The 268,843-nt window shown below is 39.9% G+C and overlaps 3 protein-coding genes, 1 long non-coding RNA gene and 1 pseudogene across 5 annotated transcripts; 4 read left to right on the forward strand and 1 right to left on the reverse strand.

The window, feature by feature from the left end:
- Positions 1 to 214: 214 nt before the first annotated feature.
- SGO2 (shugoshin 2) lies at positions 215 to 33,307 on the forward strand. 2 transcript variants are annotated; one of them, XM_074339769.1, is made up of 10 exons: positions 215 to 309; positions 7,916 to 8,050; positions 9,902 to 10,077; positions 10,922 to 10,999; positions 16,537 to 16,622; positions 20,196 to 20,437; positions 21,412 to 23,106; positions 24,052 to 24,612; positions 26,734 to 26,884; positions 32,943 to 33,307. In XM_074339769.1, exons 2-10 carry the CDS (start codon positions 7,918 to 7,920, stop codon positions 32,956 to 32,958), a joined length of 3,138 nt encoding a protein of 1,045 aa, XP_074195870.1. In that variant the 5' UTR covers positions 215 to 309; positions 7,916 to 7,917; the 3' UTR covers positions 32,959 to 33,307. The 2 variants fall into 2 exon arrangements, with proteins under 2 accessions (XP_074195870.1, XP_019602034.2); XM_019746475.2 differs by having other exon boundaries at positions 21,412 to 24,612.
- Positions 33,308 to 36,650: 3,343 nt separating this feature from the next.
- On the forward strand, positions 36,651 to 110,347 carry LOC109455125 (aldehyde oxidase). Its single transcript, XM_019746480.2, has 35 exons — positions 36,651 to 37,013; positions 48,253 to 48,310; positions 49,824 to 49,920; positions 53,051 to 53,159; positions 54,858 to 54,984; positions 55,307 to 55,368; positions 56,313 to 56,402; positions 57,033 to 57,113; positions 57,722 to 57,866; positions 58,245 to 58,337; positions 59,155 to 59,306; positions 59,497 to 59,590; positions 60,916 to 61,025; positions 62,470 to 62,654; positions 63,602 to 63,764; positions 65,428 to 65,520; positions 67,011 to 67,180; positions 67,527 to 67,653; positions 69,950 to 70,072; positions 73,456 to 73,552; positions 78,618 to 78,742; positions 80,528 to 80,661; positions 81,597 to 81,684; positions 86,076 to 86,162; positions 86,970 to 87,161; positions 88,920 to 89,147; positions 93,940 to 94,035; positions 99,134 to 99,262; positions 99,966 to 100,040; positions 101,746 to 101,798; positions 103,021 to 103,135; positions 104,690 to 104,755; positions 105,820 to 106,008; positions 106,458 to 106,625; positions 107,646 to 110,347. Exons 1-35 carry the CDS (start codon positions 36,969 to 36,971, stop codon positions 107,694 to 107,696), a joined length of 4,017 nt encoding a protein of 1,338 aa, XP_019602039.2. The 5' UTR covers positions 36,651 to 36,968; the 3' UTR covers positions 107,697 to 110,347.
- A 2,817-nt stretch (positions 110,348 to 113,164) lies between these two features.
- LOC109455121 (aldehyde oxidase 4) lies at positions 113,165 to 232,430 on the forward strand. The gene is made up of 38 exons (XR_012495729.1): positions 113,165 to 113,434; positions 122,960 to 123,040; positions 131,101 to 131,237; positions 157,613 to 157,702; positions 172,003 to 172,081; positions 178,515 to 178,611; positions 179,212 to 179,320; positions 183,227 to 183,353; positions 187,018 to 187,079; positions 189,431 to 189,514; positions 190,121 to 190,201; positions 191,315 to 191,459; positions 191,695 to 191,787; positions 193,557 to 193,708; positions 195,370 to 195,463; positions 196,533 to 196,642; positions 198,092 to 198,276; positions 200,635 to 200,797; positions 202,540 to 202,632; positions 203,350 to 203,519; positions 203,990 to 203,993; positions 204,851 to 205,035; positions 207,395 to 207,533; positions 207,780 to 207,876; positions 213,097 to 213,221; positions 215,498 to 215,631; positions 216,874 to 216,961; positions 217,279 to 217,365; positions 217,551 to 217,742; positions 219,938 to 220,033; positions 221,182 to 221,310; positions 223,636 to 223,710; positions 224,599 to 224,651; positions 225,104 to 225,218; positions 225,399 to 225,464; positions 227,839 to 228,024; positions 229,891 to 230,058; positions 232,180 to 232,430. It is a non-coding gene; the product is annotated as an aldehyde oxidase 4 (long non-coding RNA).
- Positions 181,510 to 183,216, reverse strand: LOC141567925 (heterogeneous nuclear ribonucleoprotein A1-like 3; annotated as a pseudogene).
- A 15,127-nt stretch (positions 232,431 to 247,557) lies between the features above and the next one.
- Positions 247,558 to 255,749, forward strand: LOC141568058 (aldehyde oxidase 4-like). The gene is made up of 6 exons (XM_074317347.1): positions 247,558 to 247,958; positions 248,412 to 248,526; positions 248,707 to 248,772; positions 251,155 to 251,340; positions 253,213 to 253,380; positions 255,506 to 255,749. Exons 1-6 carry the CDS (start codon positions 247,771 to 247,773, stop codon positions 255,557 to 255,559), a joined length of 777 nt encoding a protein of 258 aa, XP_074173448.1. The 5' UTR covers positions 247,558 to 247,770; the 3' UTR covers positions 255,560 to 255,749.
- The last annotated feature ends 13,094 nt before the right edge of the window (positions 255,750 to 268,843 follow it).

The following is a 268,843-nucleotide window of genomic DNA, read 5'->3' on the forward strand; positions in this document are numbered from 1 at the left end:
GTTTTGTCAAAGGATCCTTTCCTTTTTCATCAGGCGGCAGTGCAGCCACCCGCGCTCAAGCCCCAGGGTGCCCCTTTCCCCACCGGCTGGGTCAGTTTGGTTCTCCTGGCCATGCCCCCTCCTGTCCTTCGCCTGGTCCCGCCCCTTTCACCTCCCACTTCCTGGTAACAGCGTTCTTTTGCACCGCCTTCTCGGGGCCTGATTGGCTAATGTGGCAAACGCCAACGGCTGCAGAGTTTAAACCTGAGCTTTGGCTGCGGGCGCCGGGCTCCGGGAGCTGAGCGGTGGTCTCTCCACGCTAAAAAAGCGGTAAGTCGGTGACGTCTGACACTTGGCGTGGCCTCCCCCTGCGTGGTGGGATCCGTGTCTTCCCCGGGCCGAACCTCCCGGCTCTGTCCTCCTGAGTCTTGGGTCAGGCGAACCCCCAGCGATCTGCGGTCAAGCCCATCCTCCGCCTTCAGGTGTCCGGAACCGGGGCCCCAGCGCCCTTTCCGGGGGGCTCGTTGGGAGAGTGCCTGGTTTGGATCTAAGTCGCTACCTCTTGTTTCTGGGGTTTGAACACCTGGCTGGTTGAGGGGAGCGAGCTGCCAGTTGAAAGGTCAGCTCCTTGAAGAAGGGATTTCTGTGTTTTGTGACTGCTCTACTCCCGTGTTTTAGAACAGTATCTATCCGGTTGTAGACGCTGAATAAAGACGAGTATCTGCTGAATGAACGTTAGTGACTGGCTACCCAAGTTCTTGAAGGAGCCTTCTCCTTTGGAGCGCTTCTTTAGCCACCTCTTGGCTGAAGGCGAAGAGGTGGTGGCAGACTGGGAGGAACTTGGAACTCGGTGTGTCTCGATGTATAGGCAGGATTTCGGTAGGGAATAGGAACGATGAGTTTTCTAGAGAAGGGATCCAATTCAGGAAAATCGGAGGTGGAACTGAGTATTTCTGATTTAGAGATAGCTGAGATGCTGGCCAGAAAAGAGATGCAGGGTAATAACGGTACTATTAGTGAGTGCTGGCTATGTGCCAGATCCAATACTAGGCACTGTATACACGTTGGCTTATTTATTTCCTATAATTGGGATGCCCTTATTTTCTATAATTTTCTACATCTGGAAATTGAGACTTAGAGATCACATAGCTATGAAATGTTGGATGAAATGTTGGAACTGGGACTCCAACACAGCCCAACCACTATTTATAATACCTCAATTTCTGTATAGTAAGTCACCCTGGAATGGTAGTCCAGGGTCCTGGCTTTGGCTCCTAAAGTGGTAAGTGGTCAGGTTGTTAAAGTGGAGGGTGACAGGGCAATGTGAAGGAAGGCTCTGATTTCTGGCATGAGCATTTGGGTGGGTGCTTGGTGATTGATCGGTAGTGCCATTTATTAACGTAGGGAACTAAGAACTGACTTATTTGGGAGGGCTGTTCAGCTGTGGTTTCCTAATTAAGTGAGATTTGATCTTCCTGACTGGATTTTTTTTAGAAATGGACAAGATTTCTGTGTTACCGTAGGATCCCTTTCAGGTGTGTGAGATGCAACAATTTGCATGCAGTTTCTGTGTGTGCTTATGTTTTACTACCCGGGGGATAGATGATGATCTTTATTATTACTTGAAGTTTCTTTTAGGCAAAACTTTTAGAAGAAGCATCGAGCATCGAGTGTTGGAAGGTTCCTGGTTCAGTTTCTTCCCCATTCAGAAATTTCTTCTAAAACCATCTTGCCATTATTTGCTTGATGTTTCTTAACATCTGCTTAACACTTTCAAAGAAGACTCATTCTAATATTGGACACTTTTTACTATTTAAAATTTATTCTATTTATCCATTGTCATTTCTCAAAAAATGTTTCTGCAGTAGCTGCCATGTGCATTTTCTAGGCACTGAGGGTACAGATACAAACAAATCTGATAAAAAATCCATGCCCTCATGGAACTTACATTTTAGAAGTAGAAGACAGACAATAAATAAGAAAATTATGTAACTTTGTGTTAGACATTAAGTCAATAGAGGAAAGGGGTGCGATTTGAAATCGTTTGGTCTGGGAAAGCTCACTAAGAGAGTGACGTTTGAGCAAAGACTTGAAGGAAGCGAGCAAACCCTGTGATTATTTGAAGGAGCAGTTGATACAAAGGAAAAGGGGATGCAAAGGTTCTGCCGATGGGAGCATGCCACGGTGGCCAGTATGGCTGGAGCTTACTGAGCAAAAGGAAGAGCAGTGAGGAGGTCAGAGAGGTACTGATGGAGAACTGGGGAAGGGAAGTGTCGAATCCTGTAGTACTTAGAGGATTATGACTTCAGTCTTAAGCAAGATGGAAAGCCACTGGAGGGTTTTTAACAGAGGAGTGACATGAATTTACTTAAGTTCTAAAAGGATCGTTTCGGTTCCTGGGTTGAGAATAAATAGGGGTGGAGGTAGAAGCAGGGACACCACTTATTTAGTAGTAGCAATGATGTATAAGAGAGAATGGCAACGTGGATCAGAGTGGTAGCTGTAGAAATAGTGGTAAGGGGCCCACGTGGCGATGTTGTGAAAGTCAGACCAGCATGATTTATGATAGAGTAGATGAGGAATGGGAAAGAAGAGGTTTCTGACCTGACCAACTAGGTTGGAGTTGCCATTAAGTGAGAGGGAGAGGACACAGTGAAACTGATTTGGGTGGAGGGAGTGGGCGTGGAGATTCATATTAGAAATCGAATTTGGATGTGAGGAGTAGGCAATTATATGAATAAATCTGGAGTTGATGAGGGATATGAATTTGCAAGTCATCAGCGTTTAGATTTAAAAGCCAGGACACTGGATGATAGCCCCAAAAGTGTATATGTAAATAGAAAATAGATGAGACCCCAGTACTGAAATCTGGGGCACTCCAATAGCAAGAGGTTAGAGAGCTGAAGAATAACCAGCAGAAGGGACTTAGAAGAAGTGGTTCATGAGGAAGGAGAACACCCAGGAAGGAGAATGTGGTGTTTTGGAAGCCAGCTAAAGAAAGTATTTCAAAGAGAGAATGATCAGATATTAAATACTGCTCATAGAGCAAGTAATATGAGAAATGGACCTTGACTTGTGTGTTTGATTTAGCAACAGCAATCTAGTGACGTTGAGTCAGTTTGCATACAGTAGTGATGGGAGCAAAAACTCAATTGGAGTGGATGGATCAGGAGAGAAAGGGAGGGTTTCATTTTTATGGCTGAGTAATATGGAATGTTTTCTATTGTATATATGCACCACATCTTCCTTATCCAGTCATCTATTGATGGGCACTGAGGTTGCTTCCATATCTTGGCTATTGTAAATAACGCTGCAGTGACCATAGGGATGCATGTATCTTTTCAAATTAGTGTTTTGGATTTGTTTGTGTAAATACCCAGAAGTGGAATTGCTGGGTCAAAGGTAGTTCTAGTTTTAATTTTTTGAGGAACCTCCATATGGTTTCCATAGTGGCTGCACCAATCTGCAATCCCACCAGCAGTGCCTGAGGGCTCCCTTTTCTCCCCATCTATGCCAACACTTGTTTTTTGATTTATTGATGACAACTATTCTGACAGGTGAGAGGTGATGTCTCATTGTGGTTTTAATTTGCATTTCTCTGATGATTAGTGACATTGAGCATCTTTTCATATGTTTACTGGCCATCCGTATGTCCTCTTTGGAGAAATGTCTATTCAGGTCCTCTGCCCATTTTTTAATTTATCAGATGTATCATTGGTGAATATCTTCTCCCATTCATTAGAATGTCTTTTCCTTTTTATTGATGAAATCTTAACCATTTGTGACAATATGGATGGACCTGCAGAGTATTATGCTAAGTGGAATAAGTCAGACAGAGAGAGACAAATGCCATATGATCTCACGTATATGTGGAATCTAAAGAACAAAATAAACAAACAAGCAAAAATAGAAACAGACTCATAGATATAAACCATCAGTTTGTTCAGATAACCATCAGATAACCTCAGTTTGTTCTCTATATTTGTGTTTGTTCTCTGTATCACCAGGAGTTGGGGGCCTGGTGAAACAGTTAAACAAAGCGATTAAGAAGCACAAATTGGCAATTACAAAATAGTCACGGGAATGTAAATGTACAGCATAGGGAATAATATTATAGCGTAGTCAATAATATTTTAATAAGTATGTATAATGCCAGATGGGTACTAAACTTATAGGGGGGAATCACTTCATACATTATATAAATGTCTAAGCACTATGCTGTACACCTGAAACTAATATAAAATAACATTGAATGTCTACTATAATTGAAAAATAAATTAATTAATAATAAGTAATAAAAAAAGAAAGAATGGGAGGGGTTGAATTGGGGACAGCAAGTATAGACAACTCTTTAAAGGAGTTTTGCTCTAAAGGGAAACAGAAATAGGGTAGTAACATTCCAGCAGCAAGAGATGACTTGTATTTTCTTAAATGTTCTGTTTTCATGCATTTATACATGCCATTTCTTTTTTTCTGGAACACCTTTGTTAATCTTGATACCTGACAAAAGTCTCCAGTTTTAAGACTTATTTACTCATTCAACAAGTATTTACTATGTTCATATTATTTTTGCCACACACTGTTCTGTGAGTTGGGCAATATATCAGTGAATAGAACAGACAAAAATCTTTGACCTTACAAAGTAAATTCTAGTTGGGGAAGACAGACAATAAGTAAATTCTATAGTGTATTAGATAGTGATTTAAATGCTGTGGAAAAAGTAGAGAAGGGTAAGAGCTATGGGACATGGGAGGGGAAGGAGCTACAGTTGTGAATGGCCTCACTGCGAAGGTGACATTTGAACCAAGACTTGAAGGAGAAGAGTGAATGGGCCATTTGTGTATCTGGAGGAAGAGCTTTCTCTGTAGAGAGAATAACCAACCAAGGACCTGAGGCTGAAGAATGCCTGATGGATGCCAGGAGTAGTGAGATCTTGGTGACCAATGTGTCCTGAAGGCAGTGGGTTACGGGGGAGGCAGAGGAGTTCAAATTAGAGGAATGGGAAGAGGAGATGGTGGACGGACTTCCAGACCATTGTAAGGACTTTGGCTTTTACTCTGAGAGATAATGGGAACCATTGGAGAGTTTTAGATTGTATAGACCAATAAAAACACTTGAATGAGGGCAGGCGTGGAAGTAGGGGGATAAGAGGCTGTGACAGTAATTCAGGTGAGACATGTCAGTGCCTTAGGCTAAGTTGGTAGCAGTGGAGGTACTGAGAAGTGGTCAGATTCTAAGTGTATTGTGAAGGTAAAGTGGGAGTGAGGATTTTGGCCAGAGCAACTGGAAGGATGGAGTTGCTATTGGCTGAAATGGAGACAGCTCTATGAGTGCAGCAGGTTTGGGCAGTTTAAGTTTGATACGCCTGTTTTCATTATGCAAGTGGAACTGTGAGTAGACGACTATGTGTATATGAATCCAGGGAAGTCCAGGAAAGAGTTAAACTGAGGACATAGGTTTTTGAGTTCTTGGCTAGGTGGTATTTTAGCCGTGACTATGAAATCACCAAAGGAATGAGTGTAGACAGAAAGGCGATCCAAGGAGATAGCCTATTAAAGTCTGGAAGCATCTGTAAAGGAAACTGAGAAGGATCAGCCAGTTAGGGAGGGAGAGAAAAAGCCAGGAGGCTGGTGTTCTGCAAGCCAAGGAAAGATAGTTTTTGAGAAAGAAGGAGAAATTAACCGTATCAAATGCTGCTGATAGATCAGGTTAGGTGGGAACTGAGAAATGACCATTGTTAGGTTTAGCAGTGTGGCGGACCTTAGAAACTTTCGCAAAAGCAGTTTTGATGGAGTAATTGGAGTGAAAGCCTGAGTGAAGTTGGTTTATGAGAGAATTGGCAACTATGAGTATAGAACAATTCTTTCAAGGAGTTTTGCTGTGAAGGGTTGCAGAAAAATGGAGTAGTACTCTGAGAATGCAGCGGGAACAAGACAGGGTTATTTGAGGTGAAGGAAGCAGCAGTGTGTCTGTATGTTGATGAGAATGATCCAGTGGAGAAAGAAACGACCCAGAATGATCCAGTAGAGGAAAGAATTGTTGGAGTTACGCTTTTGAGGAGGCAGGAAGGCATGAGATCCAGTGCATGGACCTCTAAGTAAGGCACGCTTGGCCTGAGAAGGATAGTTTACCCATGATAATGTGAGAGAAGACAAGTGCACAGATGCGGAGGATAATGGGTAGGTAATTGTAATGGGAGAGCCCTCCACAGGGTGCTTCAGTGTTCTCAGAGTAACAGGGAGCCAGGACAGGCAATTATCAACTAAGAGGCTGGCAGTTGGCAATAGCACTGAGGGGTAAGAGATATTAGAGTCTGATGACATTTTATTCAAGCTGGAGGACGAATAGTCTGCAAGCATGAATGCAGTGCATCCTTGAGGAGGCGATGGGGAAACAAAGGCCACCACCTGACAGGAATGCAGGAGAATCCACTCCCCCTAGGAGAAGCTGCTGGTTCAAGCAGATGAGAGGAATGTTTAGGAAAGAGATTGAGGCTAGAGGTCTGGATGATGGTGGATGGTAAATTCCAAAGGACTTCATGAGTTGGGCAAGAGTGAGATATGGAGACTTGATTCATTTCCTGTAGCTGCTGTAACAAATGACCACAAACTGGGTGGTTTCAAAAAACAGAAATGTATTTTCTCACAGTTCTGGAGGCCAGAAGTCCAAAGTCAGTATCGCTGAGCTGAAATCAAGGTGTCTGCAGGGCTGTATTCCCTCTGGAAGCTCCTGGGGAGGATCCATTCCTTGCCTCTTTCAGCTTCTGGTGGCTGCCAGCAATCTTTGGCTTCTGGCCACATCACTCCAATGTCTGCCTCTTTCCTGTAAGGACGCTACTGATGTCATTTGGGGGCCTACCTATGTAATCCAGGATACTCTCTCCATCATAAGATCCTTAATCACATCTGTAAGGACCCTTTTCCACATTAAGTTTCAAATGACATGAATTAAGACCTGATATCTTTGGGGGGGGGGGGCATTTTTCAGCCTACCCGCAGGACCGAATGAGGGATGTACAGAGCTGGAGAGGATTAGGGTGAGGGAGATGAGGGTGACCCTGGAGGCTGGGGGTTCTTGTGGTGATTGACATAAAGAGCAGAGTGAGATTAGGCCTGTGGACTTGAGGTACGTAGTGGTGGAGGGGCTGAGAATTGGGGGTTACGCAGGTGCTGGTAACGGAGTTTCTTCAGATCTCTGCAGATGGAGGCAAGGAGGCTTGGGGAAGGGAGGGGCTTGGGAGGTTGGTCTTGTCCAAGTACATGGCTCAATATCACCTGTACCAAGTAAAATCTTTTCTGATCCTTTTCCCTAGCCCAGGTAGAGTTAATCACTTTCTGAACTTTGTGTATTATATCCATTATTCTTGTCCTATTAGAATGTGATTATCTTCTTGTTTCCACTATTATATTTTCAGGTCTAATAGACCATAACTCTGATAGACAAATAGGTAAGTTTAAGATTTCCTGCTGATTCCTCTGACACCACCGCCACCCCACCCCAGTAAGATTAGGTACAGCTCTTCTGTGCATATCTAAGATTATACTTCTTACATTGTATTAAAACAGTGCCTATACCCATGTTGGGTTATGCATTCCTATACAACCATATCATTTCCTGTCCCCAGCCTAGCCTAGCTCCTGGCACACATATAAGAGCATAGGTTTAAATGAAAAAACAGAGTCATTTACCAATTTGGATTCTACTTTAAACCACTTTTGATTACATTCATACTTTCAGATTTTATACAAAGGGTTTTGTAAATACTTATGTACAAATTATATCATTTAAGTTATGATTGTTACTTTTTTAGAATAAGTTTATCAATTGCCCTTTTTTCTTTTATTAATCAATACTATGATTTCTTTCTCTCTCCCTCCCTCCCTCCCTTTCTTCCTTTTTTTTCATTCCTTCATTTTTTTTTTTTTTTTTTCTTCAGTGATGGAGTACCCAGTGACAGAAACTGGCTCACTTTTTACCTCAGGAATTAAGAGACATGTGAAAGACAAAAGAATTTCAAGGACTGCTAAGTTGAATGTTTCTCTTGCTTCAAAAATCAAAACAAAAATAATAAGTAAGTGCATTGTCATTAGTTTTAAAGTATACTCACGTTTTTATTTGTCCCTGGAGAATTAATAGAGTATTTTGTACTTTATTTTATCAAGTCTAGAAAATGACTATTTTTGTTAACTGATACTTTTTTCCCTTTCAGTCCTTCCTACCTCCTTCAAATCCTGTTAGTTGAATGGTTATGATGATTTACGCTCAGTGGTGACAGCTGAATTTTCAGCAGTGAGGCTGGTATAGCCCAAGGCAGCTACCTCCTATACTGCAAGAAAAATGCCAATGTGACATTCCTAGAAAAGAGCTGGAAAAAGTGATTGTTCTGGCATGCTGTAGCAATTTGATGATGGGCAATCTAGAGGTGGTTGGCCCAGATAGGGGGTGATTTTATATAGCCAGAGCATATCATGAGGACACTGAGCATTTTAGGGATGGGGTTTCATGGATTCTGGGGCTAAGATGTCTGAAGGGTGTGAGAGAGAGAGAGAGTGCGAGAAGAGAGAGAGAGAGAGAGAGAGAGAGAGATTAAGAAAAGCTCTCCAAGCTAAATTTTCATTACTTTAGAAAATATCTCAGCGTTTCATGCCCATCTTAGCAGGAGCAGGACAGGTTTCCTGATATAACCCCTGGAAAGGGTAACTGTGCCTTGTGAATAGCCGAACCTTCTGAGTATCTTTAATCACAAGGTTGCCCCTACCCAGGTCCCTAGGGCCATGCGATGTAGTAGCCCACCTCCTATTGTGGCTTTGTCCTGTTCTCTATGGTGGGACCATTGCACACTCACTGTTATGAAGGAATATACTGAGTTTGAGGAGTGCAACGGGAAAACATTATTATCCTTTACCTTCTGGAAGTCCTAAACTGGTTCTACTCTATTTCCATTTGCTATGTCAAAGGTGGCTGTCTGAAACTTCTTTCTCTATACCAAAGATAAAGTACTCTTTTGGACCCTGTTTTTTAGATGCCCAGACTTTGCCTGAGTATTTTAAAAATATTATTACTTTTATAAACATTGTATCTACTTATACTTTATTCTTTGGGATATGTTTTTGAATAGTGGCATGTAAATCAAAATTATGAAACTACAAGTATGCCGTAAGTGTACAAAAGGAACATACTATATTTAAGGTGAGTTTTACCAAGGAATTCACAATTAAGTTTCTTTGCTAACAGAAAAACATTTCTGATTTAAATTATGTTTGCATAGTGCTTATAAAGAGAAGGGGTCAGGTTTAGATTGTAACAGATGCCTACATATGAGAGGCAGGATATTTGGGGTGGAGGTAGACTATCCCACAGGGTTCATTCAGATGGTCTAGCCAATGTCTTAGTAAGCATGCTCCCTTTCACTCAAGGTTTTGAAAACTGGTCTTTGGGAGCACTGACTAATTGGTTCAGTTCTGAAGCCACAGAATCTGGCTTTCAATTTTTCACAGATTGTCTATCCTAATTGCTATGGGACATCTCCAGTTAGAAATACAGGATCAGCTTCTCCATTCTCCCTCCTAGTCAGAGATAGAAAGGAAGCTAGGGCAACAGGTATTAAGATTTTAATTTTTGTGACTGATCTAATTATCTAGAATGCTGTGTCTATACTAGAATCCTAGTATTATTCCTAACTGTATTCACAAACATTCTGCATTTCTCGCGTCTCTTGTTTATCATCTTCTACCTAGCTTTCAGTTCCAAACTGTAAGTGCATTTTTTTCAAAACTGCATCTGTATTGTCATTCTCTTCTTTTCCAACCTGCAGTTAAAACTTACAAAGTGAAATACATTTTGTCTAAAGTGGTTTCATTAAGGAATATGAAAATTTATTGTGGTATATGCTCAATATTAACTATTAAAATTTTTTTTACAGACAATTCTTCTATTTTCAAAATATCTTTAAAGCACAACAACAGGGCATTAGCTCAGGCTCTTAGTAGAGAGAAAGAGAATTCTCGAAGAATTACAACTGAAAAGATGTTATTGCAAAAAGAAGTGGAGAAACTGAATTTCGAGAACACATTTCTTCGCCTAAAGCTAAATAATTTGGTATGGAAACTATATTGTGCTTGAATTCTAAATTATAATTAAAATCTTAACTAAATTATTATAGAAGCTCTAAAAATGTTTTTCAAATCTCCAATTATTGCAAAAAAAATATTGAAAGAGTGTGCTATGTTAATGGGCAAACTAATAAAACAGGTGTCTTAAGTCTCCATTGTAAATGTGTACTTGTGGCTCTGCTAACTAGTATAATACTTTGCTCACCATTTGATTGATTATCATAAGCAAAGCTTGGTTCATTAATACATTTTAACAAGGTGAATGTAATTCTTTCAGTGAATTGAAAGGAGGGGAGTTCCCAGACTATTTGTATTCTCCTTTAATCCCAGCATTTCATTGGACAAACAGATTGGAGGTTGTAGTAGTTGCTTTTCCTTCCAATTTCCAACCCTGTCCATAGACAGGGCGGTAAGACCCCATGATTTGCTACGCTGCAACTATAGATCTAATTCTAAAATGAGTAAAAATTAATTTAAAAATGGAAAAATGACTGGCAGCACTTGAGGGTAAAATTCCTATAGCTGACAAACTATGTTCACTTGCCATGTAATGTATTATTAATATTATTATAAGAAGATACAAAATTTTCCTTGGTAGGAAACTTTATGAGTAATAGTTCAAAAGCATTCAAAATGTGTGTGTTTATATGTGTGTGTGTGTGTATTTGAACTATACAGTGTAGCACCATTTTATTTAGCTTAATGTGATCTAGTTTTTGGCCCCATGTAATTTTCTAAGTCTTCTCAACTGATGTTATTCATTAATGTATGATATAAAGTCCAAATCTTAATTGATTAAAAAGGGTCTTTCTTTTTTTTTACACATGCAGAATAAAAAGCTTATAGAAATAGAAGCACTCACGAACAATAACTTGATAACTGCAATTGAAATGAGCACTCTTTCTGAGGTAAGTAGAATTTGTGTGTAAGTAGTGTAATTTTTCAGTATTACTGAGAATACTGGAGATTAGTTAAGTAGCATCAAGGTTAGAGATTTATGCCATAAACTTTCGGCAAAGTAATGATGATAATATTAATTTTAAAGGGACAATAGCACATAATCGTTTGGTATAATTGGTTATTGAAATTTTTATATAAAATTTAGGTTTTGATTAAGAGTAACACAGGATTATACAGCTCAGTAGAACATAATGGCCTCTAAACAGACTAAAAAGCGTAAAAGATATAAGTAGAAAGGTAGTATTTCAAATTAGGGAAGAATTTGTATTAACAAAAAAAGATGGACATAATTAAAAATCTGTTTGAGGAAAAAAATTGAGGCAGATGCTACTTTATACCATTCTCTAAAATAAACTTTAGATGAATTTACATGTAAAAAAATGAAATCATGTAAAATCAGAAGAAATTACAAATGAATTCACATTATGTAGGAGAGGCCTCTCTATACATAGAAACCATAAAGGAAGCTAGTGATGGATTTTCTAAAAATAATTTTTTTAGAAGGCTAAAAATCATAAAGATGAAAGGTAAATTGCAGACTGGGAAAATTAAACATGGCTTATAAAGCATTAATATTAATATTTAAAGAGCTTTTCTAGCATGAGGATAATAAAATCAATAGAAAAATCAGGAAGCAAGAAGGACCAAATATTAATGAAATTAACTCAGTTATCTAAATAGGAAAACTAATTGTTGAAGGAATAACTAATGAGAAGGCAAAATATATATGATACATAAACTAAAAAAAGATTAGTAAAGTCCCAATTGTAGATAAATTTCTTGATTGAATCTGGGGGCAGTTTAATGCTTTAGAGGGTAGCATTTTCAATGTGATTGCCCATATTTAGATCCCAGCTCTGCTGCTTTCTGGTTCTGTGACCTTGACCTTAAATTCTTTGACCCTCGGTATCCTCATCTGCATGGTGTGGATAATGGTAGTGTATCTACAAAGGGTTAGTGTAAGTGGTTCATGTGGCCAGCGTGTGTCCTGACAATAAGGTAAGTGCAATAACTATTAGCTAGCATTACTTTTTATTGTGTATGTATTTTCCTGTGTTTTCTAAATTTCTGCATATCACTCCTTTTAGAAACTTTAAAAAGTCATTTGTAAGTCTCTTAAATGCATAGTCTTTGTAGTAGGAAGATAATGAACTCTGTCAACCTATGTAGTCAGTGGTTAGCTCCTTATCAGAATGTTTATAAAAGCTAGCCAATGAGTAGGTATTTTAGTGTCTAGCTTAATCCACACTTGGATGAAGAAAGGATTTGTGTAAAAGTTCCTGTGGAATAATGTTTCCAAAAGGTGTCGTTGCTAACATTACAAGTTTGATACCTAGGACAAGCAGTGAGCAGAGGTGTGCCTTATACATTTAGCACCCTCTAAGGAAAAGAGATGCTTTTCACTGTGTGGGTGGGTAGGGGGAGTCTGGGAGGGGGGCTTTGTTTTGCTGAACAGCTTGCAGGGCTGAATCGAATTGCCCTGAATCAATTAATAAGACTAGAATCATATTTAGCAGTGTAAAGGGAAGTGTAAAGTCAGTACTAGAATTGACTTGGAGAATAAGAGAAAGAAGCTAATTGGCAAGATGTAGAAGGGGGAGGGGTCACACCATCCATCCATCCCTCAAGGAACTTTGGAGAACAGATAGCCCTAAAAACATTGCTCAACTGTCTGTTGTGAGTTATGTGATGTAAAGCTCTGTCCCTTCATTGGCTCTTTAAAAAATCTTTAGTAGAGTTATGTATTCATCCATGTTTTCAAATATATTTGCATAGAGTTGCTATATATTATTTTTTAAATTTTGTGTTGTGCTTCCCCAGTTGATTAATTTTGTGTATTTGGGCTTTTCCCTGTCCCCCTCGCCCACCCCAACTAGGTTAGGTGGTTGTGGTTTTTCTTTTCTTTTAAAAGAGCCATCTTTTGGATTTAATTTGGAGTTCTACTACTTTAGTGTTTCAAAATTACAAATTTTTGTTCTTATCTTTAGTAGTACTTTCTTCTGCTTTCTGTAGTTAATTTTGTTTTTACCTTTCTAACTTTGAGTCAGATGCTTATTTCATTTATTTTTCATTCTTAACTGTAGGTAAGGTGTTATTTCTCTCATACTGCTCTTAAGATTTTTGTCTTTGTCTTTAGTTTTGAGAAATTTGACTACTATTGCTGTCTTGGCATGGATTGCTTGGAATTTATCCTTTTTGGGGTTCACTCAGTTTGAATATGCAGATTGATTTCTTTTGCCCCATTTGGGTCATTTTCAGCCATTATTTCTCCAAAACTTTTTTGGCCCTGCCTTCTTTCTCCTCTCCTACTCAGATGCTTTTTGTATGGCTCTATTTGGAGAACTTGAAGAGGGCTGAGATCAGCATCTGGATTTAGGAAAAGTGAAAACTAGGATAAATTGATGCAGAAGCTGAAGGATGAAGGGTCAGCATATAACTTTAGTGTTCATTTTTTTGGACTTTTTATTAACAGACTAACTTTTATTGGTTTTCGAAATTTCTTTCTGTTTTGGGGGAAGGACGATGGGTAATACAGAGTGGTTCTAATATCAGAACAATATAAAAAAGTATCGAATGACGTCTCACATGTGCTGCTGTTCTGCCTCTGGCTACTTTGTTCTCCATTCTCCTCTCCCCACACCTTCTACACAGGTAACTGCTTTCATTTGTTTCTTTATATTAAAATAAAACATACAAGTATAAATATTTTCTTAATTTTCTTTCTTATACAAAATATAGCATTCTATACTAACTTTTTTTTAATATGATAGATCCTGAGATCTCTCCATATGATTAAAGGGAATGCTTCCTCATTCTTTTTGTGCTGCTTAGAATAGACTTCTCATCTACTAAACTGGGCTCCTGTTGGACCCTTGAGTTGTCTTTTACTGTTGGCTCGAGATGCAGAAATGTTATCTTCCATGTTAAAAAGAAAAGAGAAGAAAAGAAAACCTTGCACTCTACTTATAGCACCCTACCAGCTCCTATCTCATTTTCCTCCTTACCTTTATTGCAAAACTCATTTTTAGCACCTATCGTAATGATCATATGGTCTTTTTTTTCAGGTGTATTAATATGACAACTTATTTAGTAGTAGCTTTCCTGATTTTGCAATTCTGGAATAAACTTCAGAAACAATTTATTTTTCTTTTAATGTGCTGCTCAATTCTTTTTTGCCAGTATTTTGTTTAGGAATTTTTTATTGTCAGTCAGAAGTGAGGTTTCTTTGAAGTTTTCTTTTGTACTGTCTTTAGGCATTGATAAAAATGTTATATACCCTAAACTCATAAAAAGAATTTGGATGTTTTCTTTTTCCTATGCTCTGAAAAAATGACATAGTATTAGAATTATTTTTTCTTTAAAAGTTTCATAGAAGTCTTCTGTAAAACCTGGACCTAGGTCTTTCTTGGTGGAAGTGGTTGTTCTTTGTTAATTTAAATAAACAAATAATTAGGAAATTTTCTTTCTCTCTTTTGTGGTTAGTTTTATTCATTTTTATTTTCTAGAAAATTATGTATTCATCCATGTTTTCAAATATGTTTGCATAGAGTTGCTATATGTTATTTTTTAAATTTTGTGTTGTGCTTCCCCAGTTGATTAATTTTGTGTATTTGGGCTTTTCCTCTTTCTCCTCTCCTTCTGGGACTCCAATGACCTGAATGTTGTATCTTTCGTTATAGTCCCACATATCCCTGATTCTCTGTTAACTCATTTTCAATCTCTTCTCTCTTGCTCAGATTGGGTACTTTCTATTGCTCTCTCTTCAGGTTCACAGATTATTTCCCCCTTCTGTCTTCTCTTTTTTGCTGTTGAGTTTTTAATTTATTTTATTTTAGTTATTATATTTTTCAGTTTTAAATTTCCATTTAGTTTTCCTTTATATCACCTATTTATTTGCTGAAACTTTGTTTCTTTGTAGTAATTGCTTATTGAAGCACTTTTATGATAGTTGCTTTAAAATGCTTGTTACATAATCCCAATGAATGTATATGTCATCTTGGTGTTAGTGTCTGTTGATTTTTGTTTTACATTCAAATTTAGTTTTTCTAATTCTTGGTGCAAAGAGTTATTTTTTATTATATCTTGAACATTTTAGGTATTATATTATGAGACTCCAAATCTTGTTTAAACCTGTTTTAGCAGCTTCTCTCTGACACTGCCTATGGTAAAGGGAAATGCCACTTACTGCCAAGTGGGGGTCAAAGTTTAGGTTCCCCCACTCCGTCTTTCTTGACACCCTGGTGGGGAGGGGTTTCTCCGAACTGAAGGATGGGGCTGGGAAGTCAGGCTGACACCACCGTGTGCCTCATGACTTTTATGGCCTCCATTGACACCAGGATTGGGGGAAAATTGAAGGGGGTGGTTATTACCATTAAAGAGTAGTGAAAATCCTGGCTTTCTACTAGACACCTTCTTTCACCACCCCAGAGGAGAGGAAGTTATTACCAAGTGAGGAGGGAACTCCAGAGTCCCCTTGTGTCCTTCACTGATATTGCTGTGGCACTCATGACCACCACTGTCCCAGCTCCCTCCTCCACCTTTTCTGACTGTACCCCTGGTTTGGAGAAGAGTTGCCTTATTATAGCCTGCTGAGTGTGGAAGCCTAGGCACCCCATTTGGCTTTTGCACCATTGTCAAAAATTAATTGACCAAATATATGTGGGTCTATTTCTGGACTCTGTTCTATTTCCTTGATTTATTTGTTTTTGTGCTAATACTATATTGTCTCAGTTATTGTAGACCGCCAACTTTGATCTTCTTTTCAAAGTTGTTTTAGCTATTCTAGGTCCTTTGCATGTCTATATGAATTTTAAAATTAACTTGTCAATTTACCCTTGTTTCTATTGCATGTTAGCACTGTGATAGGAAAACATGGTTGCCTGATTTTATGGTCTTTATTAAATAATTAAAACACACGTTCGGAAAGCATGTGAGAAAATTTAGCAAATATGGATAAGCAAAATTTAAAAACTATTTTAAAATCACCCAGACTTTGGATTTTAAAACACCGTTTAAAAATATATTATAAAATCAAATATATCACAGAGTACATATGTACACATGAGCATATTGCATATACAGCTGACCTTCAAACAGCGTGGCGTGCACGGGTTAGGGGTGCCTACCTCCACATAGTCAACCCACATGTCAGTTAAGATGGCTGCTGCCCAACCATGGATCGAAAACACTGCATATTTAGAGATATTGTACTTGTGTGGGATACACATGTGTATTTATTCATATGCATAGAAGAAAGTTTGGGACGTTATACCAAAATATTAGTGGTGATTGTCTTTGGATGGCATGGTTAAGGATGAACTGTGTTTCATCTTATCATCACATTATTCTTCTTGAACTATTGAAGACCGATGCAAGAATCATTCTATTACTATTGGTAACCTTGTATAATTTGGTGCTTTAATAACAAACATGATTTAATGAGATTAGAAATTCTGTTCATTTTCTTTATTCTTTTCAAAAATAGTTCCATCAGAGTCCCTTCCTACTGCCAGCTAGCAAGAAGAAACGGGTTAGTAAACAGTGCAAGTCTATGCATCTTCCATTTGCAAGGTAATTGCTTCAAAAGTTGGTTAAATGTTAACTTGCACACTTCTACCTAAGTGGGACTTGGAAAGTTTTTATTTGGTCCACTTCCTTGAAACATAGAAAGACGTTTAAAAATAATGAAATACTTTTTAACATTGTACCAGTAAGAGGAATTGAAGATATAATAAAATTCAGTTTTATATTTTGAAATAATATTCAGCTTTCCCATAGACTCTAGAGAAGAAGGAGGAACAGATGGACCTTTAGTTACTTGGATTTGAATTACACTGGTTCAGAGTACTTAGATTTTTATATAACACAATAATTGTTTGTGTGTGTTATACAGTGTTTAGATTTCATCAACCAATCGTTGCCTACTATGGTAGGACTGAGATGGTGTGTAGTATCTTGTTACAGGTTGTACCTCCAGGGCTCCCAGGAAACTTACCCGCATTCAGGAACCAAGTTCATCTGTAGTGTCCTGCTACTCTTTTTCTTTCTTTTCCTCCGGGTCACCCCTGGCCTCATGTTTTCTGCTGGGTAAATCTGACAATTCTTTCTACCTTTATTATCTTGCATACTGCCCCAATCTGTACAATTAATTTCATTGTTATTCCCCTGACCAAAATTTCCATTTCTTAATTGATTTGATTATAAGTCATAGTAAACACCCTACGAGTATTCAAACCTGTTATTTTAAAGGCAGTCTGCTGTCCAGTGAGGTAAAATGCCTCAATGAATTAATAGCATTGACCTAAATCCTCTTGTCTCTGTTAGACAATGTTCTCTTTGTTATATAACTTACAGGTTTATTGCTTTTATTTATGTACAGAAATAAATTCACTTATATATTGAAATGCTATTTATACCATAGTAGAAAATTCTTATATCTACTATGTCACTTTCTATTCTTTCCAGTTTATTGCATTATTTTGCCTATGATATTGTACTAGCACCACATTGTACCAGTACATTTTAATTGCCGTAGTGTTAAAATACAACATTTTGTTGTCATGTAGTTCTTTTACTTAGTTCTTTTTCATGAATATCTCGGCTGTCATTATAAACGCATTGTTTCATATAAACATACAGATCAAGTGTCAACTAGCCCTCTATAAAGTTTCACTGTATTTTTTAAAGTAGACTTTTGTTTGAAGTATAATACAAATGTTAGAAAAGGGCAAAAATCTTTAGAGCACTGTGAATTTTCACAGGTGAACCCTGTTGTATGGCCAATACCCAGACCCAGAAACAATTATGCCAGTACTAAAGGTGCCTCCTGTACCCTTTTTTTTGACCACTCAGCACCCACTCAAGGGTAAATATTATCCTGACTTCTAACATCATACCTTAATTAATTTTGCCCAGTTTTGAGCTTCATGTAATGAAATCATACAGTATGTATGATTTTTGTCTCTGTTTTCTTTTACTCAGCATTGTTTGTGAGATTCATCTGTATTGTCGTATGTAATTGTAGATCAGTTATTCTCATTGCTGTATAGTATTCCTGCTGTATAGTATTGAACTATTATATCATAATTTATCCATTCTTCTGATGATAAACATTTGCTTTTTCTTCTAGTTTTACTCTAGCATAAATAGTGCTGCTATGTATATGCCTGTTGAAATATATGTACACATTTCTATTGGGTATGTACCTAGGGGTAGAATTACTGGGTTTATACATAGTATATGGCTTTAGGAGAAACTGCCGAACAGTTTTCTAAAGGGGTTGTACCAATTTACATTCCTATATATGAGAATTCCTGTTGTTCTTTACCTTAACACTTGTTATGGTCTTTTTCATTTCAGCCACATTGGCAGACGTGTACTGGTGTTACATCGAGGTTTTAATTTTAATTTTCCTGATAATTAATTAATTTAAGCATCTGTTTATATGTTTATTTTTCTATTTGTTTGTCTATCATTTTTTTGCAGTTTTTAAATACATTATATGTAAATTCTTTGTGCATTACAAATGTGTTTTATTCTGTGGCTTGCCTCATCACTCTCTTTATGGTGTCTTTAGATCAATAGAAGTTCTTTTTAAAATCCAATTTGTATATCTATATAGCTATATCTGTTAATCCCCCCATTCCCCTTATGTTTACTACTTTCTGTGTCCTTTTAACAAAATCTTTACTAATTGGAAGGTCATGAGGTGTTCACCTATGTTTTCTTTTAAAAGCTTTATTATTTTCCCTTTCACATTTAGATCTTCAATCTACCTAGAATTTGAGGTATAATATGAGGGAAAGGCCATAATTTATTTTTTTTATGTGGAAATCCTGTTGACACAAGTGACTTCACTTATATATTGAAATGCTATTTGTATCATCTATTTAGAAAAGACCATTCTTTCCCTACCTCACTGCAGTGTCATCTGTATCATAAACCAGGTGACTGTATGTATGTGAGTCTGTTTCTGAACTCACTGTCCTAAGTTTTGATATTTGATAGTGTGAATCTCCATTTTAGTTATTTATGTTTTTGTTCTTGAATGTTATCTTGGCTCTTCTTGGCCCTTTGCATTTCCATGTGAATTTTAGAATCAACTTGTCAATTTACAAACACACACGTGTGTACACATATACATTCTCTTCTGGAATTTTGACTGGGATTTAAAAATTTGTTACATTACTAGTAACAAAAGAGAAAAGTAGTATCTTCTCAATAGTAACAGAAAAAAATGACAAAATTCAACAGTCTTTTATGAAAAAACTCTCAGCAAACTAGGAGTATGAGGGAACTTCTTTAATCTGATACGGAAAATCTATAAAAACCCAAAAGCAAGCATAGTAAATAATGGGAACACAATGAGAATGCCCTAACTTGCTCCTAAAGCCAAACACTATATAAAAACCAATAATTCTGCTCTTAGGTATATACCCAACAGAAATGCATACATACATTTCAAAAGGCACCGACGAGCACATAGCAGCACTATTTGTAATAGACCAAAACTAGAAAATACCACTATTTGGGTTCATTTACTGGCCACCTCCTACTTTATTTGATACTACTCTTCATTTTTTTAAATTCAGGAGTCAGTTTATCAGATTACTTCTACGGGTTTCTGTCTTTTCCCCCCACAGATTTTTGACTACTTTCTGTGGGTTTTTGTCTCTCCCCCCCACCCCATAGATTTAACTACTCTAGGAACGTGGCTTTAGTTTACATGGATGCCTTTTGGAAACAGCAGACTTCATTTCACACATAACTTTACATACAATTGTACTTGTCTGAAACCAGAGGAAGAGTTTTAGGTATTCCATAGAATTAATTATAGGAAAGCTGTAAATAATATATATGAGTATTTATAAGTATGTTTGAACTTTATTCATTTCATTATTATTATCCTAATAGCCCAACCCATTATCTCCTTTTGGGGCCACTGGGGCTATAGGGATAAACATTCTTGTTTTACTCCAAGTTCTGTACTATTAGAAACTACTTGTATAATTGTCTTCATTGAACACAGAGGGGATTTGTGGTTGGATCTTAAATCATTGCAACATGAAAAGAACTATCCACATGGATTTTCTAAATAACTTTTGTAAAATACAAAATTTTTCATTCATTCCCACTTGCCTTTAGGGTTCCATTAACTTCAAATGATGATGATGATGATGATGATGATGAAGATGGTAAAGAGAAAATGCAGTGTGACGACAACATTGCATCAAAGACATCACTTGATGTCCCCTCTTCAGTATCAACAAGACAACCTTTATCCACTCAGTGTAATTTGGAATCATTCTATCTTAAAGAAAATAATCAGAATGTATGTGGCTTAGATGATTCAGAGCATATTTCTTCTCTTGATATACTTCCCAAAGGTGAGATTTTTTAAAAATTCATTTTTAGTGTTAGTATTAAATAGCTACACTCATCACATTTTCTTCTTGAGGGCCATGATGTATAAACAGTTAATAAGTTAGATCTCTTGTGTTACAGATTTGCTAACTTATACCACTTTAAACTGCTGGTGAAAATTTTAATTTAAAAGTAAATATGCTGCCAAATGTCAGGTCCACAGTGGCCTGATACTATAATATTACTCTGGGAGCAATATTTAGAAATGAGCCAGCCTCAAGGCTTTCTTGGTATCTTAGCTTATGAATTGATAGATACCATATATATATTAATACACTAGTTTTATCTTCTCCTATTCATAGATAAGCAAATTGGGGGCCTAGGTAGGTGTAGTGACTTTTTCAAGATCATAACCAATTAGTGGTAAAGCAAAAACTTGAGTCTGTATAATGGTTGAGCAAGAGAAAATGATGACACGTTTTATTTACATGGTAGTTCAAACTAATCCTGCAGTGTAGTCTGGCTTATGTATTTGTCACATTTTCCAATTGGGATATGGAACTATAACTGTATTGAATTTAGAGCTTAGAATTGTTTTTCCTTTCTAGAAATTTATGTGTGCATATGTATAATTTGTAGAAACTTTAGCTGTCTGCTAATAGCCTTTTGATAGCAATCCTTATCACAGAGTTAGCACTGTAATTTGGGTTCACTAGCCCCCTCCCACTTTAGAAATATATGTTAATGGCTCTACTGTTGGGACCATGACAGAGTGAATTCTCCATAGATACAAATGTAAATTGTGACTTATGAATACTCTGATCATTTCTACTTTATTTTTTATTAGCATAGATTCTTCAACATATAAGTGTCTGGACAGAACACATTGTTAGAATTCCTCTCTGTGAAACAGCTTGATTTCTAATCTAACTCATTTAAAATAATAAATTCCTTGTCATTACTTATTTCTGAATTTTGTTTCCCTTTATTTTTATAGAAAGCCATTCTCACTCAGACCAAAGTTCCAAGAGCTCTCTAATGAGTGAGATGAAAAATGCCCAGCCTATCAACCACAGAAAGGAGAAATCATTTTCTAGTAACATAACTGAAAGGAAAAGACATGTGTCATTACCAAAATCAAGTAATCCTTCTGCAGACAATTCCTGTGTTACAGACGTACATCAACAATGGATTTCAAGTCCAGAATTAAATTGGAATAATGAGATAAATGCTCATACAAATGAAATGAATATTAAAATGCCAAGAAACATACAGTGCCTTCCTGACTCATCTGAGTCTGCAAGTGAACCTACTGCAGAGTGCACGAATCAAGTTCAGGGTAATGATGACGACTTTCAACTGCAGAAAACTGTGTATGATGCTGACATGGATTTAACTGCTAGTGAAGTAAGCAAAATTGTTACAGTTTCAACAGGCACTAAAAATAAAAGTAATAAAAAACCAAATGACTGTGGACTCAAAACTTTCAGAAAAGTGAAAGACTCAAGCTCTGAAAAAAAGAGAGAACTATCAAAGAGACAATTTAAAAATAGTTCAGATATGAATGTTGAGGAAAAGATTCATAATGAACCAGAAAAGAGATCTGTTGGCCTGAATGGCAAAGTGAATTCAGAAGATCCAAGTTTTATCCTCAACACTGAACACCTGACTCGGTTGAACATACGGAAGACAAGAACCCTTCATAATGGCTTTGACCAAGATGAAAAACAAAGTACAGAGAATAGTAAGAAGAAAGGAATGCATGTAACAAATGAGCAAGAGGAAACATACCCTTTCTCCCAAAGTTCAGATCAATTCCAGCAGGAAAGTAAATTTGATATGGTTCAGAGTTCTCTAGCTTATAATAAAAGTAAAGCTTCTAGACAGACATTTGTGATTCATAAGTTAGAAAAAGATAACTTGTTCCTAAGCCAAAAGGACAAAGAAACCATTTCTGAAAACCTGGAAGTCACAAATGAATTTCAAACAGCTGATCTTGCCACCCAACATAATAGAAGTTTAAGTGATAATGAGACCCAAAGTGTGTTGGATTTGAAAAAGCATGTCACTGATATGCAAACTGCTCAGAAAAATGATTCAAAAATAAATAAGAAGCTTAGGCAGAAAGTAAATCGGAGGACAGAAATAATTGCTGAAATGAACCAAATCTATGAGGATAATGATAAAGATGTGGATGGCCCAGAAAAAGCTAACTTTTCCTTCCAAACCCAAAAGGATAAAAACATTACTTCTGGAAACCTAGAAGTTTCAAATGAGTTTCAAAAACCTGCTCTTTCCACCAGCAATAACAGAAATCTGTGTGATTCTGAGCCCCAGAATGTGTTGGATTTGAAAAAGCTGATCACCGATGTATTCCCTGTTGGGCAAAATGAATCAAAAGTTAATAATCTTAGTCAGAAAGTAAATCGGAAGACAGTAATAATTTCTGAAGTGAATCATTTATATAATGAAAAAAATGTGTATTACCCGAGAAAGGATAACCCTGTCTTCCTAACCCAGAAGGAGAAAGAACTCATCCCTGAAAACCTAGAAGACCCAAATGAGTTTCATATACTTGGCCTTTCTACCAAAGCCGGTGGAAACCTATATGATTATGAGACTCAGAATGTTTTCGGGATGCAAACGCATGTCCGTGGTATGCAACGTGCTTGTCAAAATGAATCAAAAATAGGTAAGTTTAGGCAAAAGTTATATGGGAAGACAGAAATAATTTCTGAAATCAACCAAACATATGGGAATGATGAGCAAGGTGTGCAGAACCCAGAAAACAGTAACTTATTTTCTCTAACCCAGAAGGATAAAGAAATCATTCCTGAAAACCTAGAAGACTCAAATGAATTTCAGATAGCTAATCCTTCCAGCAGAGGTAATAGGAACCTCTGTGATTATGAGACTCGAAACATTTTGGGGGAGAAAAAACATGTTACTGATATGCCACCTGCAAAGCAAAATGGTTCAAAAATAAATAAGAGGCTCAGGCGTAAAGGAAGTAGGAAGGCAGAAATAATTTCAGAAATGAACCAAATAAATGGGAATAATGACAAAAATGTGAATGACCCAGAAAAAGGTAACTTTTTTTCCATAACCCAAAAGGATAAAGAAACTGTTTCTGAAAACCCAGAAGTCACAAATGAATTTCAAACAGCTTATCTTTCTGCCAAAGATATTAGCAGTTTATATGATTATGAGACCCTGAATATGTTGGATTTGAAAAAGCATGTCACTGATATGCAACCTGCTCCGCAAAATGATTCAAAAGTAAATAAGCTTAGGCAGAATGTAAATCGGAGGACAAAAATAATATCTGAAATGTACCAAGTATACGGGGATAATGATAAAGATATGCACAGCCAAGAAAGTTCTACAAAAGATCTTGATTTTAAAGTAAATGCATCAAAACAAAAACTTGAATGTCAGGGTATTATCAATGGATACTGTATGGAAGTCAGTAGTAATGAAAAGGAAAATTGTGATCAAATTTCAAATCCTTATAAACGAGTTAAAAAGCATGGGAAAGAATCATCAGACAAGGCAAAGAACATTTTGGCAAAAGATAAAAACAAACCTATCTTGCAGTTAACAGATTTTTCACAGACTTCTCTCTCTTCTGAATCAGGTTTAAAGCATATTACTAATGAAGCAGATGCTGATTCTGGTAACCAAATGGAAGAAACACATAAGAATCCAAAGGAAAGCACTACAACTCTGAATAAAAAAAGTGATGACATCCACTGTATGGAAGTGAAAAAAGGAGAGTGCCAGGTCAAAAGAAGAAATAAAACATCCAAGTCAAAGAAAAGGAAAACCTTCACAGAGCCTTCTCCAGATAGCCACAAAGTAATAGAGATAGTATCTGACACCAGTCAGGGACTATCAGTTAAATCTGAACAAGCTGATGAGGAAAAAAATTTGGAAAATGATAAAATTAAGCCAGACTTTTACACAAAGATGGTTAACTCTTTATCTCAGATTTATCCAGCCAACATACAAGATTCTTCCCTTAACTGTGTTCAAGAGGGTTCAAGACCTTTGAGTATTCCTTCTGGTAAAAATCTGATGATAAAAGAAAATTTTGCCCTGGAGAACTCACCAGTCTTTCAAGTAAGTGATGATGTGCAGGAGAAGATGACAGCGATGAAATTTAATGTCACCCGGAGAACACAAAAATCAGGAATAGGTAGGTCAATACCTGAAGTGATCAAATGTTAAAAGCATATTTTTCTCACAACCAGTAAAATATTTCCTGTTATAACTGATATTTTCATGGACTTTAAAAGTAATACTGAACTGTGTAGCCTGATCTACAGAAACAGTATGAAGGAATTTAAAGAAAGTTTAATATTTTGGAAAGATAACAATGAGAATGTCTTGGACATTTATAACCTAAAAAACAGGTTGGCCTTTATCATAAAGTTGTCTAATGTCATTAGGTAGATAATTTCCTTTTTCATATGTTTGAAGGAAATTGAGTATTTTGAATGTATATAATGAATTGCCCTGGATTGATTTTACCAATGACAATTGCAGGGTTTTTTTAAGGTGGGACTCTCTCCAACAAGTATATGTTTACTGTGATCAAAGCATTACTCTAGGTATTTTAGAGGATTAAAAAATAAACAATACCAACTCCCTTTCTTCAGAATACATGTATGTAAAAGTTACAAATACAATGGTAAATACTTTAATAAAAGCATACATATTATGCTAAGGGATGTAATGGGGAGTAATTTTGACTAGAGGAACCTGCAAAGACAGCATGAAGTAGGTAGCATTTTAGGCCCAAAAGGATAGGTAGGATTTTTACCTTAATGTTTACTTTTTATTTTCCCCCAGTTATTAAAATAATACTCATTGCAGAAAATTGAAAGTGGAGAATCAGAAAGTAATAGGAATCAAAAAAACAACTACCCAGAAGAACTGCATTGAATATTTTGGCATTTGCATGCAGACTTGAATCTATGGATTTTTAAAATATGTACTTGAAATCATACTCTATATAACATTACTTATCCTGCATTTTCCCCTTAACATTGGATCCTTAGGATGTTCCTTTGTATATTAGAAATTTTGTAATATTAGATGTTCCCTTATCAATTAAAATTTTCTACTGGGAGCCTAACATTTCACTACATGTGTAGAACATGAGGACTCTTTTTTTTCTAGTTTTATTGAGAGATAATTGACATACATCACTGTGTAAGTTTAAAGTGTACAGCAAGATGGTTTGACTTACATATATTGCGACATGATTACCACAATAGGTTTAGCTAACATCTCATACAGATACACTAGAAAGAAAAGAAAAAAAATGTCTCCTTGTGATGAGAACTCTTAGGATTTAGTCACTTAAAAGCTTTCCTATATATCATACAGCAGTGTTAACTATAGTCATTATGCAATACATGACACCCCTACTACTTGTTTTATTGTATAATTGTAAGTTTGTACCTTTTAACCAACTTCTACCAATTTCCCCTCCCCTCAATTACCTCTGGTAACCACAAGTCTCCTCTCTTTCTGAATTTGGGTTTTTCTTTATTAAGAGTCCCCATATAACTGAGATCATAAAATACTAATAATTGTTTTTTTTCTGACTTGTTACCATGTCTTTAAGGTCCATCTGTGTTGTTGCAAATAGTAGGTTTTCCTCATTTTTTATTTGGCTGAATCATATTCCAATGTATTTATATACCACAACTTCTTTATCCATTCATTCGTTGATGGACACTTAGGTTGTTTCCATGCCTTGGCTATTATAAATAATGCTGCTATGAACATGGGGGTACAGATATCTTTTCAAGTTAGAGAACACTAAGAGTTTGATGGATCAGGCTATTCCAGGCAAAAGGAGTACTGAAGCAAAAGAAGTAAAAGGTCTAGGTTTGCAGGAGATGCATATTAGAGGACATGAGCCATCTTTCATCCCTTTTCCTCATGGTGCTGTTCACCAAGTGAGAAATTGATGACAAATGCTGAATGAATGCGCACAATTTGTGTGATTCTGTGAATAGAGTTGAACCACAAAGAATTTTTACCAGCCTGTTTGATTTCAGAATTAAAATGTGGGCTACTTTGATAGTTTGTTTCAAATTTTTAAGTTTCTTTTCTCTCATTATGGCTGGAGAAAAATTAAACTGATTTATAAATAATTTTAGTGCTACAAGTGTAATATTTTAAATTATAACTTGGTTATTATTACGTTTAAAAATTTGATACCAATGATTTTAAACCACTTAATATCCCATATCTATTCCCATATCTATATTTTTATAAATATTTGTGAAAATATTCTTTTCAGGTGGTAGAACACTACAGGACTTGACAAATACCAGTTTTGTTTCAAATGACACTGTTAAATCTGAAAGTAAGTCAGAAGATCTACCTGTAGAGCTGCCAAGCCGAAGAAGAAAGTGCGCACCTCTCCATTTCAAAGAGCCAAGTCTCAGAGAGTAAGTATTTCAATGATATTAAAGTGATTTCAGTGTGATATTATAAAATATATACTTAAAAAAAAATTCCTGCCTGAATTAGTATTTGAACACTTTTGAATAGCAATAAAACATATGTTATGGACATGTAATATGTAACATTGAAGAAATGTTTTATTCTTTAAACAGACTTTTGAAAAAGATGTTGCCTGTGATTTGCAAACCACTATTTATATATCTGTTATTCCATTTATTTTCTACCTTGTTTCCTAGAAGTGGCTTTCAAAGTGGTTTATATGTCCTTTGGCCTCAAAGAATAATAGTCATTTTTTTTCTTTTTTAAACTTCAAACATGCCTTAGCTAAGACAAAATAATAGTACTCCCCCCATTTATTCATCCTTCAGTTCAACAATTATCAATATTTTGCCATATTTATTTCATTTATCTTTTTTTGTTGTAGTATTTTTAAAGCAAATCCCTAGCTTTGGGTCATTTGATTCCTAAAACACTTCTGTATATACCTCTAAACATTAAGAACTTCTTAGCAAAGTTCTTAATTAGACAACAATGATCACATCTAACAAAAATCAGTAATTCCCTACTGTCATCTAATAGCCAGTCCCTATTCAGATTTCCTTGATTAGCTCAAAAATGTCCAAATGCCTTTTATATGTGTTTTATTCAGAATTTCATTTTTTTAAAGGATAAATGAAATCACCTGTTTTGTGGAACCTGATTATATGTGGGACGTATTGTCAGAAGCATAGAAAAAATATCCTTAAATTTATTTTGTCTTCTTTGCATTGTTTCAGTGTTTGCTTTTTTTATAAAATGGAAGATGTGATGGTTCTGATAGATATTTTAAAACAATAACCAGCACATGACAACAATACAAGGGAGGATAAAAGAGAAGCAAATTAAAAGTGAAATAAAGAACCAAGGACTTTTTTAAAAAATGACTTTATTGAGCTATGGTTCACATACCATACATTTCATCCATTTGAAGTATACAGTTCAGTGGTTTTTAGTATCTTCATATCATCGCTCCCGTACCCCCAGCCCTGCGCAACCATTCACCCACTTCCTGTCTCTGTAGACTTCCCTGTTTTGCACATTTCATATGAATAGGATCATATAATATATGGTCTTTCTTTGTGACTGGTTTCTTGCCCTTAATATAAAGTTTTCAAGGTTTATCCATGTTGTAGCATATATCAGTATTCCATTCCTTTCTTTGAGTATTCTATTGTATAGATAGGATATACATATTCTAACATATGTATGTAATGTACACACCACGTGTTATCTACTTGTCTGTTGATAGACATGTGGTTGTTTCCATCTTTCAGTTATTATGAATACTGCTGCTCTCAGTGTTCTTTTGCAAATATTTATGTGTACATATGTTTTCATTTCTCTTGGGTACATGCCTCGTTGTACAATTGCTGAGTCATGCGGTAACTCTATCTTTCATCATTTGAGGAGCTGCTGGACTGTGTTTCAAAGCTGCTGCACCATTTTATATTCCGACCAATGGTATATAAGGGCTCTGATTTCTCCAAAGCCTCACCAACACACTTGTTATTTGACTTTTTAATGATTCTAGCCATGCTAGTGGATGTGAAATGGTATCTTACGGCTTTGATTTGTATTTCTCTGGTGACTAATGATGTTGAGCATCTTTTCATGTGCTTATTGGTCATTTGTGTATCTTCTTCAGAGAACTGTCTATTTGATCCTTTACCCTTTTTTCAATTGGGTTGTCTTTTTGTTGTTGAGTTGCAGGTTAAACTTTTTATTTCAAACTGATTTTAGACTTACTGAAAAGTTATAACAATAGTACAAAGGTTCCTCACCCAGCTTTCCTCAATTTTAACATCTTACATGCCCACAGTACAATGATCAAAACTAGAATTGGTACAATACTATTAACTATGGACTTCTACTGATATCCTTTTCTGTTCTAGAATCCTATCCAGGGTCCCATGTTGCATTTAGTTGTTGTTTCTTGTTAGCCTCCTCTACCCTGTGACAGTTCCTCAGTCCTTCCTTTTCTTTCATGACTTTGACACCTTTGAAGATTATTGGTCAATTATTTTGTAGGCTATCTGTCAGTTTGGTTTATCTGATGTTTTCTCATGATTACAACGTGGTATGCATTTCTGACAAGAATTCCACTGGAATGGTATGTCCTTTTCATGGCATCATGTCAGAGCCCATCATTTCAATATGTCTGATTACTAGTAATATTAACCTTGTTCAATTGATTAAGGTGGTGTCTGCTGGATATTTTTCACTATAAAGTTATTGTCATTTTCATTACAGTTAATGAACATTGGGGGAGACACTTTAGTCTATGCATACTGTTTCTGCTCATACTTTCACCCAATATTTGTAGCATCCATTGGTGGAGCTTGTCTTCAACACTTACTACTGTGGTGTTTGGCTAGTAGTGATTTTTCTCTTTCCCGCTTTCCTTCTACATTAATTGGAATTCTTCTGTAGGGAAGAACTGGTCCCTCTCCCTCCTTTGTTTCATTGCTCAAATCATTCCAACTTGGGCTATTAAGAGTTTCTTCAGGTTGGCTCCTGTGTTCTTTCAATAAGACCTCATATTATTTTGAGCACTTCCTCACTTTCTGATACATAAGATGTTCCAGGTTTATCTTAATGTTTTTCTTGCCCCATACCCCAAATTGTTAAGTTCTTCAAAGATCCTGGTTTCCTTGATTGAAGAATTTTGTTTAGAAACCAGAATCTGGACACTAGGTATTCTCACTGCGTATATTGTGTTGTATGAGCTATCTACTGCTGCCTAACAGTATGACCATAAACCTGGTAGCTTAAAACAACATACGAGTACTTTTTTAATCTCTCAGTTTCTGTGGTCCAGGAATCTGGACTCGGCTTAGTTGGGTGCTCTGCTTAGTGTCTCACAAAGTTGCCTCAATGTCCTGAGTCATTTTGACTTTGGGGAAGAGCCAGAAGTCGAATGGTGCCATATCTGGTAAATAAGGTGGATGAGGACACACTGTAATGTTTTTGCTTGACAGAGATTGCTGTATACCAGAAGCAGTGTGTGACATGGAACGTTGTCATGATGGAGGCTGATTTACGGCACACTTTAAAACACATCTTCTCTGAACTGTATCTGACATCCGACTGACTGCACCAAACAAGTTGAAACTTGTCACACACTGTTACTAAGATTCGACATGCTGCTTGCCATATTGAAGATCCCTGCTTTTCTGTTGGATGGCATTCGGCAGCAGCATTCATTGTATTTTGTGATCACAACGGAAAGGCTCCATGTCACACATCACTTCTGGTATGGCAATTTCTGTCAAAAACATTACGATGTGTCCTCAGCCATCTTATTTACAGGATCTGGCACCGTGCAACTTCTGGCCTTTCCCAAAAATCAAAATGACCATGAAAGGTAAACATTTTGAATGGATTCAGGACATTGAGGCAGCCACGACAGTGCAACTAAAGACACTTATGAAAGAGGACTTGCAGAACTGCTTCAGAAAGTGGCAAGAACGACGGGATAAATGTGTTCAAAGTAAGGGGGTGTATTTTGAAGGGGGTTAATCGCATCTCGTATATACTTTATCATATTAAGAAAATATTCCTCAGTGTTTTAATATGAATGAGTGTTGAATTTTGTCATCTATGAAAAAATCATATGCTTCGTTTCCTTAGATTTATTAACACAGTGTGTGCTGATAGGTTTTCTAATATTGAACCAACCTTCCATTCCTGAAATAAATCTCATTTGGTCATGGTGTATGTTTTTTATAATGTAATGTTAGATTTGCTTTTGTAACTGTGCTATGAGCACTTGAGAAGAATATCTGTTCTCTATTATCAGAGTGTAGAGTTTGATATATAGCCATAAGATTTATCCTACGATATGCTGTTTAGATCTTATATCTCTTTATTTTTTTTGTCCACTTTATCTGTCTTGTACTGAGAATAGTATATTAAAATCTCCTACTATTGTATTCCTATCTGTCTCTGTGCCTCGTCAGTAGTTTTTGGTCCATAAAGGTAGTTGCTCTGCTATTTGGTGCATAAATATCATAATTACTATATATTCATAGGGGGTTAGGGCTTTTACTATTAATAATGTCCCCCATTGTCATGTTAAGACTTTGGGACTTAACAGATAAAGACTTTAAAAAGCATATGTGTATTACCTTCCTGGCTACTCCTGCCACTGCTAGCCTCAATGAACTCCATTATATATTGCAGGCAGTTTCTATCAGGAGCTACTCTGACTGGGCCTATTAGCAGCTGTAATATACCTGCTGCATGCCTTCCCAATCCAAAAAAAATGGTAGCTGGGTTGTTATCACTCTTAGTATTTATACTAATGTACATTGTGATTTTTGCTTTTAAAAAATTTACCAACTAAACTGTTCACCAAATAATCTGCATGACCAGTAGGTCTAAACTAAAATAGGAGACTATTTCATTTTACTGTATTTGATTTAGAATAGGTAGCTCTTTTCAAAGAATTACCTAAATTTTGTCTAATTACCCAAGGCAATGGTATCATATTGACTCAGAAGAGGGATACAGGGGAAGAAAAAAGACGTTCTCTCCATTGACCCCTTTATGCCTTCTCATATGGGACCATGTGTATGTATCTCATCCAAAAAACATACCTAATGTAAAGCATAAATACAACTCCATTTCTTGCAACATGATATACTAGGTGCGTGGGTCAACCTTCTTACTGAATAAATAAATAAATAAATAAATAAATAAATAAATAAATAAAGCTACTGGACAAAATATTAAACAAAACAAAACCATCCCTCCCCCCAACACAAACCCTCAAATACATCTAGTAGCTAGTAGAGAAGTAAGAAAGCTCAGATTGGAGAGCAGGAAGCCAGAAAAGCGAATAGAGCCTGAAACTGGGTTTTGCCTGAAGACATTTTCCTAACTAGGTGAACCTAAGCCTTGGATTCACACACCAATGGGGCTGGGGACATAAGGCAGATTCTAGGGTTTGACTAAAATGAAGAGTCTAATAGTAGATCTCCTTCAATAAAGTTGAGCTACTCTCTCAAGTAGAAGAGCAAACTAAAAATAACCTTCCCACTAGCTTTTTTAAGTCCCGGGAAATAACTCTGGTACTGAGTTGAGGAGAAAAAGAAATCTTCTGAGAATTCATAACCAGAATCAAACCCTCATACATTGCAATTGGAATTCACACTATCTGGAACTCACAAAAAAATGTCAAGCAGAGGATTCAGTATTAGTTCATGACTTGTAGTGCCCCCTGCTGTCTGTGAGAAGCAAATGCAAATATTTTCTGGAGGGGCCCTCCTTTATCTCCGTCCACAACACGTATTCCACAGATAAAGTTGCAAGGGAAATGAACAACTAGCTGACAGCAAAGACGAGCACTGTATACACAAGGGAACCAGATACTAGCAGAAGCAACTGATAGCAGGATCAGACAGTAGTATAAACAGTCCAAACATTTGTGTAATGTTTCAATAAAGGAGAGGCTTGAAAATGAGTATTTAAAGAAGTAAGTTACAGAAAAGTCCCAATGGAATGATTGCATTGATATAAAGATCAAATATAGATAAAACCAGACTATATACTTTTTAGGAGTGTAATACACAAATGGTAAAAAGTAAAGAAAAGCAAGGGAGTGGTTAACACAATACAGGATCATGGTTACTTCTTGGGGAATGAGAAGGCTTGGGATCAGAAAGGGGTACACTAGAGGCATCTGAGGTGTAATATTTTATTCTTAACTTGGGGGGTAGGTACTTCAGCATTTATTTGATTGTTTTAAAATTGTATTTTCTAATATATAAAGTTCATAATTAAAAGAACACTTGTGGTAAAACATGTAACGTATAAAATCTGTGTTTGTTTTTCTTAAACCGTTTTGATAATTCCCACTATCACAGAGTATTTCAGGTATATGGCATAGCTTGTGGTTTGAGGAAACTGCTCTCTACTGGTGTGACACATTAGTTTTCTCCATGCTTCATAGCAAAAGCATCAGTTTTAGGTTATTAATCTTCCCTTTTTTCTACTTTGCAGCAAGATGAGAAGATGAGGTGAATTTATGGATTCTGATTTTTCTGAATTCTAAAACCCTGACAAGTCAAAACAGGGATAAAACTAGAATCAAGAAGAGGAACTGCATGATGAAAAGTTTTTGTTTTAGTTTTTTTTGTTCTTTATTTTCTGCCTTTTTATGGAATGTTGGTTTTCCATTCTTATGTTTAGATGTTTGTGCATAAAATAGCTATACTATAATATTAATTTCATTACAAAATTTAAAATCATTTTGGTCATCCTATAACTTATCTTCCTGCTCATTTGTGCTTCTTCAACCTGATAGCCTTTAACTAAACAATAGCTGTTAACCTTTTAACCAAATAAAACGTATTATAAATACTTTTGCATTGGTTATCTTGTTGTATACCAAGTTTTCTTTTGTTTTATTTTTAAACCATTCAATATATGTGAACACCTTTAAGATTTTAAAAGTCTCCTTTTGCCCTGGCCAATTTTCTCTCTCTCTTCATTCTTCTACTTTCAGAATTACTTAGTAATCATGTAGGTTCTGTGTTGCTTTATTATGTGTCGTCTGATGACTTGGTTGAGGGGGTTAACCTTTCAGGCTCTTTGAATTTGTTTTTTATGACTTTATTTTAAAGATCACTTACTAAAGTAGTAATAAAAAGTAATAAATCCTATTCATATCTGAGATCAATGAATAGAACTTAACCGTATTCAAATGACTAGTCAAATTCTGTTCTGCCTAGATGGAAAAGCTGTCTTAGACAATATCTGACAACTGAATGGGTGGGCGCAGAATTCTGCATATTAGTAAACATTTCAGTTAATTTGGGGGCAGATTGTCCTGGGACCAAACTTTGAGAAAAACTGATGTAGGGGTTCAGAGTCCCACAGAATTTACTCAGTATCAACAATGTGGGTTGAATGCGGGGACACACGCTTGTTTTAAAGAACAGCGGACATAGTGATTAAGAGCTTGGCACCCTGTCAGTGTTGGTCACTTTTCCTGTACTCCTATTACTTTCAGCCTTTGGACCTCCTAGAGTCATTCTCTGTGATTGTATTTTTGTTCCTATGCTTATTTCTATTTTTTTCTTTATGAGATTTTTCTTTTTATCCCTTTATATGAAAATTATTTTCCATTTTATGTGGTCAAATTTATCAACCTTTTCTTTTGTTGTTGGTGGAATTTGGTCACAATAAGAAACAATTTTCCTGTTCCCAGATTATAAACACATTTCCCTGTGGTTTCATTTGGTTTTACATTTAAATTTCTGATTCATGTGGATTTTGTTCTCTTGTATGGTGTGAAATGAATGCAGCTGGTGCCCCATTGATTAAAAAGTTCATATTTTCCACTTCTGATTTGAATGCCACCTCTTTTTATGTTGTATTCCCATGTAGACTTAAATTTATATCTTGATTTTCTGTCTAGTCTTTTTATGCCCACTACCACACTCTTTAAATTATAAGGAGACTTTAGGAGAGTTTCAAAGTTTCCCTCATAGAGGTTTTACACATTTCTTGATAAATTTATGCTTAGGTATTTTGGTTTTTTTCTTGGTAATATACTGGGGCTGCCAAAAACATGTATACAAGTGGACACTTTGGTCAGTGTTGCCCAAGCAGTAGTTTGCTGTAATCAGAAATGTCTGGACACTGATGGTAACCATTTGAGCACCTCTTGTAATTGCAGACGCCAAACGTGACTTGTGTTCATCTTTTGTTTTCGGTATATATTGAGTATTACAATTTTAATAGGTTTTTCCTTTCTTAAAATGTGTATACATTTTTTTTGTACCCTCTGTATATGGGATCTTTGATTCTCTTTTCTAATTGATTATTGTTTGCATGTATGAAGATAATTGATTTCTGTATGTTAATTACTGTGTTTTTGTTTGTAGTGTTTTCCAGACATCTCCTGAAAACCAAGCTATCTTTACCTCTTGTTGTCCCCCAATTCTTATGTCACTCTTTGCTTTCTCTTGTCTAATTGCGTGGCTGCTGCCTTAAGTAAAATATTAAATTGTAGGAATAGTAGATATCTTTGTCTTGTTCCTGATTTTCATGGGAATGCCTCTGGTTTTACCCTATTAAATAAGATGCTGGGTTTTGAGCTGGTGATGTACGAGGTCGGACAATTAAGTTCAAGAACTCATCCTAGAAAAAGTGATACATACTTCATTGCTGAATATCACTACCGTCACCTTTGAACTACTCCCCTTGGGAAGCTATGCCATGACGCCAGTGCCTAGTCCACCCTTCAAAGCAATTTTGGAACTCTTTATCTGGAATGGCCATCAGAGCTGTCATCGTAATTACCCTTGAAGTACTGAATGTCATCAAACTGTCTTCCTTTCAATATTTCCTTTATCTTCAGATAAAGAAAGAAGTCATTGGGGGTCAGATCAGGTGAGTAGGGAGGGTGTTCCAATACAGTTATTTGTTTACTGGCTAAAAACTCCCTCACAGACAGTGCCATGTGAGCTGGTGCACTGTCGTGATGCAAGAGCCATGAATTGTTGGCAAAAAGTTCAGGTCATCTAACTTTTTCATGCAGCCTTTTCAGCGCTTCCAAATAGTAAACTTGTTTAACTGTCCAGTTGATAGAAATTCATAATGAATAATCCCTCTGATACCAAAAAAGATTAATAACATCGTTGCAACAAGTTCGTGAACTTAATTGTCTGACCTGGTATGATTACAGTAAAGTATTATCTATATATCTAATTAAAATTATTTTATTGAGTGCTTTTTAAAAAAATCATGAATGAGTGTTTAATTTTGTCAAGTGACTTTTGGTATTGATGGAGATTGTGTTAGGGTCCAGCCAAGGGACAGAAACCACAATTATTTTATAAATTGTTAACCATGTAATAAAGAACTGACAACAACAGAAAAGGCAAAAGGGGCCAGTGGAATATAGAGGAAGTAACTATAGGAAGCACCCACCACCTCTGAGGCTGAGGGAACAAAAAGAAAGGATGGAATTGAAATTTAAAGACTTAAAAGAAGAGTCCCAGGAACCTTGGTTGGTGTTGTTTCCATGAAGGGCTATGACAACATTGTTCTGATAACGTGTAAAGCTGGGAACTGGAGCCATCTGTTGCTACTGAAATAATTGCTCCTGCCGGGTGAACCATTTCTGTGGTGATGCTGACAGGAACAGGAAGCAAGCAAGAAGTTGGAAATTTCTCCTTTCTCCTGGAAGTCTGGAAAATAATTAGTTTCGTTCCATTTGAATTTTTTAAAAAGAGTTATAGCACAGATTTCAAAAATGTAAAGGTAGACCCAAAAAGTTAACAGTGGTAAATTCTTAAGTTGTAGACTTACAAGTGGTTTTTATTTTTATGCTTTTCAGCATTTTCCAAGCTTTAATTTTCAAAAGTTTTCCAAGATGTTTTATATTTCTGTTGATATTTACCAGATAAACTTGGTAGTTATTTCCTGGATAAACTGAATAGTGATAAACTTTAAAGTTTATCTCCCTTTCAAGGTAGCTCTTGATTTTAAAAATAAACGAGTAATTATTTCTAAAACTGTGAGATAAAGTTGTAAACCATTCGTTGTCCTTAAGGTCCTTTCCTGCAAAGTTGAAATAAATGTGATTGTATATTAACTACGAAGGTTACAGAACTGCTGCAGGCGTTGTGGGAGGAGAAGTACAAAACAAACAAAAAAAGTTCCTGGACTTAGAATCTAGCTGGAAAGCCCCTTCAAATATGTAATACTACAAGGCGTCCATAGAGGTCGACATAGGCCCTGCAGGCCCAGCTAAGAGGCTGGAGAGGCACGGACGCCAGTTATTTCTGTCCAGCTGTCGCGCTGCAGTCACGTCCTGACATCCTGGGGAAGAGTTCGTGGAAGCCGCTAGCCGAACTTTGGGTCTTCATCAGGACTTCTTCCACCCGGCTCGGTTGAACTGTAGGCTCCAGCCGTCCGCTCTCACTTGCCGGGTCAGCGTCGCTAGGTCCCGCGTGCCAACACTCCTCAGAGCCCTGGGACCCCAAGTCCCCGCCGTGGGACGCGCGGCTCGCCACCATGGACGGGGCGACCGAGCTGCTCTTCTACGTGAACCGCTGCAAGGTGAGTGCGTCCGCGGGCGGACCGGGCGCCTGGCCCCCGCGTGGAGCTGCAAGGAGGGTCTCCTGCTGGGTCGCCCTCAGACTTAGAGCTCTAATGCTGGCATCAGCGCTTCCGGTTTGCGAGCAGGTTTGCTCGTGCGTCCCCACCTGCACCCCCAGGGCTGGGAAAGCATGAGTATTCGGGGACTGGCCGGGATCTTTGTGCCCCCACCTTCCTGATGTTCCTTTCCCCTCTCTGTCCAGAACGTGTAGGCTAACTACAAACCCCGCCCCATCCCCATAAACAAGAGAAGTAGCTATTACTCATCAAGGTCGGCACTCCAAATCTTCCCTCCCTCAAAATCCGCCCAAGAGGAGAACGTCTTTCAATAGACTGAGTGCAGTTTAGACCTCTGAGCCTCAGCTTCTCGGGGTGTGTTTGGATGAGCAGGGAGCAATTTAGAGTTGGGACAGAACCATAGAGTTAAACTAATTGAGGCCACGCCCATCATTCCTGGGATAACGAAATAGTAACTTTCCATAGTCCCAGGCAGTTCCTGGTAGAGCTGAACCAATGCCAGGCTCTGGGGAATTGAAAGTCCTTACTGGGTCCATTGCTAGAGTGGCGTCCTGTCTTCTCAGAAGCCTAGGTCGCTCTGCAGCATCTCGGACAGATCTAGGCAATGTGGACATTTGGGGGAAGCAGAGCCCCTGGGCATTTTTAAAACAGGTGGGGGGGAGGGAGGGAGGGAGGGAGCTCAGCATATTGGCCCCACTTTGCAAGAGGGAAACTGAGGCAGGAAGGTTAAGGGGCTTCCTTAAGAGCTGACAACCAAGCAAGGGCCATGCTACCTGCCTTTCCACAGTGCCAGGGCCTTCAGAGCCACCTGTGATCCCTGCTTCTGGCTCACAGAAGCCATAGCACTTTCCCCAATTGTTGCAAGAGACTCACCAGGAAGCTAAGGAAAGACTAGCCTCAGGGTCTCCCACTGTGAGACCTGTTCTAAAGCTTAATTTTGCATGTATGGTTTTGTATTCTTCTTAAAGGGGACCATGTCCACCCCTGCCCCCACTGTACAAGTTCTAGGCTCCATAAAACCTTCTGCCCCCTGCTGCCTGGTTTTCAAACTGGATGAGTTTCATTTTCCTGATCTGTAATGAGGTCTATTATGATCCCCTGACAGGACTGCTGTGAGAATGACATAGGGCAGTGGGGCAAAATGTTATTATGTCACTTTTTCATTGTTTGCATAACTGAATGGTACAGCAAACACAACCTTGGCCTTTTTATTTAGACCAACAAGGGTTCAATCCCTGCTCTAACCCTTCTTGAGATGCCCTAACCTCTCAGAGCCTCAACCTCTCTATTAAAAGGGGATAATACTAATTCGCAAAGACTGATAATGAGTATTTAATCAGTATTTTTGTTAAGGATCTTCTCTACGCCAGGCCGTGTTCCCAGCTCAAGGATTTACAGCAGAGCACGGAAATGACAAAGGCAGTTTTAAGGACTAGGATAAAAAATAAAGCAAAATAAGGGGACAGACAGTGGTCAGGAGCTGATACTTTAGGTGGGATGGATGTTGTGGCCTCTCTGAGAAGGTGACATGTGAGCAGTGACTGGTATGAAGTAAGGAGCAAGCCATGCAAATATCTGGTGAGAGAGCATTTTCTTATTTAGTTTTTAAAAAATTTTATAGTAAGAGCAGCAAGAATAGCACACTTGTAGAAAATTTGAAAGGTATACAGTAGAATATACATTAAAATCTGAGTTTTCCCCAATAAGTCTAGTACCCACCTGACACCATACATAGTTATAAAACACCATGACCACCTAGCAACCACCAATTTGTACTTCCCAATCCCTCGACATTTTTCATCCAGCTCCCCAAACCCCTCCTATCTGGCAACCATCAGTGTGTTCTCTGTATCTATGCATCTGTTTCTGTTTTGTTTGTTCGATTATTTTGTTTTTTAGATTCCACATGTAAATGAAATTATGTGGCATTTGTCTTTCTCTGAGTTATTTCACTTAGCATAATATCCTTTTGGTCCATCCATGTCGCAAATGGTAACATTTCATTTTTTGTGTGTGGCCAAGTAATATTCCATTGTATATATGCACCACAATTTCTTTATCCAGTCTTTTATTGATGGGCTCTGGTTGCTTCCATATCTTGGCTATTGTAAATAATGCTGCATTGAACATAAGGGTGCGTATATGTTTTCAAATTAGTGTATTGGGTTTATTCAGATAAATACCCAGAAGTGGAATTGCTGGGTCATAAAGTAGTTCTGTTTTTAATTTTTTGAGGAACATCCACACTGTTTTCCATAGTGGCTACACCAATTTGCAATCCCACCAACAATGCACAAGGGTTCCACTTTCTCCACATCCTCGTCAGCACTTGTTTGTTGAGTTATTGATGATAGCTATGCTGACATGTGTGAGGTGATATCTCGTTGTTTTAATTTGCATTTCTCTGGTGATTAGTGCCGTGAGATTGAGCATCTTTTCATATGTCTACTGGCCATCTGTATGTCCTCTTTGGAGAAATGTTCATTCAGGTCCCCCGCCCATTTTTTAATTGATTGTTTGGGGGTTTGGAGGTATTAATTTGTATGCATCCTTATAAATTTTGGATATTAACCCCTTTTCAGATGTATCATTGGCCAATATCTTCTCCCATTCAGTAGGCTATCTTTTAGTTTTGTTGATGGTTTCCTTTGCTATACAAAAACTTCTTAGTTTGATGTATTCCCATTTCTTCGTTTTTTCTTTTGTTTCCCTTGCCCGAGGAGATAGATTAGAAAAAATATTACTGAGAGCAATGTCAGAGTGTTTATTGCCTATGTTTTCCTTTAGGAGTTTTAAGTTTTGGGTCTTATATTTAAGTCTTTAATCCATTTTGAGTTTATTCTTGAATACGGTGTAAGAAGGTGGTCTAGTTTCATTTTTTTTGCATGCATGTGTCCATTTTTCCTAACACCATTTATTAAATGGACTATCTTTACCCCACTCTATGTCCTGCCTCCCTTGTCATGCATTGAATGACCATGTAGGCGTAGGTTTATTTCTGGGCTCTCTATTCTGTTCCACTGATCTATGTGTCTGTTTTTATGCCAGTACCATGCTGTTTTGATTGCTATAGCCTTGTAGTATAATTTGATATTAGGTAGTGTGATACCTCCAATTTTGTTCTTTTTTCTCAAGATTGTTATGGCTATTTTGTGTCTTTTGTGGTTCCATATATATTTTAGGATTATTTGTTCTAGTTCTGTGAAAAATGCCATTGGTATTTTGATAGGGATTGCATTGAAGCTATAGACTGCTTTGGATAGTATGGACAATTTAACTATGTTAATTAATTCTTCCTGTCTGAGAGCATGGAGCATGGTGTATGCTTCCATTTATTTGTATCTTCTTCCGTTTCTTTCTTTAGTGTCTTATAGTTTTCTGAGTACAGGTCTTTTACCTCCTTGGTTAAATTTATTCTTAGGTATTTTTTTCTTGATGCATTTGTAAATCCAAATTTTGTAAATCCAAAATTCCAACAATTTTGGCATCAGGGATTGTTTTCTTAATTTGTTTTTTCTGATAGTTCATTATTGATGTATAAAAATGCAACTGATTTCTGAATATTAATTTTGTATCCTGATACTTTACTAAATTCATTTATCAGTTCTAATAGTTTTTTTGGTGGAATCTTTAGGGTTTTCTATATATCATATCATGTCATCTGCAAATAATCATAGTTTTACTTCTTCCTTTTTAATTTGGATGCCTTTTGTTGCTTTTTCTTGTTTGATTACTGTGGCTAGGACTCCAATACTATGCTGGATAAAAGTGATGAAAGTGAATATCCTTGTCATGTTCCATATCTTAAAGAAAAGCTTTTAGCTTTTCACCATTAAATATGTTAGCTGTGGGTTTGCCATACATGGCTTTTAATAATTGAAGTATGTTCTCTCTATTTCCACTTTCCCAGTTTTTATCATAAATGGATGCTGGATTTTGTCAAATGCTTTTTCTGCATCTAGTGATATGATCATATGATGTTTATCTTTCATTTTGTTTATGTGGTGTAGCACATTAATTTATTTGTGGATATTGAACCAAACTTGCATTCCAGGAATAAATCGCACTTGATCGTGGTGTATGATCTTTCTAATGTATTACTAAAGTCAGTTTGCTAATATTTTGTTGAGGATTTTTGCATCATTGTTCATCAGGGATATTGACCTATAATTTTCTCTTTCTAAAATGTCTTTGGTTTTGGAATCAGGGTAATGTTGGCCTCATAAAATGAGCTTGGGAGCCTTCCCTCCTCTGTAATTTTTTTTTAACATTGAGAGGAATAGGTGTTAATTCTTCCTTGAATGTTTGGTAAAATTCACCCATGAAGCCATCTGGTCCAGGACTTTTGTTTGTTGGGAGTTTTTTAATTACAGATTCGATTTCATTAGTAGTTATTAATCTGTTCGTTTATTTTCTGTTTCTTCTTGACTCATCTTGGAAGATGGTATGTTTCTAGGAATTTATCCATTTTTTCCAGTTTGTCCAATTTGTTGTCATATAATTGTTCATAGTATTTTCTTATAATTCTTTGTATTTTTGTGGTGTCAGTTGTCACTTCTTTCATTTCTGATTTTATTTATTTGGGTTGTCTCTCTTTTTTTCTTAATGAGTCTGGTTAAAGGTTTATCAATTTTGTTTATCTTATCAAAGAACCAGCTTTTTGTTTCATTGATCTTTTGTATTTCTTTTTAGATTCTATTTTGTTTATTTCTGCTCTGATCTTTATTTTCTCCTTATACTCACTTTGGGCTTTGTTTGTTGTTCTTTTTCCAATTCCTTTAGGTGTGAAGTTAGATTATTTATTTGAGATTTTTCTTGTTTTCTTGTTTCTTGTTTAGATTATTTATTTGAGACTTTTCTTGTTTGTTTCTATGTATTAAGTAAATTTGCTTCATCTCCCAGTCTTAGCAGTATGGCCTTATGTAGTAGGTGTCCTGTAGGGCCCCAGTGGTGCAATCTCCATGGTCACCTGAGTCGGATGTTCCCAGAGTGTCCTGTGTGTGGGTTGTGTGTGCCCTCTTGTTGTAGTTGAGACTTGATTGCTGTTGAAATATGTGTCAATGCGTGAAGTTGACCCTTAAGCTGACTGGCTATGAAGATTGGCCATAACCACAGCAGGGGCTCACCCTATGGAGCAGGATTCACCACAGCTGGGCTCTGGTGCCTGACTAGACCACTCTTTGTGTGTTTTGTTTATGGAGTTAACTGAGTGTGACTGTGTTGTGGTCTGAAACTGGCCACTGTTTGTGTTGCTTCTGGGGCCTCTTGGGAGGGGATACAGTTCAGGCCGAGGTCACCTGCTGCCTATGCATAGCTCGTGGATACCGGCTTGATGCCACAGAGCAATCTGCAGTTTGCAGCTTCCTGTGCTGGGCCTGGAGGCCCATAGAAAAGTCTATGCTGCAACCAGAGGCTGGCTGCCACCTGTGCCAGGCCTGGGACCACTCAACTGGAGGCACAGGGCACACCATTGCCAGCTACTGCCTGCCTGGGGCCTGCAGAGAGTTTTTAAGAAAATTTGCAGTGCAGGCCAAGGCCAGCTGCCTACGATGAGGCACAGCCACTGGAAGAGCTAAGGGCTGTGTATGAGTTGGGCGGAGTGGGTTTCAGGGCGTCACCAAGGTGAGATGAGTGGTGTTCCCCATGTTAATGCACATTCAGATTTGGTGCCCACCTGTTCTTGCAGGTTGTGTGGGGGGAGGGCTCAACACAGGGACAATGGCAGCCCTCTCTCATCCTAAGGCCACACAAATCAGTTTCTCCCTGTATGTCTCTGGTGCCTTTTGAGCTGCTGTGCCTTCACTGGAGCATAGGGTGAGTGTTTGTGAGCAAGTCAATCTGTGCTCAAGCCCTTTAAGAGGATGCCTGGGTTTCCAGCAGCCCTTCATCTCACTGGGACAGAATCCTCACTGATTTTCAGAACCAGCTATTGTGGGGATTCCTCTTCTCAGCACTGGAGATCTGGGCTCGGGAGCCTGGTGTGGAGCTGGGAACCCTTATTCCTCAGGAGGGACCTCTGCTACTGACATATCCCTCCCAGTTTTCAACCACCACATGTGAGTGTGGGACCCTCCCATTTTATATCTCCATCCTTCCTACCAGTCTCAACATGGGTTCTTTTGTATATTCATTCAGCTAGTTTTCAGATGGTTCTCCAGGTTGATTGTTCTATAATTTGGTTGTAATTTTGATGTGGTCATAAAAGGCAGTGAGCACAGCATTTACCTACTCTGCTATCTTCACCGGGACTTTCCGGGGGAAGAGCATTTTAGATGGAATGGAGGTACTCAGACATGAGGATTTTTATATACTCAGGGGTTGGCAAAGAGATTGGAGGTTGGTGAGGCTGGAGATGTAGCCAGGGTGAGATTACTAAGTCTTTGTAGGCAATGGTAGGGGTTTTGGTTGAACGAGGAAACAGGTTTTGAGTCTAGCTTCTTTTCTGCCACCCCCATTCCCAAACAAACTTCAGTGGGATTTTTAATATAATGGCTAACAATAGTTTCCACTCTATTGATTTTTAAAAATAGATAAGCTGGGCCAGCCCAGTGGCTCAGGTTGTTGGAGCGCTCTGCTCCTAATGCCAAGGTTGCCAGTTCGATTCCCACATGGGCCAGTGGGCTGCGCCCTCTACAGCTAAGATTGTGAACAACAGCTCTTCCTGGAGCTGGGCTGCCATGAGCAGGGGAGGTTGGCATGAGCTACCGGCAGCCAGTGAGAGCTACCATGAGCTGCTGTGAGCGGCCAACCCATGATAGGCAACCAACTGCCTCAGCCAAAAGGGGGGTTAGGGGTGCTCAAGGCTCATAATATCAGCATGGGCCAGGGAGCTGTGTCCTACACAACTAGACTGCGAAACAATGGCTTGAACCGGCAAGGGGAGGGAGGGGTGGTGGTAGGGAGGCAGAAGAGGGGGGAAAAATAGATAAGCTGATTCTAAACTATGGGCTTGATTTATAAGTCAAATACCCTGTGATTGATAACGAAGTACACTAGATATGTTGATTCAGCTTTTGCAATTATCTTGTTAAAGTAAATCATGTCACCCTTTCCTTTTCCTTTTCCCATCCAAATTCTGTTAGGTGTGTGCTTCAATCCTAGCAGGCAAGCCTGATTGCTATTTGGATAGAATTAGAATACGGTTTCTGGTGCAGAGGTGAGGGTCTGTTGAAAAAAGTGAGAGAGAGAAACCGCCAGGGAAGAGGGGTCTTGAAGTGAAACATAACCTCAAGAATTAAAAACTTGCATTGGAAAGGAAGCTTAGAAGCCAGTTAGGATACTGTATGTGACATGACTGGCCTGTGGTCTGTGCTTTTTGTGAAATCCTCTCAAGTCTTCAAGAAGTGTGGTTGGGCAGGGGCTGAAGCCATCCAGAGGGGAGGCCAATGCCCATTGGTCAGATATCTGGTTGCAGAGATATTTCTGAAGTCTGACTGGCTCCATCAGGGGCCCCCAGAACAGGTGACCCAGTTAACATGGAGTTTGAGGGGGAAGGAATAAAGCCCATGAATAAATTATACCCTAGATGCCACTCTCTAATATAACTCAGGAACTGAAGCATATTGGTCTATGAGGCAGTGAGGTGTAGCGATCAAAGGTGTGGCTTTGGAACCAGTTAGACATGGGTTGGAATCCCATGCCATCTGCTCTGCCACTCCACAGCTCTTGGACTGTGGGCAAGTTGCTTAATATCTCTGAATCGCAGTTTCCCCCCTTTGCAAAATGGGGCTGATAACAGTACATTCTCCCAAGGAATTGAAGATTAAATTCCATGAAGAGTGGTGAGCAAGGTGCTTGGCACACAGTAAACGATTAAAACTAATTTTAAAGCAACCCGAAGCTCAGGCAGAAGTATCCTCATGGCTGTCCCCCTGGGCCTCCTTTTCTGTTCTAAGGCTGTGGTGGGTTATTGTTCTTCTCTACTAACCATGTCCCACAATACACATGTCTTCCTTCTTTCTTCTACCTCTCAGCCATGTCCTTTCACACGTACCTCTCTCCCTTCCTCATTTGCATTTTCACCCCCTTTTTCTCTCCTCCTAATCTCTTTTCTCTTTCCTCTTTCTGTCCCTGTCTTCGATGTGGCAAGGCCCCCTCGGGTACTAGTCACCAGCCCTGCACAGAGGAAAGTAATTTCTCAGCCCTGTGAAACGTGAACTTGAAATCTTTCAATGGGCTGATGGAGATACAGAGGGACGGACTCTGCCCTTGCAGCACCCAAGACTGTCCTAAGACAGGAATATACAATGACCCTGACCCAAGAACTAGCCTCATCTCTCCAAACCAGAGTTAGTGAGAATAACTCTGTTCCTCACTCCCTCTCCACCCCCACCCCCCAGCCACTATCTTGGTCATGACCGTCCTGATTCAGTCCAAGACCTGCCAGACTATATCCCTCCTCCTGCATCCCTCCTCCAAATATGCCATCTACCAAATCAAGAAAAAACATATTTCAAGCCAGTAGCACTTTGAGCTAGACTCTAATCCATCTCCTGGAACAAATAAGGCCTGCTGCTTCTATTAATTCCTTCCAAAAGATACAGATATCTCTCAAATCTAAAATGCTGTTCTTTGCTATCTAGGCTGCCCAGATCCTGTCGCTCCATTACAACAGAGCTTCTGTGGATTTGCTATTATCTGTATTAATTAGGATTCTTTTCAGCTACACGTAGGACAAACTCAAACCTAACAGTGGTTCAAACAAAATACAAGCCATTTTTACTTTTAAATAAAGAATATCCAGGGATAGACATTGCGAAGCTGATCCAGAGGCTTTATAGTATCATCTAGGACCCAGATTTCTTCTTTCTTTTTCCTCTGATGTCGTTAATGTGTTGCCTTGGTATACAGTGGCTATTGGAATTTTAGCCATTTCATCCCTATTTCTGGCAGCAGGAAGGAAGAAAGGGAGAATGCATGCTGGGATAGACAACCAACAGTTCTGCCACCATTATTGGCACAGCCTGTGAGAAATCATCCCTTCCTCTTTAGCAAGTTCTCATAGCAAATTGTACATATCATGTTCAGGCTAGTCATTAAATTAATTAACATTTATTATCCCCCTATGATATATCACCAGCACCTAGCTCAGTGTTTGACACAAAGAAGAACAGCAGAAAATGGTTTCTCTCAGGGATTAGGAGACACTATACATACACAGGGTAAGACATTCTGTGAAAGGTATTGGCATGGAGCACAAAGGAGGATGGCTACTTGGAGCAGTGTAGGAAGGGTATATTAGATGGTAGCACCCCCCCAACAGGAGAGGATATTGAGCAGGGCTTTGAATGACATACAAAATTCTGTCAAACTAGAAGAAAGGGAAGACTTTCAGGACAGACGGAATCCTGTATGTAAATGTGGCGAAAGATAAAGGTCCATGCACTGCTGTGCTTGGCCAGTTCTCTAATGTGACTGGAGTTCAGATACATGGGTTGAGAGGCAGGAGATGATGGGCTGTTGATCAAAGAGGCCTTGTGAGCTATGCTGAGTTTGAACTTCTTGTGTTCCAGGAACTCTTTAATATAAATGTACCTGAGGCCCACTCAGTTTGCTCATTAACGATGCACATTTTCTGGTTCCCTGTCCCAGATATTCTGATTCCACAGGGTTTCACTTTAACAAGTACCCTGAGTGGTTCAGGAATTCCCAGCATGGTGGTTTGGCAGCCAGGAGCTCATGCTGAATTTAGGCAGATACAGGAGATGATCAGACTTGGATTTTAGAGAGGTAGCTCTGGTAGTAGTGTAGTATAGAGGGTAGGTGGCATGTGGGTGCCGAGAATGGAGGCAGGAGACCTGTTCGGCCGCTGTTACAATTGCTCAGGCAAAAGATAATAAGGGTTGATTTTGGAGAGTGGCAGTAGAAATGAAGGGTGTTTAGAGAATCATTTTGGATGTGTAAGTGGCAGGACTTGGTGAAACTGATTATGACAGGTTGAAAAAAAGAAAAAGTTGAAAATAGTTCAGATTTTTAATCTTAGATGACCTAGCAGATGGCAAGGCTATTAAACAAGTTAGGGGAAAGAAAGGAAGAAGTTTGGGAAAGAAAATGAAGAATTCCACAGTTCTCCTTGTACACACACACACACACACGCGCGCACACACACACACGCACAAAACGACATCTTTCTTAGTACTATATTGCAGACTCCTTTAGGGCACAGACCTGACCTTAGGGCACCTAAAGGTAATTGGCACATGCCTCACTTTGCCCAGCATGCGGCCACTTAGAATTGAGGGTAAGGAGGCAGCCTTAGAATAGGCATATGTTCCCCACCACCATCTACTTCCCAGAATGTGAAAGAGGAACTCTCCTGAAATCATGAAGCAAATCATGCTTTTATTTATGAATCTAAAAGAAATCCACATTTTTAACCAAAAAAAGAGAAAAAGTGATCACTTTGGAAGACAGCCAGTCATGACATTTCATTCATGCCCCCTCACGTATGCTCTTTTCTGCTGTGCTGCTGGGCTGCCCACACAAACTTGCTTCTTAGGGGTGTCCTTGCTTACCTATCTTTGTATCACTTGGCATATCTGTTTTCTCTTCTCCTTTGTTTCTTTGATTTGGGGGCCATGGTTGGTTGTGATCTCTTTCTGGAAACTGTATTTCTTTGAAGATGATAGGCAAATGAGTCTTTAAAGAAAAAAACTATATCAATTTCTCAGAGGCTATTCTATTCCAGCAGTTCTCTCTCTCTCTCTCTCTCTCTCTCTCTCTCTCTCTCTCTCTCTCTCTCTGTCGCTCTCTCTGTCTCTCTCTGTCTCTCTCCCTCTCCCTCTTCTTCTCTCTCTCCGTCTTCCTCTTCCTCTCTCTCTCCCTCCCCATTCTGTTCTACTTATTATCTTTTCCTTCACCTGCTTCAGACTTTCTACAAGAAGCTGGACAGGAGTCACTCGTGTTTCTATTAGGAGAAAGAACCACTGCCTTAGACAACGGTTAATGGTGATGATTCAGGAGCAAGGACAGTGACAAAGTGGTGGTGGGGTCATCTTAAACTACATTAAGAGAGGTGATTTGTGTATCACAGATGTTCCTTCAACATTAAATCAAGTTGCAAATATGAGTAGAATAGTTAAGTAATATGCATTGCCATCAAGTTAACATAAGCCTACCAATGCGAAAATGACACTAGCTCTCAGATTTGTGTGCATAACTCTTATTTTTCCTTCTGGTACAGGTGACAGAAAACAATGTCGATCCTGAAACAATGCTGTTACCATATCTGAGGAAGAAGCGTATCCTTTTTTTTGCTCTGTGTGTGTGTGTGTGTGTGTGTGTGTGTGTGTGTGTGTCTGATATCCTCATCAGGTGAAAGAGCCGTACTGAGTCATATTCCCTGTTATTATGGTTTTATATTCTCCTTTGAGAAAGCCCTACATCTTAGTTTTGTAGGCAGTGCATAATTGCGGCTGTTGGAAGAACCAAGTTCTTTACAGTCTCTGTTTTGGCACTTGATATATTGTGTAAATGGAAAAACTAGCAATGGGAATGAAAACAATGGATGTTAAAAGGGTTTAATTAAACACTCTGTAGAATTAAGAGTCACAATATTGACACTCTGTATTCGAGGACTAATTATGCTCATTAAGAAAGAGAGAACAGAAATCTGAAATGGAAATAAGAACAATGAAGAAATGGAACGTGAGAAGGTTGCCTCAGAAAAACTTTCTAAACCAAAGTCATTTAAGGAAGGAATTCTTAGCCTGCTATGCATGAACTCTATGGGCTTCTAGAGTTCTGTAGACCCACTAAGTTATATGCAAAATTATATGACCATGGGAGTTTGCACACTTTTTCCCCTGGAGAGAGTAAAATGCCAAGAAAGTACACATCTCAAAACATCAATGAATATCTTCTGGAAGTCATTCAAGATCTTTGGACATAAAAACAATGAACACTGATTTCGTGGTTATCCATGGCACCAATGTGTAATATTTAAGATTTGGTTCACTTGTGAGTGACAGAAAATCCCAAATAGCAATAAATGGCATGCAGCTTTCTCCTCAAGTTCAGAGATGACTAACTGAGGTCGAGCGATCATATCTGAATTCCAGAAAGTAGGAAGAAGTAAAGGATGAAGACGCAGGAACCCTTCTCTTTTTGAGGCTATTTCCCTCTGGGAAGTCATGTATACAACACTTCTGCTTACATCCCATTGACTAGCATTGTTAATGGCCCCATCTAGCTACAGAGGAGGCTTTTAAAATGTATTTTTAATTCTTGGCAACCATGTTTGTAACTAAAAATTGGGGTTTCTATTACCAAGGAAGAATGAGACGACAGATATTGGGGAACAACTAGCAGTTTCTGCCACCAAGAAGCAGAGAGAGATATGGCAAATGTGCATAGTATGGCACAAATATTCTAAGAATTGTTTATGATTTGACATTTTACTGTGTATGTCATCAGAGACACAGATAAGTTCAGAACAAATGTAGAAGGTACTCATGCTTTCAAATACTCAAGCCCTTATATGTACAGACTCTTCCTTTTCTTAGTTTGGCCCAATTTTTGGCAACCTGAGGTCCAGTTGTTTTGAAACGGAGGAGACTAGATATAACATACACATGAAAATCAAGAATTTACAAGATTCTAAATAATAGCAGCTAAGACATACATACATCATTTGATATGTATTGAACTTATTTCTATATTTAAGAGTCTTTGATACTGTTGTTTCTGAAGATCAGCGCTATTCTGGAAAGACAATTATGGAAAATGCATTATCCTTAATTGTGCTTCTTCCAGTCCGACTCACAGGAACTAAGTATGGCTGTGGAGGGGGAGGCTGTGGTGCCTGCACAGTGATGATATCACGATACAACCCCATCACCAAGAAGATAAGGTACTTACTGTGCAGCAAAATCCAGATATGATTGAATTTTTGTACTTTTGAACTTTGTTTTGTTCCTTTATTTGGTAAATATGCATTGAGCACCTACTATGTGACTGGAACTATGCTAGGTACTGGGGGTACAATGATGAAAAAGACAGACATGATCCCAGAACTGTGAATGGATTAGAAAACAATGTACCATCAATGAGGATAACATATGGTCAGAGAATCCCCTGGTGAAGTTGAAAGGCTGTCTGACTCCCTGTGCTGACTGGGGAGGAAAGAAAAGGCTGACAAGGCAGTGAAGAATGACGCCATCATCACTCTCTTATATTACAGCCTACTAACTGATCTCCATGCGCCCACCCTTGCCCCATGTAGTGCATTCTCCATACATGAGTCAGAGAGATCTGTTTCAAGTATAAATCAGATCACGATACTCTCCTACTTAAAAAAAATCACCAATGCTGTCCAATGACATGTAATGTCTCTTTCATGTTTGCTATTTATCTTTCTTCAGGTTTGCCAAGTTTCTTGATCTGTGGATTTATATCTTTTATCAGCTTTGGAAACTTCTCAAGCCATTATCTCTTCAAATATTTATTCTCTCTCTCCTCTCCTCTCCTCTCCTCTCCTCTCCTCTCCTCTCCTCTCCTCTCCTCTCCTCTCCTCTCCTCTCCTCTCCCCCTCCCTTATTCTTTCCTGGGACTCCAATTATGCATATGTTAGACAATTTTACATCATTCTACAGATCTCAGAGGAGGGCAAAAGATCTGAGCTCTGGTGAGATTTCAGAGATCTGCCTGTGTTCCACAGCCAAGCCACCTGCTTCCTGAACCCTGGGACATACCTCCCTGCTTTACAGTCTGGCTGCCCCCCACCTTTTTTTTTTTTTTTCGTCTCACTAGGGAGTTCTCTGTGCTCTCCTGTCTCATTTTCTATGCTTTGGGCGATCTCTTGCAGCCATGCCACCTGCCGTTAGCCTCTGGAGGGTGGCAACTGCCCTACGCTTCTATGAAGCCTGAGTGCTTACAGTTTTCTCTTGGTTTTCTTGCTCTCTCTCAGACAGCCTTGTCTAAGAGCCAATGTGCCTAGAGAGTTTCTTTCAGCCCCAGTATTCAGCCTCCCTGCCCTTATATTTAGGACATTACCCTCAGCACTCAGTGAAGTCTGCGGAGGGGAGAGTTTGGGGATAGTGAGCCCAGCTTTGTATTTTAATTTTTTACATCAGCCCACATGTAGCTATGAAACGTTTGGTGAAAGTTGGTCTGGTTTCCCCGTACTCCTCTCTAACTAAGGCAGATTTCTTCTCTCTGTCCATTTCAATTGGAGATGTGAACAGTTTTATCTCTTCTGTCTTATGAAGGGCTTGTACTTGATGGAGTCTAGTTCACTTACGTTTCTTCACATACTCAGTATTTCATGATTTTTTTTTAAAAACTATATTATGAAGCTTATATGGCTTATTTTGGTTTTTTGAATGAGAGTAAAGGCCTCTTACAACTTTCTACATCTGAACTGAAGGATTTATTATTGCCTTTGGATCAATATTCAGACACCTGTCCTTTACTATCACCTACCTTGTTCCTGCCTGTCTCTCAGCTTTGAATCCCCCGTATTCACTATGCTCCGGCCTCACTGGCTTTCTTTCTGTCCCTCTTTCTGCCCCTAAACATCCCAAACTCATTTCTGCCTCAGGGCCTGAGTGTGTGTTGTCCCTCTGCCTAGAATGTTTCCTCCTGCAACCTTTCATGTCTGACTCCTTCATACGATTCATGTTTCAGCAATTCTCATCCCTCCCTGCTCACCCCTTAATAGCAATCCCCCTCCTCACCTCTGCAATTCCCTATTCCTTTAGCCTATATGAATTTATTTATAGCACTTCTCACCATCTCAATTTATGCATGTCAGTATGTATTGTCTGTGTACATAAGTATTATCTACCTTCCTTCCACTAGAATATACACTCTACAAGGGAAAGGATTTTACCCAATGAATCCTAGCATCTGGGACTCTGCCTGCCACATGTAGGCACACGAGAACTATTTACATATATTTATAAGTGAATACTATCCTTTTGATCTTTCTTTTGCATGTGGACATATGGAAGCATACTGCATAACTGTTTAGAACCTGTATATCTTGCTTAACTTCTCATGAATATTTTTTGAAAATAATAAATATTTAATTGTTGTATACATTCCATTGTTTGGGTATACCAAAACCAACCCCCAAATAGTGATCACTTAAATTACTTTTAGTTGTTCATTATCATAAGCAATGTGGCAGTGGTGTGTGTGTGTGTGTGTGTGTGTGTGTGTGTGTGTGTGTGTGTGTCTATTTATGATACATCCATAGAGGTGGAATTGCAGGGTAAGAGTATATGCGTCTTAAAGATTTTTATGCCTTCCAGCAAAGGGTCTCCCAGAAGAGCTCTGTCAATTTACATTCTCATCCAACAATACATGAGTTTCATTTTCCCAAAGCTTTGCTAATAATGCATACTACAACTTTTAAAAATATTTGTCCTTTTCTTTGATAAAAATGGTGTTTCTCATTGCTTCATTTGAATTACTCTTCATTATTTTGAAGTTGAACATATGTTTCATGTATTTATTGGTCATTTATAGTTCTATTTGGTGGATGAGAACATTTTAGAAGTCATTTTGCGTTGGACATTTTCTGTAGGTTGTGGGATTGAGGAGTTCTGTATCCCACATCCTATTTCTTCTTCTGAAGCACAATTTCAAGTTCACTTTATTCTCCAATGAACCCCTGGCTCAGCACCTGCCTGGATGATAGAATATGCCCTAGGCGATTAACCACAGGTGACAGGAGAGGAGAATGTCAGCCCCTCCTCATTCAAGAGAAAACACAAAGTTAGTGGAACCTGTTCTGGAGTTAGAATTTAGAGGTCTAATTTGAATCCTGTCTCTGACACTCCAGCTGTGTCCCTGAGCAAATCACTCTGACCTTCATATTCTACTTTTATAAAATGGGCAGGAGCTAAGGATACAAATATATATTCAAAGTCTGAGACAGTATACAAAACCTGTCATAGTAAAGGTGCTCAGTGAATACTCCGTCCTCTTCCCCACTGTACACAATATAATTTATGCTTCTCTTTTGCATTCTGAAGACATTATCCAGCCAATGCCTGTCTGACCCCTGTCTGTTCTCTGTATGGTGCTGCCGTCACAACAATAGAAGGCATAGGAAGCACCAAGACCAGGATTCATGCTGTTCAGGTGAGGGTGGGCCTCTGCTTCATAGGATTTCTGTGCTCTGAAAACCATTAATGACATAATGAGCCCCTGAGATACATACAAGAGTGCATTCTGGGCCCCGCTGCTTGGCCAACAGATGAAACCAAGCGGGGACCAGGAGTAAAACCTGGGCCGTGTGGGTATTTTGTGACTGACTTCTTGGTAAGATACTTTCGGAAAACTAGAGAACTTTCTCTTTTTAAAGAAAGCCCTGACATCATTGGGTTTGTTTTCTATGTTCTAATTAGATAGGACCTATCCATCTTATATCTTCCAAACTTATAAAAAAATGAGAGCCATGTGCATTGAGGGATATAATTTTCTTCTTTTTAATAATAAAGTGGAAAATAATATGATTTTAAAACTGAATGAGAATCTCAGCTACCAAAAACATTTGTTAAATTTAGGATTTGTTCAGAAGACAGACGATAGGAGTTGTCAATGAATTTTGAGGCTTTTCTCTTAAGGCAGCATCTTGTTAGAACTTTGCCTCAAGTGAAAGGCACCTCAGACGCCTGTCTCAATTATTTACACATTGTCCATAAAAATGCTGTGGCTACTTGTTTTTATCTAAGTTGATGAGCGTCAACTACCTTATGGAGAGAGTAAAAGAGGGAAAAGACAGGGATGACTGAAAATGGCCAAACTTCAAATTTCCTGGAGTTAAAGGAATCTTGGGTTCTGTTTATTTTCTATGAAACCCCATTACCTAGAAGGAGTGGATTCTGCTTGATACCCTTGTGAAACTTGACTATTTAGAGGCGTGAAAACACCCTTTCATTTAGCAACTGCTGCTGAGTTCCTGGTTATGATGCAGCCAGAAGACAGCTTCCAAAATGGGGTTGCACTTTTGAAGTTAGACTCCAAATAGAACATGTTTGGGGAGAGGGGGGAAAGGTTCTGAAGTGAAATGCCTGTAAAGACAATGTTTCCTTCTTGATTGTTCTCTGGATTAATGATGGCACTTTGTAAACAAACTTCTAGGTGTTAAAGCTTTATGGCAGTAGTGGGCAGATAAAAGCACTCAGGAAATATTTGGAGCTATTTTTTTGTGTGTTGTTTTTTTTTTGGTTTTGTTTTTTTAAATTATATATATATAAAATAAAAAATAAATAAATGAAAAGCTTGGAGCTTTTTTTGTTTTTGTTTTTCCCTCAACTTGAGTGTAATTTAGTTCATTTCTCTGTAGAATTTCCAGGGACCAACCTTTTATCTCAGTGATTCCCATTTGGGACTACAAATTGAAACTCCCTGGGAATCTTTATAAAATATACGTCTGCGCCCAAGCCCCAAAGAGTCTCAGTCAATTGATCATGGGTACTACTTGAGCCTTGGAAATTGTACAGCTCCCCTGGGGATTCTGAAGGCTGAGAACTTTCTTTTCTTTTCTTTTTCTAAATTTATTGGGGTGACAATTGTTAGTAAAGTGACACAGATTTCAGGTGCACAAGTCTGTAAGAGAACTTTCAGTGGAGCTCAAAGTTTGGTGAGGACTAGTCATCACAGCCTCCCAGACCAAGACAGGGAGAAGCCGAGGATGAGAAGGATTTTCTGGGGCCTCTCCTCCAACTTGAATGTGCATATGAATTGTCTGGGAATCTTGTTAAAATGCAGGTTCTGATTCGATAGGTCTGGGTTGGGGCCCAACATTCTGCATTTCTATCGTTTCTGTGCTTCTAGGAAAGGATTGCCAAGTGTCATGGCACCCAATGTGGGTTCTGCACCCCTGGGATGGTGATGTCCATCTACACGCTGCTCAGGAACCATCCAGAGCCCTCTCTGGATCAATTAACTGATGCCCTTGGTGGTAAGTTACGTGTGTGTGTGTGCTTTTATTTTTAGATGAGGATGACGACAGCAACAAGCACTGATATTGGACCTACCATGTGCCACACACTGGATTCAATGCTGTATAAAGATTATCTCATTTACCATTTGCAATGGCTTTGTATATCCACCAAATATCCCAAGTTGCTGATAAGAAAAATCTGGCTTTGTAGGTTTTAGGTGGACTGACATGTCAAATAGGGCTGCCTTCTAGGATGAGGTCCTTATTTCCATCATGCATTTGGCAGTCTGTGCCTCTCTCTGGGTTTCTTGATTAACAGAGCTGGGTTTTTCTCCTTTAGGTAACCTGTGCCGTTGCACTGGATACAGGCCCATAATTGATGTATGCAAGACTTTCTGTAAAGTGAGTAGAAAAGAACATAATGTTGAGTATATTGATGAAACAGAACAGTAAGGATTGTCAGATGTGATGTGAGTAATAGCCATTGTTACTGATACAGGGCTACTTTTTTCTCAAGGTCTGTAATAGTTGTTTGTTGTTTGATCTTGGGCAGGGTGCTTATCTTCATTCTCTAAGCTTGCCCTGGTGGTGACATAATGGTCACTAAGCCCTTTGATATTGGCTGTGGGTTCCAAGGGGTCTTTCCTGATCTGTTTGTCTGAGCCAGGTACCCCGGTGCTCCTGCAGCCTTCTGTGCCAGCCCCCGTCACGGCGTGGGCCACACCAGATGTCACTGCCCATTTGCTCTTCTGTCTATTCACCAGACAGCAGTCTGCTTAGCAGTAAGGGCTGTGCATCTCCAGAGCTGGGCACCATTCACTGATTGAGTGGGTACCACTCAATCAATATTTGTTGAATGAATAGATTAACAAACAACCTTGAATTGAGGGACATGAGATTTTCCTTTGGAAGTTAAACTATGCAATCAGTGCATCATAAATAAGAACAGTGATAATAATACTTGTTAACATTCATTGTTAGTAAACTATTAATATTAACCATAAACCATTGTTAATATTTATTGCTATGTGCCAGACTTTGTTATAAGATTTTTACTATGGTGATAATAGTTAATAATGCTGTGTTGTATACTTGAAATTGATTAAGAGAATAGATCTTAAGTGTTCTTACCACACACATACACAGTGGTAACTATGTGAGGTGATCAATTGTTAATTAACCTGATGGTCGTAATCGTTTAACAAAATATCATGTGTGAAAGCATCACATTGTATACTTCAAATACATACAATTGTATTTATCAGTTACACCTCAGTAAAGCTATAAAATTCTTAGTAGAATCAGCAATAAAGTCCTGGTTATTTGTTTCTTTTTTCACCCACTAGACTTCTGGCTGCTGTCAAAGTAAAGAAAATGGGGTTTGCTGTTTGAATCAAGGGATAAATGGATCACCAGAATTTGAGGAAGGAGATGAGGTTGGTGAAATGTAAATTTTTAATAAGAGTTTCTCAGGCATGAGCAGAGACCAACTTACTTTCAGGAAGAATAAATGACTGCCCACATTGATTAACTTGAGGTGTCCCCTCTCCCATTCTCACTCCATCTGTTAAAAAATAAAATAAAAATCTAACAGCTTCATCCCTCCTTCCAGATATTCCTCTTGTTCAAGTCCAGCTATCTATAGGAGAGAAAACACATTGGTATCTGAGTTTCTCTTCGTTTAAAAAACAAACAAACAAAAAACTTCCCTCAAGTCTTTTATCGAGGGCCAGAAGCAAAGTGGAGAGATATGGGGGAGAGGGAACAACAGGTAGTGATAAGAAAAGGTGGCAGTTCCAGGAAATGTTTTTGTTCTCTGCCGTGTCTGGTGTTGCTCCCTGCCTCCTCTGCTTTCCCCAGACTCCAGAGAAAATGTTCAGGATGTGCAGAGCTTCGGAGGCTCACTGACATCTGTCAGAGCCCTGCCTTGACTTGGAGCCCAGGGATTGTGGCCGGGCCGCTGCTTTTGTTGTCTCTCTTCTTCTGACCTCATTCCACAAAGAACTTAAAGTACTGTAGTTAGAGTTGCCTGATGACAATAACTTCTGGTACTTTCTATTTTTAAGACAAGTCTAAAACTCGTCTCAGAAGAGGAGTTTCTGCCATTGGATCCAACGCAGGAATTGATATTTCCTCCCGAGCTAATGGTAAGTAAGACAAAGGTGAGCTCGTCCTAGAAGAATTCATGGTGAAATAACAGGAAGGGTATTTGTTTATGGATCCTCTCAAAAGCTGATTGACAAGTAGGCCATCTGTCATCCTTAGCCCAAGGTCTAAAGAGTAGGACCTAGGCAGAGATGAGGGAATGAGGGTAGTGTCACCCCCAAGGAGACAGTTGAATGCAGTAAGTAGCAGGGAGAACCTATAAAAAATGTTATGAATGACATCATAACATTTGTAGATTCAGACATGTTTTCTATTATACTTCCAGTTTTGCTGAGTTTTATTCTTCCATAGAATGTTTTGACAAAATTAAGCATGTTAAAATATTTTTAAACATTGAAATGAATTCCTTTGAGATATAAAAGCACCAAAAGGAGACATATTACTAGAACAGTCTCCAGAAGGAGTAAAATATTGTCATATTTTTATTCTGAACTCTGATTCCTAATGAAGCAGCTTTACTTTTAGGTCACTTTTATTTTAGTTTTAAAAATGATCTGTATTTCCTGCCTCTGTTCCTACAAAGATAGAGCAGAAATAGGTAGAAATGTTATCATGAGATGGGCTCGAATCCCTGTTGCTTTTTCAATAGATAATGGCTGAGAAGCAACCACAAAAGACCAGGGTTTTTGTTGGCGATAGAATGATGTGGATTTCTCCAGTGACCCTGAAGGAACTTCTAGAAGCTAAAGTCAAGTATCCCCAGGCCCCTATTCTCATGGGGAACACCTCTGTGGGTATGTAGAACCCCAGGGACTTCTTTTGAGGAAAAGCACTTTGGGGGAGAGAACCTCATATAGGCATTTCTAAGGAAAAACAGTCTGAGATACTATGTTTATTCATGGAGACTTGACTTCCTCAGCATTGCTCAAGAGACTTGCACGATTTCCATTATGAAAGTGAATTCCTATTGCCCCTAATCTGAGCAGTGCACAGTTACACCCAGGAGGCCTGTTCCATAACAGATTAGGAGCCAGAGAGATTTGGCAGTGAACAGACCAATAGAAACATGCAGTTTTTATATAAAGACATCAATTTTCATCACAATCTCAAAACTTAAAAGACAGTTAGTCCCCTTTATCCTAGTCTTATTTTTTTCTTTTCTAACCCTTTAGGGCCTGAAGTGAAATTCAAAGGTGTCTTTCACCCAGTTATAATTTCTCCGGATAGAATTGAAGAACTGAGTGTTATAAAGTATGCGGGTGATGGTGAGTTCTTAAGGACCATGCTTTCTTAGTTAAAATGCATTGATCAATTTATTTCCTTTGCCCCGCAGATAAGCAGAGAAATAATTATTTCTAATTATGATATACAGAGATTCTCTTCTTACCAGCATAAGAATGATAACATTGTGGAGGCAGCTCAGGGAAGAATTCTCTATAATTATACGAGCTACTAATTGTCTGAATAGTCAGATTTTTACTAAAGAACTTTCTATGTCTGCCGTATCCTAGAAATGTCACTGTTCAGTGAAGGGTACTGTGCTAAGTGCTGGATAAAAGATAAAGATGAATAGATCACGGGCTTTGCTCTCCAGGAACACAGTAATAAGCAAAGCAAGTTTATGTGTTAAGCAGCTTACAGACTGTTTTTTTTTTTTTTTTCATTCTGATAAAGGAAGTTGATTTAATGACAATGATGAGAAGCAATATAAATGTGGCTTTGGAGTTTGGCTCTGAGGTCTAATTCTTGACTGTACAAACTTAGCCAAGTTTCTTAACCGAACCTCAGTTTCGTCATCTGTGAAATAGGGCTAAAAATATCTCAAAGGCTAGTTAGGATTCAAGGAGATTCTGTGGAGTGTTCAATATAGTGCTTGATACAGTGAATGTTCCAAACATTTAGGCCCCATCACCTCTATCACCGTCACCACCACCTCCATCGCCGCCATCACCACCATATCCACCAACAAGCAGGGCAGCATGTATCCAGCATAAAGATCCCATATCTGTAATCTGAAATCTAATGGACATTTCCAGGTCAGCAGTGATCGCATTGCATTATTTACAAATGATTTCATTTCAGGGCTGACCTTAGGTGCTGGCCTCAGCCTGGCGCAGGTGAAGGATGCCCTGGCTGACGCAAGCCTAAAGCTCCCAGAGGAGAAGACGCAAACGTACCATGCTCTCTTGAAGCACCTAAGGACTCTGGCTGGATCCCAGATTAGGAACATGGCTGTATGTATTTGATGACAGTAAATTCGGGCGTGTGTCCCTTGAATGACTATCCCTGACGAATCATAACATTTTCATTCTTTTGGAACAGGCAAAAAGAGTAGTTCTCTAAAGCCTTGCTTAATTCTTGTTTTATCACTTGTGTTTTCATAATTATACAGCTGGACGGAAAATAACTCATTATTTTAAACAGTCTTTAGGGGGCCACATTGTGAGCAGGCATCTAGATTCAGATCTAAATCCCCTCCTGGCTGTGGGCAACTGTACCCTCAACTTGCTATCAAAAGGTAAGTGATAGCCCCTTCTTGGGGGTAATTAAACCTACTTCTCCTATGCTTTGTCTCACTGGAGATGCACGAAGTCCAGTTTTGACTGTGACTATTCTTTATAATATTAATAATTCTCTCTATTGTTCTGACTCGTGGAAAGTTAGTCAGTCTGGTCCTAATTCCGCACACTCCCAATGTCTTCATCTCTTTCTTGTTGAGGACTTGTGCTGGATAATTTTCCCTACTGGTCACCAAACATTGAACACGCTTGTGGTGGTAGTATCCTCGATGTAATCTGACGAGTGGAGAGAACTACAGGCTGTTGAGATGATCGGGTCCCTTGGTTGAAGACTTTCTCCAGGTGGTGCAAGAGGGTGGTGGCACCCACATCACGTTGTGTGCTCATGCTTAGGTTGTCTTTGATGGAAGCCTACAGACTTTTTTCTGTTGAACAATGGTTGGGCTTCATTTTCTATTTATTAGCTTGAGTTTTGTTTTTGAAACTAAGTTCAGGACTTTTAATTTATTTCTCTTATTCCAACTTGGTCAACAATTATTGGGAATTTCTAATTGATCCTCTATAAATCTGTTTTCATTTAAAAATATGGACTAGATTTCTATTACCTGCATTGTTAAATACCTACTCTGCATATCATCTAAACCACAAAATTATCTTAAAGAGGAAGATTTGCATTCATAGTTATTAATTTAATTAACATCTCTTTTAAAAATCATATAATGAGAAAGAGGTTTTGTGATGTGAATATAAAAATAAAAAAATTCTTAGTTTTCATCTCAAAGTCTTATTTCTGTTTCTCCCTCCAATATATTGATTAAGGAACAGAAATTCTTTAGGTACTAGAAAAAGATGTAAGCAAAATGATATCACCTCACTAGTAGAAAACTTCATTAAAGACAATTGATTTATTCACTACTGTACCTAATAAGGGTCCCAGTTATAAACAATAAATGTTTGTTGAATGACTTCATCAGAATATCAACAGGGATATTACTACTTACTCCCTATTCACAAAGCTCGAGATTAATTGTGCTGTTCAGGAAGAGGACTGCTAAGGTCCTGTTCTTCCTGACCTCTGGGCTACTCTGCTAGATATTTTTATGTAGAAGCAAAGAAGGCAAAAAAAACAAACAAACAAAAATGGAACCCAGATGGGAAGAAACCTTGCACAGTACCATTATGGGGTGAAAGATTTGTTAAGCACAGAAAGAACAGTTCTTTTCCCAGTGTTTCCCTGGGGTTTTGGTAGAATTATTTCCAAAGTCTTGGAAATTTGATTGCTTAATAGAACATATTCCAGGGAAAGTGTCATTTCTTTCCACAGAAGGAGAACGACAGATTCCTTTAAATGAGCAGTTTCTCAGAAAGTGCCCCAGTGCAGATCTTAAGCCTGAAGAAATCTTGATCTCAGTGAATATCCCCTACTCAAGGAAGGTGAGAATGTCCTATCAATTTCTTGTTTTTACCTGTGAGACTACAGCTTGTTAATTCCCACATATAGCAGGTTACATAAAGGTATTGAGTGTTTACAGGGGAGATTTACGAGGACCAGTAGTCCCCGCCTTATCTATGGTTTCACTTTCTGCAGTTTCAGTTACCCGTGATCAACCATGGTCCAAAAAGACTCAATGGAAAATTGAAAAAAACAATAACAATTCATAAGTTTTAAATTGCTGTTGTTCTGAGTAGCATGATGAAATCTCGCGCTGTCCAGCTTTGTCCCTACTGAGACGTGAATCATCCCTTTGTCCAGTATATCCACACTGTATATGCTCCGGTACATTAGTCACTTCATAGCCATCTCAGTTATCAGATTGACTATCATGGTGTCTCAGAGCTTCTGCTCAATAACTCCTGATTTTATATACTAACAGCCTGAAGCACAAGAGTAGTAATGCTGGCATTTCGGATATGCCAAAAAGAAGCCGGCTAGTGCTTCCATTAAATGAAACGGTGGAAGCTCTTGACTTAATAAGGAAAGAAAATAAATCATGCGCTGAGGTTACTAAGATCTACAGTAACTACAGCATTACTTTTTAATGTATGTTACACACTCTTCTGTCATTTCTGGAATCCGGAGACCTCTGTCTCTGCCCCTCCTCCTCACTCTTCATCGCACCCCACCCCCAACTCTAAAGTTACTTTCTTACTGATTTTTAAAAATTCTTTGTGCCATGAGGCTAAATATTTTTCCCTAAATAAGACTTGAAAATATATCTCTCTACCTTATATCTTGGAGTTTGAAAGAGGCTAAAACTAACATTTGCAATAGAACTTAGTGGGAAAAAGGTCTTTGGAGTTAGACTCAAGATTGAATCCTGGTTTCCAAATCTGCTGTGACCCTGAACTAACTGCTGACTCACTCTGAGCCTTTGATTCCTTATCAATGAAATGGGAATAATCAAGCCTGCCTTGGCGGGTATATTAGTCCACTAGGGCTGCCATAACCAAGAACCACAGACTGGGTGGCTAAGCAACAGACATTCATTGTTTCATGGTTCTGGAGGCTAGAAATCTGATATCAAGATGTCAGCATGGTAGGTTTCTTCTGAGGCCTCTCTCCTTGGTTTGTGGATGACCATCTTCTCCCTGTGTCTTCACATGACTTCCCTCTGTTCATATTTTCTCTTCTTATGAGGACACCGCCATGTTGGGTTAGTGACCATCCTAATGACCTTATTTTAACTTAATTGCTTCTTTAAATATCTCTATCTCCAAATGCAGTCACATTCTGAGGTACTGGGAATTAGGACTTTAACGTATCAATTTTGGGGGGACACAATTCAACCCATAACAGAGAGTATGACCAGGATGTATGAGGCAACATAAATAAACTCCCTAGAAACTCAGTGCGTTTCTACTTAACTTGTGCTTTCAGTGGGAATTTGTGTCAGCCTTCCGACAAGCTCAGAGGCAACAGAATGCACTTGCAGTCGTCAATTCAGGAATGAGAGTCTTTTTTGGAGAAGGGGATGGCATCATTAGAGAGTTGTCCATCTCGTACGGAGGCGTTGGTCCAACCACCATCTGTGCAGAGAATTCCTGCCAGAAACTCATCGGAAGGTATGGCGTCCTGTCCTTAGACTCCAAGTAATGGAGTAGTTCTTTTAGTGATGACATGCTATTACAAGGAAAATCCTTGCTACGTTTTTGTTTAATGGCATGGAATTCCAATAAGATTTCATCATTACTTCGATATGCCTTGGTTTTAGTAAATTCTGAAGTTGGAATCATATAGTCTGTGTATACGTGCATGTGTGTATATGTGTGTGTGAGAGAGAGAGCCTATATCCCAATGGCACATAGAGACAGTAAGCAAAATGAGTAGACTTGCCTTGTTGTGAGCAAATAATTTGCCACGATGAAAAACAGATTATGGGAATTTGTTTTATAATAAATTGCTAAATGCATTTGCTTACCTGACTTTTCATTTCTAGAGGTAATGCTGATGGCCAGTATTTCTTGAGTATATACTAGGTACCAGTTACTATATCATAAAGAGTAGAGAGTAATGGTTAAAAACACAAACTCCGTTGAGCCAGGCTGCCTGGGTCCAAATATCAGTTCAAGCCCTATTAATTATGTGATCTCAGCTTGCTTAACATTATGACACCTCTGTTTCCTTATCTATCAAAGGGGGATAGTCATCCTCACTTTACAGGGCAGTTGAGAGGATTAAATGAGTGAATACATATAAGGAGTTTAAAACAAAACCTGGCTTGCAGTAAACATTCTAGTGATATAAGGGTCAGTTACTCCTGGGCTAAGGACTTAATACAGGTTGTCATTTCTTTTTTGTGACCATTCCATGGGGGGAGTGCCACTATTATTCCCCATTTACAGATGAGGAAGTGGTAGCACTGGGCCGGGCACCTTGAGAGTGGTGGACACTCTGGAGCTTGTACATCTAATGTCCTGCATAAGCTGTAGCTATTTGTCTCACACACTAGCCGAGCCTATGAGTTCGTGAGTCCTGTCAGGCTAGGAGTCTTCTGTTTTGACTCTCACAGGCCCTGGAATGAAGAGATGCTGGATGCAGCTTGCAGGCTGGTTCTGCAGGAAGTCTCCCTTCCAGGCTCAGCTCCGGGTGGGAAGGTGGAGTTCAAGAGGACTCTCATCATCAGCTTCCTCTTCAAGTTTTACCTGGAAGTGTCACAGATTTTGAAGAGGATGGTAAATGGAACTGACCATGTATTACCTTTCCCAGTCTTAGGAGTTATGGGGAGACCCACAATGGAGGTGACAACCCCCTGCCAAATAGCTATAGAATAGAAAAGAAAACCCAAATTAGAAACACGTGGGCTTGCCGGGAATACTTCAGGCTGTCTGTTGATGGCTTGTAAGTTTGGGGAAGGATTGCAAGTAGAGCACAGAGTAGTACAGGACTTTGTTGAACACCCCTCAGTTATTTTGTTTCTGACCCAATGTTTGTCCAGGCAGTGTGCAGAAAACTTGGTAAGGGTTTGAATGTATTTTCTCTCCGTAAAGCACTTCCGCCCCTGGTTGAGGGTTACCTTCGTGCATTTGGCTTGCTTCTCTGATTCAGCTTCATTTCTCTCACCTATGAGATGAGGATGGCAGCCACTCCAGAAGGTTATTGGAAATGGGCTATTGTAGGAGAAGGGCTTAGTACGGTGCCCAGTGCTACAAAGGAACATGATAAAGAGTGCCTAACGCTAGTCTTAATAATAGTAGTCATCATCCAGCCATTTTTATTTATTTATTTATTTTTTTGCCTATTCTCCCTTATGACAGACAATTAGTTACAAGATTGTTGGCTAGGGAGGACCCAACTAAAAGAATGTCTCTGAATAAATGTGCTAAGGGAACTTGAGCCATATTGGCCTGGTTCATCCCATGCTACAACCAACTGACCAAACCAGAAGCCAAGACCATTCATCACATGGTATAGAAATTAGTGTGATCACTGCCAGTAAGAGGCACAAAGTTCTCTCCTATTGCTTCTGAGGGTATCTTCTCATTACACGTGGGGAAAACTAAGAACCAGAACAGTTGTATCGAATTTTGAGACTAGAAACTTGAAATCATGTATAAGTGACATATTGTCACCAGGTGAAAAAAAGAGAGAAAAGATAACGCCCATTGTAGACTCCTCCAAGTAATAGTAAACTAATACAATTTCTTGGGTGACTCAAGTGATATAACTTAAAGCTTCCACTTTGTCATCTCATACTTTCAATTCAACTTCCTCTGTTCAATATCCCTCTACTCTTAAAAATAATAGCCTTAGTTGGCTTTAATTTTGTATTACAATTTTTTTAAATATAAAAGATAACCATCAAGTGTATTATTTAAAGCATTGTATAAATTACCCATTTTCCTACATTCTAAGACGTGTGCTTCCTCCTATGGGGCTGCGGTCGGGATACGGCCTCTGCATTTTCCTTTCTCCCAGGTTGGCCAGGTGGTACAGCGCAGAGTTTTAATCACATGCACAATGGTGTGCTTTTGACTTTTTCCTGGCTTCAACAATTCTGTTCCTTTCCATTTTATTTATTTAGCTTCCCTCTTCCTGTTTTATTGGTTTGTAAGTCCTCAATGATTTAGGAAAGCATGTGAGAGAATCCTAAGAACACAGAGATGCTGGAAGTCAGTGATCTGCTACATTCACTAGGCTCTTCCTAATGTGTAGACCTTCCAGAGCGTGTGTCCCAGGGGTCCGGGAGCTGCTTGTACCTCCAGAGTTCTGAACAAGACGAGTGCTTAATAAATGTTAGGCTGCAGAATACAGCTGCGTGTTAAGAACCGTGCTAGTAGCCTCCCTTCCAAGACCACTCGGGCATATTTAAACATCTGCTATGGTTCTACTTTTCAGGACCCTGTTCACTATCCTAGCCTTGCAGACAAGTATGAGAGCGCAGTAGAAGATCTTCATTCCAGACATCACTGGAGTACATTTAAGTACCAGGTTAGTGGCTGCTTTTTTTTTTTTTTTTTTTTAATTCAAAGGGCCTGGGCTCTAACTCCTTCCCCTGGACATTCCCAGTCTTTTCTCAGTGATTCTCAGTGAGCTCCCGTTCTGGTGAACTCACAGCTTCCTTTAGTGTTAAACTTCAAAATCAAAGAATTGTGACTAAAAACTAAGTTAACAATGGTAATTTCTTTTTTTAACATCTGTTTTGATCCTCAAGGCCCCGTGTTTTGTTCTGTGGTCTTGTACCATCCACATGAATACGCGGGCAAGCTTGCCACATACTTCTGCCCTTGGCAGCATCAGTCAGAGTACAGGGCTCAGATGACCCATGAACTACAGTGTGGGGCAACAGATGGGGCAGGAAGGGGAGACCTCCATAGCTTTTTCCAGGCCTCACCTTGGCTGACCCACTGTATGCCTCTCACCCCAAGTCTTCCAGAGAAAGCCACCGGCAGCCTGGCCTCAGCCCTAGTATCAAACGTTGACCCCATGACTTGTGGATGGGGCCGCCTGCACAACGTAGCAGGCAGCCAGCCCCTCAACCAGGGCTCCAGACCCAGAGCCTCCTTCTTCTTTTAGAGAGTAGTCAGATGGCTGCTTGGCTGGCAGTTTTCCTGGAATTTCCATTTCCCACACTCCCTTAGCAGCCACAGCCTTCACCTGAGACTCTGAGCTTGGCTTATCATGTCTCTTAACCCCTTCTTTCTGCATGCCTCCAGTTCTTCTTCCACCAATAAACAACCAACTAGGAAAACTAACAAATCTCTCATTTGAAATACTGAGGGTGATGTCATGTTTCTTAATTTCTACTTTGGTTAATGAAACATATTTAAGGTATTTACAGAACCAATAGCAAGAAATTCTACCCCATGGGTCTCTAAGAAAGAATAACATTAGTGAATCATTATTCAAAATGCATCTCCCTTAGGCTTCATTCTTTATCAGGAGTATCTAAGTTAAGAGTTTTACCAATTATTTCTTAGACTTCTTCACTCAAAATAGAAAAAAAAAAAAAAATGGGCTCCCTGGTTGAATACATGCTCCCAATAGTTTCTATAAACAGTCATGATATCATCATGCTCTTCTGCAAAAATATTTGTGCCACTCTTAGATACAAACAGTAAAATAATTTAGAACTAAAATTTAGAGAAATACATGAGCATTAGCAAGAAGACATAATTTCACATTACCAGAAAGAAAGATTTATATTCATTTACTTTTACAAATGGAATTTGCATTTGAAATGTTTGTGGTCTATATTTTTAAAAGTGGGAAAAAATAGGGACAGCATCATGCCTATACATTCATCCCCGTTTCCCTGTTGACTTATTGAAATAGGCTAATTGTCCTCGTGTTCGTATCAATAGTGACAGTTTCCATTTTCAAAAGGGTTCTGGTTTGGATGTACGTTATATAGCTACCCTCTTATGGGGGATGTCCATACAATGATTATAAACATGGTGTGTTGGTTATTGATTAAACAGAATGGAGAACCAAAGAAGCTTTCTCAAGACCCGATTGGCCGGCCCATCATGCATCTGTCTGGTATTAAGCATGCCACGGGCGAAGCCATCTACTGTGACGACATGCCTGCCGTACACGGGGAACTTTTCTTGGCTTTTGTAACAAGTTCAAGAGCTCATGCTAAGATTGTGTAAGTGGTAATGTTCTTACCCAAGAGACGTTAGCGATTGCCTTTTCATCTAAGTCCCATTAGCGAAAAGTAACGGTATGAGGAGGGTAAGCTCTCTGTTGGCGATATTCAATGCAGATGAGAGGTGAAATGGGATCACAATGTGGGATTTACTACAGTTTGTGCCTCCATCTAATAACTTCATTGTCCCAGGAATTTCTTCCCAATTGTGTATCGGAGAACTATGGAAGGATTCTTGGACGTATCTTTCTTCTCTCATATCTGATTCTTCAGTTAAGCCCATTCTCCTGGGCCTTTGGGCTGTGGGGCTGCTCTGAGGAGCCCTGCTCTGTGTGTTCTCATCCAGGTCTATTGAACTGTCAGAAGCTCTCAGCCTGCCAGGCGTGGTGGACATCATGACTGAGGAACATCTTCATGGCGTAAACTCCTACTGCTTTATAACCCAAACTGAGAAAATTCTGGACTCAGCTGAGGTACTGCATTTTTGCATTCTGTTCCTCCATTAATGGCACTTCATATTTTCTTAAAGATAAGATCGCATTTGGAACATTTTAAAGGATTCCAATATTCTATGAATGCTTAATATAAAACATTATATTCTAAGGGTGAATGAATTCAAATATATTCATTTTCCACATAAGTAAAAAAGTTGACCAGTTGTATGAAAGATACTTGATTGTTTTACATTTTCCTGTAGTAAGATACTGTGCTACTAACAGTATGCAACCACAAAGGAGAACAGAATTATAACTTTTATTTACTAATATCTCTCCTGAGACTCTCTTGCCGTTGCCTCAGTCAGTGCTTCCAAAGTCCAAGTCCAGGTTCAAGTAGGTCTCCACCATGAAGCCTCTCCATATTCTTTAATCCAGGAGTTCTCTCTCCCTCTCTGAACTCACCTTTACTCATCCATTCATACTGCCATGTATTCCACAGATATTTTTAAGTCAGCACTTACGATGGCCGGTCGCTGTAGCTGAACAAGACCCATGTGGTCTTTCCCCTCAAAGAGCTTCAAGTCTAGAGGAAAAGGCAAAATGGACCTTTAATGCGCTTTCTACCTTGTATTAAGCTTACTTATTTTTATGTCTTACGTATTTCCCCTACGTAGTAAAAGTCCTTGAGTGAGGCCCCATGTCTGATTCATCAGTATATTCCATACGCTGCTTCCCATGGAGCAGGATAAATGAATAGAGGAACAGCTGGCATTGTTGCCATTTACAAGTTTCAAATGATTAAGACTTTGGCTACTGTATCCTCAGTTATCAGAAAATGCTGCAAAGGCAATGCAACAGGTTCTGTGCAGAACTCAGGCTTCTCGGTTCAGTGTTCACCCAAAAGAGCTTCATCATTTGAAACAGTCCCTACCTCTGGCTCTTGCTGGCAGATTTAGTGGATAAACATGAAAATTTGATGATTGAGAGTCTCAAGTCAAGTTTGAAACTTCCCCAAGGCATCTCGGGGAGGCATTGGCAAAAGACAATGAGAATTATGGCCTTTGCATACATGTTAACTAAACAAGCAAACCCATTCCTGTTTGTACGATAGTACCTGCTCTCTGAGGTGTGGGTATGTGGATTACGAGCTTCTGGGCGCCGTGCCTGTGTGCCAGGTCACGGGCAAAACCAGCAAGAATGGAGAACAGGGGCGATGTGAATGATTGCCTTTGTGAGTTTAATTCCTTTTTTTAACATTTGTGCATAACATGTTGTGCCTTTTAAAATTCTTTCCACTGTAGAAATTTTAAGCATACACAAAAATAGAGATTCAACAATTACGAATGTTTTGCCATTCTTGTTTCATTTATCTCCCCACTGCCCCCATCGACCCACACCCAACAAAAACCCTTGCGTGAGTGTGTGTGAATGTGAGTGTGAGTGTGAGTGTGTGTGTGTGTGCCAGTTTTAACATTTTTTACTACTATATTTTCCTAATGATAAAACTACTATATGCTCATTGTAAAAAAGACCCAATAGTCCAATGTAGATTTTCAAAATGAGTGGTTACGTTTTAACTGTGATCAAGGTATAAGGTGGGAGAGAACTAAACAGTCATGGTGACTTTTTCCAGTCCTGATTATTTTACCTTTCTGGAGCCTTCATTTCATTCTTCTCCCATCAACTTTCTGCCCTGGTCCCTCTGTGAACTCCTTGGGTCGCCTACCTGCCTGCAGGTGAAACACAAATGCTCTGTGTTTGGTCACACCTTGGCTGGCACAGTTTCTTGTCCGTCCCTGAGAGCCTGTGCTCCACCACAGTGGGGGCACAGATTTGCTCACTGGCAGGGTTGTGTTATTCCTCCCTCTCTCCTTCATCTCTGGCTGAGCTGGGCTGTGACTTCCGGGCCTTCCCAGTCCATGAAAGCAGAAGCCACCTGTCAGAATGGCCCTGCTCATGGTGTGGCAGCCACAGGCCAAGCTGTGGGACTGGCTCTGTGAGGCTACTTGGCCTTCAAGCAATCCTGTCTATTGGGCCTGGAGCCCCAGTCTGCTGTGCAGGAGGCAGCATAACTCCTGCCCCTCTCCCGCGACCACTGCCAGTGATGCAGCAAAAAGACCTGAATTTCCACAGTGAAATTCCACAGGCCGACTCTGACAAATGCACTTGCCTCCCGAAGCCTTTGTTACCCACAGCACTGCAGTGGGGACACATGTGAAGGGCTTGTTTATTGTGTGTCTAGCTCTGTGCTAAGAGGGAGGAGAAAAATGGACGAGAGGAGAGGACCTGGTACCTGCTTTCCTTGAAAACAAAGGCCTTTGCTGTGTTGTAGGTATTTTGCGTGGGTCAGATCGTCTGTGCCGTGATTGCGGATTCTGAGATTCATGCAAAGCGAGCTGCAAAGCGAGTGAAGATTGTTTACCAGGATTTGGAGCCCGTGATCCTAACAATTGAGGTAATGAGTTCAACGGTGGTACCAGAAAAGCAGATGTCAGTGGTGTCGTCATAAAATGCTTTAGACTACAATAACAGGAAAGAAAACCTGACTCGAAGTGACTTCCAAAGCACAGGGGCTTTATTGGCCCAAAACCTTTATCAGTGTTAGCAAGAAACCTGATTTCCTGCCTCACCTCTCTGCTGCTCACAGTACAGGCTTTATTTCCTGTAGTCACAGGCTGGCAGCCAGGAGCTTCTAGTTCATATCCAAGAAGCAAAAGAGAACAGCATTGTCCCTACATTCCATGAGTCCTGAAATCCACCTGCATCAGACCACTCAGTCATATCCAATTCTGCATTAATGACTGGCCAGAGGAATGGGGGAGCTGTTGGTTACTGCTGGGGTGTCAGATTACTTTGAAGTACATGGGCTGTATGGGGGAGTGGTGGAGACCCAAACAGAAATCTGAGAATTGTTTGGAAGGGGACAGGTGAGAAGAATGATGGATGGGCAACCAACAATGTCCAGCAGAGGGGACACACCCTATAACCCTGTATAGCAGGTGCTTGAATAACATCATTCTGTTCAACGTCACTTGTTATAACGTTGATGGGATGCTTAGGAACTTAACCCTTGTTTCTGTCAATTAGCCTATAGTAAAATTGGTTTTATTATTTGTCATTTGGCCACAGGTCCAAGAACCTGTCCATGTTAGGTGAGGACTTACTGTATTCACCTTCACCCAGACTCTCTCAGGCACATAGTGAGAACCAACAAGATGTTCTGGGAAGCAAATATTGGAGACGCCATTTTTACATAGATCCTTTAATGCATTTCGTAAATGAGTATGAGAAATCAATCCTATGATGCCTACAGATATTTCAGCAACTTAAACAAGTTGGAGAATTGCATTTCCTATCCCGTTGTTTAAAAAGGAGTTTGAAATGTATGAAAGTTTTAAGATTCATCTCCATGTAATGACAGAGTCTTCTTCTGCATATCATTGGTTCTTATAATTTATGAAGTAGTAAAAGCACAAAAGTTGGGAAAGCAGCAATGAGGCAGAAGATGAGGCAGTGACTCAGCCAAGGTTAGTGCCCCCTGGAGAACTGGGCCTCTAGTGTGTCTCCTCTCATGATGCTTTATACCCAGGAGCTCAGCGTTTGTTTCTGGACCATGTCCTCAGTGTTCTAAAATTAAAATAAAATCATGTCAAGAAGACAAAAATATAGGAGTCCGGTTGGAGTCAGAGGGGGATTAGGCCTTCTAAATTTTCCTGGCCAGTTTCAGATTCAAATATTCTGTTCCCTTCTCAGACCCTTTCATTCCTATGTTGCCTGCTGTGCTTCCTTACTGTAATATATTCCTTCTCTAACATTATACTTCTTTATAAGAAATCATTTAGGTGGTGTTTCATCAAAAATTCTGTTTGTAATCCTTTGCCCAATACCAGTGATTAGATAGCATCCCTTCCTTGGCTCTACCTTCCAGCCAAATAAAATTCCTAATAAGCAAATTGATACGACTCTCTTCCCACCCTCCGCAGCTGCTCTCAGTGGATCTCTAATTGTCTGCCAGAGAATACCAGCATCAAATGCCAAACTTTGACGTTGTGGAGTAGAACTGCCTCATGTTTTTATCAGGTTAAGCTCTCCAAGCTCAATCAACTAGATCAAAGTAGATTGAATCCATTTATTTATAGCAAGGACATATGCCAGCCCCCTACACACTGACATTCTTGTATCACTTCCCTGACCAGGAAATTAGCCCAGAGTCACTCAAAGACAAAGCAGCAAGTGAAGCAGAAAAAGATTAAACTTTTTAAAACAAGGTTTGTGAAACTTAACTTCTGTTTCCTACCTGGAATATCTGAGTCTTGGATTAATAATAAAATCACCTGAATTGATTCCAGTAGAAAGTGTGTCACCAGTCAAAATAGGATAAGAACAAATGTATCTCTGTCACTACTCTCTGAGGTTTAACCTAGCTTATGCTTTTTAGAGTTTTTAATACATAGTTTGAATAGGAAAGCTCTTGGTTCAAGGGGTCAAGCTGATGACCACGGGGAGAGAAATACGCTCTCGACCAGAATCTCTCATCTATCATCATGACCAAAGTGACCATAGCCAATACCTACACAGAGCTCACTGAATAGTTGCATAGTCCTAAGCAGGTTTCATACATCAACTCACTAAATCCTCACAACAGTCCTATGAAATAAAAAATAGTTATTATCCCCATTCTAATGAGGAAACTGAAAGATGGGGTTACCCAAGGTCACACAGCTGGTCAGTAATAGAGCAAGTCAACAAACACTCTATAAAGAACCTGGGCCCCACAATGGCTAAAAACAAACCAGCCCACTTTCTGAATGGAGAAAATGGCAGGGACACCACAGAACATCCCTGTAAGGTATGTGGACAGGTCTAGACCCTACTGCTGGTCAGAGGGAACCAGGGTTAGGAGAATTCCCAACTGCCAACAAGCTGGAACTTCATGGACAGACAATAACCCATGGTAGATAGTGCTGGCAGGAGCTGGCATGTCACACTGGCCAGTGAACACAGGGATCACAGCAAGATAAATTCTGAAGGATAGGTAAGACAACCAGCCTAGATCATTATAGCTGCATCCCTGATTCTGTGTTCCCACTAGTGTACCCCTCTGCTGGGCACAGGGAAAGCCAGTAAGAGCCGGTGTACAAGTGGATTTGTGGTGCCCACACTGGACTTGTAATGGAATCTGAGACCAGGAGTGGACGTCCCAAGAGCTCATCCCCCCAAAGCAGAAGCGTGGGGCTGATGGGCAGGGCCTTCACAATCCTCATTATTAGAGTCTTCACCTCGCATTGACCCGGCACTGATTACATGTCATGTAAGCTCTTTACGCGCCTCGTTTCCTTTTATACTCTCCACAACCCTATCAGAGCTATGTGTCCAACTACACCTCCATTTGACAAATGAAGCTCAGAGAGGTGAAGTCATAGACCCACAGTCAAACAGCTAGTAAGTGGAGTAAATGGACACAACTCCAACTGGGTCCAGAGTTCAAGCTCTGCGTGACCCTGGCTGCATAAAATGGGTTGTGGAATGAAAGGAACAATCTGCCTGGAAAATAGTAGTGCCATTCTGGGACCACCTAGGTGCCAGGTTTTTTCTGAGCATACTGTTTCTTTTGACTCAATGAGGACGTGTGTATTTGCTCTGTGGGGAGTCTCTGAGGCCTGGTTCTTAGCTCAACTCATGGGGTTGTGCCGAAAGCGCCTGGGATGCCAGAGAAAAGGAGACATGCTGCCCAGACTCAAACGATGCCCCCACTGACCCACGGCCCACGGCGTGTGTCTGCTGCCGTAGGGCTGGATGGTATGCCCCAGTGACCTCACTTTTCTGTTTTCTTTCTAGGAAGCCATACAACACAATTCCTTCTATGAGCCAGAAAGGAAACTGGAATGTGGAAATGTTGATGAAGCATTTAAAGTGGTTGATCAAATTCTTGAAGGTAAACTATCTGGACAAAAGAATAATGATGAGAGGGGAAGCAGCCCTGGAAGTCTTCTAAGCCTGTCTAGTTTTATGCTGCCTTTGCCTTCTAGAAATCAGCCTAGGTGGGTGTGCTCCTCGGGGCAGGCCCCTCATTCACAGATGTGTTTTCCTCTGTGTCGTGTGTGTGTGTGTGTGCGTGTGTGTGTGTTGTAAAGAGCACAGCAGCAAGCCAAAGTGGTCAGGGCCGTGACCACTTGCCCTGAGAGGAAACTGGAATATGGAAGTGTTGATGAAGCATTTAAATTGGCTGATCAAATTCTTGAAGGTAAAACTATCTGGAAAAAATGATGACAGGGGAAGCAGTTGCGGCCCTAGTCATTATATAGAGGTTGTCTTTTTCCTGCTCACAACCACCCTGCAGGTTGGGAAACTGAGGCCCAGAGGGGTTAAGGAACATGACCACGGTCATACAACAGTTCCATATGTTTATGGCGTCACTCAGACGTGTTGCAGGTTTGCTTCCAGGCCATCGCACTAAAGCGAGTCATCATCTTTTTGCTGGTGGAGGGTCTTGCCTTCAATCTGTAGAACAACACAACCTCTGTGAAGGGCAGTAAAGTGAAGCGCACAAAAAGGAGGTGTGCCTGTACATGGATAAAATAATACCGGTCTCGAAGGGCCTCTGTGAACATTATAAGAGATAATATACGTGTACTTGGCCCATAGTAACAGGTCCACAACTGTGAGCAATAATTATTATTAGGTTTAGATGTTTCTGTTGTTCTTCTCTAGAATAGGTTGTCTGTTACTGAGCTAATGCACTGGCAGGCGTGCATCTATCGAACCCAGTGTTTCCCAGTTTTTCACACTGTAAGATGCTTAGGAAAGCAGCCTGGAGATTCCTGTGCCCCTTTCTTGGGATTCTGGAGTTGGAGGATCCAGGGTACCCCAGGAATCTGTTTGTTTGACCAGTTTTAAGAGTGCTCCACGTGATTCGTAGGATTAATAAAATGTGGCAAACACACGAAAGTTGAGTTTGTTTTGGGGAACGAGGAAGAGGGAGCATTTTTATCATAGAGAATGAATCCATGGTGTGAAAATCTTGAAATTATCAAGATTTAGGGAGAGTTCTTCCATTTGTGCCATAATATGTCCTAGGCTCTGTTCTTGCCACAATATGTTTTTATATGAGAATTTAATTATGGTATTTTTCCCTTCACATCTTATTGAATTATTTAATTCAGTTTGGTAGTTTATTCAGTCTGTCTCTTACTTGAATTTTAACTGGCTACTTGCATCAGACCCTGTTAAAAAGGATAAAACCTATTAATTAACAGGAAGCTTTAAAAGAGACACATATACTACTTTTAAGTTTCATTCTCTTAACTCACTGGTTTGAGGGTTTTTTTTCTTACTCTGCAATTGTCATTTTGATTAAGATTTTTTGACTACTTGTTTCACTGTGAGATAATTGGAGTTAAGAATTATAATACTTTATCTGCCTGTTAGGATAATAAGTGCTCCAAAAAAATTTTTTTTTAAAGATACAGTATGTGGAGCATTACACCAAGTCTTAGACTGCGTTCTGGAAGGGAGTGGTGTTATTGGTTGTTTTCTGGGCTGGGAAGATTTCAGCCCTACCCAAGCCTGGTGTCATAGCTCTAGATGGGCGTTAGAGAACACTGTTTACAAATGAGCCAGCTGAAGCCAGAGAGGCCTGTGGTTGACCAGGAATCACATCTGTCCAAGTTTCCCAACTCTGAAGTTAGCACATTCTCTCCTCTACATGAAGCTGCTTCTCATTTATCTCTTTAAAATTCCATTAGCTGGGATGGGCTTTACACTGGAGAAGTAGCTGGCAATCTGTCTAGTGGAATTTGCAAGAGACCTGGAACTGAGATTTTCCTCCCACAACCTGTCCTGTTGGGCATAGTACAGATAAACTGCTTCATGTCTTAATGGCTTTACTATCTTTAAGGGCCTCTTCTTTTTTTTTCTAAAGATTTTTTTTTTTTTTTAATTGGGGAAGGGGAACAGGACTTTGGGGAACAGTGTGTACTTCCAGGCCTTTTTTCCAAGTCAAGTTGTTGTCCTTTCAATCTTAGTTGTGGAGGGTGCTGTTCAGCTTAAGTTGTCCTTTCAGTCTTAGTTGTGGAGGGCACAGCTTGGTTGAGAGCCCATGCTCCAACCAACTGAGCCATCCGGGAGGCAGCTCAGCTCAAGGTGCCGTGTTCAATCTTAGTTTCAGGGGATGGAGCCCACCATCCCTTGCGGGACTCGAGGAGTTGAACGGGCAACCTTGTGGTTGAGAGCCCACTGGCCCATGTGGGAATCGAACTGGCAGCCTTCGGAGTTAGGAGCATGGAGCTCTAACCGCCTGAGCCACCGGGCGGAAGGGCCTCTTCTTAAAATGTAAATATGCCGGGAGGAATCACTCCTACACCCTCACTGGGATAACACTTTTATCTCAAGGATTAGTTCCAGCTTAGAGAGCTGAGAGCGCCATCCTCGGGTGAGCAGAGGGCAGTGTGGTGCAGGGCTGTGGGGTGGGCAGCACGAGGGGACAGGGCTCTGGAGCTTTGTCTTCCGCACGGGTTTAAACAGAAACAGCTGTCTCACATGTTTTAGCTCTGTGTTTTTTAAATGAAGTAGATGTTTAACCAAATAAATTCTTAGGGGTAATCATTAATACTAATAATATTAATGTAATAGTTGTATTCTAGTTTTTTTTTTTAGCCTCTGTTTTTATTTTTTTTTCTGCCTTGCAATGGGTTACTTGAACATTTTTTTAGAATTCCATTTTGATTTATCTGTAGTGGGTTTTTTTCTGGGGGGGGTAGGGGAGGGAACAGTTTTATACGTTTATTTGGCAATCAGAAGTTAGTTCGCATCCACATTAACTGTTTGTAGATTTCTGAAAGTGGTGACAAGTACATACATAGGTAACCAACATACAGAGCTTATTTGGTGAATCTTCATCCTCATTATATTTTCTGGACAACTTCACCCAAATGCAGCATGGGGCATTTTTTATTCCTTTGGCCCAGACATACTCTCCCTCATTTCTAATTGTCTTTAAAATGCTCTTTGCATACATTGAAAACCACATAAAGCAATGCTGTAATTTTGCTTCAAACAGAATTTGGAAAACTCAAGGGGAAAAGAAAGTCTATTGTGTTTGCCTGTATTTTTATTCTCTCCATTGCTCTCTTGCCTTCCTGATGTTCCAAGGTCTTTTTTAAATCATTTCCTATCTGTTTCAAGAACTTCCCTTAGCCATTCATTATTTTAGGATAGATTTGTTGACGACAAATTCTCTTACTTTTCCTTCATCTGAGAATGTATTGATTTCTTTTTCATTCTTGAAGGATATTTTCACTGGGTATATAGAATTCTGAGTTGACAGGTCTTTTAGCACTTGAAGAAAGATGTACCGGTTCCTCTGGCTTTCATGACTTCTGACAAGAAATCTGCCGCCATCTGAATGAAGTATTTTCCTGTATAAATGAGGTAGTGTTTTTCTCTCTCTACTTTCAATATGTTTTCTTTGTGTTTAGTTTTCAGCAGTTTGACTGTGATGTGTCTTGGCATGGAATTCTTTGGTTTATCCTCTTTGGGATTTACTCTGCTTCTTGAATCTGTAGGTTTATGTGTTTTACTAAGTTGGAGAATTTTTCAACTATTATTTCTTTAAGTACGTGACTTCAATGATGCAAATTTTAAGTCTTTTATTTTAGTCACATAGGTCTTGAGGTTCTGTTCATTTTCTTTCAGTCTATGTTCTCCTGTTGTTCAGGTTGGGAAATTTCTGTTGTTCTTTATTCTTGTTCTTGGATAATTTCCTCTGTTTTCTCTATTATGTTGTTGAGCTCGTCCATTGAGCCTCTTGTATTTTAGCTATTGTATTTCTTAATTCTAAAATTTCCATTTGCTTCTCTTTATATCTTCTGCTTCTTTGTTGAGATTGTCTATTTTTTTCATTTATTTTAAGTATTTATGTCAACGCTCATTGAAGCATTTTTTATGATGGCTACTTTAAAATCCTTGTCAGATAATTTCAGGATCTGTGTCATCTCAGGGTTGGCTTCTGTTGATTGTCTTTCCTCATTCAAGTTGAGTTCTTGGTATGATGAGTGATTTCTGGTTGTATCCTGGTCATTTGGGGTTTTATGTTGTAAGACTCTGGATCTTATTTAAATCTTCTACTTTGCCAAAGCTCCTCTGACCCTGTGTTGGTGGGGGGAAACAGGGTGATGCTTCATTATTGCCAAGTGGAGGGCGGAAGCCCAGGTTTCTGCATGATCTCCACTGACGCCACCCCAGGAGAGGGTTTGGGGTACCTCATTATAACCTGATCATGGCAGAAGTCTAGGCTCGCCACTCAACTTTTGCAGATAAAGATTGTTCTGCAGTTTTTTCTGTATTGTTTGGCTGGAGTGCAATCGTTTTTATATAACAGCTTTCTGTCTTGCTAGGCTTCTTCTTTCCTCATCCTTTATCTAGAGAAAGTAGGTTTTTCTTGGTTTTTTTTTTCTGTTTTTTCCTGCTAGTGGTTTTGGGTTTCTGGTATCTCTGGCATCCAGTATGGGCTCTATGAAGCAAACAACAGCAACAAAACCCGCTGAACTCACCACTGTGTCTTTCCTTAAGTCCCAGAGTCCCTAGCTGGTCTGCCTTCTCCTCTTTACCTTTCAGAGTCTTCTTATGTTTCTTTTATGTATAATGCCCAGGGTTTTTAAATATACTTAGCAGAAGGACAGGGAGAAAGGTATCAATACCATCTCGTCTTGGAACTAGAAGTCTCCCTGCCATACTATTTTGATTCTAGAGAGTTACACACCTTTCCTTAGGACTCTGATCTATTGTATTGGTAGACATGACAGATTCCTCTACAGAACTCTACTTCAAATCTGCAGGTATAATGAAAGCTAAAGATGGTTGTTTCTGGCTCTTCACCATACAGCCTGCTGCCCCAGCAGAAGCATTGTCAGTGGAATGTCTCCATAATGAGATAACAGCTGAAGCATGCTACCTGTGCTATGTGACAGCCTTCTTGATTCTCATGTATTTTCCTCTAACAGGTGAAACACATATGGGAGGTCAAGAACATTTTTATATGGAAACCCAAAGCATGCTTGCTGTTCCCAGAGCAGAGGATCAAGAAATGGATATTTATGTGTCTGCACAGGGTCCCACATTCATCCAGGTAGCACCGGACCATTGTGGAGGGGATGTGGCTAAGTGGTTTCTACCAGAAAACTATACCAAGAATAATTAGAGACAAAAATGTCATTTTAGAAACTGAAGGAATTTGGAATACTAATAGCCATGTCCATTTGATTATTAATAGGCATACAATTTTAAAGCTTTTAAGTTAGTATTATAAAAGTAGAGCTCTGTTTGTGGATGTATAACTTTAAAACAGTTATGAAATTAGCAGGTCTTTTTTTGCTATACTCTTGATACTGTTAAGAATACAAAAGAAGTGATGACCAGCACTTAAACTGTTGAATGATAATAAAGGAAAGTTGTTAAGAGAATAATCCTAAGAGTTCTCATCACAAGGAGAAATTTTTTTTCTTTCTACTGTACCTGTATGAGATGATGGATGTTAACTAAACATGTTGTGGTAATCATTTCACAATATATGTAAATCAAACCATATGCTTTCTTTACACCTTAAACTTATACAGTGATAAAGGACCAGGAAAAGGGAGGCTAACAAGACAGAAAGCTTTTGTACAAAAACTACTCTACTCTAGCCAAATGCCACACACACAAAAATTGCAGACCAATATATTTATTTCTCAATAAAACTGGAAAAAGAAAAGAAGCCTATAAGACCCAAATCACATGAAGCAGTTAGGAAACCGTATTGGGCAGAATGCAACCTAGTAGAAATCAGCTAAGTCAGAATTTACACATGTGGGAAAATTAAAAGAACATAGGGCTACTAAGAGCTAGAATCATCCAGAAAGAGCCATGAAAATGAAGTCTTAAGTTTGGATTTATACTGAGAGTGAGGTTTGTCTAGATGGTGAGAAGAGATGCCATTTCCAGACAATTCCACACAAAGATCAAATGCACTCCTTCCTTCCTCCCTCCCTCTCTCCCTTCCTTCCTTCATCTGTCCCTTCTGCAAACACTCATTGCCTGTGTCATATACCAGGTAGCATGCATGTAGGAAAGGAGAGATGGTACAGGACTACCCAAGCTGGGATGGAGGATGCACTTAGGGGTGGCTAGTTTAAGCATCAGGGTGAAAGTAAGAGAAACAAAGCAAATGGGTCTTGATTCAGTAGGTCACGAGGAGCCAGTATTGCTGCCAGAGCAAGTAGGAATGTGGAAATGTAGAGAGTGAGGACTTTAGAAGGTGGAGCACTAAGGAGGGTCACATAAACTTTATTCCAGTCCTGTTTTGCTCCTCACTTCATCTCTCTTGGGCTCCCCATCTATAAAAATGAGTTGTTAAGACTAAGTGACCTCTTAACATTAGGATGACAAGAAAGAGCATGACCTACCACCAGGGAAGACCCACTGGCCAACTGTAGCAGTAATCCAAATGGGAGGTGAGATGTATGCATTCTCCAGTGGAGAACAGGAGAGTGCAGAGGAAAAACCCAATCTGAGAGAGGTTTGGAAGGCCACAGAACCTCACTGCTTCAGGAAACAATCCCCAGGGATTCGTGTGGAAAGGATATTTTGGGTATAGCTCATGAGGAAATTTTTTTTTAATTATTAGCACAGAAATGCCTCAATGCTATTGAAAGGCTTACTCAACATTAATGAGTTTTGGCAATGTCATTATAACCAAATACCACTGAGATCAGTGTGGATGCATGCCCAGGTTATTGGAAATCATCCCATTAAACTGTGTAAAACCACACAGTTTGTGTATCATGTACAACATTATGGAATCAAAATGTGTAAGGGCTGTCCCACTCCCTTGCGGCTTATGGGTCAAATTAATAAGAACTGTCATCATTCACAGGACATAGTTGCTTCAGTCTTGAAGCTCCCAGCTAACAAGGTCATGTGTCATGTAAAGCGTGCTGGCGGGTCGTTTGGGGGGAAGACGTTAAAAACTGGCATCATGGCAGCCATCACCGCATTTGCCGCTAACAAGTAAGTGAAGAAAATCTCCTAAATAGGTTAAAAATAAAATGAGGTTGTGCTGAATATTAGCAATATTGGAATTAAGGACGAAGACGCTGGGTCAAGATTATTTAAAGTCACACGTAACATAAACATATAATATAAATGCAAACAAGTTACCAGCTTATTACAACTTTTTTATCTTATCTTGTCAACCTATATACTATAAGAACCAAAATGAGAATCAGTGACTGAAAAGAATTTAAAAACAGTGAAAATACTATAGTACTTGGAGTAGACAGAAACAGGTCTTGAAAGGGTGGAGGTTACTTGTCCTTAGCGTGTGTGTGTGTGTGTGTGTGTGTGTGTGTGTGTGTGTGTGTGTGTGTTCCCTTGATTTACATGGAGATTTTGCTTTTGTTATGCTTACCTTTATTTATATTACCATTTTCCTTCTAGAATCTCAAAATATTACCATAGGAAATTGTCTTTGGAGCAGGTACACCCATAAGGCTTCATTTCTTTGCTCAGTAATATAGGTCAGTTCCTCTATCCCATGGTACAAAAAGCCCTTGATTCCAGACCTGTCCTATCTGGGAGCACTTGACAGTCACACCCCACCTGAGTTCCTCCATTTGTAACCAGTCTATAATGTGGCATTTGGACTATATGCCTGTAGCAGAGGTTGTTATCACAATGGGAAATACCCAGAAAACAATACTCTGGAGACTCTGGCACCCATGAGCCTCTCTCCCATAAGTAGAGAATGCCAGGCATTGTGCCAAAGGGAGGGGAGGCCACTGTATATGCTCCAGATCCACACGGCCTGGACTCAGGGAGTAGTTGTGTTGTTCTCTAATGTGTATGGATGCCACTCAAGCTGTCACTAGGGGTTATATAAACCCCAGAAAAGACTTACTTGGTAAAAGAGTTTACTTACATCTCTTGCTTTTTTTCTGTCTTAGACATGGCCATGCAGTCCGCTGCATTCTGGAACGAGGAGAAGACATGTTGATAACTGGAGGTCGCCACCCTTATCTTGGAAAGTACAAAGTGAGTTGAAGGAGGGCAGAGGAGGATTCATGTTGTAAATATAACATTCCATAAATGCAGAGGGCAGCATTTGGCTACTCTCTAGTGGGGAATAACAATGAGCAAATCAACAAACTGCATCTGTTTAACTTTCTATTTCTTGTGCTAATTGTTTGATTACTGTCTGGTTTAATTAGGCTTTTCTGCTTTGCTCAAAAATGTCAGTTTGTGAAAACATGCTACTGGTATTAGCTGCTACAGAGTGAATAACTGGAAAACATATGAGTATATAGGTCCATGAAAATAGATCTGATAACCATACTGTCCCACATATAAAAGAAGTGAAAATAGAATAATTCCTATAACAACAGTGTTACGTGAAATTATAAAAAAATTTGACAACAGGTTCCTTATTTTTAAGTGTACCAAGTGTATTTTTATAAAACTCTGTCACAAAAATTCCTGGAAAAGTTTCCATAGCTGAAAGTAATTATTCTTTTGCTTTCTAAGAAATAAGTTTACTTGTCAGAGTGGGCTAGAGACTCTAACAAACAACTGAAAACTCTCAAGGACTTAAACCTTTATTGTGTTCATTTTTGCTCAAGTAACAGCCCAGTGTAATCTGGCTGGGAGACGGGGGGAGGAAAGGGGCATAAGAGGAGAGGACTGCCCCACAAAATCATTCAGGGACTCGGGCTTTTTCCATCTTAGGGCCACCATCGTCTCCTCGGACTGTACTGTCAAATATGGAAGCCAGTAGGTACATATGGCTATATTTAAATTTAAATGTACTAAATTAAATACAATTAAAAATTCAGTTTTACAGTTGCGTTAGCTGTATTTTAAGTGCTCAGTAATCACATGCAGCTAGTGACTGCCTGCCATATTCTATATCCAGACATAGAACAGCACAGAAGTTTCTATTGGATAGTACTGCCCTACGTACTCTGACTCCTCCACTGGGTCTTTTGCAGTGGGCAGCAGACAAGGGAAGAAAGGGAGCACAGAGTGTCATGTGGGTAGTGTTTTAGGTACCAGGCCTGTAAGTGGTGAACCTCACTTCTATCTGCCTATTATTGGCCAGAACTTTGCCACCTAACTGCAAGGGAGGCTGGGAAATGTAGTCTTCCTGTGTGCCTAAGATGAAGGACAACAGGATTTGTTGAACACATAGTATGGTTTCCACTACAAGTGGTGTACCAGCATACATATTTTTAGAAGATAATGAATGTATCTACTTCAATTCACATTCACCCTAGGCTATTATTTGAATTTAGTTTAGTTCAACAAAGATTTATTAGAGTGAACTTTGTCCTGAAGGAGATTACATTTTAGTGGTTGAGGACGAAATAAGACTTACACGTATGAAGTCATTATGAAAACATAATAATTTCAGGTTAAAAGATGAGGCACACATAGTAAACTATAGGGAGAGAGATGAACATGAGTTGAAGTGTTTGCAGGAGGCTTCTTAGAAAAGGTGAAACGTAAACAACCTTCAAGAATGAATAGGCAGAAAGAAGGTATACCAAGTTGTGGGAATAGTAAGAGCAAAAATGCAGAGGTGGGATGAACATTGCATGTTTGATGGGGGCAGGAATAAAGGGAGAAGGGGAATTAGAGCACAGAGTGGAAAATAAGATTGTTTGGATTAGGTGATGCCAGGCTGAGAGGGGCCTGAGAATCCCAGGATGGAGGTTTAAACTTGATCTCATCAGAAAGAGTGAGACTGAGTAGATCCTTGAGCAGTCAAGTGTCATAACCAAACATGGGTTCATTGGGGAGAGTGTTATCATGGCACTGGGCAGGATGGCCGAGGAAAGCGAGAGGATGGAGGCAAACGGACCAGCAGGAGGCAGCTGATACATTCAAATATGAAGCAGTTGAGGTCTGAGCTATGATAGCAGGATATAGAAAAAGAGATGAGTCCAGGAGCCATTATTAAAATTTGGTGACAAACTTGGCAAAATACAATGCAGAATAAAACCACACACATGACTTGGAGTTTTCTAGTAGAAAGAGCCAAGTTGGGAGAAGGAACCAATCTGGAGGGGCAGTGATGAGTTTGTTTGTGTAAGTGTTGGGGAGGAAGTGACAACAGGACATTTAAGTAGAAATGTCCTTCACCAATGAGACTTCATTGAAAGGACTGACTTATAGTTACAGAAGCCATCAGCATAGTGGAGATTAAAACTATGAGAAAGTAATGTTTTCTGATGGAGGGTAGTGTGAGGACAGAAGATGATATTAACAATATTTATAATAGTAATATCAATAATTTACATTTAGAGTACTTGCTATGTTTCAATCACTTGCCTATGATTTTCCATGCATTACCTTACTTCCTGCTGTTTCACAGATAGGTTATAGAGCTTGCCTAAGATTCCAGAGCAGGTTGGGTGGCAGAATCAGGACTCAAAGTCAAATGGCTGGAATTCATAGTCCATGCCCTTGACTACTAACTACTTCGGTTTGAATTTGCTTCTATTCAACAAAAATCATTAAAGTGAACTTTAATGAGTTCAGAGATATTGAAAAGTGTGCAGACCGAAAACAGTAATATTGGATACATCTTAAAAACATTAAAAGGTATTTATTTACAATACCTCCAACAGCACCAAATATGCCAAGGAGCTTTGACTGAATTGGGCCCTGTGAAAAAAAATGTGCAGAGTACAGTATGAGCAGGCCACCAGATCTGAAGATTAGGAGAAGATCAGTGGCTTTAGGGGAGAAGGTTTTGGTAGAGATGTAAGAGGATAGGAGGCAGAATTCAAGGACTTACGGCAAGAACAAGAGGTCAAGAAATACTCCTATACAGTTGATTTGCTTTAGGAGGAGACAAAATAATTGACTGGACAGTAGTGATGGATTAAATAGGAGTGTTTTTTGTTTGTTTGTTTTGCTTTCATATCTTCTCTATCCTTGCTTTTTTTTTCATTATTATCTTTAGTTGTGGCAAAATACACATAACATAAAATTTACCATCTTAACCATTTTTAAGTGTATATTTTGGTGGCATTAAGTATTCATATTATTGTGTAATCATCGCAACCATCCAACTCTGGAATTCTTTTCATCTTGTAAAACTGAAACCCTGCATCCATTAAGCAATAGTTCCTCATTCCTTCATCTACCAAACAACGCCTGGAGAAACCACCATTCTACTTTCTGTCTCTATGAATTTGACCACTCATATAAATGGAATCACATGGTATTTGTCCTTTTGTGACTGGCCTATGTCCCTTAACATAAAGTCCTCAAAGTTCATCCATATTATAACATGTGTCAGAAGTTTCTTCCTTTTAAAGGTGGAAGACTATTCCATAGTATGTATATGCCGAATTTTGTTTATCCACTCATCTGTTGATGGATATTACTACCCCGTGGCTATTGTGAATAATACTGCTATGAACATAGGTGTACAAATATCTCTTTGAGACCCTGCCTTCAATTCTTTTGGAAAAATACCCAGATGTGAGATTGCTGGATCATATGGTAGTTTTGGTTTTAATTTTTTGAGGAGCTGCCATAGTGTTTTCCATAGCAGCTACCCCATTTCACATTCCCACCAATGGGGCACAAAGGTTCCAATTTCTCCACATCCTCACCAACATTTATTATTTTCTGTTTCTGTTGTTTTTTTTTATAGCAGCCATCCTAATGGATGTGAGGTCGTGTCTTGTGCTTTTGATTTGTATTTCCCTAATGATTAGTGATGTTGAACATCTTTTCATGTGCTTTTGGACATTTGTACATCTTCTTTGAAGAACTGTCTATTCAAGTCCTATGTCTACATTTATAAAAAAATTTTTTATTAGTTTCAGGTGCACAAAACAATGTAATAGATAGACATTTATCATTTATATCCCTCACACTGTGTCAACTCCCCTCCCCCATCTACTACCCCTCTGACATCGCACAGAGCCATTACATTTCCACTGTCTCTATTCCTAATGCTGTACTCCTCTTCTTGTAACTATATACGTTATATATATATGTATATATAGAGAGAGGTATATATACATATATATATACATATCTATGTCTACTTTTTAACCTGTTGTTTGTTTTTTGTTGTTGTTGAGTTGAAGAAGTTCTTTATACATTTTGTATATTAACCCCTTAACAGGTCTATGATTTGCAAATATTTTATGCCATTCTCTGGGTTGTCTTTTCACTCTGTTGATTGTGTCTTTTGATACATGGAAGTTTCAAATTTTGATGGAGTCCAATTTATCTATTCTTTCTTTTATTGCTTGTGCTTTTTGGGTGTCATATCCGAGAAATCATGGCCAAACCCAATGCCATGAAGCATTTTGGCTATGTGTGAAGGATTCACAAGTGAGAAAGCAAACTTTGGAGAGACTTGGCCCCCAGCACCAGAATCAAAGGTCAATCTCTTTCCCCAGGTTGGTTTCATGAACGATGGCAGAATCTTGGCCCTGGATATGCAGTATTATAGCAATGGAGGCAGCACGCTGGATGAGTCAGCACTTGTAAGTGTTTTAAGAAACAAGTTCCTATTCCGGAAAGTGAGGCATAAAATGATTTAATTAAGAAAATTTTCAGTAGTTCAATACATTTAATAATAAAAGCATAAAGGCCCTCATTGTAGGGATAACCACATGTTACTTGTGCCCCCAAAGTGAACCCAAAGATATTGGCTAAGTCTGCATCTGTGTGTTATCTCCATGTTTCCTATACTTACAGCTTTTTTCCCAGATGTAAGCATTAGACACAACCTCAGACCTATTGATATTTTGGGTTGGATAGTTCTTTGTTATAGTTCTCCCATGTGGTGTAGGATATTTGGCAGTATTCTTGGCCTCTACCCAGCAGAAGTCAGTGCTACCCTCCAGCCTTAACAACCAAAATGTCTCCAAACATTGCCAAATGTCCCAGAGGCAAAGAGGGCAAAATTGCCCCTGGATGAGAACCAATGCATTAGACCAAATGACGAAACATTTTTTTTCTGTTTTCTAGTATATTATATTCATTACATTTGGTGTTTGGGGCCTATGAATGCTTCAGAGGCTTTTAGAAATGCTTGAAACCTGGAAAAAATGCATTAGCTTTAAAATGTGAAAATAAAAAAATGATTTCAAAAGAAAAATTATTCAAATCCTTAAATATTATTTTATAGTAAAAATACATTGAATTTGAGATCTGGGTCTATTTTAGCATGTTCGATGTGATGCAGCGGGGGCAGTCACTTCTGGCCTGGTTTTAGTCTGAGGTCTCAGGATGGGAACACAGGTACAGAAGGACGAGGGTCTCATGACATCAACTCTGGATTTCCCCAGGTGTTAGAAACAGGAGTTCTGAAAATGGAAAATGCTTACCAGTTTCCCAACCTGCGCTGCCGGGCGAAGGTGTGCAGAACCAACCTTCCATCCAACACGGCTCTGCGTGGGTTTGGCTTTCCTCAGACGGGGCTGATCACCGAATCCTGTATCACGAAAGTTGCAGCCAAGTGTGGGTTGTCCCCTGAGAAGGTAACAGTAAATTAGTCTCGTATACAAAAGATACAGAATGTTAGAGGTGGGCAGGCCACTGGGAGTCATTCATGTTGAGGAATTTGAGATCCATCGGGGCTAAATGCTGTGCCCGAAGTAACCCAGTGAACTAGTTAATACAGGGCCTAGACTCCAAAGTTCAGTGAAGTGACCCTTGTCTTACTCAGGTCCTGGTGACATGAAGATATTGAAGAGTGAGCAGAGGATTCTGACTTGTTTAGTGGGAGTCTCCATTGGTTGGGGGTACACCTGCTCCTCACAAGTTCTGTCACACCTTTCTTTCCCCTGCTTCCTTAACATCTCAGGCAGCTGCCCTAAAATTTCTGTCACTTTAGTCACTAAAATTGTCTCCTTTCAGTTAAGTCTCAGTCCCAACTTCATCATTAACAAGCTCTGTTCCCTTCCTGTGCCTCTTCTGCCTCGGACCCTGCGGTGGAATTAGGGTGGGGGGACTCCATGCTCTCTTACCCCTTCTCCTCCCCTGTGCCTTCTGCTGGCAGGAAGTGTTGGGAGGAAGTGGAGGGCCAGAGGAAACAGACGGTATCTCCCCATGTGACTTTTCCCAGTGAACACTCTGTCATCCACTTGGTTAGATGTAACCACTTTTCAAGTATGTTGTCGGTGGGCTCCGTTTCTGCCAGCTCTCTCAGAAATCAACAGTCCCCTGTCAGGGGGGTTAAACCTCCAACTGACCCTCAGCTGGCACCTCATGTAGCAGTCCCCTTATGTCCACACCTCTTCGCCCCATGCTGCAGCAGTCCATGGAAAGCCCCAGGCCCCAATTCATCTACCTTCTTTCCCCTCAGCATGAAAATCTGTGGCCACAGGCAGGAGCCATCTTCTGCGTCTCTTGAACTTGTGGGTGGTCCTTGTGCCTCCTTTCCTGGCCATCTCACCACAGCCTCTCTCCCAGATGCTCAGTCACATTTGGTAGCACTAGGGAGGAGAATCAGATAGTCACCTCCTTTCATCCCCAGGGAAGTTGGAGGAGAGAATAGCCACCCTTAAAAACACCGCCTTCCTCAAAATGGCACAGCTTTCTAATCTCTAGTCATCTTTTTATAACGATCTGGGGATTCTTTTCTCAGGTGGGTGAGGAGAGTATATGTCTGTAATGGCCTCGGTCAGCTTGAGGAAATGGGCTGGCCTCAACTGCCGAGTTTTCTCAAGTTAGAATGTGAGGTATTTGACCTTTTGTTCTCAGCCGGGGACCTTAGTTGCCAATTTGGGGAATACAAGAAGAATTCTACTCAGTACTTCAGACATCCTGGGCTGGAATCCTTTAATTTGTTCTTCATCTTAGTTTTGAGTTCTATTTAAACACAGTTTCATTTTTTTCTTGTTTGGAAGTAAGCAACCTTATCTTGCCATAGCATCTGAATAATCCAAATCGTGTAGCCTGGAAATTAAATTCAGGATTACCTTTCAATAGTATTCACAAAGACATCTAGAATTAAGTCTGCAGTGTACCTGGGCTGTGTTGAGTTATATAAGAAACATGAGGAACGGATTCCTTCCTTTGAACTTACACAAGAGCAGCATGAAAAGCATGTGAGTATGAATGTTTGACAGAAGCTCCCAGTAGAAGAGTGTTATGCATTGGGAAAGGCTTCCACAAGGAATAAGTTGAACTCAGTTTGGGCCTACAGGATGAGCAAATTTTGACTAGGACAGAGGATGGAAGAGACTGTCTGCCGAGTACCCCCAACACCCTTTTCATCTCCTTTCCTTTTATAGGTCCGAATGATAAACATGTACAAGGAAGTTGCCCAAACACCCTGCAAACAAGAGTTTAGTGCCAAGAATCTGATCCAGTGTTGGAAAGAATGTATGGCCATGTCTTCCTACTCCCTGAGGAAAGCGGCCGTGGAAAAATTCAACTCGGAGAATTACTGGAAGAAAAAGGGGTTGGCCATGGTGCCCCTGAAGTATCCCATTGGCCTTGACTCACGTGCTGCTGCTCAGGTCAGTTCTCCAAACAGACAAGTCAAAAGGTGTTGAGGAAACTTTCCAGGAAGGTGAATTAGCCATATGGTTGCAATACCTGATTGTTCAACTTCACCCAAGTTTGTACCCAGCCAAACTAACTTTTCTTCAGAGGAGACAAGAGCTGCTTTGCCCGTGTCCCCAGGTTGCTGACAAACATTCTTTCTGAGAAATTAGGAGGCCCTACGTCTACTCCTGTTCCTGGCATTAAGCGGATGAGTCAACTCACTCTGGGCCCCAAATTGCTCAAGTATATAGTAAGAGGGTGGCACCCATGGCCACCAAGACTCCTCTTCCTGCTATTGTATGATTCTGTGTGCCTGGACTATGACATAGAAATGAGAGGCTGGAAGACATTTGCAGGTACCCCTCCCCTTCATGGTGGGTTTGGGTAAGCTAAATCCAGACAAGTAAATCATTTAAACAATTTTTTAAAACACAATTTTAGGAGCTTGTTCATTTCATAGCTATTAAAAGTGTGAAGGGGGAACTTAAAAATCTGTTCTTGCAGTTTAATTTCTTTAATTAATTACATAAATTGCCTAATTGGTTGCTAAATCCTACTTGCTGTTTCTACCTCTTCATTCTTGAATGAAACTTACCCCAAACAGCTAGTGAAGGACTGCTCTCTTCTAGCTCATTTACAGCAGTGAAATGGGCCCCCTATTATCTATGTTCTTCCATATGTATACGTCTTATATATATGCACATATGTGGATAAGATGGCAGAGCCCTCAAAACGGTTGCCACTCTCCTTTGCAGAATTCACACCTTCAGCTGAGCCATGATGAAGGTGTAGCAGGTGTGTTGACAGAATAGGGATAGATGGGGGTGAAGCTGTGAAGGGCATTAGTGTGTAAGCTGGCTGTTGAGGGAGCAGAGGAAGCCAGGAAAAGCAGATATGAAAGTCCACCCCTCGTTCCCATAGCCATTCCTTCACCTAACCATCCTGGTTCAGTTTGGTGTAATCATTAGAACATTTTCATATAGTTACGATTGCGGGTGGATTAGCTCAGAGGAGAATTTTAACAATACAATTGGAGATCTTATTGTAGCCTTCCCACCCCTTGCCTGTTTATGATGGCAAAAACAACACAGAACCGTTTAGTCATCTGCACACAATTTACCCAGATGAGGGAGACAGTCAAGAGGCTATAGTTGAGGAATAAAGGCAAAAATAAGATTATTCAAAAAGAAAAAAGGGGGGGAAAATACCACTAGAAAAAAGGACAATATACAGTTTTGGGGTAAAGTGATTCACTGGCAGCTAGCGAAGAGGTCGGTCTGGGCCGTCTGTCCTTGAGCACACTGACCAGGCTCATGAGAAAAACAATCTCCACTGTTTATGGGTCATCTGGAAACCCCTGGGCATTAGGCTGTGGTAGACATGGCAACTGCCTCTATTTAATGGTTACCGTTACTTAATATCTGGTCTCCAGTAGACCAAGTCTTTCCCATTTCCTTCATCAGAAATTTCTCAAAAAGTAGGTAAAAAATAACGATGATTATTGAGCACCTACTATGTTATAAGTTATTTTAGGTTTTACCTAATTCAACCCTCAGGGCAACCTAGAGCATTTGTAGCCGTATTAACTTAGTGTGAGAAACTGAGGCTGGAGAGCTTAGATAACTTGCCCCCAAATCCCACAGTTGGTGAGAGGAGGGGCTGGAGCTAGAACTCAGGTCTGAGAGTTCCCAGAAACCGTGCTTTCTCAACTACATCAAGCTGCCCCTTCACGGAGCCTTTCAGTGGGAACTGAGGTGGGATCCAGCTCAGCTGGGAAGAAACCAGCCAGCAGCCAGCAGTACTTTGTTTTCAAAGGCTCCTGAGAAGCTCCCCCCATACCACTTCCTCCCACCCTCCCCCAGAAACTAACCAGCTTCTGTGCTTAGAACATTTGCTTCGGGCTGAATCAAGGACTTTGAGATCAATCAAGATGCTTCCTGGACGCCATATGCTGAAAGACTATTCTAAAGCAAACCAAATAGAGGAGGGAACTAGAAATGACATTTAAGTACCTTCTATGCGTGAGGCCCTAGGCTGGGTGATTTGTCATTTCCCACTTGATTGAATCCCTATCTGTTGGGTAGATGTGATTCTATTTTATAGACGGGGAAATGGAAGGTCATAGAGGTCTGCTGTCTTGCGAAGGACATCCAGCTAGTGAATGACAGAACAAGGATTTCACTTCAGGACTGTCTGGACACAGATCCCATGTGCCTTTATCCTTCCATGATGCCTCCCAGAGCAGAAGGAGCCCCTGTGCTCCCAATAGCTAAGGGATCAAACATACCTCACCTGCATTATATTTAATTCCTGAACTGTGAACACTGAAGGACATATAGTCTCTAATTAACCTCTGTATCCCCAGTGTCTTAGTATGGAACCTGGCACAGAGTAGGAACTCAAGTGTTTGAATGGCTGAGACATTTTGGGAATCTGTGGGACCAAAGTAAGTTTCTTACCAAAACCGGTAGTCATTGCTTGAAGATTTAAATTTCAGAGACCGAGTTCCCAGTTTATTATTGGAGAACCATCTGTTCTAATGCTCCAGTTGTGCCGATTTCATAGATGAAGCTTTGTGGAATTAACTTTTGTGGTGCTAACGATGAACCATCCTGTGGTGCCCCTTAACTGAACCACATTTGACATTTTGAATGGCGCAAGTAGATTGCAGCAGCATATGGAACAAATTACTCAGCAGTCTCTGCTAGAAATGTCTCCCTGGACACACAGGGAGAGTGACACTGACAGCTGGGCCATATGATGTAAGAAATGCACAATTCACTGTAATTGTTGCTCAATTATATATGCTAGCTAATAATTTAATTCACAAGCAACTTCTGAAATGCTTGCTGAGCCAAGGAGACCAAATACAGTGTCTACAAGCTTAAGAAACAGATTGAAGGGCTATGCTGTTGTAAATTCATCTATCAAACTTTTATTGAGCATTTACTATATGTGAGATACTATGCTGCATTCCAAAGGATGCCTTAGGAGAGGGTCCTGCCTTTCAGGGGGCTCACATTCTAGAAGCGTGCTATTAAGGGCCATAGAATAGAGCCCAGGAGCAACCACTGCTGCTGGCATCAGCTGACATCTGATGTGCAGCCCCAGGGCAGCCATCTCTGTACTATCTGTAGAGAATGCCATTCCTTATCGTTATTGTTTTGAGAAAAAATGGCCAAGAGCACAAGACAGTGTTTCCAGGAGTGATGTGTCAACAGACGGTTAAATACTCTCTGCTACATCTTCCCAAGGCCGTTGGGCTATCATTATGGCTATGATGCCTTTCTTAAGGTTCTAAAAATCTCTCTTGCTCTGTGAACATCTGCCTTTGTCCTTGGAGAAAGGGAACCTCTATGTCCCTATTTTCCTAATACATCCCTAGTTTACACCTGCTGACCATGTAAATAGAGCCCATTTTCACTGTCAAAAGTGTCTCACTAGAAATGATAGAGGTTTTAGCTTGCCATTAGCTGGAGTAATGTGAGCCTTTGGGCACCAATAAAGAAGCAAGTCTCCAGGTGTGGCCCAGGGAGTTCCTTCTGGTGGCCTGAGCATCCAGCTAGGAATGCAGTCCTTTCCTTGGCTGTGTCTGATGATTGACATACAAGTCCGTTGACTTCCCTTATTACCAGGGTTGTTTATAAGTAATCTCAGTGAGTGATAAAGGCTTACTAAAATTTGAGCTTTATTCAATGGAAATGAGCTTGTTTCCAGCATTTCTGAAGACCCTGTTACAAGTACTAAATAATTACGCCACTCTGCATCAAAGCGTAGATGATAAGAAACTAGTCAACAGCTTAATGACCTCTGCCTGGCCCAGACCCTATCTCTGGGGCTGGCATTGCTTAGCTGAGCAGCTGCAAAAAGGTGTGCCTTGCAGGCCTTCTGGAACTGCAGTGTTAGAAGCGTTTTCTTAAGACCATATGCTGTTACTATTGCTCTTACTCTGGAGACGCAAAATGAAGAAGCCATCCTTGTTTCCCACAGTTTCCCGAGCTACCTCCATACCCACTAGTTTAGCATGAGCAGGCTTGCAATATGGCATGTTCTTGTTAATTGTAAAACATGTTTAGCTTAGAGTTGAGATGTTTCTGATTACAGCAGCCCTTAATTCTGTGAGCAGTTTGGTTCCTTCTGGATCCTTGTGGGGAGCTGTACAGTTAGATAAGATTGGTTCCAAGATCCCTTCCTACTAAAGCTCTGTAATTCTGTGCCAAGATGATTAAAAATGAGCTTAGCTCTTTTTGCAGCAGAAAAATTAATGCCTGTTTCATATTACTTAGATTTTCCTTTTTGCTTCTCTATAACACACCTACAACCATGGGAATATGTATTCACATAAACAATTCTTCTGCCTATTCCCTAAACTATCTACTCTAAACTTTGCATGTTAAAACTGATGCCCCCCCCACCCCCAAAACAAGCCCAAACCTGAATTGTTGCCCCACCCGTGTCAGGGGATCCTTGAAGGTACCAGTGCTCTCACATGTCCTACTGAGGAAATAGTAGCTTAAGGAGCATAGTCCTGCCCCAGACTCAAAGCTATCCAGTGACAATCAGGCCTCTCCTGGGTGGTCACGGAATGCCCCAGCATTGCCCTGTCTCTGCTGCATGTGCTCCGGGTGACGGGAAAAGTGTCCTTGGATATTATGGCAGGAGATGGAAAGGAGGGGATCATTTCCAGGACAAATGTTTTAATTGACAAGACGTGATAACATTAGTCAAAAAATCATGGGAACTGTTTTCATCTTTTGTGCTTAGGCTGCTGCCCTCGTTCACATTTATCTAGATGGATCTGTGCTGGTGACTCATGGTGGAATTGAAATGGGGCAGGGGGTCCACACTAAAATGATTCAGGTAAGAATGCAAATACTTGCATGATTTTGGATGTGTGCTTATAGATATGTGTACGAGGGAGAAATCATGACTGTACATTCTCTGTTTCAAAATAAGAAGGATAGGAGACTGCAGCTTTGACCACATAAACTGTTAAGCTAGTAGCAGAAACTGAGTTGACAAGCCAGTTTGTAACTGTCCTTCTTAAACAAATGTGGCGGAAGAGCCTCAGGTTGTCTTGTTGATGTACAAGGATGTGTGGTTATTTGCTGCTTTCCTTTGGATACATGAATGAGTTGTCTTTTTGTTGCTGAGCAACAAAAAGATATGTAAATTCTGACATACTGCGCTATTTCTTGCTTTTTTTATAGTCAGGACTCTGAACAATTGCTAATGTAAATCACATCTGATATTTCTAACCAAACTTTACCAGTTTTCTTTTGGCTCTTTTACTTTAGATTTAATTTTTAGCTACCGTTTCTATTTTGCTAATCATATTAGTAATAATACAGATTATAAAGCATTTGTAAGAGGCAAATAATTTTTTTAAGAAGACCCTACACAATTCCACCACTTAGCGATAATCACTGTTTTGGGTTCTTTCCATCTTGACTTTTTCTTTTTCCAAAAAATTACCAACATGCTGTTATATAATTTTGTCTTCTGTTTGTTTCTTACATAGAGTGAGCACTTCTTCCATCGTTAAGAATTCTTTGCAATCGTGATTTGTAATGGCTGCATGTTGATATGTATCATTTATTTAACCTTCCCCAATTGTTGAACACTTCAGTGAATATTTTTACATAAACCTGTGATCAAATCAATGAATATTTTCTTAAAATAGATTCCCAGAAATGGAATTACTGGTCACAGAATGTATCTTAAATCATTTGGCACATATTACCAATTGTTTTTCAGAAAGTAGCCATCTCAGTACACTACCAACCGACATTGTATATTATGGATTGTTTTAAAAATCTTCGAAAAATTGATAGGTGAATGATTGTACTTCATTATTGCTTTAATTTGCATTTTTTCTGATTAGAGAGATGTTGAATATATATTTTCTTTCATAGTATCAGTCACTTGAGAATTCTGTGGTTATAGCTCCCCATTTTGGAGACTTCATTGTTTCCCTTACTGGGCCACCAGAGACTTTCTTTTTCTTTTCTTTTTTTTTTTTTTTTTTTTTGCTATTGCCATCTTCTTTTAGTTTTATTAGTTTTTTTTATTAGTTTCATGTGTACAAAACACTTAGACATTTAGCATTTACACCCCTCACAAAGTGATAACCCCCTCCCCCAATCTACTACCCCTCTGACATCACATACAGCCATTGCATTTCCACTGTCTCTATTCCTTATGCTGTGCTCCACTTCTTGTGAATATATTTATATATATATAAAATTATAGTTGACATTCATTATTATTCAGCTTCAGGTGTACAGTGCAGTGATGAGGCATCTACACCATCCCTGAAGTGGTCTCCCTAATAAGACAAGTGTCCATCGGATACCTGAAAAAATCTTTACAACATTATTGCTTATATTTCCCCAATTGACTTTCTTGTGGTTACCGATTGTGCTTTCTAATCCCCTCACCTTCTCCCTCATCCCCACCCCACCCCCATCTAGCAACCTTCAGTTTTTCCTATATGTCTCTGAGACTGTTTCTGATTAGTTCGTTCATTTAGTCTATTCTTTAAATTCCACATAAAAGTGAGATCATATGGTATTTGTCTTTCTCTGTCTGACTTATTTCACTTAGCACTATGTTCTCTAGGTCCATCCATTGTGAATGGTAAGATTTCATTCTTCTTTATGGCTGCATAATACTCCATGTATAAATGTACCACAGTTTCTTAATCCAGTCGGCTACTGATGGGCATTTCGGTTGTTTCCATGTCTTGGCTATTGTGAATACTGCTTCAATAAACACAGGGGTGCATAGATTTTTTTCGAATTAGCATTTTGGAATTCTCTGGATAGATACCCAAGAGTAGAATAGCTCTCCATAAGGTAGTTCCATTTTCAATTTTTTGAGATGCCTCTGTACTGTTTTCCATAGTGGCTGCACTAATTTGCAATCCAACCAACAGTGCTCGAAGGTTCCCTTTTCTCCACATCCTCGCCAGCACTTGTTGTTTGTTTATTTATTGATGACAGCCATTTTGACTGGGGTGAGGTGGTATCTCATTGTGGTTTTTATTTGCATTTCTCTAATGATTAGTGAGGTTGAGCATTTTTTCATAGGTCTGTTTGCCATCTGTATGTCCTCTTTAGCAAAATGTCTCTTCATGTCCTCTGCACATTTTTTAATTGGATTGTTTGTTTTTTTAGTATTGAGTTGAATGAGTTTTTTTTAAATAAATTTTGGATATTAACCCCTTGTCAGATATGTCATTGACAAATATCTTCTCCCATTCAGTAGGCTCCCTTTTTGTTTTACTGATGGTTTCCTTAGCTGTGAAAAAACTTTTTTAGTTTGACGTAATCTCATATGTTTATTTTTTTCTCTTATTTCCCTTGCCCAATGGGATATATCAGTAAAAATATTACTCCAGGTAATGTCTGTAAAATTTTTTTTCCTATATTTTCTTCTAGGAGTTTTATGGCTTCAGGTCTTTAATCCCTTTTGAATTTATTCTTGTATATTGTATAAGGAGGTGGTCCAGCTTTGTTTTTTTGCATGTGTCTGTCCAGGTTTCCCAGCACCATTTATTGAATAGACTGTCTTTACCACAGTGTAAATTCTTGCTTCCATTGCCGTAGATTAAATGACCATATAGGCATGGATTTATTTCTGGGCTCTCTATTCTGTTCCATGATCTATGTGTCTGTTTTTTATGCCAGTACCATGCTGTTTTGATTACTGTGTAGCCTTGTAGTATAATTTGATGTCAGGTATCATAATACCTCCTACTTTGTTCTTATTTCTCAAGATTGCCAAGGCTATCCGGGTCTTTTATGGTTCCATATAAATTTTAGGATTATATGTTCTATTTCTGTGAAAAATGTCCTTGGCAGTTTGATAGGAATTGCGTTGAATCTGTATATTGCCTTAGGCAGTATGGACATTTTAACGATATTAATTCTTCCTATCCATGAGCATGGTATGTGTGTCCATCGATTTTTATCTTCTTTAATTTCTCTCTTTAGTGTCTTAGAATTTTCTGAGTACAGGTCTTTTACTTCTTTGGTTAAATTTATTCCTAGGTATTTCATAGCCTTTGAAGCAATTGTAAATGGGACTGTTTTCTTAATTTCTCCTTCTGATATTTTATTATTGGTATATACAAATACAACTGATTTCTGAATATTAATTTTGTATCCTGCTACTTTACTAAATTCATTTATCAGTTCTAACAGTCTTTTGGTGGAGTCTTTGGGGTTCTCTATATATAGTATCATGTCATTTGCATATAATGAAAAGTTTACTTCCTCTTTACCAATTTGGATGCCTTTTATTTCTTTTTCTTGTCTGGTTGCTGTGGCTAGAACTTCCAGAACTATGTTGAATAGAAGTGGAAAAAGTGGACAACCTTGCCTTGCTCCTGATCTTAAGGGGAATGGTTTTAGCTTTTTCCCATTGAGTATGATGTTAGCTGTGGGTTTATCATATATGGCTTTTATTATGTTGAAATATGGTCCCTCTATTCCCACTTTCTTAATAGTTTTTATCATAAATGGCTGCTGGATTTTCTCAAATTCTTTTTCTGCATCTATTGATATGATCATATGATTTTTAATTTTCATTTTGTTAATATGGTAAATCACATTAATTGGTTTTTGGATGTTGAACCACCATTGCATACCAGAAATGAATCCCAATTGATCATGGTGTATGATCTTTTTAATATATTGCTGAATTTTTTTCACTAATATTTTGTTGAGGATTTTTGCATCTATGTTCATTAAGGATATCGGCCTGAAGTTTTCTTTTTCTGTAATGTCTTCATCTGATTTTGAGATCAGGGTGATAGTGGCCTCATAAAAAGTATTTGGGAGCCTTCTCTCCTTCTGGATTTTTTGGAAGTTTGAGGAGAATAGGTGATAATTCTTTTTTGAGTGTTTTGTAAAATTCTGCTGTAAAGCCATCTGGTCCAGGGCTTTTGTTTGTTGGGAGCTTGTTGATTTCTGATTCAATTTCCCTGGTAGTAGTCAATCTATTCAGGTTTTCGATTTCTTCTTGAGTTAGCGTTGGAAGGTTGTACGCTTCTAGAAAATTGTCCATTTCTTCCAGATTGTCTAATTTGTTGGCATATAGTTGCTCATAGTAATTTCTTAAAATTTTTTGTATTTCTGTGGTGTCTATTGTCACTTCTCCTCTTTCATTTCTGATTTTATTAATTTGGGTTCTCTCTCTCTCTCTCTCTCTCTCTTTGAGACCTTTATGTTCTAAGCCTATGCATTTTGTGTAGACAATCTTTTGAAAGTCGAAGACACAGAAGGACTCCATATGCCCATGTCCTTGTCCCAGCTATGAGCAAACTCTGTTAAGCTATACTGCTTGCAGGAAAGCAGAGAATTTGGGAAGAGCTGAAGTTAGTAATATGATTTTGCTCCCCAGCACTAAAAACAAAGGAAGAACAAAGCAGCCAGTAAGTGCTCATGTTGGCCAGCGGCACTGGCACCATCTCCTTTTGTGATCTCACGTTGGTGCTGCTTCTTTAACAAGGCCATTGTCCTTTCTCACAACCAGAACTCTTTTCCTGGAGCATGTCGAAAAATGTGGAAAAGGCATGTCTTCTCTGCCGAGGTCGACTTTGCTAGAATTTTGCACAGTATGGGATAGGAGAGGCCTCAGAGATATTGATTTCATGATGATAAAGACACGAAGTATTGCTTCCTGCCTCGCCATGGGCCTTGCTTTCTCTACCTGATGCTACGGCACATAAGAAACTCAAAGAAAAGAAAAGTGTGCTCAGGGCTCAGGGTCCAGACTAGCTACAGGGATTTTAGAAGGAGGGACATTTTGTGGCTGGAGGAATTCATGACTCTGCCCACTAGCCCCCATTGTGCACATGAGGGCTTCACAGTCGTGCTGCCACGTGGCCATGTGCATGGGTCTGTGACTAACCAAAGTTTTGGGGGGGAAAAACCTCTCTTCTAAAATTCAGGTGGCCAGTCGTGAATTAAAAATGCCATTGTCCAGTGTCCACCTGCGTGAAACAAGCACAGAAACCGTCCCTAATACCAACTTCTCTGGAGCTTCTCTGGTGGCAGACCTGAATGGGTTGGCAATAAAGGTAAGAATCATTGCAGTGGCATCCAAATCACTAACCCCGTCAGGACCAAATACGTGGGTGGCACTCAGAAGATGCTGAGAATTAACCCAGCATTTATCTCCTTCCCACACCCTCTCAGTGAAAGCTGCCCTTCCCCGGGTCTCCTCAGTCAGTGGTACAGCACTCAACTGCTCTCCTGGCTGAAATAGCCATCTATTTTTCTCCCTCATTCCTGACACCTCCCTGGTCAGCTAGTCATTTCAATTCTACTCAGAAGTGTCTCTGTGTCATTCCACTTCCATGTTGCAGTAATATATGTGGCTGCCGTGATGCAGACTCTCACCTGCTGCCAGCGCCGTTGCAAGGCTGTCTCTCCACCCCAGTTCCATTGTTCATGCTGACTTCATGCAGCCAGAGCAAGCTTTCCCACAAAATAAATCTGACCATGCTATGATTAAAAACAGTGGCCAGTGGCTTGCCAACAGGATTTCCGTTAAGTCCGACCTCTTAGTGTGGCTTATAAGGCCCCTGTCCTAGGTGGTCCCGCTTCAGCCCCATCCCCATTGAACCTGTGACATCAGTTATTACAGGGGCGCTCTCTTCCTGGTCCATGTTCCTTGGGCCTCTTAAATAAGTCCATATAATGGCACATATCATGTGGTTTTGAAATTGATGTTTGTGTGAAATTATGATTATAATTTTAATTTAAAAAAATAATTCCTAGGATGCTTGTCAAACTCTCCTAAAGCGCCTTGAACCCATCATCAGCAAGAATCCTCAAGGCACTTGGAAGGAGTGGGTGAGAATCACTGTTACTTCGTATTTTGTGTTTGGCGGGGGGGAAAAGAAGAGGGAGAATGAGATGTATGTGTGAATTAAATATCAGTAGAAAGGGCACTTTAGCAGGCACTATAGTTACGTAGTGATAAATAGAGGCCCTTTGGCTGTGGCATTTGGAAATCTTATCATAGTATGATGGAGGAGCTCTTACATCTGGGAAAATTCTCTATTAGAGAAAAAAATGGTCTTCTGTCCAGGATTCTTGTTTTAAGCAAGAATTAATTGATGTTTCTTCCTATGAAACTTAGGTATTTTCTAGATAATAGCTGTAAATCTGTTTATTCTCCTTCTTTGGGTTCCACTGTTTTTAAATGGGAAGAAAACACTAGAATCCTTCTATGCAAGGAAAAATCATATAAGCACTTATTTAGAAATAGGAAAGCAACCAGAGGGTAAAGGGGGTGGGGGTGGGAGATGAGGGTAAGGGGGATCAAATATATGGTGATGGAAGGAGAACTGACTCTGGGTGGTGAACACACAATGGGATTTACAGATGATGTAATACAGAATTGTACACCTGAAATCTCTATGTAATTTTACTAACAATTGTCACCCCAATAAATTAAAAAAAAAAAAAAAAGAAAGAAATAGGAAGGCAAGCCATTGGGTATATATTCAACCAATAATAGGCACCAAATGTAATGGAAATATTCAATTGCTTCCTTTGATCTACTTATGATCTAGTTGGAAGAGAAAACACCCATTCTAAAGTCAACTAGCAAATTTTTCAAAGTAATAGGTTCTAAAGTATCAGATCATATGGAATGGCTATCAGTAAAGGCTGGGAATATGTGTCATGCTGACTGTTCTAGAATGTCACATTAAAAGCATTGGTCTGGAGGAAGTAACATTTGGGAAGTCTCACTTAGAAATGGTCCCTGATAGTCCAGAGTTAGGACTTATTCTGTAATTCATATTTATGGGCGCTCTCAATCCTTTCTGGGTATATTTTTTTCTCCCTTCTGCCCTGTGCTTCTCGGGCTCAGGAAGGTTGAGAGAATCTGGTTGGAAAAAGCTGGGGTGAGATACAGTGCAAGAGAGTCAGGCCCCCTCATTATGAAATGCTGCCATTCAGCCCACTTTCTTCTGTAATGGTTGCACTTCTCACCTTTTTCTTTCTCAGACCTGGGGACTTGGACTTGACCCCCATTTTTCCATTTATTAGTCAATGTGTGCACTGAAGAGTCAGGAGAACTTTGGGTTTAAAGGGTACAACTTAGCAAAATTTTACTCCTCTCCTAAAACTGTTATAGGTACATGATATTAGAGTTACACCTCCAACCACCCATGTTTTTCTGAAACGTTCCACGTTAATAGGCTTAGTCTTTCCAGATGACTTAGTGAAAATCTTCATAAGCAGAATATGCATTGTCCACCATAGTGCAGACTGTAAGTGTAACATTCCGTGACATCATTGATTATGGTAATATGCATTTGAAGAACTAATGCTGTTGCTACAAGCACTGATGCACACAATTGCCTGTGGAGATGGAAAATGCTGAAAGGAACAAAGTAATCTTGGTCCTTCCTGGTTATTATTAGGGAGTTACTACTAGTTATTACTACTGATAATTATTTAACACATAGTAAAATTAAAATTGAAGTTTCAAATGATTCTTATTTTAAATATTCTTATTGTATCATGTGACACTCTTCTTTCACAGGCACATGCTGCTTTTGATGAAAGCATTTCTCTCTCAGCTACTGGATACTTCAGGTAAATAGTCCTTTCAGTGGCATGCTATGGAAAATAGCTGTGGTATCCTGGGGAAGAGTTTCACTTCTGTTTGCAATTTTGGTCAAAATTAATGTTGTACCTTCTATTAACCCACTGTTATAAAGAACATGTAGCTGCTGCTTAATCCAAATGTCCAGAAAGGCTTTTGTTGGGGGGAAAAATGGGCATGAAAATAAATACATCTGAATTGATGATTCAGATCATACTGGGTAATTCCAGAGGGTTCTTTGGGGCTTAGTACAGAGCACTAATGGTACAGAGCAGTTGACCTTTTGTTGAACACTCAGTGTATCCCTTAAGTTAAGAAACAAAGGTAAGGAAATGCAAATTAAACCCATAATAAGATAAACACCATTTACACTTTCTAGATGGGCAAAAAATAAGAAATCTGTCGATAACTATGTGTTGTCAAAATGTGGAAGAACCAGAACTCACGTACTCTGGAAAACAATTTATCAAATTATTTTAATGGAGCGTGAAAGCCATCAGAGAGCAGGGTGACACAGAGAGTGTTCCCTGATATTGGCACTTTGACAGTTGTCATGGGGGTTCCAGGGCACTGGCTGACTATGAGGAATAATCACTGGAAGCATTTTTAATGGCCACCTCTGGGCCGGGGGGGAGTAGAGGAGAAAAGGGTAGAAAGTGCTGGTAAGCTGCTGGCCTGTGCTTCTCTTTTACCATGACATTCATTTGGTGTCCTTACAGAGGAGCTGGACACAGAGCAGGTCATGGAGCCTGAGGTGGGGAGACCAGAGTATTCACAAAGCCCCACAGCCAGGGGGCTTGATCCCTCACACAGGAGGCTGAATCCTAGAGGCAGAAAGACAAATAAACAGGCCATTATGGACCTTTAAAGTAGTATTTGGTGTAAAATGCAGGTGGAAGTCCCCAAATCTGATGACAATAGGATTACATGAGCCCATATTAACCCATGGCAATTGGATGGATAATCATACAGTCAGCAATTAACTTCCAGGCATAAGGAGTCATTGGTAGGGAGCAATTGGATGTTTTTATCAGACAAAGCAAGTGTAATAAGAAAGAAGTAAATATTTATTCACCACATGTATTGCATGATTATGTGCTGGCACATCACTGTACAAATCGAGCACAGCTCCTAATGGGTGTGTTTAATCATCACAGTCTGCAATTAGGAGATGATCTCATAACAACATTCCTCAATAATTCTGTTTTCCAGGGGTTATGAGTCAAGCATGAACTGGGAGACAGGCGAAGGCCATCCTTTCGAATACTTTGTTTTTGGAGCTGCCTGTTCCGAGGTTGAAATAGATTGCCTGACAGGTGCTCATAAGGTCAGTACCAGTTGGGAGGGTCTTCACGTTGCGCTCTTAGATACACTTAGATTCCACATACTCCATCTGTGTGAGCACCGCGGAAGCACCATGGATTCAGCCTAAGGATGATTTCTCTGCATTATCAGAACGAAATAGAAGCTTGGTAATTGCCTCGGTGCTATGGTTGCTTCCATGGAAAATGACCAATGGCCTTTCTTCTTTATTTCCCTGGCCCTTTTAAATGGAATCAGGAAAGGAACCACTTCAAGGAAATAACACAGCGTAAAGGGGGCTTCCATGTAGAGTGTTGGTACAACCGGCAAGCCTGGCTGTTTATGTGAAATGTCATCATATGACATTCTTGAAGGATTTCATAGGTATCCACAACCCGCTAACAAGACAGAGCCACAGTCTTTTATAATATAACCTAGTATTGGGGTGACATATTATCACTTCTGCCATGTCCTATTGGTCACATAAACCAACCTTGGTAAGATGTAGGAGGGAACTGCATAAGGCTTCAACCTTATGTGACCAGCAGGTGGCGATCATTGAGGGCCACCTGGGAGGCTGGCAAATACAACCTAAAACCACTCTTAGCAGCCCTATCAAAAGGCAATGAGAAACAGTAGTAAAACCACAGCTTTGAAAGCAAAACCTTCACTCACTTCCAGTTGAGGCCAGTTGTCTCGTGGAAGGCCAGCCTTGCTATCTAGTGTCAAAGAGAACTTTACATTTCATTGTGTCTTTACATAAGAGAGGTGAGTACCTGAAGTAGAGCATTCTGGATCACTATCTAATTTTTATTAGGAAAATGTTAGATGAAAGTCCCTCATCAAATGAGGACACTCTTGGGTTTCCTTTGTTCCGTTAATAATTATAAATAGAATCTGTTTGTCATGGCTCTCATGAGACCATTAATGTCACATAAAAAAAGGGACAGGCCTGCCAGAGAACAAACATGTTATCACCAGCCTGGCTGGGCCTGCTGTAAGCCTCCTCTTTGGTAGGTTATCAGAGAACTTTTTAGTCACCAACTTGTAATGTTAGATTTATTCTCTCTCCTGCTCTAAAAATGAAAAATCTAGAACAGTGGATAACAATTGAAAGACTTTTGCCGTTGCACCCTGAGTTCTGTGGTTCAGTAAATATCACTTGGCCAGTTGGACTCTGGATGTTGGGTTGGGTGGTGGCCACAAAGTTTTGCAACAAGGGTCATGAAGGCCATAGACATTTCCTGTTTTCTGTGTCCTATCTTATATCCGTTGTACTGGCTAAAAGTCCGTGTGTTACATCACTCAGCTGGGATTAAAGTCAAGTAAATATTTTCCTCTCCTAATATTTCCAGTAAAAAATGATCAGTGCTTAAGCTGGTTAAGAGTATTTGTATAACTCTGAAGTTTATACATAATAAACTTTGCAACATAATAAAATATTGTTCCTTTCTCCTGAAATACAGTGTGGCCCAAAGAAAGATTCTATACCAATGCCTCCTGGCAGGAACTGTTTCTCAACTTTCTCTCCCTCAGCTTGATTCATCACAGTAAATATTTTCACTTCTTTTATTACTAGAATATCAGAACAGACATTGTCATGGATATCGGCTACAGTATAAATCCAGCCCTTGACAGAGGCCAGGTATGTATAACTGATTTGCCTCACTTCCTATTTGTAAAAGTCAAAACTGCTGTGGGGATATGCAGGCAAAACATTCCATCCAGCTTATTCATCATCTTATTTTTCTACCCTTTCAGTCAGAATCCTTCTGTACAGGCCAGCTGCGGAACCGCAATCTCTTATTGCTTAAAAGAGGGAAGGAAACAAAGGCGTTTTAGGTCGTTTGGGAAGAAACATACAGCCAGTGCCTGGGGAGTTTGAATGAGGCAAGACTAAGCTTAGAGGTGAAAAAATGAGCCCCACATGTCTGGGAAAGAAGTAGAATGTAGTGCTAAATGCTGAGCCCTGGGCACATGCCAGGCTCTGGTTTCAAGGAGTTTGAAGTTGGGCTGGGATAACAAACGTTAATAACTGCAGCGGTAGTGATTGGTAGTAGCCTATTTTGCCCACAGACTTTTTCAATTTAAATTTGAAATAATTGACCAGATTGAAAAATCACAAGCTGTTTTACATAAATATTCAAATGTCTAGCACATCTAAGAACTGGAGCATTTTTAAGCTGTCCAGGAAGCATAGAGAACACATAGTTCAAACCCCTTATGTTAGATGCAAGGAAACTGAATTCAGAGACGTGAGGCCAGCCAGCTCGTGAGCAAGGATGGTCAGATGAGATGAAGGGATTCTAAAGCCCTGAGATCCTTTTCTCGTGTCCTGGGGTCTGTGGACACACCAGGCAGAGAGGGTTTCATCTGCCTCACAGGAAGAAAAAAAAGAGAGCATTTGGGCTATAGGCTCTGTGCGGCCTCTTCTAGACCTACGATTCTAATGCCACGCTGAGATTCACACTGAAGGCCTTTGACTTTGAACTTAGTGCCCAATAAGATGTTTAGAAATGCTTTTAGGTAAACTTTTAAGTAAACTTTCAGAGACATGCTCCAAGACATGCTGAGAAACCTCTCAACACTGTATTTTAAAAATTCCGACAAACAGCATGAAGTTGAAATGCTACTGTTAGTCAACAGTATGTGTTTTTCTCACATATGGAAATTCTAATTTTTTGAAATTTTTTTATTTTTTTGCCTCAGATTGAAGGTGCATTTATTCAAGGCATGGGACTTTATACAATCGAGGAACTGAATTATTCTCCTCAGGGTGTACTATACACTCGTGGTCCAGACCAGTATAAAATCCCTGCCATCTGTGACGTACCCGCAGAGCTACACATCTCTTTGTTGCCTCCGACACAAAACTCGAATACCCTGTATTCGTCTAAGGTAAGCGGTGCTCCACGAATAAATGCATGCTGTGTGACACCGTGCAGGGAGGGAGAGGTTACATTCATCTCTTAGGGTTTTACCAGGATTGGGGGAGGGGGGGAAGCTCTATTAAACATTTGCATTATAAAATTAACATTATAAATTTTTTTAAAGAAATACTCCAGATCCTGGAGCCTGACACAAGCTACTGTTGCCATCAGGTTGCATCTGATTTTTCATCTTGCAGTAATCATCATCATGCCTAAATCTCCTTTCTCCATTTGGGATCATTTCCTTAGGCTGGAAACCTAAGAATGAGAACATTGGATTTCAATAATAAATTACTTTTTAAAAAGGAAGAGTCACATATGTTTTATGTTTTATACATGCACATACTGACCTGTAGATGTACATACGCATATATACAGAGAGAGCGCCATAATCTAATTGACTTGTCTCCCTTCAAGGGCCTGGGAGAGCCTGGCGTCTTCCTGGGGTGTTCCGTGTTTTTTGCCATTCATGATGCGGTGAATGCAGCACGACAGGAGAGAGGCTTGTTTGGACCTTTGAAGCTCAATAGTCCACTGACCCCAGAGAAGATTAGAATGGCATGTGAAGATAAGTTCACAAAAATGGTACGTTCTGTTATTAAATTCTGAGATTTTGTCCCCTGTCCTTGTGGTCAAGTTTCCTTAACTCACCGTGGAAGAAAGAAACCCACCTTTCTTCCATGGTTTTCCATGCAAGAAAGGTGACAAGAATCCCAAAGGCATTTGAGCAGAAGAGCACAGTGGCCCGCGAACTGCATTTTTCCATCAGCCTGGCCCGCCTGGCCTGCAGTGGGGCTCAGTTCTACACCACTTGAAAAAAGAAGATTTATTTTTTATCATCAGTCGTATGTTCCTCCTTTGTTTTGTCATCGCCACCCCCCCTCCACCGCCCTCCCCTCCTAAACCCAACACACATTGGTCAGGAATAGAAGTTCAGAAACTGTTACCTGAACCCAAGACACCCAGGCCAAGAATATGGGCCACTCCAACAGTCTTATCTCAGTGCACCCCAACCAGGCACTGGGAATGTGTGCAATTCCTGATTTGAACCAGAGCGGGAAGGGCCCTTTCCCAACGGCCACTGGAGGGAATTCCTCCTGCATCCACACCCCTGCCAAGCAAACACTTTAGCTCTTTGTAGTCATTTCCAGTGACGAGATTTTTAATTATAGAACTCATATCATTCACAGTGATTCTTCTGATTATAAACAAGTTATTCCTTGTATATTCCTATAAGGAGGGGCGAGCCGCCTCCTATACCTCCTCTTATGCTGGCTCTTTGTGGAACCCCGTATAGCTTTTCCTAAGCCCTGTGAATCACCGCTTCACTCTGGAGAAACACAGACTGATTCTGCTTTTCATTTGTGGGTCTTCAAGCCCACATGGGATTCATGGGATGATGACTCTGTACCTGCCCTGCCCCACCCGACCCTTAGTCCCCTCCTGGATTCCTCCACATTTCTCACTCTGTCATTGCCTGTCTTCTCATTGGCCTGGTGGCCCTCTGGGTAGTTTTTATCATATGAGTATTTTGTATTCTGCTGTTTTCCATTTGTCACAAACATTTTCCAAGTGCAAACATACAAATTTGTCCTTTTATTCTAGATTCCAAGAGATAAGCCTGGATCCTATGTTCCTTGGAATATACGCATATGAATCAAGTACAAGCTTATGGAGGAAAAAGGAGTGACTCTTCTAACACAGCAATCTATCCAGTCTCTACGCTCTATGAGGCTAGGCCTGAAAGACGAAGTTTCACACTTCAGAAATCATTTCACAGAGTATTGCTTTTATATGATTTTATATGCTTTTATATGATGCTGATTTTAAATGTTCCATTTAGGTCTCGATAGATATGCTTAAGCAATTTAGAAATCATATTTGAAATGGTACAAATACTAACTGGTTTCCTCTAGAATGATATTCTCCATTACTCTGTCCCTTCAACCCAACCAGCTGAATGGAATAGAGGTGATGACTTGTGTATGATTCACATTTGGCTTATATCCACTAACAGAAATTTACTGTCTAGTGAAAGGCAATTTTCTATAATTTTATTAGTAGTTTGAACTGTAAAGGATATTCACGTTTTGCTTTACACACTTTTGTAATTTTCAGTTTTTTAAAAAATATGCATTTTCAACATAGTTTTGGAAGTCCTCGCCAGAGCAATCAGGCAAGAGAAAGAAATAAAAGGCACCAAATTTGGAATGAAGTTAAGTTGTCACTCTTTGCAGATGACATGATGCTATGTATAGAAAAACCTAAAGACTCCACCAAAACACTACTAGAAACAATAAACGAATACAGTCAAGTTGCCAGCTACAAAATCAACGAGATATATACTAACTGAGATATATACTAACAATGAAATCTCAGAAAAAGAAAAAAAAAACAAAAAAAACAATTTCTTTTGCAATTGCAACAAAAGGAATAAAATATCTAGGAATAAACTTAACCAAGGATGTGAAGGACTTATAGGCTGAAAACTATAAGACATTTTTAAAAGAAATTGAAGAAGACATAAAGAAATGGAAAGACATTTCATGCTTATGGATTGAAAGAATCAACATAGTTAAAATGGCCATATTACCCAAAGCAATGTACAGATTTAATGCAATCCCCATCAAAATCCCAATGGCATTTTTTAAAGAAATAGAACAAAAAATTATCAGATTTGTTTGGACCCACAAAAGACCCTGAATAGCCAAAGCAATCCTAAGAAAAAAGAACAATACTGGAGGTATCACACTCCCTGACTTTAGCTTGTACTACAGGGCAACAATAATCAAAACAGCATGGTATTGGCAGAAAAACAGACACACAGACCACTGGAATAGAATTGAGAACCCAGAAATCCACATAAATATGGACAGATAATCTTTGACAAAGAGGCCAAAAACATACAATGGAGAAAAGACAGCCTCTTCAATAAATGGTGCTGGGAGAATTGGATAGCCATGGGCAAAAGAATGAAACTGGACTGCTATCTGTCACCGTGTACCAAAATTAATTCAAAATGGATCAAAAACCTAAGCATAAGACCTGAAACAATAAACTGTGTAGAAGAAAACATAGGTACTAAATTTATGGACCTTGGGTTCAAAGAGCGTTTTATGAATTCGACTCCAAAAGCAAGGGAAGTAAAAGCTAAAATAAATGAATGGGACTATATCAAACTTAAAAGCTTCTGCACAGCAAAAGAAACCATCGACAAAATAAATAGGCAACCAACTGAGTGGGAGAAGATTTTTACAAACAACACCTCTGATAATATCCAAGATGTACAAGGAACTCATACAACTCAACAACAACAAAAAACAAGCAACCCAATTGAAAAATGGGCAGAGGACCTGAAGAAACTTTTCTCCAAAGAGGACAAACAAATGGCCAATAGACATATGAAAAAATGCTCAACATCACTAATCATCAGAGAAATGCAAATCAAAACCACAATGAGATATCACCTCACCCCAGTTAGAATGGCTATCATCAACAAGACAAATAGTAACAAGTGTTGGAGAGGCTGTGAAGAAAAAGGAACCCTCATACACTGTTGGTGGGAACGCAGACTGGTGCAGCCGTTATGGAAGGCAGTGTGGAGGTTCCTTCAAAAAATTACGAATAGAATTACCATATGACCCAGCAATCCCTCTCCTGGGTATCTACCCAAAAAATCTGAAAACATTTATCTATAAAGACACATGTGCTCCAATGTTCATTGCAGTTTTGTTTACGGTGGCCAAGACATGGAAACAACCAAAATGTCCTCCGATAGATGAATGGATAAAGAAGTTGTGGTATATATACACAATGGAATACTATTCGGCAGTAAGAAAAGATGAAATAGTACCATTTGTGACAACATGGATGGATCTTGGGATTATAATGCTAAGTGAAATAAGTCAGACAGAAAAAGTAGAGAAACATATGATTTCACTGATATGTGGTATATAAAAGTATATAAAACTGAAAACAATAGAAGGTCAAGACAAATGAAGGGACAAAAACTCATAGACATAAACAAGAGTTTAGGGGTTACCAGAGGGGAAGAGGGAGGGGCGCTCTAGTGGGTAAACGGGGTCTAATATATGGTGATGGAAGGAGAACTGACTCTGTATGGTGAACGCACAATATAAGATGTAGATGATGTATTACATAATTGTACACCTGAAATCTATGTAACTTTACTAACAATTGTCACCCCAATAAACTTTAATTAAAAAAAAGACCCAACTAAAAAAATATTATGTATTAGTTTTGTTTTTAAAACAAATTAATAAACAAATACATTTAACACCTAGAAATGCATCTGAATTCATGACATTTACATTGTTTAGTTCCGTTTCACTGATTTTTGTTGCTGGCTATAAAAAGAAATTTTATTCCAGCGGGTCACCACTGGACAGGGAGAAAGAAGTGTGCATTCTGTAAGAACTCGATTGAGACTGAAGTTCCAAATTGGCTTAAGGGAGGAGGAAAGTTTGGGTAGCAGAGGAAGGTGGGGAAATAAGAGGGTTGGGAGCATAGACAGACAGGATTTGATTGGAGGAACACTCAGAGAGCAGGCCAAGATCACCCCCTGACCCCTGGGCTGCCCTCCATCCTCCTGTCCACCCTCCCACAGATGCACCTCAGCAGGTCTCAGGTGGACACAGCAGCAGCTGCTCTCCACAACTTCACAACTTCCAGCCAGTTATTTTAGTATAACGTTTATTCTAAGTCAAATGAAGTTGTTTCTTTGTGAACAGAAGAAAGTAAGTTTTCCACATTGTATTGCTAAATTTATGTAGAGAAAGAAACCATGGTGGAAAGTAGGTGTTAGGTTTAAGTGACCGCTGTGTGAGTGGTGATTTGCTCTATGTCTATGAAAAACCTGTATCAATCTGTATCTGTAGTTTTCTGGAGGTTGGGGAGAGAATACGCAAGAGAAAACCTACTTGTAAAAGGTATTAGGATTGCTAGATGAAAAGCATTTGATCAGATTGATGTTTTCAGACATTTTGTAATTGCACTTGTTTTCATTTAAGTGTTAGGCATTAACAACTCTTCATTACAGTTTTTTCATCGCTCCCTCCCTATTTCCTTCCTCCTCTCCACCTCCTTAAACCACCATCACCACCCCGCCACACAAACACACACAAATTAAGAGTGTAAAATCTTCATGTCATTTACAAATAATTATAAAATTTTGACCAGCAAAAACAGAAGAGAAATCATACTAGAAAGTTCGGAATAAACTTCACAGTTAGTTTACATTTTAATATGTTGCTCCTTTAAGCAGAGATTCTTAAACCACTGAAGCGAAGCGGCAAAATAATTTTCTGGTCCCAGTTTTGTTTTGAGTTCTTGAGATTTCTCTAACATGTAATCCACGAACGGAATGTGCTCTTTGCTTTTCACGGTCCTTGACAGGGCACCTCAAGGGCAACCCAGTATCAGTGTTTTCAGCACCACTGGCAAAGAGGAAGAGTTAGTCAAGGCTGAAACTGAGCCTGTGTCTCCACATGGGGCTGTGCAAAGAAATGGAGGCTCCCACACTGTGTAACGTGCCCAAGATCACTGAGCTAGCAGGCATTAGAGGGACTTGCCTTTCATCTGTCTGCTCACAAAGTTGTGTTCTTTCCTCCACACCATGTTTCCTCTCCTGCGGAGATGGCAAGTCTTCCAGAATCCTTTCACTAATAGGAAGTGGCAGAGGGTTGTGCCAATGTTTTCCTGTGGGTGCGAAAATAATGCTATTTGTCTACTGCTGCCAAGGTCTTAACTTTACAAATACGAATAACTTTACAAATATGGGTAAAGAACAAAGGATATGTTTTGCAGGCAGCAGTGAGAATCAAAACCCTTTTATTCAACTGTGTGAACTCAAGAATTTTTAAAGTTTATAGCTATTCCATGTTTCACCACCTTTTATTATTTATCCGTAACCACTGTTGTGGTAGAATGCAAATCCTTGTGGATTATCCTCCAAAACAAAGCCAAATATTTGTCCCGCCAAAATAAAACCAAAAACAATACAGTGTTACATAATTTTATAATTGCAAGGAGTGATGTTTGATCAACTCAGGGAAACAAGATCAACAAATATATCCTAAATGACTTAATATTCAGAAATAATGGGCTACAGAAAAACCACCATAACCTATATGGTCATTTCCTCTGCACAGCCAACAAGAGGAATTCAGACCCTGAAGTAAATTTATTGTTCTACCTAAGAAAAAAAAGAATAAAAAAACATATCCTTTTGTTTGTTTGGGAAAGCGACACAAATAAGAAACTAGAAACTTTGCAATCTCTGTTGCATTTGTAGAACTTCTTGTTCTATCACACTTCATTACAAACATTTTGATTTGTGTCCTGTGCACAGACATGGAAAAGGGGGCAATTCATAATTATGTTGGTTCCTACATAATAAAATGAGAAAAACAAGGCTACGTAGTCTATGTTTTATCTGTGTAAATAGGCATGCCACTAATTCTAACCAGAAAATATACCTTTGTGACTTGGATATTTGAAGTTGGCATGCTATGTAATTGTCTTTAATCAAGACTATAGATGTTGACTATCCCCAAACTAAGTTACCCACCCTTTGGGGGCAAGGATTATGTATCAGTCTAAAAATACTTCCCACACCATAAGGAACTGGAACACCATAGAGATTGCTGGGGGTGAAGGAGCATCACCAGCCTGTTTGTCCTTTTGCCCCACGAAGCCCTTCACACCATCAGAGGCACACAGCTGGGTACGTTAGTCTCAGGTATTTGTGTGGGATTTTTTTTAGCTCATGTACTGAAGATTCATTAGTAAAAATGTCCCAGCGTGAATGAAACACCAGATAACTCTCCAACGTCAGAACAGGAAATGAGAAGTGAAAATGCTGGAGCTCTCTTGATGGACAGAAGATTTTACAATAAATCCCTACTCTTCAAATTTGTTTTCTTTTCCCTCAAGTAGAAACAGAATGAGGGAGAGAACAAAATCAAAGCAGATAATCTGTGTCTGTGGTCTTGGTTGAATCCAAGCCGTGCCCTTGAAGTCAAGCCCTGGGATGACCGTAAAGACTGCTTCTCCCAACTACCTCAAAGCAATCTCTTTCCCCAAAGCTTCCCTTGGCATTTCCAGTGTGAACAAATCAGAGCACTTCCAGTTGGTACGTGATGGGACTGTGCCTACCTTCAGCTGTGCCAATCAGAAGCCTCTTTGTCATCTGAGAGCTGCCTACGCCTCAGCTTTCAGGCTGGATCCTCTGTGTTCTGTGCTTTTAGGAAAGGAATGCTAAAGGCCAAGAAACCCAGGCAGGTTCTGCACCCCAGGTGTGGTGAGGGACATCTACACTCTCCTAAGGAGGCTCCTGGAGCCCCCCACGAAGCAGTCAGTGGAAAACTTGGGTGGTGAGTCATGACTCTCTGATACTATAGAATGGGTATTGTCTTTAACAAGAGGAGCAAGGATTTGTGAGCATTTTCCTCCAAGGAATTAAACACAATGGCTTGACAAAGATTGATTCGTTGATCTTTATGATCCACGCCCCTCAAGCAGGGTTGGTAAGTGTTATCCATCCATATTTAGCAGGAGGGGAAACTGTGGCAGCAAGCCAGAAAATAAAGTGAATTTTCCATATGACTATGAGTCTTGGCACTGTATCAATTGTTTCTGATCATTTTAGGGTAATGTATGTTTGGGTAGCATAAGCTTATTGAAACAGTCTTTGCTTCGGTGACTTGATGCAACTGAAATGTTACTGGAATGGTGTTTGGAAATATTAGGACCTTAAAAATCTTTTAATGATATACTTAGAGCTAGCCAAAAGACACAAGGACTTTTTGGGTTGTTTTTACTTTTTGTTGTGGCTGTTGCTGCTACAGTTGCTAGTTAAGTACTATTAATGCTTATGAAATCGCAGACTCTTAGGAATCAGGGGAAAAACAACCACTTATGACTCATAATTTTGCAATCATTTGAAATGCCTTAAGACTTTTAAAGTGATGTTTCCCCTTTCTGTCCTTTTGGAAATTTTTAAATTCTTATTAAATTTCATCTATTCATTCTATCCTATCAAGATAGTTTTTAACTTTTTTGCCATTACTTGCAAATCTGATCAACATTACCTTCTCTCTCTTTGTAAGCTGTTGATTAAAATATTGACAAGTAAGCCAAGTGCAGAACTATGAGAAAAATACTCTACACCGTTCACACTTGCTCAATCAAGTATAAACCCTGCTGTGGTATCATGCATTTACCTTTCTCTGGCTTCTCCACAGAGGGAGTGCAGACACTGCCAAATGCCTGTGAAACCCCCAAGCCCTGTGTCTGTGACACTGATCAGTTGCTCAGTCTAGAAATCTAATCTCAAAAGAAGATGTTGCTAGTTTTCTTGAGTACCCAGCCTCCTCTTAGGGACCAGCGTTGTGGGTCCTCTCATCAGCAATTCATTCCAGAGTAAACCCAGGAAGTTGCCTGACAGCAAAGTTGACCACATCTAAATCCATCTTTTTGAAAACCAGGATCAATGGTCGCCTGTCTCCAGGTTCTAGCATTGCTCTGGTTTTCTGTGATGTCTCAAAAAGATTACTGATTATGGTTTCACAAACTCATCTACAAATAATTTCAAAGTCATAGTCCATAATTAGCCTTGATTGATCTGACCACTTGAATGAATTTAAGAGGCTAAGTGCTCTCTTAAAATCACGTACCTTGAGCTTCATTTCCTTCTTAACTGTGCTCGTCTGATGCTTTTAGTGTACCAAGCATTTCTTCGGTGAGAAATATGGAATCAAAAGTTAGAATAAGATGGTTTTGTTTTTCTCTTGCATCTGTTACTATCACTCTATCTTCATTGAGCAAGATATTTGTTTTCTGCATGATATAGTTTATGGTTGACAATACTTTCCACAAAACATATCTCTCTCCGGTGCCTTAGACAACTTGACACTGCTCTGTGCCACACTTGCTTTCACATCAGTTTGCCCCATTGTTTCCATCATTTGTTCATATCCTTTCTTTGTCTTCACTGATCAGAGAACAGTCTGGTTACAGTGCCCTGCCCCACTCCTTATTTCTTCCTTATTTACAATTCTGTCCTCCAATTTTAATTTCTGAGTGCTTTGTATGCAGTTTATGTTGTATTTCCTTTTTCCAGTTTCTGATAAGTGGGAGAAGTTTCATCATTGCTGTGTACTTCCTGAAACTGTAGCTTTCATAAGCCTACAGCCCTAAATAAAAACACCCAGCATTCTTCTCTTTCTCTTGTTATGAACCCAAAGATGTTCTCCCCAAACATTCTCTGACTTTCATATCACAGGCTCTCTGATTAGCTTGACAGCCATTCCCCTCATTTATTCCTTTCACTTTTGAGCCATGTTAGAACATTTTAGCCCCTCTTCTGTAGAAGAGACCGAATTTCTCAAAACCTGGGTAATTGAAGGATCCCTTCCCAGCTATGTCCTTCCCCGGTTATCAGTTTTATCATTTATTTTAGGGAAACCCCATCCTTTTTGTTGGAGTAAGTGGCCTGTGTTGTTCAAATCCCTTGGGAGCTAGATGTTGGTTTAACTGGTAGGACAGGGTTGGAGACTTGACGACATCCCATATTGGGACTGCAAAGGATGCTGAAACTAGGAGTCCGGACAGAGGAAGTTGGGTTCAATAAGCCAGAAGTAGAAGTTTCAACATTTTGCCCAAAACTTGAGGGGCTAAAGGCAGATATCAAAAGCCAACAAAGGCCAAGGATCAGAGGGTCAGGGATAAAAACAGTAAGTTTGGAGAGAAGAAGTGAGGCAGGATGGTTACCTTCAGGCAGCCCGTGGTGTGAGGCATGAGAGAGTCACAGCCACATTCCTGTTCGTTCCTCTGTAAGCTCTCCCTGAAATGGTCTTTACCCCCTTCTTTCCTGTGAGATCTCTGGATTGCCACTCAAGTTTATATGTTAGGATCATGTGGTCCCTGTCTCCTTTGTTAGTTTTCTTCCTAACATTGCCAGGTCCCATGAGTGGGTCTCATCCCTGTAGGTTTGGGTGGCCAATGTTAGACGACAGTAGCATGATTGCACCAAAATTGCAAGTCTTCTTTATCACCCACAGTCTGTGCTTTAGTATCTAGACATCATCACAAAGCTGACTTTTAATGAGTACTTTCTATGTATCAGGCACTATGCTATCTATGGTAGGTACTATGTGCCGATTGTACAGATGACAAAACTGAAGTACAGATTGGTTAAGTTACGGACAAGATCACATCAGTAGCAGATGGAAGAGTCAGGATTTGAACCCAGGTAATTTGGTTGTAGAATCCGTGTTCTTAACCATCTTACTGTCTGAATCTGTTTGTTTTCTTGAGATCATTTTCCTGTTATTTTTCCTAGAGAATTATCAGGAGCTTCCTTTATTATGATTACTTTTCCCCCCAAGACTAAAGTTTTGTTGAGTTTCATATTTTGGAGTATCATCGGTGTAAGTGTCTAGTCTTCTAATTTACTTGTTTCATTCTCACATTTCTTCATGCGCCCATCTATAAACATCAGTTGAGTGTCTACTGTGTTATGAGCAGTATGCTATGGTTCTTACTCGTAGGGAGAATCAGTCCAAACAAGGGGTTCTGATTCAGGGATAATTCATGTCTTTAAGGAGCCCATGAATGTGCAAAATTTTTTCACATGTGATTTGGAGGAAATAGTCACAAAAGAGAACTCTCCTCATATTCTCAGAGTCTATGACTGCCTCCATAAAGGTGAGAATCACTGATCTAAAGAGACACAGAAATAATTATAACACAGTGGCCTCCTGATTAAATCTAGGAACCACGCCCTCAAACATGCTTTCCTAACCTTTGTAAGAGATACTTCCTCTGTGTCAGTGTTAGTCCTTCCAATGTTATAAGATCTTTTAATACCATCAAGTGATTATCAAGAACAATAAAGCGTTTGATATTTTACCCTACCAAGTTAGCCTGACACAGTCTGACAAATGTTGGCAGAAGACACAACACTCCTGGCTCAGAGACAAAGGACTTTATTATTCACAACAACGGCACAGCTAGAGTAGTGACACTTATGCCAGCTTCCCGAGCCCTGATTCCCACAAGACAATGTGCAGAGGGGCCAACTGACAGCTGGATATGCAATGGGTTGTGTGTGTTACAGGAGAGGAGCCCTGAGATCAGGGAACCCAAATGTTTTGTAATAAGCCTCCCAGGAGGTGACCTTATTTTTATTATACTGGGCAGTAAGAAGTCTTGACAATTCTTCCGCAGGGCCACATAGTCTTTATCTTCCAAGGTTGTTCACTCTACCAACATCCTTGAAAACACAGTCTGGAACAAAAGCAGTCAGTGCCTCTGCTCATGAGATGCGCACATCTCTGGCTTGTGACCTGTGCCCCTTGTAGGGGTTTCCTCCATCCCTCGTCCTTTCTCTTCACTGATTTCTTGCTCTGCACCCTTCCCCAGAAATGTATCCTGAATGAGGACACTGGTTCAATCAAGAAAAACTACTGGGATTTTTGTCTATGATTCTTATTGGAGAAGAGGGAAGTCCTAGTTATGAACAAGGGAGACAAAGGGCAGAAAAGTGTCCTTTGTGTTGAAACATTGTATATTTATGTCTATGGGGTAATTTATGCCACTGTACTGGACACAGACCTTTTGTGGAAAGGGGAGAAAGTTTTAGTCCTATGAGTATGCAGCAACTGATAGCTGCTGTACCAGCACTTCTGGATTTAATAGCAAAGCATCACACCCATTACGCGGAATTGGTTTTCAAGGAAAGGACAGAATTGTGCATTACAGACTCAGAGGTTTACCATTCTGGCCCTCTCAGTGAGTGTACTAGATATTTTTCTCAGAAATACAGACAGGTAGCAGCTTAATGGCCTTTTTGAAGGTGAAGTTTGTAGAATAGCATATTCTAAGTGAAAACTGATGAGGCCATCTTCCTAACATCTAGCTTTGTGATAGGAAAAAACAGAGAAGAGTCTATTTCTCACACTGTGATTTCAGCAGCACATTTTGTGGAGTTATAGCCAAAGTGAAACATGTTGTGAAATAAATGCCTATGTCCTCTCTCAATGTGATAACATCTTTGATTAGTACTAATGGTCTATGGGGAAGAGAGGAGAAACCATTTCCATCTTTCATGTTGCATGGAATCAATAGCAATCTATAACATCCATAGAGAATTTGTTTCAGACCTTCCTCTGCCCACTCCCTACAATTCAACCCCCCCCCCCCAAAAAAAAAAACCTATGGTAAATAGCTAAAAAAGAATACATGGAATCATTAATTTAAAAAGTACAATCTTTTTTCTGCAAAGCTATATCTTATAAACTGCAGAAGTTATATATCCAGAGATGTTTTGATTTCTAAATTGTAAAAAAAAGGGGGGGGGGAGTGAGAAAGAGTTAAGATGGTGCCAAAAGGGACATGCAAGAAAATATGTCTAAAGGAAAAATTTAAGACTGGAAACTAGAAAGCCATGTAAACAAAATATTCACGTAAAACATTTGTTTTGGTGCCTAGCAGTTATAAATATTAGTATTACTATTTGCCTGAGCTGGAGAAGCAAGACAAGTCACAATAATATCTATCTATCTATTTATTTATTTATTTATCCATTTATTTTTCAATTTATTCATTATTTATTGAATTTATGTGTTATAGAAACTAGGTACCTTCCATTGTCACCTGTATTTCATTTTCGGTTTCCTCAGGAATATAAAGATTATTTAATCAGCTAGAACACGGGTTCAAATAAGTGCAGAGAAAAGGCCTACGCCAGATTCCTAGGCTGATCTGGATGGAGGGGCCACAGATCCAGCAGAAGGGAGACTCCGACCATGGAGCCAACCCCTGGTTCTCGGTGGTAGCTGGGAGGGTGTTGTTCTAACTCAGGAGGCTGCAGGGCCTGCAGGCATTTCTGTCCTCTCTCTGGAGGGTTGTTCTGAGGATGAAATGCCTTAGTGGATGGGAAGCACGGACTGTGGTGGACACTAGTTGTTAATAGTTATAGGCACTACAAAGCTGTGTTTTACAAGCGTGAACTCCATTATCAGGATACATAGCTTTCAGTTCTGATTCTGCTATTCTTTAGGTATATAATTTGATAAATTACTTAACCTTTCTGGGCCCCTGTTTCCTTACATGTAAAAGAAGATTATGATTATCAGGATTAAATTATATCATGTCTGTAAAGTAGAAAATATCAGGTTGAGCACATACTGAGCATATAAGTGCTCAATAAAACCTCTAGTATAATTAATCAATAAAGCTACTACCATTGGTACTACTACCACCATCATTAATATTATTATTATCATCATCAAATACCTCCTATGCTATTTTACAGCTCTAGGATTCCCTGATTTTGCATTCCTTGTTTTCTTCCTTCGAGTTCATCTTGCTGCCAAATGAATGGGGACAAGAAATTTGCTTAGATCAAGAGGAAAAGAAGCGTGAGAACAAAACTAGTATAAGCCCTTCTTTTTCTCTCCTCTTTTATCTGCAACTTTTCCTGTTTGGTCTTAGTGCACCTTATTGATCTAGCATATTGAACCTAACTAACAGGGATTGGGGTGCTAGTGGAAGGACTTATGGAAGTCCCCAAAGCACTTCTTTTCTGCCACTCCTTCTATCCCTTTCCCTCCATTGACATTCAGCCACTGCAAACCCAAGTCTTCCTGGGAGAAAGGGATGTTACGTGCTGGGCCTGCAGGAAGTAGTAACTACTCAAAGATGGTACCAGCATGGTGACACCAACTTTGGCAAGAGCAGACACAACTTGAGTCCCAGCTCTGAAACTTCCAGCTCAAGATTAATTTCCTCCTCGGTATAATTGGGATACTTCAAGGAAGTTGTTGGAAAGACTAAATGATAGACATAAATGATATACATAAAGTCCCAAGCACCGTGATAAGCACATAGCAGTTACTTAGTAAATGCCAATTTTTCCTAATAATTAATGTTCGAAATTGCCGTTAGGACCAATCTTGGCAAGAGATGACTCACAAAAACAATAGAAATTAGAGAGTATTCAGGACATTAAAAATGTCTACGTTTATACTTTTTGACTCAGTAATTCCACTGCCAGGAATCTACCCCAGGAAATTAGAGGTAGGTCAAATATTTATTATATACGGGGATGCTTGTCATAATGTCATTTATAATAACAAAACTTAGAAATAACTTAAGTGTTCAACAATAGGAGATCACTTAAATAAATCATGGTATACCCACATGACTGAAACTTAAGCTATCTTTAAAAATCTTTTTTGTGTAATATTGGAAGAATTTGAAAATAAAATTGTTTCCAGTTAAATTTTTTTTTTAATTGAGCACCTGACACCAAATTTTTAGGGGGGGGGGAAATATATATATATATATATATATATATATATATATATATATATATATATATAGAGAGAGAGAGAGAGAGAGAGAGAGAGAGAGAGAATAAAAATGGGAGGAAATACGCATAACGTTAATGGTAGTTATCTCCACACAATTGGATTATGAATTTTATTTTCTAGATTTTACAGCAACTCTACATGATCTTTTTTACATGAACATGCTTAATTTTGTAATTGCACATACAGAAAATGTTTTAAAAAAGAAATTCCTATGGATGGTATAGTAGTCACAGCAGAAATAGAATTCCCTCTAAAAACCAAATTCATTTGGTATCTAGCTTAGATTGAAAAGGGGAGGAGGAAGCTTTAAAGATTGGCATAGCTTCTTACCTAGTGGTAATTAAATAACCTGCTTACCAAATACCACTGCCTGGCCTGGAAGGAAAGGGCAGACCTGCCCCTAACATTTGCAAGACCCAAAGCAAGAGTACAAATGGAAGATGCCCAATGCTCTTCTCTCCCCTCCCCCAGCTCTGTCTTGCATTGATGCCATCACAGACTGATACCCAGCTCACATGTCCAAGCTCTGTCCATCCCCCAAACAGCTGCTCCTTGGCAGCTTCAAAGGCCTATGGGTGAACTCCACGTTGCCCATCTGCTCTCTCTGGGAAGCAGGACTAGAGCAGAGGCCCATATGGGCCTTGGAAGTAGGTTTGGTGCCACTGGGGAAGGGAATCCTGAGGTCATGGGTGCCCACAACTTGTGGTTAGAAGATGAGGTATTGGCTGTGAGTGGAATGTCCCTTTTATGCCAAGGACTCCTTGCCCCTTGAGATGGAGTGTGGCAAGAGGAGACCAGAATTGGGACCCAGAGCAGAGTCCCGGTGATCTGAGGCCTAAGGACAATGTGGGTAATGGACTCCTTGAAGCTACATTTGATGCTTCTGACCTCAATGAAAATATAAATAAGAATGAACTCTAAGATGGTGTTTCATATGCATAAAAAACAACATTGCAGAAAATCTAATGAAGTGCTTAATTTAACCATTACTCATTTGTCAGCAATAATTTCCCCCACATCACCTCCCTGCAAAGTGTCAACTAACCATGTTTAGTTTCTGTGAGAACTGGAAACTCAATGGTGAACTTCGCTGGAACTGTAACCACCAACAACGGTTCCCTGGGCCAGTTCTGCATTAGAAAGCCATTTCTTAATTGATCTGAGATCTGCTTTCCTGTAATTTCTACTTATGGGATAATATTGGGCAAGTCTGTACCTCATCTGAGACAGCCTTTCTCACAGAAGCAGCCACCTCTCACACATACCCTCTTCCCTTCTGCATTAATCTTCCTTGTCTCCTGTTTAGTTCTTTTTTATGCACTTTCTCCACTTTAATGCCTCATCCATTCCTGAGATTCCAGGAAAGAACTCCATAAATGATTCCCAGATCTTTTCCTATTGCTCTCTCTTGACCCTTCCTTCACATACCGAATCCTGAGTCCATTGTAATTCCCACTCAGACTCCATCCACTAAACCAGTGTCTCTCCTGACTTCCATACTCAGGTTATAGGTATCACCATTTTTTGTTTTTTTCTCCCCCATAACCAAGGCCTGATGAATGTAACATGCACCAGCCCTTAAGCTTCTCTACTGCTTTTCGTCTGTATCCATACTGCCCTGGTCCAGACCATCTTCATGTACACTGAGATTATCGCAAGTTCCTCACCTGGTCTCCTTCCTGCCTCCCCGTACAACCCAACTCATGGCAGGGTTCCCAAATTTCCCAGAATTCCTTAGGAAGCTTTTAAAAATGTAATTAGCTGGGATTTCCCTCGGTTTTACGGCACTGGAACCTCCTGTGTTATGATCTAGGAATACCTTGAATTTTTACAAAGTTCCCTAGGTGACATATCCAACCAGCCTGCAGGTCTGGAATTGGGAACCACTGCATATCACAGTCAAATTAATCTCCCAGAAATATCGACTAAGAAAATGCTGAGTGTCTCCCACTGGCTCCAAATACCATCTCAAGCCTGAAGACTGCCTTTTAAAACTTTCTACAGTCTGGTCTGAACTGCTTCTGACACTGTCTCCTTCTAGTCTCTCTTCTGTAGTCAAGGTCATCTTTTTTATTTCTTCCTAACACCTCTTGACTAGCCTCCCATATGAATCTGTGCTGGTTCTATTCCCCCCGCCCCCGACCCCTCTTCCAGGAAGCCTCTACGTTGGCTTGCTCCCTGACTTCCCGGGGAGCATGCTGTTTGTATCACTCTTTTGTCACTTAGCTTCTGCTAACCCTAATTAGAGTTCATCTTTCTCCAGCTGAGCCCAGAGTTGGGCACAACAGAGCAAGTGTTTAACAGCTGCCGGCTTCCTTCTGCTCCCCCTTCCCCCAGGTTTCTCCAGTCAGAGTAAAACTGAAAGGCTGGTCTGTCTCTCACCGCCTTGTGTCCCTCTCTGCAGTCCAGGGCCTTTCAAACAAGAGAAACTCAGTATTTGCCTGTTAATGACCATCATGCTTATCAACCCTTGATGTTGTTCTTGCCAACAGATTAAAATGTTATTATTTTTTTCTTAAGGTTTGTACCAAGTCGTATAGAAAAGAAGAATTTCAGCCTTTGGACCCAACCGAGGAACATATATTTCCACCTGAATGAACGGTATGTTCCTTTTCCTCCAATTTATTTCTCTTTTTATGCTGATGGTGAGGGAATAAGTTTCCCAGTTGATACTTTCTATCTTTTATTCAGATATCTTAACCTGAATGTCAAAAGGAAAATGTGAAACATCTTTAAGGCAAAACACTTTCTTCCTTTCAACTTATTTCTTTAGTTTTTTACATTAAAAATAAAGCCAACCTGAGACAGGGTTCAGTATCTATCACAGGAAATTTTACTTACTCGAAATATTAATTGGCTTAGTATTAATTTGCCCCCGTGGGCACCTTTGCACTACTGTCATCCTCAGGAAACTGTGAAAGGCATTTCCCCCCCAGACCTGTCCCCTGGGTCAACCTACCTGGTCCCTAATCTTTCATCTAATGGAACTCCTCTCCCTCTGTGTCTAGGGCGGACAGTCACAGATCATCTTTATTAAAATCCAAGGAAAACTCAGGGTTCAATCCATAAGCAGGTGAGGGCAGTTACCAGTTCCTTACTTACCTGACAGCTTGGCACAGCTTAAAAGCATCTAATTGCCCCCTTTTGTTTTGTTTTAATTCTTCATCCAGGCATCCCTCCCAAATGTCAGCACTGAACTAGGCACTTAAGACACAGAAAAGACACCCCACCTGTCCCTCAGCAGCTCACAGTCAAATGGTGGAGTCAGACAGATGTGCCAGTGATAATTAACAACAGAATGTAAATGAATATGAATATGACCTATGAACCAAGGTCTGGGAGTAGAGAAGAGAGCAAGAGGTAGGATAAGGCAGACATACAGAGAGACTTCTCCAAAGAGCCAAGCTTGAGCTACAACTTGAATTATAAATAGAAGTGATCAGGAAGTGGGAAGGAGGATAAACGAGACGTGGAGAGGGAGTTCCAGGTGAAGCAAAAATCATGGGCATTGGCCTGTGGCTTTGCAGAATGTGGGTCTTTCAGGGAAAACAAACAATTTCAAATAACTAGGGCATGGCATGTTGGAGGGTTCAATGATACTCCCACACCTACCCCACAGTGTGAGGCTAGAAAGGGAAGAGGAGGAGTCCAGATCATGATGGACCTTTAATACAGATCTAAAAAATACGAATTTTTTTATACAGGTAATGGAGACACATTAAAGAATTTTGATAAAGGATATTTACAATTTTGAAAGGTCACTCTGGCTGTTGTATGGAGGAAAAAATGGAAGCGGTTACAAATGAATGCAGGGTAGCAGATAGGTATCACAACAAACCAGGAGAGGGACAATATCATCTGGGAATAGGGTGCTGGTGTGGAAGGGGATAGATGTGGGAAATGTTTGAGACAAAATTAGTAGGGCGTGGCAGTGGACTAGATATAGGAGGGTTACAGAAGAGAAGGGCAGGAGTAACTCCTAGGCTTTCAATTTGCACAACGAGATGTTAAATTAGGGAACTGGAGTAGAAGTACCTTTCATAGGACAGATCAGAAATTTGGATTTCCAATACTAGTTTGAAATCCTTTTAAGAAATCCAAGGGGAGTGTCCAATAAGTAGTTGGAAGTTCAGGGAGAGGTGAGGGTTATGTGCATACATTTACAAGTTATTTAAATCAAAACCACAGGTACTGATGAGAGCATAGCTGAGAAGTAGCCCTGGATCTAAGCCCCTTAGGGAATTCCAACAGCTAATGAGTAGATGGAAGGATGAGTAGAGCCAAGAGATTGAGAACAAGAGCTAGAGAGGGGACAGAAACATCAGAAGACTGGGGTATTCCAGAAGCAGTGGAAGAGAATGTTTTGATGAGGAGAGAATGGTGAAATGCAGCAAGTATTATTGAGACATGAAGCAGGATGAGAACTGAGATTAGTGACAGAGATGACAGCACTCTTCACCTTCACAAAAGCAGAAAGGAGTATGTAGAGGAGAAACTGGGAAGGGAAAAAATGGAGGCAGTGAGGCAAAAGAGTGCTTTACAAACTTGGCTGAGGGAGAGAATAGAGAGGGCAGTAGCAAGGATTGGAGAATTTAAGTTTTGTCTTCTTTGTTAGTGGAAGAAACATGAATGCTGATGGGAAGAATACAAGTAAAAGGAAGATGTTGAATACTTAAGAGATGAAAGGGGTGAGGCCCAAAGTGTTGATTGAGGAACCCCTTTTCTATTTCTTTCAGAAAACTTTCATTAAAACACTGCTTCCAAGTCTGGGGAAGAATCTCCCTGGACCCCCCTAAGCCTCTGTCCTTCCCCTGTAGGGTATTTTCTGCTGGATATTGATCACCTATTTACTCACTGGGTTGCGAGCTCAAGTTGGCTCTGAGAAGGAAAGTGTGGTGTTCACCACTGTGTCACCGTTGCCTGGCACAGCAATACTCAATTTTTTTTTTTTGGGGGGGGGGGCTCAAGACCATGTATACCCTTAAAAATCATTGAGGACCTAAAGAGCTTTGTTTATGTGGGTTTAGCTATTGTTAAAGAGAAATCCCCAGACCGAAAATGGCATCACTTGTCCTAAAAGAACTGATACCATGATACCAAACCTAAAGTTAATACTTGTTCTAAATTGCAGTTTCAACCTCTCCCAGAAATATAATCTTAATCAGTCTGGAATTTTCCAGACAAGCACCGGTAAGGTAATCTGTCACAAGGGCCTTCTCTATCCCCCATAGAAAGAAACAGCAATCTGCATGATAAAAAAGAAAAGAAAAGGAAAGAAAAGAAACACACACACAGAAAACCCTTCTCCTTTTCTTTCCCCAAGAAAAGATGTCCGGCCCAAAAATAACCCTTTCTTTTCCTTAGTCAATAGCTTCCTTGCCCCACCCTTCTTCCTATAAAAACCTTCCATTTTGTACAACCATTCAGAGCTCCCTTCAAGTTGCTTGATGAGATGCTGCTCAATTCATGAGTTACTTAGTAAAGCCAATCTTCACATTTACTTGGTTAAATTTTGTTTATTAACATTATTCCCATTTGTAGTATTTGAAATTAAAACTGGAAACTATTTTAAGCATTTGTATTATTTATTTGAAAAAGACATGAGTAAACCCATTGCACATTAACATAAAGAACACATGGTTCATGAAGAATACCTATATTTTCCAAAGAAACATCAATGAGAATGGCATTGTTTTACAATATTTGCAAATCTTTTTAATACTGGCTTACAAGAAAATGTCTGGATTTGCATATCTGCTTCTATATGCAGCTAGTCACAATACCACACATAATTCAAAGGTCTTAGAAAGATTTACTATACACTCATAAGAGAATGAGAACGAAGAAGGCAAATAACATCTTTCATTATAAAACAGTTTTGACCTTCAGATCCCTGAAATGGTTTGAGGGACCCCCAGGAATCTATACTCAGAACCATTGGCCTAACCTGATGAGAGAAACATATGAATTACTTCATTAACTGGATTTTTTAATCGATTCTCAGAGTCTTCCATCTCTCTGTCATCCTTTCCAGCAAAACGCATAACTTAAGGCTACATTTACAGGATCCTTATGATAAAGAAATTCTCATTTAGCCAATCTGCTTACTTGTTCAATTTCCATCGCTTTAGTCAGTTAAGCAGCTTCCACTATGATTTTTGTTCAATGTTGAAATTATTCAGTTGTTACTGAACCCAAGTTCGTATGCCTGATGTTTCGAAAAGACAAAACTCAAAACAGCAGAGTTTGGAGTAAGAAAAGGTTTATTGATCGAGAAGTTGCCAACAAAGAAGATGGGAGACCTAATGGTACCTCAGATCAATCTAGCTCACTGGACTAGGTTAAGGGTTTTTTAAGGGGCTAGGGAGAACACATATGTGGAAGTACGGGTGGGGCAAGTTTTCATTGGAGGACCTTGGAATTTGGTCATTTATGACAAGGGGTTCTTCCTGGAAACTTTGCTTCTAAAAGCATTCTGGTGTTCAAATTCCAGTTACATCCAATTGTTTTGTTCCATGTGGAGGGGAGAGGGGAACGAGACTTTGATGCTGGGTGCAACTGGAGGTCAAAGTTCTCTCCTCTGTTCATGCTTTATCTGCATGACATGAGGATTTGGTCTGTTGTCTCTGAAAAGTAACTCAGTATCTTGTTAAAAGGATAGGACCATTTTGAGCTAGTTTTGTGCTTACACATATGAGATGATTTGTTGTAAAGTCCACCAAAAGTTCTGCCCTTTTGATGGTTCTCACAAAGAACAAAATAATGTCGCATAAAACATTTTTACAAGGGTATTTTCGTGCGGGGTGGCCTGCGGGGTCTCAGCTCCCGCTCCCCACACAAGAACACAGTATGTGGTGAGGCCAAAACGGAACACCCACAGAGCCATAAATAGGGGAGTCATACCACTATAGTCTCACTGGAGGCTAGATTCACACGACGTGCGACCTGCTGTCCGCTTTTCTGCCAACCGAGCAACCTTCCTCGACTCGACTGCCCAATGTAGTCGCGGCAGTTATATTAGTGACCAATGACTCAAGGGTTACAGCTGACGGCCAACTAGCCACAGCTGGTGGCCATCTAAGACCCGAGCCAGCACCTTTCAACGAGAGGCCGAGAGCCTGGAAACTGTTCTCTGGGGCTCTGTCCCCACAGGTATCATAAAATTTAATTTCATACAAATGAAACAGTTCAATTCCCTTGAGAAATGGTCCCCTTATTTATTATTAACAAGCAGAAGTTGTTTAAACTATGCTTTTTCCAGATGCATGGAACCATTTCAGTTCCAGAGGACTCAGGTCAGGGAACTTGGTGCCCTCGGGTTCATGGTCCTGTTCCCATTAACTATGTGTGTCACCTTGACCGGGTCACTTCCCCTCTTTGGGCCTTATTGTTATTTTCTTCTATAAAACTAGACCCGTGACTTTCAGATTTACTCATGTGAAGGAGCAATCAGAGTCAAGGGCTTTTCCTTGAATACCATATTCTTTACTGAACACCATAAAATAACAGCAAATTTAGCTGGACTAAAAGGAATAGAAACAATTTTAGACTTAGAAAACTGTGGGGACAGAGCCAGGAGTGCAGTTTCCAGGCTCTCGGCCTCACATGGAGAGGTGCTGGCTCAGGTAGTAAATGGCCATCAGCTGTGGCTAGTTGGCCGTCACCTGTAACCAGTGAGCTATTGGCCACTAATATAACTGCTGTGGCTACGCTAGCAGAAAATGGGGGCTAGCAAGAAGATGGTGGCTGAGCTAGCACGGCGGGTTGCAGCTAACAAGTGGGGTTGGTTGGTTGGCAGAGAAGCGGACGGCAGGTTGCAGATCGTGTGGCTCCTGCTTCTTGTGTCTCCAACCCAGCCGCCAGTGAGACTATAGTGGTATGACTCCCCTATCCATGGCTCCGTGGGTGTTCCTTTTTGGCCTCACCATGTCCTGCGTTCTTATGTGGGGAGCAGGAGCTGAGACCCCGCATGACACCCTGCATGACAAAAACGTAACTGTATTATAATATCCCTGTACCAGATCAAAACTAGGATCACAGAAGCCCATTAAAAAGAAGAGAAAGGAAAAGAAAAAGGTCACCCAATTAAACATGGTCAAATATTTGCAAATTACCCTCATAAGTATTTGTTTTCTACTTATTCATTCCATCTTATTGTCAGCCTTCACTTTCGGTGCCATTAGTTTTAGAGAAATGGATGGGAGAAAAACTTTAAAGAAATTCTGCCCACTAACGATTTCTGCTAATTGAGAAAAGTCTGATTTTCAACTGTAGCTGTGAAACCCCTCAATCTTGCTGGGGAAACAGCGATGGCCTGTGAAAAGAATGTCCCCACTACTTTAAAAAGTCTCACATTCTATGCTTTACCATATTTCTGTGGTTCAACGAAACAGCCCACTTGCCTCACATAAATATGGTGTCTGAGAGCCCAAAGAGTTTCTAGTCAAATCCGTAATTTGCAGATGAAGTCACGCCTAGAGAGGTTCTGAGGTTTCCCTGAATTCACCGGGCTGCTTAGTGGTCAGGCGGGGCTTAGAACCGCGGTCTCCTGTTTCCCGGTGTTTTTCTACTCAGTGAGCTTGCCTCATGATAAATAACACACACACCCCAGTGCACATGTAGTTAATTCTTTGTTAATGTTCTATCACCATTTGTGACTTAGCCAAAAATTATTTCTTCACATGAGAATTTGACATTAGAAATCTCATCCCTGGGGAAAGAAACTTCTACCTAATCCACCTTTTTCTGTCATTACTATAGTCCTTTAGATAACTGAAAAATCGTTGTTTACAGACCAAACCCCATCTGTTAGTGTTGCTGATTTTCACCCACGATTTGAATGCTGCTGAGTCAACTTCATGGCACCGTTTCTTTATCTGAGAGATTAATTCATTCTCTCAATCTTTATTTACTTTGCCTTTGAACTTAGATCATGTCATAATAAACATCCTTTGAAGTTTTACTTAAATAGCTGTTTCATAATCTCAAAGAGCAGAGACCTCTGCAAGCAAGTGTTCAATGTCAAATCATAGTCATATTAAAACAAGACAAATACGTTTATGTTCTGAGTTCACAGTGTAACATAAAAAGCCCCAGAAAGGTGGGCATGTGGACAGTTATCATCTGTCTAGATGAATCCTTAGACTCCTGAGCTGGGATATCTGTTCTAAGTTAGCCTGTTTAGTAGCAAAACAGAACTTTATTGAAGAAAATCCTGCCCCAAAAGAATTCATCAGTCACATCTATTTAAGGAGATAAAAATCAAACAAACCTTAATCAAATAGTCTTAGCTCCAAGAAGCACTAAAAGGAAACCTTATTTAAAATGAGAGTCGCATGGCTTATTTTAGGTTCTTTTTACAAGAGCCTGCTTTTTGTCCACCTTCCCAAAATTAAAGCATGAGCTCCCTCTGCTGAGTGAATTAGTCTTGTGTCGATGAAACACAATCTAAAACATTTGTGCATTGCTTATTAGTTCCATTTAAAAAAAACCTCATGACTATAATATGGAGTGGAAAGGAAAGGTAGAGAAAAGTAATTTATTAAGGTAGAGAATCTTGAGGGTTTTTTTTTTTTTCTAAGCACTGACCCCTGGAATGGCAATTCTTTGTAACCACCGATGTAATTACCAGAAAGTGTTTACAAGCCCGTTCTCACACCCACCCTATTACCTGGCTTCAATTCTTCATAGCACTTATGTCTGAAATTATATTACTTATTTATTCATTGATCTGGTTATGGCTGTCACCCCTACTAGAATGTTGACTTCCTGATAGCAGAGATGTTGTCTGTGCTTTCAGCACTTAGAACAGTGCCTGGCACACAGTAGGTACAGAGCAATATTTGTTTAATAAATGGAGGGAGAGAGGGAAGCAGGCAGGCCAGCATTTACTTATAGTGTCACTTAGGATTATGATTCAATTAGAGAACGATTCAGTGTCAATCACGGAACTAGATACAAATTTAGTAGGAAATGAAAAAATGAGAAAATTAATGAAGCACAGTGAAAGGTTGGCATTCAAGCTCAACCTGAAAGATGGAAACGGTTTAGTCAAGTTAGACAAAGAAACAAGCATTGTGCTAGGCAATAGGGATACAATCTTTAAAAAAAAAAAAAAGGCGTGGACTCTGCCCTCATGAAGCCTACAGCCTGATGGTGAAGACAGATGTCAAACAAATAATCACACAAATAAACGGTAAATTTGCAACTGGGCCAAGAGCTGCAAAGGAGAGATAGATGATGTTAGAAGAGCAGATAACAGGGTGCTCCAACTTTAATGGGGGGTCAGGGAAGGCTTCTCCTACCTAAGATCAGAAGGTAAGGGGCAATGACCAGGTAAAGAGTGTAGACGCAGCATGTACCAAGTGCCAGAGACCGAAAATAGTGCTGTGGCTGCAGAGTGAGGGGAGAAGGCAGGTGAGGGACCACACAGCACCTGGTGAGGGAGCGTCGTCTTTGTCCCAAGAGCAATAAATGGTCCTGGTTGTTTTAGCAACTTTTTAAGGATTCTAAGTTCTTTTTACGCTCTGTTCCCTATGTTTCTGTATTTATAAGATGGTCTACAACAAGTATGTGTTATTTCAGTAATCAGAAAAACAATAGAACATTTATGAAAGAGAAAAGTATAGTCTTCTTTCCCTAATTGCCTTATTCTTTTCCAGGCTTGCAGAATATTAATGAAGGTATTTAATTATCAGAGATGACCCTAATGGCGGCCCAGGTGCAGGACATCCTAGGAGATAACACCCCAAAGTCTCTGAAGAGAAGACGCGTCAATCATCTGAGAGCTGGACAACAGGTCAGGAATCTGGTGTATATTCTTTTTACAAACATCTGAATGTGGCGACCTTAGTGAGGAAAGTTTGTATCATCTAATACTCCTACTGTTTCCTGCTATGTCCATCTGTGTTTTTCACATGACTGAGTCAGATAAAATGCCTAATTTCAGATAATTCTGGTATAATCACTTACATGACCAGGTTTTAAGGGGGGTGGCGGGACTGCCTTCCTGGTCCTCCCACCCACGACCCAAATCTTGTCTGCAATTTTCTGTTGAGGATCTATCTGGTCCAGAATGGTCTATATTTCACGACTTCCAAAAGTGTTCTTTAACTTGTTACCTAATAAATACAACTAACGGATTCTTTAAGAATAATTGACCTGGTAACAAATACAAATAAGAACAACACAATTTACTCTACCTTTGAGGGGAATTCTTTATTATAACAACTATGATATATAACAAATAGCTATATAATATGTACTTAAATAAACATATACATAACTATAAATAACACAGCAGAGTTATTCTGGTTAACCCTCAATCTCTTTGTATAAAAGAATTGTTGGGTTGTCTGTGTCCCAGTCTAAATCCTCTGTTTTGAACACTGTGGCTTTGCGTTCCTGCTGGTCTCTTCTGGATCCTGTGCTGTTCACGTTCTAGGCTTCCTGCACTAGAATGGTTGCATTTCTTATGACGGCCTTTAACCAGAGAGGGTAACCTCCATCATCCTGTCTGCAATCCATGCTCACGGTGAACTCTTCAAAGATGGAATCCTCAGCAATGGCCTCCTTGGGAGGCAGCTTCCCCAGACCGAAGGTTGTGACAGTGTGTTGTCCACAGTCCATCTCTCTTCCACCCCCTCCCACCTCTCTCCGTGCTTATCAGCTCTGTTCTACTTGTATCTGTACTGCAAGGGTTTTCATAGTGCCTGGCTGGGAAGATAAACATTTATCCTGTTGCAGATGTCACTGTTTCAGGAACGCTGCCTGGTCCTCTCTTTCAAACACGCTCTACCTCAGCAACTGCCTCACCCCACAACTCACTCTTTGCCTCTTGTCCCCCCTTCTCTACCTTCCTCCATATCGTAGTCCGTTTGGGCTGTTATAACAAAATGCCACAGACTGGTAGTTTATTTTTCATAGTTCTGGAGGCTGGAAATCCAAGATCATGACACCAGCTAGGTTACATTCTGGTGAAAACTTTCTTCCTGGTTCCAACCTGGTGCCTTCTTCCTGTGTCTACACATGGTAGAATGGACGGGGAACTCTCTGGAGACTCTTTTATTAGGCACTAATCCCATTCATGAAGGCTCTGCCCTCATGACCAAAGCACTTCCCAAAGGCCCCTCCTCCTAACCCCCTTATCTTTGTGGGTTAGGATTTCAACATATGAATTTGGGGAGTACACATTCAGACTACAACACACACACACACACACACACACACACACACACACACACACACACACTACCCATCCTGCTAGTCCCAACCGGCTGCAGGCACCCAAGGTGACGCTGCTTAACCATTTCTTGTCTATCATGCAAGCTACACATCCATAGTTTTCCGAATAACTTCTTCATGCATAAGTGATAATTTGAGTCCCTCCAAGTTAGAAATTAGGAGTAACATTCAAGCGATTTCCCCTATTTGTCTTCAGTTTCTGTTTTGTAAAAAAAAAAAAAAAAAAAAAAAAAAAAAAGGCAGGGAGGGATACATGACTCCTGTAAACCATTTTAGGATTTGCAAGAAAATCTTTCATTCATGATGGCAATTTTGATTCCATTTACCTAGTTAGATAGAAAAGCAATGTCATTCTGTATTTAAATCAGCATTCACAATAAAAGCCCTAAGGTTGCTGACAAATCTTTCTTTTAGTCCTTAGGAGGTCATATTATGAGCAGACTTTCAACTTCAGACCCCAACCCCATTTGGTAATTGTATCAAAAGGTGATCTGCCAAATCCCCTTACAAATACTGATGTCAGTTTTACAAACATAATTGAATACAGAATTGTGGGATACTATGAACCGCTCATTTATGTCATTGGATACAGAGCTAGTTTTTCATTTTGCTGTGATTAGAACTGAAAGCACACATGTCATGAGGATAGTATGTAGAAATGAGACAATTTGTTTTATTATTAGTAGTATTTTTTAAAAGATTTTATTGGGGAAGGGGAACAGGACTTTATTTGGGAACAGTGTGTTCTTCCAGGATTTTTCCAAGTCAAGTTGTTGTCCTTTCAATCTTAGTTGCAGGGGGCGCAGCCACCATGCTTTGCGGGACTCCAGGAGTTGAACCGGCAACCTTGTGGTTGAGAACCACTGGCGCATGTGGGAATCGAACTGGCAGCCTTCGGAGTTAGGAGCATGGAGCTCCAACCACCTGAGCCACATGGCAGGCCCGAAATGAGACACTTTAGGTAATCAGGAAGCACCAGTGACAGCATCTCAACTTGTCTGTCTTCTTACCTACTCATTATTAAGAGATAAAATATTTGCAGTTGAAATAAGTTTATGATTAGTGTTATTTATATTCTTATAGCAAGACTATGATGTAACGTAGCATAGAGTTTTAGTTTAGTAGCTAATTTATTTTAACAGCTTTATGACTTATGTCTATCCTGAACTTATATGTTTAGGTTATAAAGAGATCATTTACTTTTTAAAAAAGTTTATACATTGGTATCTTTTATGGGAAAATTTATTTAACTGTAGTGGAATCCTCAGAAAAGGATTCATGAGGATCGTAAGACATATTTCCTAGTGTCAAGAGCCTAGTGAATGTAAACTATCTAATTTTATCTTGACTTATCAGGTAAATTAATTGAAAAGGGAAGTTTCAAAAGGACCAGCCTGGGGGCAGTGCCCCTATGTGGTGAAACAGAAGACAAAACAGAACACTTCTTGGTTTACAAACTATACAAGAAAAATCAGTCTCTTTTTCACTTGACTTTTGACAAAAAAAAGTGTGTTAGCCAATCTGACCCACGGCCTTATCCATCAAGCTGGCTTCTGAATGTCTTTTACCTCTTACCACGAATCAAACCCACCTTCAAAGGGTAAAGATTTATTGCCATGGAGACCACAGGCTTTCCAAGAACATCCCTCCAAAGAATTCCCAACGTGTCTTGAGACAGATAGCACTATTGAGATAAATGTCATCTCTCCCAAGATAACTACTTCAAGGGGATTAACAGCTGTTTGCGTGTCCATCTTTCAAAATTTGGGGTTTAAATAATCCCATGACTTTATGGCTGTCTTTCATGTACTGATGTTACTGCTGTCATTTGTATTTCGTTTGTCAACGTCACTGTTCTCATGAGCAATACACCCGTGACTACCATCGAACCTCTAGAGACATTTCAAACTCACTGCATGCTCTCTCCCACAACATGCCCATCTATCATTGTCACCACATGTACCCACAGACTCAGATCCTTCTGCCCTACAAATCTCACATTGAAACTTTGCCAGTGTGCATCCCATTAGGTGGAGGGCTTCTGCTCGGTCAGCACAGGAAAAAGCCTAGCTTTTCCAAGACAGGGTCCCAAAATATTTCTGGATATAACCCGATCATGGGAGAGTCATGATACGTGTGGTTACTTTTCAATTTCATTTTAACTTTAAAATGCTTTTTTATAATAAGAACACTACTGGACTTAATAAGATATAAAGTAGTTTCAGTAGTATATGTTACCTTTAAGTGAAATGCTTTTTAATTCTTAACAGAAGGAACACAACAATTTTTTTTCAACTGGAGCAACAAATACAAACCTTAAGCCAGAACAAGTCCTGGTGTCTGTTTTCATTCCTGTCTCCGGAAATGTACAAGAATATGAAACGTATGATGTTCACTTTCATCTGTTTGATTTTAGTTGCTTTATTTTTATCTTGAATTAAATTCCAATCATAAAAATAGAATTTGCAGTGAACATTTTATACATTCCAAGGTGAAAACAATAACAGAGTAAAGGTTGATCTGCTTTATTAGAGAACTTCAGGAGAGTGCATGATTTCCTTATCCTTCTTTTTCAAATGCTCTGAAAACCTAGGTTCTTTGGAATCACAAATCATATCATTTAAAGAGACTAATAAGCTTATTGTACAGGTAAGGAGATTGAGATCCAAAGAATTGTAATTATTTCAACACAGTTTCACAGTGAATGGGTGCCAGAACCAGGACCAAAATACGGAAATCAAATAGCATATTCTTATATGCCACCAACAGGGGGCAGCAGAGGCCTTCTGTCCTGCTTCCATGTATTTTATGTTCGTTTTTCAAAGTGGCGTTTTCTATGATGCTGTTTATGAAGTTTCAGAATGCAGCAAGAAAACATACGTTATCAGTTCTTATAACAATGAGTAATCAGGCAGTGGCTGGCTAGGTGGTATCTCTGGGGCCTTCTCTCCAGCCTAGAATATGCACATCCAACATGGCAGGAGTCTTGCTGTCGCACCCCTCAGAGCCCAGTGGATGGCAGCACCTCTGTTCCTAGGTTATTACTGAGTCTGGCCGCTGTCTCTGCAGGAAGCTGGCATTGAAAGCACTGGGGCTCAAATCTGGATTTTTCCGTGAGAATCTTTTCCAGTCCCTCACCTGGGACTCAGACTCCAGTTTCCATCAGTGAAGGGGCATTGTGGGGAGGAGTGCATTCTTATATTCTTATCCTTGTCCTCACCTCCCACTGAAAAGGCAATCCTGTGCCCAACTCAGCATGGTGGAAATGGATTTTATCAGCCTTAACCTCTTCTTATCCAGCAATGCAGATTGGTTTTCAGGGAGCATAATAACACCTTTTTCTATATGTCCCATGGAGTAAGTATCTGCCCTGTCAACTGCAAAGCCACTTTTAGAAGTCCAAGGGGAGGTAGGCTTTTCACTGGGTACAGGGTCAAGGAAAGCATGGACTGAGAATCAATATAGGACGTGTAGGTGTCCTATACACATATAAACATACACACAGAGGGTGCCAAAAAATGTGTACACAATTTAAGAAAGAAAAAAACTGTATTAAAATTGTAATACTCAGTATATACCAATAACAAAAGATGAATACAAGTCGTGTATACATTTTTTGGAACCCCTGGTATTCGCACTTTCTCATGAGAAAAGTAAGACATGTCCTTCAATGAACATTTGACCAATACAGAAGAATATAAAGACAAAAAGAAAAATCTCTTGTAAACCTACCACCCATATACGTCAAAGTATTTTGAAAATATTAAAAACTTGATTCTCATGTCAACCTAAAGTAAGCGCATGTCAAAGATTTATTTAACTCACTAATGAGGGAACCAGCGAGATGATAAAACTGAATGAAAGTGAACTTGAGAGACAGAATAAACAGGCATTGCAAGAACAATTGAAGAATATTTTTAGTTTAGATACAAAACTGGTTAATATCTTACAGAGAATAAAACTGGAAACTTTGAGGGCAGAAATAATTTAATTCACAACTGGGAAAATATCCACATGTCATCATGTAACTTCGCAGACTCTAGGCTGTAATCAATAACAAATAATAACTTAAAGAAATGTTCTCCTAGGTAATCAGATTATCATCGGGTGGACCTGCTAGACTGTTCCAATAAGACATGTAAGGACAATAAGCATTCTTTGGCCTTTTTTCCAAGTCTCGGAATTTCTTAACATACCATTATAATTTTAATAGATTTCCTTCCAACCTTAGAGTTGTTAGCATATATATAAATATGTGAATAAATAAAACATATTTTTTACAAAGTGAGGATTATATTGTATATATAATCACACATATTTCTCTTTTCACTTAACCATGAACATTTTCTCATGTCACTAAATAGTTTTCAATAACAGGGTTTTTGATGGCTATTTTTTTTATTCAAATAAATGTGCCATAACTTATTAGCCAATCCCCATTGTTGAGGGAAAAATCATATTTTAGTGAATATTCTAGTGCATAAATCTTTGCACACATTTCCAATTATGTCCAATTCGAATTGATTCCTAGAAGTGAAGTTTCTTCATTTTTGCATACTTAATACTAATAGCCTTTAGAAAGATTGTTTAAATTTACCCTCTCAGTAACTGGTATGATTATACCCATTTCATTACACTCTTACCAACATCGGATATTATATATTTCTAATCTGTGATATTAGAGAAAAATGGTATCTTGTTATTTTTCATCAAAATTACTTTAATTATCAATGAAGTTATACTTTTTTCAGATGTTTATTGACCATTTATAGTTCTATCATGTTTTTATGCCATTGAAATCTCAGAAAAATGAACACCACTGACAGACTTAAAGAACAGAAATGTAACAAAAGGGCAGCTGGAAGCCCGAGGGAAATGTAGGGGGAAAGGATTTTAAAGCTGACCCCTGTGGCTGAAGCAGAAGGACTTATGTGACATACAATGATATGCACATGACCTTCAGGATCCGAGGCTAACCCACCACTGTACACCCAAACCGCCAGGGCAGAGAAGACAGAGAAGTGGTCAAATTTCTTTCCCAGATTACAGAGCCTCTTTCTACCACTGGCACCGACTGATCTGCTGTAGCTGGGGTGATTATTGGTCCATGTAGTTTTACCAGATCGCAGAAGAGAACCTTTTATTTGAAGAACGGCCTAGGAGTCATACCCAGGATCAGCGGAAGACATCTGCGAGGGTCGGGAGTGCTCATTACGTACCTGGTTACACAGAGTCACAGAATGTAAGAACCGACACCCCTTAAAAATCTTCTTTCACATATTGTCCCCTTGCCTGATGGGACTTTATCCTCACTCCACCTCCAAATTTTGAATTTCAGATGAGGTGACGCTATGACAATAGTGTGTAGGAGGATTAGTAGCGGCAGCTGCTATTTTCCAGGCACTTTTATACACATGACCACATGTAGTCCTCTTAACAACCTTAGATTATTTATTTGTACTAAGCCTTGCTTCAGAACGAATTTGAGGCACCTACGGACCCTGGTAAGTTGGCATGGATGTCTCCATCTTAAGATGAGGATACTGAGGCTTCCAGAATGCTTGTAAACTTCCTGAGGTCATGTAGCTAGTGGTGGCAGAGCCAGTATTCAAACCCAAGCCTGTGCTCTGCCCTACAAATAACCCCACAAATATAATCCAAGAGTATGTCACCCCCAGCTGACAGGGATCTTGCTGATGTATGTTTTGTTCCCTTCTGGCATATAACGGTGAAGATTGTGTATCAAAAGGTGGAGCCTGTGATGGTGGGCATTTAGTCAGAATCCAATTGGTCTTTTGATCACGAATCTTTACAGAAATTTCCAAAGCATGTTGTTACCACAGTACTTGAGAAACCACTTTATCTTGTGTGGCATTTCCCAGCTGTTGCAGAGATAACAGACTAGAAAGCACATTTAATCCTAAAAATTTCAGTCTGCTTTTCTTTCTCTTACTACTGTCTGGGAATGCATCCTCTCAGCAATAGCAGGTCTCTACTTGTGCTCACTGCCCCTAAGTGGAAAAATGTGGAAAAATATTTGTGCAAAGAAAGGTCATAAATATATATATATATATATATATATATGTAAATTTGCTTGTATTTGCATAGAAGAACTCTAGAGGAACATACAAGAAACTAACAATGGTGGTCACCTTTGGTAGGAGTAAGTTGGAACTAGACAGAGAGACAGGGCTAAGAACAAGACTCTTCATCAAATATATTTTAATTGTTTCATTTTTAAAACATTTGTGTTGCCTCATTTTGAAATATAAATTTAAAATATAGCCTCAAAAAGTCTCTGAAATTGCCCATAAAGTCTAGAACATAAGATTTTCTACATGCGCTCCTACTCTGTAATGTTTATGCAGACTAAAGTTTGAAAACAACTTGACTAAAATAAGGAACAAAGGTTAAGATGCTATGCAGGTGTCTGGGTACTGAAATCATTCTCCTTTAACACACCTACCAAGTCCCTGGTTGGGAGTGGGTGGGAAATTCTAAAGAACATGTGCTTGCCTGCAGGGCTTAGGCTAAACCAATTATTAAGCCTCCAGAACAGGTGAATTTGTTCTTGTGAGGATTAAAGGAGTCCCAATTCCAGAGAAGGTTGAAATTCGTAGGTAAATTAAATATGCATGTAATGGGATCCTATTACACGGTGGTCATCTTTCCTAAAGTGTGCCAGGTCAGGGTACATGGTCTGAGAAGGGCAGCTGTCCCATTGAGGCACTGGATGTACTGTCTGAAACCTGTGCTGTCCTAGCAAATTCTAGGAGTGATTATGAACATCACATGTGGTTTTCAGTGTGAGGGATACGTAGGTGACCAAAGTCAGAAAACTTGAATGCACTACCTGGGTAAAAACCCTTTTCTTTGTTACCTCCCACAGGATGCAAAATAACACAAATCATTCACTGGACCTGCAAAAAAAAAAAAAGGAGAGCGAGAGAGAAAAAAACAAGGAAACATTGAGGAGGCATTTGATTCTATTGATCAAATCATTGATAGTGAATTCTTAAGTCCCTTTTTATCATAAGACTTTTTAACATACTGATGCAATTTTAATCGATGACGTGGCTTCTGTAGAACTTGTATGCTATCACTCATTTTACGTTTTCTCATGGAAATTAGTAAGGAAATGGACCATCCAGAACATCAGACTCAGAGAGGAGAGGTGGTTTTTATGAAGGACCTTGATTCCTTGGCCAAAAAATTAGTACTGGTGCCGTAGACTGTGGAAGACATTTGAGATTTTGAATAGGAACGTGTGTGGGGACAGAGCCCCAGAAAGCAGTTTCCAGGCTCTCGGCCTCACATAGAAAAGTGCTGGCTCAGGTAGTAAATGGCCATCAACTGTGATTGGATGGCCATCAGCTGTGGCTAGTTGGCCGTCAGCTATAACCAGTGAGACATTGGCCACTAATATAACTGCTGTGGCTACGCTAGCAGGAAAAAATGGGGGCTAGCAACAAGATGGTGGCTGAGCATGCAAGCAGTGCAGTGAGGGTTGCGAACAGTGTGGCTCCTGTTTCCTGTTTCTCCAACCCAGCCGCCAGCGAGAATATAGTAATATGACTCCCCTACCTATGGCTCCGTAGGTGTTCCTGTTTGGCCTCACCATATCCTGCGTTCTTAAGTGGGGAGCGGGAGCAGAGACCCCGCAGGCCACCCCGCACGACAGGTGGGGAGCGGGAGCAGAGACCCCGCCAGACTCCCCGTAGTCGGCAGGATCCCCTGCGTGTCAACGTGGTAAGAGCAAAATTTCCCTCTGGTGAACCTGGCAGTGCAGTTTAGATTGACGTGGGAAGAGACTGTCCACTGGAAACAAGGGTGAAGGTCACTACAGTATGCCACGTAGGAGATGATTGTATACTGTTTTGGGATACCCTTGGCTGTTGGCAGAATATGAAAGAATTCACAAGACTCAGAAAAATAGGAAAGCAAATTAAGGAAGGATGCCCATGGCAGAGAAGACAGCTGCCGTGGGTTTCTGTTTAGCTGGGGTTTTGTATTTTTCTGTGCAGGATGTAGGGTGCTTCTCAGTTTGCAGGGGGTTGCTGTTATAATTGGCTTCTTCTGGGAACTATTCTGTTCCCATCTATGATGGATGTAGGGTGCTTGTCAGCTTGTAGGTGCAGTGCTAGTGGGGGATTCAGAGCCAATTGGTTAATTTTTAAGCTCATTCCTGCTAACTCACAAGCTTGCTCCTGTTAACTCTTTACCTGTATCATCACAAGCTTGTTCCTGTTGCTCATTACCTGTCTCATCAGAGATGACTGGTGCGTTGAAGAAAAGAGGAGAATTTAAGTACAAGTCACCAACTAGGTGTGAAGAGCAAAGTAGAATCAAAGGAAACCTTGAAATAAGAGATTGGTTGGCTGAGGGAAAGAGGCATCATTAATGACATGGGAGACATATGACATGTTTGGAGGCAAGCAGATGAGGGATTTAAGGGACCAGCAGGGCATTCAAAGGGCACTGTCCACAGATGGTCAGAAGGGAATTCTGGTGCTTTGAGAAATGCTGAGGCTGGAGATGGGATGGGAGAAGCCATGAGAGTGAATGAAGTCACCAAAGGCAAGGATAATATCTAAAAATCTTGTGTGTGTGTGTGTGACATTGCACTTTCTTTATTTTATTAATGAATCAATACATCTTAAATGTTTAATTACTTATTTGAAAGCCCATTCAATGAGGTCCCAGAACTATTCTAATGGTGTATAGTTTGCATGCATTTGTAGAGAGTCTAAAAATCTATTTTAAAAATATGTATCTTACCTAGTTCTACAGAGGTTGTTATGTGGCCTTCAAATTAAAAAAAAAAAAAAAGAAAGAAAAAAAAAAAACACTTTAAGACAAAAATCTGAAGTATTAATAAAAGGGGTGGAAAGAGAAGGAATCTGATGAAAATTATAGCCACCAAACACAGAAGCTGGGGGAAAGGAGACCAAGACGAGATAGATAGAGAACGAGAGAAAAGCCCTAAAGATAGACTCTTCAGCAACACTTTCAGTTGGAGTTATTACTAAATTCCCAGAATTCTGTCACCTAAATCATTAAAACTGGATGAACCCAATAATTCCAGGATGCCCATCCTAGACACTTAAGGGTATGAATTCAAATGCTGCTCATATATAAATATTTTCTAATGCCAGGTCAGTATAAATCTGTATTGATGGGTTGATCACTAAATACTTCACCAAGTCATCCCAGTTGCCCTGACACTTTTCTTGTGCCATCTGTAGCTTCTTGAATGCAAGCAAACTTTATTTTTTAATGCCTACGATTCATTACAGATTTCTGAACATTCTACATCCTACTTGGGTAAAATTTAGAACAAAAGATCCATCCTCCCTCCTTCCTCCTCTTCTCCCCTCACAGGCAACTATTTCTTCACAGCTAAGGTCCCTGTGAGGTTTAAAGAGGCCTCTTTCAGTGGTGCCAAATGGTGGTTTGGGTTTAATATTTATAATAAATAGAAAAAGAAAGAAAAACAATGTTGGGTTTCACTGTTGAAGTACAAATTTCTATATGCCATATAAAATCATCCTTCGTGACGTCAGGCTGTTTCATTACAAAAATGGATTCACCCTTAGGTGAGAACATCTTATCTGATGATTGAGTTGTTGCTCACATGAGTGATAATCAGTTTCTAGTTCTTGGGAATGTGGGCAGGTAAGGACACGGAGCCAAAAGTGTAAGAGGTTTTAATCATTGCACATAATTGCTCAATTATCTTGTGTAAAATAATAAGCATCTGTGTAAATTTTGTCATATTATATTCTTTGAAATCAAGACTGGAAAGCACATATTATCCCCATGACCTGAAAGAAAATAATATTAACATTTAGTAAAATGCAGTACATTCTGTCTTGAATATATTTAAATTAAGTACAATGGTACCTTGGTTTTCAAATGGTAATCCATTCCGGAAGTCCGTTTGTGTTCTGAAACGTTCAAAAACCGAGGCACCGTTTCCCCATAGAAAGTAATGCAAAATGGATTAATCCATTCCAGACCTTTAAAAGCAACCCCTAAAACTGCAAATTTAGCATGAACTTTACTATCTGATAATACCATAGATCCATAAAATTTACCGCGTTTGTAAACCGAAATGTTCGTCAACAGAGACAACTGAGGTACTATTACATCTCTAAAAATCAGACCCCCACCTGTTTGCTGTGTTTAACAGGGGAAGTACACCTTGGAGGACAGGAACATTTTTATGGGGAAATTCAAGGCAAAGGATAAAGAAATGGACATACATGTGTCAAGCCAGGATGCAGCATTCACACAGGTTGGTTCCTATCCAGTCATGATTTTGGGGCCATGTTGATGCATTTCTAAATGAGATGTTGTGGGGACAGAGTCCCAGAGACAAGTTTCCAAGCTCTCAGCCTCACGTGGAAGGGCGCTGGCTCGGCTATTAGATGTCATCAGCTGTAATCAGATGGCCATCCACTATGGCTGGGTGGCCATCAGCTGTTACCGGTTAGCCATTAGCCACTAATATAACTGCCGTGGCTATGCTAGGGGTTGGTTGGTTGGTTGGTTGGCAGAGAAGCAGACAGGCAGATTGTGGATCGTGTGGCTCCTGCTTCCTGTGTCTCCAACCCAGCCGCCAGCTAGAATATAGTGGTATGACTCCCCTACCTATGGCTCCGTGGGTGTTCCTGTTTGGCCTCACCATATCCTGCATTCTTATGTGGGGAGCGGGAGCAGAGACCCCGCAGGCCACCCCGCACGACAGGTGGGGAGCGGGAGCAGAGACCCCGCCGGACTCCCCGCATGACACATGGCGTAGGCGGCAGGATCCCCTGCGTGACAACGTGGTAAGAGCAAAATTTCCCTCTGGTGAACCTGGCAGTGCAGTTTAGATTGACGTGGGAAGAGACTGTCCACTGGAAACAAGGGTGAAGGTCACTACAGTATGCCACGTAGGAGATGATTGTATACTGTTTTGGGATACCCTTGGCTGTTGGCAGAATATGAAAGAATTCACGAGACTCAGAAAAATAGGAAAGCAAATTAAGAAAGGATGCCCATGGCAGAGAAGACAGCTGCCGTGGGTTTCTGTTTAGCTGGGGTTTTGTATTTTTCTGTGCAGGATGTAGGGTGCTTCTCAGTTTGCAGGGGGTTGCTGTTACAATTGGCTTCTTCTGGGAACTATTCTGTTCCCATCTATGATGGATGTAGGGTGCTTGTCAGCTTGTAGGTGCAGTGCTAGTGGGGGATTCAGAGCCAATTGGTTAATTTTTAAGCTCATTCCTGCTAACTCACAAGCTTGCTCCTGTTAACTCTTTACCTGTATCATCACAAGCTTGTTCCTGTTGCTCATTACCTGTCTCATCAGAGATGACTGGTGCGTTGAAGAAAAGAGGAGAATTTAAGTACAAGTCACCAACTAGGTGTGAAGAGCAAAGTAGAATCAAAGGAAACCTTGAAATAAGAGATTGGTTGGCTGAGGGAAAGATACATCATTAATGACATGGGAGACATATGACATGTTTGGAGGCAAGCAGATGAGGGATTTAAGGGACCAGCAGGGCATTCAAAGGGCACTGTCCACAGATGATCAGAAGGGAATTCTGGTGCTTTGAGAAATGCTGAGGCTGGAGATGGGTTGGGAGAAACCATGAGAGTGAATGAAGTCACCAAAGGCAAGGATAATATCTAAAAATCTTTTGTGTGTGTGTGTGACATTGCACTTTCTTTATTTTATTAATGAATCAATACATCTTAAATGTTTAATTACTTATTTGAAAGCCCATTCAATGAGGTCCCAGAACTATTCTAATGGTGTATAGTTTGCATGCATTTGTAGAGAGTCTAAAAATCTATTTTAAAAATATGTATCTTACCTAGTTCCACAGAGGTTGTTATGTGGCCTTCAAATTAAAAAAAACACACAAATACTTTAAGACAAAAATCTGAAGTATTAATAAAAGGGGTGGAAAGAGAAGGAATCTGATGAAAATTATAGCCACCAAACACAGAAGCTGAGGGAAAGGAGACCAAGACGAGACAGAGAACGAGAGAAAAGCCCTAAAGATAGACTCTTCAGCAACACTTTCAGTTGGAGTTATTACTAAATTCCCAGACTCCTGTCACCTAAATCACTAAAACTGGATGAACCCGATAATTCCACGATGCCCATCCTAGACACTTAAGGGTATGAATTCAAATGCTGCTCATATATAAATATTTTCTAATGCCAGGTCAGTATAAATCTGTATTGATGGGTTGATCACTAAATACTTCACCAAGTCATCCCAGTTGCCCTGATACTTTTCCTGTGCCATCTGTAGCTTCTTGAATGCAAGCAAACTTTATTTTTTAATGCCTACGATTCATTACAGATTTCTGAACATTCTACATCCTACTTGGGTAAAATTTAGAACAAAAGATCCATCCTCCCTCCTTCCTCCTCTTCTCCCCTCACAGGCAACTATTTCTTCACAGCTAAGGTCCCTGTGGGGTTTAAAGAGGCCTGTTTCAGTGGTGCCAAATGGTGGTTTGGGTTTAATGTTTATAATAAATAGAAAAAGAAAGAAAAACAATGTTGGGTTTCACTGTTGAAGTACAAATTTCTATATGCCATATAAAATCATCCTTCGCGACGTCAGGCTGTTTCATTACAAAAATGGATTCACCCTTAGGTAAGAACATCTTATCTGATGATTGAGTTGTTGCTCACATGAGTGATAATCAGTTTCTAGTTCTTGGGAATGTGGGCAGGTAAGGACACGGAGCCAAAAGTGTAAGAGGTTTTAGTCATTGCACATAATTGCTCAATTATCTTGTGTAAAATAATAAGCATCTGTGTAAACTTTGTCATATTATATTCTTTGAAATCAAGACTGGAAAGCACATATTATACCCATGACCTGAAAGAAAATAATATTAACATTTAGTAAAATGCAGTACATTCTGTCTTGAATATATTTAAATTAAGTACAATGGTACCTTGGTTTTCGAATGGTAATCCATTCCGGAAGTCCGTTTGTGTTCTGAAACGTTCAAAAACCGAGGCACCGTTTCCCCATAGAAAGTAATGCAAAATGGATTAATCCATTCCAGACCTTTAAAAGCAACCCCTAAAACTGCAAATTTAGCATGAACTTTACTATCTGATAATACCATAGATCCATAAAATTTACCGCGTTTGTAAACCGAAATGTTCGTCAACACAGACAACTGAGGTACTATTACATCTCTAAAAATAAGACCCCCACCTGTTTGCTGTGTTTAACAGGGGAAGTACACCTTGGAGGACAGGAACATTTTTATGGGGAAATTCAAGGCAAAGGATAAAGAAATGGACATACATGTGTCAAGCCAGGATGCAGCATTCACACAGGTTGGTTCCTATCCAGTCATGATTTTGGGGCCATGTTGATGCATTTCTAAATGAGATGTTGTGGGGACAGAGTCCCAGAGACAAGTTTCCAAGCTCTCAGCCTTACGTGGAAGGGCGCTGGCTCGGCTATTAGATGTCATTAGCTGTAATCAGATGGCCATCCACTATGGCTGGGTGGCCATCAGCTGTTACCGGTTAGCCATTAGCCACTAATATAACTGCCGTGGCTATGCTAGGGGTTGGTTGATTGGTTGGTTGGCAGAGAAGCAGACAGGCAGATTGTGGATCGTGTGGCTCCTGCTTCCTGTGTCTCCAACCCAGCCGCCAGCGAGAATATAGTGGTATGAATCCCCTACCTATGGCTCCATGGGTGTTCCTTTTTGGCCTCACCATGTCCTACATTCTTGTGTGGGGAGTGGGAGCAGAGACCCCACATGACAGATGTCATTTTCTTGATTGATAGCTGTGGAACCCTGTATAAGACATAATGTTTAATCAAACATTGAACATCAAGATAGAAGCACAGCCCAGTCCCAATTTTTATTAGTCTTCTCCCCCTCCCCCTACTTCACTAATAATAATAATAATAATTGAGGCCATCAGGTATGAACTGCCCCGATCCCCATTTCCACTTCTCACTCCCACCACACACACAGTTTCAGAGGGTGAGGGGTCCTCCCTCCTTTCCAAGGCCAATCTTTATACCCTCATCTTTGATTCCACTCAGTGTCCACAACTGACTCACTTACAGGTGAGGTGGCTTGTATCTTGGGCATTCCCAGAGCACTCAACTATCCCGTGAAAAGTGTTGGAGGAGCCTTCAGAGGGAAATCGAGCAGGTCTCCTGAGGGGTGGGAGTGGCAAACAAGTATCGGAGAGCCACACACTCACAGAGACTTAGGGGCCCCTATATTCCAGTTATTAGCCCTTCACTCCTACTATGTCTATGACGTCTCTCAAAAGACACTCCAGGTTAACAGCCAAGGGACTGCCATTACCATCAGGCCTCATTAATGAGGCCCAGCTTTGGGCATTCCTCCATTTGTGCTTGTACCTGAGTCGGCAGTGGTGGTTGCATGCTATTTCAATATTCTTACTGCTATTAGCTTAAAGTCATTTTTATTTTCTAACAGCAAAAAAAAGAAAGAGTAAGTAAAACGTGATATGATTTGTCGAAAGAATTTATTTGGTTTAGAAGATAAGATAAGAAAGTACATTCATATTAGATAAGATAAGAAAGTACACACCTGCTTATAGCTGTGCTTCCTGGAAGAGCTATGGAGCTGCAGGACGGAAAAGTGGGAGCCTCTACAATGAATACCTTTAGAATGTTTTGGATTGTGTAATATGTACATATATTACCTAGTCAACAAAATTATTATTTTTCTTAAATATGTAACCATCACTGGTGCACATAGCCCGTAAAGGAATGCTGATATGATGCTGGTGGGACCAGATCATAAATTTTGCCTCTTTAAAGCAGACCAGACATGTTCTTATGTAGTCCAGCTTCTAGTTAGAGTATCCAGGTATTCAGGGGCCATGAACCGTTACACAGACACACACACGCACACACACACACCATTTTTCAGAAAAGAACATACATGTAATTAAAAAGGCATGGGGCATATGTTCAATTTTAGTACTCTAACCAAAATTAGGTAGACTGTGATCTTAAGAGCTTCATCCAGGAGGTAATATTAGCTGAAATATTGAATGAAGAAAAGAGTGGGATTCAGTATTCTAAAGGGAAACCACTAGGTTTGTTATGGAAGTCACAATCCAAGTGATGTTTTCTGAGGTTTCTCCTGCTATTTTTATGGAGTAGACTGAAGATGGACATGGTCAGAGAAGACTCTAGAAATTGAACAACTGCAGTAGTCTGGATGTAAGGAGCTGAAGGCCCAAACAAGGGAATGGCTGTTGAAAGAGAAGAATTGGATCCTAGAAATGATGTGAGAAGAAATGAATGGCAGGGTTTGAACATGGTTTAATATTTGGATGAAGAATGTGAGAAATCAAGACTTTAAACCTTGCAGGACAGTTAAATGTTGATGCCATTAATATAAATGGAGAATCTGGCTAAAAGGTAGTAATAAAAGAATCAGAAAAATCACACTACACAGAGGTGATCCAATGAATAGCTGTTGATGACCAATCTTAAAAACTGAGAGTTATGCACAAAAACAATCACAAAAAGTGGTCTATTGTGACTCCTAAAAAAGAGCAACAGAATAGGAACTTCTTAAACATAGAGATAACTTCCTTAGCTGCCTCATTTGTTAGAAAGAACCAAGAAATGTATACTCTTTCCTGGAAGTAATTCTAATCTTTGTCTCTTAACTCGTATAGGCAAGAGGATGACAAGGTTTATGGAACGTTCCACAAACCCGAACTTGCAATCTCAAATCACTTAAATTTGTGATTCTATTTTTTTTCTCTCTGGGACCAATCCGTTTTATTCTAGAGTGTGGTGATGACATATTAATAACTGGAGGATGCCACCCCTACTTAGGAAATGTATGGTGAGAGTAAGTCATTAGACCCAATTCAAATTCAGTGATTCACTAACTTGCAACTTCAAGTATCTGCAGAGCCTGTGCTCACCCTTATGTCTCTCAGATAATGCGAGTGCTACACTAGATGACAATCTAGTGTATTGCTGCACTAGGTGACAGCTGAGTCAATCCACATAAAAGAAAAGGGGACATTAATGCAGGGAATGAGAGAAAGGCTAAAAGCAAGATGAAGCTATGACATTTTCAGATCTCCCTGTTTCTGGGGGTCTCAGGAATACAGACATATTGGATTTGGGGCGACCCTAGTCCAAGCCTGATTCATACTATGCATTTTATGTTGTAAAAGTGCTCCCACCTCGCTGACGGATATTCTTCTGGCAACTTCAGCACTGTGGAATATAGCCTTGAGTCCAGAAAGACGCAGAAAATGCTGCTAAGAATCTGATAGCCATTGAAAAGCTCAAGTTCTAAACCCCAGAGGTTTCAGCCTGTAAGTGGGATATTCGGTTCTCAGAGCCCTATCAAGCCTAATTTATAATCATGGATGGTTTGCACTCCACCATGGAATAGGAAGAAATCCTTGCTCACAAATCACCTCCTCTAGGAAATCCCTGAGTGAACCTGGATTCCCTACACAGTTAGTTCATTTAGCTTCATAATTAGTAAGTGCTTCCCAATGCCGAGTGCTGTCTTTCCCTCCTGGTACCTGTGCAGACTGCCAGCCTTGAACATGTCATTCTGAATCAAATGGCTGGTCACAAGCCCATCTCCCTCCAGACCACTGGCTTCTTGTGGGAGGCAGGTTTCTGTCTTTGCATCTCTGTTTTCTTGGTATCTAGTACACAAAATACACATAAGGAGGCTCACTAAGTATGTGCTGAAATGCAGTGTGTGATAGCAGAGTATACCGGAGTCGGGGAGTCAGGCAGGAAGAGGCCCCAGATGCCTGCTCTCTTTGGAGTGGTCATTCATTCAACAGATGGATAACCAGTTCGGGGTCTTTTCATAGGACTTGCCAAAGAGTACCAATAAGTCAGCCAGAACAGTGATTGAGAACTACATCACTGAAAATCATGGAAGAAACTCAGAACATTTAGTTTGAAGAAGAAAACTGAGGAGAGAGTGTGGGTGCTCCCATCAAGAGACAGGAATAACTCCAGGGAGGAAAGACTGCACATATGGATGCTCAAAACAGAACAAAACACAGAAACTTATCAGCCAGGACAGAATTCCCACACTTCCAGTCTCACCCCATCCTCTCCCTACAGTCTCTAAGGTGGGGCTCACTGGATTTGGTTGTCACACCCCTCTGGCAGCTACTGTTGTACATAAGAGCTCCTAACACTGACCCTCTGCAATCCCATCTTCAGCTGATTGGGCAGCTGGGATGAGGACACGGCCCCGCCCAGCCAAAATGCTGTCCCTTCTCAAAGTTCCGCAGGGCTGTGGCAGGAGGGGTAGAGCCATTCATTTCTCTGAGGGAAGGTGCAGCCAGAAATAGTTAGGTCACTGGTTCTCAAAGTGTGGTCCGTGGACCAGCAGCAACAGTGTCACCTGGGAATTTGTTAGAAATGCACACGCTCATGCCCAGGCCTGCTGGATCAGAAACTCTGTGTGGGGGCCCAGACATTTGTTTTCATAGGCCCGCCTTTATAATTGTAACGCAAATTAAGTTTTGAGAACCATCAGGTCAGGTACAGATTAGAGCCTGTCCCAGGAAAATCTCTCCACTGCTTATAACAAGGGGAACCACTTATCTCTCTCCTGTCACTTGGCCTAGATGGTGTGGTATTGGGTGAGGAGGAAGAGGAAACTGGGCGACAATGGTGGATGTGGTGCTGGGTCAAGATGTTTCTTGTAACCTATATATGTCTTGGTTGAAAAATGCACACCTTAAAAAAGCAAACCACAGAAAGAGAATTGTGATACATCATTATGGCTTTTTCCTTGTGTACTTCTGAAACTGGACAAGGTGACGCTCTCCCCAGTTACTGCCAAACAGATAGATTATCCTAGAATTTGAAAGGGTCACAATCGTTGGAAAGGAGATTCTTCTACCAGTTATACCCTGTGTTTAGCCAAGGTGATGGCATTGTTGGGTACATTAGAAAGGGCTCCTTCCTCCTGGTAGGTGCCCCTCACAGGTCGGGGCCTGGTGGGAGGGGAGTGGAGGCTGGATTTCACCCCATTGCCCGGAAGCCCATGTGCAGGAGCCAGCCTGCACAGCCAGGCAGGATGGGATGACAGGGCCTTCTGCAGAGGACAGGGCGAGTGAGTGCCCCTGACACAGCTGAGCAGGGCCCACGTTCCAGGCTGCTTGGATTCGATTAGAGAGGGAGATATGTAAAGACATTAGGAGGGAGGGAACAGGACTCAGGATTGTGCGTGTGGAGGGGGTGGGATTCAGGCGGCAGGTGGACCCTACTCACCATGGTGGGGGTAGGCAGAGAGGAGAAGACTAAAGGATAGGAGAAGGATAGTAAACAATACCCTTTCACAGGAGGAAGAAGGTAGGGTTGGGGGTGTCAGTGGCAACTGGCAATTGAAAAGGATATGGAAACATACACCCTCAGAATAGGCCCCAGGGCACATCTAACCCAGAGACCCTCCCTGGCAGGCAGCGCTCACCAAGAGGACACATTGGAATCTCCAAAAAGGAACATGTATTCCTTGAAAGAGGATTGACTCATTGATGGAGTACTCTAAGTTTATACTTTGGGGGAAAAAGCCGATTATTTACTTAATTTGAAGTAGAGAGGATAAACATTTGGCACAGGCCTGACTACGAGTGTCAGTCAAAAAGTAAGATATTTTGAAACTTTTCTCATGTAAAAGCTGGGATGGTGTGGATAATGCCTGAAACTGCAGCCAGCCTCACCCATCCCACCGACACAGTGCCCTCGGGCCTGTGCCCTCCAGGCCTTGCCAGTCTCCCTCACTGGTTGGCAAGCTGGGCCAGCTACTGGATTACTGCCTGGGCCTACCTTCCTGCAGAACAGAGCTCCTTCAGGGTCTATAGTTCCTTGCACAAATAGAAACCAAGATCTGCAACCGAGCTCAGAGTAGCCCTGGAACTGGTCATAAGGGTCAGTTGAAAACACCATCACGTTAAAAAAAAAAAAAAAAAAAAAAAGAGCCCAGGCAGGCATTTATTTGGAAGAGGCTAGGGACTGTCAGCCAGGACTGACACGTTTAATCGGTGGTGTATTTATTCAACAAGCATTCTCTGAGCCCCTGCTTGGTCAGTAACTGGGTCAGGCTGGAGAATACAGCAGTGAACAAGACAGAAGTCTCACTTCATCTTTTGCTTCCCAGTGGCCTTCCAGCTGTATGTTCCAGGAATGCAAGGGAGGGGACCCGTTCAGATGTTTTTCTAAGTCACCTAGGCAAGTGGTCACTTTGGTCACTCCCCATGGGCTAGGTGTCCTAAGACATGTTTATTAAAAATCTTCCCTTTTGATTTTATCTCCTCTACCCCCAAGGACTAGGTAAGTCAGGAATGTTTCTAGGGTTTTCTGTGTTCTTTACCATAACAGACCCTGTGGCTGCAGCTGGCAGGGCGAGGGGCCTGGCTCCAACTTTGCAATGGACAGCCCAGCCACGCCAGGGCTGGTTCAAATGGCCTATGTGAATCAGTTTGCACACCTGGTATGCGGTCCCTCCTCCCTATCTGGGAATTCTCACAACTCCTTCCTGATGCCTGATGCACATGGGGGCGGGGACATATGTCAATTTAAAGGTGAACTTGTAAGTTCAACAAATAGAATGCTTTCATTTGGAAAATAAGAGTTACCCGTTTTTAAGTTTCAAATAGAAAGCTGTAAGATGTTTGTATTTATCAAAAGGAAATATGGATTTTAAAGGATTGTGACTTGGTGCTTACTGTCTGTCTAGGCTCGCAATGGCTTATAGGCAGACTATTGATCCTTTGAGCTGTGCGGCAACCTTCAGCCACAGTCAACCTCCTCCACTTACCCCAGGTGTGCTGCACAATATTATCATTTCCAAAGAGTGCCATGGCCTGGAAAATGTTGGGAAGTCCCACCTACAGCTCCAGACCTGCGTTGTCCAATACCACAAACATGAGACACATGGGGTTACTGAGCCCATGAAATGAGGCCAGGTCAGATGGGGACATGCTGTGAGTGCGAAACCCACAGCAGATTTTGAAGACATGTTACCAAAAGAGAAAAATGTCAAATGCTTCATTAATAATTTTATAATGATTAGATGTTGAAATACTATTTTGGCTATATTGGGTTAAGTAAAACATATAATTAAAATTAATTTCACCTGTTTTATTTTTCTTACTCTGGCTGCTAGAAAATCTTTAATTATATATGTGGCTCTCCCCTCTATGGCTTCCATTACATTTCTATTGGACAGCACTGATCTGGCTATCCCTACTGCAACCTGACCTGAGAAAAAAAGACAAGACTTAGAGGCACTGGCAGTTAGGAGATATTTAGTGGCTGTAGGGGGCCGTGGAAGGAGATCAACCCTTTAATTGTTTAAAAAATAAACTTCATAAGATTCAGAATGAAAAGGCACATACCAAGAAATAAGAGAGGGAGGGGAGTGGAAGGGGGAGGAAGGCAGGACAGAGGAGAGGAAGGAAAGAGAGAGAGGAGTGAAAAAGCAGCAAAGGCAAAGGACCTCTGTCTCAGTCAGTTCCAGCTGCTGTAACAAAGTACCATAGACTGGGCGTCTCAAACAACATTTATTTCTCACAGTTCTGGAGGCTGGGAAGGTCAACGTGTCAGCAGATTTTGTGTCAGCTGAGTGTCGCTTCCTGCTTCACACATGGCCATCTTCTCACTGTGTCATCACATGGTGGAAGGAGCAAAATTGCTCTCTGGGGTCTTTTGTATAAGAGCAATAATCCACTCGTGAGAGCTCCACTCTGGTGACCTAATCACCTTTCAACGGCCCTGCCTCCCAAAACCATCACCTTGGGAGTTAGAATTTCAACACATGAATTTTTATTCGGGGGTGGGGGTGGCAGGCCACAAACATTGTCTATAACAACCTCCAAACTGTATTCATCTCTCAAGTCTCCTCCCTGAACCCCCCAATGACCCCACTCAGACTGACCGGCTCACATCTGTCCTGTTATTACATTTGTCTTCCGAACAACAACACTACTTAGTAGTTTGGTTTAGTTCCACAAGCACATTTTATGTACCTGCTCTGTGTGAGACATTGTTCTGGGCCAAGGGAGAGCTATCGTAAGGACACATGCTCCTGCCCCAAGGCGACCAGAGTCTGCAGAGGAACAGACATGGAAGCAAGCGATTGACACACAAACCTCCCAGTACTGGTGTCTGACCACTGAGGGAGCCGAGAACTGAGAGCGCTTTGCTCATCCCCAGTGTTTTCTGATTCTCTCTTTGTCCCCAGCTGCATTGCAAGCTTTAGAGCAGGAAGCTTGTCTTATTTCTTCTGCCTCCAGGACTGAGCTCCAATATTCAGAAAATGCTGAGTGATTACAAAATTTCAAATGACACCGGGACTTTAAAACCAGATTAACTTGATTTGTATCCCAGCTCTGCCACTTAAACCAGCTGTAAGCGTGACTTTGGGCAAGTTTTGACCTACCTGTGCCTCAGCTTCCACACCTGTCAAATAGAGAAAATATGGTACCTACCTAGTAGGGTCCCTGTATTAAATGAGCTTGGATGTAAAAGTGTTTAACCCAGTGCCAGCACACATTAACAGCTAAATTAATGCTACCAGTGATTATTATAATAATGATCATTACTACTCGCCAGCCAGTCCTCTACGCTTCCAGCCTTGTGTTTTCTGATTTTTCTAACCCACAACACCATAATGGAGAACTGAGCAAAGGAAGACTTTCTGAGTCACAGTGGCAAAGAAGATAGGTGTTTAAGGTTTGGCAGGGCTGCTATAAACATTAACCCATTATTCTAACTTAGTGTCAGTTGATAACTACTTTAAGCCACCGAATATGTGCAAACCTGATCTGATTAAACATTTTAAGATGCATGTGAAAAAATGTAGCTCAGTTCTACATTTTTGATCTGTAAATCAGGCAACAGATCAATTATTCTATGGCAGTGGCAGTAGTTTTTGTGGGTTAAACTGTTAGTCATTTCTCTCCAGGAGCTAAGGCAAGAGAGGGAGGAGAGAGCAGACTGAGATGCATAGTCATTCATATATTTATTCACCACATTTTTACGGAACACCTAAAAAGTTGTGGCCAGGCATTTAAGAAATGGCAAAAATAAATCAGATATCCCACCTCATGGAGTTTATAATTTAATTGTATATGGTCTTATAATGAAAGCAGCCCAAAGTAGAAAGTGTTGTGCCAGATGCAGTCCATAGACAGTAAGGAGGAGGAGGCGACATGATCTAGAGGAGTAGACACAAGGAAAAGCAATTCCAGGTGGAGGCAAATAGAGCTGCAAAGGCTGGGGGTCAGAAAAGTACCAGGCATGGATCAGAACATAGATAATTTCGTTTGGCTAGAGGATAGAGAATGAATGGGGGAAATCTGGAGAGAAAACTGGAAAACTATATTTTCATGGATCAGGCATGTATCGGATCATGGCTTAAATACAAGTTAAAAGTCCAGGTTTTATTCTGTCAACAATGCAGACCTTTGAAGATTTATTAACAATGAAATTACATAATCGCATTTAATTGTATAACATGACAGATTGTATAACATGAATTAGCATGGGACATAAAGTTGGAAATCTACTGGAATAGTCAGAAGGTAACAAAGGCTTGAGGGAGAACAGTGCCGTTGGTAATAGAGATTCCAGCCCCTGTCATCTGATAAGACAGAGTGGACAGAGGAGTCAAAGATAAATCTAAGGTCTGCTCAGGTGAGTGGGAGGACATGGTAGCAATAGGCAGCACAGGAGGAGGAGCTGCTTTCTAAGGGAACAAGGTGAATTTTAGATTTATATACCCTGGTAGTCAGCCAAGGGATTTATCCAACAGTTAATCCTCGGTTGGCAAAGGTTCTCGGATGCAGATTTATGAGGCACGAGTGCACTGAGCACTTCGAGCCCTGACTGGAGAAAAGTCACTAGTGGGTGAAACTTCAGAGAAGGAAGAGCGAAAAATGTAGATGGCGAGGAGTGAGAGGGAAAGAAAAGAAGGAAAACAGGGAGGCGAGAGGGGAAGGATTGAGCCAGGGAAGGCTCCACAGGAAGGCAGAGCTGCGAGGTGGGTGTAGAAGGGAAGCACTAAGCACCTTGAAACTAAGGGTGGAGTGCTGAGGCTCCGTTCTTACTCATCGCAGGAGCCCCCCTTCAGAAAGAGCCGACCTCCCACCCGCAAGGAGGTTGCTATTAGCCAGCAAGACGTTAAAGGCCCTGAAGAGTCCCCCACTATATGCCTCACCCCCCTATCCCCATGCACACCTCCTTGAAAAACAAAACCCTCTCCTCTGTTGGCCTGAAAACACACACACACACACACACACACACACACACACACACCCTCAGATGGAGGCAGCCGGAGCACCAGGAAGCCTCTGTTCATGTGCCCCCAAATCCCGGGGTGTTGAGGGCCTGGGTGAAGTATGAAAGCCCTGTCTCCTGCCTCACGGCTGTCCCGTGCTCCTACCACACCCACGAGACTCCAGTGAGGCGCCATGGATTCCTCTGTACAGACTGCTGGGCAAGTGTCATTTGGTAGTGGCACAGATGAAGCCACTTAATGCCAAGGGAGCTCACAGTAGGACAGGACCGGGAGGGAGAAGCCCTTCCGGAACATGAGGGAGCGGAAGTCACCAGAAATGGGTGTGTGGGCCGCGGGGACCTCCGGGTGACCTGTAGGGGGAGACGTGCAGACTCAGTTTGCCTGCCTCTGTGGCCGCTGCGCGGGAACTTGGTGGTTTGCAGTTAAGCCAGCCCTGGCCAGAAGCCAACAGGCTGTTCTGAGCCAGGTTCTCCCGCTGCCCAAACTCGGCTTTGCCAATAATCTGAGCCCGTAAAGGTGTGGCGAGGTCCCCGCGGGAACGCAGAGCTCCTCGTGATGAGCGCAGAATTATGGTTGGGCCTGAAACGTTACTGCTTAGCTCAACCGACATTGTGCGCTCCATCGCGGATACACCAACAGTCAACAGACTGTGGCCCTCCCTACACCACACCCGGATTCTGGGGTGTAAAGACCCCCGGGAGGGGGGTCATCAGGACCTGGGACTGAGACTGGGCAGCCGGGTAGGGTTTCGTAGCCTCTCACCTGGGGGCCCACAGGTGTCAACGTCCGCCCCGCCCCCCTGTAGGGGCAGAAACATGCGGTGGTTGTGCACGCGGCGGGCGCCCTTGTCCTGGTGGTGCCGCGGCTCTCAGTGCTGGGGGCCAGGATCTGGACCCCGCCAGTCGGGGCTTCTTAGCTCAAGACCACAATCTCAGGGGCTTGGTGACAGCGACCAGGCCAAGCAGCAGCCACTCCTCAGTACTGCCCCCAGGACATGCCTGTAAAGAGCACACCCAGTGCACTTGAGGACCCTAAAGGACAAGGTGAAAGGGGTGGCATTTATCCTTGTGCTCTGGAGCAAAGAGAATTTAAGCAGAGCATGTTAAGTCATTCTGGCCTTTTCTGCAGTAGATTCAGTGGTTCTTGAAAAACATCTTGGTAAGAAACAGAAACTGAAAACTACTTGGCAGAGGCTGAAGGAATCCATTCTATAAAGAGAAGTGTCTTAAATAGATACCTTGAATGTTTCTTAAACCCAGTCTTAAACCCGTGTGTCGAACTTTTCAAAAACTCAGTAGACTATCATTATACATTTGTGTTTTAACGATGCAAGTGCAAATGCATGTACAAGTATATTTGGCTTCCAACAAATGGATGTTTCTTCATCTAGTGCCTTCTGGATACAGGTAAAAGAGTTTACCTGAAGCAGGTACCTGGCTTCCCAAGTGTAGGAAAGATGTAATTCCTCCCTTGAAGCTAAGCAAGGACAAAAACGTGCCAGCATTAATTTGAGGATTTTATCACCAGTGGTCTGTCCTCCCTGGGAATATTGGACAAAGCATTTCACTATTGCAGGGCTGTCCTCATTTTCAGGGTATTGGTTTGCTATGCTCTGGACCTAGGAAACAAGTGAAGAAGAACTGGAAGGAAAAGCCTGAAATGCCAGAGGAGCTGCCCAGGCTGGTGAGTACAGCTGGTGTGCACTGGTTGAGCTAAGTTGTCACTTAAATTGTTAGAAGTATTTTTGTAGCTCAAGACACTGAATGCGTTATATGGTAGATCTGTATGCTTATCACTTTGCAGAACCAGTATTCAGATTACATTCACCCACTTTCCATAGTGTTGAACTTGAACAGTAAAATTCTTCTTTGTGTGTCTGCTTATACTTTCCTGTGTACGTAACTTCCTGTATATATATCAGAAAACTGCAATTGACAAAACTGCTGACAAAGCTATAAAATGCAGAAAGATGACTGTTTCATCAGCTGGAACTTTGCAAACTTGTTCGCCTGCTTTAAATTTAATGACAACACTTCTAAGGTGACTAACAGTGAAAAAAGCCCTCTTTTAATAATTTTTCTGATTTTTTAATTTTTCAGTTACAGTTGACATTCAATATTACATTAGCTTCAGGTGTACAGCTGTAATGATGAGCAGGGAAAAGAAAAGGGGAGGAGAACACTAGAGAGGGCCTAATATTTATTTATTTAGCTATTTATTTATTTAGCAATATCTAATTTATTTAGCAATATGCAATAGCAAAAGACAAAGGCAATTAATTGAATATGCTAATGACAGGAAGTAAAGGTGGTTAAGACCAAACTATTTATATTGATAACAATTTCATGTCGAAGGAGTGCACATACATATAAGTTTAAGAGATCCCAACATATGTTTACTATTGATCAAAAATCACTTGGCTAAATACACAAATAACATCGATAAGGAGTATCCAAAAGCAGTAATAAACTCTACACAATAGTAACTATTACAGTAGATGACAAAAGCTCACCAAACCATAGGAACAACAACATGGAACAGTCAGGAATCAAAACCTTGCCAGGTCTGCAGCTGAGAGAAACTCAGGCGTCTCCCACTGCTGCTTGCTGGTTCCCAAGAATGCTGCTTCTGTTGCTGCTGTTGTTGTTAGAAGTTAGGGAGTCTTCTGATACTGCAAACTGCAAGCTGTATACAAGTTCCCAAAGATGCTAGAATGATGACAATTCACCAACAAAAGAAGTCTCTACTGTCCATTGAGGCAAGTTCCGATCTCTTACTCTGAAACAATCCAATCCTGAAAGGCAGTCCTGGAACAACAAGTCTTCTGAATAGCAATCTCTTGAAATAGCAATCAATCAATCCTTATGCCACCTAAGGTCTGTCATATATTTTCTCACATGTACCTTAGAGCCAAGCTCCTTGTTCCTGCCTCCCCCTCTGGAAATGGCCAGTTCCGGGAGGGTCCGGCAGTCGATGATAAAAATATTGCTTATTCGGCTGAAGGTCTAGTTCATCCAGACAAACAACATCTACTGTTCCTGCTTGGGACCATCGGCCCAAGGTCTTCCAAAACCTGGCAACATGCCTGTCACATCATCCTGCTATAACTTAGCTACTTCTTTACTTCATCTGCTGATGTGGGCGAAACAGACAGAAAGCAACATTATCTCGTATATAGAAAAGCAGCCTCATCCCATATCTCGCCTGCTCTGGAGATTGAGACCCAGAAAGCAATATCATCTCGTACCTCCCCTACTCGGGAGAATGAGACCAAAGGGGGAATGTACTCAACCCCTAATCACAGCACAGACTTCTTTTAACCCTAAGCTAACCATTACCTCATATGTAGTAACAGACAAAAGCGAATAGACAAAAGCTCACATCAACCAATGAAGGCAAATTTTCTCCAACATCTTCTCTATAATTCAGCCTCAAATTTTCTGTTCATTGGTAATCACATGCAGTCTCTTATGTGAGAAAACAAAGAGTCAACAGACAAAATTTAACCATCACCTTACATGCAGTCTCTAATGTGAGGGAGCAAAAAAACTAACCAACATGTAGTTTCTCATGTGAGGGAACAAAGAAACAAACAAAACTAACCTCAATGGGGGAGAAAAACAACATCACCTCAATGAGGGAGAAAACAGATAAAAAGAAACAATGGAGTTACATCAGGAGACGTGAGGGAGGTGTTTATGGGGTTCATACCTGTGGTTAACGCTGCATGAAGAACATTGGTACAGACACTAGCGTGAGACCACCCTACTGTAACATTTGCCCAACCATGATTTTGAACACACCAATGGCCAATATCAGAAGGGCCACACTGCCAAGTCTAATTTTTAATAACGTCCAGTCCAAATCTTTAAAGTCCAGTTTGTGATGAAGTCCAGTTTTTCATAATGTCCAGTCCAAACCTTTGAAGTCCTGTGATGCGGGCCAAGAGGGAGGTTCAGCTGCACCAAGCTCACTGCCCGCTCGGCCTCTGGCAGTTCCATTTATCAACATGGGTGGGGTAGAAGGGTTGAGCAGGGCTGGTCCATGCAGTCCAATACGCTTGACTGTGCCCTTCCAAGACTTCCACGTGGAGGGCTAGGTAGTACTGTTTCACATCATTGTCCGTTCGGATTGACTTGCCATATAGATACTCCAGGGAGGTCTTCCTCCAGCAGATGTTGGCAATTGTGCATGGATCCAGCACTGGGACTGAGTCTTGGCTTTAGCTGTGGAGGTAGTCCAGTCTACAGAGGTGTTCCCTGGACAAGGAACAAAAAGAAGCCATCCTACAACAACAGCGTAGTGGTTCGACATTTATATAATTTACAAAACAATCCCCCCGATCAGTCTAGTATCCACTTGGCACAATACATAGTTATTACAATATTGTTGACTATATTCCTTAAGCTGTACTTTACGTCCCCATGATGTTAATTACTTTTATTTATCATGCTCCTTTGCACATATAAAGATTTAAAGCCCAAAAAAAATGTCTTTTAAACTAATTATGCTGTGAAGATGTCATTTTGTGCTTTGGGTTTCTCATAAACAAGTACTGAAAAGAATTCGAAATTCTATTCTGTGTGATAAATACAAATTTACTTTTTTAGATAAAGTTTGACCCTACTGAATATTGGTGAATTCCGGTTATCCATCTGTAAATTTTTTCTTTATTTAGATAAGAGGTTGTTTAGAGAAGAATTTGATAGAATAATATAAATTCTGTTTTACTTATGTGTTTAGCTTTTGGCTTTTATTACATACTGACTCCTTCTTCAGTTCCCATATCCCTCCAGTGGGTACTTGCTTTTAAAAGTTGCGTAACTCTTTGGTTTTTTGGAAACTAAAGAGATGGCCTTTTTAACTTAAGATAACTTTATGCTAATTTGATTTCACTTTTACTTAATTTGAGCTTTCCTTACAGGAAAAAAAACAAAAACCCTCAATTTTAATCTTGCAAACAAGCTCACAAGGGAAAAAAATATCCCTAGATTTTTATGAGGCCATTCCTTTGTTTTATGTGCTATTTCTTAAACAAATTTTATACATTTTTTAATAATTATGCATAAATATGATGCACCTAAAGAGTATTTTCTGCCTTTCATAATTTTTTTCTTTGTTTCAATTTTGATAAAAGTCTAGTTCCCACTTAAACTGAAGAATGTGAGCTTCTGAACTGATTGCAGTTTACTCATGCTGATAGGAACCTCATAAAATGATACTAATGTCGCAAGATCTAACATAGAAGATTAAACATAGAACATTTTTACATATATTATTAGTTTATCTTTAGCTAAGTAAGTACTGTGTACATTTAGTCTCTGCTTTGGTATGTGAAAGAATTAGGAATCCTTTTAATTTATCCACAAAAATAATGTCTACCAACATGTTTGGAAAGAGAAAATAAGCTTATACAAGTTCAACAAATCATTTTTGAAAGATACATAGATGAAATGTTTAAAAACAGAAACTATTTTCCTGCTAATTAATTATAGTGTTTGTTTTAATTTTTTTATTTACTGTTTGTAAACCTTTCTTCCAAATTTTTGTCTTAGATTCCATGATTGATTTTAAATGCTATGGCCTAATGTTCAGAGTTCAAGAACAAAAGTTGATTTTCTGAATAAGTTAAAGACTTGGCAGGTCATTAGTATAAAAATCTTTATCTAAAGTACATGTAAAATAAGGGCAACTCAAAATCTGTAATTCTTATTTACAGAATTTTCACATTTAACCGTGTTTGCCCGAAAATAAGACCTAGCTGAACAATCAGCCCTAAGGTGTCTTTTGGAGCAAAAATTAATATAAGCCCTAATATTATATTATATAAGACCATGTCTTATATTATAGTAAAATAAGACTGGGTCTTATTTTAATTTTTGCTCCAAAAGACACCTTAGAGCTGATTGTCCGGCTAGGTCTTATTTTCAGGGAAGCATGGTAATACTTTTAAAATATCATGTAATCTCCAATTATGTGTATAAGCAATTATGTTCCTGGAGCTTCAACAAAAATGGGGTGTTTAAGTAAATATAGCATTTATTTTCAATTGTATGCATTACTTCCATGCTGATTTTATAAAGAAAATAAAAGCCTACACCAAAACATTTCTGTTCTTTGGAAAAATGGGAGAACAGAAGGCTTTTATGGTTGTTTGCTTGGTATTTGTAAAGTTTCTTATTTAAGATGTTATGCCTAAAAAATAATTTTCTTTAGCTCTTATCATTAGTCTGTGTCAAATATTGGAGTATAATGAGTGATAATCTATGGTGACTGTAAAAGTAAATACTCATTTATTTTAATGCACAATTCACTTGAATTTCTAAGGCTCTCAGTTATCAAACATCATTAATTCACTCAATTCACTGCATAAAGCATAGTCAGTACCTAAGGTGATTTATTGAGGGCAATTTAAGAGAACCGTAGAGAAAAACCTATGGAAATATTTGTCACCATAACTTCAACAGAGTAACATTTAGCCTAATTCTATTCATTGAATACTTTCCCTATGTGTAGGCTCAAAAGGAAGATTGGTTGTATTTCCTACTGAAATAGTTCTACTGTGTTAAGTTGAGAAAAGGCAAATAATTGCAGCCAATGTACTTTAGGTCATGTTCAAAAGGCATAAACACTCAGTAGTTTTAGTATCCAAAGCATACTCAAAAGTTGTCCAGTCTGAGGGTTGCTAGATGGGAGGGGTTGTGGGGATAAGGGGGAAGGTGAGGGAATTAGAAAGCACAGTTAGTAACCACAAGATTGCCACGGGGTTACGAAAGTCAATTTGGGGAATGTAATCAATAATGTTGTAAAAATTTTGTAGGGTATCCAATGGACACTCGTCTCGTTAAGGAGAACACCCCAGGGATGGTGTAGATGCCTGATCACTGTACTGTACACCTGAAGTTGAAGCTGAACAATAATGAATGTTAACTACAAATATATATATATGGTTACAAGAAGCGGAGTACAGCATTAGGAACAGAGACAGTGGAAATGTAATAGCTGTGTGCGATATCAGAGGGGTAGTAGATGGGAGAGGGGTGTTGTCACTGTGTGAGGGATATAAATGATAAATGACTATTACATTGTTTTGTGCACCTGAAACTAATAAAAAAAGAGAGGGATCAAAATGGCTGCATGAGGTGAGCTTCTGTAAAGCTCCCCTGGAATTTACAAATAATTGAACAACAATAACTCCACAAAGGACTCCCTGCACAGCAGACAGGCAAGATGAAGAGGCCCACTACTAAATTCACCTAAAGGTGGGCGAATCGCGCGAGCGGGGGAGGAGGGAAGGGAGAAGTGCGGAGACAGAGCTGTGCGGGCACAGGATGCAGACCTAGCTCAGTGCTCGGAGCTCGCTGCATCCCGGAACTACAGCAGCTGCGGGAGAGGGAAGAACTCGGACTGCTAGGGCTCCGCTTATGGCCCACAGGGCTGAGGGGGCAGCATATAACACAGCTGAACCCAACGCTCATGGCAGAGACCTCGGAGAAAAGACTGACGGAAGAAGGCTGAACACGGTGGTTTAAGCCCTCACTGCCGAGCAGAGAACAAAAGCCTTAGGCACTGAGACTAGCCGCCCCCTACTGACCCTCCCAGAGCTCGCCCGCCCCCACCTGCCCAGTGCTAGAAGCAGAACAGTAGCAGTGTCAGATCAGAAGAACAGAATATTTGCTGTTCTGAGAACTGTGGACCACAGACACAGATTCGCAGCCCAACTAGTTCCGGCAAAGGGGAGGGAGCTGTGGAAATAGGACCGGCTGTGGTGGTGGTCGCCACCGTTGCTCTGGGCCACCTCTCACACCTCACCCCGCCCCACGCCCCACCTAGCTGAGTGGATCCCTGCAGGAGTGAACAGAACTGCTGAAACATACAGGCTCTGAATCTGGTGCAGGAAGAGCTTTGGAACTTCAAAAGCTCTCCGCATACCCACATGGACATGGCGCCCTGTGACCCAGGCGAACTATTAACAGAGGAGAAGCCCATATCCCCGGGACTCCCCCCATTTTGTGAGAGCTGGTATAGTGCAGAGAAAACATAGCACTGCCGTGTGAAAGAGAGAAAAAAGGCTGCAGTCGGAGAGAAAATAAAACATCCTACCAACAAGTACTGGAAAACAAAAGAAAGACTTCTTCCTAGCAACCTGTTGCAGAAGCCACTCATGTAGATGTCTAGGAAGAGAAATAATAAATCAGTAATTGCCATGAATAACCAAGGCAACAAGACAGCTCAGAAAGCAAGTGAAAAGTCTCCAGAAAAGGAACTTAGGATGGATCTTGAAAGTGTAATGCTGAGCGAAATAAGTCAGACAGAAAAAGCAGAGAACCATGTGATTTCACTGATATGTGGTATATAAACCAAAAGCAACAAAAGAACAAGACAAACAAATGAGAAACAGAAACTCATAGACACAGACAATAGTTTAGTGGTTACCAGAGGGTAAGGGGGGTGGAGGGTGGGAGATGAGGGTAAGGGGGATCAAATATATGGTGATGGAAGGAGAACCAACTCTGGGTGGTGAACATACAATGGGATTTATAGATGATGTAATACAGAATTGTACACCTGAAATCTATGTAATTTTACTAACAAATGTCACCCCAATAAATTTAATAAAATAAAATTTTAAAAAATAAAAAAAATAATTTCAGTAGTAGTTGGGGGTGGATTATCACTTTGTGAGGTGTATAAATGTCTAACTATTACGTTGCTTTGTACACCTGAAACTAATAAATGATCATAATAATAAAAAGAAAAAAAATTCTCTCCAGATGAGGCATTACAGGATATTTTTAATCAAAAGAACAAACAAACAAAACAAAAACAAAAAAAAACACGTACCTAATCATGGCACATATTTAAAGCCATGAAATATTTACTATGCAATGCCTAAGGTAGACGATGTATAGTTTATTCATTCTACAGCTCAGTAAACTCTGAATACAAAGACTCAAATTGATGCTCTCAAGTGAGCGTGTCAGCGCAAAAAACAACAACAACAAAAAACAACAATCCTTACAAAAACAGTTCTTCATCTCCAGAATTTTATTTTCATACTGAAAGATGGTGTTTTCTAGATATGTCTTCAATGACATAAATATAGGTAGGCTATATCTCTTTCCTACAGCCATCAAAGTACCTTCTGCCTTGTGACTGAATCATTTCTGAGCAGGTGACACTCTTCCTGCTGTTCCTAACATGTTAGAGCTACCACATAAAAGGCTACATCTAAGTCCATGTCTGCCAAATGCAATAAAACACCTCAGTTGAATTTTCCACAGCTCTGAACAAATCCCACGACTGTTTTGATGTCTCATAGAAAGTGCTGGCTACATCAATGAGTTTGTAATCCTGGGAAACCACAAGGACCTGGTAGTAGATGTGTTTTGAAGTGTGACATGCCAAGAACCTTTCTTCATCAGAGACTGAGAAACTGTTTCACTAACTTCTATATTTTATTCATTTGCCTCTTTAAATCATGTTGCCTCTGCAACTTTCCTTTCTCCAGTGATTCTACAGCCATTATCTTTTGGGCTTTTTATTCCTCTCTCACTTTGTACAATAGTCACTAGGATCAGTTCATGAGTACTCAATAAATATTTGTTGAATGAATAGAAAAAAACAAGTTGTCCAGTCTGGAGTATTCTAACATAAATGTTCAAACACTGAAAAACACATAATATCAAATTTCTTTTTGTCCAATTTTTATATACACAAACAAACTGATTTTGCAGATAGCACCACCATAAACCCACTCAACACAGTAAATCCTGTCTAAATTCCCACTCATTCCTTCACACTTTTTCCTTTGGGGTGCTCTCCTTCTGCAGCTGTCATCTTCCACACTGAAGCACCTCGTATGAGGATGATGTGAAGAGTGAAAAGGGAGGCTGACTACAGGAAGCAGGAGTTTGAAATTAGGGAGGTAATTTACATTCTCTTCAGGTCATGAGAAATTTCTGTTGGAACTCTGGCAACAAAAATAACAACAACAAAAGTAACCATGTTTGCATGCCACTTTTCCAGCCCTGCAAGTTTGACTCTGGGTACTTAACAAAATCTTGCTTCGTAATTTTTACTGAATCATTATATGCAGGTGCCAATTTCTGGAGGGTGGGAGCTATGACTTGAATTTCATAAACACCATCAACAGAGACAATTTGTGGCAACCAAAACATAAAAAGGGGGAGAGTAAAGGCCTGAACCGGAATATGGGAATGGAGACAGTAAGCATGCTGAAGATAATGGAATACTCTAAATATCAAACTTTCTTTTACATAAACTTAAGGTAACCACTCAAAAAAATCCAGAACTGAAATATATACTGTAATAAAAGAAGAAACAGAGCTAACATCATAGAATACCACCACACAGAAATAATAGACAACAACAAAAAGGTAAAGAAACAATGGAGACACAGCCTTACCAGAAAACTAAAGATAGAATGACAGGAAATCCTCACACATCAATAATCACCCTAAATGTAAATGGACTGAACTCACCAAAAAAAAGGCACAGAGTAGCAGATTGGATCAAAAAACTAACTCCAATCATATGCTATCTCCAAGAGACACATCTCAGTTACAAGGACAAGCATAGACTCAAAGTGAAACGGTGGAAATTGACACTCCAAGTAAATGGTATCCAGAGAAAATCAGGTGTAGCCATACTGATATCAGATGAAATAAACTTCAGGGTGAAAAAGATAACAAGAGACAAAGATGGACATTTCATAATGGTGAAAGGGACTGTACAACAAGAAGACATAACAGTCATCAATATTTATGCCCCCAATCAGGGAGCACCAAATATACCAAGCAACTACTAACAGAACTAAAGGGAGAAATTGACCAACACACAATTATGCTAGGGGACTTAAATACATCATTGAGCGCTATGGATAGATCATCCAAACAGAAAATAAATAACGACACAGCAGCCCTAAATGACACATTAGATGAAATGGACATAATTGACATATATAGAGCACTTCATCCTAAAACATCAGACTATACATTCTTTTCTAGTGTACACGGAACATTCTCAAGGATAGACCATATATTGGGACATAAAATCAGCCTCAGCAAATTAAGAAGATTGAAATCATACCAAGCATATTCTCTGGTTACAAGGCTTTGAAATTGGATACCAACTGCAAAAAGAAAGCGGGAAAAAACACAAATACATGGAGATTAAACTCATACTTTCAGAGAACAACTGGGTCAAGAAGAAATTAGAGGAGAGATCAAAAGATACATAGAAACAAATGACAATGAAAATACATCCTTCCAAAATTTTGGGGATGCAGCGAAAGCAGTTTTGAGAGGGAAATTTATATCATTACAGGCCTATCTCAAGAAACAGGAAAAATCCCAAATAAATAACCTCATGTTACACCTTAAAGAACTAGAAAAAGAAGAACAAGTGAAACCCAAGGTCAGCAGAAGAAAGGAAATAACAAAAATTAGAGCAGAACTAAATGAAATAGAGAACAAAAACACAATAGAAAAAATTAATGTGACAAAGAGCTGGTTCTTTGAAAAGATTAACAAAATTGACAAACCCTTGGCTAGACTCACTAAGATAAAAAGAGAGAAGACACTAATTAACAAAATCAGAAATGAAAAAGGGGAAGTTATCACGGACACCACAGAAATACAAAGGATCATCCAAGAATACTACGAAGGACTATATGCCACCAAATTCAATAACCTAGAAGAAATGGACAAGTTCTTAGAAGCATATAGCCTTCAAGGCTGAACCATGAAGAACTGGAAAATCTAAACAGACCGATCACCAGTAACGAAATTGAATCAGTCATCCAAAACCTTCCCAAAAGCAAAAGTCCGGGACCAGATGGCTTCACTAGTGAATTCTACCAAACCTTCAAAGAGGATCTAATACCAATCCTGCTCAAACTCTTCCAAAAAATTGAAGAAGAGACAGTACTCCCTAACTCATTTTATGAGGCCAACATTACCCTGATACCAAAACCTGGTAAGGACAACACACAAAAAAAACTACAGACCAATATCTCTGATGAATACAGATGCAAAAATCCTAAACAAAATTCTAGCAAATCGAATACAACAATGCATTAAAAAGATTATTCATCACGACCAAGTGGGGTTCATCCCCGGGGCACAAGGATGGTTCAACATCCACAAATCCATCAATGTGATACATCACATAAACAAAATAAAGGACAAAAATCATATGATTATATCAATTGATGCAGAAAAAGCATTTGACAAGATACAACATCCATTTATGATTAAAACACTTAATAAAATAGGTATAGAAGGAAAATACCTTAACATAATAAAGGCCATATATGACAAACCCTCAGCTAATCTCATAATTAATGGTGAAAAACGGAAGCCCTTTGCTCTACGTTCAGAAACACAACAGGGCTGTCCCCTATCACCTCTGCTTTTCAACATAGTGTTGGAAGTCCTTGCCAGAGCAGTCAGGCAACAGAAAGAAATAAAAGGCATCCAAATTGGGAATGAGGAAGTTAAATTATCACTCTTTGCAGATGACATGATGCTATATATAGGAAACCCTAAAGACTCCACCAAAAAGCTATTAGAAACAATCAACGAATACAGTAAAGTTGCTGGCTACAAAATCAACGTACAAAAGTCCATTGCATTCCTATATACTAACAATGAAATCTCAGAAAAAGAAATACGAAAAACAATTCCTTTTGCAATTGCAGCAAAAAGAATAAAGTACCTAGGAATAAACTTAACCAAGGATGTGAAGGACCTATATGCTGAAAATTATAAGACATTTTTGAAAGAAATTGAAGAAGACACAAAGAAATGGAAAGACATTCCGTGCTCATGGATTGGAAGAATCATCATAGTTAAAATGGCCATATTACCCAAAGCAATATACAGATTTCATGCAATCCCCATCAAAATCCCAATGGCATTTTTTAAAGAAATAGAACAAAAAATCATCAGATTTGTTTGGAACCACAAAAGACTCTGAATAACCAAAGCAATCTTGAGAAAAAAGGACCATACTGGAGGTATCACACTCCCTGACTTTAGGTTGTACTACAGGGCTACAATAATCAAAACAGCATGGTATTGGCAGAAAAACAGACACGTAGACCAATGGAATAGAATTGAGAACCCAGAAATAAAACCACATAAATATGGACAGATAGTTTTTGACAAAGAAGCTAAAAACATACAATGGAGGAAAGACAGCCTCTTCAATAAATGGTGCTGGGAGAATTGGATAGCCACGTGCAAAAGAATGAAACTGGACTGCTATTTGTCACCATGTACCAAAATTAATTCAAAATGGATCAGAGACTTAAGCATAAGACCTGACACAATAAACTGCATAGAAGAAAACATAGGTACTAAACTTACGGACCTTGGTTTCAAAGAGCATTTTATGAATTTGACTCCAAAGGCAATGGAAGTAAAAGCTAAAATAAATGAATGGAACTATATGAAACTTAGAAGCTTCTGCACAGCAAAAGAAACCATCAACAAAATAAAGAGGCAGCCAACTAAATGGGAGAAGATTTTTGCAAACAGTGCCTCCGATAAGGGGCTCTTATGCAAAATATACAAGGAACTCATGAAACTCAACAACAAAAAAAAACAAACAACCCAATTGAAAAATGGGCAGAGGACCTGAAGAGACATTTCTCCAAAGAGGACATATAGGTGGCCAATAGACATATGAAAAAATGCTCAACATCTCTAATCATCAGAGAAATGCAAATCAAAACCACAATGATATCTCACCTCACCCCAGTCAGAATGGCTATCATCAACAAGACAAATAGTAACAAGTGTTGGAGAGGCTGTGGAAAAAAAGGAACCCTCATACACTGTTGGTGGGAATGAAGATTGGTGCAGCCGTTATGGAAGGCAGTGTGGAAGTTCCTCAAAAAATTACGAATAGAATTACCATATGACCCAGCAATCCCTCTCCTGGGTATCTACCCAAAAAATCTGAAAACATTTATACATGAAGACACGTGTGCTCCAATGTTCATTGCAGCTTTGTTTACGGTGGCCAAGACATGGAATCAACCAAAATGTCCTTCGATGGATGAATGGATAAAGAAGTTGTGGTATATATACACAATGGAATACTATTCGGCGGTAAGAAAAGATGATATAGGAATATTTGTGACAACATGGATGGATCTTGACAGTATAATGCCAAGCGAAATAAGTCAGACAGAAAAAGCAGAGAACCATATTATTTCACTGATATGTGTTACATAAACCAAAAACAACAAAAGAATAAGACAAACAAATGAGAAACAAAAACTCATAGACACAGGCAATAGTTTAGTGGTTACCAGAGGGTAAGGGGGGTGGGGGGTGGGATATGAGGGTAAGGGGGATCAAATATATGGTGATGGAAGGAGAACTGACTCTGGGTGATGAACACACAATGGGATTTATAGATGATGTAATACAGAATTGTACACCTGAAATCCATGTTGCTCCTTGAACACCTGGCTCATTGGTTCTGCATGCATAGTTCTCCAGCCTGTGAACATCTTTCATTCCACTTATCCAGTCCTCTAGTGATAGACACACGGGATGCTTCCAGTTCCCCACCATCCCAAGAAATGCCACAGTGAACATCCTACCATGTGTCTCCTTACCGACACTGGCAAGAGACTCTCTAAGTGAAATTGTAGCATGCTGATTTCATAGGTCCTGCCAGGGGGCTATCCAGAATCCTGCACAAGTTACATTTCCCACAGTTCACACTGCATGATGGGTGCCACTTCTTGGCCAATATATAATTTGCCAATCTGTGATGTACCAATACTTCATATGAACAGATTTCCTGAGATTTGCTAATCTGATGAGTGTAAAGTGTTATCTCATTGTGGGTTTCATTTGCATATCTCTGGTTACCAGTGAGGTTGCTCCTGCTTTCATGTACTTACTAAACAAGGATTTATTTCCTAAGTGTCTGCAATTATTGGAAAAAACAGATGGTACCAGTACAATTTTGTGAGTGCAACTAATGTTATGACCAGCATTTCATATGATTCCTTAAAGATTTATTTTAAATGGCTGGGAATACTATGTATTTGATACGTCAGAATTGCAGTTAGCAGCTTTTAATTAATTTCTCAGAGTCTAATCTAGCTTTCTCCATGTTCAGCATTGATTCTTCAATTCCATAATGGGTGCTGTGCTATCTCTGGCTACTCAGATCCTCTGAGGGCTCGGAAGGAGGCTTAGAAATAGGAGGCAGTTATGGAAAATAAAGTCATTTTTTGCTTTTTCAGGGGTAATAACAATAAAAACAGTTTTAGTAGAATGATACCCTCTTTTTTTGGGTTCAGTGTTACCCTTCCAGGTAAGTTTCTCTCCGTTCTCCTCTCTAATCTTGCTTAACTATACCCAGCAGAGGAACTGCTTGGGCCAGGGAGGGCAGGTAGCTTTCATCTCATGTGCCAGCTTGATCTATTGGCAGCTGCAGCCTAAAGTACAACATGAGAGACACAGTGGAGACTCATGCTCCCTTCTGCACTTCCTTCACCTACTGGCACCTCTAGTTCATTGGGGAGGACAAGTTGGGGACACAGGAGTGGATCCCCTATAATATACTCCCTTATGACCTTAAGAAATCATCTCTGGCTAACCTTTTTTTATGACTTTCTATGGCCACGAGTTACCTTGAATCAATTTTGGAATCTTTGCATCCATTTCCCCATCTGGGTTCTTTCCAGGTAACTCCAAGGATAAAACAACCCAGAATTTATAATTGTCATACATATTAGAAAATTCAGAGACACTGAAATAATGCTCCATAATTTCTTCAAAATTCTGGTTCCAGGTGTTAAAAAAGATTTATTTTGTTGTTTTTTTCTCCCTGTGAAGCCTCCACCTATCAGAAACATGCCCCCAAACAATGGATTGTCATAACATGTTGCTATTATCTCCCTAAATTACTTCTCTCATTTCACAATCTAGGTCATAGAGAAGAGTGCTGATCCGGAACAAAATCTACTGTTCTACCTGAGGAAAGTCCATATCCTTACGTTTTACTGTCGTCAGTCTGGATTGGGTGGTAAAAAGTGAACATGCTAAGGCTTCTGAAGAAAGTCACTTGGTATTGGCTCTGGGTAAATAACCTTGTGTTCAATTTATAGAGTCTAATTGCATCTAAAAGTGATAGATTTGTACTTTCGTTGTTGTGGTTTTCACCTAAGCAAAACCAAAAAACCCCCTCCAGTGAACCACGAGTGTGACAACTTGAGAAATAACTTTAGACTTTTGAGCCCCGTAGTCACCCTGGTGATGGTTTCATATTCAGGAGTGTGAATGTAAAATTGTCCAGTCAATTGCTCGAGGGTGCATATATCATTGACAAGAGTTTCCCACAAGGGCATTTCATTGACTTGTCGCCTATTCCTTTCATAATCCTTATTACAGAAAACAAAGTTTTAGAAAAATATTTCAGAATTGCAAAGTAGAGTGAATGCACTCCCAGATCTCCATCTCGGATCAGGACCTCAAAAAGAACTTCTTGGGTTTGGGTGCGACCATAAAGACGTAGCACGAAGGAGTGATTGTGGCGGTGATTACACAGATCTATTTATGAGATAAAATTGCACACATGGTGTGAGTGCACTGATAAGTGGTAAAACCTGAGTAAGCTCTGTTGTGTGGTTATCAGTGTAGTGCTGACGCATTTCCCAGTTTTGATGTTGTACTAGAGCTATGTGGGATGTCCTCATTGAGGGAAGCTGTGACACAGGCACATGGGACTACTGTCTGTACTATTTTTGTAACTTTCTGTGAGACGATAAGTATTTCAAAATATATAATGTATAAAAAATGTGCATTTAGTATATATTTATTATATAAGTTTAAAAAATGTATGTTTGTTACATAAGTTAAAAAAATGTATATTTATTGAGTACCTGTTAGGAGCCAGGCACTGTGTGGGGCTCTAGGGATTCAGTGATATACAAGACAATATCACCCCCCTTTCTCCAGGATCTTCACTTTCTTCCCCACTCTGTCTTTTTGCCTCCAAACATACACACCCCAAAACACTACTTCATTTCTCCCTGTTTTTCCTTGCCAAAAGTACCTAACATATTATGTGTGCCTGATGCCTCATTTTCTATTTAAGCCATTTCAATCTGGTTTCCTACTCAATCATTTTACTACTCTAGCCAATAATATCCCTACTGTCCTTATTCCACTCACTATTTCAGGAACTGGGCTTATAGCTAGAAAACAAAGAAAACCAGAACACAGGCCAAATCCTCCCTCACTGATTCCACCATCTCCCACTTACCCAGCTTCAAAATCTCACTGTTAGTCAGTACACCCTATCACTTCCCTTTTATTCCGCTTCTAAATCCACCACACACTTCACCATGCTTTCTCTGCACACCCTAAAATAAAGAAATTCATCTATATTAGGAGCAAGCTGAAAATTCATGGGCTGCCAAGTAAACATGGCCAAAAGCAGCTCTAGGCAGAACCACCCTACACTCCTAATTCCCCATCTCCCCAGTATCCTCCTCTGTTCATTCCTTTCTGGTGCCTATCATCATAAACAACTTGCTCTGAGTAAATAGGACTCACCTGAGACTTCTAGGACCCACCCTCTGATTACAGAGTCAACAGTTATGAGATGGCATCAGAGGCTTTATTGTTAACGTGTTCCTCAAGCAGGTGATTCTCATGAACATTTGTGAACAACCACACAGATTTTCTGCCAGAGTCAGCCCCTCTTGTGCACATACAAGCACCAGCCTACTTCACTTTTCATGGGACTCCAAGGCCCTGTACCTAATTTATATTCATAATTTTTAAATTTTTTCCTAAAGGCAGGTGTCGTGCGGGAGACCCTGCTCGCTGCGCCATTTGTTGTGCGGGGCGGCCTGTGGGGTCTCTGCTCCCGCTCCCCATACAAGAACGCAGGATATGGTGAGGCCAAAAAGGAACACCCACGGAGCCATAGATGGGGGAGTCATACCACTATATTCTCTCTGGCGGCACTATACTCTCACTGGAGGCTGGATCCACACTGTCCGCAAACTGCCATCCACACTTGCCAGCCCAGCCGCCATCTTCTTGCTAGCCCCATTCTCTCTCTCTTCTCCTTCTCTCTGCTAGCGTAGCCACAGCAGTTATATTGGCGGCTAATTGGCTAACTGGCTACAGCTGATGGCCAATCAGCCACAGCTGACGGACATCTACTACCCGAGCCAGCACTCCTCCACGTGAGGCCGAGAGCCTGTAAACTACTTTCTGAGGCTCTGTCCCCACAGCAGGTCTCCAATACTATAAAAACTTTAGGCACCAAGAAAACCCCAATTGGCTACTGACTTGGAGCCTGGCTTGGATGTCATTCCCAAAATGGGACACAGTTACACAAGGAGCCAAATTTATTTAAGGGTCTCCCCACTCCCTTTTACCATTCCACTCTTTCCCAAGGTCATGGCCTCCCACAGAGTCACCCCACCTATCCCAGCTGCCCAGCCCAGACCTGCTGGGGAGAGATCCTGTATCACTTTTCCCTCTTCTCCCTCCCTACCTCCGGGCCTGGTTTGAAGCAATCTAACCTGTGGAACCAGGTAATACACTGCTAAGAGTGAATGGTCCACAGCTAGTACTAGGGGCAAAGAGGGTATGTCATTTGAAAGCTGCTAAATCTCCGTGAGATCCTGGCTCTAGGATAGAACTGGGAAACAGGATGTCTCAGAGGCTCCCTAAACATGTGTGCTTGTTTCCCACACCCTTCTCATGCCTGCCACTGAAGCCCTAACACGTCTTGCAGTTCTCAGAACAAGTCCTCATTCAGCTAACAAATTATGCTAAGCACCTAGTGTTCAGATGTAAGCTAGAAGACACAACCTCTGCCCTCAGTCTAGGGAGGGAGACAGTCAGTGAAGAGGCAACAGCAAGTGTGATGAGTGCTATGATGTGGGGACACAGGCAGGGCACTCACACCGGGTTTGGGGAGGAAACGAAGGAGTTTGACTAGGAGTTTGCTGGATAAATGGAAGGCTTGGGGGCAAGGATATTCCAGTCAGCAGTGCAGGGGGTGAAGGTGGGCGTGGAGGCAGAGGCAAGAGAATACAGTGCTTTTGAAGAACTGAAAAAAATTTATTCTAATGAATGTAAAGAGTTGTCAGTAGGAGGTTGAGGCAAGAGATGAAGGAGGAGTGAGATCCTTGAGGCAAAAGATCAAGTTTGACCCCAATGTCACATTCCCTGCCTGGCATGGTGGGACACGATAACTCACTTTTGAATGACCAGATCCCATTGGAAATTCTAGGGTCAACTGCATACATTGGCTGCCAGCACTTAGTCTCAGGTTCACTTCTGGATATGCTTTAAGGCTGTGTATCTTGGGGAAACTGAGAAAGCTCTTCTCTTTAAAGACCAAATAGTAAACTTTGATATTAATATATTACCATTTGCATTTGACCTAAGTAGGGTTGCCAGCTTTAACATATAAAAATACAGTACATTCAGCTAAATTTGAATGCATGGGATATACTTATCTTAAAATAGTATTCATTACCTGAAATTCAGATTTAACTGAATTAAATCTGAATTTATTTTATCTGGCGTCCTAGATTTTATCTGGCAATCCTACGTAATGATGATCTTTAGGATGAGCCAACAAATATGGAAGTAACTGAGTCAGGCAGTTCTGGTGGGAGTGGAGGAAGGAAACATTAAACTAGTTGTTTGGTGATCAGAGGGCAAAACAGTTAGTTGAATTTTTCACCCAAGGCCACTGTCATGCAGGGTCTCTGCTCCCACTCCCCACATAAGAACGCAGGATATGGTGAGGCCAAAAAGGAACCCCCAAGGAGCCATAAGTAGGGGAGTCATATCACTATATTCTCGCTGGCAGCATCCGCCTCTCTGCAATACGCTCTTGCTAGCTCAGCCACCATCTTCTTGCTAGCCCCCAATTTTTCCTAGCGTAGCCACAGAAGTTATATTAGTGGCCAATGGCTCACTGGTTACAGCTGACGGCCAACTAGCCACAGTTGATGGCCATGCAATCACAGTGAGGCCAAGAGCCTGGAAACTGCTCTTTGGGGCTCTGTCCCCACAGAGGCCAAAAAGGAACACCAATGGAGCCATAGATAGGGAAATCATGCCACTATATTCTCACTGGTGTCTGGGTTGCAGACACAGGAAGCAGGAGTCAATCAATGCGTAATCCACCTCCTGCTTCTCTGCCAACCAACCAACAAACCCCACTTGCTAACTGCAATCCACTTGCTAGCTTAGTTACGGCAGTTATATCAGTGGCCAATGGCTAACTGATGGCCATCTACTGTCCAAGCCAGCACCTTTCCACGTGAGGCCAAGGGCCTGGAAAGTGCTCTTCTGGCTCTGTCCCCACAACCTCGTATAAATGTGCATCACAAAGCTGTCTGACAAAGTGAAAAGTGAAAAGTGGCCTCTATTCACCTTTGAACCAGAAAGCTCTGGATTCCTTTACTTGGAAATTTTAGGACACCAAAAGCAGGAGGAAGGGTTTCTGTGGGGACAGAATCCCAGAGAGCAGTTTCCAGGCTCTCGACCTCACGTGGAAAGGTGCTGGCTCGGGTAGTACATGGCCATCAGCTGTGACTAGTTGGCCATCAGCAGTTACCGCTTAGCCATTAGCCACTGATATAACTGCCGTGGTTACATTGGTTGGTTGGTTGGTTGGTTGGTTGGTTGGTTGGTTGGTTGACAGAGAAGCGGACAGTGGATAGTGGATCATGTGTATCCTTCTTCCTGTGTCTCGCCTGGCTGCCAGCGAGACTAGGGTACAATAAGACCCCTTGTTGGGGCTCAGGCGGATGTTTACTTCCTGTGTCTCGCCCAGCCAATATAGTGGTATGACTCCCCTATCTATGGCTCCGTTGGTGTTCCTTTTTGGCCTCACTATATCCTGCATTCTAATGTGGGGAGCAGCACCAGAGACCCTGCATGACAGTTTCTTTGCTTTTTCTGCCCTGTTCAATGGGGCACTCTAATTAAGGTATTACCCACATGACTTTAGGCCCTCTGCCTTACAAGTGGGAAACTTGACCTGCGTAAGCAGGAATAACTATCTCAGACAGGGGACTAAAGAACAGAGAAGGGGGTGTGAACCCCTCTGGACCTCTGCAGAGACTCTCTCAGCTCTTTACTCCAGGGGAGTCCTGACCCAGTATTACATCTCCGTGTCAGCAATTTCTAAGGTGAAGTTAGTTTTAACCTCCACCAAAGCCAATTATTACCACGCATGAAATCCTTTTTAAACCTCACTCAGAAAAGGCCTCGAGCAAATTTCATATTCTTATAGAACATAAAGCAGGAGAGGATTTATATATATTATTTGTTCTCCCTTTGTGAAAATATGCAAGCGTCTTACAGGGGGAAATTATGCAACAGTTGTTGACATTACTGGCTCAGGAACCATGGTTATTAAATCAATATCCTCTAATTCCATAAGAAGGTAAAAACATTACATTGCTGAATCAGGGAAAGGTAAACCTCCTAAGGGGATTGTGGGGACAGAGTCCCAGACAGCAGTTTCCAGGCTCTAGGCCTCATGTGGAAAGGTGCTGGCTCGGGTAGTAGATGGCCATCAGCGGTAACTAGTTGGCCATCAGCTGTAACCAGTTAGCCAATTAGCCGCTGATATAACTGCCGGGGCTACGCTAGGGGGTTGGTTGGTTGGCAGAGAAGCGGACAGTGGATTGCGGCTAGCAAGTGGGGTAAGCAAGCACACATGGCAGATTGCGGATCATGTGGATCCTACTTCCTGTGTCTCGCCCAGCCGCCAGCGAGACTGGGGTGCAGGAAGACCCCTCATTGGGGTACTGGCAGATGTTTGTCTTTTGTGTCTCGACCAGCCGCCATAGAGAATATAGTGGTATGACTTCCCTATCTATGGCTCTGATGGTGTTCCTTTTTGACCTCACCATGTCCTGCGTGCTTGTGCAGGAAGCGGGAGCTGAGACCCTGCATTACAGGGATTTTTCTAAGTTTGTACATGCTCCACCTCCACAACTATAAGGTAACACGAATCCAGAATCCATTTCCACATCTCTGAATTCAACAGGCTTTTTCCACTCATTTGGATATAAATCCTGATCTAAGTAGCAGGACATTCTCTGTAGTCTTAAAGTATCCCGTGCAGTGTGAATATGCAGATGGTGCACTATAGAAATAGTAATGTGTTGGGTTACAAGGTGTTTCTCTAGCCCTGCTTGGGGACAAAAATATGGAAATTTTTACATTTAGAAATGCCTCTGGCTCTGAGGGTTTCAGATCAGGCAGTGTGGGTCTGTAAGGATTTCTTCTCACCTTGGCATTTACATGCAAAAAGTGGAACTCTCTGAGCAAGAAACCTTGGTACCTTCAACCCTAGAGAACGTGTTACTTGTTATCAGCATCCGAGGCAGAAAAGTGTGAGAAGCAGAGGGGCCCGAGCCCGTTTTCCTTGACTCTCTTCCTTCCAGTCCACCTCACAGGCACTAAGTACAGCTGTGGGGAAGGAGGCTGTGGCTCCTGCACCGTCATGGTGTCAAGATACAACCCCAAGAACAAGAAGATCCAGTATCCTTTGCATTGGCCAGGGCCCTGCTCGGGCACATCTGGGAAGGATGCGAAGCCTCCCACTTCTCTGTCCCCATGCGCTCCTCCCCTCTCTCCAGGTGTCTGTCACTCTCTTGTTGCGTCCAGGCCAACTCTCTCTGCAGCTTCCCAAGCTCCAGAGCTTTCCCACTGACTTTCTAACCATCAGAATATATTTAACTGGCCTAATGTGCAAACAGAGTACCTGTACTTTTAAAAGCTTCACATGGTTGAGAATCACTGGGATTAACTACCTCATGGTGCTTAACATAAGTCAATATATCATTTTATGAGTATAAAGCTTCCTTTCCCTACAATGAGGAAGGAAAAAAGGAGAATGAGGGTCTCTTGGTGATCCTACACAAAACTCTTTGTTATTTTTTTTTCCATTTCTCTCTACCATCCTACACCAGCCATATGTAAGTCCTTTCTTGGACTCTTCCAGAACTTTATGGTTTTATATCTGTGTTCTCTGTATTCTCAAAGAAATACAGTCTCATGACTCTCCTGGACTGAGATTACTCCCTGAATTATGTTACCCACTCCCTATGATTCCGGTGTGTTCTCTTTAATCCATCATAGCCATTATCCAGTTACTGCGTGCCTGGTGCCCATCTGCTCTCTGTATGGAGCTGCTGTCACCACAGTAGAAGGTGTAGGAAGCATCAAGACCAGGATTCACCCGGTGCAGGTAAGAGTGTGCTGTGATTGGCATCCCACATGGTATCCCACATAGTCTAATGTACCCCAAATAGGCTACCCATCGTGAAATCCTTTGTGATTATAAATTCTCATTTTATGAGATTCAGTGCTTCATACCTAGGGATCTTCTCAGACATTGGTATATAAACCAAGATTCCTTCACTGATTTTAATATATCTTAACTTCTCAACCCTATCCTTGCCCGAAACTAAAACACGGACACCCCAGTGTGACAAGAAAAGAAAATTAGATGGGAAACCAAAAGTTTATAGAATATAGTAGCTGTCTATTTCAAAGTTCCTGAACTCTTACTAGGAGGCAATTATGGGTTCACACACTCTCCAGATGCTCCCCAGATGTCTCGCTAGTAACTGAACACCACGCTACAATAAAACACAGCTAACATGACAGCGTTTACTCAAGTTTAGAGGACTTTTTAGAGAAATGGGAATGTTATTTTTATATACTAGAATAGGAACTTCTGCAGAGGTTAAGTTTTAAAAGCAATGCGTAGAAAGAAAACTATGAAGAGCCATCGTTTCCCTTGAAATTCCTTTTCATAGAAGATTGTGTTTAGAAAGTGGAGGCTAAGAGCTTTCTCTGACAGTGTGCTAATTGCTAAATTTTCAGGAATTTTGTGAGCCAGTCTTTAAACACAGCCAGTATTAACAATTAAACTATACAAACTTAAAATTAATAAGTAATATTCAAAAAAGGTAATAAATATCAACATTCATCATCTCCTAATTATTTTAATACATTTTACTATCTATGCTTTTGAGATTATTTGTCTATTGTGTCCATGTGGTGGAAATGCCATAGAATGGTATTCCCCTGTGCATTTCCTCCCTAATCCACATTGTGACCTCATGTTGGAAGCTTACATCAGCAATGGTGGAAATAGTTGTACAAATAAAAATGTTAGAAATTATAAATCAGGGCTTTCCCCTCAGATATCCAGTTGTTAAATATTTACCAGCACATTTATAGCGAGGTTTAAATGCCACATCTCAAACAACTTGCCATCTGCTAGATAAATCCAACACAACCATATTTCCCTGTAACATTAGAAGAGTGTCTGTCCTTTCTTTTTTTTTTAATCTACATTATTTTTTATGGTTACATATGTCATTGTTGAATTAACATAATTAATTCTTTTTTAATTTTTTAAATTTTCAATTACAGCTGACATCCAGTATTATATTAGCTTCAGGTTTACAGCATTGTGGTTAGACACTTATATAACTTATGAAGAGAACCCCCCGATAAGTGTAGTACCCATCTGACACCATACACAGTTATTACAGTATTATTGAATGTCTGTCCTTTCAGTTGAGCCACAGATGAAGGAAGTATTTGGCTTTCATCTTAGGAGTCAAGCTGTTTGAAAAATGTTGTTGCCAACCAGTTGAGCACACATCTAAGGACACATGGGACAAATGCACACAGAGGAACCCACAGGGTCATGTCTCCCTTCTAGATCTTCATGGCACAGGGTCTTGTATAGAGTGGACAAAGTACATTGTCAATTCTCCCTCTCTTTTTATTGTTGTATTTTTAAATCATTTATTCATTACACATGGTAATGGATAATACACAAGCTTCATTATCATCTATAATTTTATCTGGTACCATATTTCAATTTAGTTATATTACATAAAATGTGCCAATAATCATTAATAACGAAATAAATTCCATGACTTTGCTTGGGTGACTGACCCTTTTAACGGTGACAGTAACTGTCAATTCAACTACACCAAGGTTTCTGAAGACAATGGCTTCTACACCCAAGCAGGTTGAAAATAAATTTCAAATGGAACCTGCCTTCACCCTGAAGGAATTCTAACTTCACACTGTTAGGGTTAATTTACCAAGAAGGCTTCAGAGTAGACTAACTTTACACAGCACTTTTTTAAAAAGACACATTTATTAAGCGTCATGATCAGACTAGTACATTTAACTAAATGTACAACATGGGTACAAAAAAAATTCTACATTAAAACCCTTTGTTGGGAAGGCTTTACACTTCCCACAGAACAGAACAGAAACTAAAATAACCTGTTATACAATTAGTCACAAATACAGTCCTCGAGTTCTTTGCCCATACATGAGTATTGTCTAAAACATGTCTTTTTTATAGCAGGTAGGCCTTGCCACCACTGTGCTCAGCTGAGTTCACAAGTCTGTTGTAACCTGGAGCTTCCCTGTCACTTCTCTGGCTCTCCTCTCCTGCTAAGCTTTGTTTCCTGACTGCAAGTAAAATCATCTGCTGTTGCCATAGCTACTGCTGCTGCTGGAACTGCCACAGCCACCTTGGTTTCATGGCTTGGCAAAGGATTGGTCTCCACCACCATAGGGGCCAGAGCTTCTGCCTTCAAAGTTTGCTCCTTTCATGGGTCCACAATTTGAAGATTGATTGTTGTTTTAATTGCCAAAATCATTTTACCTTCAGCCCTCCAAATTGCTTCTATAATTATCAAATCCATTATAGCCATTCCCACTGCTACCATATCCTCCACCACCACGATTGCCACCAAAGCCACCTCAACCACAGAGCTTTCCTCCAGGACCAAAGTTGTCATTCCCACCAAAACCGCCTCCTTGACCACCAGTGAAGTTTCCAGAACCGACCCCTTTGGCTGGATGAAGCACTGGCCATCTCTTGCTTAGACAGGGCTTTCCTTACTTCACAGTTGTGGCCATTCACAGCATGGTATTTCTGAATGACAGTCTTGTCTATAGAGTCATGATCATCAAAGGTCAGAAAAGCAAAGCCTCTCTGCTTGCCACCACCTCAGTCAGTCATGATTTCAATCACTTCAGTTTTCCCACACTCTTCAAAATCTTCTCTTAGGGGATAGTCTTCAGTGTCTTCTTTAATACCACCCACAAAAATCTTTTTCCCAGTTAAGTGAGCAGCAGGTGTTTGAGAATCCTCTCTTGAGACAGCCCTCTTTGGTTCCACAATTCTTCATCCACCTTGTGTGGCCTTGCCTTCGTGGCTGCACCCACCTCCTCCATGGTGGCAACAGGTAACGAACCCAAAGCCTCTGGAGCATTCAGTGTTTGGGTCTCTCATCACCACACACTCTGTGGGCATTCTCCATTGCTCAGAATGGCTCCTCAGACTCTCATCAGTCATTTCAAAGCTCAGACCTCCCATGAAGAGCTTCCACAGCTGTTCAGGCTCTTTGGGAGACTGACTTAGGTAAAACAACAGATTGCAGGAGGGGAGACTTTAAGACACTTAGCGGCATCCACTAACAGAAAGGCTTGTTGTTGTACTTAAATGCGTAAAGTTGAATGTGCGTAAATTAAATATGTGAATGGAGCAATACTAAATAACACTTCACGATTTTCAAAGCATTTGTACCGATTTTGTCATTTAATTCATCAAAAATTCTATAATACAGATGAGGCAGAGGATGAAAATGACTTGTCAGAAACTGTTAAATGATTTGCATACGTTCATTCATTTATTCTCACAACCATCCTGTAAAGTAGATACCATTATTATCCTAATTTTAAAGATGAACAAAAGTCAAGTAAATCACCTAAGGTCGCACAATTAATGAGGTACAGTAAGCACTGAAAGTCACATGAGCGCGATTGCATAGTATTTTATCTGTTCCCTAAACTACACTGCCTATTTCACAGATAAAGGAAACAGAATCTAGAAAGCAAAGTGACTTAATTAATATCTGTCACTAGGCTTTTCTTGAGGGGGAAAAACAAGCATATGATTTCGAAAAATAGAAACATGTTTCTTCCAGAGTGACATTTTTTCCCTGAAGTTATTTGTGGAAAGCCAAATATATAAGCTTCTCGCCTATCCAGTGTCGAAGGTAGGGAAACAAGAGGCTTAAAGCATAAATAATGTACCATTTTCTCCCAGGAAAGACTTGCCAAGTGTCATGGCACTCAGTGTGGCTTCTGCAGCCCAGGGATGGTGATGTCTATCTACACACTGCTGAGGAACCACCCAGAGCCGACCCCTGACCAGATAACCAAAGCTCTTGGAGGTGAGCCGTCTTCCCCCATTGCAGGCAGGAAACTACCCAAGCAACTAGGGAAGGAGGTCCCAACCCATGGACAGAAGTCATGGCACAGCTTTGAGTTTCCTCCTTGGTACCTGTCTTTAGCCAAAAGTTTTCCAGGATGTGATGCCTTCATTTTGTCAGCAGTGATGACAAAAATTGGGGCAATACTGGTTTCATTACAAACCTTTCTTCCTTAATGGGGCCCATTGTCACTCTGTAAAGGCATTCAAATGGGCTGTTTCTAATACTTTCACTATAATCTTTTCCAACTGTGGAAATGTGGGTAGTATGGAAAAACGAGACCCTGGTGTTTTTTTAATTAATCTGTTAGAATTATTTATTAACTCTGCTTATTAAAATTAATTTTACATAGAGGATAAACTTTCAGATACTTTACATGTTTATATTCTGGTTGGGTTCATTATACAATCAAGAAGATCATAAACAGCAATTAGTTATCACAAATAAGCCTGGTGAACAATTTAGTATACTATGGCAAACAGCTATCAAATTTAAATGAACAAACACAATTTTCTACCCAAAAAAGCATGTTAGCAAATGTCATTTTATGTAACAGACATATATAGTTTCAAGGTAACTGGTCACTAGTTCTTAAGAGAGAGCGTGTTATTATTTGCCTTGTTGATGATAGCCATTCTAACTGGTGTGAGATGATATCTCATTGTGGCTTTTATTTGCATTTCTCTGATGATTAGTGACATTGAGCATCTTTTCGTATGTCTATTGGCCATCTCTTTGGAGAAATGTCTATTCAGGTCCTCTGCCCATTTTTTAAATTGGATTGTTTGTTTTTTATTGTTTAGTTGTATGAGTTCCTTATATATTTTGGATATTAGCCCTTTATTGGAGGTATTTGCAAATATCTTCTCCCATTCAGTTGGCTGCCTCCTTATTTTGTCAATGGTTTCTTTTGCTGTGCAGAAGGTTTCATATGGATGTTTGATATAGATCCCATTCATTTGTTTTTTAGCTTTTATTTCCTTTGCCTTTGAGGTCAAATTCATAAAATGATTTTTAAACCCAAGGTCCATAAGTTTACTACCTATGATTTTTTGTCTATGCAGTTTGTTATTTCAGGTCTTGTGTTAAGGTCTTTGGTCCGTTTTGAGTTAATTTTGGTACACAATGACAGATAGCAGTTCTTTTGCACATGGCTTTCCAATTCTCCCAGCACCATTTATTGAAGAGGCTGTCTTTTCTCCATTGTATGTTTTTGGCTCCTTTATTGAAAATTATCTGTCCATATTTATGTGGGTTTATTTCTGTGTTTTCAATTCTATTCCGTTGGTCTGTGTGTCTATTTTTCTGCCAATACCATACTGCTCTGATTATTGTTGCTCTGTAGTACAACTGAAGTCAGAGAGTGTGATATGTCCAGCATTATTCTTTTTCTTAGGATCGCTTTGGCTATTCGAGGTCTTTTGTGATTCCACACAAATCTGATGATTTTTTGTTATATTTCTTTTAAAAATGCCATTGGAATTACGATGGGGATTGCATTAAATCTGTATATTGCTTTGTTGTTTGTCTCTTTGAATATGCACAGTCTTATAGAGATGGATCATTTCGAATCCCCGATTCGATGCCTGTAATTCACATAATGACCACCAGGTGATGGTGTTGTAAAGGTTGGATAAAGTAATGAAGTAGATAACCTTATTCTACTAGGACTGGATAACTTAAGGAGTATATTTTAGTTCGCAATCCATTTACTTGAGCTCTTTCTAAAATCATAATGCTCGACACACTGACAACCTTTATGTTCATATATTAAGAAAAACAACAATATAAAATAAAATTCAATAATGCTATTAGGTATGGCATGTACCTTTTAAAATGGTCAACTGATATAAATCACCATTCATTTCATCTTGTCTTTCCCTTCAAGACTAAGGAAGTAAATTTTTTGAGGTTTTATCCTTTTCCTTAGAATCAGAAGAATTTTTGCAATGGGTGTTATTAGCACTCCCTTGGTGGGCCTTTAGTAGGGCTTAGCACTGATTATGTGGCCAAGAACAAAAACAAAATAGAAAACTCTGACATTAGCTCTTTCTATGCTTTACTGTTTGCTTACAGTTTATCAGAAAGTGTCCATTGCCATTTAAATACGCTATTTCATGCCACGTAGTTATGTTCCAGATATTTCAGCTCCTTTCCTTTACTCCAAAGAGATATTCTTAATTCATACATCTTGTATATTCTTTCTTCCTAGCAAAAGGAAAGGCAGATTATGAATCTGAATCCGTCTTGTGCATGCAGTATCTTCCTAAACTATTCCCATTCTATGACAAAAAGGAATATAACTATTAACCAAGTTTCCACATGACTCACTACCATCAAGTTTCCACACAACAATTTCTTTCTAGGCGTTTAAACCTGCCCACTTGACACATATACGTTGCTTCTGAAATGTTTAAATTGTATTTCAACGTAATAATTTGAAATTTATTTGGGGTGTAAAAATAACACTTTCCTATTAAAAAATTAAAACACGAGGAAAAAACTCATTCATATGTCTGCCCCCAGGAGACAACCACAATCAAATACTTCTATTTTCTTTCAGCCTTTTTATGCTTAGTTTTTGTTTGCTTTCTTTAAATACTTGTGACTATTATATACAGAGGGTGCCAAAAAATGTATACACATTTTAAGAAAGGAAAAAAAAACTGCATTAAGTGTAATACTCAATATATGCCAATAACAAAAGATGAATACGAGTCACGGTTGACCTCTGCAATTACAAGAGGTGCTCAAAGTGGTTACCATCAGCAGGCAGACACTTCTGATTATGGTGAATTACTGCTTGAGCATAGACTCTTAAAATGTATAGACACTTTTTGGGCACCGCCAGTATGTAATTTTATATTATAAACACAATTTTAACAGTATGACATAAGAATGTTCCCATGTTAGTAAAACATCTTCATAAATATTATACTGGCTGCAAAATTTGAGTATACTTTTTAAAAAGATAGTGGTTTCCTCACCTTTCCACCATGCTTTGGAAATGCTGACTGATTAAAATAATACCAGGTAGTTACTGAACACCTAGTATGCTGTCCTGAGAGAGTTCAATAGCATCTAAGACAATCCTTGCCTTCCCTGGGAGCTTAAGATCCAATGAGGGAGGTAAGTCATGTACATAAACGACCCTGCTCCAGCATAGTCAATGATAGGCCTGCAGAAGGATCCAGGCAGTGAGTGGTACAGCTCTGACTGGGACGTTGGAGCAGACGCCATGGAGAAGAGGGGCTGGGGCGCTGACAAACGGATACACTTTGCCTAAGAAGACATTGAGGGAGAAGAGACTACATGAGAAAAGCTTAACAAAGGACTACATCTGAGATGTTTTGGGGGCGACAGGTTATATGAGTTAGGACGGGGTGGGATTAAGGCATGAAGAGTTGGTTGGGAAAAATTGTAGAGATCTTTGTGCTATTTCAGAAAGAAAATGTAATCACAAGATCTATTTTTGAAGAGTATCTCTGTTCCAAAGAGCCATTTTGCTGGTTTGGGAAACAAAAAAGAATCTAATTACTAATATGGCCATCCACTGAAAACATGAAGCACAAATGTGCAATATATTTCTATATCATCCATCAAAAACTGATCTCTTCTCAATCAGGAAATTTGTGCCGCTGTACTGGATACCGACTAATTGTAGAAAGTGGAAAAACTTTCTGTGAGGTAAGTTAAAATGAAAAATACATATATAAATTTTTAGCTCCTTTAATACATTAATAAACCTATGCATAATCATCTATTGCATTTAATTATCTCTAAAATAACCCCATGTTGACCTTTTTAATCACTGAAAGTTAAATGCCACTGTTGATATTGTTTTTAATAAACATTTAGCATCAGTTTTGATTATAGCCTTAAATTAGGGAGTTATGTAAGAGGTAAGTATATGGTCCATGACTTCAAAAGATGCAAACTCTATTAAAGTAAGTGAAATTAAACCATAATTGAAAGGCAAAATAATTAAAAGCTCAATATATCCTCCATACCATGTGTATAAGTTTTGAAAGATTGTAGATTAAAGAGAATTAATGAGCAGGAAGAGAAGACACAAAGGAAACTTATTGGAAAAAGGGAGTGTTGAACCAGATAGTAAAGCAAGTGATAGAAGTGGATAGGTGAAGAGAAGGCACTAGAAAATTCCAAGTAAGACAATACATGGATGTAGGAAAAAGAAAGATGTCCAAGGTTCAGCTAAGACATTGATGTGGCTGAAGCATTAAAGAGTAAAAAGGTAATATTTGGGGCTAAGGAATTTAGACTTAACCAATGTATAGTCATCATCATCTGTTCTCAAGCTAGGAGTAACACGAGAATAGTATTTCAAAAGAAAAATTCTTGGTACATGCCTGTAGGAAGGATAAGCCGGGAGAGACATGGTGGGGATGAGGGCATGGACCAGTGCAGTATCCAATACATAAGAGAATGAGGACCTAACCAATGTGAGAGTATGAGCCCAGAAAGAATACTTGCAGGAAGGAGATTGCCCAAATCATGACCTCCAGGTATAAAGATGCAATAATAAAAAAATCCAAATCACCTTCAAAGTTGAGAGATCTGGGAGTCAGATAGATGAAGGAGTTTGGAAAAGAATGATTTAGTGTATGGACGGGGGGATAGTTTGGAGATATATTAAGTTTTCAGAAAGTTAAATGTTAAGAGGAGACACACTTTTGACACAGTTTCAGTTAGGGTGTTTTCTCGGCACTATTTTTTATGGAAAAAATAAATTGTGTATAATTTTGGTTGAAAAAAACAATTCAAGGTGCACAAGTTAATTCCAAATACTAATTTTTTGAAGGAAAAAAAACCCACTACTTTTAGACCAATAACGAAGAATTCAAAAAGCTCTTACAAACTACACTAGTTTATTTTAAATCCTGAGTAAGATACTATATCAGTTGAACCATATGAATGGCCAATATTCCACTATTTTTGACACAGAAAAACAGCAACTTCATATGATTCAACCTAGTACTATGTAATCATTTTTCTGGAGACAACAATCTACGCAAAGATAGATATTTTTGTCTCATTCACTCTGGGTCCCCACATTCAGCCACTTGCAGTTAGTTCCAGTATAGTGCATAGCATTGTCATAAAATCCAAATCCCTTCTTACTCTGTAAAAAATTACCTTAGAAGTAAAAATATCAGCCACCACTTCAGAACTTCCAATATGTCAGATACTATACATGTCTATTGCATATTTAAATCTAAGAAATTTGTTTTATGTTTCTAATTTAACAAACTCAACCCAGCTAGTATGTGTTACAGTAAGACCTGGAACCCAGGTGTCCTTCAGGTCTCCTTGGCTCCAAGTATGAAGTCAAACTATAGGTGTGCAAATAGCCACAGACTCTTAGGCTGTGTCTGCACGTGAAAAGGGCAAACAAGAATGAAATAATTTCAGAGTTGTAATAACTAACTAGTGAATTCAGGCCAAATACACTATTTTGGGTCTGAATGAAATGTTCTGAAAATTAAGGTAAAATGGTTTGGGATTTGAATTATCCAAATAATTCAGACTAGCTCCAATAACATCCAAATAAATTCAAGTTTTCAGTGTATTTATATTTGTGTGTAGAAAGTCTTAAAGGCTGTTTGTCTTCCCAGGACTTCATTACAGATACATGCTGTTTCATCCTTACAGTAAAGAAGAGCCATCTTTTTTGGTTTTTTAATTACCAACTATACTCCATTTATTTCACTTTAAGTAGGAAGCCTTAGCTGCTGACCCCATCCCTCCTTCTAACCACTTGGTCCTCCCCTGTTACTTGAGTGGCACCATCAAAAAGTCCCTATCATGAGCAGAGTGCACACTCCTTGTAATTTTCCCTAATTGTTCAGTGATGGAATAGCTCGTCTCCATCCCACCCTACCACAGAGTTTTTGAGGTCAGGACACACTCGATTACTTCTTCCATAACTCCTCTGGGGTCTGGGCACTGCCAGGTACTCAAGTTAGTATTTTAAAAATCAACCAGTGAATTTGTTTTAAATGGCATTGCTTTCTAAGGAATCAACTGCGTGTCAAATGAAAGGATCAGGAAAATGTTGCATGGATCAAGAAGAGAAGTCTTTTGTGAACAGAGAGGAAAAAGTAAGTATCTGGTGTTCCACTTCAGTTGGGGATTGACTGGAAAATACCTACAAAGATCCAAATTTCTTCAAGCTTTCTATACTTTTCAGTGAGTCAAGTACAAAGTTAGTGAATTCAGGGCATAAACAGCCTTTAAAAGTTCCAAAATTAGCAAGCCCTTGACTTTCATGAGGCCAGTCACCACAGAAGTCTGTTTTCCTTCAGAAACGTTACAACTTTCTCTGTCTTTCCAGGTTACCTACCCATCCACCCCCTACCCACCCCTTAATCAAGAACTTCAAGAGACATTAGCAATGGTGCATATTCATGCTCATGGCAAATAATTATCTGCAAATAGTATCTGACACCCAGTACAGAAAATTGAAACCCAATTCCTGATGCCAAAAGAGGAAGCCCAGTGTCCAGTAACTCTGCCAGGGAAACCCACTGTCTCTGAGGGGAGAAGAATTCCACTCAGGGATGCCCTGTGGCTCTGGTACCTCCATCTTGTGTCAGGGGTGTCCGAGGTTTAGGCCCTGACTCGGGAGTCTCTGAAGTAGAGATTCCTGTACATCTCTCAGAAACTCTGAAGTTGATTTGTATTTTGTTTTGTTTTGTTTTGTTGAGATATGTACCAAACTTTATAATGAAGACGAATTCCAGCCCTTCGATCCATCCCAGGAACCTATATTTCCTCCTGAACTGATAGTAAGATACTTTAATTTTGTTGTTTCATAACATGATGTGGTATAAGCTTTTTTGTATTACACTGGAATTACTGAGTTTTAGACATTAAAACTGGGATTATGTCCAATATGATAACCCGTTTACAGGCACTAGTTCGATTCCACTATAAATAATTAGAAAAAGACAGCCTAGAAGAGTGGTGCTGCCAGGACCTCAAAGATTCTTTGATTCATCCCCTCGTTAGAGATGCTAAGCTCAGAGAATACAGGCAACTTACCCAAGGTCACACAGCTACACTGTGAGATATGTTTAAGGCATTTTGAAAAACTGGTAAAGTGAAAATTAAATGATACTTATTATAATGGAATTATATTACTCTTATTATTAACCTCTGTGATTTTCAACTCAGTAGGGAGACTATAATATAGTGTGATATGCCCATCATTCTATTCCATGACTCTGCTCTGAAGAGAGCCTGAGATGAGGGATATGATTCTACTGGCTTCTCAGAGGGTCTCAGACTCCACACACCCCTCAGAGTGTGAGAACTTGGACATACCTAGTATTTAAAGATTATATGTATGCATAGAGATATAGATATAACGACATACGTGTGTGTCTACAGAGTTGTAAAAAAAATCTATTTATACTATACCTGGTGAATGATTTAAGAATTTTTTTTTTCAAGAATCATTTTGCCTTTACGCACTTTCTGTCCTACTGAAAAACCTAATCCCCAAAGATGAGGCCCCTGTGAGTCACTGTTAGAGCAGAACTAGAACAAGACACCTGGCCATTTTGCTCCAGGCTGAGACACTTTCACTATACCCTGCTGCCTCCTCTTCATATAGTTCACAAATGCAGATAGAGTTTGCTCTATTCTGTAACAAACTCAACCCAGCTAGCAGGTGTTAACGGACAAACACCTATTGTGATGTTTATTCAATGGTGCCCACACGAAAATTATCAGTCTATTTTCAAACAAGGCCACCCTTTCCTACTCGCTATCAGTGAGGTCGCCTCAGAAAGCTAAGATGACCAGCAGGCCATTTGGACTCCCAGAACGGTGGATATATTCATACTATGTAGTTCAGCAGCCTTACTTGAAAGCCTGTTGGTTTTGCTTCTGTGCAGAGAATGGCAGAAGATCCAAACAAGAGACGGCTGACGTTCCAAGGGAAGAGGACTACCTGGATAACCTCCGTGACCCTCAGTGACCTTCTGGAGCTGAAAGTCAATTTCCCCCAAGCCCCCCTTGTCATGGGGAACACTGAAGTGGGTGGGTGGTTTTTAAGTATGTTCTTTAGGTAACCCAACATCTGTGTCTCTTTTTAAACTCTGCATAAATACAATTCATTTTTATTCATGGATACCTATGATCTTTAAAATGCTTTGCTGTTTTCTTTTGCAAATAAATCATTTGTGTCACATCAATCATTTGATGTCAGTAAGTGACATCTATTAGCAGCCATTGCCTTCCTGTTCTAATTACCTCTAATGCTTTTCCCCTGAAGGAACCAGAATTAAATTCGAAGACAAATTCTACCCAGTTTTCATAACTCCACTTGGGATTCCAGAACTATATTTTGTGGACAGCACAGATAATGGTACGTGCCTTCCTTTTCAAATAAGATGCAATGATTGGCTGTTGGTAAGCTGTTAATTATATTCCCTGGGCTGATTTAAGCACTTCATAGAAGATCTGACCTCATTTATTCATTCAAAAATATTTATTGAGCATCTACTACGTGTTTTCCATGAGCTTTTTCAAACTGACCCTCTCAGTTGTGTCACTGAGTACTACATTCTCATAAGAGCCCTAATAGTGGGAAGATACCATGTGGCTGCCAGGTATGGAGAGAATGACTGAATAAATAGAAAGACAAGACATTAGCAAAACAGTAGGAAAAGGTCTTGCCAGACATTACTCCGTGATTCACAAATTTGCTCAAGGCTCATCTATACCCCCACACAGTCAGAAAGAAAGAAAAAAATATCTGGGCCACACATTTGAAATTTTAACTGTCAACAATGCTATTTATTTTATACTCTTTTCACAATTTACCAAGTGCTTTCATATCTTCTTCTCCCTCTTTTTTTTTTTTTCTTTTTTTTTTTGACCCTCGTAACAACCCTGGGAGGTAGACCTAGCAGGTAGCTTTGGTATCTCCATTCTCCTGAAGAAGATATAGAAGCAAAGGGCTTAAGTAACGTCCCCAAGTTCACAGAGCTAACACATGGTCAAGTCAGGACTAGATCCTAGGTCTTCTTACTCCTAGCCAAGTACTCCTTCCACATCATGCACCAAATCAGGCTGTCTGAGAAATATATCCCACCGTCCACTACCCAAACTCAACATTTGCATAGATAACAGGATGTAGGAGCTAAAAATCCTACATAAAATAAGGTTTAGCCCAGTGAGTAAGCAGAAATCAAATGGAAAATTGTCTGCTTTCCCTTCTGACCTGCCAATATTAAACCAGTCTGCCCATTATTCTTTTTTCCCCTGTTGGAAAGTCCCTATCAAAGGACTCACAGGAAGAGATGGAGCCAGGGGAGGCCATGCTGGTACAATAGAGGGTTGGAAGGAAGGTGTGGAGGTACTTAGTTAGGGTTGGGTGGGTGTGGAGGAGCTGAGCTAGTAGATAGCGCTTGTAGAACTAAATCAGTGTTTCTCAGTCTTTTTTGTTGATTGGTTGCTTCTCTAAGAAACGACAGATGTTTCCTCTAATCATCCCCCCATGAAATTTTAACACCACAGATAGACCATACATCTGTTTATGATATATAGGATGTATATCAGAGCTTTACACATAAAAAGAATAAGAGGTTTTTACCCCCACAGGGGTAGCACTGCCCCCTTGAGAATGCATGAACTAGATGCTATCATAGCTACTCAAAACATTTCCTGCAAATGAAACTGACCCAAGGTACAGGCAGGTGTCAATTCTTATTGTTCTGATGAGGGAACAATGGGAACAGATGGCTGTGAAAGAAAGGCAAATGGGCAATGCGGATTTGCACATCAATTCCCACTAAGGCTTAATGATCTTTTAAACATCTTATAGGATCTTGGCTGGAATTTTCACCTTTGATCAATTTATTCAGGAAAACACTAAGTTAGGAATAAAGAAAGCAATCAATTTTAGATATCTGTGATTGGTGTTCCTAAAATGTATGGCATATTTGACTGTATACATGACTGAGAAGAAGATATTTGGGAATAACACAAATGGCCAGAAATATCTTTATCTTTAGTTTTTGTCATTCTAAATTAACACGAAAAGAGAAGACATATTTGAAAGATTGTTTCCATGCCACCCGTGCGTCTTGTTACAGTTGACTTTAAGTTTTTATTCCACTATCTTATTTTTAGGGGTGACCATAGGTGCAGGCTACAGCCTGGCCCAGCTGAATGATGCCTTAAGTAATATTGTTTCGGAGCAACCGAAGGAGAAGACTAAGACCTACCGTGCCCTCCTGAAGCATCTGAGGACACTTGCCGGACCCCAGATTAGGAATATGGCGGTATGTTTGTTGCAGGAGGCTGGTCAATGCCTTCGCCCAGGGAGGCCGGGAGGTGGGTCCACGACCCGTGGGTTCTTGGCCGCACACAGGAAACAATTCAAGCACGAGTCAAAATAAAAGCAAAGCAAGGATCAGTGTTTCAAGCAGAGAAAAAGGAAAAGTAGGCTACTCCATAGGCAGCACTCCTGCTGGGGTTTGAGCCTATTATTGATGTCCCTTTAATTAAGGGCTGAATTAGGAACTGCACATTCAAATTTGTAAGAGGAATATTCAGGAACTTTGTGGGAAAGGGCAGAGATTTTTTCTTTTTTTCTGCAGCTGGTCTGGTGATAAGTTTCAAGCACAAGTTTCAAAATGGGCTGAGATTTCTTATTCTGCAGTTGGTCCTGCCTTTCATCTTCTGCAACAAGTCCTGCTTTTTATCTACCTCACTTTCTCTAGCATTATGGGAAATGAGCTGCAGTTATAGACAGTCATACAGTTCTGTTCAGTTTAGCAAACATTACTCTGAAGAGGAATCCCAAGTCGCTGTCGGATGAGTCTCTGCAACATGAGTGTGAGTGTGGTGTATGAGCCCAGAGTGAGAGGCATCACACTGTGTGTATGCGTTTGCCCAAAGTGAGAAGCATCATATTCTATTGCACGATGATGGTCCTGGAGTCTGAAGATGCCCAAATTCCAATCCCAGCCTGTCGCCTGTGAGTGGTGTGATCCTGGAGAAACCACTTGACCTCTTTAAGCCTCTGTTTTCTTCATTTTAAACATTAAGGCTCAATCAAATGGATTATCTCTAAAATCCTGTCCAGCTCTAACAGTGTGTGAAATATGTCTTACCCAAAGATTAGTAAACAAGAGCCTACATTTCCAAAATGCTCTTTTATGTCTGGTTCTCCTCTTAGACCTTCGTACTAAAGTCAGTTTCTAAACATGTGTATCCCATGTGTCTATTCTTGGATGTCCTCGTTATCTAGCTTAATGAGGTTTCCTTATTATTTAAGATTTCCTGAGAAATTGGGTCCAACCACTGGCCCATTCCACACATGATGGGTGTAGTTCAGCAGGGTCAGGGTGGAGGATATTTCTCCTCATTGACTCTGGCCCTATTTCTGCTGACTCTCAAAATCCGCCATATGTTTTCACCTTCTGCATCTTCTGTCCCTTTTTCTGGACCATGTTCTTCCTCTCAACACCATCTTGCCCCCTTGACTCCCAACAAAAGTCTTCATTCAAGGCTATGTCTGAAGCAGCTTTATTGACGGTTTGGCGCAATAGAGAAGAATTCTATGGCACAGCAGCGCAGCAAACATTTTGAACGTGAAGGCTACACATCCGGGTTCTCTGGAGTGCACTCAGGCTCCAGTCTCCACCTTCCCCTGTGCTACTGAACACTCATACTAGGGTCAGTTCTCAAGGAAATGTACCTCCTCATTGTACCTGGAAAAGAAATATTTTCTCAAGCAGTAAGTTTGAACTGAAGTCAGAGTGGGAGTCTTGCACAATATGTTGTTTAAATCTATTTAGTAGCCCTGAAACTCTGCCAGATCTTTCCCTGAAGCAAAGAGGATTAAAAGCTTATACAACATCCCTGTGTATATAATTGCTTATTTGTTGAAGAACTAAGTATATGTTTAAAAAAAAATGTCATCTCTGTTTTTATTTAGACTTTAGGAGGACATGTGGTGAGCAGGCCTAATTATTCTGACCTAAATCCCATTTTAGCAGCAGGAAATGCTATCATCAATCTCATATCTAAAGGTAAGAGATGAAGCTTTAGGCATTCTATTTTCTAGTTATCACTGTCAGTTAGGTAGTTCCTTCTATAAACCATGAACTAGGAACCCAAGTACATCTAACTTAGACTTACAAAATACACATCAGCTATACCTGCACTACCTCAAATGTAAGGATGAAACACATCAATTATTTTGTTCTCTAGATGCTCTCTGTTTTGTAGATCAGATAGTTACTGCACCTGACAATTTTTCTTAACTATTTGGCCACATTTTTGCACAGTCCAAATCATGTCAAAGCAGTTAACCAAAAACTTAATGAGATGTATCTCTGTGGTTTTAAAATTTACGGCACATTATATTTCAGAGTTTCATAAAGGTGGAAATTTTTCTTCTAGGACTTTTCATTTTAAACAAAATCAAGTTTGTGAGGCATATTACTCATGACTTCTCTCTTTATTCAAAGACAGTTTGAGCTTTCCCACGGAAAACAATTTAAACTTCAGGAAACAAAAACAATGCATATTATTTATAGGGCTGTTGATGTGAGATACCCTCACTTTGATTGAAATCACATTTTTAAAAATATGGTGGATAAAATAAAAGAGTATGGTAAACTGCTTAAAGAAAAAAAGCTGTATATCAGGCACCCCACAAATGCCACTAGTCCCACCTCTAGCACTTCGGATAGGTCACTTAACCTCCTTGGACATCTGGACCTCAATTTTCCCATTTGTGAACTACTTTGTACCCATTTTCCATTTGTGAACCTATGTTGTACTAAGTTGTTCCCACATAGCTTTAAAGTTCTTCAAGGCCAACATTTGTGAGTAGCATATAATGGGCTCTAAGAACCAGAAAAGACTCTTCAGCTTCTCTGGTCCAACCCTGTCATTCTGCAGATGAGGGACCAGGAACCCCAAAGCTTCTGTGACTTTCCTAGGGTGACTCAGCTTGGGAGCTGGAACTAGAAGCCACATCTTCTGGCTCCCAGTCTGTGCTCCCTCTTTCCACCACATACATCACATTTGTCCCTTGATGCATGGTCTCCAATTAGATAAATTCATTCTAATCAAAGTCATTTCCTCTAATAGACGGAGAGCGGCAGATTCCTTTAGACAGCAAGTTCCTTGAGAGAGCACCTGAAGCCAACCTTAAATCGGAAGAGATTGTGTTATCTGTTTCTATTCCCCATTCTTCTAAGGTAAGGACTCCCTGACTCGCCACCCGCCCCGAGGGAGCCCCACTCATCCTGTGTCCTATGCAGGACCCCCAGAGAGGCTTCAAGGGGATGGTGTCCTCTCTATTTCCAACCACCTGCTGCAAGGACACTATTGGGGCTGCTCTCTGGAAGGAGCAAACTTCCAGATGACCATTTGATTTGCTTTTATATCTGCACTTTTGCCTTCATGGGTCCCTTTCTCCATAAATAATAGAACAAAATAAATGACTGTGTCAGTATAAAGATGAATACAATACAGACTGCATTAATGTTATATATTCATTATTGTATTCATTTTTTTAAAATTTTGTTTTTAAAAGAAATTGAAAGAAAAGCATATCTTTGAGCCCTATCTCTCTGTAAAAGGAGAGCCTTTTGTGTGAGGAGTTGAATTTTTGGTTTCAGAAAATATGCATCTTAGCCAAGACTGAGTACAACTATCATCAACATCATCTACAGCAAGTTCCTGGTAAACTCACAGTTCATTATCATAAAAATACTTCCAACTCAACCAACATTTATTAACCAAATACTTTTTTTCTGTTAATTGTTTATTTTTCTATTTAAGTGTAGTTGGTATACATAACCAAAGTTTTAAAACAAAATAATTTCTTTATTACCTGCCTACCACTCTACATGCCAGATATGGTCCTAAACCCAGAAGACACTACACAGATTTTTAAGACATGGTGTCCTGTCCTCAAAGGTCTCTAAATCTAAGAAAAAGGGCTTAAATAGGAAACAGCTAATCATCTTAGACAGGAAATGAATGGACAAATAGCGGGAGTAGTTCTGGTGGTAGGGAGAGCCCTCCCCAGTGTTGTTCAAAGGGCAAGGCAAGCAGTTGAGATCAAGCGCAGATCAGTGGAGAGAAGGGGGTGGTTATTCCAGATGGGAGACCAGCGTGAAGGTGGGAGGTCGTGGGAGAATGGCAGGTTGAAGGCTAGGCAGCCGGGAAAGGTGGTTGGAGAGGCCACGAGGCTGGGGCTCCATAGCCATTGTTCCATCAAGGAGTTTGTATGTGTTCTAGCAAACAGCCACCTCTGGAACAGTTTAAGTCACTTGCCCGAAGCCATGTGCAGTGAATCTGAGTTGAAAATAAAAAAGCATAGACTCTGGAGCCAGACTGCTTGGATTTGAACCCCAGCTCTACTACTTACTGTGTGACCTTGTGCAAGTTACTTAATTTCTCAGTTCCCTTGTCAGTAAATTGGAAATGAATAGAGTTGTTGTGAGGATTAAATATTAACACGTCTAAAGCACATAGCCCAGGACTCACAAACAATCCCCACTGTAATCAATAACAGTACCTACGTGAGAACTCCTGTCCACTCACAGGATCCTTTTATCATTTATAATCATCTAAGTTATTTCTGTTCATCAGACAGTGGAGATAAACACTAAAGATTCTGAATGTGTTTCTATTTCCAGTGGCACTTTGTGTCAGGAATGCGGCTGGCCCAATGTCAGGAGAATGCCTTTGCCATTGTCAATGCCGGGATGAGTGTGAAGTTTGAAGATGGCACAGACACGATCAAGGATCTTCAAATGTTCTATGGAAGTGTTGGCCCCACCGTGGTCTCTGCAAGCCAAACCTGCAAGCAGCTCATTGGGAGGTATGTCATAGCACATCCGGAACGAGAAACTCAGACATTTCTATTTTACTATTTTAATGAAAATAAAACCTGGAAACTTTTTTCTGATTATAATATATGTATGTTCATTTTTAAAATTTAAGCACTGTAGAAAAGTATAAAAAAAGAAAACGAAAGTCACCCAAAAGCCAATCTCCTTCAAGATACAAAAATTCTTTTATTGCAGTTTCTATAATAACATTAATGCACAAATTAATCTAAGTAGATGTTTTCAACATTTCACTTTAAGTTAACCTGCAAAATAAGTGAATGATTCCAATACTGTGTCCTAAGACATCTGAAAATGTCCTTAAACCACATAAAGTAGATGAAATGTTCCAAAAGGTTAAATGGCCTTCCTCTTGTCACTCTCATTATTTCTAGCATTTGTAAGGTTAAGTTTTTAAAATTCTTCCAATTAGTGCTTTTATAATAATTTTTATCCACCCATCGAACTGATTGTCAACAATTAGAACTTAATGCAAGTTTTTTTCTCAGACACTAAAATAACTTGATGCTTCCACAGCTTTTACGTAGAAACTTTCATTTGTGAAATATTTTACAACCATCATCATAAATTTGGTCATTTACCAGTCATTACCTGTGGAGCGTATGTGTCAGCTGTGGTCTAGTTGCTAGAGATACAGCATTGAACAAGATGAAGTCCCGGATCTCAGGAAACTTGCTTTTCATACTTTTGTTACCCAAGCTATTTGAGGTAAATCAACATTCTCAGGCCATGAAGTTAAAAATAATAAAAACAAACAGTCCAATTTTAAAATTAGCAGTGGATCTGAATAGACATTTTTCCAAAGGTGACACACAGATGGCTAAAAGGTACATGAAAATGTGCTGAATATCACTAATTATCAGGACAATGCAAATCAAAATCATAATGAGATTATCACCTCATACCTGTTAGAATGGCTATTATCAAAAAGACAAGAAATAATCAGTGTCGTCAAGGATGTGGAAAACAAGGAACCCTCGTGCACTGTTGGTGAAATTGTAAATTGGTACAGCCACTGTGGAAAACAGTATGGAGGCGCCTCAAAAAATTAAAAATAGTACTAGCATATGATGCAGCAAGTCCACTTCTGGGTATTTATCCAAATAAAATGAAAATACCAACTCAAAAAGATACATGCACCCTCATGTTCATAGCAATCTTTATGTAGAATATCCAAAATATGGAAGCAACCTAAGTGTCCATTGATGGATGGATGGATAAAGAAAATGTGATATATAATATATATAGTGATATATGTATTGTCACTCACACACACACACTCACACACACAATGGAATATTATTCAGCAATGAAAAAGAAGGAAATCTTGCCATTTGCAACAACATGGATGGACCCTAAGGGAATTATACTAAATGAAATAAGTCAGAAAGACAAGGACAGATACCATATGATGTCACTTATATGTGAAATACAAAACAAAAACCAAGCCATGGATACAGAGAACAGATTGGTGGTTCCAGCAGGGGAGGGATAGAGGATGAAGGGGGTTAAAAAGTACAAACTTCCAGCTATAAAATACATACTGCATGGGAATTGGTACAACATGGTGACTATAGTTAATAATACTGTATTATATATTTGAAAGTTGTCAAGAGAGTACATTTTTTTTAAATTGGGGAATATTGAAGAAGTGTGTTTTTCCAAGATGTCAAGTTGTTGTTTTACAACTTAGTTGTGGAAGGCACAGCTCACTGGTCCATGTGGCACTCAAACAGGTGACCTTGGTGTTATGAGCACTGTGCTCCAACCACTCAGCAAACCGGCCATCCATTGGTGGCTCAGCTCCAAGCTCAAGCCACTGTTTTCAACCTAGTTGTAGAGGGCTCAGTTCACTGGCCCATGTGTGACGCAAGCCGGCAACCTTGTTGTTAAGAGCTCGTGCCCTCTAACCAACTGAACCATCCAGCTGCCCCCAAGAGAGTAAATCTTACAAGTTCTCATCGTAAGAAAAGAAATTTTCTAACTCTGGGGATGCATGTTAACTAGTCTTATTGTGGTGATCATTTCACAGTATAGTATTCAAATATTGGATCATTATATTGTACACCTGAAATTAATATGTTACATGCCAATTACATCTCAATGAAAAAGTAAAAATAATAAAAAGATTTTAAATAATAATAAAGGAGGACTTGGTACGGATAATTTGGGAACCACTGCATCAGATTCTAAAGAAAGCCAGTGAAATACGTGAGGTTATTTTGTGTAGACTTCAAAGATGGCTACGGATGGCTCTCCGTCTTCCCTTGCCCTATCTGTTTAGTCTGTCTTTGCCTCTTCTGTGAAATGTTCACATTCTTTTCTACTAGACGATGGGATGACCAAATGCTGAGCGATGCATGCCGATTGGTCCTGGATGAGATCTACATTCCACCAGCAGCTGAGGGTGGCATGGTAGAATATAGGCGAACCCTCATCATCAGCTTACTCTTCAAATTCTACCTCAAAGTGAGGCGAGGACTGAATAAAATGGTAAATGACCTCTCTGTCTCTGGGTGCGTTGATATTCGGAGCATGTGTCTGCACATGAAAGACTTGCTTGGTTTTGATAATGCATCAAGGGTACCAGGGATGGAGCCCTCCATGTGGTGCTCCAGCAGCTTCCTCCTGGCCCTTCTTTGTTCCTCTCCTTCCCTCGCCCTTTTCCTTCATCCCTGGGCTAAGAAGGGGACGACCTTGTTATTCCATTTGCCCTATAATTTGTGTGACAAATACTAATATGCAATATAAAATTGACCTATAGTTGCAAAAATCCTTCAATAAGTAAATTATAACATTTTTTCCTATTTTAAAGAAAATTTTCTTGTCAATATAATACCTTCTTTAATACTTAGAAAATGTGAATAAGCCAAAAAGGAAAAGAAAAGCATTTGTAATCCCATCAGCATGGTTAGTCACTATTAGTACTTTAGTTTGTATCCTTCTAAACCCTTCTTTATGGATGTGTATGTATATTTGTCACACACATACGTCTATAGAACTGTTTAGTATAGTTTGCTTATTTCACTTAGTAACAAACATCTTTCAGTGTCGTCAGTGACCTCATGACATAATGATTGTGTGGCATGTTTATGGGAAGATGTACTATTATTTGATCTATTCTTCATTTTTAGACATTTAGATTGTTTCTGGTTTTTGTTAAGTATTTCTTTCTTATATAGCCTAGTTTTAAATGACTTCCACAGCAGTGTTTCTCAAAATATGGCCCATGACTTTGAGTGTCCCCTTGATAAATCACGAGCTGTCTCAAAAACAGCAGACAATGACTATACCACATTTTATGGCTGAGATCTTTACTCTCTTAGTTCAACCAGTCCTTTTTTATTACTTTATTAACATTATTTATTGTTAGTATTATCGTATTCTATTTTATTGTTTACTCCATTATGTATTACATAACATTTTCAGTATATTAATATGTAATTAGTGTAGATCTAAGAAAATCTATTAAATATGCTTTTTATACCTTATATATTCTTTCACATATTACATATTCTATTATGTTATGTATACTATCATTATAGAAGAATTCAAAATACAGAGAAGCAAAATTTTTAAAAATCAACTCTAATCCAGTAATCCTACTGTTAACATTTGAATACATTTATATTTTTAGATAAAGAATAGGACCATACTGTACACAAAGTTTTGTAATCCATTTTTTTCACTTAACTGTATTTCATGAGCATTTTTCAATGTCAATAACTACATTATTTTTAGTGACTGCAGAATATTGTAGCTTGTGGATATACTATAACTTGTTTTGCCATTTCCTTGTTGTTGGATATTTAGTTTAATTCTAGTTTCTTCACTATCAATTACAAATAATCTGTAATTGGACATCCTGGTAGATGACTCACAAGTCCATTCCTTCAATCGTTTCTTTGAGATACATGCCCAAAAGATTGGTCTGGGTTTGAAAGCACAGAGCCCATTTACAAGTGTACATATTTCCATTCATTCAAAAGGAGACCTTGCTGTGAAGGGAAGTCTCCACTTCCTGGAAATAACATTCACTTTTCTGTATACATAAGTAGACGTAGTTATTCCTCAAACAACTGCTACTAGTCCAGGAAACTTGAAGCCCAGGGCTTTTTCCCAACAGAACTGACATCTAATATCTGGGAGAATATATTGGGTAATTGTATTTCTACATATGTTATTCCAAGCTAGTCACTCAGATTGTAAAATTAAATGTGAAATAATATTTTCAGGATCCCCAGAAATTTCCTGATATCCCAGAAAAGTTCATGAGCGCCCTGGAAGATTTCCCCATAGAAACACCCCAAGGAATTCAGATGTTTCAGGTTGGTGGGTAGGGTTTTTGTTTTTTAATCTGTTTATTCATTCGGATATATGTGTTATGACTTTATCTCCCTCCCGTCAACAGCTATATTTTGTATTGCTTGTAAAGATAAAGTCTGCTAAAGCCATTGTCACCCACATACTACTTGTTTGGTTTAGCTTCTATGCTTTTACCAAAGACCACACAAGAAATTCAATTTTGAATCTCCCTTCTTTCACTGTTTTCAGTTTTGTAGCTTAAAATTTCCTCCTTTTCTTGGCCAATGTCAGTCCTTAACATTAAAACCTCACTCAACATTTACTGCTTCTGGAAAGCCTTCCCTACTTTATTACAGCCACCCCGAATCTCCCAGGAAACCGTGTATTTTCCTTGTACCATATTGGCTGTGCAAATGATTCTTTATTGCTCTATGAATTTGATCACATTATTGTAATGTGTGTTTGTATATGTTCTGGTTCCTAAACAAGGTTGTAGAATCTTGAGGACAGAAACAACGTCTTCTCTTTTTTTCGTTGGGGTGGAGGGGGGCAGTGCTATAACCAACATATATTCTTTACCCTAATAATACTCAATGAATATTTTTAACTTTGACTCATGGGTACGGATACCCAATTGCCTCTAGTTTTCCTTGATTTGTGGGTAAATCAGATATATCAGACCCAATTCTCAGTGCCTGAGAATGTCTGGCAGTAAAATAATGTGCTTTGTTCATTAACAGTGTGTGGATCCCCGCCAACCCCCACAAGATCCTGTTGGCCACCCAGTCATGCACGAGTCAGCCATTAAACACGCCACAGGGGAAGCTGTGTATGTAGATGACATGCCCCCCATCGCCCAAGAACTCTTCCTGGCTCCAGTCACCAGCACCAGAGCTCACGCAAAAATCATGTAAGGAAATAAAAGATGTTCCTATACATTACTGAACTGCATTAACAATTTCATATTCAAATTGAGAGATTATTATATAATGAAGCCAATTAATATTATTTGTTTCCTCTTCTGGATGGGAATCAGTCCTTTTTTAAGAATAGTTACGAAAGAATCTATGGCCAAGAGTCAGAACACCGACACAGAATGTTGCCCGATTCAGTTATGAGGTCTTTGTAGTTTTTCCCTGTGCTTGAGGAATCGTTGCTATTGTACCCTGAACTTCCCCCTGCAACTTCATTGTGTACTGTTCAATTTTGGTTTCAGATAAATATGCATCTTAGCCAAGACTGAGTACAACTATCATCAACATCATCTACAGCAAGTTCCTGGTAAACTCACAGTTCATTATCATAAAAATACTTCCAACTCAACCAACATTTATTAACCAAATACTTTTTTTCTGTTAATTGTTTATTTTTCTATTTAAGTGTAGTTGGTATACATAACCAAAGTTTTAAAACAAAATAATTTCTTTATTACCTGCCTACCACTCTACATGACAGATACGGTCCTAAACCCAGAAGACACTACACAGATTTTTAAGACATGGTGTCCTGTCCTCAAAGGTCTCTAAATCTAAGAAAAAGGGCTTAAATAGGAAACAGCTAATCATCTTAGACAGGAAATGAGTGGACGAATAGCGGAAGTAGTTCTGGTGATGGGGAGAGCCCTCCCCAGTGTTGTTCAAAGGGCAAGGCAAGCAGTTGAGATCAAGCGTAGATCAGTGGAGAGAAGGGGGTGGTCATTCCAGATGGGAGAACAGCGTGAAGGTGGGAGGTCGTGGGAGAATGGCAGGTTGAAGGCTAGGCAGCCGGGAAAGGTGGTTGGAGAGGCCACGAGGCTGGGGCTCCATAGCCATTGTTCCATCAAGGAGTTTGTATGTGTTCTAGCAAACAGCCACCTCTGGAACAGTTTAAGTCACTTGCCCGAGGCCATGTGCAGTGAATCTGAGATGAAAATAAAAAAGCATAGACTCTGGAGCCAGACTGCTTGGATTTGAACTCCAGCTCTACCACTTACTGTGTGACCTTGTGCAAGTTACTTAATTTCTCAGTTCCCTTGTCAGTAAATTGGAAATGAATAGAGTTGTTGTGAGGATTAAATATTAACACGTCTAAAGCACATAGCCCAGGACTCACATACAGTCCCCACTGTAGTCAATAACAGTACCTACGTGAGAACTCCTGTCCACTCACAGGATCCTTTTATCATGAATAATCATCTAAGTTATTTCTTCATCAGACAGTGGAGATAAACACTAAAGATTCTGAATGTGTTTCTATTTCCAGTGGCACTTTGTGTCAGGAATGCGGCTGGCCAAATGTCAGGAGAATTCCTTTGCCATTGTCAATGCCGGGATGAGTGTGAAGTTTGAAGATGGCACAGACACGATCAAGGATCTTCAAATGTTCTATGGAAGTGTTGGCCCCACCGTGGTCTCTGCAAGCCAAACCTGCAAACAGCTCATTGGGAGGTATGTCATAGCACATCCAGAACGAGAAACTCAAACATTTCTATTTTACTACTTTAATGAAAATAGAACTTGGAAATTTTTTTCTGATTACAATATATGTATGTTCATTTTTAAATTTTAAAAAGCGATGCAGTGTAGAAAAGTGTAAAAAAAAAAAAATGAAAGTCACTCAAAAGCCAATCTCCTTCAAGATTCAAAAATTCTTTTATTATAGTTTCTATAATAACATTAATGCACAAATTAATCTAAGTAGATATTTTCAACATTTCACTTTTAGTTAACCTGCAAAATAAGTAAATGATTCCAGTACTGTGTCCTAAGACATCTGAAAATGTCCTTAAACCACATAAAGTAGATGAAATGTTCCAAAAGGTTAAATGGCCTTCCTCTTGTCACTCTCATTATTTCCAGCATTTGGAAGGTTAAGTGTTTAAAATTCTTCCAATTAGTGCTTTTATAATAATTTTTATCCACCCATCGTACTCATTATCAACAAGTAGAACTTAATGCAAGTTTTTTTCTCAGATACTAAAATAATTTGATGCTTTCACAGCTTTTATGTAGAAACTTTCATTTGTGAAATATTTTATAACCATCATCAATAATTTGGTCATTTACCAGTCATTACCTGTGGAGCATATGTGTCAGCTGTGGTCTAGTTGCTAGAGATACAGCATTGAACAAGATGAAGTCCTGGATCTCAGGAAACTTGCTTTTCATGCTTTTGTTACCCAAGCTATTTGAGGTAAATCAACATTCCCAGGCCATGAAGTTAAAAATAATAAAAACAAACAGTCCAATTTTAAAATTGGCAGTGGATCTGAATAGACATTTTTCCAAAGGTGACACACAGATGGCCAATAGGTACATGAAAATGTGCTCAATATCACTAATTATCAGGACAATGCAAATCAAAACCATAATGAGATTATCACCTCATACCTGTTAGAATGGCTATTATCAAAAAGACAAGAAATAACCAGCGTTGTCAAGGATGTGGAAAACAAGGAACCCTCGTGCACTGTTGGTGAAATTGTAAATTGGTACAGCCACTGTGGAAAACAGTATGGAGGCGCCTCAAAAAATTAAAAATAGTACTAACATATGATCCAGCAAGTCCACTTTTAGGTATTTATCCAAAGAAAATGAAAAACCAACTCAAAAAGATACATGCACCCTCATGTTCATAGCATCATTATGTAGAATATCCAAAATATGGAAGGAACCTGTGTCCATTGATGGATGGATGGATAAAGAAAATGTGATATATAATATATATAGTGATATATGTATTGTGACTCACACACACACACACACAATAGAATATTATTCAGCAATGAAAAGTAAGGAAATCTTGCCATTTGCAATAACATGGATGGACCCTGAGGGAATTATACTAAGTGAAATAAGTCAGACAGAGAAGGACAGATACCATATGATGTCACTTATATGTGAAATAGAAAACAAAAACCAAGCCATGGATACAGAGAACAGATTGGTGGTTCCAGTGGGGGAGGGATAGAGGATGAAGGGAGTTAAAAAGTACAAACTTCCAGCTGTAAAATAAATAATGCATGGGAGTTTGTACAACATGGTGACTATAGTTAATAATACTGTATTATATATTTGAAAGCTGTCAAGAGAGTAGATTTTTTTTCATTTATTGGAGAATATTAAGGAACAGTGTGTTTTTCCAGGATGTCAAGTCGTTGTTTTTCAACTTAGTTGTGGAGGGCACAGCTCACTGGTCCATGTGGCACTCAAACAGGCGACCTTGGTGTTATGAGCACTGTGCTCCAACCACTCAGCAAACTGGCCATCCATTGGTGGCTCAGCTCCAAGCTCAAGCCATTGTTCTCAATCCAGTTGTAGAGGGCTCAGTTCACTGGCCCATGTGGGAATCAAACTGGCAACCTTGTTAAGAGCTCGTGCCCTCTAACCAACTGAACCATCCAGCTGCCCCCAAGAGAGTAGATCTTAAAAGTTCTCATCACAAGAAAAGAAATTTTCTAACTCTGGGGATGCATGTTAGCTAGACTTATTGTGGTGATCATTTCACAGTATAGTATTCAAATATTGGATCATTATATTGTACAGCTGAAATTAATATGTTACATGCCAATTATATCTCAATGAAAAAGTAAAAATAATAAAAAGATTTTAAATAATAATAAAGGAGGACTTGGTACGGATAATTTGGGAACCACTGCATCAGATTCTAAAGAAAGCCAGTGAAATACGTGAGGTTATTTTGTGTAAACCTCAAAGATGGCTACAGATGGCTCTCCGTCTTCCCTTGCCCTATCTGTTTAGTCTGTCTTTGCCTCTTCTGTGAAATGTTCACATTCTTTTCTACTAGACGATGGGATGATCAAATGCTGAGCGATGCATGCCGATTGGTCCTGGATGAGATCTACATTCCACCAGCAGCTGAGGGTGGCATGGTAGAATATAGGCGAACCCTCATCATCAGCTTACTCTTCAAATTCTACCTCAAAGTGAGGCTAGGACCATGTTTTATATATCCTCATCTCCCCTAAGCTTTTCCTCAGAACCCTGAACAAAACTAAGCCGTCACCAGTGCCTGTAATCCATTTTAACTTCATTTCTGCTGACTCCACACTGCTCAGATAGTGTTGGTAGGTAAAGGTCTGATAGAGCAGGAGCCTGGGAATTTGATGGAAGATGACTGGCTTATCAGAATGGGGGGAAAAAACGTTTTTTATTTGTTTGTTTTTCTGCAGCAAGCCCTAGAGCACAATTCATTTCTTACTGCTGAGAGAAAAATTGAGCAAGGAAATGTAGAGCAAGCCTTTAAACATGTTGATCAAATCATTGAAGGTAAGTGGTCTTGGGCCAGAAAAATGAAGCCTCTGAAGTTGAAAACTCTAAATTCAATCAGTTGGTTTGAGAAATACTGAAACTCTGAGTCAGAACTTCTCAACTCTAGTGTGATTTTTAAATCATAATTTAAATGAGCAAATAATAAATTTACAGCTTGATGAAATTTTACATAGGTAGAAATCCACATCAAAATAAAGAACATTTCCAGCACCCCAGAAAGTTTCCTTGTGCCCCCTTTAGGTCAGTAACCTTCCAAAAGGTCTTAGTCTAACTTTTGTCACTATAGATTAGTTTTACCTGTTTTGAATTTCATATAAATGGAAGCTAGAGTGTAACTTCTTTTGTGCCTGCTACTTTTATTCAGTTTTATGTATGGAAAAATTTGTCCATGTTGTTGCATAGATCAGTAGTTTTTTGTTTGTTTTTTTCATTGTACAGGAGTATTCCATTGTATAAATATAACACAATTTATCTATTCTTCTGTTGATGGACATTTGAGGTTGGTTTCAACTTGGGACTATTATGAATAAAGTTTCTAAAACACTACTGTGGATGAAAAATGGGGGCCATAATAGATGTAATTGAAAGTAATCCCTCAAGGTAAACTGATCATAAATTCCTGCCTGGGTAGGTCATGATGCGTAGTCACACCCCAGGCGTTTACCGTATTTTGCTGTATATTATGTGCACTTTTTGCCCAAATTTGTGAGGGAAAAATAAGGATGCACATTATACATAGGTAGTACTAATTCTGTATCCATATAAATGTTTTTAATTATTTTATGCTTATGAGTTAAAAGTGTAACTCTAGAAATCAATACGATATCTGTATGCAAAATAATACCCTGGAATACGATAATCGGTTTTGTTGAACTTACGACAAACTCACAATGACAAAGAATTCTTGGCCTTCTATGATGCATAAATATCATAAATTTGTTACCAGTACGTAAAATTTCTTGTACCTTGTATCTGTTGTGTTTTGTAATTATTTGTTACATAACATTTCTTTTACCATAATATGTTAAGAAATAAATGCTAAAATTCCTTTATAATACAAAAAAAACAAGTACCTAAATGTAAACAAATAAAAATTTGAATTAAAAATTAAAACAAAAGATTTTGGTCCCATGAAAGTTTAGGCCAAAAATGTGGGTGCACATTAAACATGGGAGTGCATTATACACGGCAAAATACAGTAACTCCTTTAGTAAAAGGTTTCTCTTTGCCTTAAGCAAGCCCTGTCCATTGTTTCTGTGCATCTAGATTAATACACCTTTTTTTCTTAGTTTCATGTGTACAAAACACTGTACTAGTTAGACATTTATCATTTATACTCCTCACAAAGTGATAACCCCCTCACAAAGTGATAAGTACACCTTTGAAATGCCTTTTTTTTTCAAACCACCCTCAAGGAAATACATAATCTGTTAACTATCCTGTAATCCAATCCTCCCACCTTCATGTACTCTTCCTTAGGTTTTCTTCTTAATTCCAAATGTATAAAAGAAATTATAAAACTGTTATTCTCTGAAGCATTTAAGATCTTGTTTCCCATCAATGTTGTCAGTTTGACTTAAAAAACTCATAAAAATTCTCCATAGGTTTGGACGTTTTCATATCGACACTATTACACACGTATTTGGTGAACATGGGCACTCGTTTCCAATGGAACATACCCAGGAGTAAAATTGTCAAATAATAGTGTTTTTATATGTTTACCTTTATAAGTTAATGCCAAACATTTAAAGAATCATTTCAATTTTACTCCTATTAACAATTATGAAAGTTTCATTGTTCAGTTGTTATTGTTAGTCTTTTTAATTTTATGTAATTGATGGGTGTATAGTAGTATCTCATTGTGGATTTAACTGAATTTCTTTAACGACTAATGATGAAACTTTTTCATATGTACATTAGCTTTTTTAATGTGTTCTTTGGTGAATGGTTGTTCAAGGCTATTGCCTGTTTTTTAATTAATTAAATTTAAAATGATCATTAATTATGATTATATGTTATTGATTTTGATATAATCTATAATATAATAGTTTATTTACTTACAGATTTATAGAAGATTTTATGTTTTTGATATGAATTCTTTGTTGGTTATGGGTATTGCACATTTCTTTTCTCAGCCTGCAAATTGCATTTTCATTGCCTTCGTGGTTTCTTTTCATGAACAAAACTTTATGATTTTAATGAAGTCCAATTTATGAGTCTTTTTATGGTTCGTGATTTGGTGCCATGAAGAAATTTTTGCCTATTCACAGATCATGAAGATGTTTTCCTATGGTTTCTCCTAGAAGCTTGATAAAATGTTTAGCTTTGACATTTACATCTATGATCCATCTCAAATTAATTTCTCTGTATGGTGTGAGACAGGGGTCAAGTTTCAATTTTTTTCAAGTGGATATCCAATTGACCTAGTACTATTTATTAAAGACTGTTTTTTCCCGTATTGAATTGCAGTGCAGCTTTTCTAGTTTTCCAGGTGTCTACATATTATATATATTGTTCTATTTCTGAACTCTTTATTATATTCTACTCATCTGCTTATCTGTCTTTGTGCTAATATCACACTATCTTACTTGCTGTAACTCTTGAAATCTGATCATGTAAGGCCCTTTTGCTACGTCTTCTTCAATATGACTTTCATTATTATGGGTTCTTGGCATTTCTGTATACATTTATCATCAGTTCATTAATATCCACTAATAATAATTTGCTGGGACTTTGAGGGGGATTGCACTGAAACAATATCAATTTGAGAGAATTGAAATCTTAACAACATTAAGTTCCAATCCATGAACATGGTAGACCCTGCCTTTTACTTAGGTTTACTTTAATTCCTCTTAGTAAATTTGTAGTTTTCACTATAGTTACCTTGCACATGCTCCCTAATGTTCATTCCTAGTATTTGATGTTTTTGATGCTACTATAAACGATATTTTTATTTAATTTTCTACTTATTTGTGTCTAATATATAAAAACACAATTAGTTTTTGTATATTTATTATATATCCAGGAACTTTGCTGAATTTACTTACTACTTAACAGTCTTATAGAGTCTCTTGTATTTTCTATATATACAAATCATATCATAACAGTTTTATTTATCTTTTCTAATCTTGATAGTATTATTTGTTTGTTTGTTTGTTTGTTTGTTTGTTTTGTCTTACTGCACAGGCTAGACCTAGTTAGTATGATTTTTTAAATACCAATATCCAGATCCCAATGAAATCAGAACCTTGTAGTACAGGGTCAGAGTATCAGTATTTTCTTTAAAGCTCCCTAGGTGGGTGATTTCAAGGTGTGGCCAGAGTTGAGAACCACAGCTATCTCTACTAAGAGTATCACTACTGGTCTTAGGTAAGAGAAAAATAATGATTTTCACAGGATCTATTACCGACTTCTAAATAACTGGAATGGCAAGTGCTATAAGCTCTTATCTTTTACTAAAACATCAGAAATACCTTTAGAATACTTGTTTCCCAACATCATTTTGTTTAAGCAGAAAATGTAGGCTCTCTTCCAATTATAAAAAGTATTCACTGCCTTAGAATAGTTAGATACAACGAGGAAAGTCATGAGCGATGCTCAGAGTTTTGACAGTATCTACTACTTGTGCCAAACATTCATTACTTCGTAATGGATTTTATAAAACTAAATGAGATTTTACAAAGCCTATAAACTTAAAGGTTAGTTAGTAACAATAATAATATCAGATGGCATTTATCAAGTACTTACTGTGCCAGACACCATGCTAAGTCTTTTATATGTATTATATTATTTAATCCTGACATCAACCCTAAGAAATGAGTATTATTAAACCTATATTAAGCTTCTTAGTGTTTACTGCTTACTATTTAATATGCAAGCAGAACAACTCTGAAAAGAAGCATATTGGTAGCTCTATTTTACAGATGAGGAAACTGAGGCTCAGAAAACTTAGGTAATTGGTTGAGGTCTCATATCTGATTAGCAATAGAACCAGGACTGGAGCCCAGGACTTGAAGACCCAAAGGTCCTTGCTCTTAACCACAATCGTATATTTTCTTTTAATTTTTATACTTACCCTAGGAGCATCAGAGTGACAAGGTGCTAGCTCTTTGTCATTCAGGATTTTGACCATTGTGGGAATTCAAAATTTTGGCACAAGTGGGAGATTTGAAATACAAAGGAAATTTGGAGTTTAGGTAGAGTATGCCAACATAGAAAAACAGTGTAGTTAAGAGCATGGATCCTGGACTCAGGTTGCCTGGGTTTGAATCCCAGCTCTGTTATTTACTGGCTGTGTGGCATTGAACAGCTTAGCTTACTTAACTTTACCATGTCAGTTTCCTAGTAATACTTGCTTCATAAAGTTGGTATGGGGATTAAATGAATTCATTATCTGCAAAGAGCAATGCATAGCATATTGTAAAAATTGTAATTGTTAAATAAATTTGGGTGTAGATTAAATTCAGTCTATACATGCGAAGTTTTTTTTTTAGAGGGCTTTTTGCATGGCTCATATTCTGTTATACCAAGAAATAGTTTCAAGAAATCCTTTGACCCCTGGCAAAACAATTCACGTATTTTAACAACACAGGAGTCTTTTGGCAAGTTTTAAAGTTAAAATACTGCCTTTGAAATATTTAAACTAAGGCCAAACACCTCTCTTGTTACAGCCTACAAAATGATAAGGATATATTAAATAGGCCAAAAAATCTCAGACAAAACAGTAAGAACAGGCTAGTTTTAGTGTAGGGAGGAGTTCTGCCATTTTAAACCTTTGTGTCCTTTAGCAAGCTACTTATCCTTTCTGTGATTCAATAATCCTAATGCCACCTAATTGAGGTACATGTTATTATTACCCACCATTTTATAGATGAGGAAATGAGGGTTTAATAAATTGGCCAAATTTACTGAGCAAGGAGATGACAGCATGGATATGTGGTCAGGGTAATCTGTGCGCTCAAATCCAACACACCGGAGATCTCACCACCCCACTAGACAGATGAGGATACTGAGGCCAAGAAAAGGGGAGTGAATTACCCAGGGTCATGTAGCTGGTTGGGCACAGTGAGGATTAATTAGAAAACGTGTTTTAACCAAATGGTACAAAGTTCAGTTCTCCATAAGCTGAAGCAACTCACTTTTGATATACCAAACACCACTGAGAGCCCCAAAATTGGGATTTTCAAGTAAACATTGTCCTGTGTTTATGCTTTACAGGTGAGGTCCACGTGGAAGGACAGGAACATTTTTACATGGAAACGCAAACTATCTTGGCTATCCCCAAAACAGAAGATAAAGAAATGGTGTTACACCTTGGAATGCAGTATCCAACTCATGTACAGGTAACAAGGTATTTTTGGAAAATGAGACTCCAGATGACTATGTGACGTGAGGCCCTTACAACCAGGCATTCTGCTCTAGGGGCCTTTTGACTCCTCACACTCCCACGCCTCAAACTTGCTGCCCACTTGACATTAGCTAAAGTTTGGAATGAAGAAATGGGGTAAACGTTTCCCTAAGAAGCTAGACCTTTCAAAGAGATCTGAAATTTTTGCTGCCTTATAAAATACGGGGCAAAGTTATAACAATTAATAGTGTAAAACTTAATCTCAGGGGAGGTCAAAACCTTAGTATTATATTACATTTACATTTCCCTTTGTGGTTCATTCATCTGCATTGCTTTTCTTTTTCTTTCTTTCTTTTTTTTAATTAGTTTCAGGTGTATAAAGCTATGTAATCGTTAGATATTTACACCCCTCACAAAGTGATAACCCTCCTCCCCCAATCTATTACCTCTCTGACATCGTATATGGCTGGTACAGTTTCATTGACTGTTCCCTATGCTGTACTCTATATCCCGTGAATTGCTTTTTGGTACGAATGTTGTATTGGTGGTACACCAATTCATGTATTGTTGGTACACGTATATTTAAATTTCTCTTTGTGGTTCATTTGTGTTGCTTCTCTATATGAATGTTTTCGTGTATTGGTTGTGCATATGTAAAGCGATTGCATTTCCAAGACATTTCAGCCCGGCACAGTAGCATGTGAGTTACAGTCCTGTTCCAGTGGTTGGGATGTAAGGCATTGCCATCCCCAGGCAAGTAAAGAAAATCCTCTGACATTCCTTTCTTCTGAAATGTGGAGTTGTAGGTCCTAGAAGAGTACCAGACACAGGGGAATACTTAAAAACTTATACTGGGAGGAGGCGTAATGACAGCATCACTGCGGGAAAAGCTGGGGCTTCCTGGTGGAGCACAGTGAGTTGGTACCTTACGGTCCTAAGACAGTGGACAGGTTTGATGGGAGGATGAAGCTACCAGCTGCCATTCAAGGCAAAATGAAAGGGTAGGGGACTGATGTCGATCTGGGATTTGGCTGCGGCCTCCACAGTTGCAAGTTTTGAAGTGGACAAAGGAGTGAGGCGATATGGGCTTTGTCCCCAAGCAGCTACATGGTCTTCTACTAGTCATTGGGCAGCAATATCTTTTTCTGTAAATTGAAGAAGGTGACAAATATCACCTCTGAGGTCTCTTTTAGTAGACAGTATCTGGCTCTGGGCTCCAAAGGGATAACGTGTATGTGTCAATGTCATCCTTGCTGTCTACCATCAATACCTCTTAGGGTACAACCAGTCAGCTCCATGACAGAAGGCATTTCCCAGGGGTAACTAGGACACTGGGTACTCATAGCCCACAGGAACCTGAGGCAGTATCAAAAGCAGGCCCAGTAAGGATTTGAATAGACATTTCTCCAACGGTCTGTGAATGACTAATATGCACATGAAAAGATGTCCAGCATCATTAGTCACTAGGGAAATGCAAATCAAAACTACAAAAATACCACTCCATCTACACTAGAATATATAATCAAATGACAGACAATAACTAGTGTTGGCAAGGATGTGGAGAAACTAGAACTGCCATACATTGGTGATGGGGATGAAAAATGGCACAGTCACTTTGGAAAACAGTTTGACATTTCTCAGGATGTTAAAAATAGAGTGACCACATAACCCAGCAATCCCATGACTAGGTATCTATCTACCCAAGAGAAATGAAAACATCTGACCACACAAAAACTTCTACACAAGTGCTCATAGCAGCACTGTTCACAATATCCAAAATTGGGAACAATGCAAATGTTCATCAACTAATAAATGGGTTGTTTAGAAACTGATAATGCTATACAATGGAATATTATTCAGCCATTAAAAAATGGAGTACTGATATATGCTACAACATAGATGAACTTTGAAAACACAATGCTGAGTGAAAGAAGCCAGTCACAAAAGACCACATATGGTATTATTCACTTACATAAAATGTTTAGAACAGGCTAATCGATAGGAAAGCAGATTAGTGGTTGCCTCGTAGTGAGGGTGTTAGGGGGAGTTGAGGTTGGGAGAGATTAGGAGTGACTGCTTAACAGATCTAAGGTTTCTTTGAGGATGCTTAAAACGTTCTAAAATTAGATTGTGATGAGGGTTGTGTCGTTCTGTAAATGTTGTATTTGTTGAATTACTGAATTTCTTTTGTTAAGCAGAGGGGAAGTACATGAGTGAAGAAATATACTATTAAATTGCACTTATGTGGCTTCGGGGACTTACCTCTTGCAGGAATTTGTGGCTACAGCACTAAACGTCCCAAGAAGTAGAATCGCCTGCCACATGAGACGAGCTGGAGGAGCATTTGGGGGGAAAGTAACCAAGCCCGCATTGCTAGCTGCTATCACTGCTGTGGCCGCCAACAAGTAAGAGTCGCAGCAACAGCTATTGATGTCAGAAGTCCTAGCAGGGCAGATGCCACCCACACCCTTCCAGCCTTGCATCCCAGCTTTCATTCCATAGGCCATAGCCTTTCATTTTCAAAGGATATGTATGGTCAGCATGTGGGTGAAATGACATTGGACCTGGAGCCAGAGGATCTGTGTTCAAGTCCTGCTCTCCCCACTCGTTCACAAGGTCACGTTAGCAAGTCGCCTCAGTTTCCTCACCCGTAAAGTGGGGAAAATAATATCTACCTGTTTCACAAGAAAGCTGTGTGGAATGAATGCAATCGTTGTAAATTTTGACTCATTGCACAGACATAACTATGTATTACTTTTTCGTGAACTGCATTGACTTTCACTCTTTAAAATGCTTGTTTTAAATCATTAGAATAAATCAAGCATGAGATGGCTGAGTGGAGGGATGGTCAAAGCCCCAAACTTACAAGGGACACGTTTGGTCATGAAATACACCAGAGTCTGCTGGTGCCTGGGAATGTTCATTTAGTCTCTGTATCATCCGGATGTAATAACCAGACACAAGAATAGCCATGACTTTTGTGAACCTGTACATACCAAAGTTCATTAAGAATGTTCAGGAAAAACTTAACTTATCCCAGTCTATAGCTGCAAAAAGAAAACTGTGAATATCTTAGTTGTGTGGTACTTCCAACGATAAAAGAACATTGTCCTAAAGTACAGGTGTGTAGTTACTGGAAGCATTCCCTTAGAAGCCAGAGGAGTCTTTAATGGGTACTTTAAGAAAGGGAGTCTGAATGCAGGGGGTTAAGCTGGATGGGGCATTGGTTTGCAAACCTTTCAGCCTCAACATTCCCCTTATGGAAAGTATTTAATGCCCCCTTGAATACCCAAATTGATAAACTGATAATAATATAACCTGATACACATAATTGCAAAATATTCATACAATGCCTTAATGTAATGTAAAAAAACAAATAAAAGGAAGGTAACTTATAACCAAATAATGTATCATTTCAATAATTAAATTCTCAGATATGACTAAACTAGAATGATAATAGTAATAGGTTTTTGTTTGTTTCTTTGTTTTTATATTTTAATGCCCTCACAGCAACCACTATTGGTTTAAGTTATGTTACTGCCCCCATTGAAAGCCACTAACCTAGATTATCTCCAGACGCCTTTCATCATCTCTATGTTTCTACAACTTTATGAAGCATCCAGCATATTAACAGTCGTTTCCTATAGGACTGGCCGCCCAATCCGGTTTATTCTAGAGCGTGGTGATGACATGCTGATAACTGCTGGCCGTCACCCACTCCTCGGAAAATACAAAGTGAGTGAAAGCAAAATTTTCAGGAACCTACCTAAAACACTGTTCAGTGATACCTAGCCAATAGTAAAGACAATTACTAACTTCCACACCAATCGAAAGGGATATTTGGATGCTACCTAAAACTAATCAGAACTTGCTGTTGGAATCATGGTCAACTTAGTCACCATCTTCAGTATTCCTCTGGTGACTGTCACATCAATTATGTGCAGAAGTTGGGTGAGGATTGGGAACTGTGATCAGACGTGTTTGTGTACAACATGGTCAGCTTTTAAAGGATGGTTAAAAAAATTGTTTTTACTTATTATATCACTTTTCAGATTGGATTCATGAACAATGGTGTGATCAAATCTGCTGATGTTGAATATTATATCAATGGTGGATGCACTCCTGATGAATCTGAGTTGGTAAATGAGAAATACACCTTTCTGTAGGTTATCTCTTAGCTGTATGTGCCACCCTTTATCTGCAGGAATATTTGTCTTATAAATTAGATAGATTCTGTGAAAGATTCAAGTTAGAGATAAAATGTGAATAAGTGGTTTTGAATATTTGATAAATAAGAAGTTTTGTTTTGTTTGCTTTAATTCAGGTGATAGAGCTCATTGTGCTGAAATCTGAAAATGCATATTATATTCCTAATTTCCGGTGCCGGGGCAGGGCTTGCAAAACCAATTTGCCATCCAACACTGCCTTTCGAGGATTTGGCTTTCCCCAGAGTACAGTGGTAGTTGAAGCTTATATAACTGCTGTGGCATCTCAGTGCAACTTATCACCTGAAGAGGTAAGTAATCAGTCAGAACCCCCTAACAAAATTCTGACATCATTTGGTTCAAATGTATACGGAGCACCTACGTATAGCCTTATATCAGCTTCTAAGTAGATTTAAAGAAATAAAATATATTATCTATCAGTTAGCTTTTGCTGGGTAACAAGTCAATCATAAAATTTAGTGTATTAAAACAACAAATAGTATTTCTTCTGATGCTTTAAGTCAGCTGCTGGGTAGCTCTTCTGCTCTGGGTGATAATTGTTGGTAACATTACATAGATTTCAAGTGTACAATTATATAAAACATTATCTATATCTTACATTGTGTGTTCACCATCCAGAGTCAGTTCTCTTTCTATCATCATATATTAGACACCATTTACCCTTTCCTAGAACCCCTCGCCCCCCCTTACCCCTTGTAACACTTGAACTATTGTCTACATTTATGTGTTTTGGTTTCTTCATTTGTTTGTCCTGTTCTTTTATTGTTTTCAGTTTTGTATACCACACATCAGTGAAATCATATGGTTCTCTATTTTTTCTGACTTATTTCGCTGAGCATTATAATCTCAAGATCCATCCATGTTGTCATAAATGGTACTATTTCATCTTTTCTTGCCACCGAATAGTGGTCCATTGTGTATATATACCACAACTTCTTTATCCATTCATCTATTGGAGGACATTTCGGTTGTTTCCATGTCTTGGCCACTGTAAATAAAGCTGCAACGAACACTGGAGCACACATGCCTTTATGGATAAACGTTTTCAGATTTCTTTGGGTAGATACCCAGGAGAGGGATTTCTGGGTCATATGGCAATTCTATTCTTCATTTTTTGAGGAACCTCCACACTGCTTTCCATAGCGGCTACACCAGTCTGCATTCCCACCAACAGTGTATGAGGGTTCCTTTTTCTCCACAGCCTCTCCAACACTTGTAACTATTTGTCTTGTTGATGATAGCCATTCTGACTGGGGTGAGGTGATATCTCATTGTGGTTTTTATTGGCATTTCTCTGATGATTAGTGATGTTGGGCATTTTTTCATATGTCTATTGGCCATTTGTATGTCCTCTTTGGAGAAATATCCCTTCAGGTCCTCTGCCCATTTTTCAACTGGGTTGTTTGTTTTTTGTTGTTGTTGAGTTGTATGAGTTCCTTGTATATTTTGGATATTAGCCCCTTATCAGATGCATTGTTTGCAAAAATCTTTGCCTCTTTAGTTTGGTTGCCTCTTTATTTTGTCGATGGTTTCTTTTGCTCTGCAGAAGCTTTTAAGTTTGATATAGTCTCATTCATTTATTTTAGCTTTTGCTTCCCTTGCCTTTGGAGTCAAATTCATAAAATGTTCGTTGAACCCGAGGTCCATAAGTTTAATACCTATGTTTTCTTTTATGCAGTTTATTGTTTCAGATCTTAAGCTTAGGTCTTTGATCCATTTTGAATTACTTTTGATACATGGTGACAGATAGCAGTCCAGTTTCATTCTTTTGCACATGGCTTTCCACTTCTTGCAGCACCATTTATTGAAGAGGCTGTCTTTCCTCCATTGTATGTTTTTGGCTTCCTTGTCAAAAATTATCTCTCCATATATATGTGGTTTTTTTCTGAGTTCTCAATTCTATTCCATTGGTCTGTGTCTGTTTTTCTACCAATTCCATGCTATTTTGATTATTGTTTCCCTGTGGTACAAGCTAACGTCAGGGAGTGTGATACCTCCAGCATTGTTCTTTTTTCCTAGGATTGCTGTGGCTCTTTGGGGTCTTTTGTATTCCATACAAATCTGATGATGTTTTTTCTGTTTCTTTAAAAAATGCCATTGTGAAAGTTGTGCCTGGAAATTTACTCATACAGGTTCCACTTACTTTAAAATTAATCTTTACGTGCAGGGAGGAAAGAATAATAAAATATTGTACAGGTTGGTGCTTTGGAGAGGCAGCTCCAAGGCAACCACACAAGTCCTCCAGGTGGGCAGGAGATGGTGGGAGTAGAGACAAGCCACCATTCACAAACCTACAGTGCTGGTTTTCAAGTCTGGGGGATATTGAAAGCAATTGTCTATGGCCAACCATAGCTTTCTTCTCCAATAAAAACAATGAGAGATTGGCTCAATGAAGCAAAACCATTCCCTTGCAGCCTCAGCTAAACTCACAGCAACATTTGGCCACATCAGTTTCCAAACTGGTATTATAATTATTCCCCACCAGGCTGCCGCTCTAGTCCACATCTATCTCGATGGTTCTGTCTTGGTGATTCATGGTGGCTGTGAATTTGGACAAGGCCTCTACACCAAAATGATACAGGTGAGATAAGTACCCATTTTCTCTATGGTGGAAGACTAGCCCTGTATAATCACTTTACCAGCTTTTTTCTGTTGAGCAGGAGAAATACTGTCACACTAAATGCACAGGTCAATTATAAGACTCATTTTGATATCAGGCACACAAGACTGCAGGGGGCTGATGGAAGTGGGGGCGTTCAAATTGAGGAAATATGTTATATTGTTCTTTCTGCATACTAAAGAACCAAGTCCATAGGTCCTCTGAAACATATGATTCAAATTTTCAAAATAAAATACTTTTCAGCTTTATGGCAACTGCTCAAAGCACTATGGTATTAATTCACATCTTCATTCAAAATGAAAACATTGAATAGGATGAGAAATTATGTCCTTAGAATTCAGTCTCCTTAGGAACTCCACGTGATTGGCTGTTATGTGTGCTAATTCACAGAAGTCGTTGAAAGAGCAAGAGATTGTTTGCAGTAGGAAATTTTCTCTTCTAATATTAAATAAGAATTTGTTGAATATGAAATTTGAATAAAAATGTGGGTAGATGGGGGCAAAGTTTTTCTCTCAATGAGAAATATAGAGAAGACATGTTCTTTAAGGAAATAATACTATTTAATAGTGTGTTTGGAATTAGGAAATCACAAAAATCCACAGGGCCTTCTTTGAACAGATCTGGCTTCTTTACAACAAAACCCTTATGCCTACAAAATGTCGCATGAAGGAAACATAATCTGCTAAATGTCTATACACCGCAGAAGAAGATGAAGGCTAAACAATGAGACTGTATGTATCTTCTAGCTTGAAGGGACTTCAAAGTTGCCTGTATGTATATCATACTATACTAGATGTCTCAGAGTGACATACTGCCACGTGGCTTCTATGAAACTGGTGAAAGCGCAAAAAGATTCTTCTATGAAAGCACAAGAAGATGCTTTAGTTGGCAACATAGCTGTAGAAAGCAATGTATCTTTTACAGTGCCATTTAAAATCTTCAAACTTATAATCTACATGTAAGATCCAAGATGCTATCTTAAATGTTTGTTCCTATAAGACAGCCAAGTTTCATACTCAGTTAAAAAAATAATTTTAAAGTTTTCGATTGGAGAGTAAGGGAGGCTTAGAGTCAGTGAAATAAATAATGTTTTTCTCTGCTTCTTGCAGGTGGCTAGTCGAGAACTGAACATCCCCTCATCGTATATACACCAGTATGAAACGAGCACAATCACAGTCCCCAATGCTCTCTTCACAGCGGCGTCAATGGGGACAGACATCAACGGAAAGGCCGTGCAGGTGACTTTTCTCCCATTTCTCAGTCACCCAGGGACAATGCTGGAAGGATCCTTGTCCAGCCCCTTCTTTTATGGAAGCTGAAACTGAGGCCAGGAGAGGTCAAGTGGCTAGTTCTAGGTCACTGAGCTAATTACTGGCAGAGCAGAGACTCCAAAAGTTTGGAGCTCCCTCTGTGGCCTTCTTCTGCCCTCCCCTTGCATAAAATCTACCTATAATTTTTCTAATCACTCTAAGATGACTAAAAATCCCTTGATCACTTTTACTTGCAGAAAATATCCCATTTCAATAATTGAAGTGTGCAGTTCGAAATTCCAAAATGCACTTCAAATTGCAGTGTCTCTGCTACTTCCCTGCTTGGACCTTCAGGTGGAAAGCAGGTGGAGTGGCTTCTCTCCATCCCTCACTGTACTTTGTCCCCTCTCCCCACCCAGATTCCTAGCCAACATTTCATTAATAAATAATAAATCATTAAATAATGAGAGAGAGAGGAAAGAAGGGAGGGAGGGAGGGAGGGAGGGAGGGAGGGAGGGAGGGAGGGAGGGAGGGAGGGAGAAAAGAGAAACTGAAACAGTGACAGGTGTTATGAATCAAAATAAAGAAAGTTAGGAAAACAGAAAGTGCAAGAATTGGAGCTGCCCTCTTAGGCAGCAGGGAAACCAGGCCAGGCACTGACTGGTCATCCGTGAGCCTGGTCCTGAATGCAGCAAGGAAAGAAGCCATGTCGGTGCTTGGGAGCAGAGGGAGCTCGCTTACTGTGCTTAAGGAGCTGCAGGCAAGTGAGGGTAGCTGGAGCAGAAAGAGCAAAGGGGAGTGAGGTGGGAGAAGAGCTAAGACAGATAGCTGGGGGTGAGGTTGGGGTGTAAATGCTCATTGTTGAAGCTGGGTAAAGCATTTAAGGGGGAATTGTACTATCCTCTCTACCTTTGTGTATTTTGAAATTTTCTATAATGCAAAGGAAACTGGACAAATTAGTATCTGGCATTTGGAGCTTCAATAGGGGGAGGCGACCCTACCAAGGAATGTAAGGTGAGAGAATTCACCACACAAAGAAAGCAGTTCAGGACATCACAAAAGAATTACAAATGTTCTCTGCAATACCTCACTTTCTTAAAGGAAAACTTACCTCAGGAGAGTGTCAGACTGTTGTGTGTAAAGCTGTGCACAGGAGTATTGTGGTCAGGGCACGATAAGGGGAAGAACATCTGATATTTGGACAGGCAGGAACTGTGCTACTTGGGTTTGCCTTGGACGTGGCCCTCTTTTGGAAGGCGTCCATTTGTAATGGGGTCAGTGATTGAAAACTGAATGTACCAGCAAAGATCGATTTATGAACACTGGGATCTCGCTAATGCATGAGAAGCCAGAGACCATAACCCAAAGAGGGGATGACAGAACAGAAGGAACAGAGATGAAGAGAGGGCATGAGGTGCGTTCTAAGGCTGCGATAAATAAGTCAGGGCACACATATAAACAGATTTGTATTTGAATTCAGAGAGGAAGCCAAGCTGGGGCCCACGGACACCCAGGGGTTGGCAGCTATAATCTCAGGGGATCAAGATGTCACAGCAATAATTGAAATTGAAATTTAATTGAATTTTCCATTTCAATTAAAACAAGCACCTTTTGCATCATCAGCATGACGTTTTATAAGTGGAGTACTGCCATGAAATCTCTTTGCCTACATTTGGGACCAAGAAGTATATTTTGTATCAAGGCAACAAGGGCAAGACTTTATACGTGAATGATGTTGTCTTGAAGAGCAGATGATAGCAAGGTATAAATGCCAATGAAAATTGAATAGCAGTTTAAATAAGAAGAGTGGAGAGAAAATTGATCCATTAGCTTACACGCCATAGGCACGGTGAACTCCAAAGTATGAATGCCACAGCAGTCAAGACATCTTCTGTATTCCAGGCAGCAGTTTAGCTCCAGAAAACATGAATGACGATTAATGTTGTTATTTTGGTTTTTATTGATATATAGATTGGTCTACACACTTTGCCATTTTTGTTTTGGCTTTATCGCTATTAAAGAGCTATAACTCTAAGAAGACTCAACCTAGATTTATGTCAGCATGTACTTAAACCACATTACAATAAACATAATTTTAACACTGCAGGGTCCACAGGAATACTTGCTTCTTTCCAAGGTGTTCCATGTTTTACTCAAGTATAAGAAAACCTGCCTTGAAGACTAGGAAGCAGGTTCTTCAATGGAACATCAAATTGATTGACATTTGACATTTGAATTGATTTTTAGCTATTTAGCATGTTGCTATTCCCCGTGGCTTTTATATCCTATGCCATTTGAAATATTTATTTTTAGAATGCCTGCCAAATTCTCATGGCCCGTCTTCAACCAATCATCAGGAAAAACCCTCAGGGAAGATGGGAGGACTGGGTGAGTGTTCCCCTCATCATCCCCACCAGGAAAAGGCAAGTACATCCTGTTGGGTACATGCCCCAAGCGCATGGGCTGGCTGGTGGTGTCCATTCAGGAAACGAAGTATTTATTAACATGCACTTCTGCTTTTCCAGAAGAGTGAAAGCGATGTCGGTGTCCATTGACACTTGCCTTTATCTCAGAGCCTAATTTCTCACAGAGCCTGGTAACAGCATTGGCTCGAAAGTAAAAACATACTGGCCTTGCTGCCCCAGCTCTGTCACAAGTTCCTGTGGGATGAGTTCCTCCTCCGTGTCTCAGAGCCTTGGTGTTCTCACCAGAGCAATGGAGATAATAGCAGTCCTAATAGCAAAAGATTACTCTATTTTCAATAATTATTCCAATTATCACTAGTATTGTTATTCCCAGCCCTACCCAGTTTGCTCCAGCAGGAAAGCTGACACATTATATCTACTGAGACAGCCAATCGGATTCTTTGGGAAAAAGCCGGTTAAAAAGGTACACGTACATATATGCACACACATACATATGTATACATATATGTGTGTATATGTGTATATACATATACATCTTCCTGTGTACGTGGCTATGCACATAAGTACATGAATATGGCCTAGCCCCCTCCCTAATTTAAAAAGCCGAAAAGGGTGAAAAAATAATAACCTTTACACTGTGCTACTCCAAAAACTAGAGGATCCCAGAGCACAGCTAGCAGCTGCCTTTAAGCACCTCCCTTGAAAAGCAAGACCTATGGCTTTTACAAGGTGTATTGTGCTCGAGATGAATGTGGCTGCAGTGAGCAAACAAGAGGAGGCAAGCTCAGCGTGGAATTTTTCATTACTTTTCCTAAACTTATATTTCTTTGTAACCAATCATGCCTTCCAGATTGAAAAAGCCTTCGAAGAATCCATCAGCCTGTCAACGACTGGATATTTCAAGTAAAGGACGTTTTCACCTTGGTTTAGATCATACTTGGGCAGAGATGGTGGGCACTCATCAATCTGAACAGTGCCTGGAGCGCACTGCGGCGCTGCTGTGCCCGGTGTGAAACCTTCAGTCATGGGTCCTGGGGGTGGGGATGGAGATCCGGGGTTGGAGGGGCCAGGGACTCCTGGGTCCACAGCTGTTTACCAACCAGGAGGGACACACATCTGACCCATCCCAGTAACTGTATGCTGCAGAGTAGGGCTCAGACACTAATGGACCTTCTCCCCGTGTCCACAGTGGTACTCTTGCCTCTCTGATCACCACAGTCCCCCTCACAGAAGGGGAGACAGGCCTTCACCCAGTGGGTAGGAGCTCTGTTCATCCCCAGGACCCAGAGCACCACAGGTGATCAGACCACTGGTGGGGAAGTGCCTTTTGTTTCACTCCTGATTTCTCTTCTCAGAGGCTACCAGACAAATATGGACTGGGAGAAGGAGGAAGGTCATGCTTTTCCGTATTTTATTTACGGAGTTGCCTGTTCTGAGGTTGAAGTCGACTGTCTGACCGGGGCTCACAAGGTAAAGAGCAACATTGGTGTTCACCTTCTTCATAGTTGAACATGAACATGGATGCATTTTCTATGCTGTGAACAATAACCGCCCTGATCCTGCCGGTGGAAGATCCAGGGACAGGTAGTAAAGATCTATTTTAAATCAATAATATTAACATTTTCCATGATGTATTTTCTCTTGGCACAGCTCCTTAGGACTGACATCTTCATGGATGCTGCTTTCAGCATAAATCCAGCCGTGGACATTGGGCAGGTGCGTGATACCCGACCACCCCAAAGGGACTTTCGGTCAATTCCATTCAGAATATTATTTCCCAGAGTTCTCCAAATGGCATTTATACCTGGTGCAAGTGTTCTGCAATATGTATTATATTACACACACAAAAAAAATAGATTAAAAATCAGAAGAAAATTCAAGAAAAAGTAAACAATGGTTGTCTTTGCGTGGCAGCTATATGTGTGTTATCCTGCTTTATAATTCTCCATGACTTCTAGTTAATTAATGTACAATTAATTAACATTTATAATTAGTTACATTACATGAATACATAATAAAATTACATTAGTATTCAAATTTATATTGAATTCAATATTTAGAGAAATATAAGGGAAAAAGAAATACTTAAACACAATTTTTCCCCTTTGCTGAATTTTTGACTTTTTATCTCACAGATAAATGAAATTCATGCATCCAAAGCCTTTTTTTTAAGAGTGAAATCGTTTTTCTTGTTTATTTTGTTTTTTTAATTGGGGAATATTGGGGAACAGTGTGTTTCTCCAGAGCCCTAAGCTCCAAGTTGTGTCTTTCAGTCTAGTTGCGAAGGGCACATCTCACTGGCCCATATCAGAATCAAACCGGCAACACTGTTTTTCAGAGCTCGTGCTCTAACCAACTGAGAGAACTCCCCTCCCACCCACAGGCTTTTTAAACTTTAAGTTACAATCTTTCCAGCTATTGGTGTAGCTTTGCTTTTTTTTTTTTTTTCTAGCCTTGTTACTCAAAGTGGGGCTAACAGACCAGCTGCATCACCTCACCCCAGACCTGCCCACCAGCTCCCAGGTGAAGTGAGGCAGCTGGTCCACAGCCTAGACCTCAGTAGCTGGACAGGTTGAGCAGCTTGGCATTAACCCTGACAGACTTGTGGTAGTTTCGTCTACCAACAGCTACCCACCCTCCTAAATCCTAAGAGATTGGTTTACCTAGATTGGCCGTTGGGTTTTCTGAGGAAAAATTTAACTGTCCCCTTAGTGTTCCTCAAAATGTGGTCCTCAGACTCTGCAACAAAAGCACCTATAGTGTTTATTGGAAATGTGGATTCCTATGCCCACCCAGGCGCAGACTTCTCCATCATAACTTTGCTAAACTGGGACTTGTAATCTGCCCATTTAATCCGTACCTGAAACTCATCTTAAGTCTGTAAAGTTTGAGAACCAAAGCTAGCCTCAGGCCTCAACTCCCTTTCCGCTTCCTATCTCCTCCTCCCAGCTTGTTCCTGCCTCTTTATTGCTTAAGCAAAGGCAAAAATATAGATGTTATGATAGGGAAAACACTATGTTGGTCCCATTGGAAAAGGAAAGAAAACCAGAAGTGTGTTAGACTGGAACTCTTGGACTTCAGTCTTTCCTTTAGGGGCAAGCATTTGGAAAGACCCACATGCAGCATCTAAGTTTGTTTACAAATCAATAAAATGCAAACTGTGACTTTCCTTCAATTTGTTTAACCTCAAGGCAGACAACCCCTTTAAATAGGACCTTAAGCCTTTTTCTCTAAGATCATAATAGCTTGCAATTAAAACTCAACATGGCTTTTAACAAAAAAATATTTAATTTAATAGAAATATTTCTTCCAACCCACCTTGTTTAACATTGATCTACTCTCCATGGTAATTTATAAAAGGAAGTTAACAAATCCAAATATTATAATAAATAGTGTCTTGATTCCATTTATTCTAGTTCCAGTTTCTTTAATGTTAGCTTCTTTTTTATCTAATTCAACAGAAGTTTATTGAGAATTTATGTACCAGGCACCATGCTAAGTACACGATACAAGAAGGCCAGGACTCAGTATACTTATAAATTAGTGAGAGAGAGAGAGTGAAGCAAGAGCAAAAGTGAGAGAGTTGAGCAAGGAAAATTCCCTCTGAGTGCCACCCTGATGGGGGAATGGGTTCAAATGCAGTGAGCCCGGAAGAAGCAGTTTCTAAATCCATCCAGGAGATGGTGGCAGGATTCCAAAGGCTCCAAAGAGGCAGTTATGCTTCAGCTGGAAACTTGGAGGGTGAATAGGAGTTTACCAGGTGGACAAGCTGAGCTGGGGAGCAGTGAAGAGAGTCAGGGACAACTGCCTTTACAAAGACTTGGAGGTCAGAAGGAATCTGGTGAGCTTGGAGGGTTCCCTGGAATTTGACAAGTGTCAGGTCCCTGGAATGCGGGATAGCTGGGCAAGAAGAGCTAGGAATGAGGCCATGCAGGATGGCAGGCACCAGATCCTGAAGGACCTTTTGTAAAGTCTGTCATAGAGCTTTCCCAAATGGCTCACTATTGCTCAGAGCGCCATGTGCAGTCCCATGGGAGTATTTATCCAATCAATATCTTTTGCTTATAAACTGGGAAAATTTTGTCTGTAGGTTGAAGGAGGATTTATTCAAGGCATGGGATTATATACCACAGAAGAACTGAAATATTCCCCAGAAGGTGTGCTTTATTCTCGGGGTACAAATGACTACAAAATCCCCGCTGTCGCTGAAATACCAGAAGAGTTCTATGTCACTTTGGTGCATTCCCAAAACCCCATAGCCATCTACTCATCCAAGGTAAGAACTTGAGATCTCTCTATTCGTTTGCTAGGGCTGCCATAACAAAATATTTGACTGGATGAACTGAAAAACAGAGGTACTTTTTCTCACAGTTCTGGAGGCTGGAAGTCCAAGATCAAGGTTTGATTTCTTCTGAGGCCTCCCTTTAGCTTGCAGATAGCCACCCTCCCACTGTGTCCTCACGTAATCATCTTTCTGTGTGTGTACATGTCTGATGTCACTCTCTCTGTGTCCTAATTTCCTTTTCTTATAAGCAACCCCAAAGACCTCATTTTAACTTCATTGTCTCTTTAAAGACCTTATCTCCAGGTATGGTCATGTACTGGGGTACTGTGGTTTAGGACTTCAGCACATGAATTGGAGGGGTGCTTAGTTGAGCCCATAATCCTTCAAGAAGTAATGAAACAGTCTCCTGAATTTGCTTACTCCTTGGAATTGTAGATCCCAAAGGGAGATGGGAAAAGAAAAACAAACTCATGACAAAGTGGTGCTCACTGACGTTCAGAAACCCAAATAGAATCTTCACTCTTGAGAGATATCATGAAACTAATTTAAATCAAACAAGGTGGTTAAAGGAGGAGTCAAACATCTTGATTCATTAGGCTAAGTGCCACCATGAGATAAAACTGAAGTTTTAGGCAAATTTCACCAGCCCAGAGTTTTCTTTTGTGCACCCTTTCCACATGTCCTCCAGACTCAATTCTTCCTTTCTCACACCCTTCCCAAGTCAGCATGGGCTTTCAAACAAGTTTCTCCCTGACCATTGATTTTCTCTGAGGTTTTAATAGACACTGATACAAGAGGTGTTGACCCATGTTCCCTGTAGCCAAGGGGGGTCTCACTGGCCCATATAGACTTAAGGGAAAGGTTCTCGAATGCAAGTACACAAAAACACAACTTCTCCAAAGTAAGTGCTATTCTGAGCCCATATCTGGCCGTACAGATGGCATCTTTAACCTCAGGTTTACAGGGAATTCTCCCTCTTTCTCAGGAGTAGGTCAAAGTTGGAAGGAAGGTCAGACTTCCTGTATGAAAGGCCTCTATCTCCACTTGTGCACCAGACTTTGGCCAGGGACATCTCTAACGACTATCCTGACTGACCCTGCCTCTTGAGGTCTAGCCACCTTCATGCTGGTTCTGCTCCAAATAGGGCACAAGACATCCCTTCCTCCTCACCTCAGAGGAAACCACTTCTTTCACCAGCTCCCCCTGTCCTTCCACATCTGCTTCAGAGTAAAAACCACAGCCTGGGGTAGTCTTTATTTACTTAGGGTACTTTGTCCCATTTCTCTTCTAAAGCCCTGGACATAGACCAAAGACCAGACGACTTTGAAGAAAGAAAGAAGAAAAATCAGTACGAGAATTATTCAGAATACAATGCCCCCACACTTTTAATTCAAAAGCATCCAACCCACACCAGGGAAGTGAGCACATGTGAAAAGTCAGCAGTCCAGAGGCAACCATCTCACTGTCTTTCAAGCTCAGCTACAAAGATTGTGGTTTTGTTGCGGTCTTCGATTAAACACAAATGGTCTGAAACCAAAGTTGGAGTACCCTACAGGGCACCAAGGGCTTTGGTCTTCTTGACCTGGGTGGAGGAACAGGAGTTTTTAGTTGCCCTGCTACCCTGATGTCCTGGGGCATTTTCATGGGCTACCCTGAGGAGGACCCCACACACAAATCGTCATGAGGGGAATCAATTCTGGCAAGTCAGACACACTCCACTCTGAGGGCAATAAAGTCAGAAGAGGTGAGTGAGTGAGTGTGTGTGTGTGTGTGCGCGCGCGCGCATGTGTGTGTGTGAATACAAATTAGTGCTAAAACAACCATGCATTTCTGATGGCCTTTTGCACTCCTTCTCAGGGACTGGGTGAGGCTGGAATGTTCTTGGGATCCTCCGTGTTCTTTGCCATACAAGATGCAGTGACTGCTGCCCGAAGAGAAAGAGGGTTGACCACGACCTTCACCCTGAATAGCCCAGCAACTCCTGAGTTGATTAGAATGAATTGCATGGATCAGTTTACGGAGATGGTAAGGGTCGTGAGGAGAGGCTCCTGTTGTAATCTTTCAGGTTCTTGGCGTAAATTTGGTAACCATGACAAACTTTACAGGGCAGGTTCATCTCTTCCAATGAAAATTCTCATTTTTCCTCCACTTGCTTCTACTATATGCTTCAAAGCAACTGCAAAGTGAGTGAACCTCTCTAAATGATGGTTTCATTGTTTCTGACCCCAAAGAAAAACACACCCAATTCAGTCAGTGCTAATAGCAAATGGAAATAGTAGGTTATTTCTTTAAACATTTGGTTGAAATGCAGTTGATGTGATATTTTAATTACCTCAATAACCAAATTAGATTAAATAGAGATCTGATCTGGTCAATTATTTGTAAAGTATCTGTTAAGCAAATTAATAAAAATAACTTAAAATATCAAGTCACTGGGTACACATTAATAGAATATAGTTCCATTTTCCAGCTGCTAAAAACATATCTGGAACTATCATCAGAGACTATTCCTGTATTCAGCTGCTTACTGCAGCCCTAAATGAGTTGCTGGCATAAAATTAGATTGTACTTTATGCCTTTGAAATTATAGGGCCTCCAAATAAGATGCATCTTATTCCAAACATAAGAAGTTTATGAGAAGTTTATCACCACCAAACCAGTATTACAAGGACTCTTAGAGGGACTTCTTTAAGATGGGAGGGGAATTAAGGATGGGTGAAAGGGGAAGGGACTAAGAAGAACAAATTGGGTGTTACACAGTTGTCATGGGGATGTAGGTTATAGCATAAGGAATATAGTCAACAATATAGTAATAAGTAGGCATGGTGCCAGATAGGTACTAGATTGATCAGGGTGATAGATGGGAATGGGGTTGGGGTCAGGGTGAAAAAGGTGAAGATATTAAGTAATACAAATTGATAGTTAATACAGTAGGGGGAATACAATCAACAATGTTGTAAAGATCAGGTAAGGTACCAGACGGGCACTGGACTTATCAGGGGCATCACATCATAGACTGTGTAGATGCCTGACAAATGCGCTATAGACCTGAAGCTGAAGTAGAATAGTATTGAATGTCGACTGTAAATATGCAGGTATATATAGTCACAGGCTGTGGAGTACAGCATAGGGAAGACAGTCAATGGCATTGGAACAGTTCTATACGATGTCAGAGGAGGAGTAGCTTGGGGGTGGGTTATCACTTTATGAGGGGTTTAAATGTCTAACTATTACATTGCTTTGTACACCTGAAACTAATAAAATAATAGTAATAATAATAATAGGGACAATAAATCAATCCAAAAAAATGATGTTTATGAGAATAAGGAGATTTATGACTCAAGAACTAAAAGAAACATGAAAATTATGATTTTGATAAGGATAAAGTGGACATTGATTTGTTCTTTTTTAACAATACAATTTTTCTTAAATACAATTTTTCTCATATAACAGCATTTTTTTTTAAACAAGACACAAATTTATTTTTCAGAAACAGAAAAAAGTTCTGGAGCCCAAAGCAGTCCGATAATGCCATCAGGGATGTAGGTTGCTTCCCTGTTCCTGTTCCACTTTCCTCAGAGTGTGGCTTTCATCTCACGATTACAAGATGCTGGCTGCACTGCTGATGTCATGACTGTGTTCCAGGCAGGAGAAAGGGATAGAGGCCAAAGGCCCCACGGGCACACCAGCAGAATTCAGACCCCTTTTGTTTTTTAACAGCTGTGAATTTCAGAAGCTTTTATTTTGTTGCGATGATTAAACAGATTTTCTTCCTTGACCTGTTTATTAAGGTTTTTGTTTTGTTTTTTCATTTTTTCAATTACAGCTGACATTCAATATTATATTAGTTTTAGGTGTACAGCATAGTGGTTAGACGTTTATATAAATTACGGAGTGCTCTCCCCAATAAGTCTAGTTCCCACCTGATACCTTACATAGTTATTACAATATTATTGACTATATTCCCTATACTGTACTGTACACCCCCATGACTATGTCGTACTTCATAATCCCTTCCCCTTTTTCACCCATCCTCCCTGGCAACCATCAGTTGGTCCTCTGTGTCTGTGAGTCTGTTTCTGTTTTGTTTGTTCACCATAACAATGTGTCATTAGTAACCATCTTCCTTCTGTTGATCTTTTTCAGATACCCAGAGATGATCCTTCAACATTTACACCTTGGTCCATCCGTGTGTCTTAATCCTACATTTTCCTTAGAAAATGAAAGAGTTCGTGATTGACCTTAACATTTTCAAACCAGAGCAAAATATAAGTTGGCTCCCAATTGTCAAGGGTAATTTTTGCATGTTTTAATTATTCTCTGTAGTTTAGGTCACTGCATGATTATGTTTTAGGATGCAAATTTTCACCAAAATCTATAATAAAGGGTCAAAATTACTTTTACTTGCATTATCCTGAAGATCTACAACATCATGGGGGTTTGTCTCAGTCCATTTAGGACTAAAACATAATACCATAGACTAGGTGGCTTATAAAAAACAAACATTTATTTCTCACAATTCTGGAGGCTAGGAGGTCCAAGATCTAGGTACCAGCAGATTTGGCGTCTGGTGAGCACAGACTGCTATCTTCCTACTGTGTCCTTATTTGGTGGAAGGGGAAAGGGCGCTCTCTGAGGTCTCTTATAAGGGCACTAGTTCCAAATAGGAAGGCTCTACCTCATGACTTCTTCGCCTCCCAAAGGCTACACCTCCTACTAACATCACTTTGGGGGTTAGGATTCAACATATGAATTTGGGGGGACACAAACATTCAGACCATACTATTCCACACCTAAGCCCCCAAATTCATGTCCTTCTCATAAATAGGCAAATTGCTCTCCAGCTGTGAACCTAGGAAACCAAACATGTTATGTGCTTCCCAAATACATGGCAAGTATCCCAAAAACAGATACTTTTCAAATAATTGACCAGATCAGATCTCTATTTAATCTAATAGAGCATAGCATAGACATTAGCATTCCAAAGGGAGAAATAGGAAAGAAGAAAGGGACGGCAGGTCCCAAGCAAGCTGAAATTCTGAAGGCTTGAGAATACTCCTTTTTGGCCAGATGTTCTACCGTCCAGGCCCACTCCTCATACTCATCCAGACCCAGGGGCAGGAAGGGTACATGCGACTCATTTGGCAGGTGACCTCCTAGTCACACCAATGTCAAACTCTCTCTATGCCCCACTCATACTCCAAAGGAGCAAACTCTCCTCCAGATTCACAGTTCTCAAGGTACGGATTTTCAGGACTTCCCTCGACTGTGGTGGAGAGAACCCCTCTCCCACACAGCCTGAGGCCTCACTGGTACCCAGCTTCCCATAAGCCCTGTGGCCACCTGGAGCTGGGAGGGAATGGGAAGAAGCCTCATAGTCAAAAAGGTTGAGAATGGACGGTCTGGAACATGGGCATTTAATGACCAACCCAAGGGTCCTAAAAAGTGTTCCACTGTTGATTTGCTCACATGTTTTCCATCTTTGGCTTCTGAAGAGCTCACAACAGACAGCAGCACACCAGGGACACAGAAGTAGTGGCCAGTACTTTTCCATTTACGTCAGTGAACAGGATTCATTACATTTTTTTCCCAGAAATAGATTTGTTTAAGTTATGGGGAAGGGCAGAATCATTTCCAATGTTAATTCTGTCATTGAGTAACATGATTCTTTGGTGTAACTCATAATACCTTTTCATAACAAACATACAAGCACCTGAGTCAATAGATTTGAGTTTCTGTCACCCACCAGAACAATCCATTTAAAAGTGAAGAAATTTAGTCTTCCTTTTTCCTTTAAAAAAAAAAAGAAAAGAAAAGATGCAGTGGCTGCTTTTCCCATGGTCTTGGATGAGATCTGAGAGAAACATTTGGCAGAGAAAGCCTCCTACCTTGATCAAGTCTGTCTTCACTCTGCAGTGAATGATTTTATAGACTGAGCTCCCAGAACCTGGGGGGTTTCTGAAGGAAGAGAAAACCAAAGAACTGCAGGCCTCACCCCCAGCCCACTCAGCCAAGCAGTAACCTTTGTGTTTAATTTGTTCACACTTCATAAGATTTCATTCAAACAAAAGGTTCCCTGGCTGAAACAAGTTTGAAAATATTCAAGGTCAGTTTTCAGTTTCTCAGAAATTAACATATTTGGTTCCCTTAATCCGAAGTCCTTTTATATCTTCCAACCCTAACACCATAATCTGATTATAGTATTCTAAAGCTGTTCTTATACATTAAATGCTTGTATTTTATATCAGCCCTGAAGGATTTATCCCAAGCATTTTGAAACACAATGATCCATGTTTTTCATTGGCAGCATTCCTGCTCCTATAAATGGGAATCTTGTGCTCTTTGTGTTCACTGGTTTCCCTTTTTTTAAGGCACAAAGTAAGGTGGTGAACTAACTGTGGACCCCTAAAAGCAATCCCTGAGTCAGTTTTTCCCTAAGTGGAAGCAGCCATAAGAAGGGCCTCTGTCCAGTCTCTCTTTCCCCAGCCGGCCCCCCTCCATTACCAATTCTCATTGAATTAACTCCTACTTATCTTTCAGGACTAGATGTCCCTTAGGGTCTTCCCTGATCCCTCTCCCCAAAATAAAGCTAATTCCCCTGTTCTATGCTTCTCACAATGGTAAATATTTAATCACAGGTTAATTGTCTCTCCTCTTAACCATAAACTCCTTGGAGTAAGAAAGTTGTAGATCTTGTTTTCCACTGTGCCTCTACCACTTTGGATAAGGCCTGGTGCGAGATAGATGTTCAACATCTACTTGGTGAATGAATGAATGAATGAATGAATGAATGAATGAATGAATGAATCACTAATGTTCATTTAAAGTAGTTTAGGTAATCAGTCAAGCATTTATTAACCCCTGCAAAGAACAAGTTGTCATTCATGCTGAGCATTGTGAGGGATACAACTAGCTATTCTAATCTCCAGAAGCTTATTACCTAATTAGAAAATTAGACACAAACATTGAAAAGACAGCCAACCATTAGTGGCAGATAAGACCTAGTTTCCTGGTTCCTGGTTTGTTAAATGAAAAGTAAAGAAGCAATTGGTTGGATCTACTGGTGCTTTTGGAATTAAGAGAAAGGAGAGAAGGGAGGTTTGATGCTGCTTTTTGGTGTTAGATAAAGAGGGAGGGAAGGCAATCACAGTGGGACAGGAACCAGGTAGTTAGCATTGCAGACATAGAAGAACCTTCTTCAGTCATTCAACAAATACTCATGGGGCATTTACTCTAGGGTAGGCACCTTTCTAGGCCCAGGGATATAGTGGTGAGTTGAAAGTAATGTCCCTGACATCATGGAACTTACATTCCAATGTACAAAGCAGCTAAAAAGGTGAACAAGAATCCATGTCAGGTAAACATGAGTGCTATAGATGGAATGAAATGGGGTGGTACAGAGAGCGTGAAGGAGGTGCTACTTCAGACTGGGTCATCAGAAAAGAACTCAGACTCAAATAAGAAGGCATCAGCCCTGCCAATGTCTGAGAAAAGAGAAGTTGAGGCAGATTGCAGAACATACACCAATGCCTTGGGACAGGAAAGAATTCAGCACTTTCAACAAGCAGGGAAAGGGCCAATGTGGCAGAGATTACAAACAAGGGAGAAAGCGGTTGAAGATGTGCTCAGAGAGATGGGCGGGGCCGATCCCGTGAGGCCTCCATGGAAAGCATATCAGGTTTTGCTAAGTGTGACAGGAGCCATTGGAAGGTTTCAGGTAGAGAAATGCCAGGTTTAAGCAGAAGAATTATGATGAGAAGAGTAGTTTGATTGGGGCAGAAGATTATTTTTGAAGAGCAAGAGAGTCTAAGGCCAGAAGCAGGGACAGATTGTGGAGGGATTTACACACTGGGCTAGGAGTTTGCTCGTTATGTTCTAGACCTCAGAGAGCTGTTGGGGGTATTTTTAGCAAAGGTGGCATAATCAAAAATCTGACTTGAAGACCTTAATTCACAGCATCATCTCCAACTTTTCCTCTCATGACCTTGTTATGTATTTATTCAGCAACTATTTAACACATGTGAAACTGCCACATACACACCCAAGTACATGCACATGTTCGTAAACACTCATCTCCATAGGTGCATGAAGATGGGACCTAGGTATTAGAATTGTAAAGAAAGTTGGAAGCTGATCAAGGAAGAATCCAAGATGGAGGAATAGATAAACACTGTGCTTGCCTTCTCCAGTGACCAGATTAAAATTACAGCTAAATTATAGAATGATCAACTTGGAGAACCATCTGAAGTCTGCCTGAACAGAAGTTTTATAACAAAGGATATAAAGAAGCCGCCATGTTGAGACTGTTAGGAGAGGCAGAGAGGCGGAACAGGTCAGCCCCACACCTCCTCGTGGCAGTTCAGAATTCGGAGGGATATCTCAGCCACGGAGGTTCCCCACAGAGGAGGAAGGGACCCCAGCCCCACACCAGGTTCCCCAGCCTGGAGTATTTATGCTGGGAAGAGGCCCCATGGCATCTGGCTGTAAAAAAGAGTGGGGATTCCAACTGACCGGATTAGACACAAGGCTCCAGGAAACCCAGATGTACCCTTAAAGGTCCCACTCACAGACTCACTCACAGGAACTCACCCCGGGCTCTGGTGGAGGGATAATGAGTTGGGAGGTGTCAGAGACATACAGGAACAGACTGAGTTGTGTGACGTCAAGATGAGGACAGAGTGAGTCACAATTTTCCCTGTGTGGAGTCCTTCTCCTGTGTAGCTAGCAGGTGGAAACCATCTTTCCTGTGTTGAGCACTCCTCCACACAACCAAATCTGAATTTGTATTGGCCTGGTAAGCTCCACTCACTCCACCCTGGTCACTTCCTGGGACCCCACCAAACTCAAGCAATGCCAGAGGCATTTTCTCAGCTACTGTGTTTCCCCAAAAATAAGACATAGCTGGGCAATCAGCTCTAATGTGTCTTTTGGAGCAAAAATTAATACAAGACCCTGTATTATTTTACTATAATATAAGACCCGCTCTTTAATATAATATAACATAACATAACATAACATAACATAACATAACATAACATAACATAACATAACATAACATAACAATACCGGGTCTTAAATTAATTTTTGCTCCAAAAGAAGCATTAGAGCTGATTGTCTGGCTAGGTGTTATTTTCAGGGAATGAGGGTAGCAGCCAGCCATGCCCACATTGCACTCTTTTTTGGACAATGCTCAGGGATCCGTGGTCACCAGGTGGGCGGCAGCTGGTTTCAGTGTGCTCTGAGACTTTTGCTGAGAAACTCCAGGCTCAGCACTGGCACCAAACCAGACCACAGCAGAGCACCATCCAATTAGCCCACAAGTGCAAAGAGCAGTCTCAACAGGAAAATCCCACTGAGGCAAATCCCATTCCACAGGGTAAGCCCCCCTCAGAGCAGCCCATAAGCTATGGATATGACCAAAGCCTACAGCCAGTCAGTCTGAGGGTCAATCCCACCCACTAATGTGCTAATAGAAATCAAAGTTCAAATACAATAGAAGGGCACACACAACCCACACAAGGGACATTCCTGGAGCATCCGGAGCAGGTGCCCAGGGAGTCTGTGCCAATGGGCCCCACAAGGGCACGTACTACGTAAAGTCACCCAGCCAAGACTTGGAGAAGTAGCAGATCTACCTAATACAAAAAAACAAACATAGAGAAGCAGCTAAGATGAGGAAACAAAGAAATACATACCAAAGAAAAAAACAGGAGAAAACTCCAGAAAAAGAACTAAACAAAATGGAGGCAAGCAACCCACTGAGTTCAAAATAACGGTTATAAAGATGCTCAAGGAACTTAGTGAGAACTTCAACAAAGAGATAGCAAGCAAGATAATAATAACAACAGCAACAATAATAAATAAATAAATAAATAAACCATAAAAAAGACCCAGTCACAAGTGAAGAATAAAATAATTGAAATGAAGAATGCACCAGAAGGAATCACCAGCAGACTAGATAAAGCAGAGGATTTAATCAGCGACTTGGAAAATAAGGTAGCAGAATGCACCCAATCAGAACAGCAAAAGAAAAAGAATCAAAAAAAAAAAAAATGAGGATAGTTTAAGAGGCCTCTGGACAACATCAAGCATAACAACATTGCATCATAGAACTACTAGCAAGAGAAGAGAGAAAGCAAGAAATTAAGAACCTATTTGAAGAAATAATGACTGAAAACTTTCTTCACCTGATGAAGGAAGTCCAGGAAGTGCAGCCAGTCCCAAACAAGATAAACCCAAACAGGCCCGCATCAAGACACATTATAATTAAAATGGGAAACGTTAAAGACAAAAAGAGAATCTTAACAGAAGCAAGAGACAAGCAGTTAGTTACATACAAGGGAGTTCCCATGAGACTGCCAGCTGATTTCTCAACAGAAACTTTGCGGGCAAGAAGGGATTGCCACAAAATATTCAAAATGATGAAAAATAAGGACCCACAACCAAGACTACTCTACCCAGGAAGGCTATCATTTAAAATTGAAGGAGAGATATACAGCTTCCCAGACAAGAAAACACTAAAGGAGTTCATCACCACCAAATCAGTATTACAAGAAATGTTAAATGGCCTTCTTGAAGAAGAAGTGTGTGTGTGGCAGGGGGGTGAGAGGGGTGGAGGGGGGGGAAGAACATAAAAATGAATCATAAAATGACAATAACTGTGTATCTTTCAATAATCACTTTAAACATAAATGAATTAAATGCTCCAATCAAAAGACATAGGCTAGCTGAATGGATATGAAAACAACACCCATACATATGCTGTCTACAAGAGACAAACTTCAGATTGAAAGATACACAGACTGAAAGTAAAGGAATGGAAAAAAATACTTTACATGAATGGAAACAAAAATAAAGCTGGAGAAGCAATATTTATATTGACAAAATGGACTTCAAAACAAAGGCTATATCCAGAGAAAAAGAGGAATATTACATAATGATAAAGGGATCAATCCAAAAAGAGGATATACCCCTTGTAAACATTTATGCATCCAACATAGGAGCACCTAAATATATAATGCAAATATCGACCAACCACAAAGGGAGAGCGCAACAGTAATTCAGTCATAGTAGGGACTTGAACATCCAATTGACACCAATGGACAGATCTACCAGACAGAAAGTCAACAAGGAAAGAGTAGCCTTAAATAACACACTAGACCAGATGGATTTAATTGATGTTTTTAGAGCATTTCACCCCAAAGCAGCAGAATATACATTCTTTTCAAGTGCCTATGAAATGTTTTCCAGGATAGACCACATGTTAGGCCACAAAACAAGTCTCAATAAATTTAAGATTAGAGGAGTATCAAGCATCTTTTCTGACTACAATATTATGAAACTAGAAATCAATTACAAGAAAAGAACTGAAAACACACAAACATTGGAGGCTAAAAAACATGCTACTAAATAATGAATGGGTCAACAACAAGATCAAGGAAGAAATTAAAAGATACCTCGAGACAAATGAAAATGAAAATACAATGACCCAGAATCTAAAGGACACAGCAAAAACAGTCCTAAGAGGGAAAGGCATAGCAATATACGCCTACCTCAAGAACCAATAAAAATCTCCAATAAACATTCTAACCTTACACTTTTAAAGACCTAGAAAAAGAACAGGAAGCAAAGGCTAAAGTCAATAGAAGGAAGGAAATAATAAAGATCAGAGCAGAAATAAATAAAACAGAGTCTTAAAAAAACAATCCAAAAAATTAATGAAACCAAAAGCTAGTTTTTTGAAAAAGATAAACAAAATTGCTAAACCTTTAACCAGACTCATCAAGAAAAAAGAGAGAGGACTCAAATAAATAAAATCAGAAGTGAAAGAAGAGAAGTGACAACTGACAACAGAGAAATACAAAGGATTATGAGAAAATATTATGAGCAATTATAAGCCAACAAATTGGACAATCTGGAAGGAATGGATAAATTTTTAAAAACATACAATCTTCCTGAATCAAGAAGAAACAGAAAATCTGAATCAACCCATTACTACTAACAGAATTGAAGCAGTAATCAAAAAACTCCCAACAAACAAAAGTGCTGGACTATATGGCTTCACAGGTGAATTTTACCAAACATTCAAAGAAGAATTAACACTTGTCCTTCTCAAACTATTCCAAAAAATTACAGAGAAGGGAAAGCTCCCAAGCTCATTTTATGAGCCCACCATTACCCTCACTCCAAAACCAAAGACATTACAAAAAAAGAAAATTATAGGCCAATATCTCTGATGAACATAGATGTAAAAATCCTCAACAACAAATTAGCAAATCGAATCCAGCAATACATTAAAAAGATCATACACCATGATTAAGTGGGACTTATTCCAGGGATGCAAGTTTGTTTCAATATTTGCAAATAAATTAATGTGATACCCCACGTAAACAAAATGAAAGATAAAAATCATATGATCATATCAATAGATGCAGAAAAAGCATTTGACAAAATCCAGCATCCATTTATGATAAAAACTCTCAGCAAAGTGGAAATAGAGGGAAAGTACCTCAATATAATAAGGCCATATATGATAAACCGACAGCTAACATCATACTCAATGTGGAAAAGCTAAAAGTGTTTTAAGATCTGGAACATGACAAAGATTTTCACTTTTACCACCTTTATTCAACATAGTGTTGGAAGTCCTAGCCACAGCAACCATATAAGAAAAAGAAACAAGAGGCATTCAAACTAAAAAGAAAGAAGTAAAACTGTGGGGTCGGCCCGGTGGCTCAGGCGGTTAGCGTTCCATGCTCCTAACTCCAAAGGCTGCCAGTTCGATTCCCACATGGGCCAGTGGGCTCTCAACCACAAGGTTGCCAGTTCGACTCCCACAAGGGATGGTGGGCTGTGCCCCCTGCAACTAGAAAACGGCAACTGAACCTGGAGCTGAGCTGCGCCCCCCACAACTAAGACTAAAAAAAGGACAACAACTTGAAGCTGAACGGCATCCTCCACTATAAAAATTGAAAGGACAACAACTTGACTTGGGAAAAGGCCTGGAAGTACACACTCTTCCCCAATAAAAGTCCTGTTCCCCTTCCCCAATAAAAATCTAAAAAACAAAAAAAAAACTGTGATTATTTGCAGATGACATAATACTATACAGGAAACCCTAACGATTCCACCAAACAACTATTGAACTGATAAATAAATGTAACAAAGCAGCAGGATACAAAATTGATATTCAGAAATCAGTTGCATTTGTATACATCAATGATGAACTTCAGAAAGAGAAATTACAAAAACAATCCCATTTATAAATACATTAAAAAATAAATAAAATACCACAGCATAAATTTAACCAAGGAGATAAAAGACCTATACTCAGAAAACTATAAGACACTGAAGAAAGAAACTGAAGAAGAAACAAATAAATGGAAGCATATCCCATGCTTGTCAATAGGAAGAATTAATATCGTTAAAATGTCCCTATACCCGAAGGAATCTGTGTGTCTGTCTATAGAGTCAATGCAATCCATATCAAAATACCAATGGCATTTTTCACAGAGCTAGAACAAATAATCTTAAAAGTTATATGAAACCACGAAACACCCTGAGTAGCCACAGCAATCTTGAGAAAGAAGAACAAAATTGGAGGTATCATGTTACCTGATATCAAACTATACTAAAGGCTATAGTAATCAAAACAGCATGGTACTGGCATAAAAACGGACACATAGATCAGTGAACAGAAGAGAGAGCCCAAAAATAAACCCATGCCAATATGGTCATTTAATCTATAACAAAGGAGGCAATAACGTAGAGTAGGATAAAGATAGTCCATTTAATAAACGGTGTAGGAAAAATGATAGATACATGCAAAAAAATGAAACTGGACCACCTTCTTACAACATATTCAAGAAAAAACTCAAAATGGATTAAAGATTTAAATGTAAGACCTGAAACCATAAAACTCTAGAAGAAACCTTAGGCAGTAAACTCTCTGATATTGCGCTTGGTGATATTTTTTTCTAATCTCCTCCGGCAAGGAAAACAAAAGAAAATATGAACAACTGGGACTACAACAAACTAAAAAGTTTTTTGCACAGCAAAGGAAACCATCAACAAAATGAAAAGATGGGAGAGATAATTGCCAATGATACATCTGATAAGGGGCTAATATCCAAAATTTATAAAGAACTCATACAACTCAACACCAAAAAAAAACAAACTATTCCATTTAAAAATGCACAGAGGACCTGTATAGACATTTTTCCAAGGAGGACATATAGATGGCCAATAGACATATGAAAAGATGTTCAACGGCACCAATCATCAGAGGAAGGCACAATAAAACCACAATGAGATACCACCTCACACCTGTCAGAATGGCTATCATCAATAAATCAACAAACAACAGCTGTTGGGGAGTATGTGGAGAAAAGGCAACCCTTGTGTAGTGTTGGTGGGATTGCAAATTGATGCAGCCACCATGGAAAATGTTTTGGAGTTTCCTTAAAAATTTAAAAATAGAACTACCTTATGACCCAGCAATTCCACCTCTGGGTATTTATCCAAAGAAATCCAAAACCCTAATTCGAAAAGATATATGGACCCTAGGTTCATTGCAGCATTATTTACAATAGCCAAGATATGACACCAACCTAAGTGTCCATCAATAGATGACTGGATAAAGAAGATGTGATACATATGTACAATGTGATTTTACTCTGCTATAAAAAAAAGAATGAAATCTTACCATTTGCGACACCTTGGATGGACCTAGAAGATATTATGCTAAGTGAAATAAGTCAGGCTGAGAAAGACAAATACCATATGATCTCACTTACATGTGAAATCTAAAGAACAAAATTAAAAAACAAAACAGAATTAGACTCATAAAGAGAACCAATCATTGCCAGATGTGAGAGGGGTTGGAGGGCTGAGTAAAAGAAGTGAAGGGATTAAGAAATACAAATTGGTAGTTACAAATTAGTCATGTGGAGTAAAGTACAGCATAGAGAATAGAGTCAGAAATGTTGCCACAAGTATGTGTAGTGCCAGCTGGGTGCTAGATTAATGAGGGCATCACTGCATAAATTATATACATATCTGACCACTATGCTGTACACCTGAAATTAATATAAAATAATATTGAATGTCAACTGTAACTGAAATAAATAAATAAATAACCCCATCAGAAAAAAAAAAAAAAAATGAAAGAAAGTTGAAAGCTGCCAACTGCATTTAATTAGAAACGTTTCTGGACTAGCCACGGTGGGAAGGGTTCTGAAAGCACATCTAGACCAGTGGGGAAGAGAATCTTCCTCAGTTAACCAGGTCTAGGTGATGCCAGGTACTTGTGGTCTCTGGGCTGAGGCACTTGTCACACAGTGAGCTTGCCTTAAGGTAATGGGTTGACTCCAATGATAGCAAGCCAGGACTCCACACACTCATGAGGAAAGCATTGGGTAACAGAGGGTTTTTGCCTCCTCTCCTGAACTCAGACCACTTGAGCAGCTACCTGTTTCACCCATATGTGAGGCTAAGTCCTGCTCATTACTTTAGTTGAAAGAATAAGAACTGTTTAATTTTATCTACAGATAGCTAACTAGAGATAGAAAGATCAAATGATATTTTCCTTTTTATCAAGGAATCTGTCTATACACCTGCAGGTGTTTTAATCCAAGAGCTCTTGGTTTTAATTTATGCTTTGCCACTTACTTTCTGCATGGCCCTGAGCTACTTATCTGACCTATCTGGGCCTCTATTTATCTGTAAAGTGGTTGCCTTGACTAGACCACTATTTTCCAATGTGTAGTTGGGGAGAATGTAGGAAGGGTAGAGAAGCACTGAGTGGATACAACACCTCACACCTCCATTTTAGGGCACAGAATGAACTTGTTCAAATGATTTCCTATGAGGAGACATTTCTTCAACTAAAATAAAAGTTGGGAAAAGTGGGACGTGTCAGAAAGCACACTTCTATCTCTCCTTGAGAAGAAGGAAATCCATCCATGATATATTTTGGGGCTGAGGCAGTGCACCGGGTAGGTTTAAGCTTAGATGATTGTTTATGGTTTTCACACTGAGATCCTCCAACTTCAGAGAAAGCAAGAAGAGGTGTGGACCATGCATGGAGCAGGCTTCGAAGCCAGGATTGGTGGGAAGCAGAGTGAGGTATCAGGTAAGAGGCTGGGCCCCACAGGTGCCCTAGACTTAAAAAGCCAGGAAACCAGAGACTCCACCTCCTGCCCTGCTCTCTGGGACTCGAAGCTGCCAGCTTCCACACAAGGAAGGATTTCAGTGCTTCGACCTAAATCCTTTGAGCTAAATTCCGTGGCTGGTGCCAAAGTACATTCCCACCTAAAGTTGTAAGGCAAAACCTATTTACAAGTGCAATGCTTTGTCCATCGAAATCAGATGAGTTGGTTTTCTTCGTGAACGGGAGGAAGGTAAGTGTTGGGTATTGCTACCGTGGTTTGCAGAGACAGCAGGAAACTACTGGCTTGAGAGGACTGCTTGTGGCCCATTTGGGTTAAAACCCCTGCAGCCAGGGACAAGATGCCAAGGACTGGGAACCCATACTAACAATATTAATTTGGCCTGTTGCCCACTCAGCCAGGGCTCACCCTCTGGGGAAATGGGGAAGTGATAAAGCATTGAGGTTAATGGCATGTGCCTTGGTGTCAGTCTTTGTTCCAATACAGTTCTGGTATTTACTGTATAAACTTATACAAGTTACTTCTCCCTGAGCCTCACAGTACCCATCTTGAAATCCACTTCCTAAAGTGATTATCAAGATTAAAAGAGAGAGACCTCTCAGATTAGAAATCCCCTAAATGCTTATAAATCACTGACTAGCACTGAGGCTGATATACCAGGAGCACTTTACCTGGTAACATATTTTGAGCCTCAAAGTCAGGAGGACAAGAAACAGAGCTTTCTTTATTTTTCTATTTATCAACTTAATTTTTCTGTTGAGTCTCCATTATACAGAATTGGTTGAAATGTAATTGCAGTCAGTTTTGAGTCCCTTCTTTCCCTGGGTTACAGCTACATTCTAGGAGGAATTTATATGACAAAGATAAGGGGCTCTTCCATTGCCACTTTTCCCTGGCATCCTCCCCTCCAGTCCTCACCAACAGGCCACTAGTTGAGCCTCTGTGTTCTCTCCCAGCTCCCCTCAGCTCCTGAGTCCCTATCTGTCACTCAGTGGAACCATTCTATAGCTCCCAAGACAGATGGTTTCTCTGGGGTCTCATTACCTTTCCTCCAGGGCCCCTAGGCCCTCCGATCATACAACAAACCTAATTGGGATTTGGTCATGTTCACCTCACCGCCTGCCCCAGAGCTTGACTCAAGAAAGGAGATAGAACATAGAGCCTCTAAGTTCTCATTATTTCCCTTCTAACTCTCTCTGCTGTATCCAGTCTCCATGGCCAGCAGCCACCATACTACCTTCCAAAACTATCAGCTATGAGCTGAGTCCTTACTCCCTTGTTCCATTGCTGTAGACTTGGAAAGTTCTTTCCTCTATTTTCTATTCCATGTCCCTTCTGATTCATGAGTCCAGAATGAAGTAGCTAGATCCAGAAGAGGGAATAAGTCAAGGGTTGAAGGAAATACAGCTGTGTGTGTGGTCGGGGTAGGAGTCAGCAAGATAATAAAAATACTGTCCAACCACATTCTCAATAAATGTTTTTAAAGGACCTGGGATGGGAGAGTAAGGGCAGGCAGAGGAGGGGTCTTCTTTTGTTAATTAGGAGCCCCCTAGAGATCCAGAAAGCAGTTGAATTTATACTTGGAAGCATCTTCCTGTTCTTTTTTATTCTTTGAGGTCTACACAAGTTCATATTTTTCTTCTGGGGAGAAAGGAAGAACCTAACCTGAGTAGCCCACTGTATCTTTCTTTCCTCTGATGCAAGAGAATTACTGGAAGTGTTTGCAGGACACCCCAAGTTAAAGTCAAAGGAAATATCCTCAAATAAGCAAATGGGAAAGAAACACCAAAGAAGGTCCCTCCATGGCTTTCAGTGCTAAATCCTCCACTTTTCAAGGTGAGGGAGGCAGGAATTCTAATGTTCCACCTGGTGTCCTGACCTGGGGCTACAAGGCTCACCGTCAGCCACTCTGCCAATGAGGGGATTGGCTTACTCTAGGGCCTCTCCAAAATGACAGCAACCAGCAACTCTCCCCTTTTCGCCACCGATCCCCAATGTTATTACACGTACTTCCTACTAGAGGTGTCTCAGGGGTACCAGAATAGAAACTCTCTCTCTCTCTCTCTCTCTCTCTCTCTCTCTCTCTCTCTCTCTCTCTCTCACACACACACACACACACACACACACACACACACACACACACACACACCATCCAGGTCTCTTCCCAATTCAAAATATTTCAAGAGCACACAAGATTGGGTTAGAAGATTCCACAGAAATAAACAATGGAACAAACATGAAGAATATAGCTTCCAGTGTACCTTTACACAGCAGTAGTTCTAGCTGTCATCACATCACATAGAAGACCACTGTTGCCACACTTGTTTGGTGAGTCTCCTATTCTCTATATGTATGTGAAGACTGTTTGTCCTCAGATCACAAAAAAGCAGAGGCAGATGAAATTGGACCTAATATTATACCCCAATCCCTAAATCCAGTAGGCCATGACAGTCGTTCCCCTGGGTCACTGATTCAGTCCCCATAATACTCTCTGTTTTGTTTCCAACACAGGTGATAGAAAGGAATGCGGACCCGGAAGTCACTCTGCTGACCTTCTTACGAAAGAACTGAATCCTTTTGATTCAAGTCTTTGCCGTGTATATGTTTGCTTCAAAACTTAGGCCAGCTGTGATTATGAAAACTAATCAAACTCTCCGGCCCCAGTTAGCCCCCTTGGCCCTTGCTCTCTCTTTGCTCTTGGCAAAGGTTTAAAAGATGTTAACTGGGCTATTTAGAGAGGATGAAATTTCCCCAGAGTTTCTTATATCTTGGTTTAATAGCAGTGAAACAGGAGCTAAGCTCTTCAGCACTATTTACTCCTTTCAGGACCTTCCAGATCCCAGAAGGGTAGTTATGTAATAGAGGCTTATGTTGCATGTACCTGCCCTGGAGGGAAACCAGATTCTCCAGATTCAGAAAGAACATGTGTCATAGGAAAAGATTGCCTTTCCCTACATCTGTTTTCTTACAATAGATTTCCCCCCACCGTTTTATATATTGATGACAAACATATTTTATAATGGCAAACATATTTTAATTGATAAATCTAATGGATTTCTCAAAGAGACCAAAAAAAAAAGACAGAAATTAAAAATAGAGAAATTGGCCCCTGGACAAGTTTTGGTTAAAAGCCCACACGGTTTTTAATTAGTTGTCAATGTTTAAAAATTAGGAAATTTCATATTTTTAAAAACCTTTTAACAGTTCTATTTTTAATAATTATTCCAATTATCACTAGTATTATTATTCCCAGCCCTACCCAGTTTGCTCCAGCTGGAAAGCTGACACATTATATCTACTGAGACAGCCAATTGAATTCTTTGGGGAAAAGCAGGTTAAAAATGCACACATACATATGTATACATGTGTGTGTGTATATACATATACATCTTCCTGTGTACATGGCTATGCACATAAGTACATGAATATGGCCTACCCCCTCCCTAATTTAGAAAGCTGAAAAGGGTGAAAAAATAATAACCTTTACACTGTGCAACTCCAAAAACTAGAGGGTCCCAGAGCACAGCTAGCAGCTGCCTTTAAGCACCTCCCTTGAAAAGCATAACCTATGGCTTTTACAAGGTGTATTGTGCTCGAGATGAATGTGGCTGCAGTGAGCAAACAAGAGGAGGCAAGCTCAGCGTGGAATTTTTCATTACTTTTCCTAAACTTATATTTCTTTGTAACCAATCATGCCTTCCAGATTGAAAAAGCCTTCGAAGAATCCATCAGCCTGTCAACGACTGGATATTTCAAGTAAAGGACGTTTTCACCTTGGTTTAGATCATACTTGGGCAGAGATGGTGTGCGCTCATTAATCGGAACAGTGCCTGGAGTGCACTGGAGCACTGCTGTGCCCGGTGTGAAACCTTCAGTCATGGGTCCTGGGGGTGGGGACGGGAATCCGGGGGTGGAGGGGCCAGGGACTGCTTGGGGCCTCAGCTGTTTACCAACCAGGAGGGACACACATCTGACCCATCCCAGTAACTGTATGTTGGACAGTAGGGCTCAGACAGTAGTGGACCTTCTCCCCGTGTCCACAGTGGTACTCTTGCCTCTCTGATCACCACAGTCCCCCTCACAGAAGGGGAGACAGGCCTTCACCCAGGGGGTAGGAGCTCTGTTCATCCCCAGGACCCAGAGCACCACAGGTGATCAGACCACTGGTGGGGAAGTGCCTTTTCTTTCACTCCTGATTTCTCTTCTCAGAGGCTACCAGACAAATATGGACTGGGAGAAGGAGGAAGGTCATGCTTTTCCGTATTTTATTTACGGAGTTGCCTGTTCTGAGGTTGAAGTCGACTGTCTGACCGGGGCTCACAAGGTAAGGAGCGACATTGGTGTTCACCATCTTCATAGTTGAACATGAACATGGATGCATTTTCTATGCTGTGAACAATAACCGCCCTGATCCTGCCGGTGGAAGATCCAGGGACAGGTAGTAAAAATCTATTTTAAATCAATAATATTAACATTTTCCATGATGTATTTTCTCTTGGCACAGCTCCTTAGGACTGACATCTTCATGGATGCTGCTTTCAGCATAAATCCAGCCGTGGACATTGGGCAGGTGAGTGATACCCGACCACCCCAAAGGGACTTTCGGTCAATTCCATTCAGAATATTATTTCCCAGAGTTCTCCAAATGGCATTTATACCTGGTGCAAGTGTTCTGCAATGTGTATTATATTACACACACCAAAAAAATTGATTAAAAATTGGAAGAAAATTTAAGAAAAAGTAAACAATGGTTGTCTTTGCGTGGCAGGTATATGTGTGAGTTATCCTGCTTTATAATTCTCCATGACTTCTAGTTAATTAATGTACAATTGATTAACATTTATAATTAGTAGCATTATATAAATACATAATAAAATTACATTAATATTCAAATTAATATTGAATTTAAATAGACTGAAAATTTTAGAGAAATATAAGGAAAAAAGAAATACTTAAACACAATTTTTCCCCTTTGCTGAATTTTTTACTTTTTATCTTGCAGATAAATGAAATTAATGCATCCAAAGCCTTTTTTTTTTAAAGGTGAAAACATTTTTTGTTGTTGTTGTTTTTTTAATTGGGGAATACTGGGAAACAGTGTGTTTCTCCAGGGCCAATCAGCTCCAAGTCGTGTCCTTCAATCTAGTTGCAGAGGGTACAGCTCACTGGCCCATGTCAGAATCGACCGGCAACACTGTTTTTCAGAGCTCGCGCTCTTACCAACTGAGCCATCCCACCGCCCACCCACAGCCTTTTTAAACTTTAAGTTACAATCTTTCCAGCTATTGGTGTAGCTTTGCTTTTTTTTTTTTTTTCTCTAGCCTTGTTACTCAAAGTGGGGCCAACGGACCTGCTGCATCACCTCACCCCACACCTGCCCACCAGCTCCCAGGTGAAGTGAGGCAGCTGGTCCACAGTCTAGACCTCAGTAGCTGGACAGGTTGAGCAGCTTGGCATTAACCCTGACAGACATGTGGTACTTTCGTCTACCAACAGCTCCCCGCCCTCCTAAATCCTAAGAGATTGGTTTACCTAGATTGGCCGTTGGGCTTTCTGAGGAAAAATTTAACTGTCCCCTTAGTTTTCCTCAAAATGTGGTCCTCAGACTGCAACAAAAGCACCTATAGTTTTTATTGGAAATGTGGATTCCTATGCCCACCCAGGCGCAGACTTCTCCATCATAACTTTGCTAAACTGGGACTTGTAATCTGCACATTTAATCCGTACCTGAAACTCATCTTAAGTCTGTAAAGTTTGAGAACCAAAGCTAGCCTCAGGCCCCAACTACCTTTCCCCTTTCTATCCCCTCCTCCCAGCTTGTTCCTGCCTCTTTATTGCTTAAGCAAAGGCAAAAATATAGATGTTATGATAGGGAAAACACTACGTTGGTCCCATTGGAAAAGGAAAGAAAACCAGAAGTGTGTTAGACTGGAACTCTTGGACCTCAGTCTTTTCCTTTAGGGGCAAGCATTTGGAAAGACCCACATGCAGCATCTAAATTTGTTTACAAATCAATAAAATGCAAACTGTGACTTTCCTTCAATTTGTTTAACCTCAAGGCAGACAATCCCTTAAATAGGACCTTAAGCCTTTTTCCCTAAGATCATAATAGTTTGCAATTAAAACTCAACATGGCTTTTAATAAAAAAATATTTAATTTAATAGAAATATTTCTTCCAACCCACCTTGTTTAACATTGATCTACTCTCCATGGTAATTTATAAAAGGAAGTTAACAAATCCAAATATTATAATAAATGGTGTCTTGATTCCATTTATTCTAGTTCCTGGTCCTTTAATGTTAGCTTCTTTTTCATCTAATTCAACAAAATTTATTGAGTATTTATGCACCAGGCACCATGCTAAGTATACGATACAAGAAGGCCAGGACTCAGTATACTTATAAATTAGCAAGAGAGAGTGAAGCAAGAGCAAAAGTGAGAGAGTTGAGCAAGGAAAATTCCCTCTGAGTGCCACCCTGATGGGGGAATGGGTTCAAATGCAGTGAGCCCGGAAGAAGCAGTTTCTAAATCCACCCAGGAGATGGTGGGAGGATTCCAAAGGCTCCAATGAGGCAGTTATGCTTCAGCTGGAAACTTGGAGGGTGAATAGGAGTTTACCAGGTGGACAAGCTGAGCTGGGGAGCAGTGGAGAGAGTCAGGGGCAACTGTCTTCACAAAGACTTGGAGGTCTGAAGGAATCTGGTGAGCTTGGAGGGTTCCCTGGAATTTGACAAGTGTCAGGTCCCTGGAATGCGGGATAGCTGGGCAAGAAGAGCTAGGGATGAGGCCATGCAGGATGGCAGGCACCAGATCCTGAAGGACCTTTTGTAAAGTCTGTCATAGAGCTTTCCCAAATGGCTCACTATTGCTCAGAGCGCCATGTGCAGTCCCATGGGAGTATTTATCCAATCAATATCTTTTGCTTATAAACTGGGAAAATTTTGTCTGTAGGTTGAAGGAGGATTTATTCAAGGCATGGGATTATATACCACAGAAGAACTGAAATATTCCCCAGAAGGTGTGCTTTATTCTCGGGGTACAAATGACTACAAAATCCCCGCTGTCGCTGAAATACCAGAAGAGTTCTATGTCACTTTGGTGCATTCCCAAAACCCCATAGCCATCTACTCATCCAAGGTAAGAACTTGAGATCTCTCTATTCGCTTGCTAGGGCTGCCATAGCAAAATATCTGACTGGATGAATTAAAAAACAGAGGTATATTTTCTCACAGTTCTGGAGGCTGGAAGTCCAAGATCAAGGTTTGATTTCTTCTGAGGCCTCCCTTTAGCTTGCAGATAGCCACCTTCCCACTGTGTCCTCACGTAATCATCTTTCTGTGTGTGTACATGTCTGATGTCACTCTCTCTGTGTCCTAATTTCCTTTTCTTATAAGCAACCCCAAAGACCTCATTTTAACTTCATTGTCTCTCTAAAGAACTTATCTCCAGATGTGGTCATGTACGCGGGTACTGGGGGTAGGACTTTAGCACATGAATGAAGGGGTGCTTAGTTGAGCCCATAATCCTTCAAGAAGTAATGAAACAGTCTCCTGAATTTGCTTACACCTTGGAATTGCAGATCCCAAAGGGAGATGGGAAAAGAAAAACAAACTCATGACAAAGTGGTGCTCACTGACGTTCAGAAACCCAAATAGAATCTTCACTCTTGAGAGATATCATGAAACTAATTTAAATCAAACAAGATGGTTAAAGGTGGAGTCAAACATCTTGATTCATTAGGCTAAGTGCCACCATGAGATAAAACTGAAGTTTTAGACAAATTTCACCAGCCCAGAGTTTTCTTTTGTGCACCCTTTCCACATGTCCTCCAGATTCAATTCTTCCTTTCTCACACCCTTCCCAAGTCAGCATGGGCTTTCAAACAAGTTTCTCCTTGACCATTGATTTTCTCTGAGGTTTTAATAGACACTGATACCAGAGGTGTTGACCCATGTTCCTTGTAGCCAAGGGGGGTCTCACTGGCCCATATAGACTTAAGGGAAAGGTTCTCGAATGCAAGTACACAAAAACACAACTTCTCCAAAGTAAGTGCTATTCTGAGCCCATAACTGCCCGTACAGATGGCATCTCTAACCTCAGGTTTACAGGGAATTCTCCCTCTTTCTCAGGAGTAGGTCAAAGTTGGAAGGAAGGTCAGACTTCCTGTATGAAAGGCCTCTATCTCCACTTGTGCACCAGACTTTGGCCAGGGACATCTCTAACGACTGTCCTGACTGACCCTGCCTCTTGAGGTCTAGCCACCTTCATGCCGGTTCTGCTCCAAATAGGGCACAAGACATCCCTTCCTCCTCACCTCAGAGGAAACCACTTCTTTCACCAGCTCCCCCTGTCCTTCCACATCTGCTTCAGAGCAAAAACCACAGCCTGGGGTAGTCTATTTACTTAGGGCACTTTGTCCCATCTCTCTTCTAAAGCCCTGGACATAGGCCAAAGACCAGACAACTTTGAAGGAAGAAAGAAGAAAAATCAGTACGAGAATTATTCAGAATACAATGGCCCCATACTGTTAATTCAAAAGCATCCAACCCACACCCAGGGAAGTGAGCACATGTGAAAACTCAGCAGTCCAGAGGCAACCATCTCACTGTCTTTCAAGCTCAGCCAAAAGATTGTGGTTTTGTTGTGGTCTTCGATTAAACACAAATGGTCTGAAACCAAAGTTGGAGTACCCTACAGGGCACCAAGGGCTTTGGTCTTCTTGACCTGGGTGGAGGAACAGGAGTTTTTAGTTGCCCTGCTACCCTGATGTCCTGGGGCATTTTCATGGGCTACTCTGAGAAGGACCCCACACACAAATCGGCATGAGAGGAATCAATTCTGGCAAGTCAGACACACTCCACTCTGAGGGTAATAAAGCCAGAAGAGGTGAGTGAGTGTGTGTGTGTGTGTGTGTGTGTGTGTGTGTGTGCATGCGCATGTGTGTGTGTGAACACAAATTATTGCTAAAACAACCATGCATTTCTGATGGCCTTTTGCACTCCTTCTCAGGGACTGGGTGAGGCTGGAATGTTCTTGGGATCCTCCGTGTTCTTTGCCATACAAGATGCAGTGACTGCTGCCCGAAGAGAAAGAGGGTTGACCACGACCTTCACCCTGAATAGCCCAGCAACTCCTGAGTTGATTAGAATGAATTGCATGGATCAGTTTACGGAGATGGTAAGGGTCGTGAGGAGAGGCTCCTGTTGTAATCTTTCAGGTTCTTGGCGTAAATTTGGTAACCATGACAAACTTTACAGGGCAGGTTCATCTCTTCCAATGAAAATTCTCATTTTTCCTCCACTTGCTTCTACCTATATGCGTCAAAGCAACTGCAAAGTGAGTGAACCTCTCTAAATGATGGTTTAATTGTTTCTGACCCCAAAGAAAAACACACCCAGTTCAGTCAGTGTTAATAGCAAATAGAAGTAGTAGGTTATTTCTTTAAACATTTGGCTGAAATGCAGTTGATGTGATATTTTAATTAGCACAATAACCAAATTAGATTAAATAGACATCTGGTCGATTATTTGTAAAGTATGTGTTAAGCAAACTAATAAAAATAACTTAAATTAAAATATCAAGTCACTGGGTACACATTAATAGAATATAGTTCCATTTTCCAGCTGCTAAAAACATATTTGGAACTATCATCAGAGACTACTCCTGTATTCAGCTGCTTACTGCAGCCCTAAATGAGTTGCTGGCATAAAATTAGATTGTACTTTATGCCTTTGAAATTACAGGGCCTCCGAATAAGATGCATCTTATTCCAAGCATAAGAAGTTTATGAGAAGTTCATCACCACCAAACCAGTATTACAAGGACTCTTAGAGGGACTTCTTTAAGATGGGAGGGGAGTTAAGGATGGGTGAAAGGGGAAGGGACTAAGAAGAACAAATTGGGTGTTACACAGTTGTCATGGGGATGTAGGGTATAGCATAAGGAATATAGTCAACAATATTGTAATAACTAGGCATGGTGCCAGATAGGTACTAGATCGATCAGGGTGACAGATGGGAATGGTGTTGGGGTCAGGGTGAAAAAGGTGAAGATATTAAGAAATACAAATTGATAGTTAATACAGTAGGGGGAATATAATCAACAATGTTGTAAAGATCAGGTAAGGTACCAGACGGGCACTGGACTTATCAGGGAGATCACATCATAAGACAGAGTAGATGCCTGACCAACACGCTACACACCTGAAGCTGAAGTAGAATAGTATTGAATGTCGACTGTAAATATACAGGTACATATAGTCACAGGCTGTGGAGTACAGCATAGGGAAGACAGTCAATGGTACTGGAACAATTATATACGATGTCGGAGGAGTAGTAGCTTGGGGGTGGGTTATCACTTTATGAGGGGTTTAAATGTCTAACTATTACATTGCTTCGTACACTTGAAACTAGTAAAATAATAGTAATAATAATAATAATAATAGGGGCAATAAATCAATCCAAAAAAAAGATGTTTACAAGAATAAGGAGATTTATGACTCAAGGACTGAAAGAAACATGAAAATTATGATTTTGATAAGGATAAAGTGGATGTTGATTTGTTTTTTAAAAATACAATTTTTCTTAAGTACAATTTTTTTCATATAACAGCAATTTTTTTAAAAACAAGACAGAAATTTATTTTTCAGAAACAAAAAAAGTTCTGGAGCCCAGGGCAGTCCAATAATGCCATCTGGGATGTAGGTTGCTTCCCTGTTCCTGTTCCACTCTCCTCAGAGTGTGGCTTTCATCTCACGATTACAAGATGCTGGCTGCACTGCTGATGTCATGACTGTGTTCCAGGCAGGAGAAAGGGATAGAGGCCAAAGGCCCCACGGGCACACCAGCAGAATTCAGACCCCTTTTATTTTTTAACAGCTGTGAATTTCAGAAGCTTTTATTTTGTTGCGATGATTAAACAGATTTTCTTCCTTGACCTGTTTATTAAGGTTTTTGTTTTGTTTTTTCATTTTTTCAATTACAGCTGACATTCAGTATTATATTAGTTTTAGGTGTATAGCATAGTGGTTAGACATTTATATAAATTACGGAGTGCTCTCCCCAATAAGTCTAGAACCCGCCTGATACCTTACATAGTTATTACAATATTATTGACTATATTCCCTATACTGTACTGTACACCCCCATGACTATGTCGTACTTCATAATCCCTTCCCTTTTTCACCCATCCTCCCTGGCAACCATCAGTTGGTTCTCTGTGTCTGTGAGTCTGTTTCTGTTTTGTTTGTTCACCATAACAATGTGTCATTAGTAACCATCTTCCTTCTGTTGATCTTTTTCAGATACCCAGAGATGATCCTTCAACATTTACACCTTGGTCCATCCGTGTGTCTTAATCCTACATTTTCCTTAGAAAATGAAAGAGTTCGTGATTGACCTTAACATTTTCAAACCAGAGCAAAATATAAGTTGGCTCCCATTGTCAAGGGTAATTTTTGCATGTTTTAATTATTCTCTGTAGTTTAGGTCACTGCATGATTATATTTTAGGATGCAAATTTTCACCAAAATGTATAATAAAGGATCAAAATTACTTTTACTTGCATTATCCTGAAGATCTACAACATCATGGGGGTTTGTCTCAGTCCATTTAGGACTAAAACATAATACCATAGACTAGGTGGCTTATAAAAAACAAACATTTATTTCTCACAGTTCTGGAAGCCAGGAGGTCCAAGATCTAGGTACCAGCAGATTTGGCGTCTGGTGAGCACAGACTGCTATCTTCCTACTGTGTCCTTATTTGGTGGAAGGGGAAAGGGCGCTCTCTGAGGTCTCTTATAAGGGCACTAGTTCCAAATAGGAAGGCTCTACCTCATGACTTCTTCGCCTCCCAAAGGCTACACCTCCTACTAACATCACTTTGGGGGTTAGGATTCAACATATGAATTTGGGGGGACACAAACATTCAGACCATACTATTCCACACCTAAGCCCCCAAAATTCATGTCCTTCTCATATATAGGCAAACTGCTCTCCAGCTGTGAACCTAGGAAACCAAACATGTTATGTGCTTCCAAAATACATGGCAAGTATCCCAAAACAGATACTTTTCAAATAATTGACCAGATCAGATCTCTATTTAATCTAATAGAGCATAGCATAGACATTAGCATTCCAAAGGGAGAAATAGGAAAGAAGAAAGGGACGGCAGGTCCCAAGCAAGCTGAAATTCTGAAGGCTTGAGAATACTCCTTTTTGGCCAGATGTTCTACCGTCCAGGCCCACTCCTCGTACTCATCCAGACCCAGGGGCAGGAAGGGTACGTGCGACTCATTTGGCAGGTGACCTCCTAGTCACACCAATGTCAAACTCTCTCTATGCCCCACTCATACTCCAAAGGAGCAAACTCTCCTCCAGATTCACAGTTCTCAAGGTGTGGATTTTCAGGACTCCCCTCGACTGTGGTGGAGAGAACCCCTCTCCCTCACAGCCTGAGGCCTCACTGGTACCCAGCTTCCCATAAGCCCCGCGGCCACCTGGTTCAGCCAATGCTGAACAATTGGAGCTGGGAGGGAAAGGGAAGAAGCCTCATAGTCAAAATGCTGAGAATGGACGGTCTGGAACATGGGCATTTAATGACCAACCCAAGGGTCCTAAAAAGTGTTCCACTGTTGATTTGCTCACATGTTTTCCATCTTTGGCTTCTGAAGAGCTCACAACAGACGGCAGCACACCAGGGACACAGAAATAGTGGCCAGTACTTTTCCATTTACGTCAGCGAACAGCATTCATTACATTTTTTTCCCAGAAATAGATTTGTTTAAGTTATGGGGAAGGGCAGAATCATTTCCAATATTAATTCTGTCATTGAGTAACATGATTCTTTGATGTAACTCGTAATACCTTTTCATAAGAAACATACAAGCACCTGAGTCAATAGATTTGAGTTTCTCTCACCCACCAGAACAATCCATTTAAAAGTGAAGAAATTTAGTCTTTCTTTTTCCTTTAAAGAGAAAAGAAAAGAAAAGGAAAGGAAAGGAAAGAAAGAAAAGAAGCAGTGGCTGCTTTTCCCATTGTCTTGGATGAGATCTGAGAGAAACACTTGGCAGAGAAATCATCCTACCTTGGTCAAGCCTGTCTTCACTCTGCAGTGAATGATTTTTAGACTGAGCTCCCAGAAACTGGGGTGTTTCTGAAGGAAGAGAAAACCAAAGAACTGCAGGCCTCACCCACAGCCCACTCAGCCAAGCAGTAAACTTTGTGTTTAATTTGTTCACACTTCATAAGATTTCATTCAAACAAAAGGTTCCCTGGCTGAAACAAGTTTGAAAATATTCAAGGTCAGTTTCCAGTTTCCCAGAAATTAACATATTTTGTTCCCTTAATCCGAAGTCCTTTTATATCTTCCAACCCTAATACCATAATCTGATTATAGTATTCTAAAGCTGTTCTTATACATTAAATGCTTGTATTTTATATCAACACTTAAGGATTTATCCCAAGCATTTTGAAACACAATGTTTTTCATTGGCAGCATTCCTGCTCCTATAAATGGGAATCTTGTGCTCTTTGTGTTCACTGGTTTCCCTTTTTTAAGGGACAAAGTAAGGTGGTGAACTAACTGTGGACCCCTAAAAGCAATCCCTGAGTCAGTTTTTCCCTAAGTGGAAGCAGCCATAAGAAGGGCCTCTGTCCAGTCTCTCTTTCCCCAGGCGGCCCCCCACCATTACCAATTCTCATTCAATTAACTCCTACTTATGTTTCAGGACTAGATGTCCCTTAGGGCCTTCACTGATCCCTCTCCCCAAAATAAAGCTAATCCCCCTGTTCTATGCTTCTCACAATGGTAAATATTTAATCACAGGTTAATTGTCTCTCCTCTTAACCATAAACTCCTTGGAGTAAGAAAGTTGTAGATCTTGTTTTCCACTGTGCCTCTACCACTTTGCATAAGGCCTGGTGCGAGATAGATGTTCAACATCTACTTGGTGAATGAATGAATGAATGAATGAATGAATGAATGAATGAATGAATCACTAATGTTCATTTAAAGTAGTTTAGGTAATCAGTCAAGCATTTATTAACCCCTGCAAAGAACAAGTTGTCATTCATGCTGAGCATTGTGAGGGATACAACTAGCTATTCTAATCTCCAGAAGCTTATTACCTAATTAGAAAATTAGACACAAACATTGAAAAGATAGCCAACCATTAGTGGCAGATAAGAGACTAGTTTCCTGGTTCCTGGTTTGTTAAATGAAAAGTAAAGAAGCAATTGGTTGGATCTACTGGTGCTTTTGGAATTAAGAGAAAGGAGAGAAGGGAGGTTTGATGCTGCTTTTTGGTGTTAGATAAAGAGGGAGGGAAGGCAATCACAGTGGGACAGGAACCAGGTAGTTAGCATTGCAGACATAGAAGAACCTTCTTCAGTCATTCAACAAATACTTATGGGGCATTTACTCTAGGGTAGGCACCTTTCTAGGCCCAGGGATATAGTGGTGAGTTGAAAGTAATGTCCCAGACATCATGGAACTTACATTCCAATGTACAAAGCAGCTAAAAAGGTGAACAAGAATCCATGTCAGGTAAACATGAGTGCTATAGATGGAATGAAATGGGGTGGTACAGAGAGCATGAAGGAGGTGCTACTTCAGACTGGGTCATCAGAAAAGAACTCAGACTCAAATAAGAAGGCATCAGCCATGCCAATGTCTGAGAAAAGAGAAGTTGAGGCAGATTGCAGAACATACAACAATGCCTTGGGACAGGAAAGAATTCAGCACTTTCAACAAGCAGGGAAAGGGCCAATGTGGCAGAGATTACAAACAAGGGAGAAAGCAGTTGAAGATGTGCTCAGAGAGATGGGCGGGGCCGATCCCGTGAGGCCTCCATGGAAAGCATATCAGGTTTTGCTAAGTGTGACAGGAGCCATTGGAAGGTTTCAGGTAGAGAAATGCCAGGTTTAAGCAGAAGAATTATGATGAGAAGAGTAGTTTGATTGGGGCAGAAGATTATTTTTGAAGAGCAAGAGAGTCTAAGGCCAGAAGCAGGGACAGATTGTGGAGGGCTTTTCACACTGGGCCAGGAGTTTGCTCGTTATGTTTGAGACCTCAGAGAGCTGTTGGGGGTATTTTTAGCAAAGGTGGCATAATCCGATATCTGACTTGAAGGCCTTAATTCACAGCATCATCTCCAACTTCTCCTCTCATGACCTTGTTATGTATTTATTCAGCAACTATTTAACACATGTGAAACTGCCACATACACACCCAAGTACATGCACATGTTCGTAAACACTCATCTCCATAGGTGCATGAAGATGGGACCTAGGTATTAGAATTGTAAAGAAAGTTGGAAGCTGATCAAGGAAGAATCCAAGATGGAGGAATAGATAAACACTGTGCTTGCCTTCTCCAGTGACCACATTAAAATTACAGCCAAATTATAGAATAATCAACTTGGAGAACCATCTGAAGTCTTCCTGAACAGAAGTTTTATAACAAAGGATATAAAGAAGCCGCCATGTTGAGACTGTTAGGAGAGGCAGAGAGGCGGAACAGGTCAGCCCCACACCTCCACATGGCAGTTGAGAATTCGGAGGGATATCTCAGCCACGGAGGTTCCCCACAGAGGAGGAAGGGACCCCAGCCCCACACCAGGTTCCCCAGCCTAGAGTATTTATGCTGGGAAGAGGCCCCATGGCATCTGGCTGTAAAATAGAGTGGGGATTCCAACTGACAGGATTAGACACAAGGCTCCAGGAAACCCAGATGTACCCTTAAAGCTCCCACTCACAGACTCACTCACAGGAACTCACCCCGGGCTCTCGTGGAGGGATAATGACTTGGGAGGTGTCAGAGATATACAGGAAGAGACTGAGTTGTGTGACGTCAAGATGAGGACAGAGTGAGTCACCATTTTCCCTGTGTGGAGTCCTTTTCCTGTGTAACTAGCAGGTGAACACCATCTTTCCTGTGTTGAGCACTTCCCCACACAACCAAATGTAAATGTGTATTGGCCTGGTAAACTCCGCTCACTCCACCCTGGTGACTTCCTAGGACCCCACCAAATTTGAGCAATGCCAGAGGCATTTTCTCAGCTACTGTGTTTCCCCAAAAATAAGATGTAGCTGGGCAATCAGCTCTAATGTGTCTTTTGGAGCAAAAATTAATATAAGACCCGGTCTTATTTTACTATAATATAAGACCCGCTCTTATATAATATAATATAATATAATATAATATAATATAATATAATATAATATAATATAATATAATAAATACTGGGTCTTATATTAATTTTTGCTCCAAAAGAAGTATTAGAGCTGATTGTCTGGCTAGGTGTTATTTTCAGGGAATGAGGGTAGCAGCCAGCCATGCCCACATTGCACTCTTTTTTGGACAATGCTCAGGGATCCGTGGTCACCAGGTGGGCGGCAGCTGGCCTCGGTGTGCTTCGAGACTTTTGCTGAGTAACTCCAGGCTTAACACTGGCACCAAACCAGACCACAACAGAGCACCATCCAATTAGCCCCACAAGTGACACATGCAAAGAGCAGTCTCAGCAGGCAAATCCCACTGAGGCAAATCCCATTCCACAGGGTAAGCCTCCCTCACAGCAGTCCATAAGCTATGGATATGGCCAAAGCCCACAGCCAGTCAGTGTGAGGGTCAATCCCACCCACTAATATGCTAATAGAAATCAAGGTTCAAATACAATGGAAGGGCACACACAACCCATACAAGGGACATTCCTGGAGCACCCGGAGCAGGTGCCCAGGGAGTCTGTGCCACTGGGCCCCACAAGGGCACGTACTACATAAAATCATCCAGCCAAGACTTGGAGAATTAGCAGATCTACCTAATACAAAGAAACAAACATAGAGAAGCAGCTAAGACGAGGAAACAAAGAAATACATCCCAAAGAAAAAAACAGGAGATAACTCCAGAAAAAGAACTAAACAAAATGGAGACAAGCAACCCACCGAGACAGAGTTCAAAATAACGGTTATAAAGATGCTCAAGGAACTTAGTGAGAACTTCAACAAAGAGATAACAAGCAAGATAATAATAACAACGACAACAATAATAAATAAATAAATAAACCATAAAAAAGACCCAGTCACAAGTGAAGAATAAAATAATTGAAATGAAGAATGCACAAGAAGGAATCACCAACGGACTAGATAAAGCAGAGGACTTAATCAGCGACTTGGAAAATAAGGTAGCAGAATACACCCAATAGAAAAAGAATCCAAAAAATAAGGATAGATTAAGAGGCCTCTGGAGAACACCAAGCATAACAACAATGCATCACTAGAAGGAGAAGAGAGAAAGCAAGAAATTGAGAACCTATTTGAAGAAATAATGACTGAAAACTTTCTTCACCTGATGAAGGAAGTCCAGGAAGTGCAGCCAGTCCCAAACAAGATAAACCCTAACAATCCCGCATCAAGACACATTATAATTAAAATGGCAAATGTTAAAGACAAAAAGAGAATCTTAACAGAAGCAAGAGACAAGCAGTTAGTTACATACAAGGGAGTTCCCATGAGACTGCCAGCTGATTTCTCAACAGAAACTTTGCAGGCAAGAAGGGATTGGCACAAAATATTGAAAAATAAGGACCTACAACCAAGACTACTCTACCCAGCAAGGCTATCATTTAAAATTGAAGGAGAGATATACAGCTTCCCAGACAAGAAAACACGAAAGGAGTTCATCACCACCAAATCAGTATTACAAGAAATGTTAAATGGCCTTCTTGAAGAAGAAGTGTGTGTGTGGCAGGGGGGTGAGAGGGGTGGAGGGGGGGGAAGAACATAAAAATGAATCATAAAATGACAATAACTGTGCATCTATCAATAATCACTTTAAATGTAAATGAATTAAATGCTCCAATCAAAAGTCATAGGGTAGCTGAATGGATATGAAAAAAACACCCATACATATGCTGTCTACAAGAGACAAACTTCAGATTGAAAGACACACAGACTGAAAGTAAAGGGATGGAAAAAAACACTTCACATGAATGGAAACGAAAAGAAAGCTGAGGCAGCAATACTTATATTGACAAAATAGACTTTAAAACAAAGGCTATATCCAGAGAAAAAGAGGAATATTACATAATGATAAAGGGATCAATCCAAAAAGAGGATATACCCCTTGTAAACATTTATGCATGCAACATAGGAGCACCTAAATGTATAATGCAAATATCGACCAACCACAAAGGGAGAGCGCAACAGTAATTCAGTCATAGTAGGGACTTGAACATCCATTGACACCAATGGACAGATCTACCAGACAGAAAGTCAACAAGGAAACAGTAGCCTTAAATTACACACTAGACCAGATGGATTTAATTGATGTTTTTAGAGCATTTCACCCTAAAGCAGCAGAATATACATTCTTTTCAAGTGCCTATGAAATGTTTTCCAGGATAGACCACATGTTAGGCCACAAAACAAATCTCAATAAATTTAAGATTAGAGGAGTATCAAGCATCTTTTCTGACTACAATATTATGAAACTAGAAATCAATTACAAGAAAAGAACTGAAAACACACAAACATTGGAGGCTAAAAAACATGCTACTAAATAATGAATGGGTCAACAATAAGATCAAAGAAGAAATTAAAAGATACCTTGAGACAAATAAAAATGAAAACACAATGACCCAGAATCTAAAGGACACAGCAAAAACAGTCCTAAGAGGGAAAGGCATAGCAATATAGGCCTACCTCAAGAACCAATAAAAATCTCCAATAAACAATCTAACCTTACACTTAAAAGACCTAGAAAAAGAACAGGAAGCAAAGGCTAAAGTCAATTGAAGGAAGGAAATAATAAAGATCAGAGCAGAAATAAATGAAACAGAGTCTTAAAAAACAATCCAAAAAATTAATGAAACCAAAAGCTAGTTTTTTGAAAAAGATAATCAAAATTGCTAAACCTTTAACCAGACTCATCAAGAAAAAAGAGAGGACTTAAATAAATAAAATCAGAAATGAAAGAAGAGAAGTGACAACTGACAACAGAGAAATACAAAGGATTATGAGAAAATATTATGAGCAATTATAAGCCAAAAAATTGGACAATCTGGAAGGAATGGATAAATTTTTAAAAACATACAATCTTCCAAGACTGAATCAGGAAGAAACAGAAAATCTGAATCAACCCATTACTACTAACAGAATTGAAGCAGTAATCAAAAAACTCCCAACAAACAAAAGTGCTGGATTATATGGCTTCACAGGTGAATTTTACCAAACATTCAAAGGAGAATTAACACCTGTCCTTCTCAAACTATTCCAAAAAATTACAGAGAAGGGAAAGCTCCCAAGCTCATTTTATGAGCCCACCATTACCCTCACTCCAAAACCAAAGACATTACAAAAAAAGAAAATTATAGGCCAATATCTCTGATGAACATAGATGTAAAAATCCTCAACAACAAATTAGCAAATCGAATCCAGCAATACATTAAAAAGATCATACACCATGATTAAGTGGGACTTATTCCTGGGATGCAAGTTTGTTTCAATATTTACAAATAAATTAATGTGATACACCACATAAACAAAATGAAAGGTAAAAATCATATGATCATATCAATAGATACAAAAAAAGCGTTTGACAAAATCCAGCATCCATTTATGATAAAAACTCTCAGCAAAGTGGAAATAGAGGGAAAATACCTCAATATAATAAGGCCTTACATGATAAACTCACAGCTAAAATCATACTCAATGCGAAAAAGCTAAAAGTGTTTTATTTAAGATCTGGAACATGACAAAGATGTTCACTTTCACCACCTTTATTCAACATAGTGTTGGAAGTCCTAGCCGCAGCAACCAGATAAGAAAAAGAAACAAGAGGCATTCAAACTAAAAAGAAAGAAGTAAAACTGTGGGGTCGGCCCGGTGGCTCAGGCGGTTAGCGTTCCATGCTCCTAACTCCAAAGGCTGCCAGTTCGATTCCCACATGGGCCAGTGGGCTCTCAACCACAAGGTTGCCAGTTCGACTCCCACAAGGGATGGTGGGCTGTGCCCCCTGCAACTAGAAAACGGCAACTGAACCTGGAGCTGAGCTGCGCCCACAACTAAGACTAAAAAAGGACAACAACTTGAAGCTGAACGGCATCCTCCACTATAAAAATTGAAAGGACAACAACTTGATTGAACTGATAAATAAATTTAACAAAGCAGCAGGATACAAAATTAATATTCAGAAATCAGTTGCCTTTTTATACACCAATGATGAACTTCAGAAAGAGAAATTACAAAAACAACCCCATTTATAAATAAATTAAAAAATAAATAAAATACCAATAGCATAAATTTACCCAAGGAGGTAAAAGACTTATACTCAGAAAACTATAAGACACTGAAGAAAGAAAGTGAAAAAGAAACAAATAAATGGAAGCATATCCCATGCTTGTCAATAGGAAGAATTAACATCGTTAAAATGTCCCTATACCCAAAGGAATCTGTGTGTCTGTCTATAGATAGAGTCAACGCAATCCATATCAAAATACCAATGGCATTTTTCACAGAACTAGAACAAATAAAAGTTATATGAAACCACGAAACACCCTGAGTAGCCACAGCAGTCTTGAGAAAGAAGAACAAAATTGGAGGTATCATGTTACCTGATATCAAACTATACTAAAGGCTATAGTAATCAAAACAGCATGGTACTGGCATAAAAACAGACACATAGATCAGTGAACAGAAGAAAGAGCCCAGAAATAAACCCACGCCAATCTGGTCATTTAATCTATAACAAAGGAGGCAATAACGTAGAGTAGGATAAAGATAGTCCATTTAATAAATGGTGTAGGAAAAATGATAGATACGTGCAAAAAACAATGAAACCGGACCACCTTCTTACAACATATACAAGAATAAACTCAAATGGATTAAAGATTTAAATGTAAGACCTAAAACCATAAAACTCTAGAAGAAAACATAGGCAGTAAACTCTCTGATATTGCTCTTGGTGGTATTTTTTTCTAATCTCCTCCGGCAAGGAAAACAAAAGAAAATATGAACAACTGGGACTACAACAAACTAAAAAGTTTTTTGCACAGCAAAGGAAACCATCAACAAAATGAAAAGATGGGAGAGATAATTGCCAATGATACATCTGATAAGGAGCTAATATCCAAAATTTATAAAGAACTCATACAACTCAACACCAAAAGAAACCCAAACTATTCCATTTAAAAATGCACAGAGGACCTGTATAGACATTTTTCCAAGGAGGACATATAGATGGCCAATAGACATATGAAAAGATGTTCAACGGCACCAATCATCAGAGGAAGGCATAATAAAACCACAATGAGATATCACCTCACTCCTGTCAGAATGGCTGTCATCAATAAATCAACAAACAACAACTGTTGGGGAGGATGTGGAGAAAAGGCAACCCTTGTGCAGTGTTGGTGGGATTGCAAATTGATGCAGCCACCATGGAAAATGTTTTGGAATTTCCTTTAAAAATTAAAAATAGAACTACCTTATGACCCAGCAATTCCACTTCTGGGTATTTATCCAAAGAAATCCAAAACCCTAATTCGAAAAGATATATGTACCCTAGGTTCATTGCAGCATTATTTGCAATAGCCAAGATATGACACCAACCTAAGTGTCCATCAATAGATGACTGGGTAAAGAAGACGTGGTACATATGTGCAATGTGATTTTACTCTGCCATAAAAAAAGAATGAAATCTTACCATTTGCGACACCTTGGATGGACCTAGAAGATATTATGCTAAGTGAAATAAGTCAGGCTGAGAAAGACAAATACCATATGATCTCACTTACATGTGAAATCTAAAGAACAAAATTAAAAAAACAAAACAGAAACAGACTCATACAGAGAACCGATCATTGCCAGATGTGAGAGGGGTTGGAGGGCTGAGTAAAAGAAGTGAAGGGATTAAGAAATACAAATTGGTAGTTACAAATTAGTCATGTGGAGTAAAGTACAGCATAGAGAATAGAGTCAGAAATGTTGCCACAAGTATGTGTAGTGCCAGCTGGGTGCTAGATTAATGAGGGCATCACTGCATAAATTATATACATGTCTAACCACTATGCTGTACACCTGAAATTAATATAAAATAATATTGAATGTCAACTGTAACTGAAATAAATAAATAAATAACCCCATCAGAAATATAAATGAAAGTTGAAAGCTGCCAACTGCATCTAATTAGAAATGTTTCTGGACTAGCCACGGTGGGAAGGGTTCTGAAAGCACATCTAGACCAGTGGGGAAGAGGATCTTCCTCAGTTAACCAGGTCTAGGTGATGCCAGGTACTTGTGGTCTCTGGGCTGAGGCACTTGTCACACAGTGAGCTTGACTTAAGGTAATGGGTTGACTCCAATGATAGCAAGCCAGGACTCCACACACTCATGAAGAAAGTGTTGAGTAACAGAGGGTTTTTGCCTCCTCTCCTGAACTCAGACCACTTGAGCAGCTACCTGTTTCACCCATATGTGAGGCTAAGTCCTTCACATTACTTTAGTTGAAAGAATAAGAACTGTTTAATTTTATCTACAGATAGCTAACTAGAGATAGAAAGATCAAATGATATTTTCCTTTTTATCAAGGAATCTGTCTATACACTTGCAGGTGTTTTAATCCAAGAGCTCTTGGTTTTAATTTATGCTTTGCCACTTACTTTCTACATGGCCCTGAGCTACTTATCTGACCTATCTGGGCCTCTATTTATCTGTAAAGTGGTTGCCTTGACTAGACCACTATTTTCCAATGTGTAGTTGGGGAGAATGTAGGAAGGGTAGAGAAGCACTGAGTGGATACAACACCTCACACCTCCATTTTAGGGCACAGAATGAACTTGTTCAAATGATTTCCTATGAGGAGACATTTCTTCAACTAAAATAAAAGTTGGGAAAAGTGGGATGTGTCAGAAAGCATACTTCCATCTCTCCTTGAGAAGAAGGAAATCCATCCACGATATATTCCTGGGGCTGAGGCAGTGCACCGGGTAGGTTTAAGCTTAGATGGTTGTTTATGGTTTTCACACTGAGATCCTCCAACTTCAGAGAAAGCAAGAAGAGGTGTGGACCATGCATGGAGCAGGCTTCAAAGCCAGGATTGATGGGAGGCAGAGTGAGGTATCAGGTAAGAGGCTGGGCCCCACAGGTGCCCTAGGCTTAAAGCGCCAGGAAACCAGAGACTCCACCTCCTGCCCTGCTCTCTGGGACTCGAAGCTGCCAGCTTCCACACAAGGAAGGATTTCAGTGCTTGGACCTAAATCCTTTGAGCTCAATTCCGTGGCTGGTGCCAAAGCACATTCCCACCTAAAGTTGTAAGGCAAAACCTATTTATAAGTACAATGCCTTGCCCATCGAGATCAGATGTGTTGGTTTTCTTCGTGAACGGGAGGAAGGTAAGTGTTGGGTATTGCTACCGTGGTTTGCAGAGACAGCAGGAAACTACTGGCTTGAGAGGACTGCTTGTGGCCCATTTGGGTTAAAACCCCTGCAGCCAGGGACAAGATGCCAAGGACTGGGAACCCATACTAACAATATTAATTTGGCCTGTTGCCCACTCAGCCAGGGCTCACCCTCTGGGGAAATGGGGAAGTGGTAAAGCATTGAGGTTAATGGCATGTGCCTTGGTGTCAGTCTTTGTTCCAATACAGTTCTGGTATTTACTGTATAAACTTATACAAGTTACTTCTCCCTGAGCCTCACAGTACCCATCTTGAAATCCACTTCCTAAAGTGATTATCAAGATTAAAAGAGAGAGACCTCTCAGATTAGAAATCCCCTAAATGCTTATAAATCACTGACTAGCACTGAGGCTGATATACCAGGAGCACTTTACCTGGTAACATATTTTGAGCCTCAAAGTCAGGAGGACAAGAAACAGAGCTTTCTTTATTTTTCTATTTATCAACTTAATTTTTCTGTTGAGTCTCCATTATACAGAATTGGTTGAAATGTAATTGCAGTCAGTTTTGAGTCCCTTCTTTCCCTGGGTTACAGCTACATTCTAGGAGGAATTTATATGACAAAGATAAGGGGCTCTTCCATTGCCACTTTTCCCTGGCATCCTCCCTCCAGTCCTCACCAACAGGCCACTAGTTGAGCCTCTGTGTTCTCTCCCAGCTCCCTCAGCTCCTGAGTCCCTATCTGTCACTCAGTGGAACCATTCTATAGCTCCCAAGACAGATGGTTTCTCTGGGGTCTCATTACCTTTCCTCCAGGGCCCCTAGGCCCTCCGATCATACAACAAACCTAATTGGGATTTGGTCATGTTCACCTCACCGCCTGCCCCAGAGCTTGACTCAAGAAAGGAGATAGAACATAGAGCCTCTAAGTTCTCATTATTTCCCTTCTAACTCTCTCTGCTGTATCCAGTCTCCATGGCCAGCAGCCACCATACTACCTTCCAAAACTATCAGCTATGAGCTGAGTCCTTACTCCCTTGTTCCATTGCTGTAGACTTGGAAAGTTCTTTCCTCTATTTTCTATTCCATGTCCCTTCTGAGTCATGAGTCCAGAATGAAGTAGCTAGATCCAGAAGAGGGAATAAGTCAAGGGTTGAAGGAAATACAGCTGTGTGTGTGGTCGGGGTAGGAGTCAGCAAGATAATAAAAATACTGTCCAACCACATTCTCAATAAATGTT

Source organism: Rhinolophus sinicus, linkage group LG01 (assembly GCF_036562045.2).
Source record: "Rhinolophus sinicus isolate RSC01 linkage group LG01, ASM3656204v1, whole genome shotgun sequence".
NCBI classification, from domain to species: domain Eukaryota; kingdom Metazoa; phylum Chordata; class Mammalia; order Chiroptera; family Rhinolophidae; genus Rhinolophus; species Rhinolophus sinicus.

What these genes read in the sequence shown, in the direction of transcription:
- LOC109455125 (XM_019746480.2), top strand. Translation starts at nt 36,969, where the DNA reads ATGGACGGGGCGACCGAGCTGCTCTTCTACGTGAACCGCTGCAAG. An exon ending in ATTAACTGATGCCCTTGGTG is followed by an intron (nt 54,985 to 55,306) that starts GTAAGTTACGTG and finishes TTTCTCCTTTAG; the next exon opens with GTAACCTGTGCCGTTGCACT. An exon ending in AAGGCACTTGGAAGGAGTGG is followed by an intron (nt 100,041 to 101,745) that starts GTGAGAATCACT and finishes CTTCTTTCACAG; the next exon opens with GCACATGCTGCTTTTGATGA.
- SGO2 (XM_019746475.2), top strand. Translation starts at nt 7,918, where the DNA reads ATGGAGTACCCAGTGACAGAAACTGGCTCACTTTTTACCTCAGGAATT. An exon ending in AATCAAAACAAAAATAATAA is followed by an intron (nt 8,051 to 9,901) that starts GTAAGTGCATTG and finishes TTTTTTTTACAG; the next exon opens with ACAATTCTTCTATTTTCAAA. An exon ending in AAATGAGCACTCTTTCTGAG is followed by an intron (nt 11,000 to 16,536) that starts GTAAGTAGAATT and finishes TTTCAAAAATAG; the next exon opens with TTCCATCAGAGTCCCTTCCT.
- LOC141568058 (XM_074317347.1), top strand. Translation starts at nt 247,771, where the DNA reads ATGGCTTTTACAAGGTGTATTGTGCTCGAGATGAATGTGGCTGCAGTG. An exon ending in TCAACGACTGGATATTTCAA is followed by an intron (nt 247,959 to 248,411) that starts GTAAAGGACGTT and finishes TTCTCTTCTCAG; the next exon opens with AGGCTACCAGACAAATATGG. An exon ending in TGGATCAGTTTACGGAGATG is followed by an intron (nt 253,381 to 255,505) that starts GTAAGGGTCGTG and finishes GATCTTTTTCAG; the next exon opens with ATACCCAGAGATGATCCTTC.